At 41.4% G+C, this 226,010-nt stretch overlaps 8 protein-coding genes, 1 non-coding gene and 1 pseudogene across 10 annotated transcripts; 6 read left to right on the top strand and 4 right to left on the bottom strand.

The window, feature by feature from the left end:
* Nucleotides 1-32,325: 32,325 nt before the first annotated feature.
* LOC119745455 lies at nucleotides 32,326-38,231 on the top strand. The gene is made up of 3 exons (XM_038221809.1): nucleotides 32,326-32,579; nucleotides 33,463-33,543; nucleotides 34,849-38,231. The coding sequence occupies exon 3, from the start codon at nucleotides 34,891-34,893 to the stop codon at nucleotides 37,657-37,659; it is 2,769 nt and encodes a 922-aa protein (XP_038077737.1). The 5' UTR covers nucleotides 32,326-32,579; nucleotides 33,463-33,543; nucleotides 34,849-34,890; the 3' UTR covers nucleotides 37,660-38,231.
* An 868-nt stretch (nucleotides 38,232-39,099) lies between these two features.
* Nucleotides 39,100-41,959, top strand: LOC119745461. The gene has a single exon (XM_038221821.1). It carries the CDS (start codon nucleotides 39,750-39,752, stop codon nucleotides 40,620-40,622), a length of 873 nt encoding a protein of 290 aa, XP_038077749.1. The 5' UTR covers nucleotides 39,100-39,749; the 3' UTR covers nucleotides 40,623-41,959.
* A 2,530-nt stretch (nucleotides 41,960-44,489) lies between these two features.
* Nucleotides 44,490-68,059, bottom strand: LOC119745444 (DNA topoisomerase I, mitochondrial-like). The gene is made up of 18 exons (XM_038221797.1): nucleotides 67,917-68,059; nucleotides 67,498-67,528; nucleotides 64,799-65,741; nucleotides 63,821-63,881; nucleotides 63,538-63,641; nucleotides 62,638-62,749; nucleotides 61,520-61,668; nucleotides 59,667-59,782; nucleotides 58,849-58,970; nucleotides 56,985-57,107; nucleotides 55,320-55,507; nucleotides 54,338-54,482; nucleotides 50,315-50,458; nucleotides 49,189-49,374; nucleotides 47,803-47,986; nucleotides 46,488-46,710; nucleotides 45,424-45,573; nucleotides 44,490-45,035 (listed from the first exon to the last, which is right to left on the bottom strand). The coding sequence occupies exons 1-18, from the start codon at nucleotides 67,956-67,958 to the stop codon at nucleotides 44,933-44,935; spliced, it is 3,126 nt and encodes a 1,041-aa protein (XP_038077725.1). The 5' UTR covers nucleotides 67,959-68,059; the 3' UTR covers nucleotides 44,490-44,932.
* Nucleotides 68,060-78,233: 10,174 nt separating this feature from the next.
* Nucleotides 78,234-92,811, bottom strand: LOC119745439 (mRNA cap guanine-N7 methyltransferase-like). Its single transcript, XM_038221784.1, has 9 exons — nucleotides 92,680-92,811; nucleotides 86,676-86,737; nucleotides 85,749-86,010; nucleotides 84,302-84,423; nucleotides 83,701-83,882; nucleotides 81,843-82,007; nucleotides 80,498-80,615; nucleotides 79,239-79,352; nucleotides 78,234-78,632 (listed from the first exon to the last, which is right to left on the bottom strand). The coding sequence occupies exons 1-9, from the start codon at nucleotides 92,708-92,710 to the stop codon at nucleotides 78,534-78,536; spliced, it is 1,155 nt and encodes a 384-aa protein (XP_038077712.1). The 5' UTR covers nucleotides 92,711-92,811; the 3' UTR covers nucleotides 78,234-78,533.
* A 299-nt stretch (nucleotides 92,812-93,110) lies between these two features.
* LOC119745425 (copine-3-like) lies at nucleotides 93,111-162,099 on the top strand. 2 transcript variants are annotated; one of them, XM_038221772.1, is made up of 15 exons: nucleotides 93,111-93,428; nucleotides 107,897-108,088; nucleotides 111,846-112,025; nucleotides 114,924-114,998; nucleotides 123,614-123,688; nucleotides 134,441-134,527; nucleotides 136,983-137,072; nucleotides 144,218-144,313; nucleotides 152,025-152,111; nucleotides 156,377-156,436; nucleotides 157,289-157,422; nucleotides 157,893-157,999; nucleotides 158,518-158,651; nucleotides 159,637-159,873; nucleotides 160,972-162,099. In XM_038221772.1, the coding sequence occupies exons 2-15, from the start codon at nucleotides 107,933-107,935 to the stop codon at nucleotides 161,074-161,076; spliced, it is 1,623 nt and encodes a 540-aa protein (XP_038077700.1). In that variant the 5' UTR covers nucleotides 93,111-93,428; nucleotides 107,897-107,932; the 3' UTR covers nucleotides 161,077-162,099. The 2 variants fall into 2 exon arrangements, with proteins under 2 accessions (XP_038077700.1, XP_038077691.1); XM_038221763.1 differs by lacking the exon at nucleotides 144,218-144,313 and adding an exon at nucleotides 144,404-144,499 and having other exon boundaries at nucleotides 93,113-93,428.
* Nucleotides 162,100-166,819: 4,720 nt separating this feature from the next.
* Nucleotides 166,820-195,689, bottom strand: LOC119745416 (pre-mRNA-splicing factor ATP-dependent RNA helicase PRP16-like). The gene is made up of 25 exons (XM_038221751.1): nucleotides 195,600-195,689; nucleotides 194,663-195,001; nucleotides 193,647-193,825; nucleotides 192,566-192,778; nucleotides 191,002-191,206; nucleotides 189,865-189,974; nucleotides 189,601-189,665; nucleotides 188,743-188,898; nucleotides 187,634-187,819; nucleotides 186,195-186,353; nucleotides 185,113-185,337; nucleotides 184,535-184,696; nucleotides 183,440-183,586; nucleotides 181,256-181,354; nucleotides 180,476-180,650; nucleotides 178,766-178,921; nucleotides 177,868-178,015; nucleotides 175,850-176,012; nucleotides 174,507-174,671; nucleotides 173,109-173,257; nucleotides 172,008-172,197; nucleotides 171,360-171,485; nucleotides 169,482-169,577; nucleotides 168,296-168,417; nucleotides 166,820-168,020 (listed from the first exon to the last, which is right to left on the bottom strand). Exons 2-25 carry the CDS (start codon nucleotides 194,986-194,988, stop codon nucleotides 167,936-167,938), a joined length of 3,807 nt encoding a protein of 1,268 aa, XP_038077679.1. The 5' UTR covers nucleotides 194,989-195,001; nucleotides 195,600-195,689; the 3' UTR covers nucleotides 166,820-167,935.
* On the top strand, nucleotides 187,381-187,453 carry Trnat-ggu. The gene has a single exon. It is a non-coding gene; the product is annotated as a tRNA-Thr (tRNA).
* A 355-nt stretch (nucleotides 195,690-196,044) lies between the features above and the next one.
* LOC119745410 lies at nucleotides 196,045-197,395 on the top strand (annotated as a pseudogene).
* An 835-nt stretch (nucleotides 197,396-198,230) lies between these two features.
* On the top strand, nucleotides 198,231-209,055 carry LOC119745402 (leucine-rich repeat-containing protein 69-like). The gene is made up of 8 exons (XM_038221726.1): nucleotides 198,231-198,445; nucleotides 199,839-199,965; nucleotides 201,313-201,385; nucleotides 201,958-202,225; nucleotides 202,694-202,795; nucleotides 204,070-204,110; nucleotides 207,294-207,432; nucleotides 208,395-209,055. Exons 1-8 carry the CDS (start codon nucleotides 198,269-198,271, stop codon nucleotides 208,503-208,505), a joined length of 1,038 nt encoding a protein of 345 aa, XP_038077654.1. The 5' UTR covers nucleotides 198,231-198,268; the 3' UTR covers nucleotides 208,506-209,055.
* Nucleotides 209,056-212,342: 3,287 nt separating this feature from the next.
* Nucleotides 212,343-223,923, bottom strand: LOC119745391 (flap endonuclease 1-like). Its single transcript, XM_038221715.1, has 11 exons — nucleotides 223,692-223,923; nucleotides 222,869-222,971; nucleotides 221,848-221,907; nucleotides 220,396-220,612; nucleotides 219,489-219,625; nucleotides 217,824-217,890; nucleotides 216,383-216,514; nucleotides 214,972-215,058; nucleotides 214,285-214,349; nucleotides 213,581-213,698; nucleotides 212,343-212,434 (listed from the first exon to the last, which is right to left on the bottom strand). The coding sequence occupies exons 1-11, from the start codon at nucleotides 223,771-223,773 to the stop codon at nucleotides 212,363-212,365; spliced, it is 1,140 nt and encodes a 379-aa protein (XP_038077643.1). The 5' UTR covers nucleotides 223,774-223,923; the 3' UTR covers nucleotides 212,343-212,362.
* Nucleotides 223,924-226,010: the final 2,087 nt, after the last annotated feature.

Genomic DNA, 226,010 nt, shown 5'->3' with positions numbered 1-226,010 from the left:
TACGTCTGGCTTTTCTCCAAAAGTTTCAGGTCTATCGACCTGCCGATTTGCATGCAGGTTGGCCCATTCATCCGCTTCAAAATGGTACCGAGTTTGTCCAGATCCATCTAGGTTAAGGTACCTTTAGGCTGCGAGACATGGGAGCCAGGCGGGTTGGCGCTGACAGGCCTCCCTATGGACTTACTGCACAAAAGCGAAAGAAGGGGCATCGCTACTAGGTCTGGGCTTTTCTCCAAAAGTTTCAAGTCTATCGACCTGCCGATTTGCATGCGGTTGGCCCATTCATCCGCTTCAAAATGGTACCAAGTTTGTCCAGATCCATCCAGGTTAAGGTACCTTTAGTCTGCGAGACATGGAGCCAGGCGGGTTGGCGCTGACAGGCCTCCCTATGGGACTTACTGCACAAAAGAGAAAGAAGGGGCATAGGCTGCTACGTCTGAGCTTTTCTCCATAAGTTTCAGGTCTATCGACCAGCCGATTTGCATGCAGGTTGGCCCATTCATCCGCTTCAAAATGGTACCGAGTTTGTCCAGATCCGTCAGATTAAGGTACCTTCAGGCTGCGAGACATGGGAGCCAGGCGGGTTGGCGCTGACAGGCCTCCCATGGGACTTACTGCACAAAAGAGAAAGAAGGGGCATAGGCTGCTACGTCTGGGCTTTTCTCCAAAAGTTTTAGGTCTATCGACCTGCCAATTTGCATGCAGGTTGGCCCATTCATCCGCTTCAAAATGGTACCGAGTTTGTCCAGATCCGTTCAGATTAAAGTACCTTCAGGCTGCGAGACATGGGAGCCAGGCGGGTTGGCGCTGACAGGCCTCCCTATGGGACTTACTGCACAAAAGAGAAAGAAGGGCAAAGGCTACTACGTCTGGGCTTTCTCCAACAGTTTAAGGTCTATCGACCTGCCGATTTGCATGCAGGTTGGCCCATTCATCCGCTTCAAAATGGTACCGAGTTTGTCCAGATCCGTTTAGAGTACCTTCAGGCTGCGAGAAATGGGAGCAGGCGGGTTGGCGCTGACAGGCCTCCCTATGGGACTTACTGCACAAAAGCGAAAGAAGGGGCATCCGCTTTACGTCTGGGCTTTTCTCCAAAAGTTTCAGGTCTATCGACCTGCCGATTTGCATGCAGGTTGGCCCATTCATCCGCTTCAAAATGGTACCAAGTTTGTCCAGATCCATCTAGGTTAAGGTACCTTTAGGCTGCGAGACATGGGAGCCAGGCGGTTGGCGCTGACAGGCCTCCCTATGGGACTTACTGCACAAAAGCGAAAGAAGGGGCATTCGCTACTACGTCTGAGCTTTTCTCCAAAAGTTTCAAGTCTATCGACCTGCCGATTTGCATGCCGGTTTGCCCATTCATCCGCTTCAAAATGGTACCAAGTTTGTCCAGATCCATCCAGGTTAAGGTACCTTTAGGCTGCGAGACATGGGAGCCAGGCGAGTTGGCGCTGACAGGCCTCCATATGGGACTTACTGCACAAAAGCGAAAGAAGGGGCATCCGCTACTACGTCTGAGCTTTTCTCCAAAAGTTTCAAGTCTATCGGCCTGCCGATTTGCATGCGGGTTGGCCCATTCATCCGCTTCAAAATGGTACCAAGTTTGTCCAGATCCATCTAGGTTAAGGTACCTTTAGGCTGCGAGACATGGGAGCAAGGCGGGTTGGCGCTGACAGGCCTCCCATGGGACTTACTGCACAAAAGCGAAAGAAGGGGCATCCGCTACTACGTCTGGGCTTTTCTCCAAAGTATCAGGTCTATCAACCTACCGATTTGTATGCGAGTTGGCCCATTCATCCGCTTCAAAATGGTACCCAGTTTGTCCAGATCCATCTAAGTTAAGGTACCTTTAGGCTGCGAGACTTGGGAGCCAGGCGGGTTGGAGCTGACAGGCCTCCCTAAGGGACTTACTGCACAAAAGCGAAAGAAGGGGCATCCGCTACTAGGTCTGGGCTTTTCTTCAGAAGTTTCTGATCTATCGACCTGCCGATTTGCATGCAGGTTGGCCCATTCATCCGCTTCAAAATGGTACCGAGTTTGTCCAGATCCGTTTAGAGTACCTTTAGGCTGCGAGACATGGGAGCCAGGTGGGTTGGCGCTGACAGGGCTCCCCATGGGACTTACTGCACAACAGCGAATGAAGGGGCATCCGCTACTACGTCTGGGCTTTTCTCCTAAAGTTTGAGGTCTATCGACCTACCGATTTGCATGCAGGTTGGCCCATTTCCGCTTCAAAATGGTACCGAGTTTGTCCAGATCCGTTCAGATTAAGGTACCTTCAGGCTGCGAGACATGGGAGCCAGGCGGGTTGGCGCTGACAGGCCTCCCTATGGGACTTACTGCACAAAAGAGAAAGAAGGGGCATAGGCTGCTACGTCTGAGCTTTTCTCAAAAAGTTTAAGGTCTATCGACCTGCCGATTTGCATGCAGGTTGGCCCATTCATCCGCTTCAAAATGGTACCGAGTTTGTCCAGATCCGTTTAGAGTACCTTTAGGCTGCGAGACATGGGAGCCAGGCGGGTTGGCGCTGACAGGGCTCCCCATGGGACTTACTGCACAACAGCGAAAGAAGGGGCATCCGCTACTACGTCTGGGCTTTTCTCCAAAAGTTTGAGGTCTATCGACCTGCCGATTTGCATGCAGGTTGGCCCATTCATCCGCTTCAAAATGGAACCGAGTTTGTCCAGATCCATCTAGGTTAAGGTACCTTTAGGCTGCGAGACATGGGAGCCAGGCGGGTTGGAGCTGACAGGCCTCCCTATGGGACTTACTGCACAAAAGCGAAAGAAGGGGCATCCGCTACTAGGTCTGGGCTTTTCAGCAAAATTTTAAGGTCTTTCGACCTGCCGATTTTCATGCGGGTTGGCCCATTCATCCGCTTTAAAATGGTACCAAGTTTGTCCAGATCCATCCAGGTTAAGGTACCTTTAGTCTGCGAGACATGGGAGCCAGGCAGGTTGGCGCTGACAGGCCTCCCTATGGGACTTACTGCACAAAAGAGAAAGAAGGGGCATAGGCTGCTACGTCTGGTCTTTTCACCAAAACTTTTAGGTCTATCGACCTGCCAATTTGCATGCACGTTGGCCCATTCTTCCGCTTCAAAATGGTACCGAGTTTGTCCAGATCCGTTCAGATTAAAGTACCTTCAGGCTGCGAGACATGGGAGCCAGGCGGGTTGGCGCTGACAGGCCTCCCTATGGGACTTACTGCACAAAAGAGAAAGAAGGGGCAAAGGCTGCTACGTCTGAGCTTTTCTCCAACAGTTTAAGGTCTATCGACCTGCCGATTTGCATGCAGGTTGGCCCATTCTTCCGCTTCAAAATGGTACCGAGTTTGTCCAGATCCGTTTAGAGTACCTTTAGGCTGCGAGAAATGGGAGCCAGGAGGGTTGGCGCTGACAGGCCTCCCTATGGGACTTACTGCACAAAAGCGAATGAAGGGGCATCCGCTTTTAGGTCTGGGCTTTTCTTCAAAAGTTTCAAGTCTATCGACCTGCCGATTTGCATGCAGGTTGGCCCATTCATCCGCTTCAAAATGGTACCAAGCTTGTCCAGATCCATCCAGGTTAAGGTACCTTTAGGCTGCGAGACATGGGAGCAAGGCGGGTTGGCGCTGACAGGCCTCCCTATGGGACTTACTGCACAATAGCGAAAGAAGGGGCATTCACTACTACGTCTAAGCTTTTCTCCAAAAGTTTCAAGTCTATCAACCTACCGATTTGCATGCCGTTTGCCCATTCATCCGCTTCAAAATGGTACCAAGTTTGTCCAGATCCATCCAGGTTAAGGTACCTTTAGGCTACGAGACATGGGAGCCAGGCGAGTTGGCGCTGACAGGCCTCCATATGGGACTTACTGGACAAAAGCGAAAGAAGGGGCATCCGCTACTACGTCTGAGCTTTTCTCCAAAAGTTTCAAGTCTATCGGCCTTTCGATTTGCATGCGGGTTGGCCCATTCATCCGCTTCAAAATGGTACCAAGTTTGTCCAGATCCATCTAGGTTAAGGTACCTTTAGGCTGCGAGACATGGGAGCAAGGCGGGTTGGCGCTGACAGGCCTCCCCATGGGACTTACTGCACAAAAGCGAAAGAAGGGGCATCCGCTACTACGTCTGGGCTTTTCTCCAAAAGTATCAGGTCTATCGACCTACCGATTTGTATGCGAGTTGGCCCATTCATCCGCTTCAAAATGGTACCCAGTTTGTCCAGATCCATCTAAGTTAAGGTACCTTTAGGCTGCGAGACTTGGGAGCCAGGCGGGTTGGAGCTGACAGGCCTTCCTAAGGGACTTACTGCACAAAAGCGAAAGAAGGGGCATCCGCTACTAGGTCTGGGCTTTTCTTCAGAAGTTTCTGATCTATCGACCTGCCGATTTGCATGCAGGTTGGCCCATTCATCCGCTTCAAAATGGTACCGAGTTTGTCCAGATCCGTTTAGAGTACCTTTAGGCTGCGAGACATGGGAGCCAGGTGGGTTGGCGCTGACAGGGCTCCCCATGGGACTTACTGCACAACAGCGAATGAAGGGGCATCCGCTACTACGTCTGGGCTTTTCTCCTAAAGTTTGAGGTCTATCGACCTACCGATTTGCATGCAGGTTGGCCCATTCTTCCGCTTCAAAATGGTACCGAGTTTGTCCAGATCCGTTCAGATTAAGGTACCTTCAGGCTGCGAGACATGGGAGCCAGGCGGGTTGGCGCTGACAGGCCTCCCTATGGGACTTACTGCACAAAAGAGAAAGAAGGGGCATAGGCTGCTACGTCTGAGCTTTTCTCCAAAAGTTTAAGGTCTATCGACCTGCCGATTTGCATGCAGGTTGGCCCATTCATCCGCTTCAAAATGGTACCAAGTTTGTCCAGATCCATCCAGGTTAAGGTACCTTTAGGCTACGAGACATGGGAGCCAGGCGAGTTGGCGCTGACAGGCCTCCATATGGGACTTACTGCACAAAAGCGAAAGAAGGGGCATCCGCTACTACGTCGGAGCTTTTCTCCAAAAGTTTCAAGTCTATCGGCCTGCCGATTTGCATGCGGGTTGTTTCATTCATCCGCTTCAAAATGGTACCAAGTTTGTCCAGATCCATTAAGGTTAAGGTACCTTTAGGCTGCGAGACATGGGAGCAAGGCGGGTTGGCGCTGACAGGCCTCCCCATGGGACTTACTGCACAAAAGCGAAAGAAGGGGCATCCGCTACTACGTCTGGGCTTTTCTCCAAAAGTATCTGGTCTATCGACCTACCGATTTGTATGCGAGTTGGCCCATTCATCCGCTTCAAAATGGTACCCAGTTTGTCCAGATCCATCTAAGTTAAGGTACCTTTAGGCTGCGAGACTTGGGAGCCAGGCGGGTTGGAGCTGACAGGCCTCCCTAAGGGACTTACTGCACAAAAGCGAAAGAAGGGGCATCCGCTACTAGGTCTGGGCTTTTCTTCAGAAGTTTCTGATCTATCGACCTGCCGATTTGCATGCAGGTTGGCCCATTCATCCGCTTCAAAATGGTACCGAGTTTGTCCAGATCCGTTTAGAGTACCTTTAGGCTGCGAGACATGGGAGCCAGGTGGGTTGGCGCTGACAGGGCTCCCCATGGGACTTACTGCACAACAGCGAATGAAGGGGCATCCGCTACTACGTCTGGGCTTTTCTCCTAAAGTTTGAGGTCTATCGACCTACCGATTTGCATGCAGGTTGGCCCATTCTTCCGCTTCAAAATGGTACCGAGTTTGTCCAGATCCGTTCAGATTAAGGTACCTTCAGGCTGCGAGACATGGGAGCCAGGCGGGTTGGCGCTGACAGGCCTCCCTATGGGACTTACTGCACAAAAGAGAAAGAAGGGGCATAGGCTGCTACGTCTGAGCTTTTCTCAAAAAGTTTAAGGTCTATCGACCTGCCGATTTGCATGCAGGTTGGCCCATTCATCCGCTTCAAAATGGTACCGAGTTTGTCCAGATCCGTTTAGAGTACCTTTAGGCTGCGAGACATGGGAGCCAGGCAGGTTGGCGCTGACAGGGCTCCCCATGGGACTTACTGCACAACAGCGAAAGAAGGGGCATCCGCTACTACGTCTGGGCTTTTCTCCTTAAGTTTGAGGTCTATCGACCTGCCGATTTGCATGCAGGTTGGCCCATTCATCCGCTTCAAAATGGAACCGAGTTTGTCCAGATCCATCTAGGTTAAGGTACCTTTAGGCTGCGAGACATGGGAGCCAGGCGGGTTGGAGCTGACAGGCCTCCCTATGGGACTTACTGCACAAAAGCGAAAGAAGGGGCATCCGCTACTAGGTCTGGGCTTTTCAGCAAAATTTTAAGGTCTTTCGACCTGCCAATTTTCATGCGGGTTGGCCCATTCATCCGCTTTAAAATGGTACCAAGTTTGTGCAGATCCATCCAGGTTAAGGTACCTTTAGTCTGCGAGACATGGGAGCCAGGCAGGTTGGCGCTGACAGGCCTCCCTATGGGACTTACTGCACAAAAGAGAAAGAAGGGGCATAGGCTGCTACGTCTGAGCTTTTCTCCATACGTTTCAGGTCTATCGACCAGCCGATTTGCATGCAGGTTGGCCCATTCATCCGCTTCAAAATGGTACCGAGTTTGTCCAGATCCGTCCAGATTAAGGTACCTTCAGGCTGCGAGACATGGGAGCCAGGCGGGTTGGCGCTGACAGGCCTCCCCATGGGACTTACTGCACAAAAGAGAAAGAAGGGGCATAGGCTGCTACGTCTGGTCTTTTCACCAAAACTTTTAGGTCTATCGACCTGCCAATTTGCATGCAGGTTGGCCAATTCTTCCGCTTCAAAATGGTACCGAGTTTGTCCAGATCCGTTCAGATTAAAGTACCTTCAGGCTGCGAGACATGGGAGCCAGGCGGGTTTGCGCTGACAGGCCTCCCTATGGGACATACTGCACAAAAGAGAAAGAAGGGCCAAAGGCTGCTACGTCTGAGCTTTTCTCCAACAGTTTAAGGTCTATCGACCTGCCGATTTGCATGCAGGTTGGCCCATTCTTCCGCTTCAAAATGGTACCGAGTTTGTCCAGATCCGTTTAGAGTACCTTTAGGCTGCGAGAAATGGGAGCCAGGAGGGTTGGCGCTGACAGGCCTCCCTATGGGACTTACTGCACAAAAGCGAATGAAGGGGCATCCGCTTTTAGGTCTGGGCTTTTCTTCAAAAGTTTCAAGTCTATCGACCTGCCGATTTGCATGCAGGTTGGCCCATTCATCCGCTTCAAAATGGTACCAAGCTTGTCCAGATCCATCTAGGTTAAGGTACCTTTAGGCTGCGAGACATGGGAGCAAGGCGGGTTGGCGCTGACAGGCCTCCCTATGGGACTTACTGCACAATAGCGAAAGAAGGGGCATTCACTACTACGTCTAAGCTTTTCTCCAAAAGTTTCAAGTCTATCAACCTACCGATTTGCATGCCGGTTTGCCCATTCATCCGCTTCAAAATGGTACCAAGTTTGTCCAGATCCATCCAGGTTAAGGTACCTTTAGGCTACGAGACATGGGAGCCAGGCGAGTTGGCGCTGACAGGCCTCCATATGGGACTTACTGGACAAAAGCGAAAGAAGGGGCATCCGCTACTACGTCTGAGCTTTTCTCCAAAAGTTTCAAGTCTATCGGCCTGCCGATTTGCATGCGGGTTGGCCCATTCATCCGCTTCAAAATGGTACCAAGTTTGTCCAGATCCATCTAGGTTAAGGTACATTTAGGCTGCGAGACATGGGAGCAAGGCGGGTTGGCGCTGACAGGCCTCCCCATGGGACTTACTGCACAAAAGCGAAAGAAGGGGCATCCGCTACTACGTCTGGGCTTTTCTCCAAAAGTATCAGGTCTATCAACCTACCGATTTGTATGCGAGTTGGCCCATTCATCCGCTTCAAAATGGTACCCAGTTTGTCCAGATCCATCTAAGTTAAGGTACCTTTAGGCTGCGAGACTTGGGAGCCAGGCGGGTTGGAGCTGACAGGCCTTCCTAAGGGACTTACTGCACAAAAGCGAAAGAAGGGGCATCCGCTACTAGGTCTGGGCTTTTCTTCAGAAGTTTCTGATCTATCGACCTGCCGATTTGCATGCAGGTTGGCCCATTCATCCGCTTCAAAATGGTACCGAGTTTGTCCAGATCCGTTTAGAGTACCTTTAGGCTGCGAGACATGGGAGCCAGGTGGGTTGGCGCTGACAGGGCTCCCCATGGGACTTACTGCACAACAGCGAATGAAGGGGCATCCGCTACTACGTCTGGGCTTTTCTCCTAAAGTTTGAGGTCTATCGACCTACCGATTTGCATGCAGGTTGGCCCATTCTTCCGCTTCAAAATGGTACCGAGTTTGTCCAGATCCGTTCAGATTAAGGTACCTTCAGGCTGCGAGACATGGGAGCCAGGCGGGTTGGCGCTGACAGGCCTCCCTATGGGACTTACTGCACAAAAGAGAAAGAAGGGGCATAGGCTGCTACGTCTGAGCTTTTCTCAAAAAGTTTAAGGTCTATCGACCTGCCGATTTGCATGCAGGTTGGCCCATTCATCCGCTTCAAAATGGTACCGAGTTTGTCCAGATCCGTTTAGAGTACCTTTAGGCTGCGAGACATGGGAGCCAGGCGGGTTGGCGCTGACAGGGCTCCCCATGGGACTTACTGCACAACAGCGAAAGAAGGGGCATCCGCTACTACGTCTGGGCTTTTCTCCTTAAGTTTGAGGTCTATCGACCTGCCGATTTGCATGCAGGTTGGCCCATTCATCCGCTTCAAAATGGAACCGAGTTTGTCCAGATCCATCTAGGTTAAGGTACCTTTAGGCTGCGAGACATGGGAGCCAGGCGGGTTGGAGCTGACAGGCCTCCCTATGGGACTTACTGCACAAAAGCGAAAGAAGGGGCATCCGCTACTAGGTCTGGGCTTTTCAGCAAAATTTTAAGGTCTTTCGACCTGCCAATTTTCATGCGGGTTGGCCCATTCATCCGCTTTAAAATGGTACCAAGTTTGTGCAGATCCATCCAGGTTAAGGTACCTTTAGTCTGCGAGACATGGGAGCCAGGCAGGTTGGCGCTGACAGGCCTCCCTATGGGACTTACTGCACAAAAGAGAAAGAAGGGGCATAGGCTGCTACGTCTGGTCTTTTCACCAAAACTTTTAGGTCTATCGACCTGCCAATTTGCATGCACGTTGGCCCATTCTTCCGCTTCAAAATGGTACCGAGTTTGTCCAGATCCGTTCAGATTAAAGTACCTTCAGGCTGCGAGACATGGGAGCCAGGCGGGTTGGCGCTGACAGGCCTCCCTATGGGACTTACTGCACAAAAGAGAAAGAAGGGGCAAAGGCTGCTACGTCTGAGCTTTTCTCCAACAGTTTAAGGTCTATCGACCTGCCGATTTGCATGCAGGTTGGCCCATTCTTCCGCTTCAAAATGGTACCGAGTTTGTCCAGATCCGTTTAGAGTACCTTTAGGCTGCGAGAAATGGGAGCCAGGAGGGTTGGCGCTGACAGGCCTCCCTATGGGACTTACTGCACAAAAGCGAATGAAGGGGCATCCGCTTTTAGGTCTGGGCTTTTCTTCAAAAGTTTCAAGTCTATCGACCTGCCGATTTGCATGCAGGTTGGCCCATTCATCCGCTTCAAAATGGTACCAAGCTTGTCCAGATCCATCCAGGTTAAGGTACCTTTAGGCTGCGAGACATGGGAGCAAGGCGGGTTGGCGCTGACAGGCCTCCCTATGGGACTTACTGCACAATAGCGAAAGAAGGGGCATTCACTACTACGTCTAAGCTTTTCTCCAAAAGTTTCAAGTCTATCAACCTACCGATTTGCATGCCGGTTTGCCCATTCATCCGCTTCAAAATGGTACCAAGTTTGTCCAGATCCATCCAGGTTAAGGTACCTTTAGGCTACGAGACATGGGAGCCAGGCGAGTTGGCGCTGACAGGCCTCCATATGGGACTTACTGGACAAAAGCGAAAGAAGGGGCATCCGCTACTACGTCTGAGCTTTTCTCCAAAAGTTTCAAGTCTATCGGCCTTTCGATTTGCATGCGGGTTGGCCCATTCATCCGCTTCAAAATGGTACCAAGTTTGTCCAGATCCATCTAGGTTAAGGTACCTTTAGGCTGCGAGACATGGGAGTAAGGCGGGTTGGCGCTGACAGGCCTCCCCATGGGACTTACTGCACAAAAGCGAAAGAAGGGGCATCCGCTACTACGTCTGGGCTTTTCTCCAAAAGTATCAGGTCTATCGACCTACCGATTTGTATGCGAGTTGGCCCATTCATCCGCTTCAAAATGGTACCCAGTTTGTCCAGATCCATCTAAGTTAAGGTACCTTTAGGCTGCGAGACTTGGGAGCCAGGCGGGTTGGAGCTGACAGGCCTTCCTAAGGGACTTACTGCACAAAAGCGAAAGAAGGGGCATCCGCTACTAGGTCTGGGCTTTTCTTCAGAAGTTTCTGATCTATCGACCTGCCGATTTGCATGCAGGTTGGCCCATTCATCCGCTTCAAAATGGTACCGAGTTTGTCCAGATCCGTTTAGAGTACCTTTAGGCTGCGAGACATGGGAGCCAGGTGGGTTGGCGCTGACAGGGCTCCCCATGGGACTTACTGCACAACAGCGAATGAAGGGGCATCCGCTACTACGTCTGGGCTTTTCTCCTAAAGTTTGAGGTCTATCGACCTACCGATTTGCATGCAGGTTGGCCCATTCTTCCGCTTCAAAATGGTACCGAGTTTGTCCAGATCCGTTCAGATTAAGGTACCTTCAGGCTGCGAGACATGGGAGCCAGGCGGGTTGGCGCTGACAGGCCTCCCTATGGGACTTACTGCACAAAAGAGAAAGAAGGGGCATAGGCTGCTACGTCTAAGCTTTTCTCAAAAGTTTAAGGTCTATCGACCTGCCGATTTGCATGCAGGTTGGCCCATTCATCCGCTTCAAAATGGTACCGAGTTTGTCCAGATCCGTTTAGAGTACCTTTAGGCTGCGAGACATGGGAGCCAGGCGGGTTGGCGCTGACAGGGCTCCCCATGGGACTTACTGCACAACAGCGAAAGAAGGGGCATCCGCTACTACGTCTGGGCTTTTCTCCTTAAGTTTGAGGTCTATCGACCTGCCGATTTGCATGCAGGTTGGCCCATTCATCCGCTTCAAAATGGAACCGAGTTTGTCCAGATCCATCTAGGTTAAGGTACCTTTAGGCTGCGAGACATGGGAGCCAGGCGGGTTGGAGCTGACAGGCCTCCCTATGGGACTTACTGCACAAAAGCGAAAGAAGGGGCATCCGCTACTAGGTCTGGGCTTTTCAGCAAAATTTTAAGGTCTTTCGACCTGCCAATTTTCATGCGGGTTGGCCCATTCATCCGCTTTAAAATGGTACCAAGTTTGTGCAGATCCATCCAGATTAAGGTACCTTTAGTCTGCGAGACATGGGAGCCAGGCAGGTTGGCGCTGACAGGCCTCCCTATGGGACTTAATGCACAAAAGAGAAAGAAGGGGCATAGGCTGCTACGTCTGGGCTTTTCTCCATACGTTTCAGGTCTATCGACCAGCCGATTTGCATGCAGGTTGGCCCATTCATCCGCTTCAAAATGGTACCGAGTTTGTCCAGATCCGTTTAGAGTACCTTTAGGCTGCGAGAAATGGGAGCCAGGAGGGTTGGCGCTGACAGGCCTCCCTATGGGACTTACTGCACAAAAGCGAATGAAGGGGCATCCGCTTTTAGGTCTGGGCTTTTCTTCAAAAGTTTCAAGTCTATCGACCTGCCGATTTGCATGCAGGTTGGCCCATTCATCCGCTTCAAAATGGTACCAAGCTTGTCCAGATCCATCCAGGTTAAGGTACCTTTAGGCTGCGAGACATGGGAGCAAGGCGGGTTGGCGCTGACAGGCCTCCCTATGGGACTTACTGCACAATAGCGAAAGAAGGGGCATTCACTACTACGTCTAAGCTTTTCTCCAAAAGTTTCAAGTCTATCAACCTACCGATTTGCATGCCGGTTTGCCCATTCATCCGCTTCAAAATGGTACCAAGTTTGTCCAGATCCATCCAGGTTAAGATACCTTTAGGCTACGAGACATGGGAGCCAGGCGAGTTGGCGCTGACAGGCCTCCATATGGGACTTACTGCACAAAAGCGAAAGAAGGGGCATCCGCTACTACGTCTGAGCTTTTCTCCAAAAGTTTCAAGTCTATCGGCCTGCCGATTTGCATGCGGGTTGGCCCATTTATCCGCTTCAAAATGGTACCAAGTTTGTCCAGATCCATCTAGGTTAAGGTACCTTTAGGCTACGAGACATGGGAGCAAGGCGGGTTGGCGCTGACAGGCCTCCCCATGGGACTTACTGCACAAAAGCGAAAGAAGGGGCATCCGCTACTACGTCTGGGCTTTTCTCCAAAAGTATCAGGTCTATCGACCTACCGACTTGTATGCGAGTTGGCCCATTCATCCGCTTCAAAATGGTACCCAGTTTGTCCAGATCCATCTAAGTTAAGGTACCTTTAGGCTGCGAGACTTGGGAGCCAGGCGGGTTGGAGCTGACAGGCCTCCCTATGGGACTTACTGCACAAAGCGAAAGAAGGGGCATCCGCTACTAGGTCTGGGCTTTTCTTCAGAAGTTTCTGATCTATCGATTTGCCAATTTGCATGAGGGTTGGACCATTCATCCGCTTCAAAATGGTACCGAGTTTGTCCAGATCCGTCCAGATTAAGATACCTTCAGGCTGCGAGACATGGGAGCCAGGCGGGTTGGCGCTGACAGGCCTCCCTATGGGACTTACTGCACAAAAGAGAAAGAAGGGGCATAGGCTGCTACGTCTGGGCTTTTCTCCAAACGTTTAAGGTCTATCAACCTGCTGATTTGCATGCAGGTTGGCCCATTCATCCGCTTCAAAATGGTACCAAGCTTGTCCAGATCCATCCAGGTTAAGGTACCTTTAGGCTGTGAGACTTGGGAGCCAGGCGGGTTGGCGCTGACAGGCCTCCCTATGAGACTTACTGCACAATAGCGAAAGAAGGGGCATTCGCTACTACGTCTGGGCTTTTCTCCAAAAGTCTCAAGTTTGTCGACCTGCCGATTTGCATGCGGGTTGGCCCATTCATCCGCTTCAAAAGGTACCGAGTTTGTCCAGATCCATCAAGATTAAGGTACCTTTAGGCTGCGAGACATGGGAGCCATGCGGGTTGGCGCTGACAGTCCTCCCTATGGGACTTTACGTCTGGGCTTTTCTCCAAAAGTTTCAAGTTTGTCGACCTGCCGATTTGCATGCGGGTTGGCCCATTAATCCGCTTCAAAATGGTACCAAGTTTGTCCAGATCCATCGAGGATAAGGTACCTTTAGCTGCGAGACATGGGAGCCAGGGGGGCTGGCGCTGACAGTCCTTCCTATAGGACTTACTGCACAAAAGCGAAATAAGGGGCATCCGCTGCTACGTCTGGGCTTTTCTCAAAAAGTTTCAGGTCTATAGACCTGCCAATTTGCATCCAACAAGCTATAGTTTGTCAAAATCCATCCATGTTAACGTACCTTTAGACCGCGACACATGAGAGCCATGTCGGGTGGCGCTGACAGCCCTTGCTATGAGACTTACTGCACAAAAAGGAAACTGGGGGCATCATGTACCTACCTCTGGGGCTCACTCCAAAAGTTTCAAGTCTGAAGCCTTGCCGATTTGTCAGCTTGTTGGCCAATTCATCCGCTATCCTACAAGCTATAGTTTGTCAAAATACATTCATGTTAAGGTACCTTTAGACCGCGACACATGAGAGCCATGTCGGCTGGCGCTGACAGCCCTTGCTATGTGACTTACTGCACAAAAACGAAACTGGGGGCATCATGTACCTACGTCTGAAGCTCACTCCAAAAGTTTCAAGTCTGAAACCTTGCCGATTTGTCAGCTTGTTGGCCTATTCATTCGCTATCCAACGAGCTATAGTTTGTCAAAATCCATCCATGTTAAGGTAACTTTAGACCGCGACACATGAGAGCCATGTCGGCTGCCGCTGACAGCCCTTGCTATGGGACTTACTGCACAAAAAGGAAACTGGGGGCATCATGTACCTACGTCTGGGGCTCACTCCAATAGTTTCAAGTCTGAAGCCTTGTCGATTTGTCAGCTTGTTGGCATGTTCATCCGCTATCCAACAAGCTATAGTTTGTCAAAATCCATCTATGTTAAGGTACCTTTAGAAAGCAACACATGAGAGCCATGTCGGCTGGCGCTGACAGCCCTTGTTATGGGACTTACTGCACAAAAAGGACACTGGGGGCATCATGTACATACGTCTGGAGCTCACTCCAAAAGTTTCAAGTCTGAAGCCTTGACGATTTTTTCAGCTTGTTGGCCTATTCGTCCGCTATCCAACAAGCTATAGTTTGTCAAAATCCATCCATGTTAAGGTACCTTTAGGCCGCGACACATGAGAGCCATGTCGGCTGGCGCTGACAGCCCTTGCTATGGGACTTACTGCACAAAAACGAAACTGGGGGCATCATGTACCTACATCTGGGTCTCACTCCAAAAGTTTCAAGTCTGAAGCCTTGCCGATTTGTCAGCTTGTTGGCCTATTCATCCGCTATCCAACAAGCTATAGTTTGTCAAAATCCATGTATATTAAGGTACCTTCAGACCGCGACACATGAGAGCAATGTCGGCTGCCGCTGACAGCCCTTGCTATGGGACTTACTGCAAAAAAAACGAAACTGGGGCATCATGTACCTACGTCTGGGGCTCACTCCAAAAGTTTCAAGTCTGAAGCCTTGCCGATTTGTCAGCTTGTTGGCCTATTCATCCGCTATCCAACAAGCTATAGTTTGTCAAAATCCATCTATGTTAAGGTACCTTTAGACCGCGACACGTGAGAGCCCTGTCGGCTGGCGCTGACAGCCCTTGCTATTGGACTTACTGCACAAAAAGGACACTGGGGGCATCATGTACCTACGTCTGGGTCTCACTCCAAAAGTTTCAAGTCTGAAGCCTTGCCGATTTGTTCAGCTTGTTGGCCTATTCATCCGCTATCCAACAAGCTATAGTTTGTCAAAATCCATCCATGTTAAGGGACCTTTAGACCGCGACACATGAGAGCCATGTCGGCTGCCGCTGACAGCCCTTGCTATGGGACTTACTTCACAAAAACGAAACTGGGGGCATCATGTACCTACGTCTGGGGCTCACTCCAAAAGCTTCAAGTCTGAATCCTTGCCGATTTGTTAGCTTGTTGCCCTATTCATCCGCTATCCAACAAGCTATAGTTTGTCAAAATCCATCCATGTTAAGGTACCTTTAGACCGCGACACATGAGAGCCATGTCGGCTGGCGCTGACAGCCCTTGCTATGGGACTTACTGCACAAAAACGAAACTGGGGGCATCATGTACATACGTCTGGGTCTCACTCCAAAAGTTTCAAGTCTGAAGCCTTGCCGATTTGTCAGCTTGTTGGCCTGTTCATTCGCTATCCAACAAGCTATAGTTTGTCAAAATCCATTTATGTTAAGGTACCTTTAGGCCGCGACACATGAGAGCCATGTCGGCTGGCGCTGACAGCCCTTGCTATGGGACTTACTGCACAAAAACGAAACTGGGGGCATCATGTACCTACATCTGGGTCTCACTCCAAAAGTTTCAAGTCTGAAGCCTTGCCGATTTGTCAGCTTGTTGGCCTGTTCATTCGCTATCCAACAAGCTATAGTTTGTCAAAATCCATGTATATTAAGGTACCTTCAGACCGCGACACATGAGAGCAATGTCGGCTGCCGCTGACAGCCCTTGCTATGGGACTTACTGCAAAAAAAACGAAACTGGGGCATCATGTACCTACGTCTGGGGCTCACTCCAAAAGTTTCAAGTCTGAAGCCTTGCCGATTTGTCAGCTTGTTGGCCTATTCATCCGCTATCCAACAAGCTATAGTTTGTCAAAATCCATCCATGTTAAGGTACCTTTAGACCGCGACACGTGAGAGCCCTGTCGGCTGGCGCTGACAGCCCTTGCTATTGGACTTACTGCACAAAAAGGACACTGGGGGCATCATGTACCTACGTCTGGGTCTCACTCCAAAAGTTTCAAGTCTGAAGCCTTGCCGATTTGTTCAGCTTGTTGGCCTATTCATCCGCTATCCAACAAGCTATAGTTTGTCAAAATCCATCCATGTTAAGGGACCTTTAGACCGCGACACATGAGAGCCATGTCGGCTGCCGCTGACAGCCCTTGCTATGGGACTTACTTCACAAAAACGAAACTGGGGGCATCATGTACCTACGTCTGGGGCTCACTCCAAAAGCTTCAAGTCTGAATCCTTGCCGATTTGTTAGCTTGTTGCCCTATTCATCCGCTATCCAACAAGCTATAGTTTGTCAAAATCCATCCATGTTAAGGTACCTTTAGACCGCGACACATGAGAGCCATGTCGGCTGGCGCTGACAGCCCTTGCTATGGGACTTACTGCACAAAAACGAAACTGGGGGCATCATGTACATACGTCTGGGTCTCACTCCAAAAGTTTCAAGTCTGAAGCCTTGCCGATTTGTCAGCTTGTTGGCCTGTTCATTCGCTATCCAACAAGCTATAGTTTGTCAAAATCCATTTATTTTAAGGTACCTTTAGGCCGCGACACATGAGAGCCATGTCGGCTGGCGCTGACAGCCCTTGCTATGGGACTTACTGCAAAAAAAAACGAAACTGGGGCATCATGTACCTACGTCTGGGGCTCACTCCAAAAGTTTCAAGTCTGAAGCCTTGCCGATTTGTCAGCTTCTTTGCCTATTCATCCGCTATCCAACAAGCTATAGTTTGTTCAAATCCATTTATGTCAAGGTACCTTTAGACCGCGATACATGAGAGCCATGTCGGCTGGCGCTGACAGGCCTCGCTATGGGACTTACTGCACAAAAACGAAATTGACCACTGCTGACTCCAAACTTATAAGAGAATATAGCCACGCTAACTAGCTCCACATCCGTGTCAAAATAGTTGGATGATGAAGTTTTTGATGAAGAGGGCACTTAAAGTCGAGATATAGTAAGTCACGTCATAACTGATTGAGCGCCAAAGTTAGGCAGTCAAATGGAATACCGCAAAGAAATAAACTTGGCCAAAACATAGTTGCGTCAACTCCAAACTTGTGGGAGAATGTAGCCACTCTTACTAGCTCCATATTCAAATTTCAAAATATTCTGAGATTTCTGAAGAAGGGCACTAAATGTCGAGGTATAGCAAGTCATGTCAGAGCTGATGGAGCGCCAACTAATAGGCAGTCAAAATGCAAAACCGCACAGAAATAACCTCAGCCAAAACATAGTTGCATATCCCTAATTTTCTCCAGTTATATTTGGTCAGCCAACTCCATACTTGTGGGAGAATGTAGCCACATTACCTAGCTCCACATCCATGTCAAAATATTTCGAGATTTCTGATGACAACGCCACTGCCATATACATGTCGTAGCTGGCAGAGGGCCAACAGACTGATCGGCAGGCAAATGGAGAATACTGCACAGAAATATAGTCGGCCGAAACATCGATACGTATCTCTAATTGTCTACAGGTATCTGCTGAATTCAAACGTGTTGTATAATGTAGTCACACTAGCAAGGTCCCTATCCATGTCAAAATATTCCAGAATTACTGGTGGCAAGGGCACTAAAAAATGAGATATTGCTAGTCACATCTTAGCTGGCAGAGCACCAACTGATAGGCAGTCACATGGAATATATTGTACATATATAACCTTGGCCAAAACATGGATGCGCATGTCAAACTATCTTCAACTTTGTATTTGATCTGCGGACTTTAAATTTGTTGGGAACTGTAGCCACAATATCCAGCTCCCTATCCATGTCAAAAACCCGAGAATTTCTTTCTAAAAAGGGACTCATACTTGAGATTTAGCATAAGTCATATCATAGCTGGCCCAGGGTTCGCTGACAGGCAGTCAAATAGTGCACAGAATGTCTCAAACTAAACGCATAAGGATATGTCAAATTATCTCAACAAAAGCAAATCATTCTATTGCCTTTATTGTCGTATGGTTTGGAATATACATTGAGGTAAGAGCCGTTATACAGGGTGAGTCAGAAAAAGCGGAACCCAAATCCCATAAAATATATTTCATATTTAAAAGAATATTTAGCACCGACAACAATAATGACTGAAAAGCCAATTTCATAAGCTACTTTTTTATTTTAAAAAAATATACAAATTGCTCAATCCGTTCCATTTAAACACAATGACCCTAAAACCCGTCTCGTCCAAAAAAGCCATTCATTGTGTGTTTTGACTGTTTGGAACAACAAAGAAAATGACACAGAATACATATATCAACAACTACTACCAACTGTAGCATATCTTTATTAACAAACCTGGCAAACAATTTAATTAATAAAATATACTTTTTTAAAGGACGGGCCTTCGAAGGGATTCTGTTGAATATGTTTTATCGTTTATACTGAGATTTAATCGCTGGTGATGTTTGAAGAAAGATGCGACGACGATTCTTGAAATCGCATTGGGGGGACGAGATAGGTTTTAGGGTTATTGTGTGAAAAAGATGATATTTTCTAAAGGGATTGACTAATTTCAGTAATTTTATTTCATTAAACAGTACCTTGTGAAATTGGCTTTACAGTCATTATTATTTTGGGTGCTGCATATTTGTTTAAATATGAAATATAGTGTTTTGGGGTTTGGTTCCGCATTTTTTTACTCACCCTGTAACATTATTAAAAACAATAATTCAGTAACATAAGAAGTGCAAACACTTACCAGACTCAGCAGTGTTGAAGAATTCCTTGAGTAGCTGCGACGTTGAACCACATCAGCTTTATCAGCCTGCCATGCATGATAGCGTCCGAGGGTTACAGGAAAATTGATGAACGGATGCCCGTGAAAACTCTATAGCTAGCAAAGGCAAAACGATCAAACGGTCTTTTTAAAAGGTGTTGTTTAAACAATTTTTAACAATGTTCATTGCTTCCTTATTCAAGGCCACTATCCTATATCACTTCTCCAATAAAGGGCCATACAGAAGGTTAACACCTTGAGGCCATTTCTTTTTACAATTAGCATGTTGTTTACAAGGAAGAAAGTGAGCATTATCATGTCTAAAAAAACATCGGAAAGTCGAAAGACGCCAGTATACAAATATGTTTAATTTGAGGATGGGACAGTCGATATTAGCTCCAACAAGTTTTGGAAGATGATAAAATAGTTCCTAAGGCGAAATTAAAGGGGCACTGCGTCCTGAAAACCACGAAATCTGCATGTTTCTGGTTCTGCATGGTTGAGTCAGTAAAATTCACTCAGGACTATCACACTAACTTCTGACCTTATGTGTAGGTGACCTTAGTAAATAGCCTTACATGTAATTGTCCATGTAGTGCTTGGATGCCCTATCGTTGAATGCAAGTAGTGTCCCGAGTTGACGACGTCTGCTGGCAACTTCTTCCATCCTGTAATTGTTCTCGAGGAAGAAAGAGTTCCAGTAGGCTTCCTTGGTTGCATGTCGTTTGTAGGATTTTTGTTGGTGCCCCCTGGTATTTCTTGTGTTTCAGTTGAGGTGATCTGCTCGTTAGATGTAACCCAGCTCATGATTGATTTTGTAGAGCACTGATAGCCTTTGTATCTTCCTTTGCTCTTCCATGTCTCCCCACTTGATGTGCTCCAGGATTCCAGTGACTGTCCCCTCTTCCTATACTGTAATTTTTTTGTGCAGAATCTTGTTGCATATTTTTGGACTCTGCCTAGTGTTACGGTATATTACACTCAGTGTGTGTCCCACACAGTCACTGCATACTCCAAAGATAGGATATGCCATGGATTTCACTTCTTCTGGGCAGCTCCACATAATATTCCGCCTGATGACTCCGAGAAATTTCTGGGTTTTGGCTGCAGCAAGCTGTGTTCGATGTGAGTTGCTCCCCACAAAAGGTGTAGGATCTCTTTGGAGGATTCCGGTAAGCAAATGTGATAGTACAGCACTTCGATGGATTAAAGTTCATGAGCCATTCATTCTGCCATGATTCGAGCAACTTGAAATTGCTTTGTAGAGTTGAGGTGTCCTTGTCAGGTGATATTTGTTGGTAAACTAGGCAATTGTCAGCGAATAGTCTCCTTGTGAAGTCAACTGGCTCGGCAGGTAAAGTCAGCAGTATGGTCCGAGCACTGCTCCTTGCGGAACTCTTGATGTGGCAGAAGTCCGAGAGCCCATTGAGGTTTAATTAGAATATCGCGCACAAAAGGTTTGATGGTGGCAGCGAGTAGGTGGGGGTGTCCAACCGTCAAAACCGTCACTCTTAAGTGACACACCCCGTGCGTTTCGGAGGGGCACCATCTAAAGACCCCCCCCCCCCCCAAAAAAAATTGACTTTTAATTAGAATATCGCACACAAGCACGGTTCCAAAGCGAAAAGATAGTTTTCGAAAAATTTATCAATAACCAATAACTTAAGGATGAGAAATCCCGTGTGCATCCATGTTTAAGAACGGCCTGATTAGCACTAATTATTTACTGTTAATTAAACTTTTGAGTACAAGAGCGAAACCTTCACTATAAGCTGCTTGTGACTATAATGCAAAATCCACAACTTAAAAATAGCTTTTCCCGTGCATTTTGTGCTTAAGAACGAGTTAAAGTTCAATAATTAGCCGCCTTCTAAGGTGCTTTTTGTTTTATGTGTTTAAACATTGAGCACAACGAGTATTCCAACACCAAACGGTAGTGTACGAGTCAGCGTTTGCAGAATGTCAAGTTAAGAATAAAAAAAACTCGTGCAAAATCTGCGAACGGCTTTATTTACCGCGAAATAACGCAAAACCGTAAAGCCCGGTTCATACTTCATGCGAAAGCGAATGCGAAGCGAATTTGACGTCATAAAACATTCGCTGCGAAATTCGCCCGAGTTGAAATATGTTCAACTTTTACGAATTCGCAGCGCGAATACTTGCCACGACGTCACAAGTCGCGTTCGCTTTCGCTTTCGCGCAGAGTATGAACCGGGTTTAACTCATTTTTTTGTGAAATGACGTAATAGCATTGAGGCATACGTATCAGTTTGCAAAACAGCCCCCAAGAATCGCGAAATACCATGACAGTAATTTTAAAAATAAACACGTTCCGTACAGATGTACTGTAAAATAACAGAGTGTTACACAGTTTTGGAATTACAACGCATTATTTGTGAATTATTCATTCTTTTTCAAAAACTTCTAAACCCCCAGAAACACTCCCACTTCCTGATCTCACGGTACTGTAGTGGTTCCGATTTATGCATAATTATGTATAGGCCTCATTAGTACTTTTTTGGTATCAATCATTTAATTCATAAACAAATAATTATACATATATAGATTTTCCCCTTCCTCCACTTATAAGTACACATTCATAACAGTCCCATGGTCTATTTCGATCAAAATCAAAGAATGTCTTGAATCAAGAATCACTCTATAGGCCCTATATGAACCATTATACACATGAATGTATTGATCTGATAATATATGAAATATTGCGGTGGTTTTTTTTTACTTTCTTTTTTAAGAAACTGTGCGCCTTTGGTTGGAAAAGTTTAACACTCCATGGACAGCTGTAAAAATTGTGTTACTTTAATTAAACATGCGTATGACTTCCGTTAGTTGGGATCTCTGTTTTCCGGATGAGTGGAAAAACATGCCCGTTTAGAACAGCGCTTCTTTGGTGTGTCCAATTCAATAGCAGTTTTTAAAGGGGAAAATCATCAATCCCGGCCATTTTGTATCATCCTTTTTTATGCCGAAAAGGACTCGCATCAAACTAGGGAGAAAATCCAAATGGCCCTTAGGATCCCCGGCATACTAAAGTGTTCGCCATATCATACATCCTAAATCTTTTGCTTGCTTTCAGGCCTTCTTCGTAATGTATCTCTCTTTAATAATTCAGGCTCCGCCATGAGTGAGTCTGCTTTACAGTCCATTCATGTATCAGGTAGGCTTTGATACATCGTCAACAAATCTAAATACCATGAGAATTGACTAACTGGGCCATATTAACGCAGACATTTATTTCTTAATAATGTGATAGGTTGCATTATTGCGTAATTCGCAAAATCATGACTATCTCGAATATTTGGGCCGGCATAATATTAATGCATAATATCGTATATTACACTATGTTACATTGCAGTGGTTTTGCAATGCAGTACGTGGGTAGGCGATGCTTTGGTGTGCATTGCGTAATACTTTTTAAGCCGTGCAGAAATCGGCAATTAACTTGCCGTTCTTAAGTGAATTTTGCACGGGATTTTTTATTCGTAAGTTGGAATTCCGCAAAAGCAGACTCACAAATGACTGTTTGGTGTTGGAATGATCGTTCTAATGAACTTAGACATAAACAAAAATGTAGGCGGTGTCCCCTCCCAGACGCACGGGTATGACACTTAAGAATTACGGTTTTGAAGGTTGGACACCCCACCTACTCGCTGCCGCCATTAAACCTTTTGTGAGAGACCTCAATGGGCTCTCGGATTATATGGGTAAAATACGAACAAGGAAATATTTGAGAGGATTTCCGACCAAGAGGATAACACAGAAACGGCCACTATTAAGAGCAGGAATTTGAAATCCCCTAACAGACGCAAAATGCTCTGAATGTCGTAATTCCAGGCCATTATAGCAAAAGGGATTTGATTTCGCATCAACGCTGTTTCTTTCAACGGCCTCATAATGTACAATCTACGTAAAAGTGGGATGCAGAACAATGACTGAAGTGTATAATGCCAACCTTTGGAAATTGCACAACTATAGGCCTATTGGATTGGAAAAAAACTATTGCCTGTTGCAGCCGATTTTTTGTTGTTTACGCCATTTGCCCCTTACTGTTTAAAAATATGGCCAACTCCCAGCAATGGCGAAATTCTTGAAGTATTTTATTTTCACTTGGGTGAGCAGCTCTATGGGTGAGGTGAAATTATCGGAATCGTTCTTTTGCTGGCGCAGCCCCCCACTTTTTAGCGTCATGACCCGCCCCTAAAAGGGTCAGACAAAATGGCATTAAATTATTGTGCACTTGTTGAAGTACCGCCTATAGGCTATATGTGTTGGGAGAGAGTGTACCCAAAAATGCATATAGAGTCCGCCCCACTAGAGCACATAGGAAAGGGCGCGCAGTGACGTTTGTTGTAACTATAGGCTTAGTACTAGTACTTTTTTCCCGGTCGTCAGAGAGCATTGCCATAAAAAAAATGTTGATATTTACCCAACTGCATGAAGACCATGATTTTGGAAATTTCGGAGTTGTGAAGTGAAGCTTGAGGAAACTGAAGATCGGAAGCCTGCGTCTCCATCTTGTCTCTCAATATTTCTGACATCTTCATGATTTCCTTCCGACGCGGATACAGCCAAAGGTGTTGTAGCCTATTTACACCGAAGCGGCGTGTGAGAAATTTGAGAGCGCCTGCCACGTGCTTCTGGAAAAGATATAACGAGCCGACCGTCGCATCAGCAGGGCTGCACCACCATTCCTTGCAATTGGCATAAAATAATCATATGGCCATTGCAAATTGACATGTATTGGATATGTGTACATTCCACATGCACAAAGATGGAAATGTGGTCCACATTGTAATGTTTTGTAAAAGTGGATACACACAACAAAACGTATGAACCGCGGCGCGCTGGTCCGTGTCAAAAGCGCCTTTGAAAACTTAAATAACTTGGGGCGCCTCACGCGGATAGGGCGCCCCAAGAGTCTACCGGCATTCAAGAGTTTTTTGTAAAGACCGTACCGGTGTCACATGAAAATCCGACTCCTATGAAAATCGGACCCTTTTCCCTTTTATTGGTTAATCCCTCTCACGTGACCGGTCACTTTCCTAATGATCATACCTACGCATGCGCAGTATTACCAATGAGTCCGATTTTCATAGAAATCTAAATTCACGCTACACCCGAAAGCCGATATGTCGCGCAGACCCCACTGCTTGAAGCCTGCCGGTAATGCTGAGCCTGCATACTACCAAAGTTACCAGTGGCATCCCTACATGATTTTCTCGTGCAAATAGGGCCCATTTTTGGACCCCAATTTTATCAAATCTGCTCTTAGATAATAGCCCAAAAGCTAGGGAGATGATCCTCGGCTATATTCGCACGATTCCACCGATTTTTAAACAAGACGGTCTCGTTTTTTACAAAAAATTGTGGGGGGCACTTTTTATGCAAATTAACGACTCGGACGCGTAAAAAATTTTGAAACCCTAATCAAAATTATTGCGCCCGCTGTTGGTCTTATTGCGCCATTCTGATATATCTTCTGTCTAGCCCCCCCCCCCCCCCCCCACAGCCAACCCCCCCCCCCAACACCACACCGAAAAATAATAGTAATTAAATACTGTTTAAAATGTGCTCGTTTATTCAGAAATTCATGATGCATATTCAAACTGATTGGATGTTTCCAAAGTGTCTTTCCCATTTGCAAAAGTTCTTTTTAAAAGCCCATCAACCATTAGAGACACACTCTTGGAAAAAATTGTTCCGGTTAACATTGTTAACTGATTTCTTATGATGGGACTGCGGTTTGGCCGAAGTCAATTGAGCGTGATCGGCTGACTGATAAGGTTTACGTACAAAACCCCAAGCCAACGAGGTTTTTTGTATAGAAAGCTGCCGGACCACATTTTGCGAGAGTGTGTCCGTAATGCATTTTGATGCGCGCGGCCCCACCTGGCTCGATCTTAATATCTGTAGCCGGTTGCAATTTTCCTCAGTGCACCCCCCCCCCCCCCCCCCCCCCCCCCCCCCCCCCCCCCCCCCGCTATGCCACTGCCCTGAGGAGGGTAGAATCGGCGCTTAAAATATCAGTATAAGGAAAACCAAAATATCAAGCAAAGTAGCAGTTGGGTTTTTTTTTAGAGATCATTGACCCACTTGCCCCCCCCCCCGCGACACCCAGGGGTCAGGGGGTATTTGTCCACTACCCTGAAATATGTAGTGTTAATAATTGTCGGATTGAAAGTATGGTTTGGAAGTATTTTGTTTTGAGCCCCCCCCCCCCCCTTCATCCACCATTGATTTTCGGAGGCCAAAATGTCAGGAGAAAAAAACTGTCTGTCTACATTTCAGATTTTTGTTTGCTGATGAACCCTCCCCCCCCCCCCCCCTCCCCCCCCCCCCCCCCCTGCGAAATTCCTGCTTGGGCCCTTGTCGCCTGTTGTGATCCACGCTTTCGGCGCCTTGTCGTTTATATTTATCATCGGAAATATTTTCAAGGCGTCAAAATGCCAGTGTCTTATAAATGGACGAGCCATCGGCTGATATCACGCTGCCTACAATCCTGGCCAAATCTCGCTAAGCCCCAAACCCCCGACCCCCGTTCAGTGACGCGGTGTGTACTCCATCAGCTGGAGAGAACAACATTGACCGGGGGAGCGGGGGAGTGGGTGACCGTGCAACGCTCAGGAAGTGTCCCAACCATTTTGGCCGGGATTGTCTGAATGTACACTCCTTGATGTTGGATTTGGACATTGCGCGTAGTACGCCCTCAAATAAACCTCGTGAATACCAGGTAGCCATTGTAAGGGGTTAACTTTACGTTTCCCTTTAAATTGGGCAAAATTGGACTCTTCTGGGAAATTTTAAGTTGCAGGGTGATAACCTTGCATATTCATAAAAGCTTGGCAAAATTTGACTGTTCTTGAAAAAAAATCGAAATTGCATTTTCATCAAAAATCGGGCAAAACTTGACTTTTCTGGGGAATTTATCATTGCAAGGGGTTAACCGTTGCATTTTCATCAAAATCGGGCAAAATTTTTCAATTTTCTGGCATGTTCAAAATTGTTAGGGGTTAACCTTGCTTTTTCATCAAAGTAAGGCAAAAAATATTTTTCTGGGAAAAAATCAAATTTGTAAGGGGTTAACCTTGCGTTTTCCTTAAAATTTGGTAAAATTTGACTTTTCTGCGAAATTTGAAGTTGTAAGGGGGTTAACCTTGCATTTTTTCTTAAATTTGGGCAAAATTTGACTTTTCAGGTAAGTTTGAAATTGTAAGGGGTTAACCTTGCATTTTCATCATAATTGGGCAAAATTTGACATTTCTGGGAAATTTAGAATTGTAAGGGGTTCACCTTGCATTTTCATGAAAATTGGGCAAACTTGACTTTTCTGGAAAAAAAAAATATGTAAGGGGGTTAACCTTGCATTTTCCTTAAAATTTGGCAAAATTAGACTTATTAGGCAAGTTTATGTTTGCAAGGGGTTAACCTTGCATTTTTATCAAAATTGGCCAAAATCTTACTTTTCTGTGAAATTTTAAATAGTAAGGGGTTAACCATGCATTTTTATTAAAATTGGGCAAAATTTGACTTTTCTGGGAAATTTAAAATTGTAAGGGGTAATCCTTGCATTTTCATCATATTGGGCAATTTTTGACATTTCTGGGAAAATTAGAATTGTAAGGGGTTAACCTTGCATTTTCATCAAAATTGGGCAAGATTTGACAATTCTGGGAGATTTAAAATTGTTAGGGGGTTAACCTTGAACATTTATCAAAATTTGGCGAAATTTGACTTTTCTTGGAAATTTTGTAATTGATAGGGAGTAACCTTTCATTTTTTTTAATGAAAATTGGGCAAATTAGACTTTTCTGAGAAAAATTGAATTGTAAGGAGTTAACCTTGCTTTTCCTTAAAATTGGGCAACATTTGACTTTTCGGGTAAGTTTAAAATTGTAAGGGGTTAACCTTGCATTTTCATCATAATTGGGCAAAATTTGACATTTCTGGGAAATTTAGAATTGCAAGGGGTTCACCTTGCATTTTAATCAAAATCGGGCAAAACTTGACTCTTCTGGCAAGTTCGAGTCTGTAAGGGGTTAAATTTTGTATTTTCATCAAAATTTGCCAAAATCTGACTTTTCTGGGATATTTTCAATTGTAAGGGGTTAACCTTGCATTTTCATCAAAATTGGGCAAAATGTGACTGTTCTGAGGAATTTAAAGCTGTAAGGGGTTAACCTTACATTTTCCTTAAAATTTCCCAAAATAAGACTTTTCAGGCAAGTTAAAAATTGTAAGGAGTTAGCCTTCCATTTTCATCAAAATTGGCAAAAATCTGACTTTTCTTGGAAATTTTAAATTGTAAGAGGTTAACTTTGCATTTTTATTAATATTGCCCACAATTTTACTTTTCTGTAAAATGACAATTGTAAGGGGTTTATTTTGCATTTTCATCAAAATCGGCCAAAGTCCGACTTTTCAGGCAAGTTTAAAGTTGCAAGGTTTTAACCTTGCATTTTCATCAAAATTGGCCAAAATCTGACTTTTCTGGGGAATTAAAATTGTAAGAGGTTAACCTTGCATTTCATCAAAATTTGGCAGATTTTTGACTTTTCTGGGGAATTTAAAATTGTAAGAGGTTAACCTTGCATTTTTATCAAAATTGGGCAAAATTTGACATTTTTGGGAAATTTAGAATTGTAAGGGGTTAACCTTGCATTTTCATCAAAATTTGGCAAAATTTGACATTTCTGGGAAATTTAGAATTGTAAGGGGTTATCCTTGCATTTTAATCAAAATGGGGCCAAATTTGACTTTTCTGGGGAATTTAAAATTGTATTAAAGAGGTTAACCTTTCATTTCATCAAAATTTGGCCGAATTTGGCTTTTCTGGGTTATTTAAAATTGTAAGAGGTTAACCTTGCATTTTCATCAAAATTGGGCAAAATTTGACATTTTTGGGAAATTTAGAATTGTAAGGGGTTAACTTTGCTTTTTCATCAAAATTGGGCAAAATTTGACATTTCTGGGAAATTTAAAATTGTAAGGGGTAATCCTTGCATTTTCATCATATTGGGCAATTTTTGACATTTCTGGGAAAATTAGAATTGTAAGGGGTTAACCTTGCATTTTCATCAAAATTGGGCAAGATTTGACAATTCTGGGAGATTTAAAATTGTTAGGGGGTTAACCTTGAACATTTATCAAAATTTGGCGAAATTTGACTTTTCTTGGAAATTTTGTAATTGATAGGGAGTAACCTTTCATTTTTTTTAATGAAAATTGGGCAAATTAGACTTTTCTGAGAAAAATTGAATTGTAAGGAGTTAACCTTGCTTTTCCTTAAAATTGGGCAACATTTGACTTTTCGGGTAAGTTTAAAATTGTAAGGGGTTAACCTTGCATTTTCATCATAATTAGGCAAAATTTGACATTTCTGGGAAATTTAGAATTGCAAGGGGTTCACCTTGCATTTTAATCAAAATCGGGCAAAACTTGACTCTTCTGGCAAGTTCGAGTCTGTAAGGGGTTAAATTTTGTATTTTCATCAAAATTTGCCAAAATCTGACTTTTCTGGGATATTTTCAATTGTAAGGGGTTAACCTTGCATTTTCATCAAAATTGGGCAAAATGTGACTGTTCTGAGGAATTTAAAGCTGTAAGGGGTTAACCTTACATTTTCCTTAAAATTTCCCAAAATAAGACTTTTCAGGCAAGTTAAAAATTGTAAGGAGTTAGCCTTCCATTTTCATCAAAATTGGCAAAAATCTGACTTTTCTTGGAAATTTTAAATTGTAAGAGGTTAACTTTGCATTTTTATTAATATTGCCTACAATTTTACTTTTCTGTAAAATGACAATTGTAAGGGGTTTATTTTGCATTTTCATCAAAATCGGCCAAAGTCCGACTTTTCAGGCAAGTTTAAAGTTGCAAGGTTTTAACCTTGCATTTTCATCAAAATTGGCCAAAATCTGACTTTTCTGGGGAATTAAAATTGTAAGAGGTTAACCTTGCATTTCATCAAAATTTGGCAGATTTTTGACTTTTCTGGGGAATTTAAAATTGTAAGAGGTTAACCTTGCATTTTTATCAAAATTGGGCAAAATTTGACATTTTTGGGAAATTTAGAATTGTAAGGGGTTAACCTTGCATTTTCATCAAAATTTGGCAAAATTTGACATTTCTGGGAAATTTAGAATTGTAAGGGGTTATCCTTGCATTTTAATCAAAATGGGGCCAAATTTGACTTTTCTGGGGAATTTAAAATTGTATTAAAGAGGTTAACCTTTCATTTCATCAAAATTTGGCCGAATTTGGCTTTTCTGGGTTATTTAAAATTGTAAGAGGTTAACCTTGCATTTTCATCAAAATTGGGCAAAATTTGACATTTTTGGGAAATTTAGAATTGTAAGGGGTTAACTTTGCTTTTTCATCAAAATTGGGCAAAATTTGACATTTCTGGGAAATTTAAAATTGTAAGGGGTAATCCTTGCATTTTCATCATATTGGGCAATTTTTGACATTTCTGGGAAAATTAGAATTGTAAGGGGTTAACCTTGCATTTTCATCAAAATTGGGCAAGATTTGACAATTCTGGGAGATTTAAAATTGTTAGGGGGTTAACCTTGAACATTTATCAAAATTTGGCGAAATTTGACTTTTCTTGGAATTTTTGTAATTGATAGGGAGTAACCTTTCATTTTTTTTAATGAAAATTGGGCAAATTAGACTTTTCTGAGAAAAATTGAATTGTAAGGAGTTAACCTTGCTTTTCCTTAAAATTGGGCAACATTTGACTTTTCGGGTAAGTTTAAAATTGTAAGGGGTTAACCTTGCATTTTCATCATAATTGGGCAAAATTTGACATTTCTGGGAAATTTAGAATTGCAAGGGGTTCACCTTGCATTTTAATCAAAATCGGGCAAAACTTGACTCTTCTGGCAAGTTCGAGTCTGTAAGGGGTTAAATTTTGTATTTTCATCAAAATTTGCCAAAATCTGACTTTTCTGGGATATTTTCAATTGTAAGGGGTTAACCTTGCATTTTCATCAAAATTGGGCAAAATGTGACTGTTCTGAGGAATTTAAAGCTGTAAGGGGTTAACCTTACATTTTCCTTAAAATTTCCCAAAATAAGACTTTTCAGGCAAGTTAAAAATTGTAAGGAGTTAGCCTTCCATTTTCATCAAAATTGGCAAAAATCTGACTTTTCTTGGAAATTTTAAATTGTAAGAGGTTAACCTTGCATTTTCATCAAAATTTGGCAAAATTTGACATTTCTGGGAAATTTAGAATTGTAAGGGGTTATCCTTGCATTTTAATCAAAATGGGGCCAAATTTGACTTTTCTGGGGAATTTAAAATTGTATTAAATTGTATAGAGGATCAAAAAAAAATCAAAAAGTTATGTGCTAGTCAAGCTTTCAGGGATCGGTCTGAGCCATAACAATGCCCCAGCCAATCCCTTAGTTCTCTTCCGGGGTCTCGGTGTCCCCGACCAATACACACTTCCTTCCCTGTCCATCCATGTAACCCCGGAGGGCCAGTCACCATGTAAAAGCAAAGAGCTAAGGGAGGAACAGGGCGGCCCCTAAGCCTTTATCCTCCGAGTGGACCACATGCCCTGAACCTGTACGAAGGTGCCAACCTGGAACTCGTTGACAGTACCAGCAGCAGTGCTTACCGATTAAGCTAAGGTACTGTTGGTATTTAACGACGGGAAATTAAACATCTTATAATGACTGAATAGTATGCGTGCGTTGAAAAGCAAAAAGACACCGACAGGATTCGATCCCGCACTCCGCGACTTGTGGACTACCACTCTAACCACTCGGCCATCAGGCTTCCTTAGAATTCTCCTCAAAAACAATCTGTCTTAATAATAGGCGGAGTCCGCGGCGAAACGTGGAACACTGCTGTGTGCATCTGCTTTGACTCCATGGGCGAACAGAAGTCCATATTGTGGGCAGTAATTAGTCAACTGTTTTCAGTTGTTTGGAAAATTGTATACGGCAGCCTCGTTAGTCGTAGGCCTATAGATACGTGTGCTATAAACATAGTTTTCGTTACGGAACAGTGAACACTATTATTATGTAGGCTCTTTTTAAACAGGCATCAGGTGCGTTCAGGAGCGGATCCAGGAATTTTGGCGGGGTGGGGGATCAGGCCCGTTATTTATATCCGATCTTATCATTATTATAATTGTTAGCTTATACATACGGTGTGTCAGAGCGTGGTGTTGGGAGGGGGGTTCGACCCCTCTGCATCCGCGCCTGACTTCTGTGCTTTGTATTTGGACAGTTACAGATTCTCAACTCCGTTTATACTATTTCAACATTGTACGGACGTTTAAAAAAAAAAAAGGAAACGACGATTGTTTTACGGATTTGTTTACTAACGCTGAAAATTAGGCCTATATTCCGTTCGCTATTGCCAACAATCCTTCATCAGCCTGTTATCAAACATTATTTTCGTGAAAAAAATGATGTGCACGTTTTCATCCTTAAGTTTCAAAAAATGTAGACGAAAACAACATTACACCAGGACATAACATTACACTAGGGGCGCTGTTCACGATACCGATATGCATCCTTCATGATAGCGCTTCGATCGTATCCCGCCCTGCAAACAGGGCCTGCAGCTGGGGTTCTGGGCCGGAAAGTGCTGATGACATTCACAGAATCTTGTAAAGGAAGTGGGGATGGCATTCTGGGTAACTCAATCATGTTTTTAAAATTATGGCCAGAATTTCCGAGTCGAGAATTTCCGAATCGATGGAAAATAAAACCTTTGATAGCTTTGTTGAAAATTATGATTATTATTTGTTTTTACATTTTTATGCGAAAGGAATAATGCGTCTGCGGCCTTGCAAATTCTTTGTATATGGCTTTACTGACTTCCAGTAAGCAAAACGATTGATTTCGGGTGTGCAAAGTTTCCAACCATTCACTCGATGATTGGAACAAATAAATGACAAGATTTTTTGTACTCAAGTACTGTTCCACTAGTCTGAGGATCAGATGTCCACGTGCACAGCGCCATACTACGAACGTGACAGGAACGTCTGATATATCCGACCCTGCGTGCCAGCCAATCGGAGTCGACTTTAGACATTTGGACGTCATTTCGATCAGACTATGTGGACTAAGCTGTTCATTGCTCAAAACGGGTTACTGAAGAGTGAAGACCCAATAGAAGGCGCCCGCTAAATGGTGATCCGAGGTCAAGACGCAGTCTTGTTTTGCACAATTGATCGCTGAATCTGCGCGAATATCATAGACGCTTGTGTGCAAGCGGATATTCCTTAGACTAGTGGCCCACCCCCACATCATCCCTAACCCCTACCCCCCCCCCCCCCCCCATCCACCCCCAGGAAGAAAACACAATACGCGTTGTAAGTTTCAGCCGTTTGACAGGTTTTTCCGTGACGTGACTCTCACCGCCCTCATAGAGAACTGACTTGAGTCGATACAGTTTAACCTCGTAAATTCTGCGATGATGAATAAAACATTATCTGAAAATTCACCTTGCGTCATTCAAGATGTAATTGAAAGCGCCGGCATAAAGAGCAAGGGACACCATTACAATGCCCTAGGCTTAACACGGCCGGGATGAGAAGCGTAACAAAGAAGACGATATTGATTTTTGGGGTCAGACAGTTTATCCACAGGTGAGCGTTGTATTCAGCGCACGAACTGACTTAAAATAACAGCAGCATACGTACATGCATGTCCCAGCAACAAAGCGAATGCATGATTCTCCATATTAGTTCCTCCTTTCTTGATGATGGTTTGATGACAATTTTATCATCCTGTTCAGAAGTGTCTTCGTGGGCTGGAATTTCTTCCTGGCTGATTTGTAGACCGTCTTATTTCAGGAGCACAGAGGTATGTTGTACAATGGAGCTAAAAATGGATCAATGTACCATGAAAAAAACTCAAGATGTTATGGCTGCATCCATGCAGTGTTTTCGGCAAAATTACTTGCAAAATCGTTGTATTTGTCCAGTTTCCTTTCTACCTAAATGTGACTCGAAGATTAAGGTTCTGAAGACAACACCTTGTCGGTAATTGTGACAAGACACCCTGGAAACTCTCCTGTTAAGCTAGAATGGGTAGATTTAATATTCACGGCGTTAATATTGTCTAGTAGAGATATACAAAATGTTGATAAGTGATTCTAACATGGATACCTTCAAGCATCGCCTTGATATCATTGAACAAAATCATTCTGACAATGAAACAAAAACAAAACAATTATCATCTTGGATGCACTTTTTTATTTTTATGTTGTGCCTATGTGGGTGGGACTATTCATGACAGTTACTATTCAATAAGGTTTTATCTTTGTAAAGCAATCCTATTTAACGCTTAAAAATAATTCATTAGTTCATGGCGAAGGGGTACGTAACTAGAACGATCTTTCAAAGACACCTCATCAGGGCGTCCATTTGGCGGAGTTTTGAGTTCAAGAACGTTGAGTTGTCCGCGATTTGGGGGACATATTGATACTAGCTGGCCGCGTTTTGAGTTCAAGAACGTGTATTATCTTTCACGTGGATTATATTTATCTTTATCATGATCACATTATGTAAACTCTAGAGACCTCTATTATTATGAGAGGCAATACTCTCGCATTTTCTGGGATAACACTGGTTGATATACTAAATGCCGGATCCGTTGCGCAGAAATGTTATTTTTCAATAAAAGCTTTACAAATAACACAGAGCCTGATTGCCTGAGTTTTGAATTAATTTGTTGTTTATATTAGGACCGTCCTTCACATCAGAGGTCACCAGACGAAGGCGGCCGGGTTGCTGATTGCCGAAACGTCGTCAGAGACAACGTAAAAGTGAGTCCAGAATTTGAATTATAACTTGCAATTTGATGACGTTGACAGTATGAAAAATAACCTACATCAATCCACATTTTGTTTCAGTCGTTAATTATATTCATGACTATCTCTAGTGACATCCATCAGCGCAGTAATGGTAGCCCCTAGAGGTAGAGAGAATTAACGTCCACTAGTTTTTTTCTGCTCGAATTTTAAATTCGAAGCAAAACTGGCAGGTCCAGTAAATTTTCCCTATCTTTGAAAATCTATCTTAGTTTTAATTTTACAGAAACTCACAGGCCCTTTTAACTCTACGAGTTTCGGAGAGGATGCATCACGAAGTGTGAACGTGCATGTTGGTATTGCCCAGTATTGCATTCAATTGTTGGGATAATTAGAGAATGTGTATTCTCTTTTATTTGATAAACAACAATGTTGAGCAGAAAAATCCGTACTTATTTCTTATAAACTGTTTAACGAGCACTTTATACTCAGTATTGTCCGAGAGATTCCGAGAAAGATAAACAACCACCAGCCTGTTCGGTGGGACTTGAACCCACGACCTCCTGCATACTATAGTGCAGACGTCAGGAATTTGACATGAAGATAAAGTGCATATAACGAACGTTGGTGAAGGAAAGAACCCTTTACATGTACATGTACAATGTATCTTTAAAAAAAAAATACACTTGCATCTCCCAAAGCGAATATCCATCACTTGTTTTTGTTTAAGTTGCCCTCACAATCTCACATACATGTACATGCAGGGTGAGTAAAAAAAAACGAATCCTGAATGGTAGGACCAATGAAGTTTTGCCTGTAGCACTTTCAAAATCTAGGATATGAAAGCCCAGTCGTTAAGCTTTCGTTTAGTATCATTCAAATCACTTGCATACTTTTGAAGTTAGGGAATTTTTGAACAAAAACACCGTATTAAAGTTCTGTCCACGGATCACAAAAAAGGTAAGTGTTCTTTCAGCAAAACGAAAACAATTCAGAAGGATCCCTATAAGAAGTGTTTGCGTTTTGTGATCCGCGGACAGAACTTTAAAAGGGTGTTTGTGTTCAAAATTCCCTAACTTGAAAAGCACATGAGTGATTTAAATGGTTGTTGTACTAAAAGAAAGCCTAATGACTGGGCTTTTATATCCTAGATTTTGAAAGTGATACAAGCCAAACTTCATTCAAAAATGGGTCCTGCCATTTGGGTTTCGTTGTTTGTTTTTTTTACTTACCCTGTATATTGAATAGTAAAACTCAAAGACGATTTTATTTAATCATAAGAATTGATAATTATCAAAAACATTTTCTACTTCCCTGCAGGAACCTTCAGATACCTGACCCGCAGATCAGCTGCAAGGAATCATGGGCAACAAATTCAAGGTCTTCTTGTTGATGGTCATCTCCGGAGTCGCCAGCACGCTTTCCTACATTTACATCTTTGAAAACGCCAACCAGGGTCCTCGCCATTTTCAAGGATTTCTGAGGAAACCCATGAGAACGGCAGGCATTCGCTACCCGATTGCGAACATGAACACTTTGGATGCGGAGACCATGCACAAATTCCTGCAGAAAATTTATTCACATGGAGACAAGAATCGCACTGAAAGTAGTAGTTCTAACTACCCGAAGCGAAGGGATACGGATGGATACGGAGAGGAGAGTGACAAGCCACTCCCGCTGCCTGATAGTTCTAAGGACCTCGAGGCGAATTGGACGGAAAGAGACCATGGATCAGCGGAGGGATATAAAAAGGCCAGTGAAGAGGCCGTGCCGTCGTTAGTGGGTAGAACCATAAACAAGGTTGATGGTAATCGTACGGCCAGTGGCTCGACATCAGAGAAGGAGAATACAAAAGAGAATCGGACATCATCACTAACACAAAAAGACAGAGATGAGAAAGACATGTACAAAATAACTAACAATGTAACGAAAACAGCGGATGAATACGTGGAGGGGGGTGACAAAGTTTTACCGCCAGCAGGGAAGGATGATACGGAGGCTGACACCGCTAAAGAAAGTGAAGAAAAGCCAGGAGCTGTTGCAGGAAACAGAAACGAGAGTAACAAACTCACACTCTCGGCAGAGCGGGAGGATACAGTGAAAACTGCTGGCACAAAAGTGAGAGAAGACAGTGACCCGAAATTGGCGGAGGGGCCCCAAAAGGAGGGTGACAGGCCTCCGTCTTCACCAGTAGGCCTTCAACCAAACAAGGGTGCAGACGACACGGACAAGAAACTTACTGCAGGTAAAAAGTGGGACAATCCTAAAGTGCCAGGAAAAGAACATTATGCTAACGGGAGTGAAATGTCAGGAAATCCAAAACCGGTCGCGGACGGTAAAAACCAAACCAACAAGGCAATATCTCCACCTGATAACACCGAGTCTATCGCAGATGTAGGTGGCAACTGGCAGAAGACGAACGAGAGCAAGAAAAGAGACCCTCCGAAGTCTGAATCGCAAATCCATCAAGATAAAACTGCGAAAGCTGGGGGCAAATTGCCAGACGAACCCAAGAATTCAGGTGCCAGGAAACAGTGGGACAAGCCTCCCGTGAAATGGGACAAAACTAAACCAGGCGATGGTCAACTGACCAGGCAAAGGCCATTCAGTGAAGGTGCTGGAAAGCAGTGGAACAAACCCGTAGCTTCTCCGGTTGGCCTTCAAAAGGGCAAAATCAAAGATGGTAGTGGTAAATGGAATCCTGGAGACAAAAGACCAGCAGAGATGAAAGGGGGTGTCAAGTGGACAGCGGGGCAAGGAGGCAGTAAAAATACCGACACTGGTAAACCACTGTCTGGAGATCCCAAACCAGTTGCAGAGAACGGAGAGAAAACAGGCAAGCGAGCAGCATCTCCAGCGCAGGGTGACAAGAGTAAATCTAGCTGGATTTTGAAGTGGAAAGACCCCAAACTAGCAGATAGGATCAAGGATAAAGCCAAGCCCGCACCTGTCCAGGGCAAATGGGATAAATCGGGTCTTGGCAAAGCGACAGTCCAAGACTCGAAGACCGTTCAGGGAACCGGAAACCAGAGTGGTAAGCCCGCTACAACAGTAAAACAAGGAGATCAAGTAGGCACTGGTAAATCGAATGGAAATCAGAAATCCATGGCTGGAAACGAGGGGGACAAGCAAGAGCATTGGAATTGGAACAAAAATGGCAATTCTTCCTCTCCCGTATCGGCAAATAAAGCTGGCGGTGGTAGGTCTAACCCTCCTTTGACTGTAGGAAACACAAAATCGGTTTCCAAGAATGGTACCGTAGACAAGGGTGGTAACCCAATGATAACACATGACTTTAACCTCGTGTTGAATGAACCAATGGCGTGCAAGAAAGCCGACGGCGTCAACAAAGCAGTGTTCCTATTGGTTCTCGTCGTCACCACTCACGAGAAAAGTGACGTTCGGCAGACAATCCGTGAAACATGGGCCCGCCCCGGCGAAGTGATGGGGAAGACAATTGTTGTTCTATTTATGCTGGGCCAAAGTACAAACAGTACCCTTCGCGAGATCGTTCAAAAGGAGAGTGACCAATACCACGACATTCTAATGGAGGACTTCGTGGAGAGTTACAAAAACCTCACCCTAAAGACGATGATGGGTATGAGGTGGGCGGGTGAATACTGCCCGCAAGCGGCGTACGTCATGAAAACGGACGACGACATGTACGTAAATCGCGAGAATCTCGCGAGACTCCTCGCGAGTCCAACGACGCCTACGAAACGGTTCATGACCGGTCACGTGTTCGAGGCTATGCCGCCGATTCGCGAAAGCACCAAGAAAAACTACATGCCGGTGGAAATGTACGGGGAGCAGAAATATCCTCCCTACTGCGCAGGCGCGGCTTACGTCATGTCAGGTGACCTCCCCGCGCTGGTTTTCAACATGGCTACCCTCAGTCCAAAATATATTCACATCGAAGACGTGCTAGTAGGGATTTGCCTGAGAAAAGTCGGCATTAAGCCAGTTCATAACAGTGGATTCAGGCACAATGCCATGCCTTTTATTCCCTACTCATTTTGCGAGTACCGAAACGTTATTACCATGCACGGAGCAACCATATCAGACATGATGTCTATTTGGAATGGCCAAAATGTCCATCAAAGCAACGAGACGTGTAATCAAAAGAATTAAAAATAACACAGTGGTAGTGTAAAACAAAATTACTTCTTTTGATCCGAAATAACTCTGTTGTTAACAAATGGAATTACATTGTAAACCAAAATAAATCAAGTGAACAATGCATGACAAATATCATGGAGCGAGTTTCATCAGCTTTGTGCAAGAGGGTGATATTTAAACTTTTAAGACTAAATTCCTCTTTTGCCTTCTCATTCCCAATCGCTTCTGATAATTATTGTAGATCTGTATATAAAAAATGCCCATTATAAACTACAATATGATATCAAATAATACTTTTAATGAGTGACAAACCTGTTCAATCCCCACTTTTGGGGTCACAAATAATTATTATCTCAAACAGTATTACCTAAACGCCTTACCAATCATTTGCTGTATGGAATTCCTGACCAAAAAAAATGTTCAATCTATTTTTAAAATTCCATAAATTCTCTTAAAAGCTATCCTAAATACTCAAATATTAATATGATTTTTCACACACCTTTGGGGTAGGGTTAAAAGAAAACAAATACAGCCTGTGTTGAGTACTAATGATTCATAAGCAAATAAATTAAAGTGAATAATGACTGATGTCTCTTGAATTGTTACTTGTTCGCGTTCCTTTGAAATGGTTCCATTTTCGTCGGGGGTAACTCAGCCCCCCCCCCCCTTTTTAAATATAAGTCACAGAAATTTAATGAACAGTTAGCGTGATAGTAGTCTTGGCACAAGACGTCAGTGATCAAGAGCGATAGTTGCATTGTTGTGAAGCGCCCTTGCATAATTGTGTGTTTACTTTCTCTCACTAACGTCTTGGTCATTTCGTAGCAATGGGGGCGGGGCCATTTTATGTAAATAGATCGTCTGAATAAATTTGAACAAACACAGTTCCTTTTTGTAGCTCCATGCTTGATCACCGCAGTACAGCGCGTATGTTTACAACCGTTGGGCGAGCCATTGATTCATTTTCTCGATCACTGATCGGTTCCCTGGGAAAGCTTAGGGGAAAAAAAGTAAAAACGCTGAAACGAAATGGCCAAGACGTTTTGCGAGTAGGCCTGCTGGTCATTGTTGTGCCATTAGAGGGCTCGATGCACCATCCACTAGCGTCCTGGGCCAAGACTAGCGTGATAGCTGAATTCATCGACGTCATAAACCATCTCAAAAAGCGGCCAAAACGGCTGTTTAAAAATCTTTATAATTTTTTTCTTCCGAATAATGACAAAAATAAGGAAGATATCTGAGACCTATAAGTAATTTTTACACTTCAATATTTAAGGTTTGTGATTATTGGGCCACATTCCGAACAACTTCGTTATAACCGGAGAATCTCATGTAGCGCTTAATATGCATATCAGGGGCGGATCCAGCTTTGTCTCAAGGGGGCGGGTTAACAGGTTTGTGATCTTCTATTTAGTGCATACCCCCCCCCCCCTTTTAAACTGCGGCCTTTAAGGAGGGGGGGGGGGGACACCACGGAATTCCCACTCCCGACTCCCGTACGTACGTAGACTTGCATATTGTTTATGATGACCAAGAAAGTTCCAAGGCTGCCTTTTGTTCGGCTGCTAAAACAACCTGGTCACACAATAAGCGCAACCGCTGTGCAAACTATCCAAAGAATGTTCATGAAATTCTCGTAACAAAAGATCCACTTAGGCGAAAACAATTTCGTCCTACTTTTCCAACTCAAAAACGGGCGTTATTATCCCACTAACGAATGAAAAACAGAGCTCTGGCATTCACGCAAACAAAAGAGAGTTTGTAGGTCAATGGTTGTGTCAATGTCGCATTTCAAGGCATTCAGAGGCGACTGAAGTCACGTACAACTCGTGTGCGTGGGATCGTTGGTAAGTTTGTAGCAGTTGCTGAACGACAACAATAAATATTTGTGTAACCGTCGCTGAAAACATTTTTCAGATCTCACAGAATCTTCTAGAACTCGGTCAAACTGTTTATAAACTCGTCTTCTGTCCGCTGTCCGCTACACATAATCGTGAGCTGTTGCTGTAAAAGTTTAAACATCATTTTAACAGTGAAGTTTATCTGACATTTGCTAATTATTGTAAAGACTTACAAATTACTTAGGGATCAACACTGTAACCATGTCTTTAAGCTCGGGAAGTCCATTGCAGACTGAGGCGTTCAAGCAACACGTTCGGCGTCACTGTGAGCAGAAACTGGCAGAGGGCTTGCCGACCTCTTCCCCACATGCTAATCGTCTACACCCAGCGTCCGGTCCTCGGTTTCAGCTCCACGAACAACGCCGGTCCAGCGATGGTCAGCTACCGCCGATGTTTCCCAGCAAGGGCGTCCCAATTGGGTCAACACGTGGTTCCCAGCAGTTCGTCCCAAAGACAAAAAGCGGTGGTGTGAAACCGCCTGTCGGCGACGTACGACGGTCTAGCGATGGCCAGTTACCGCCGATGTTTCCGGTGAACGACGGTCAGATATTCGTTGGACCTCCACCCGCGATGATGCCCCGTCAGATTAAGCCAATAAGAGGCACCGACCCTGTATTCGACGCCGAGTTACGTAGGTCAAGTGACGGTCAACTGCAACCGAAGTCTTCCACCAAGGACCCTTTTAAGGGTCCTCCAACTATGATGATCCCCAAGCATATCCAGCAGCAGAGCGGCAGTGCCGAGGTGCAAGTGAGTCCCAAGGAGTTCCGGGTGGACGTGGATGTTGCCGCGTACGCGCCGGAGGAACTGGCCGTCAAGATCGTGGGAGACCACGTCGTCATTAAGGGCAAACACGCCGAGGGGAGCCCGGGGGAAAAGGCCAATGTCACCCGGGAGTTCAGCCGCCGGTACACGCTGCCCGAAGACGTCATTGTGGAGGATGTCTCGGTGTTTTTGGCCAAGACTGGGAAGCTGAGCGTCAAGGTGCCTCGACGGATGAAAGATCATGACGAAAAACACGCAGCGGAAAAACACACAACGGAAAGGAAAAGCAAAGTCAAGTTTAAAGAATGACTTAAGGTGATCTAGAAAAAAACGAACAAGACGTCTTTCTGACTATCCGATGCGATGTTGTACATGTACTGTAATCGGTATTAGCCTCTAGCTTTTGAGCAATGTGGATGTTTTTTTTTTGGCTTGTTGAATGCGCAGATAGTTTCTATTAAAACAATTATTCCTTGTTATAATTTCTAGTACTCAGTGAAGTCTAAATAGAGGAAGAGCAGGAACGAAAATTTGCAGAAACTTTATGTTCCGTTTTTCCATAATAACGCCAATCATTTCGGCATAATACATGTGCAGTCGACTCTCGTCGTTAATACGAGGTCCTCGGGACTAAATATGACAATAGCTCTTATTAAGCGACAAGCATTTTTCGCGCACTCGCCAACATGCATCATGGATCGTTCATGTAGCTCATGCATAGGCCACATGCTCTTGTTGAAATTGCAATGAATTTGCCTTCAAAAGTTAAATCATGTTCTCCGAAATCTCGTCTTAACTGTGCTCGTATTAACGAGAGTCGACTGCAGAAGCATAAGGAATCGCATTCACAGCGAGTCAAAGTTCTTATTTGTAAGATGGTTAATAACAGCTGCAGACATAAATTTAGTGAGAGACTCTAGTTTGAACCAATGTTCATCAGGAACACTGTTCCACATCCTTACTAACCTAGGAATAAAGCATTGTTGATGTATGGCAGGTATAGGAAAAGTTAGGGAGTGGTTATGTGCAGCAGATGCAAGATATGTCTTAAGTTGAAAGGTTCATCTGGGGCAGGCCTGCACAGGTTTTAGATGGAACTAAATGCCGCTCTTTACACTAACGGTCTTCAACATTTCTCATATTGGTCAGTGGCTGAAGGTTTTTAAGCTCTGACAGGAGCTTTAACATGTCACTTGGTGGTTGGTCGTGGTGTCTGTCTGTCTGTCCCTCCCCGAAAATTGACCAAAAGTATGGTGTTCCATATGTGCCATTGACGCCACATTTTTAGGCATTGCATTTTTAAGCTGTGGCAGGGATCATTTTGATCGATTTCATGCAAGACCTTCACGCAAGACTTCTTGCAACACGGCCAGAGCTTATTGTGCACTCGCACTTGTTTTAACAAAAAGAAAATTGCATTGCTTATGTCTAGACCATAGTGCCAAGGCAAGCAAAGCAAGATCACAGAGACCGTGTGAATGCATGACTAACCAACACAATTGCATAAAACTGGTAATTATGAGGGTAAATTAAGCAAATTTATTATTCAAATTCTCATCCAATGTTTACATCAAGTTGTAGTAGGGAGCAAAGCAGTGAAACATTAAATCTACTGACTTTCAATAGTTGGCTCAATGGACAAATTATATTTGGAGCCAGACTTCACATTTCATTCCGAGTCATTCATTTTTTTTTTTAAGATGGATGTGCTAAACAACAATTGCACTATTTTAAGACAACTTGTTCCTCTCCACCCTTACCAATTCAACAACCGCATTTTTGGGGTTGGACACATTCACAGCGTAAACATGTGCAAACCACATAATTCCACACACTAATTAAATGGTATGAGAAATCCCACCACATGATACTACAAGTTATTATAAGGTCTTCCATCGTAGTAAACTGTTGGCCAAAGTGATTTACAGTGAAATCTCGATAAGTCAAACTCTGATAACTCAAAACTGAAAGAATTCCATACAAGGCCACCACTCAGACCTCCTGCACAAAGTCTATGGGCCATGACAGAAAAAGTTATATTATTAAAGAATTTTGCACTCCTAAAATAGTGTTTCTTCATCAGATTTACAATTTTCAGTACTTTCAGGTCATATTAAGGAATTTGAGTGGTGGCCTTGTATGGAATTCTTTCCACTCAAAACTCTGTTTAAAGTCAAAATTCGAACCTGTTCCCTTGAGGTTTGACTTGTCAAGATTTCACTGTGCAATAACAGTGAAGATGACAGCATTTCAACACCACAAGTTGTATATATTATATAAGGATATGGCAGAAAAGTTAAACAAACTGCCTATTGTGAACAAGCTTTCATTCTACTGACTGCTTAACTCACAAAATGGCCGACTGAAGTGGAAGGAGTGGAAAGGGTCTATGTATCAAAAAAAGGTAAAACAGTTAATGCACAAGTTGGCCTAGTCAGCAATAAAAAACATGATAGGAAGAATTGACTCCCATAGCCGCTGGCAAAAACTCGGCAGCCAATCGGAGTGCAGAGTGTTCTCAACTAGCACTGCGATTGGTCCAACTGGATATGGATGTAAACCGTACTGGCCAATCGTAAATGCACAATCCCTGCCTTGGACTCCAATCCATAACACCTGATGAGTTGGGCTTTATACAGAATAAATAAAGCAAGTAATACACAAAATTGAAATACAAAAAAAGGGATCCAAGCTAGAAGAGTGCGAAACCTGACACGTGTTGACTTTTCCACTGTGGCGTACACTGATGAAGATTATTGATTTCGGTACACCTTTTACGACAAACATGTAATACTGCGCGTTGGCTTATAATATATTAAATCAAACATCACTTACAAGATAGCACATTACTTTGTCACATTGATTCAAGCAAGTGCAACCAAGCGGAAGAATATAAAAGTCCTGCTTTTCTACCTGAAATATATTTGGGGGGATTGGAAGAAAGTTTGAAATCAACCTCTGTGGTCCCTGCCTGAAATAGTTCAACTACAAGAAAACTAGTTTACTTTTGTGCAATACTAGCTGATGAAAGCAACAGCACTGGCCGACACAATGGCGCCGTTACACAGTGACGATATGTACAAAAAAAGAAAGCCCTTCCCCGTCTTATGCTGCACTAACACAAGGAATCACAAAAAAAGTTTAAAATGGTGTTCAAATTTCTAGCCTTCCTCTGTGTATTTTATAAAATAATGGAGAAGCATTCACAAATGTGACCGGCTCAACAACAAAAAAAGGGTATTAAGTCGCACTGAGCATTATTGTGTAGTGGCCCGCTCAAAATTGAGAGGGTGAAAATTTCGTCAAAATGTGATTTTCATTTTTTGTCCTAAATGTCAGCTTTTATACCTACACTTTCAGGTTTCATTCACAGAAATGTTGATTTTGATGAACAAAGTGGGAGAAAACAACCATTTTGTGTTCAACATTCTGTTGTTCTACAACAAAGCCAGCTATTTTAAAGCCTGTTTTCTCAGTTGTGTAATTTGAACTCCAAGGAAGTAATTAATATGCAAATACATCATATCTCCAGAACGGGAGGGGCTATGGAGCTCTTTATGTACCAAATGAAAGCTTACATTGTGGGCTTTCCAACCACCTATATAACTCAATTTCACTTTTTTGCGACATAATACCCTTTTTTTGTGGAGCCCGTCACAAATTGTCAGGTAATAAAATTCAGGCACACATCTCAAAATACAAAATCAGTTGCTAGCATGATGTCGCCAACGTCAGATTGAACTACATGATGTCATGTGCAGTTTTTTCAGTTTTAATTGATGGGCTGTTGCGCTTGACAAACTTCAAATTGATTAAGGCATGGGATTTAACATTTCACTTCCAAGTTTTAAAGAACTGTTTTTCTGACAGGTGACGAATATCCAGCTAAGAAATATTGCTTATTCATCCTTCAAAACAAAACATAAAATTGAGAAACAAATTTTCCCTCACTCAAAAATTGGAAGCAATAAACTTAAAAAAGAAACAAAAAATACTTGGCAATTTCAACATCCATTTAAAAATGGGCAGTTGGATGAAAAAAAAAAGAGACAAAATTCAGGTACAGGAGAATTTCAAAAGTTAACAAACTTGGCTTATAACTTGCAAATTCCCTCCAAATTTGTCACAACTGCCCCATTAAATAAAAAAATAAGCCTACTAAACAAACACGAGTGCTACAATAACTTTCCAAAGTTTAGCGCGAGTTTACTCCTCAATGTACATTCCACAAACATGGATCCCAACAGAAAATACATACATGTACATTATTAAAATAAGACCCAAAGGCCACCGTATTTGTAAAAAAAAAAAAAAACTGCCGTGAATTTCATTCAACAGAAGTTGTCACTCCGCAGAAAAAGAAAAAAAATCACAGGACTGGCAGCTATTTTTATTTGTTTTCAAGTACATTTTAAAAAAATCTCTTACAACGCGGAAAAAAACCAAGAATCTGATTCATTATCGGTGGCTAGGAGGATTTTAAGACGCTCTTAAAGTAGTAAATGCTTTTTTTTAACATCAAAAACGTTCTACTATGTATCTGTACAAATAATAACGGTTTGTCAAATGTTTGAATGTGTTTGTGATTTGTCTAGAAAATATATAAGTCTTGCCTCTCGTTAAAATACAAAATCGGGTCCCGCCATGTCGATGGCCCATCGGAACTTGTCCCGTTGGGTGCGGTTGTAGATCTTCTCGATGGGAACTGCCCATTTCTTCGTCCTGGGGGGTGGGGGGGAATAATAAAATAAATAAATTATCAGTGAACTGTGAAAGATCCCAATGGTGTCCTCATATGCGTAAAGTGCACCCCGAGTGTGGGCGCATGTCGCAGAAATAGCACATGCGCGTCCCCTCTTAACAGGATCACTAGTATTTATCCCCTTAGTAACTGACCAAGTTATTATCACAAAGCGTACCTGGATAAACCCTAACCACCCCAAAAAATCCATCCTCCCATTTTTGGAAACTCCAAACCACACAAGACTTTGTACAGTGTTTTTTAAATTTGTAATGGCATTCATGAGAAGTGAAAAAACAAGGAAATCAGCAGATCCGAGGAAAAGTTGCATGTCGTAGTTTAACAAAGGTCAAGTTGATGAAAACTCACCAGGCCACCGAGATGCGAGGGTCCAGGTAGTTCAGCTTGGAGGTGCCCAGCGCAATCTCCTTGTTCTCCTCCTTGTCTGTAGCGCTCACCTCCAGCTTGGTCAGCTGTTCCTCTAGACGCTCCACTTGGGTCTTCTTACGCTCCAGGGCACTGACAGACACACAAGAGCAAAGAGAGAGTAAATTCACTGAATCATGCATACTAAGACATTGCCCCAAACCATCTGACACCACAAAATACCATACCTTTGGGGCGTTTGTAGAGCTCACTCGGAAACATTACCATATGAACATATAAAACTGGGCTCTGGCATGTTTGGCAGAAAATTTGAATGTACAATGACAATATTAACGCATATCATGTGCCAATATATGTTGTTATATCATGTCTCGGATACTGTCATTTCATTGGTCCAAACAACCACATGTTCAGTCTATAAAATTACCATTAACATCATATACACTGTGTTGCAGCTGTGCAGCTCTTATACACCGCATTACATAGAAATTATCTCATATACACCGCATTGCATATGTTGCAGGGTGCGTGTGTAGGGCCTGTGTGCCTTGTAACAGAGAACTGCAACCTCTCAATCTCATGTCTGGCAGCAAAGCTCACAGTAATCAAAAGGTTACACTGCAGTGATTTCATTTATTTCTCGAATAGAGAGTTGAAAACCTTTCGTTTTTTTTACTTATTGGCGCGATATAACAAAACAATTGTTGACTGCTGTGATGTGAGATATGCCGTTCTAAAACCCCTGTCGGGGTGCATAGCACTCTCAGCTATGCGCCCCTCCGGTGTTAAAAATGCCAAATCCCACATCACAGCAGTCAACAATTGTTAATTGTTAATGCGCCATATGCGTGTTAACCAGTGCACGAGCTAACCAGTCCCTCCCACTGGGGCTTTCGAAAGTGGTTTCAAAGCGCGAAGTACTGTTCATGCATGGAATCCATACCGATACCAACTTTAAAACACTGATTTCTTTTTTATAACTCAGCTAGGTTTACACCAACCACACTACTCAGGCACCACATTCTAAACCGGGGTGGTACACTCACCTTTTGACCTTTTCGTTACGGCTGGATTTGTACTCATTCTTCATGGCCTTGAACTCCTTCCGAGCCTTCTTGATGGCCTCGTGCTTGGCCTTAATCTTAGCCTGAAGGTTCTCCATCTGCTTGTCAAACGTCTTGGGGGCGGCCCGTTGATGGTTGCACAGGATGGCCACGGCCCGGTTGGCTCGGTTGTAGGCCAGGATCTTGGCCGGCACCGAGTCTTCCTCTGCACATCAAGAGAAAAAAAAAAAATTAGCTCAGTTAATTTTTTCTTGCGTTCGGTCTGTAAAAAGGCAAACAACATGCAAAGAGTCTTGCTTGTGTGCATGCAGCAAAGCGGCCTGCCCCTAACTTTTGAGTTGGAATGGTGAATTGATCATAAACGGTTGATCTTTCACGCTACGTATGAAAATAATGGAAATCCAGTGGCTGTGCAAGAGGCCTAAACTAACGCAAAGGAAAAGCTTGTGACCTCGGCATAACATGATGTGCAAGTAAGATGGGGAATTGGAAGCACTTGAGAACAGCTGCAAGGTCAAAGGTGAGAGGTCGCAGCACAAGGGGCACTGTAGTCTTGGCCCAAGACTGGATTTGGTTTTTGTTCCCTGTAATTCAGCCAGTCCTTGACAAGTGAGGTCAAGTTACCACAGCAGTACAGGGCGATATCAACAAGATCAATCAACTCCAGACTGGGGAACTTTTTTACTCGGACCCAAGAAATCTCACGCATATCTCCCATGCATGCATTGGCTTGAATATAGCTTTACTGTGGGCACTGGCTGCAGAAGGGAAACAAATTTCAAATCCAGTCTTCGTCTTGGGTCAAGATGTCGTTGTTGTATATTGGATACGACATCACCCCCCGGAAGTGGGCGTTATCAAAACAAACTGCTACCTGCAAGTCGTTATTCATAACGTCTTGGGAATCTTGTTAAATCTCCCCCTGACAAAACGGGGAGAGCTAGTGCCCATGCGCTACTTTTCCGGCAAACACAGTCCATTTTTCGGTCGCACGCGTACTATATATGACAAACAAGCTGCCATGAAATAGCACACAAGTCTGGTAGCATCTTGGATGCTACTGGCTGAAATTTCAGAGTTTGGTTTAGAGAAAATGTGTAAATCAGATGCGGGCATGTCACAATCACTACAAGATTTCCAAGTTGTTGTGTTTATGGGTAGTAGTGGCTTGTTTTGACAACGCTCTCTTTCAGCGGGGGACTGCATATTCAATATACAACGTGTTGATGCAAGACTAATCTGGTCTTGGACCAAGTCAAGGACACTGAGGAACATGACAGGGAAAAAGAAGCCAAACCTATTGTCAGCTCATCCAGTTGGTTCTGCAGCGTGGAGGAGGCGTTGTAGGTCCTGAAGACCTTGGCGGTCAGTCCCTCCATCAACTCCTGCAGGTGCTTGTTCAGGATGGCGGTGGTCAAGCGGTCAAACAGGTCGTCCCCTTCTTGCTTGTTCTCCATGAACAGGTTCAGATTCCGGAACACCTGAGGCAGGAAATGTTTGTTGGGTTATTTAGGACAGGGGATTTGTTAAAGAATGGAGGGCCATTGGCGTTGATGCCCTTGCCTTTGTTGCAGTGCCCCTTGATCTTGGGGCCACAAACCGTAGGTTGACCCTGAAATTCAAGGCTTCTTGTCGTTCTATGCTATTTATGCCTTAGTTTCCTTTGAAAAACCTGCAAATTTGACTGGATACCATTTGCCTTTTTGAAATGATCTGAGGTTAAACTTTCTGTGTCCCTTTGAGGCCAATCTTTTTGCCTGTCTCAATTCACATCCCGGACGATTTGCGGACAAGTTGCGGACATTGTATCGGGTATAAGTTGCACGATTCTGAACAACTTCAGTTATCAGCATTGTTGAGTCGAGCAGTTGCTCATGCAAATTTCCCCCGAACATGTCCAGGACAAATGCAGAGCTTCTTCTGGACAAGGTGAATGATTCTACCTGCAACTTGTCCCAAACTTGTCCCAGATACCATTGAGACAGGCCCTAAAGTAAGTTTCAAATTCTCAAAAAAAAATCACCTCAAATGTCATGCACTGTTAAAAAAAGTATTACAAACAAAATTATTTATTATATCAGTTGTCTACATCTTAAAGGACTTTTACCCAGTGACTGTTCATGGAATTTGAAATTTAAAAGTGACTTGTGTTTTTCACCAATGTGATTTTATAGGTACTGTTTACTTAGAGCAAACGAAGAGATTGTGAGGAAAAACTTTACAGGCATGTACCAGTGGGACTTCGACCAAAGACCTTTCTGTAATACAAGGCTGACTGTCTTGGTACCCAATAATAATAATAATAATAGTGCTTTCAACTAAGATCAAAGCTCTTAATACATAAATACCCCTGATCATCGGGCCAATAAAACATTCAAAAGGCAACCTCAGCTCCCTGCTACCATGTTGGCACAAAGCAGCTAAAATCAATCAAAATAACCATCTCTACCCTCGCATATTCGAAGTTACTCCTGGATGGGCAGAAGCAATAAGTGAAAAAGTGCCTTGCCCAAGGGCACACGCACACCGCAACCCCCAGACTGGACTCAAACCCACAACCTGCAGAATTAACCACAGACTATGAGTCCAATGCTCAAGACCACGAGGCCATGGCACTTCAAATGGCCTATCCTAATTTTTTTTGAAGTAATGAAGTGTTTAATCCCAGCCCGGTGACACTTACCCTCTTTTCGACTGGCACACTGTTCTGGTAGCGGATGGAGTCCTTACCCAGGAAATCAAACTCCACCACAAATTCTTGTCCGTCTTTCTCCTGGTGTAGAGTCAGGTGTTCCACACGCAGTGAGCAGCAGCCCACAGTGTCTGCACCCTCGCCTTCTTCTTTCTCGTTACCGGCCCTGAGCGCCAACTGATCAACACCAAAAAAAAAAACAGCAAGCGATTACTTAGCTGATTTGCTTTAATAAAGACTTGTAGAATATCCGGTTCGTAAGTGTGACGTCATTTCAACTTAGCCATGCATACTGCATGCGGTGTAGCATTGGAGCCAGAAGTGCGAAGTGGCGTGTCTAGCCAATGGCACTAGTAATCAGTGGTTCGCGCGCGCATATGACGAAGTCACTTACGAACTGGGTAGGCCGCAAAATCCTCAATATTAAGCCTGTACGGGTCATTCCCCACCCACATCCTTCAAAATCCACCAACAGTTTTCCCACAGAAATCTTGAAATGAAATTCCATGACTTTTCTACGACTTTCACAGGACAAATTTCAGGCTTTCTCTGACCGATTCCTACGCTGCTTTGGCACCTAAGGGGCCTATTGCTCTGGAGAGAAAGGGACACCACTCCATTTTAGTCTTCCAGTTTTGTCACAAGACCACTGAGCACCACAACAGTGTCACAATGGTGCACTGAACACGTAATAGGTATAAGAGCATACATGCATAAAGAGTAAGTATAGTAGACTTGAACGCAAAATGGAAGACTGGCACAGCCAAATATTACATATCATCACGTATGGGTTGTGCAGGATTCCATGACTTTTTTTTCTTGGAACATCAACTTTCCTAGTCTATGGAATATCCCCTTGCACAGCAAGGTCTATCATATGCGAGCAGACACGGCAATTAATTAAACAAAACAAGACTGTGTCTTGACCTCAAGGCTCTGACTATTAAGCGGGGGCTTTCTGTTGGGTTGCATAAATTTGCATGCTTAGGTATATCAGACACTGGACCGGAGACAGAGAGGGCTCAGTTGGACAACAGGTGGTACTCAGACTAAACTTTCCATGGCTCCTTGTAACATACAAAATGTCTACTGTTATGTACAACGTTGGATGTGGTACCTTGTCAATGAAGTAGAGTGCCACGGCCCGCTGCCTGATACGCATCTCTTTACTCTTGAAGTCTTCCCGGTAGTTGGCCCGGATCTTCTCCACGCACTTTTTCAGCTTGCGCGCCGTCTCGTACTTGGCCCAATCCTTTTCACCCTGCACAGATGAAAACCCAAAACACCAGAGAAAACTGACTTGAAAGTATTTCAAAGTGAAAATTCCATGTTTACATGACAGGCCACTTTGTAAGGAGATCTGTTTGCAGTTTTCCCTGAAAACTTTACAAGCAGGGGTTCCAATAGTGGTCTATGCCTTGTGAGAATGACTTGTCTGTAACATTACACATCGTTCTCACTGATACGGTTGATGCAAACCTATCTTTGTGTTGTCAGCTCGGAATAGTGACTTGCATGTTAAGAGTTCTGCTTCATGCACAGCCATAAAAAATTTTTTATTTTATTTGGTTAACGGAGGTCAGACAGTATGAATACAGGTTTCCTTGATCTCTCACAGCAGAGTCATTTCTGCATCAAGAAGGATAAAAAGGATGCATCATTCCTCCATAACGCCAGCATCATCCTATTTAAATTATCTGTGTTTCTCGATTCTTTCCCACAGTTTACTCATTTCCTATTGAATGATTTCTGGAATCCATCCAGTATGATTACACTACGATCAAAGTATTAAGGTTTTCACTACACAGAACAGCCAAGTCACAACTTATCACACTGAACTTTCATATTCACATTTTAAGTTAAAGATACAAAGTGTAAAATTGGTTCGCTGCTGGGTCATTCCATGCCAACTCAACAAATGGTGCACACCATCACCTCTTGGATTTTTTTCTTTTTTGGTGTACTGAAAGATACTTAGGAGAAATGCAAATTCTGAAAATTTGGGGTCTCTACGACTTTTCGTTCTTGCGCAACAGCATTTTGAAATTTGAGGTGGGCGGGGCCAAAAGTGCGTCGCGTCAAGAAATTCAATGTTTAAAGGGCCATATATTTAAAACTATACCCCCCAGACATTTCAAACTTGGTAATCTGGGCTACTTTTTGCTGTAGATTTCAAATATTTAAACAGAAAGAAAGTAGCTTGTTTCATTTTTAAGTTAGAGGGGCCCCAAAATGGCCCAAAACTCATCTGGACCAATGTTCGGGGGGGTGTAAGTCAAAAATTGAAAATATTTTTTTCACCAAATTTTTCGCCTGTAATAGCCCCCAATTAAAACTACTTTCATGTAAAATCTTACACTTATATTAACTTCATTGAATGAAATATAGCCCTTGCAAAAAGCAAATTGTTTATTTTTACGACAACTTGACCCCCCCAAAAACCAACGTCAGACATTCCGCACCAAATTTTGCTTCACATATGTTTGAGGTTGGTCCTTAGTGAAGTCTTCTGAAAAGTTTCATGTTGGTGTCTAAATTTCTTCAGTGGATAGCTGGGCTTTATAAAGAGTCTATATCTTATGATGCTGCAGGTTCCGTAACATACATGTACATGTACTTGTATTTTACGGAACCAGCACAACAAAATCCCCCGACTGTTGAAAGACTTGGGTCAAGACTACCCATTTCCTGCTCAATAAACAGTTGCTTGTAGACCTATGTGTGCATTATATGCAAATTAGGTTAAATGACTTGAGAGTCTAATTCTTTCCATGTGCTCATCACACAGCATGCATGTCATTTATGTAGTAATTAACCAGTTCTCACTTGCACAACATAGTATAGCATAACCTGAACCAAAGAGAAGTGATTCAGTTTGAGTAGAGGGTCTATGGTTTTAACCTGATTGATCTTAGTTTTCATTATGGATAAGGGGAAACCTAGTTCATCCAAGGAGTTGCATGTATGCTCAAACTCATCATGCACCAATTGTAGCAGCTGACCTCAACCCAGGAAAATATGTTTGTGTGGTCTATGATGATGTTTGGTACATTGCTAAATTGTAGAAGATGTATATGTATCACAACTTCATGCAGATGTGTATGTCTGCTTCATGTACAGGACGGAATCAACAAATACTCTCTATTGGCCACAAAGAGAGGATAAATGTAACATTCCATTTGTTGATGTGTTGTGTTGCGTACCAACACCAGAACCTCTACATAGCGGTGGAAGGCAATACAAACTTAGTGAGCCAACCATCATGCAACTCATTCAACTTCATCAAAACTACATCACAAGGAATGCATAATTTCACCTGTGAAACTGTAAAAAATTATATCAACTGTCTACATGTACAAATGTAAGCTAAGTTTCATACCCAACTTATTCTTTATGTACCAACTGCTGTTTTATTCTATGTACGTGTACTTGTATGTTACGGAACCAGCACCGTAAGACTCATTATAAAGCCCAGCTATCTACTGAAGACATTTAGACACCAACATGAAACTTTTCAGAGGACTTCACTAAGGACCAACCTCAAACATATGTGAAGCAAAATTTGGTGCGGAATGTCTGACGTTGGTTTTTGGGGGGGTCAAGTTGTCGTAAAAATAAACAATTTGCTTTTTGCAAGGGCTATATCTCATTCAATGAAGTTAATATAAGTGTAAGATTTTACATGAAAGTAGTTTCAATTGGGGGCTATTACAGGCAAAAAATTTGGTGAAAAAAATATTTTCAATTTTTGACTTACACCCCCCCGAACATTGGTCCAGATGAGTTTTGGGCCATTTTGGGGCCCCTTTAACTTAAAAATGAAACAAGCTACTTTCTTTCTGTTTAAATATTTGAAATCTACAGCAAAAAGTAGCCCAGATTACCAAGTTTGAAATGTCTGGGGGGTATAGTTTTAAATATATGGCCCTTTAAACATTGAATTTCTTGACGCGATGCACTTTTAGCCCCGCCCACCTCAAATTTCAAAATGCTGTTGCGCAAGAACGAAAAGTCATAGAGACCCCAAATTTTCAGAATTTGCATTTCTCCTAAGTATCTTTCAGTACACCAAAAAAGAAAAAAATCCAAGAGGTGATGGCGTGCACCATTTGTTGAGTTGGCATGGAATGACCCTGCTCTAGTGTAGGATTTTGGTGCATGAACGAAGTTCCCGTGTAAAGTCTGGAATAATATTGAAGGTAGTTAACAATAAAACGTTTGATTTGTTGATGTAAAGAGGAGGGTTACGAAGTGGAAGTGAATGACAATGACAGTGGCAATTAAGATGTCCAAAACCATGATAGTCAATTGTCATGACCATGACCATGACCATGACCATCACATTGACAATTATCATGGCCATGACAAATACCATGGCCACAACAATAACCATTACTGTGATAAATCCATGACGATAAACACGACGACATGGAGCTGGGATTGAGCACGACCTACTTCATGGCCCCCTGGATATTTTCAGTCCAGAAGCACAGCCATGCACCATGACCATGACCATAACTACGACTATGACAGAACATGACTGTAACCATGACCATGACAATGACAAACCACACCACCCCAAGCCGACTATATACTTGCCTTTAGCCTGGAGTTGGGATTGAGCATGACCAACTTGATGGCCCCCTGGATATTTTCAGTCCAAAAGCACAACCATGCACCATGACCATGACTACGACTATGACAGAACATGACTGTAACCATGACCATGACCATGACAATGACAAACCACACCACCCCAAGCTGACTATATACTTGCCTTTAGCCTGGAGCTGGGATTGAGCATGAAGTACTTGATGGCCCCCTGGATATTTTCAGTCCAAAAGCACAGCCATGCACCATGACCATGACCATAACTACGACTATGACAGAACATGACTGTAACCATGACCATGACAATGACAAACCACACCACCCCAAGCCGACTATATACTTGCCTTTAGCCTGGAGCTGGGATTGAGCACGACCTACTTGATGGCCCCATGGATATTTTCAGTCCAGGAGCACAGCCATGACCATGACCGTGACCATGACCACGACCATGACAGAACATGACTGTAACCATGACCACTGACAAACCACACTGACAAACCACACGGTACCAAGCTAACTATATACTTGCCTTTAGCCTGGAGCTGGGGTTGAGCATGACGTACTTGATGGCACCCTGGATATTCTCAGTCCAGGAGCACAGCCAGGTCACGCTGTTGTCGTGGATCACCTGTTTCCATCGGTGGCCCTCCGGCGCCACAGGGATTTTGGAGTCCCTGTCGGTGGAAAAATTACCAACCCATTAGCATCTGTAATATGTTGATTTATTTGCCTGATAAACCCATAACACCATTGAGTGTTGGGGGAGTTTGGGACTGGACAGGGAGTCACTGGCAAGACAGTTTCGGGCGGTAAAATGACTAACGTGTTGTTAAAATGAAAGTAGAAAACTGGAACACCACCTTGTGGGATTCACTACACATGCTCCACGACTCAACTGGACTGCATAATCAAGCATATCCTCAATGGTAATAACTGAGCATATGCCATTGTACGTCCACGTTCAGGCATATAACATATTGAACACTTTTAGTCCAAAGTTTGTATGCAATGACTAGTGTGCACACGCAGCATGTCTTGCCTTGTTTAGCTCAACTTCAAGTCAAGTTCTATATCAACTTGTTGCTTTTCACAGGTCCATGCACTGACCACACCAATTTGTAATGGTGAATGAAACATGAAACACAAACAAGATTCCTGTTGTATGAAAATCTGCACAGTAATTTGTAAACCTGTTTACTCACCAAATGAATTACTCATAAAATTTGGTAAGTGACTGCTACCACAAGCGTATCTACCCCCTCTTAGTTTAGATTTACATGTAAAAGCCATATTTATTCTCGTATTGGTCCAGGACTGATTGTAGATTCCCCCCCCCCCCCCACCCCCAAGACAAGCATAGCCAATCCGACATGGCAAAAGAGGTCACTCACAACAAAATGAATCAATTCCAGTCTTGGGAATTTTGGTAATCAGACCTGAGAAATTTTGCATCATACGCTTAAGCATCCATAATATGTACTTGGACCAAGACTACACTTATCCAGACTCACTTGCTGCAGTTGATGATGACATCCGCCGGGTACACGCGCTTCTTCAGCATCCCCTGTTTCGGGTGATCGCCTCGGCCGCGGAACAGGCCCGGAGGTTCAATCCTGAAGTTGCCCATCTTCTCTCGGTGGCCGTCAATGCTGCAGAACCCGTACTCCTGCAGGAGATCTTCGTTTTTCTGCTTGTTTGCCTGGAGTGATGAACGCAAGTGACCAGAACTGACTTTGGGATTCTGCTTATAGTGGTTTTACCCTTATTGTGACAAGACTTTCTGCAAAGTGTATGATGCTGTAGGCCGAAAGCATTTCTGGAGCGAGGCATACTGTGACTTTATTTAGAGTGGAAATATGGGTTCCGTTCAAAAGTACCCCCTCAATGAATACAAAAGGAGAGTTGGGGAGAGCACTGGGAGGGATATTCTTATGCACTGCCTGCCCCGCCTGACGCTCACACGAAGATGCCATGGGAGACATTGTACACTTGAAGTTTACTATAGCCCTATATCTCCAGGTTACTTTGGCTAGAAACCCTGCCAAACGCAGCAACATGCAACACTTGTCCAAATGACAAGCCTGCCAAGTGTAGGCCAAGAGTCTCAAGACCAAATTGCCTCAGAGTCTGTGGTCACCGAACCCAGCAGGATACAACTGTGGCATTGTTCAATGGAACTCAACTCTCATTGTCTCAGAAGCGGCTGTTTACGCACCGGTGTTGGTAGCTGAATGCATCAAAGTGAACCAGACCTTTCTACCTGATGCACTGTGCTGCGTCTGGCAGGGTTAGGGATAATGACCACAATGAGACCCACATGTTGTTCAGTATCACAGTTGTTCATTATAGTCTTCTTTTTGGGGTAGCCAATGATTGGGACACTTGTGTAAAATTTTGGGAGCCGAAGTAGATGTTCATTAGAGCAAGCCCCAATATAGCCATCTTTGTTACAGCCGTGTTCTACTGTACTTCACTTGCATGAATGGAATGTTTTGAGCGCTTTATTCAGATTTTGAAACTTCCCGGCTTTCATTTGTTGTAAAATCAGTGAAGTGGAAAAAAGCGCTGGTCACCTGGGGTTGATATGGGCATGATAGTTTGAGCTGCTAAAAACCAATCCTTGATAATTATGGTGATGGTTCAGGTAGCCATTACTGGGATGCTTCCTTGCCGGAACATACATCATTATGCATAGCTCTAAACATGTCAATAAAGGCGAGTGCATGGTGTGAAAATACCAAAGCAAGCTTTGGAGCATCCCAGAAATGGTGGAAAGCCGTACCAGCAAAATGTGGGCAACTTGGATTGGTCTGTACAAAAAGTTGAACAGCAGTGCTTAATATATGTGCGAGGACAATGACTGTCGACAACTCAACATGGCCCCGTTTCGACAAAACATAAATTCTGATTTCTGGTGTGTTTTTTTTTTAAATATTGGAAATGGTTCGCAAGTTTGTTAAAATCCTGTTGGCGTGGTCCTCTGGAGGTCAGACAGTATGAATACAGATTTCCTTGATCTCTCATGACCGGAATATTTCCGCATCAAGAAGGATAAGAAAGGATGCATCATTCCTCCCAGGATGACCACGCTTCTTCAAATATGAACACCTCCCCGTCAATGCACAAATACTGATACTATCAGTCAGGTATGCAAAGGAAAGACAAGACCACCTTACCAGTTTCTCATCCTTGGACAAATTCCGCCTCTCCTCGGCCTTCTCCAGGAAGTACTGATGCATCTCCTTGAAGTTACACTTACTCAAACTGTGGATGACCTTGCGCTCGTGTTCTGTCATCTCCTGCACATCAGGCAAAAACACAAACAAAAAAAAGACCCATTTTCCATTATTTCATCTTCAGTATTTCGCAGGAAGCCAAACTGTAGTTACTCCTATTGCTAATGTTGCAGTGTTCAGCCCTATTCCATATTCAGCTCTTCCTTTTGATGCGTACTCCGTGTACAAGTACCCCCTGCAACGGTTACAAAGGGAGAGTTCGGGGAAAACTGCTGGAAGGGACATTTGAACGCACTGCAGACCACACCTGGCGCTCACATGAAGACTACAGGTTTTGTGGACGTTTGGAATAACTTTAGCTGTGTGTACATGGTGCACTACGCGTGGAAAACCAGTAGACGTGCAAAACCAGCATGCGTGCATACAGTCACAAAGCACCATCCACTGTTAGTGCACGGTGGGTATATCCAGGCATGAAACTGGGAATTTAGAAGAAAAAAAACGAGGACATTCCAAGCCATTCAAGACTTTGTACAGTGTTTTTCAATCTGTAATGGCATTCATGAGAAGTAAAAAAAAAACAAGGAAATCAGTGGATCCGAGGAAAACTTGCATGCCTATATTACCTGCATTTGAATTCCTACCTGTAGAAACCTCAAAAACTTAAAGGGAATACACAACATTTGCTTTTGCTGTAATTTTCAGAAATGGATGGATTTGGGGATTAGTATTTTATAGCAGAGATTGTTACACTGACCTGTTTAAAGTTTCATGTTCGTAGATGCTGGAAAAACCAAGAACAAAATGCTGTTCTTGTAGTCTGGTTCCCTGACCCTACTTCAGATGGAATAGAGCAATGTATAGACATTGGGAAATTGTCAGGTCAGGGAACCAGACTAGCTCGCTTGCAACCACTCACAGATGTGCAACCGATTGCAAACAATATGTGGATTAACTAAATTTGGTAAATTGAGGGGGCAGTATTTGAAAAAAAGGCAGGTTTTTCCCCAACAATGGTCGGCTGACCATTGTTGGAAATCAATACAAAAATTCCACTTTTCTTGAAAATGACAGCAGACCACATGCCATAATTTCATTGGATGCTTGAGACTATTATTCACTCACAGTCAAGTGAGGTATTTCATAATAATTTGGTAGTTTTGTTTTTATATGTTTGCAAATGTTGTATATTACCTTTAACCCTAACCCCCCCCTCAATCCTCCAAAATCCTCCTGCCAGTTTTGGATGATTTTAGAGGATTGAGGATGAATGGCAAAGATGTATCGCTTTTTAGTTGAGGATGTATTATATCAAGCAAGTAGGCCATATCCTGCATTGGTTATGTTCAGCCATGCATAAATCAGCCCTGTCTTTTTCTCGTATTTCACCCGCACTGCTTCTAAACGCCATTCGCACTGCCTCTAACCATAGCAGTAATTGGCAGAGGATTTCGGAGGATTGAGGCAGTGGTCACCCTCCACAGACTAAATTCAAGAAATAACGGATGATTTTGGAGGATTGAGGCTGAATCCAATATTTTCTTGGTGGCAATTGGAGGACTTTGCAGGACTGAGGTTGCATCCTAGCCAGAGGGCCTAGGGGGTTAGGGTTAAAGACCTCTTTGAATTTTTTGACAGAATCCCCAAACCCCCTTGCAGCCAAACGAGACCAAAATTCTACAGGCTACCCCAGGAATTTTTGGATATAGCTCTTCTCATACACTGAGGAAAAAAAAGGAACAGCACCGTAAAATACACTTTTTAAGTTTAGCCACGGTTGTGGATTTCAGGCATCCCTGCCTACCTTCTTCCAGTCCTTGAAGAAGTTCTTGTTGAACACCTCTCGCGTTGTATAGTCATGGTCCAACATGCGTGCGTAGAAGCCGGCCACCTCCTCCGCCTTTTCGCTCAACTGCATCTGCTTGCCTGGTTTTGGAACGAGAAACAATGAATGAAACTGCTACCATGTTTTCACATCTAGAACAAATTTTTAAATGATCTTCAGGGGGTTGGGGATTGTGGGGGGAGATAAAAAAAAATGAACTTTCCAAGCAGGGGTTCTCAGTAGCGGTCTTTGCATTGTGAGAATGACTTGTCTGTAAAATTACAGATCATTTTTTCACACTGATACGGTTGATGCAAACCCATCTTTGTCAGCTCAGAATAGTGATTTGCATGTTAGAGTTCTGCTTCATGCACAGCCATAAAAATTGTTTATTTTATTTAGTTAATGGAGGTCAGACAGTATGAATACAGATTTCCTTGATCTCTCACAGCAGTCATTTCTGCATCAAGAAGAATAAAAAGGATGCATCATTCCTCCATAACGCCAGCATCATCCTGAATAAATTATCTGTGCTGTGTGCTTCCCATTTTCTCTCACAGTGTACTAATTACCTATTCAATGATTTCTGGAATCCACCCAGAAGGATTACACTACAATCAAAGCATAAGGTTAATTCTTAGCAAAAATGGGTCACCAGCCAAAATGTCACGCAATGTCTATTGCACGTGACTGGTGCCCAGCTGAAATTTGCTTAGCACATAAAGCTGCTAAGCCATTTTTTTTGGCTTAAAAGCTCCGTGGAATCGGGCCCCTGTGGTTGGGGAAAAAGTGCATACCGTCATAGAAGAATCGCACATGGTCCGGCAGGGGTTCGTAGGGCGGGGCAAAGACGGGTCCCTTGTGCTCCAGAAAGACCCACTTGACTCCCTCTGGATGGGGCTCCTCCTCCCACCTGTAGGAACATACCATTGATATGCAAATTAAGTTCTTTTTCTTTGACCCTCCCTCTCTGGCTGGCAAATACAACAAAACCGTTCAAGCAGTCAGAATCAATCAAGTGACTGTTTTAACAGTCCAGTGCTCCCGGCCTACATAAAACAGGATTGACTGGCTGCGACTGTTTATGTAACTTGATAAAGCTATGCTTTGACTCTAGGTGATTGATAAGCCGTCTGTGCCTACCAGTTGCCTGCTTCTGCCTGTTGATGGAATCTGACTAGTCACAGTGTCTACAGGAAATATGATCTGACTGTTGGTGACTAGACTGTGTAAAAGGCATGGCAGGGGAAGAGGATTGATTTTTTGAGTGTCTGTGACTGTTCAGACAGCAAGAGGGTTAAGTAAAGGCTTCAAAATTTATGTTCCTGTTGAGAAGTTCCATAACTTTTCAGTGTGGTTTAAGACGACTGCCAAGGGCATCCTAAGATAGCTTGTCCATGGTGTGAGTAAAACTCTTTTGTCAGCAATGAACAGTAAGACCAAAGTAAACAAATCTGTGGTGGGATCACTTAAGGTGGCAGACCAGTAAATAAACTTCCATAGACCCTAATGGTAAAGACTCTCACTTCAGAAATTCAGGAAAAATAATCACAATTATCTAAGGTGTTCGATACACACATCAAATTAAAGTTTTTTTAATCATCTTTCATTTTCTTTTCAATTTTCGGGGGGTCAATTGATGACTTTTAGGAGAAGTCTCCATCCGAAGATGATCACCCCTGAAAATAGTCCTGAAGCCCATCGCCATTTTGAAAAACGATGCCTACACTCCATTGCAAAATAGAGCGTTTTTAGGGCCCCAATTTCATCCAAATTGAACAGAACTACAAGCTCACAGTCCTGTGCACAGCTTCCACCCATATTTTTTACAAACCTTCAAGTTCATGGCCCACAGTGTGCTCAAATACTGAAGATTTTGAGGGCATGCAAATCGTGATTTGGCCGGCGTAGGCAATTTCGGACCGATTTACTGGTCTGCACCCTTAAGCCCTCCTAATCCCTCCAAACTAGCACCTTTGCTATGCAGCAAATAATATATAAGCTGTTCAATATAAGAGTTAAAGCATATTCCAATTCATTTCTGCTGGAGTGTACTGGAATGTCAAAATAACATGCACTTTAAAGCTATAGTCCATCATTTGCAGCCATCCGAAAAAGTAACTGGCGTATTATTGTTGAAAAACATACTTGGTTGAAAGATAGCAAGTGGACTAAACTCCCTGTGAAATTAATCTTTCTGGCAAGCTATCATGTTGAAGTAATCAACGAAAGAAGGCCTTTCCAACGGTGCGTCTTAAGACGCACCGTAGGAAAATTTTAATTAGTAGTTCGTTTTGTTATTCGGCGCAGCGCGTGCTAGGCATTGGCACGACGCACACGCGGTTGCTATAATTCGTCGGATCAGTGCGCGACATCGCGTATAACTACAATTCAAAACAATTCAAAAAATGATTCAGCAACTTTTGATTTGAAATTGAGATCCTAGAATGCTCTTTTTCTCGGAATACACAGCTGAAGCTGAGCTGAAACTTCATCAGGTTAGTTGTTCAGCACCCTTCTTTAGATTTTGAACACTTTTGTTGCTTCAAACGAACAAAATGCACAAATTTCAAATGATGGACTATATCTTTAAACTACACGAAGAGAGTTGGGTTAAAAGATGCAGAAACAATGTTTTTTTCTATTTTACCATTTCCAGACCTCTGCGGCCTCTTCTCCTTTCTTGCCTTTCTTCTTAGCTCCTTTCGCCTTGTCTTTTCCTTTGTCCTTGCCTTTGTCCTTGCCTTTGTCTTTTGTCTTGTCCTTGGATTTCTTTACATCTGCTTTGGATTTCTTGACCTAGGCATCATGGAGCAGGCCAAAAGTACAGGGGGTTTTTGGTTCCGTTTTTTCAGTAAGATGACGTGAATTGTATGAAATATTGTCAAACTGTTATGCGTTACTTTGAGGAAATCAACACTTTGCATCCCAACAAGGTTGTTGAAGCACGGGGCCTTATGTCCCAATATTATTGTAGTTTTGGATTTTGAAGGGGGTATGCTGGAGCTTCTAACATCCCACTGGAAGTAATGGCAGTTAGTTATTATTATTGGGAACTACTTGGGAACAATTTGCCTGAGTGCTTGCATACTTTGGTGGGTCTACCCATTGAGCTATATATTTAATAACTAGAGCGCTAACTCATGTACAAAGTGATGCCTGCTGGGCGCATCCATGTTTGTGCACAACACTATGGGAAACTCAAAATTGTGTGCGTCTATTTGCATATCTGCGTTTGTATTCCATACCGGTGCGTTACCGAAGTCGATACGCTCAAAACCAAAACGCACGATCAGCAAATGCGCGTTTCATTTTACTCTACGCAAACAGCGCAATGCGTGCGTGTATCCGATGCAGATGCTTTTTGTAGTGACGTTTTTGAACCGTCATGATGCGCATAGGTTGTTTGCGTAATGTTCTACTTGTGCGTTGCATTTCGAGTACACTTTCAAAATTCAATCCATCTAATTTCATTATAATCTACAGACACACACATGAATTCAAAATGTCTGCGCCCAAAGCAGCTTCAAAGCGTCTCCGCGCGCAAAAATGAGGAGTTAGCGCTCTAGTGACTAAACATAGCTCTTTGGGTCTACCTTATTTTAAATGTGAACAAGTAAAGGAAATTGCACTGGAACGCTTCTTTTATTCCTGTATTTGTGCAAGATGATCACATAAAAAAGGAACAGGAATGGTCCAAAATTTGAGCTTGGTTGGAAGGTTGAGAGTCGAAGAAAACACAAATTCTGCTGAATATCTGCAACATACCAGTGGTTCGTCTTCCTCGCTCTCTTCATGTTTCCGCTTCGGAGGCACGTCTTTCGTTTTCTCCTTTTTGACAGAGGAGCTGTCAGTCTTCTGTTTCTTTGCCTTTTCAACCCTGGACACAACAAGCAAGATAAAGGGTTAGATTGGAAGAAAATGAAAAATCCACGAAATTTATCAGCAGATGGTTTGAGGTTCGCAGCGGGCCCCGGAGCAACGCAGGGCCCGTGATCTATGTTCGTATTTGCCTGAAGGCACCCCTTGAAATTACCCATTTCTTTTTTATATAAAATTACACAGGTAAAAACACCTTTATGGTAAAACCTAAGGATTACCAGATGTCAAAAGAGATTTTTTTAAAACCCTGAATTCAGGACAAATCTGGACAAGTCTTACCCCTGGCAAGAACAGATTTAATGTTTATTTCACATCAGTTTGTCGCAGAACACTTACCCAGGATTCCAATTCTCGGGGGGAAAAATACAAAAACTTGAAGGAAAAAACAGTGATAATGAATTTCCACAAAGCATCCGAAAGCCTTGTTTTCTGGGTTTTTTTAAATCTGGCTTTGGAAAGCAAAAACTTGCAGTGATGGTTCCTGCGGATAATTAGCGGTAAAGCAAACATAGATGTTTTGCCCTTATCTTTCATTGTCTTTGAGTCCAAATGATGAAATGTCCTCAAATGCAAAGCATTTTGTACTACTTGTTATGCGCAATCAAGATCAAATTGCTAAGCCTCAAGAACTGCTGTGAAAGAGCTTTTGAAATTAGAAAAAACTTACAAAAAGTGATTTGCCAAATCAATGGCAAGTATCACTATCTGCTAACAAAGGTCCCATATTCTTTAAAAATGTGTGGACTTTCTACACACTGAAACCAAAAGAAGCTTTGCATTTCCTACCTGGCGGAAAGGGGTTTCTCGTCATCCGAGTCCTCTAGAGGGCGCTTTGCAGGACGATGCTTGTCAGATTCCTTTTTGATTTTGTGAGCCGCTTGATGTTTGTCCTTTAAGAAAATTTGTCACATTGAAATAAAAAGTTTCATTCATTTTTTTTGGTGGGGGGGGGGAACTTCATATCCTTGATTTTTCTTCAAATTTGTCAGTAAATTTAATTGTATTAATTTTTTTTAAAACACACAAGTCTTTTCAAGATGTAATTTCAAGTTTGAAATGTTAAACTTACCACAGTTTGGCCCACTGCATTGGAGTATAAACCCGTAGCCTCTTTCTTGATTTTCAATGGACTGTTTTGAGTTGAGAGAAATCCATAGAAAAAAGTAATTCCTTTTATGCGAATCTTCAATACTAATACCACAGGAAATTATCCAAAATAAAACACTTGGTTTTGCACTATTATGATGTATGCAGTACTATACAAAGCCCACCCATATTTTGTTTAAAATGGGCCTTGAAATCATAATTTTGTTAGGTCTAACCATCTAAGTGAAGAAAAAGTCCCCTTTTTTAATGGTTTTGGACTTTTGAGGATTAATCACAAAGCAAAAGGGTATGAACCTCTTTTGTAAAGTTCTTCTTTTCGAATAATTTGACAATCCAAATTATTATTTTTTTAAATTGAAGAGATTTACATAACGACTTTTATAAAATGATTTTTTTCATAGACTTCAAAATCAAACTGCATTTGGCAAGTTCATACTTGTAGCCGTCATATGACGTGCTAAATCTTCTGAAGCACTTTTTGATGATAAGAAAGTAAATACCAACTGTTACGTATGACGAACAAAGTTCGGTGACAAATGTTTACAACTTGTGATTGTTTGATAAACCGCAATGTGAACTTTGATCAACCAAGTTCAAATAATGGGCATCACATGTTGAATAACCCCTCCATATCATGAAGAAAAATTTATTTCACTGTAATTCAAATGGTATTTGAGGCAAAACATTGAAATACTTCATCCGGACCTTTTGAGTTTTGATTGACTGCGAATGTGCCACACGCTTTTGTTACTTTTTAAATTTTTCACTAAGGGAGAAAATGATGTAGGCCCCTTATAAGTTGAACTTGTTTTAATTCACTGTGCATCTGTAATATTTAACATAAATTCATAAACTTTGTAATATCTGACCAAAGGAGTTTAACAAAAATGTAAGGAAGCAAGGAAGTCTCTGTTGGGAAAAAAAACATCGAAACTCTTACCTCACAACCTCAGCTTTGACTTTGACGGTCATCTTTCCTTCATGCTCTCCGTTCTTTTCTGGTTTCACTTTGACTTTGTCGCCGTCCTTGTGCAGCTTGCGATTTTCATGATTCAAAGACGACTTGTCTTTCTTGAAATCACTGTCGCTTGAGCTGCTCTTCCCGTCCGAGTGTTTGGGTCGATCCGAAGACGGTTTGCTATGCGACTTATCCTTCTCCTTTGACACATGCGATGAGCTGGTACTTTTCGATGGTAGTGACTTTGATGAAGTTTTGCTTGTGCTGTCTTTAGGCTTCGAGGATGAGTCTTTATTGGCCGAAGGGGCCTTTGGTTTCAAAGAAGGATCTTTGGGTTTGAGTGAGCTGCTGCCTTCTTTCGGTTTACTGGAGCCCGATGAGGTCTTATTTGAGGGCGTTCCAGAGGAGGGGCTCTTGTGCGAGGGCGTACCAGATGAGGAGCCGGTCTTGTGTGACGGCGTAGAGGACGAAGAGCTCGTCTTGTGTGATGGCGTGCCAGACGAAGAGCTTGTCTTCGACGGCACAGATGACGACTTGTGCTTGTCGGAGGATGGCTTCACAGAGCCCGGGGTGGAATTGACCTTGGGTTTGGACACACCGGAGGATCCTTCTTTGGGCTTGGCCGAACTAGATGACCCCGGCGAGGGCTTCGACGACGACGAGGAGGAATGCTTAAAGGAGGAATGTGACCCGGACCCGGACACGCCGCTGGACGGCTTGCTGGAGGGCTTCCCGTGTGAGTTTGACTGGGGTTTCGAATGGGACGAGTGGGAATTGGACCCCTCTTTGGGACGAGCAGGGGATGGTTGGTGATTGCCGCTGCTCTTAACCGACACAGAATTAGAGTGGTGGTTGTTGGCCATGCCACTGGATGGCTTTTTGATTTTCTGAGGACTGGATTTGATATGGTTTTGTAGTTTATGATCTGGATATAAGAAAGGAAAAAAACAAAGCTCACTTAATTCAATTAAAAAAAATTCTACTTAGTATATTCTACTTCGGTTTTGGTTTAGTTCTACTTCGGGTTTTAACGAGGACCTAATCTCATGAACACTTAAGCAGAAAAATAATTAAGCACATTTTTAAAAAGAATGTACTAGTAATATCCAGACGCCTCTTTTTTGTTGTGTACAAAGTCTATGGAGAGTTGCATGTATTTTTTAAGTATTTTCTAACAAAACTGAAAATGTTTCTCAGTCCCAGATTCATGTCTTTTCAACATTTTTGTGTCGACTGACCTTCATCAAGATGATATAGGGTGAAAAATAGTGGCGTCAGGATGCAACGTTCTTTCCCATTTTTTTGTATATACCGGTACTAAGGAAGTCAGATGAGAACCAGTCAAGACTAATGTACATCAAATGGCAATCTACATGTAGCTGGTATCCTGTTTTTGTCTCAGCTATTTTTTTTCTGTGCAAAGTTAATTAACATGCTTAGAATTTCCATGAAATTTTAAAGCCCCTGGACAGGTATTTAAAAAAAAAAAAATTCCCACAAATTTGTATGGCCAGTACACCTTTTGGTATTACCTGTGGCTGTTACAGTATAAGCCAAGTGCCATGTAACATTAAAAAATTCATACATAAATAATATACTTCAATAAAATTGTGAACTTGTGATAAGATTTTGTATATTTTAAGAAGGGAAAAAGAAGAACAATTCAAAAATCGAAAGTGAACTTAAACAACACAGAAATCTTTCTAGAGTTATTTTTGGCAATGGCAAATGGCATAGGCTTACACATTTTGGTCAAAAGCACTTCTGTTTCCCATTCTTTCTTTTCTTTTCTATTTGTAACGTTTATTCTTAAAAGCATTTAGAACTGGAGACCAGTGCTATTTTCAATACAAATTTGTTATTTTGTAAATCAATGTAACAATTGTATCAATGATTAGATTTGGACACCGACAAATATACTTTTTGTTTGACAAGTACCATTATTAAAGTAGTATCTTGGGAAAACATATGGAATCTAAATCTAACGATAAGGTAATTTTAAACAATTAAAAAGATTAAAACAATAATGGGTAAAATGCAACTTCCTGGTGCCTTTTTTCAATTACCACCTCAATGATTGCCAATCCTTGTGTGTTGAAGGTGTGCATTTGGGTCCGAACACATTTGTAATTTTATAAATAAATACTTTTAAACAAATATTATTCCCACAGAATTTGTACGCAACCACTTAAATGCTTAAGTCACTACACAACACTTTCAACAACAATAGTAAGGCCAAGTAAAAAAAAAAATTAACCAGTTTCTCGGCCCACCCGCTTCCTTGTTTTCCGTTCGACTCCCCTTTTTCATCATATATTATTTTATTATCTCATTGAACGTCAGTCACTTCAATACTGTTGAAAAGACATGAATCTGGAACTGAGAAACATTTCCAATTTTGTTAGAAAATAGGCCAACTACTCTGAAAATGCACTCAACTCTTTGCTTTTGTTCATGGACTTTCCTTGCACACAACCAAGAAGTGGTGTCTTTTTGTTTATGTGGATGCTACATCATACATGCACATATGCACTTTCAAATTTATGGGGCTCAGTTTTGGTGCAAGAGATAATGCAAATGACCAAATAATAATGGCACAAATTAAAGCTTTCACGCCATCCTGCTTTAACACAACTGCACTGTCATGACTGTGGTGATTTTTAATCGATATCATCACTCACCTTTCACAGCATTCTGCGATTTCTCGTCCGCCTGTCAATAAAAAGTAGCAAGGAAGGTTAAAGGTGTGATTACTTTTCAACACGAAAAATAATCAGTGAAACTCATGCGACATGTTTAAGGCAGGCTAAAAATGATACTAATGGCTTTACTGTGTGGTCTTTAAAGATAAACTGGGCACATGGAAAACGATGTCTGTGTTTCACGTGCGCGCAATGCGACCCCGGCTTTTTTTTTCATGGTCACGCCGCATTCGGCAGCATGAATACCGCTGCATTGCATAGCGACTGCATGCGTGAAACGACTCTGACAGAATTTCGACCAAACTTCTCACCCACTATATCGAAAATTCAAACGAACCACAGCGATCTCTGCCGACACCAGTCGCACCAGGCTGGTCAGCGGAGACGCTTGTACTCACCTTGGGCGACGACATGCGCATTTCTCCGGCAGAATCAGACATTTTCGGTGGATGTCTGTCCAAGTCTTTGTCCGAAATATGGCGGAGAGAAAAATGGCCCAAATCGTCAGAGTGCCAATTTCACGCAACTGCGCAGGCGTCGTAGACAGAGCTCCCGGATGTTCCAACTTAGTCTCCGGACGGAAAAAACAAGCACACAAAACATGCGTGCACATGTCAATGTACGTCACATACACGCACTGAATTTCCAGGTGGAACAAAGAAACACTAAAAACATATTTTTCGTAGAAATCTGACTGTCTAGCAAAACAGCATGCATTTTCAAATCTATAAATATGCTGCATTTCATGTTTGGTTACCTGTCTTTTTTAGTTTTAGGTAACGTCATGCGATAAATTATGCTGCAGCTGAAGTTGATGAGAAAACGCATACCTGATCGAATTAACTTTCCGAGTGTAAGATAATTGTTCTAAAAAGAACCAGAGTTTATACCTCTGGTTCTATTCAGAACCATTCTCTTAGTTTGAGAAATTATTTCCACATGGTGTTTTCGCAAACCTTTCATTCTTTAGTATCTCCACCATGCAAAGCCTCAATTTCTTACGAATTAAGAAGGCTCCACATTTTAATTTTAGACGGGGAGTGAAGTTTACATTTTTGTTCAAGTTCCTTGTTAAAGGCATATAGGATCTTTTGCTTATCATGCATTTTGTTCTTTTCCAATAATAATACCACTAAAATTCCAAAAAGGAATGTTCAAAACCTATACCCTGTTGAAGTTCCACTATAAGAAAATATTACACAATTCGAGAAAAACGGTGCACAACCTTTTGATCACCACCGTAACACGACTTCCTCCATACACTCCGTATTTCCAAAAATCAGTCAACAATGATCGTTGGAAATCCCGTATTACTTGGTTTCTTCTAAATGACGGTAGCCAGATAGAATAATTCACAGGGAATTTATAACCGGTGACATGTTTTGTTTTCATTGGCCGGTAACCGTGACTGCGAATGATCATTATAACAAAGCCATTCAATCGACGTATCAGGTATTTGTTCCGGCCCACGTAGGGCATTCCGATGTCACAACATAAGTATTTTTTTCGGTTATTTTGTACTATAAATATAATGGGGAAAAATCATGACACTCCTTTATCATTTCTCACAGCCCACAGGCTAGGCCTTCCTCTTGGAAATTTGACTCGGGGATGTGATTCGGGGAAATTAAGATGAGGCTGGATGGATCGTCAATGTAATTTACCGCGATCATAGAGAAAATGGGGTCCGATTTGCGGGGGGGGGGGTAGGATTAAGGGGAACTCTTTTATGAAGGGGCGGGGGCACTCAATAGATTATCATCATCAGCAAGGTCATTTTGACTTCCAAAAATTCTAAGCGGGTGAGAGATGAGGAGGGGGAGGCGGCCACATGCCTCGGGCGGAGGGGGGGCGTTTTTGAGTAATTGGCCAAGGACCCCCGCCCCTCACTTATTACGACGCTGGTGAGACCATCTACATGTATTATTATTATTATTATTATTATTATTATTATTATTTATTCGGCCAAATTACAAGGTACAACAAGCAATTCACAACAGTAAACAAAACTAAACAAAAACAATCCAATCCAAGCTGGCCAGGATTGACAAAAGTATAATAAAACACTGTGACTCGAAAGCCTGTCAATCCTAACTTGAATGGTACATGTAACATACAAAATATATTAAAAATTAGGTATAAAATTCAATGAAAAATAAGACCGCCTTAAAAATAATACTAACAAAGATAATTAGATTTAAAAGATTAACAGTTACAACAGTTTTCTCATAGGCAAGAATAGCTGGCATAAAAACCTAACAACTGCAGATTATACAAGACTGGGAAAAAACAGACAAACAAGCCAAAACAAAACTAACAAACAAACAAACACCCCAATAAACAAAGAAACAAAACAAGACAGGATAAGACTTAACAAAATGTAACAAAACAAGTCTCTAGAGACAAGACAAGACAAGACAAAACAAAACAAAACAAGACGAAACAAAACAAAAAACAAACAAACAAACAAGACAAGACAAGACAAGACAACAACTACCACACAACAACATAAAAACACAGAACGAAAGATTGATACAGTAAACAAAATAATTTAAAATGAAATAAAAAATAAAAAATAAATAATAAGCAATAAAAACCTGATAGAGAAAAGTAAAAAATACAGTTGACATGCGAGAAAAACTACGTCAAAAAAAAATATCCATCCAATGAACAAGAAAAGCAACAACAAAAGTATCAATAACAAAATAAATACAAGTAATAATAAATGATAAGCAACCGGAAAAATAGGCCTGAAAACCAACATTATTTCAGACATAAATAAATGAATAAATAAACTTAACCACAAAAGAGGAAAATAATATAAAATAAAATAACAATGAAATAAAAGAATGATGGCAGTTTACAGTGGAAAAATATACACATGAAATTACTTTAAAAAGATTAAAGTTGATCAAAAGAGTTAAACACTTGGGGGGGCCTATTTCCAGCTCAAGGTTTTAACACTCATAATAATGGGCGGATAATCGGGTGTTAAACAGTGTGAATGAATCAATTAATAGAGAGTCCCTTACATGCGATGGCAAACTACTCCAGATTCGGGGGAAGACATGACTAGGTGTGTTTTTCAGGGTTTGAGTTCTAGCATAGTGGTGACTAAATGTGAGACAATCCTGGTGACGAGTGTTCACTACTGTGTTGGCCTTCACTGACTGGCAGTCAACTAAGTTAAACAGGACTTTAACTGTGAAGGAAACTATGTGCTTCTGTCTACGTGTATCTAGAGTCATCCAATTCAAAGCATGCAATCTGTCTTCATATGACATTGCACCTTTGGGCTGTTTGAGGCACATTCTACTTGCCCTTCTCTGCACTCTCTCAAGTTTGGCTGCATTGGATGCTGTGTATGGGGACCAAGCTGGCAACCCGTATTCCAGTACGGGCAAAACAAGTGAACGATAGAGGGATGTCAAAGCCTTGGTCGAAGCACCACCCGCAATATGCCAGATAAAGCCTAATGTCTTATTGGCCTTTGAGACAGTGGCATCGACGTGATCGTTCCAGTTCAGTGAGTCGTTGATGATTACCCCAAGATATTTGAATGTAGGTGTAACATTGAGCGATTGACCGTGAAGAATGTAACTTGGAAGAACTGCTGGTTTCCGGGATCTGGATATGTGCATGACCTTGGTTTTCTTGATATTCAGCTGCATACCATTGAGATTGCTCCATTGTTCAAGTGCAGTCAGGTCCGACTGGAGGGCGAGTTCATCTTGGGGTGAGTGGATTGGCTGATAGAGGAGTGTATCATCCGCAAAGAGTGCACAGTTTGTGGATAAGTCATGAGAAATGTCATTAATAAACAAATTAAACAGGAGGGGGCCAAGAACACTGCCCTGAGGAACACCTGAAGTAACTGGTGCCCACTCGGAGAAGCATCCCCGATACGCAACTCGTTGTTGACGACCTATTAGAAAGGACTTTATCCAGGTCCATGTCGATCCACGAATATTGAAGTTGCTGGCAAGTTTGTTAAGTACCATATGGTGAGGCATAACATCGAAAGCCTTACTGAAATCGAGGAAAATTACATCGAGTCGAGGAGGGTGCGGTTTATCCAAGATAGTTGCCCAATCATGGATTGTGTTTGCAAGCTGGGTGACACATGATTTGGAGGCAGTGAAACCATGTTGCTGGGGGTTGCCGAGGCAGAGTGATGTTACATGGTCGTTGATGTTGTCAGCGACAGCCCTCTCCAACAACTTGCAGATGATTGATGTCAACGCTACTGGACGGTAATTCTTGATATCGGTACGACTGCCAGACTTGAAAACCGGAGTTATTTGTGAGAGTTTCCAATCTGCTGGGACAACGCCAGTAGTTAGGGATGAGTTCATCAATCGCATCAGAGGCGGAGCAATTGATGATGCAGTCGCTTTTAAAATCCTTGGTGGTATAGCGTCGTGACCTGGTGCTTTATGAGGATTTAAGTTGGACAGCGACTTAACAAGCCAGCCAAGGTTCACTGTTGTGGGGTGAATCTCTGGAATTGGGAAGTCACAAGACGGTGGGGTCTCTGCAGGAACCCCTGTTGGAGTATGGACAGAGGTGAAGAACTTGTTGAATGCATGACAAATATCGGCAGGCTTGTGGAGCTGTGTCTCGGCTGTCCTGAACGCAGGTGGGCATTTGGATTTCCTTTGGTCCTTAACAAAGCTCCAAAAGCTACGTTTGTTGTCCGGCAGGGCAAACAAGTCATTGATGTATTTCCAGTACTCCTTCTTAGTTTTGTTTTTCACCTCATTACGGATAAGTTTATACCTGTTCCAGTCACTGCTGTCACCGTTCGATTTGGCCTTGACGAAGAGCTTTTGTTTCTGTTTGATGAGGCGTTTCAGTGCAGGTGTTATCCATGGGGACATGCGACGATTACATGTCTTCCTGGGGATGCTGTCTCGAATTGCTGCATCCAGTATGTCCATGAACCCCTCCCATGACTCCGTGGGATCACTGTCCTTCATGAATGCAGTCCATGGTGCAAGATGTAAAAGTGTCTCCAAATGTGAGAAGTCGGCTTTCTTGTATTGCATAAATGAGCGGAGGATTATGTAATATCGGCAGGCTTGTGGAGCTGTGTCTCGGCTGTCCTGAACGCAGGTGGGCATTTGGATTTCCTTTGGTCCTTAACAAAGCTCCAAAAGCTACGTTTGTTGTCCGGCAGGGCAAACAAGTCATTGATGTATTTCCAGTACTCCTTCTTAGTTTTGTTTTTCACCTCATTACGGATAAGTTTATACCTGTTCCAGTCACTGCTGTCACCGTTCGATTTGGCCTTGACGAAGAGCTTTTGTTTCTGTTTGATGAGGCGTTTCAGTGCAGGTGTTATCCATGGGGACATGCGACGATTACATGTCTTCCTGGGGATGCTGTCTCGAATTGCTGCATCCAGTATGTCCATGAACCCCTCCCATGACTCCGTGGGATCACTGTCCTTCATGAATGCAGTCCATGGTGCAAGATGTAAAAGTGTCTCCAAATGTGAGAAGTCGGCTTTCTTGTATTGCATAAATGAGCGGAGGATTATGTAATGGTTAAGACTGGTTGGTTGATTGTGAAGGGTCTTTTTACCCTTGCCTGTCCGCAACAATCGGATATGAACATCTGACGGGCCTGCCCCCCTCCCCCGCAAAAATTCCGGGTCCGCCCCTGAACGCACATGATGCCTTTTCAAAAAAGCCTACAAATCACGGTGTTCATTGTTGTGTAACGATACGTAGGTTTAGCACACGTATAGGCCTACGACTAACGAAGCTGCCGTATATATTTTTCCAAACATAACAAATGAAAACAGTTGGCTTATTGCTGCCCGAAGTATCAACTTCTGTTCGTCCATGGAGCTAGATAAAACAGATGCCGTGCTCAATGTTTCTCCGCCTATTCAGACAAATCATTATTGAGCAGAATTCTAAGGAAGCCGAATGGCGTAGTGGTACGAATCTAATTAGATTCGTCGTCTACGAATCGCGAAGCCCGGGTTCGAATCCCGGTTCGGTGTCTTTTTTTGCTTTTTAACGAACGCATTCGGTCATTATAAGATGTTTCATTTCCCATCGTAAATCACCAACAGTACCTTAGCTTAATCGGTAAGCACTGCTGCTGAGACTGTCTGTGAAGTCCAGGTTGGCGCCTGCGTATAGGTTCAGGGCATGTGGTCCACTCGGAGGATCAGGGCTTAGGGTGCCGCCCTGTTCCTCCCTTAGCTCTTTGCTTTTACATGGTGCCTGGCCCTCGGGTTACATGGATGGACAGGGAAGGAGGTGTGTATTGGCCGGGAACGCCGAGATCCCGGAAGAGCCCTGAGGGGTTGGCTGGGGCATTGTTATGGCTCAGTCCGATATCCCTGAATGCTTGGCTAGCACAGAACTTTTTGATTTTTTTTTAGCCTGTATTTATTTTTGCTTTGGTTTAGTTTGATATTTACATCTGCTCGACAGGTCTCCGGTAGTATTAAAAACGAAACAAAGGTCTCTGTCATAAATTAATGAATATTTAATAATGGACTATAATCAAATTAAGTTTCGTTCGATCAATATGACTACTATTATTAATGGCGCAATTTCCAATTGACGTAAGAAACGCCATAGGCTTATACAATATACATCTTTCCAATAACGTTTCTTAAATATTGTGAAAATTCCTAACTGAATATAGTAATTCGCAAAATAGGAAAAACGAAAAAAACAAAGCCCCTCACCCTTAAAACTGGAAATACAAAATTGAAAAATAAAGTCAAGTGGAACACAAGAATGTACATTAAGGATTTAATTTTATTCTAAAATGCCATTAAATTGGGCTTAATAGAATTAACTGTCATTGACATGTAGGCGCGGATCCAGAGTTGTTTTTGTTTTTGGGTGTTTTTTTTAGGGGGGTTCGAACCCCTCCCCTGCTCTTACAAAGCACAGTAAAGCTAATCTGCAGCGTTATTGTGCGTCCGACGGGCCTGAATCTGACGGGTCTGAGCCCCCCCCCCCCCCCCGGCAGAATTGGGTTTATGGGGGGGGGCGGAGGGGCGCCTGTGCGGGGCCGCGGTCCGACGCGGCAGTCGGCGCAGATAAACCGATCCTCGTGGTCCATTCGAGACCTAGCCCGGGCATCCCCGGGCCCAGAGTTCTGTGGGCGACCCGCTCCGGCCGCGCTGTCTCCCCCATGCGGGGCACTGGTGCGGCACTCGGCAGCGCTTCCAAAACCCTGGCGTTGGACACTCCCGCCTACACCCGGAAGACAGCACGGCTGGCCCCACTGGAGAGGGGGCCGGCCGGGGACAACCAAACCTCGGCCCCTTGGACGGCCGGGTTTTCTTTCTCTTTGATCGGTAATAATCCTTCCGCAGGTTCACCTACGGAAACCATGTTACGACTTTTACTTCCTCCGAATGTTCCGGCGTACGGACGAATAATGACGAACGCTTTATGACCACGGCTAGAGTGACTATTTAGCAAGTGAGGGAAGCCCTGTGGGCCACGCCCCAGCAGCTAGGCAGCGTGATATTCAGATGATGGCTCGCCGCTCGTCTGTTTATAAGTGGCATTTTGACACCTTGCAAAACTTCCGATGATGAATATTAACGACCCGCCAAAAGCGTGGATCACAACAGGCGTCAGGGCGGATCGATGATTTTTCGCAGGGGGGGGGGGTTCATCAGCAAAAAATTCTTGAATGTAGACCTTTGGTCTAGGTTTTTTGGATAGGTTTTTTGTTCTTCCATTAAATTTTTACTCGCCTCAGGGCAGTGGCATAACAGGGGGGGGGGGGGGGGGGGGGGGTGTTGCACAGTGGCACATTGCAACCGGCTACAGCTTTTAAGATCGAGCCAGGTAGCAACTGCCCTGTCAAAGATTATCAGGACAATAGCTAGTACAATGCTTTTGCCATTGAAGGGGGCCTTCGTGATAGAATTGACAGCGTGCCTGCATTGGTCTACAAAGAAAGGTATAAAGGTATTTCAATGTGAAATTCGTTTACCAACACTGGTAATATGACACCTTTTATTAGCTCACTGATAACATCGAAGATCACTTTAAAGAAAAAGAAACTCCTTTATTTTAAGGCAAACAGACAAACAAAATATTTAATGCATGGAAAAATGCATTTGGTACATCATAATTTTGACTAGTGCAAACTGAGTTGCTTTTAATTTAAACCACGCAAACACAAACAATTAAAACCAAGAGATTAATACAGCTTGTTCATATTAACCAATTATTCAAGACTAACATTCCTGTTCCAGAATGTTTCATTAAGTATTATTTCACACAATTCAAAAACAAATTTTTAAAGTTGAACAAAGAAATTGACGAAGCGAGGTTTGAACTTCACATAACAGTTAAGGAGAAAACAAAGCAAAACAAGGTGCTGTGGCTTTTTTTAAAAGCTTTTCTCTGAAAAATGTTCTTATTACTAGAAATTAAAAATCATAGGTTTTCAAATTGATGGCAAGTTATCAAATTTAATACTTTAAATTCAAGTTATACAGGGCGAGTCAAAAATAACGAAACCCAAATATCGGGACCATTGTTTTAGTGAAGTTCTTTCAAAATCTACGATACGAAAGCCCAATTCATAAGCTTTCTTTTAGTACAAGAATCACTCAAATCACTCATCCACTTTTCAAGTTACGGGATTTTAAACACAACCACCATTTTAAAGTTCTGTCCACGGATCACAAGAAGGTAAGTGTTCTTTCAGCAAAACGATAACAAATCACATGGGGATGTGTGTGAATTGTTTTGCTGAAAGAACGCATGCATGTTTTGTGATCCGTGGACAGAACTTCAAAACGGTGGCTGTGTTTACAATTCTGTAACTTGAAAAGCAAATGACTGATTTGAATGAATCTTGTACTAAAAGAAAGCTTATGAATTGGGCTTTCATGTGCTAGATTTTGAAAGTGCCTTATGTACAACTTCACTAAAACAATGGTCCCGACATTTAGGTTTCGCTATTTTTGACTCCCCCTGTATTAAGAAGCTCAAGATATAACAGGGAAAACACAATATGAATCATTTACATGATTTACATCCAAATATTGATATTTTTTAAACCTAATTACCGAAACTCACTGACTGGTTTTGCAATATCGATGTTGCATAAGCCGTTTCATGGATTCCACCATCTTTGTGGTCATGTGGTAAACTCCGGGGGGAATTTCAATAGAAATACTTTTTAAGTCCCATCATGCTCGGGATACAACGGCATGATGGGATTGATTTGTTTGAAATGTTCCCTCGAGATTTCCACATGACCACAAAGATGGCAGTATCCGTAAAACGGCTTACAAGACTGGACCTCCAGATTTTATTCAAAAAGTATCACTGGTTTACTGATGACTTTTCAATTCTTGAAAATTTAAAGCTAATATACATGTTTATATAACCGACATACATATCCTTGTCACTTGATTGGTGGAACTCACATCACATGACATTCGTTATTACTCCCATTCACGCCGGGTCTCAAAAAGTACTATCCGCCCATGGGGAATTGGAAATACTATTGAACAGTTAGGCCAAAAAAAAAAGTCTCCGGTTTCCGGTATGTGCTCACGTCGCCGTAGCCATGCGCGTCGGCAAAATGAAAAAGTTTTTTTTCAATGAAAGATGATGTCTCAGAACCGCCAAACTCACTGGTTTGACCGGAATCCTGCTGCTGCACAATTTTAACGTGTTTTTAGATTGGGTTATGGTCGAGAATAAGCTTTATGTGGCCTCTCTGGACTCCCATATATTTGCACTAAGTTTAGTCGGGCACCATTTGCAGTCATCAGCACACATTTGAAGCAAAAAAATCAGGTAAAAAAAAAAAAAAGCCGCTTCGCCGCATCACTTTTTGGGCAAGCTCCATACCAGAAACCGGAGACTTTTTTGGGGGGGCCTTAGGATCATTCTTGTTCCATGACGCTGTATTTGTGTGCAAAGGCATGCTGGTGTGCACGTTCAGCATTGCGTATTGTTCCAAAGACCCAGCGCTACAGAGTGGGGTTCAAATATTTTTGTGAAGGGGTGGTTTGGAAGAGAGAAATATATTTCCCATCAATATTGTAGTGAAATAAAAGTTCAAATATATCAAATGATAAGGATCTATATGTCAATTATATAAAACAAATATTGAGTGGCTTTAAATTGTGAAATGGGAGGAATATTATCGCTTGGTAAAATCTGGACATTTCCAGTTCACTCGGCTTCGCCTCGTGAAATGGAAAAGTCCAGATTTTACCTTGCGATAACTTTCGCTACCATTTCACTGTAAGCCACTCAATATTTGTATTGCAACATTTGCTTTTGCTGTAATTTTTAGAAATGGACGGATTAAAGGGTTTAATATTTTATAGCAAATATTGTTACACTGACCCTGTTAATTGTGTGTTTATAGATGCTGGAAAACCAAGAAAACAATGCTGTTCTTGTAGTCTAGTTTCCCGACCCTACTTCAGACAAAATGGAGCAATTTATAGACGTCGGGGCATTGCCAGGTCAGGGAACCAGACTAGCTGGTTTGCGCTCTTTCACGGATGTGTGGCTGATTGCAAACCAAATGTGGACTAACTAAATTTGGTAAATTGGGGGCAGTATTTGAAAAGTCAGTTCTTTTTCCAACGATGGTCGACTCTTTTTCCAGCGATGGTCGGCCGACCATCGTTGGAAATTGATACAAAATTTCAAATTTTCTTGAAAAAGATAGCATACCAGATGCCATGATTTCACAGGATACTTGAGACTATTGTTCACTTACAGTCAAGTAAGGTATTTAATAATAATTTTGTAGTTCTGTTTTTGATGTTTGCAAATAATGTCTATTACCTTTAGAAATTCTTGACAAAATGCCCAAGACTTAGGTTTTGAGGTAAGCACAAACATAATACATTAAAGAAAAGCAAGGAGTACAAATGGAGCAATGGTGGATATTTTCCATCTTGTGACTGAGCCAGTTACAAAAATATCAGGATAATCCCATTATTTATGAATGACTCATGTATTCATCTGCAATTACTGTCATGGTTATGTTGCTGCAGTCTGTGGCTGTGAATGTGTCTCTTTTCTGAAAGCAAACACAAGGTATAGGCTGGTGGCTTCCCACTCTGACTTTGACAGCGTTCCCTGATAGAGGACAAAATAAAATAATTATTTATTACCAAAATAGGGAGGGATGAGAGACAGAAAAAAAAACAACTAAAGGCTAAAATCTGGTTACAACTTACAAGAAGAAACCATTAACCTTAACTCCCTAGGCATTTTTGCTAGGATGCAACCTCAATCCAGCAAAAATCCTCGAACTGCTTCCATGTAAAAATTGCATACAGCCTCATCCTGCATAATCCTGCATTATTTCTTGAATGTGGTCCTTGGAGGGGTACTCACAGCCTCAATCCTACAAAATCATCCAGCAATCACTGTCAATGCAGTGGGGCAGAGCCAGTGACATCCTGGAGCAATGCAGAGGATTTCAAGTGTAATCTCGGCCTTAATTTATGCACGGCTGAACAAGATGGCCCAAGACCTTGACACAGTGCATCCTCCAAAATCAGCCACACCTTTTTGCCATATAGCCTCAACCCTGCAAAATCCTCTATTTTGCAAAGAGGATTTTGGAGGATTTGGGAAGGTTAGGGTTAATGATGTGGCACCCCACCATGTTTGCATGCACTCAATTTAGCCAAGCAATGAAAGGTTGCATTTTGGAAACAACTGATGAGAAACGCTTACCAGTTTGATGAATCTGTCTGTCCGTTCTTTCAGCTGGTTGAGGCGCTCCTCAGCATGTGAATAATCTCCCTCAGTTGTACTGCTTGCTGTGGTGTTCCGATCAGGTGGATATTGCTGCAAATAGAAGATGTGTGTGTCAGTAACCAAATCGAGACTCAAGATTTCATTCCCCGCGCCCCCTTCCAAAATTTCCTCCCTTCATCTGGAAATCAACATTTGCCCGTTAAGTGAATGTTTCTCACGATTAAAGGTGATGTACAGCATTTGCAAACATTAAGAAACAAAACTATCAAATTGTTAAAGGGAAAATACAACATTTGCAAACATCAAAAAATAAAACTACCAAATCATTTTGAAATACCTTGCTGGACTGTTAGTGAATGACAGTGTAAAGCATCCTGTAAAATCATGGCACCTGGTATACTGTCATTTTCAAGAAAAGTGGTATTTTTGTATCAATTTCCAACGCTGATCGGCCGATCAGCATTGGAAAAAACTGGCTTTTTTTTCTAATACTGGCCCCAGTTGACCATCGCACTTGTTTGCAATCGATTACACACCTATGAACGGGTACAAGCCAGCTAGACTAATTCCCTGACCTTACAATTCCCCAATATATGTAAACTGCTCTGTTTCTTCTTAAATGGAGTCAGGGAACCAGACTACAGGAAAATGATTGTTTTTCCCGTTTTTATAGCATTTTCGAACCCAAAACCTCAAAAAAGTCAGTGTAACTATATTTGCTATATATTTCCAACCCCCCAATTCCATCCATTTCTGAAAATTACAGCAAAAGCAAATGATGTATATTCCCTTTAAGAAATACCTTGCTGGACTGTAAGTAAATAATAGTCTCAAGCATCCTGTGAAATCTTTGTGCCTGGTTTGCTGTCATTTTCAAGATAAGTGGAATTTTGTATTATTTTCCAACGATGGTTCAGCCAAACCATATTTGGAGAGAAAAAAAAATGGCTTTTTGCAAATACCACCCCCAATTGACCAAATTTAGATAGGGGTTGGGTGGGGGTGGGAGGGGGTGAGGGGTGGAAGGGGGTGGGGGTGGGAGGGGGTGGGGGTAGGAAGGGGGTGGGGGTAGGGTGAGGCTGGAAGAGGTGGGGTGGGGTGGGGTGGAGGTAGGGAGTGGGGCTGGAGGTGGGTGTTGGAGGTGGGGGTTGGGGTGGGGGGGGGTGGGGGTGAGGGGGTGGGGGTAGGGGGCGTGGGGAGGGAGGTGGTTATTGGAGGGGTGAGGGTGTACTAACCTCAAGGGATTTCATTTTGCCGAAGAGGCGATTGTTCTCCGGGTCTTTTGAATGCTCGTCGAAGAACTCATGAAATGTCTTGCAGTACACTATCTCCATCTGGTACTTTTTCGCCATCCTGGATGAAAATGCAAACAAACACACAAAGACAGATTTTTGTTATTTCAATTTTTAAAGAAAATATTTTTTTCCTGAGAGTTTGTAAGAAAGTAAATACCTCTGAAAATCTTTGATAAGAAAATACACGGGATTAGAACAAAAAGAACAACAAGTAAAACGCTTTCCAGGACTGAGCAAACGGATATCTTAAGATTAGGGTCAGTCTTGTGCAGCATTCCTTTGCATGGGAAAAAAAGGTTATCAGCAACAGCAGGATTTGCGTATGGGTGAGGAAAATTTGAAATAGCGGCTTTAGACGAAATTAAGGGTGGAAAGGGATTGCACCATTTTCGGCATGGGGGAAACTCAATTTTTTAAGTCAGAGTGTGAGGGGGTTGGCAGAGATATAATGACTCGAACTTGACTCGAGTCCCAATGAGTGATTGACTCGACTCAAGTCACTGCGAGCAAGTGACTTGACTTGAGTCACTTCGAGCAAATGACTCGACTTGAGTCACTGCGAGCAAATGACTTGAGTTACTGCAAGCAAATGACTCGACTCAAGTCCCTCAACAGAAGACTCGACTCGACTCACGTCGAAGGCTAATAAAACTTGAGTCTAAAAACTGTGCAAATATTAACTTGCGTGACTTAGGCTACAAATATATTTATGTTCGCGTACTTCGCCTACTGTCATGTTGTGGCTGCTAATCGGGTACAAATAAATGCCATATCACTGACTCCCACCTTGTGGTTTTATAATGATGCGCACAAACTTTAATCTCGGAACCACATTTCCCAATTCTTGGTTTCGGCATTGGCTTCGAGCAATTTCCTAAGCCCTTGATGGAACTCTGGCTAAATTGATGTCCTGCTTTAAAAAAGTTGCAGCATATTTCAAGTCTTTGGACCTTCATAAACTGGTGCCTTGTGTGCCTTCTTCCATTCTGTAATTTATTAGATAATGTTCAAATATCAGGGACTCAAAAACACTCGAGCATGTATTTGACTAGACTCAACTCGACTCGACCCCACACTGTGGCTCGACTCAACTCGACCTTCTTGACCTAATGACAAGACTTAACTCGAGTCACTTCCTTAAAAGGACGTGACTAGACTCAAGTCACAAAATTCAGTGACTTGTCACAACTCTGAGTGGAAGGAGGGAGGGTGGGGGGGGGGGTGTGGGGGAGGGCTATGTGCCACCCTGGGGTATGCCTGATTCAACCGCTGCTTAGAAACTTACTCTTCCAGCAAGGGGAAGTAGAGAAGAAATTCTGGGCAGTCGACGACACCTTCAAGGTGGAAGTCATATCTGCAGCCGAACAAGGGAAACTCGTCTTTACTGTGGAAGTTGACAGTGTAGACGTCGTTGCCAAACTGGGTGCCCTCTGAAGTCTTTAACCTCCGTCTGATTTATAAAAACAGAAATGGAACAGAAGAACAAAACGCATCAATCATGCACTCAGACATCAGTGATGATGTTTGACTTTACTCAATACAGTATTCTTAGGTTTTGTTTGGTTGTGGATATGAATTGTGTGATATTTTGGTCTTGCTACATCGTTTTTTTCCCTCGACTGTGGCTTGCTACTTCTGGTATGGCAAACATTCTGGTTAGGTTGGGCGCGTTCGGTTGATGTGCGCCATTGGTTGATCACGTTGCGCTATCGGTTGATCATGACGCCAATGGTCAATCCCGCTGCCACCAGTCGAACACAATTTCTTTCTAATTCACAACTCTGGAGGATTTTTTTTTAAAAGGTTATTCATAAATACCTTAGACAGTTTACACATTCCTACTGGTCTAGAGCCCGTCACGTGACCGGTCTTAAACGGATGATAAAGGTATGGCTAGCTGGTCTTAAACACTTTTCCAGTGTCACATGAAATTTGGACTCCCATGAAATCCGGTGCCTTTTAACGTTTCATTGGTTGAACGTTCACATTCCTCACGTATGCATGCGCAATGTACTACCAGTGAATCCGTATTTCGTGATCCAAAATTCACACTACACCAGCCCAGCTGCGTTTTGCGCGACATCGCACAGTACGCGCGACGCGCACGCCAATGTCCTTATAAGGTAACGTGTTGTGGAGGGGCATCCCATATTATAGTCAGAGGGGTGTTTCGTAAAACATGAAGTAAAATTGTTGAACAAAAATGCTTGGCAACGTCTAGTTTTTGACATGTTTTGATTTTTGGACCGAAAAGATTTTTTGTTGACCGAAAAGGTATTTATGAATGGGAATAAATATATGTTCGGTCGTTATTAAACACTCTGTTTAAGACTGGTGGGTAATCGCCTCGGGTAATTATCACCCATCAAGACTCCCACCGGTCTTAAACAGAGTGTTATAATACCTCCCGAACACACATTTATTCCCTTAGTAAAGTCCGAGATATCCTACAGAATCGACCCATCACGCAAAGCGATCGACTGATTGTGCAGATTGATCGACTGCACCCAACAGTTACATTCCTAGCTTACAAAAATACCGGCCAAAGTGTGTACCACTGAAACTTATTTCTGGCTTGCAAAGAGAAAATCAACGTGCCTGCACTGCAGCCACAAAGTACGAAACAAGGATCAAAAATAGTTAGACGACCTACGTTTGATCTTTATTGAAGTTTTGATCCAGACAAAATCTTTCTACAAGGCCTTCGAGAAACATCCTGGTTGGATTTGTTGGGCCTCTTTAACTTGTTTGATTTCTATATTTCTCCCGGGTCAGTCCGTCAGTAAACCGTTGGCAGCAGTTTTGTTCATACATGTATTTCAGGGGAAAAAGTTATCTATTTTTTTTTTTACGGATTTGAAAAGAGCACAATCTCAGCATTACTGCTGTGAAAACCGCACGCTGGTACCATCTGTAGTTCAAAAATTATGGAAGTCAGAACACCAAGAGATGTGATGAAGTGATGTGATGAAGTGGCCCTATTTTGGCCTGAATCTCCAAATGAAAATTCCCGACAAACGACTCATTTAACCGGATCGCATCACATACGACTTCCGATAAACACGAGCCAATCACAAAACACAGGCATTACATTCTCCATTTCAGACAGGAATACACCAACAGATTATCAGGGCACCACTCACACAAGCTCGCAGCCGTTGGGTACCGTCCCGATGAAGTAACCGCCCGGCCGCAGTTGCTCGCAGGCGTTACGGAGCATGGTCTCGGCCTGGGCGTGGCTCTCAAAGGAATAATGGAAGGAGAACTGGCAGCTGGCAAGGTCAAACTGGATGCTGGGGTCCTCGTACTTCTCACTCAAAAGTTCCTGTAATTTGGTTTTAAAAAATGTTTGAATACAGAGATTTGGCTACTAGGTTTTTAGATTTTTCCAGTCCAAATATAATAAAAGGTGCTATGAAACGACTGAAAATATTGCAATTCCCCCTGGATGGGATGCCAGTCCATTGAGGGTTACTCCCCAGCTAATGCCGGTACCCATTCATACCCCTGGGTGGAGAGAGGCACTGGGAGTGAAGTGGCTTGCCCAAGGACACAACATATGACCAGCAGCTAGATTCGAACCCCTGACCCTCCGATCATGAGTCACGAACCCTAACCACTTGACCACACTCCCCCATTGATAAAACAGATGAAAACCCACTGAATCGGTCTGGGAATGGATTTAAATCTGGTACACATCACACAGAAGTTATAGAAATTGATATCTTGTGATTTTCGGCAAACCTTGGATAAATCGGCACTGTAGAACTCTGCAGTGAAGGTGCCTCTGTCGTATGGATTGTTAGATCGGTTCCCCAACTCCTTAAATCTCTCTTCACACTGCTGCAGAGACACCTCCGCTATATCTGTAGACAGATTTGTAAAAAATATGGTATTTAAAAACGTTTTTTTCTACAGGGCATTTACTTTACTGAGACTGGTCTACTGTTTGGTGTCCTGAAATCTGACATTTTTTGGTTAAGTTTTGGCAAATGATTTTGATTTTCTTATCAGGGATGCCAGTGTTTTTTCCCTCTAGGATCTGACAATTTAACATATGAAAGACGGCACGCATGCACCCAGTGTTCTCCAACTTCGAAAATTAAAGGTCGGTGCGCCGTCAAAAAGCGGAAGGGGGGGGGGGGCGCTATAATTATAATAGGGGCGCTATTTGCAGTCATACATTTCTTTATGCTAGGGGGCGCTATTTGCAGATGAACATGTAATTTATGTACGGATAACAGCTTTTAGGCCATTTCTAACACAGTAACACTAACCATTAAGTACAATACTGGCTCAGCATCATCTTTTATAACACATCAGTGACCAGGGACTCTGTGTCAGTTTGGCCTTGAGACTTTTGACCTGATTGATTGCTACAATGGGCAGGCTTGTCAGTTTGACAAGTGTTGCATGTTACTGCTTTTGGCAGAATTTCTGGCCAAAATATACCCTGGAGGCTAACGGTAGTGGCACTTGTTTGTCTTTTTTTATTATTTTTTCCTTTTTTTTTAAAGCATGGCGGCAGCTTTTGATGCTTGGCGGCAGCTTTTGAAGCTTGGCGGGTGCCTCAGAAAGCTTGGCGGGGCACCAGGTTATTTTTACAGGCTAACACTGTGCACCAACTGATCACAATACGCCATAAACACATTGCACTTGCTATAACAATTATTTAATATATTGTCATATCGTGTTCTTGGATACTGTAATTTCATTGGTCTGGGACGGCCACGTGTCTGGACAATCAAAATGCATGTCACACACTGAGGGTGATATCGCACTGCGTTCATTGTGCGCGTTGTGGACGCATGTGGAACCTGCTTGGTGCTATAGCTTTGCGCAATGAGAACTGCAACGTCAAACGCTCAGTCTCATGTCCGGCAGGACATCTAAACCTTCAGTTATCAAAGGTTACATCGCAGTGATTCAATTTATTTCTCACACAGTAAGCTACAACCATTTATCTTTTTGAGTTATTGGCACGGTATAACAAAAACAATTGTTGACTGCTGTGATGTGGGATATGCCATTATTAAACCCCCTCGGGGTGCATAGTACCCTCGGTTTAGCCTCGGGTGCTATGCACCTCTCGGGTCTTAAAAACGTCATATCCCACATCACAGCAGTCAACAATTGTTAAATATATTGTACTCGCTATAAAGTTATCTTCGCTACAAAGTTATATAATTACCAGAGCACACTAGTCTGGAGATTTGTCCTTTCTTCCATTTCAGCAGATCGCCGCCTTTCCCGCAGCACAGGTCCAGTACGGTCAGCCTGGCCGTGGGGTCACTGTCCCTCAGGCGCTGCAGGGTGTCGGCGATGCAGATGCTCTTGATCCAATTGTTGAAGTTGCGCAGGAAGAAGATGCGACTCTTGGTGCGCTCGGTCAGGCCCACATCTTGCCGTTCGTTGTAGTGCTTGGCAACAATGCTGTCTGATATACTGTCTTGCTGATGGGGTAATAAAAACAAAGTTACTTTTCAAATTAACCATGAAGGAAAACAGACTAGGTGCAATATAATAATAGATTGCAGTGGTCACGTTGCTTGACTCGTATACGATGGCACGTGGGTTTGAACCCTGCCAGGAACATGGTGCTTGTGCCCTTGGGCAAGACACTTAACTACAATTGCCTCTCTCCACCCAGGAGTATGAATGGGGACCTGTGTATCATGGTCAGCCGCGTGGTCTCGTGGCCTGAGGGAACCAGACTAGCTGGCTTGCGCCTGTTCACGGATATGTAACCGATTGCAAACAAAATGTGGACTAACTAAATTTGGTAAATTTATATCCTACTTTTAAGTGCTCTTTCCAATTAACATCATTTCATTTAAGTCATGTTTTGTAGCTCAATTGGGTGCATTCCAGGATGGAATATCCCTTTAACAGAACTCACCCCATCAAACCCCAATGGCATGTCTTGTTGGAATCTGTCAGGATGGGTACAGTACCCCTAAACTGACAGTCTTTTACGTTGGGTTGGCACACCTCCAGAATTTAAGTCAGAAATATGTGTGTGCAATTTCCCATATGGTGTTGGAATTTGCCAGGATGGGTATGGCTCCTAGTAAATCATGCTAGGGAGTTAGGGTTGATACTCTGGGTTGATTAGTACCTGGGAGGTGTTTTGTGATTCCGTCTCCTCAGTCTTACTTCCAATATCCTTGGTGGGTTCAACTGGAGATAATAAATAGAACAAAAGCAGACAAAACATAATGAGAAATGAAAATATTCCAGTCAACACATCCCTCCATGAAAACATGCATTCTGTGCAAAGTTGTCCTTTCAGTCAAAATCAGTCAAGTGGCTGTTTTAACGCAGGAGTGCTCCCAGCCTACATAAAGCAGGATTGACTGGCTGTGACTGTTTGTGTAACGTGATACAGCTGTGCTTTAACTGTAGGTGATTGATAAGAAAGCTGTCCCACCAGTTGCCTGCTTTTGTCTGTGGACTAAACTTGACTAGTCAGGGTGCTTGCTTGAAATATGATCCGACTGTTGGTGACTAGCCTGTGTAAAGGGCACGGCAGGGGAAGTGGATAGAACTTTTGACTGTCTGTGACTGTTCAAACAGTAGGAGGGATATTACTCCCCAGGGATATTAGCTTTGAAACTTACTCACTCTGCCTCCCTCAACATTTTTTAAACCATCACTGTCGTCGCTTCCAAAAACATTTCAAGCTATAGTCCATCATTTGCAGCCATCCGAAAAGTAACTGGCGTAATTATTGTTGAAAAACATACTTGGTTGAAAGATAGTAAGGGGACTAAACTCCCTGTGAAATTATTCTTTCTGGCAAGCTGTCATTTTGAAGTAATCAACGAAAGAAGGCCTTTCCAACGGTGCGTCTTAAGACGCACCGTAGGAAAATTTAAATTAGTAGTTCGTTTTGTTATTCGGCGAAGCGGACGCAAGCATTGGCACGACGCACATGCACGCGCGGTTGCTATAATTCGTCGGATCAGTGCGCTACATCGCGTATAGCTGCAATCGGCTCAGTGAGAACGCGTCTCGGACGCTGAATTCAAGCAATTCAAAACATGATTCAGCAACTTTTGATTTGAAATTGAGATCCTAGAATGCTGTTTTTCTCGGAATATACAGCTGAAGCTGAGCTGAAACTTCATCAGGTTAGTTGTTCAGTACCCTTCTTTAGATTTTGAACACTTTTGTTGCTTCAAACGAACAAAATGCACAAATTACAAATGATGGACTATATCTTTAATTCCACTGCTAAAAACATTGCAAACTCTTTCAAAGATGATATAGGAACCAGTGAACAGTCCAGTCCATCATAAGTCCATCGCAAATGTCACAAGCTGTTCAAATGAGCTGTGACAAACACATTAATTTGTTATTGTTCATCCTTTGTTACTGTGCATCATGTTACGTGTGAGTTGACCTGTGCTGTGGAATTACTTGTAATTTAGGCCTACTGTGATTGGACATTTGTCCGAAAATTTGGGGCTAGCGGTAGAGCACAGGCCCCATGATCTTGGATTGTGGGTTCGAGCCCCATCGTGACCATGCGTGTGGTGCCTTTGAGTAAGGCACTTTACCTCAATTACTCCTCTCAACCCAGGTGGTAAGTGGGTACCGGCATTATTCAATGCTGAAAAGGTAACAGACTCGCTGTGGAGGAGGTGTGGCGATCCCCCTCCCCCCCCCCCTCCCCCACACACAGCAGCAGCATTACATTGAGTCTGGCCCAATCGCTTCGAAAGAGAGATGGGCACTCAATTCCTGTGAACACAGGTTCATTACCTTTACCTTAATACTGTGTATGAGAGTCCCAAAACTTATCAGCGACAATTATAACGACAGTGTTATCAATGAACCTTTCAATATACGGGAATGAAATCACGCTATTCACTCCTCCAAATGCACCTCTCCTGGAAAAGATGGCATGAGTAACATAGTTTTGAAACATCTTCCCATTAGAATTTGTCATTATCTACTCTTTATCTTCAACTTTATCTGGCAAGCATCAGAATGTCCTCAACAATGGAAAGATGCTATCCTCATTCCCCTCCTCAAACCCAGGACAAGACTCAGCTAACCCCCTATCTTACAGACCCATCGCATGAACCTCCACCCTGTGCAAAATCATGGAACGAATGGTCAACTCTCGTCTCCTTTGGTATATATGGAAAATCACAACTTTCTCTCCAAATCCCAGAGTGGCTTCAGGATAGGAAGAAGCACCACACACTTCACCTGGAATCCTCCATCCATAAAGCACTCTTCAACAAAGAAAGAACCTTAGCCGTCTTTCATGATATAGAAAAGGCATATGACATGTTATGGAGGAAAGGTGTCATTTATTGAAATACAATTCTTGGGAACTATGCATGCTAGGGCAGCTTTTATGGACGTAAACCAGTTCAAGCTAGTTCCCGACTCCCTTTTATCGTTCAAAATGCACTTGTGTTTACAAACGTGATCCAGTCTACTCATTATCATAATTGATGCATCGCGCACGCTCGGTAACAGAATCACAGGAAAGATTCCCATATCTGGCCATCACTTATTTTCCCCTTAAATCAGCCATCAGAAAGTGATATGTCCTACATAAGTCAAAATTAGCAGTGACAAAGTTTGAGTTTTTACTGAGAAAGCACTCAGAAATTTTCAGACCAGTCCCATAAGGTTTGTGCACAGGGTGAAAAGTGATGGCCAGATATGGGAATCTTTCCGAATCGCACTCGGGATACGGGGACCATCGAATAAACACTGGGCATGATGACCACATCGCAATTCAAACACGAGTCAGAACTTTAATGTGTTCATTATCGCGAGGGGGGGATCTCAGAATTGAACGGGAAATTTCACTTTTCATGCGGCTCATAAGTAAATTTCAGTACAACCATCTTAATCATTGATAGGCCTACTTGTACCTCAGGTGGCGTATCTAGTAATTTGGAGGTCGTTTTGAGGGTGAAATCTGATGTTTTTGTTGGGCAATGTTGGGTTTTTGAGTCAATGACAGAATTGTGTTGCTCGGCATATACGGATTAGCTTGGACCCTACTATCCCCAGGCAAAATCCGAATGTTAAAAACCTAACCTAAATGTCCTACCTAAATCCTCGTGTGACCATTTTTCGCGCACTTAGTACTTTGACCATTTTTTTCTTGCATAAACTAAAACCTACATAGTTATGGACTTTACAATTGTAAGAATGACTAATAAACTACATGGAAAAATAATTTGAACAATATCGAACGTCAAGGAAGCACCAAGAAATTTTCGTGCCCATAATTCGCGCACGAACGGAAAACGTCATTCTACGGAGTCTCCATTGTGTCCTACTTCTGAAAACAATGTAGATCGATGTTTGTTGAATAAAGGATAAGTTTATGTGCACATCTTTGGTCTCTAATTTGATAAATTAACTTTTGTTTGCCATCCGACATTATTACTAAAGACACGTTTGTTTAAATATGAAATAAATGAATTTCTTTCGATTTTGGTTAACACAACTGCATGCAAAATATTTAAAATCATATCATAATTGAAATTTTGAGGCAAACAAATTAAATCCACAAATCTTATAATATATTTTTGTCGAAAATCTAAGAAGCTTTAATAGTTAAAGCCTATGCATGGAAAGAGTTCCGAGAATTTTTGTTTTGCTGAAAATCAACCATGTGCCAATTACATATTACAAATTTATACAGATTCTCCAAAAATAGAAACATTTGCAATATAAATATATTTGAAATGACCCCTCCGTTAAAAACATAACAAAACCACCCTTCTGTAACAGTGTTCTCCAGCGTTTATTGCTCATTCTAATACACCTGTGAGCGATCAATCAATCAATTATACAGGCACGCGCTCCTGCACGCAGTCCACCATACCGTGGCTGATCGCGCTGCCTCCACACATGGTTGCATGATACACATCATTTCAAAACAAAACAAAAAATAGGTATTGGCCTTCTTTTAAACTGGGTACTTTAAACATTACGATTAGGTTTAAGGCATATTCATTCTAACAAACAACTCGATACTGAAATCTGCATTTCGGCGAAACAGATCGTAAAATAATAACATGATATAAGACGCATGTTGTTTTTCGTGCTCCTTAATTCTGATTAAGCCCTCTGTTGTTTAGTGAAAGTTGACCGAATTGTCTTTTTTGTTTTGCTGTTGGACGGCGACACTGATTTGAAATTCATATCGATGGTTTTATTAGTTTTCTTGGCCATTCACTAATGTGACGTTTTGTATCTAGTCAGTACGGCAATAATTTATACTCTCTTTGATTTCTTTCAAATTACTTCTGGGAAAAGCTTTTGATTTCCGCATAACTGCAGCGACAAGAAAGGCGATGTGACAATGGATCAACAACGGTGATTTGACGTCAGTCCGTGTTGTGTGGAAAAAGATACAAGTCGAGAAAATTGGTTGTGCGAATATTGGGCAGCGCGAATTTGGGGCACCGGACGTAACGACTAGTCCTACCGAATAGGACCTAAACTAAACTTTTGCCAATAGGCAATAGACAGTTTGCACAGATTGCTCTCACTGTGGGGGCAAGTCTTTGTTCCTCTGTCGATCACAAACACACGATTGAGTTAACATAACAAAAACCTGTCCACAGTGAGGCCTCGAGGGCGCTTTGACACTCTGCAAGATCTCCAGTCTAGTTTTGTGAAGTCGTGTGGCGTGATTTTGCAGGCTGTGTCAGCGAAATTGTAAATTTAATGCAATAATTATAAAAGCCTTTTCGGAGTTCCAACTGCGCATTCATAACCCATGACAACGCGCATTGTTTGTCTTGACAACATCGCGCCACTGACTTTACAAAAAGGCTGTTTGTGCACTGTGGGTACTGTCAAAGGGCATTAGAGACAAACAATGTGCGTTGTCACAGGTTACGAATGAGCAGTTGTAGCCCCACTAGTAGTGTGGCTGTTGTGCCCATTCTTGAAAATCACACATTCTCGAGAATGGGCATGCACATTCTCGAGAATGGGCGCGCATTCTTAAGAATGAGCGCCCATTCTTAAGAACGAGCACGCGTTCTTAAGAATGAGTGCTCATTCTTAAGATTGGGTGGGAATATCACGTGCACAATGTATGAATTTTGCCCAATCTTAACAAACATTGCACGACATAATTATGTTAAATGAATTGTATAGCGGTTAAAAGAGAAACAATTCATATAAAGAGGAAAGAAAATGTGCTATGCTTCTGTACTTGTATAACTACGATAATTTGAATCAAATTAAACCTGTTATTATTGCTTTTTTCTGCCCACTATGGGAAGTTTTGTAATAACGGAGGACTGGGAACTAGTCTGGGAAGTGCTTTGTTTAGGCTAGACAAGTTACAAGTCCCTGCATGTATCATATGCGTGCCACGAAAAAAAAACGATGTCCAGAAGCTGCCAAAATTGCTCTTTTGACTAGATAGAATCCAGCTCTGCGACGTTATGGTGGGATATGAACAATAAATTGGTGGCAATTTAAATGGGAAATAGCATTAGCACTATGGGATGTTGCAGTATTCATTCTCATTCTTCACATTCTTCATTCTTACGTCCCCCCCCCCCCCCCCCCCCCCCCCGCTTTTATTATCCCAAAAATCAGAATTCTTTGCACTAGTATTATTATGTCTCTTATATTTTCCGGTCTTCCCCCCCCCCCCCCATATCAATACGCCTTTACTTATCATATCCACTCTACTTCTCAGCGCCTTGCGTTGCAACAGTATAATTATTGAGAATCAGTGAACGAGGATTCAGCTAGACTTGCCAAGCGCAGCCGGTGCTCGGCATCGACAAGACCGTTATCTTGTCGCGCATTCTCAAGAATGTGCGCTCAATCTGGAAGAGTTATTTTTTGCCAAGATTGAGCAAGGATCCAGTTGCACATTCTCAAGAATGTGCATGCCCATTCTCGAGAATGCGTGATTTTCAAGAATGGGCACAACATCGCCGCGGTATGCTGCGCTGAGGTTCAGCGCAGCATACCGCGGCCACACTAGTGGGGCTAGCGCAGTTGGAACTCCGAAAAGGCTAAATACAAATTTAAATTACAATATACTCAGGCTCACGCCTAGCCTATATGAAAACGCTTATCGATATATAAAAGTGTAAGGAAAATGTTACCCGCCGTTGGAACTTCGAGAACTTCAGCCATGGCCTTTCAAGTTTTCGATGGCCCAAACAAGAGAAAAATAATGAATCTTGCTAGCGACATGAGCGAATTTCACAAACCGTTTAGGCAACACTGCGCCCTCAATAGTTTGCATGTAGCCGGCCAGTTGGTTGATTTATTCCATTTGTGGACGCCGAGGTTTTGAGAGTCTAAGTAAATATAAACCAAAGTCTACGTTGATTTAAACTTAATGTAGATGATCGATATGAAATACATAGTATTGATTTCATATTCTGAGTTCGTAAATAGATTTAATATATGTTTTGAATCTTGCTTAAGAGTGTTTTTGTTTTACCTCTTGCTTGAGGTCATCCCTATTTGCTAAAATGGATTATTTCAGTTTGGGCTTAGCGATGGCGAATACACTAGCCCAAATGACTCTGCCTGTGTAATAGGTCTGTGCATTATGTGGCTGCGCTTTTGGGCTTGACGTGGAACACATCGGTAAAATAGTTCACGTGGACCGATCACGTACCGTGACGTACGTGCATTTCATGCGGGGAGATCGCCCTGGATGCTCCCGTTGAATGAAAACAAAATCACGGTGCGTGCAGCTGCGAGCGGGTATATATGCAAACCGGTTGTACACAGTTGTTGACACTTGGACCTGCCCTGTTTTTTTCTATCCCGGTTATTGTGCTTTGCGGAAGTATTGAAACTTGATCGTTCTGCTGCTGGCGAACCATCATCACAGTTTGTGGTGAGTATTTTTTAGCAAAAGTTTTGATTCGCAACTCAAAACAACATCGATGTTGTTGGTGAATTGATGGGGTTTGACGTTTGCGGTTTTGCGACGGGGGAGGGGGGGGAGGGGCAGGGGTGGAGTTGTACTTTTATAACTAGTTCGGGAATGCAATTCGAAAGAGGTTCCGGAAGGTTTACATTCACAAAAATTAATATTTGATTATTGATACAGTTCAAGATCATCGACAATTCCAGATCACTTGACCAATTCATGATAAATTCAAGTGTACCCTAGGCCTAACCAAAATGTTTGGGTTTTTTTCGAAAGAAAAATTTCACCAATTTCAATTTCTGTCATTTTGCAAAAAGGTAAGAAAAAGAAATTTTGGAAATATTTAAAACATTGCCAACAATAAGGGGCGGAGTTGTACTTAATTATAAGTAGGCCTAGTCCTAGTTTGCAAATGCAATTCGAAAGAGGTTCTGGAAGGTTTTATTTGATTATCAATACAGTTCCAGATCATCAACAATTCCGGATCGCTTGATAAAATAAGTACGCTTGTAGCCCAATTCACATTAATTCAAGTGTAACCAAAATGGGTTTGGTTTTTTTTCGAAAGAAAAACTTCATCAATTTCATTTTCTGTCATTTTGCAAAAAAAGGTAAGAAAAAAAAAATTGGAAATATTTCAAACATTACCAACAATCCACTTGTTTTGTAATGTAAATGGCCTGTGAAGAGAGGAGCGCTTTAAAAAACAATTGGCTACAAGTACAACCGTAAAGTTGTATCAAATAATTTTGAAGAATGATTGACACAGAAACTTGAGAAAGTGTTATGGCTGAAAGGAAGTGTTTGTTTCTACTGTGAGAATGTACATTTGCATTTTACTAAAATAAATCATGGGGATCTTTTTCATACATGTAGCTCTATGATGCGTCACAATCACATTCCCAGCTTTTTCTTGTGTATAGTCTGACCATGCTTGTCAACATTGTAAAGACATACGCAGACTTGACATTTAGCTGAACTTTTCAAAAGCTCTTCTTTAATTATTATTGATACAAAGGCCAATCAAGGCAATCCGAATAAATGGGCATGATCTGATGCAACACTAGGCACTTGAACTCATTGCCATATTACAAGGTTGAATTTCAAGCGATGCGTTCAGTTTGCTTGTCAAATGAGCGATACGCATCACTTCATTAAACGTTCTATATAGATGCTGGTATTCCTTATCTATTGTATGTAGCCATATGCATTACAGGTAGAGTAGATCAATTGTAATTTGTGCATTATGCTCGTTTGAAGCTACAAATGTGCTCAAAATCTAAAGAAGGGTGTTTAGCAACTAACTTGATGAAGTTCCAGCTCAGTGAATGCTGTATATTCCGAGAAAACAATATTCTAGGATCTCAAGTTCAGTTCAAAAGTTGCTGATTCATGTTAATTGCGCCCTAATGCAGCATCCTGGACACGTTCTCATTCAGCCGATTGCAGCTACCGGTATGCGAAGTAATGCACTGAACCGATGAATTATAGCAGCCCACACGCGTGTGTGCGTCGTGTCAACACTTGTGCACACCCATTCATGGCTTCACCAAATTTTTAATTTTTTTTCTACGTTTGTTCGAATAACTAGTTATAATTTATGAATCTAGATATATGCCCTCGTCTCATACCAGTTACTGTTTTTCTAGGTTGTCAAAATGGTTGTGTCTTTGTGTGTCTCACTGTTGTCCATTTTGTCCTTTGTCACTGTCTTTCTTTTTCTCGGTCATGTCCACTTGTCTGTCGATAGGTTAGGGTACAAAAGCGTGACGCTTCACCATATTATACCTAAATGTTGTCGTAAAATTGTTTTAGTATCAATTGATCCATGTACATTATTATACACAAATTTACATAATTCATTGCATTTTTCTCTGTATAATGTGTTTACACGGCATTGTAACATTTTAGTGTGTGGAAATGGCAACATTGAAATAAATGTTTACTATATATATAAAAGCGAACTACAAACAGAAATTTCCAAAACTGCATCTTTAGACGCATCTCTGGAAATGACCTTCTTTCATATTCTTCAAAATGACAGCATGCCAGAAAGAATAATTTCACAGGGAGTTTAGTGCCATCACTATCTTTAAACCAAGTATGCTGTTCAATAATAATTTTGTCAGTTACTTTTTGGATAAATGCAAATGATGTGCTCTACATTGTACCTGTAACCATAAGTGTAAAGTTCTGTACCATCGCTAGCTATCCTATGCAGGCCTTCTGCAAATTGTGTACTGTGATACATTTACCATTGAAAGAGATTATTTCTGCTTATCCTGAAATTAAATGTGTTTTAGTGTTTTATTGACAATCACTGAAGGGCATGTATAAATATAACAAACTGTTATTAATATTATGCCCAAACTATATTTAGGGAAGTCCCAACAATAGTTGGAATGATGGTTTTTAAATTCTTTATTATATTTTTCTCTTTTTTTTTTTAGTGTGTGTGCTTTCGTAATGTGATTCAGCAATCAAAAATCAATGATTTTTTTTTGAATTAATAATAAATGAAGACTAATATTTTGCATGATTTTTATACAGGTTTATTTTCTTGGCCGTATGGGAAAGTGTTTAGCCCCTGAACCCCTTAAGCCAACAAAATCACCTCGACACCCCCTTCCCTCCCCCTGGATTCCACACAGCCAGTACATGGCCATGACAGGTGCCACTCACTCCAAGCTAAGCACTAATCCCACTTTAATGCACTGAACATTTGTCAACATGTTGTCTCCACCTAAATGACAAGATTAAACAAGCTATGTTGAAGCCCCTATTAAAGTTAATAGATCATTACAGATATATCAGAGGGTGTTGTTTGTTGCTTTAATGTTGTTACAATGAACCCTCAAAAGGCTTGCCCATGCCAACCCAAGCTATACAACAACCAAACCATTGCCCTTTTTACATTGTAACTCGGCCGAAACGTCTTTATATAGGTCTGTGTCTCTTTGGGTTTTGAAACAAAGCTGCTGATTTTCTATAATTTAAGCAGAAGCGATGATTTCTTGTCAGCATTTGGGAGTGGGGTTGGAGTGTTGGGGGGGGGGGGGAAGCTTGACACCATCTGACTCTAGGGGAGCTATTCAAACACGTGTGCACATGTAACACATTTGCACATAGTATGTCTATGTAAGGCCATTCTTTAGTCACTTGTGTGACATAAAATTGAGCTTGTCTGATTTTTTAAGCTTACCCCCTAGTTACGGTAACTACATCTGATATTACTTTCACTGATTCAGGAGGGGTCATCAAAGTTTGGTCATGTGTGTGTGACATTAGACATATTTATGTTATCGGGCCCATACCAGAAATTCACGCTTTTCTCCTAAGTTCTAAGGACACACACCCCCACACTTATTTTGGAGTAAGACTAGTCTTTTGTGATTTACAGGATGCATTTATCAATGTACACCCTCTTAGTTTAAAATTACTAAATGGGAACTGTTCTGTGGTCACATGTGTGACATTTTAAGCGGTCACGTGTGAGACATTTTGTAGTTAAATTTAATGCTAATTTATGCACAGAAAAACCAACTTATGAAACATCTTAAGAAATTTGCATCTTTACTTTAGCTAATTAATAGTTAGCAACACTTAATAGTGAACAATAAGGCCAAAACAAAACAAAATAGCTCAGCTTCCGGTTTCCCTACCTACCCTATTCTGACAGCCCCTACCCTAATTTTTTTTACGGAAAAAAATGAAGTAAAAAAACACCCAAAACCATCAATTACTACCTTTTACCCTTGACTACACGCAGACGCCTCCATATGATCGTACAAAAAAAATTGCCCCCCAAAATGTTCCAATCTACCCTAATTTTGAATGCCTTGTAATCGGAAGCAGAACTCTTATTTCCCTCAGATTCCCTGTAACATGTTTGGGAATAAAATTTAGCAATTCACCCGGACAATTGTAAATAACTAGTAGACCATGTACATGTAGCTGTCCTAGTTATGTTGATCATGTGTTGTGCAGCTTGATGCTGTACGTTCCCAGTTGACCTACATTGTCTACACGTAGGCAAGCCTTTCTAGCCAGTTCACAGTTTTCCCTCCGAAATTGCCACAATATCTTTCCACAGTATGTAATTAAACTCATAGCGCCCTTGAGAATTATTAACGTGATCTACATGCTGTATTGACACGATGGACCTTGATTATTGCCCACGTAGATCGCTACCTATAGATTGCTTTTCAGCCTATAGTACATGACAATTGCATCTAGAAATACTAAAATATTTATTCACTGACCTTCAATTGTACGTGTTACACTTTATTCTACCGACAGAAAATACAAATTTGTCAAGCCCAAATGAAATAGGTTGCTGCCTTTTTGTCCAAATTATTGTTAGGTGTGGGACAGTTTTTGTTCTCCAACATCTACCGGTACTTGTAATTTACAGGAATTTACCAAATTTTCAGAAGAATCGCCAGTTTATTATAATTGGTTTTTAAAAACAAATAATGTCCCCACCTAATTTGTGTTTATCCTCAAAGTCACAACATGATAAATGACATTCTGTCAAGTGTTAATTAGACTTTGTTTGAACCAGTCATTATTTTACCAAGCGTTATTATCAGACCGTTAATAATGATTAGAACAGGAAAGTACATGTATGCATTACTGGCAGCTCATCTGTGAACTCTGATTGAAGTAATGTATATGTTCCTGTTTGTAATTTTATCATGTGTACAGTATGTAGGAGACCTTGCTGATGGTTAAAAGTGCAGAACACACATGGAAATTTATTCACAGCTGATCGGCTGTTGTGGGTTTTTTTGGCAGTAAATAGAATGCAAATTACACATGCTGTTCAAGATCACCCAGATGACTTTTTCTTAGGAACATTTTTTGTGCAACTTTCTACTCCTCTTAAAGGGAATGTACCGGTACAACATTTGCTTTTGCTGCAATTTTCAGAAATAAATGGATTTGGCGGATTAGTATATGTTATAGAAAATATTGTTAAACTGACTTAATTCACGTTTTGGGCTTGTAGATGCTGGAAAAACCAAGAAAACCAATCATAATCTTGTAGTCTGGTTCCCTGACCCCACTTAAGATGAAACGGAGCAACTAATACTCTTTGAGGAATTGTAAGGTCGAGAATAAGTCTAGTGCAGGCTTGCACCCCTTCACAGGTGTGTAATCAATTGTAAAGAAAAGTCAGAATAACTTAATATGAAAAAGTAGGAACAGTTTTTGAAAAAAGCCAGTTTTCTCCAACGCTGGTCGGCCGACCAGCGTTGGAAAAATACAGTTTTTCGTGAAAATGTCAGCCACGATTTTAAAGGATGCTTTAGACCGCCATTCCCTAACAGTTCAGTAAGGTATTACGTGATAGTTTGATCATTTCGTTCTTTGATGTTTGCAAATGTTGTATCTTCCCTTTAAATGTATGAAAACTATTTGACATCCCTTTTTTGTTATATTGAAAAGTGCACTTCTTTTTAAAACATTTAACATTTTCCACGCTTATCCAGTCAACTGAGGGCGTTTTTGCTGTGATGTCATTTCAGGAATACACTGTTCTTTTTTAGGAGTTTTCTGCTCAAACAGTGAACCCAAAGATGTGCTCATTGAAAACATCTTTGAGAAAAGTTTGCTCACTGTCCTAATGCAATGTACTGACACAACAACGAATCACCAAAGACAGAAAATACACGATATCAAAATATCCCAAAACATGACATCACACTTTTGCTCATGAATATGGAAATTGGTATTTGCATAAAACCCAAAAGGCACCAAAATACCCTTGAAAATGGCAAAACAAAAATCGAAAATAAGGTTAAATAGGACACAATGAAGCATTTTCAAGGATTTTTTTAGGAAAAAATAGTATGGATTATTAAAAGTACAGAGGATCGTTTGCTCTTTTTTGCATTTGGTTTTCACTATATGAAGCAACAAAATGGCTCAATATGGTGGCTAGGGTGCATAAAAACTACCACCTATTCAAGTTTCAGCTCAGTTTTTTTTGGTTTTGTATTCTGGACCTGGACTCTGTTGCTAACACTCACAAAAACAAGTGTGCTGCAGGTGCTGCACTTTTTAAAACCATCTTCAATGATTTTCTCTCGAATGATACAATTTCAGCCAGAATAATTTCACAGGGTACATGTATGTGGTACCATCGCAATCTTCTCTTGAGCAAGGTTTTTCTTATTAAATTGGTAGGTAGGTTTGCCCATTATTACCTACAGTGATATGTGCCTTTACAGATCACTTTTATCAGTGTACAGGGTGAGTAAAATGTCCCTTTTAGGATAAGTCCTTGTCTCCCACAAAAACGGAAAAGGTTGCAAATTTTTTTTCTTTAGGCTATCAGCTTCGGTCAAAAAATTGGGCCACCGGTAACAAATGATCGAAAAGAGCAATGTTCACTATAGCGATTTTTTGCACAAGTATCTAGAGTTGGAAAATGTGTGATAGATTAGTAGTGTAAGGCCAAAAAAAAAAGTAGTCGGGTCTCTGGTCAGCGCACGCGTCGATTTTAATCATGCGCGTCAACTTTTTTTTTCTCCAAAATGTTCCGCGGTAGCACCAACAGCGCCCTCTATTGCTGCACCTCCTCAATTTCTTTTACCAAAGAGCTCCAAGGAATGGGAAATACCACCAAGGCAAATGATCGAGGGCACCAAGGCAAATTATGAAGGACACCAATGTACATGAGGACACCAAAAAAAGCAAAATAGTACCCCACCTTGTTTGTACAATCCAAGCTTGAAAAAAAAAAAAAAGCAAAAAAAAAGCCGCGTCACCGCATCAATTCCGGAACTTTGGTCTGACCAGAGACCGAATATTTTTTTTTTGGCCTAAGCGGTGGTAGTTTTTGGGTGTTTTTATCAGTTTAAATTTTTTTTCAAAATGGCCGCCAATATGCTTGAGCAGGAGTAATAAATGTTTTGGCTGCAATTTAAAAAAAATAAAGTTATAGGACCCAAAAAGCTGCCACCGCTGCAATGCTATCGCATATTTTCCAACTACAGAGGTGCAGTACCTTGCCAAAAATCACAATGACCATTATTCCCCGACCAAACCCCCAGGCTGATGGCCTACTTCAGCCAACATTCGGTCTGGGTATCGAGCACAGTCAGTAAAAGTTTAACTGATATTCAGCCATGCATGAAAAGGACACAGGCCTTTCTTTGTGACTAGATCCAAAAACACTACCAACACAATGTTCAGAAAAGGTCTCAACACAATAGCAACAATGGGCCTCTGGACAATGAAGGAAATAAAAGGAATAACAGAACAGAATGTCAATTAAATGGAATTAGGGCCTACACTTTTGAACTTGAAACTTCACTGTCCTGCTGCTCGACCTTCCACCTGTCTGTCATTCAGATCAATGCATAGTTGTGCCCGTGTCCTCATGTCTGCAATAGCTCTGCGGACCATCTTTGCTCTTCTGAGGGCTTGGATCTCAACAGTAATTCGTTTGCAAAGTTCTTGACCTACATCATGTATTGTACGCTACCGGTACCTGTTTCATAAAACCTGTCGGGAACCGGTTCCAGATTATGGGATCGGGTACCAGTAACCAACTTAACAAATTTTTTAGTTACTTCTCAGACAGTGAAAAATAAAGCTTTTGAATGCCATTTATGAGGAATTTTCAAAATTCCATGCCGCGTGGAAAACCAAAAACAGATTTCACGTTTACGTGCATTTTCACTTGCGGCCGATGACGCTCACCAAAGATTTGAATTTTGGGGTTAGGTTTCTTTTACGAGTACGGTTCCCGGTTCCTGTTCTACCGGTAATGCACACCACTGATGTACCAACTCACAATAGAAATGTTCGTTACACTACGTCTTTAATGGACTACTGTACACTATAAAAAAAAAAGAGAGACAGAAAAAATAAGAGAAACGTGGGAGAAGAAGTTTGTATTGCACAACACCTGCTTCTCTGGTCCCACGTCCCCCAGCCCCGCCATGTGCCTACGTCAATATTTATCGACAAACGCTGGGGGAATCGGCGTGTACACCAGGCCAAATGATGCAAGGCTCTGTAGGAGTCAGGCAGAGAAAAAAAAATTGAAAAAAAAAAAAATTAAGAAAAACATCCACAAAGATGCTGGCTGGCTTGCAGGTGATAACCAACTGCACTGTTGAGAGAGACCTTTAGAGATAGGTGAAGTCGACGTGAATGGCGGATTAGGGCAAGACAAGTCATTGTTGAATTGTCTCATTTTTGGAGACGGTGGGAGATGGTTACAGTATAATTGCTAAGACATAAACCTACATTTGTAAGATCAGGTATGATGTGTACTGCTGTGACTGTACTTTGCTCTTCCTGACACATTTGCTTTTTCTGCATTGGGAAATGTCCACATAATTTCTCTATTTCCCTTCCCCCTCCGAATTTGAAAAATAAAAATCAGAATAGGTGAAACGGTGTTTCCTGAGTAGCAATAAGTCGTGTGGATCCTTTTTTTTTTTTTTGGCTGCATTGCTGTTATGCATTTTGTATTTAACTACAATGTAAAGGCAAGGAACATTGGTAATTAACTGGAAACACTACCAATCTCATGAGAAAAACCTCACTCAAAGTGCAGATAGGTCTGGTCTAAAACACCCTGTGAAATTATTCTGCCAGAAATGGTTTTGATCGAAAGAAAGCGAACATCGAAGGTTGTTTTTGCAGGCATAATTCGTTATGGGGGGGGAGGGGCTGTAGATGACAATTTTTTACTTCCCTTAACCATATGGGTTTCTGAAATGTGAATCAATTGTTAATATTAAAATGACCTCCGGTGTCAAAAGAGGTCCCCCTCACCCAGCCCCCCCCCCACCCCCGTCGGCCCCACCCCCGCTTTTCAAATTTGCAGCTCTTGCATGACCAGTTAGTGCACTGGAAATTGAGGAAAACTTTGTTGTTGGGTCCACGTTTTGTGCCCCCGTCATAACATTTTGGTGTGTCAACCCCCCCCCCCCCGGCCCCCCAGGCCCCCCCCCCCCCCCCCCCCCCCCCCCCACTGTAAAAAGTCTGGCTTTGCCACTGTACAAAACCCCCAAATTGTACATCTAAGGTTTTCTTTGTTTTTTTTACAATGTAGTGTAGCCATTAAGCTAAAATTTCAACAGGCTACGTGTATGTAGTTCTTACCCAACCTACCACATTTTAAATTTTACCGGTAGTACTCCATCCGGGGGAAAAAAAAGATGTTACCACCAAGAAGAGTGCAGCTATGATATTTTTGTGATGAATATCATGATTTATATGCCTAATGATTATGATTGCCCTCATTTTTTAATTACTCTTCAATCTGAATCAAGATGACAACTTTGAGTACATGTAGCTCTTCTTCAAACCATAAGTGTCCCTTAATTACAGAGCACTGGTACTTATCCTTTAATGACAACCCTCACATTGTGTCTGATAGACCCTGACACATTTGCCGTGAGTTCACTGACTTTAAACCACAATGGCACAACAGACTCTGTCACCTCCTTCCAATAAACATATGGTTCGGTTATCTGCATTTGTAATATTATTTTTCCCATTCAGTTGCTACGTCCAAAACAAAAATCCAATTTTACCGTTGCATACAATATATAGTGATTATCTGTGGCGGAACATCTCATTGTCGCATGTAACCAGACCATACGACGAGTTGCCGCGTTCTGCCGCGTCGTTCTGGAGCGTTCCCGACGGTGGAGAGTCGTGAAAGCTCCCGGGGAGAAGATTATTTCAAAAATGTGTTAATTTATTCATTGGCTACAAACTGGGTTGGCACATTGTTAACACCGCTTGTCGCTCCGCGCACAGGCTTGGGCCTTTTTAAAAATTGAATGAAGGGGAGTTGAAGATAATAATGGGAGACCAACGCATTTCTTGGGCATATCAGGCTTTGATTCCGTAGTATTCTGGCACGTTTTTGAAAGTGACCAGTATATTAAATGATCTGGGACGTAATGACATCAGGCTTTGTTGACAATGTGTGCTTTCTTTATGGGAACCAGATGGGAATGAGAACAAGAAGAAATCAGCCCAAAACCTCTGGTTTTATAATGTTTTAATGGATTCAGGGCTGCAGGTGCAGTTACTAGAGTGTAAAGGCTCAATTTTTTTAAGAAATTCTAAAAAAACGTTGCATACTGATACTAGGGTGATAGACCTTAACATTAAAGGTAGAGTAAATGTGTCATTTGTCATTTGTGCATTTATTGTGACGTTATAAACAGGACTCGTTTATACTACGCTGCATCGGGAGTCCTGTTTATTACGTCACGATTTACTATGTTTTGTTTGCTGCCCCCAATGATGACTTTTACACAAATTGCACGTTCGGGTCGAAACAGGACCTGAAAAACAGCTCTCAAAAGTACCTTTTGTACTCATTTCATGACAGACACAATAGTCGTTTCTATTTCATCACACCTTAGGCTACATACACGTATACCCGAAAAAATGACGGAAATGTCTGCGAGCATTCCACAACCTCTTTAATTCAGCCTATCCTGGATGAGTTTATTAGAGACGTCTGTACAGTTTACATACAGTACATGTTCATGTTCATGTACATAGACTTTTTGCATCTGACATCACTGAAGGCAGGTCTTTGTACATTGTACCTCTGTGATGTTCATTGTCAGTAAATTGAAATAACAAAAACCGCCCTCAGGGAGGGCGCACCATGAAAGGGGTCACATGTACCGGTACACGAATACTGTACACGTACGGTACATGGACTAAATTGTACACGTACATTGTATCATATTTGGCCAATGGCAGTAAACGAAGTGTGAATGATAACTTGTCCCCGTGGCCCTCTTGAAACAAATGCTGATGCATATGTTCATGTCCTGTGGTACCGTACTTTGAAGAGAAAGAATCTTGCAAAATCCTTGTTTACAGATCTAAGCTGCACTGCTGGCAAGTGGACATAAAGTGCCTTGCCTAAGAAACTGCAGATTTGTTTAAATCACAACAGAATAACACAGCCAGATTGACAAAATTACCCGAGGAACTTGCAAGACCGTCGTAAATTTAAATTATCGTAACATTTGTGTTTGAAATGCCCCTTTTTTTTTATTAAACTGAAATGACAACGTGGAGCTAGCTGCGTAATCCTCAGGGAGCTGAAATGGTCTAGTAGTTAGAAATGTTTTATGGGCCCATTAAGCTAGGAAACGAAGCACCAACATTTGCATATTATTCATGTTATGTATGTGCACTTTATACACATTATTGTCTATAAAATGTGATATAAATGGTACGTTTTTGCTTTTGACATTTGCGTGAGCTGCAAAATGGGCAATTCCACGCAAAAGTGGCTGAAAAGTGGACAATTTATGAAATCTTCAGAACCGCAAGCTTCACAGCCTCAAATTTCGTATCAAATAAAAGGGGACAGCAAGACCTTTTATTTGAGTGGTGTGCCAGTGAGATGGACTGTGGTAAAGTGTATTTTTGAGCTGAAAATATTGATTTTGGGTAGTATTGATGCTCAAGGCGCTTCATCATTATTGCGTTGCTCATTGGGCCAATGAAACATTCCAAAGACAATCTTAGCTCCTTATGGAGTACACTGCTCGATGCTGCCATTTTTGGCGCAAAGCAGCTAAAGTCAACCACAATAACCATCTCTGCCCTCACAGGTACCCACTTACTCGTGGGTGGGAGAAGCAATAAAGTAACACAGTGCCTTGCCCAAGGGCACATGCATGGGCGTCAAATCGGTGGGGGATGCCCCTCCCCACTTTCCCAAGTGGAGGATATCATGCATCGTTTGTCCCCCCACTTTTTTCGTCCCCGAATAAAAATTGTAGCCAACATCATGATTCTACAGCTCAAAAAAGCTGATTCAATTACTCTAAACTCGAAAATAATGTTAGCGATGATTTTTTGCTCACAAAAATTGGTTTACATGTAAGTGGTCAGAATTTGCCTCAAATCGCACCACAGAAATTTCACTCGGGAGGTAACACACTGAGTATACAGTGTTTAAACGTTGGTGAAGGGCAAAACCTAATTTGATTTATATCACCCCAACGCAAAATTCCTTCTTATAATAGTTTATGCGGTACCCGCTGCTACATGTATATGTATGTACATTAGATTTGAACCAGCCAACCGATCCCGTTAGCTCGGTGGTCGAGTGGTAAGACATCTGCACTAGAAAGCAGGAGGTCGTAGGTTCGAGTCCCACCCGAGTGATTTTTTCCAACTTTCACTCGGGAGGTAACACACTGAGTATACAGTGTTTAAACGTTGGTGAAGGGAAAAACCTAATTTGATTGATATCACCCCGACGTAAAATTCCATCTTATAATAGTTTATGCGTTACGCGCTGCTATGTACATCAGATTCGAACCAGCCAACCGATCCCGTTAGCTCGGTGGTCGAGTGGTAAGACATCTACACTAGAAAGCAGGAGGTCGTGGGTTTGAGTCCCACCCGAGTGATTTTTTCCAACTTTCACTCGGGAGGTAACACACTGAGTATACAGTGTTTAAACGTCGGTGAAGGGCAAAACCTAATTTGATTTACATGTACTCAGTTACATGTAAACCAAGTTATGAAAAGAAAATACCACCAAATTGTTGAGCTACTATTTGTGGACAGACCAGCATCTCTATGTGCATTGCTACTGTATTACAACCATCACTTGAACCAATAGATGCCAGCCTGCATTACAAGGAGTTTGACGTATGAGACGAGGCTCAGCATTCCTCCCTTGAGGATGAGTAGCACTGCTTGATCAATGTCAGAACCAATAGCCAACAAGGCTCGGAATGCTGACGATAATTGTTTCCTTCTGAGAGCCCGACTGAGAGCAGTGTGAGGCATCTGCCATTCTCGCTGAAGACTTTTTTGAAAATGCGGCGTCATCTCCCGCCTCATCTTCAGCTCTGGATCCCATAGGAGCCTGTAATTCTTGAACAGACATGAACATTGTTTACGTGCGCTGTAATATTTAGCCTGATAACATAAAGATCTGTAGGGCTGTGCCAAGCATACCAAATATTCAATCAGCATATTCGAATGGCATTTTTTTACAGTTCAAATATTTGAATGATGTTGACAGTTTTATGGAGATGATAAAAAAGCGTCAACGATGTTGTTTTAATCTTATAAGTTGCCTGGTTTCATGCCACCCATTTGTCGAAAGGCAATTTTTGGCGCATGATTTAAAAACTTCCATAAGGAATATGCCATACCGGTAGCTCAAATTTCTTCTTTGAAATTAGTTAGGCCTAAATCAGCCATTCCATGATCCGCCATTCTGAATATTATATTAATAAGCTCTTTGTCAATTTGCACATATATACAAATCCCGATCGGTGGCAAGTTTAGGTCGGTGCGTGTTAAATTTGATGGGCGAAATTTGAATATTTGAGTATTCGATCAGGTCCAACTAATTAGAATAATTGAATATTTACTCAAGTTATTTACAAAAGACACAGTCCTTAAGATTCGATGTTCAGTTGTACAAAATGGACCTTATAGCTCGACCTTTGTCTCCCCGTCAAAATAAGAAGCTGGAGGCTGGAACAAAGTCGTGGTTTGGAAAACCACCTCTGCCTTGTAGTGGGGCAGATAGGGGGAATATTTGGGGGGCTTGTGCCTTTGATGATACAAGCATGATATTTGGCACACAGTCAGAGTATGTCTTAAGAAAGATATTTGGCTACAGGGCCATCGTAGATTAGTCCTTTGAAAACATAAAGATTGCATAACAAGCACAATTTTCAGAATGTCTGCCATTGCTTGCTACTCTACTTTTATTTTTTTCAGAGGACAAATCCATGATGGCCCTATAACCAAATACCTTTCTCATGACACACTCTGACTGTGTGCCAAATGCCATACTTAGTATCGTCAAAGGCACAACCATCACCTATTTGCTGTACTTATTGCAGTCATTATCTGTGAGAATTCCTCAGTGCCGAGGGGTTTTTGAATGCGCATTTGGAGGGTCTTGAAGGAGATGGGGTGATTGAATACTTGACTCGCAAGTTATTGGGTTCCTAAGGCCAAAAAAAAAAAAACTTCTACTTCCGGTTTCCCTACCTACCGGTACCCTATTCTGACAGCCCCTACCCTAATTTTTTATGGGGAAAATGAGGAAAAAACACCCAAAACCATCAATTTCTACCTTTTACCCTTGACTACATGTAGATGCCTCCTCTGCAGGATTGTACACACAAAAAATTAGCCAAAAAAAAAAAAAAATCCCTACCTACCTACCCTATTTTCAAATGCCATGTAATCGGAAGCAGAAATATTTTTTTTTTGGCCTAAAGTGTTTTCATAAAGTGTTGGGAACCCTGATCACATGCCCAAATGTTGCATGTGATTTTGTACCATCAACCGGTACAACTTCAAGAATATTGTGCCGCAAACAATGCCTCAGTGTTGGCCATTTGATTTACAATGCAATTTCTGTCCTTCTTTTTTGTCAGCATATTATATAAAAACAAGAAGCCCAAAAGTTCAAAATGGCCGGCAGTGGACCTGGCCTGGGACCCAAGATGTCCAACTCGGTGGAGCTGCGATTTGCCTGCAAGCACCTGCCTGACAAAGACATCACGTCCAAGTCGGATCCTGTGGCTGTCTTGATGGTGTTTGACACCCTGCAGAAAGTCTGGGTCGAGGTAAGTCAATGTCCAAATTTAAGCTACGGCTGTAATAAGACACACGTCTAAGATGCGAAAAAAAGCATCTTGAGTTGGCTGCCAAATGAAATAATATGCAACAAGTTTACACCGCTCTTGATTTTTATTGCATGTTAGGGTTAGGGTTAATTTTGAATTGATTATGACAGCCATGTATATTGTTGATGTACCCTAACGTTGGGCGGCCCCTAACGTGGCGCACTTTTATTTTTCGCCTGTAGCGCCTAGCTAGAGCAAAAGTTTTAACTGAAATTTCACAGAAAGTGAAATTTCATCAAGTTCTAAACACTCCCGTTAATAAATCGCGAGTTCATTTACCCGTTACAAAGTTAAAAGAAAAAAAATTTTGGCGTGATTTTCCGATTTTATTTTCATGTGCAAAGTGAACCCTTTGAAAATGCCCCGAAAAATAAGAAAATAATTTTCTGACAAACATCTGGCTGGGTTTGTAAGTAAAGGTTATAATGATTTATCAGAATTTATTAAGTTTACAGAAATTCTTAAATGTTAATTTGGAATTTTCTGAGATTTATTCAAGTGCACCACGTTAGGGAACTCTCCGCCAATTTGTGCCCAATTTCCGGACGCGACCGTTTTTGCATTTCGGATTATATTTTATGAAACCAAAATTGTTCACAGAGGTTAAATAGCAAGCATTAAAAAGGTAAAAGTACCAGTATTTCACTGCATGAATTTGAGGTTTATCAACAAAGAGGTTTGGCAACACTACACGAGGAAAGTTGGGTAAGCTTCGAAGTGCGCCACGTTAGGGCACACGACTATACAGTTGTCGTAATCATGCCAACTCGGCTTTGGGTGTTAGCTCCGCCTTTTTCTCAGTTTTTTGCCATCCATCACAGCGTTGAAGGCTTGCCTACTACCTACTAGCTCAGCGTTATACGATCTTTACCTACTTCAGTGGCCACGCTGACTTTCCAGTACCCGATGTTAACTGGACAAGTCGGTCACTGAAAGGGCACTACTGGTTCCAATACCGGGAATAATTTTCGTGAATTAGTGCTGTTTGATATAGATATTTGGGCTTTAGACTTGAAATCTGGCTCAATTTCAAGTTTTGCCCCATTCATCCTAGGACATTTTACATGTACAGGGTGAGTAAAAAAACACGAAACCCAAATGTCGGGACTACTGTTTTAGTGAAGTTCTACATGTAGCACTTTAAAAATCTGGGATGTGAAAGCCCAATTCATAAGCTTTCTTTTAGTGCAAGAATCATTCAAATCACTTATATACTTTTCAAGTTACGGAATTTTAAACACAGCCACCGTTTTAAAGTTCTGTCCACGGATCACACAAAAGGTGTGCGTTCTATCAGCAAAACAAAAAACAATTCACACACATCCAGTGTGATTTGTTTTGGTTTTGCTGAAAGAACACTGAACTTTTTGGGATCCGTGGACAGAACTTTAAAATGGTGCTTGTGTTTAAAAATCCGCAACTTGAAAAGTACATGAGTGATGTGAATGATTCTTGTACTAAAACAAAGCTTATGAATTGGGCTTTCATATCCTAGATTTTGAAAGTGCTACATGCTGAACTCCACTAAAACAATAGTCCCGACATTTGGGTTTCGTTTATTTTTTACTTAACCCTGTACAATGTAAGTTGCTGAAGATGTACTGTAGAATATTATGGTACTAGTGAGTTGAACATGAATTATGAGGTACCTGTACAGTTACAAGATGATAATTGATATGCATCAAGATATGGCATGTATGGAAAGCTTGTATAAATCATCTTCAGTTGTGCGGTAAACATTTATCTGTCATCACTTTTGGCGAGTGGGTGTATGTTGAAGACATTTTTTAAAGGCATTTTGCATGGAGCCAACGCAATGTTATGTGAATTTGACGTTGCGAACTTCGTAAGAGTTGAAATGGGTTCAACTTTTGCAAATTCGCAGTACTTACGAAAACTTCACAAAGTCCAGTTCCCGTTTGCTTTCGGGCTGAGTATTAGCTGGTCTTTACACAGGAGTGCCTCAGTGCTGAAGTGAAAAGACAGAGCATCAGTTTCATTCATGCAGTATCCATTTCATGCCCCCTGATGTGGCATGGCACCTAACTTGGCACATTTTTTTTCCTCCTCTAGCAACTTAGTTTTTCCCCAAATTTCACAGAAAGTGAAAGTTTGGCAAGTTCTAAATACATGTATCCCTGTTCACAAATCTTGAGTTTATCAACCCGTACAAAGTTACAAAAAGAGTGTTATTTCGATGTGATATTCGTAAGAAATACTCTTAAATTGCACCAAAAAAGTAAGAAACGAGAGGGATTGTACCGGTAGAATATGAGACAGGCTCCTACCTCATATTCTATCCATAATATATCAAAGGGAGTTGGGGCCTCAGACCTGTATTGCTTCTACCCCAAGGGAGTAAATATTTTTTGATGTTATTGTACATGTACATGGAGACCTTATTTTTGAAAGCATGAGGGAGAAGTCTTCAAAGTATGTGCCCGCAAGGCATCACACTCTTTAGTTTTGTTTGAAAAAAGCAAACATGGAACAAAAAGGAAGGGGGGGGGGGGCAATAGGGAGGATCCACTCCTGCGTAACTAGGTCTGGATCTGTTCCCAGCGGCCTTAATTCTTACTTATCTTCATGTACATGTGTGCATTTTCAATTATTACCAAATGTACGTCAAGTGATCTCCAGCCAAGATTAGCCGGATCGCCTCGGCAGCGCTACCATATCATGGATCAAATTAGGGCCTTGGTAATTTGATCACGGACGGTATAAAACACAGCTTTGATCTGTGACATACAGTCCTGGCAAATGTTGTGTGTGCAAAACCACTGCACCGCGAGAAAAGGCCGACTGTCGCAGGTTTGATCCTTTAGCGATAGCACAATAACCTCCTCGTCTCGTTCTTATCCCTAGTTTGTCTTACAAGCAAAAAAAATGAGATGATCATGGGTTGCCCCTGGCAAAGGGTCTGGAAATGCAATTTCAAATGGAATGGAATGAATTTCTTAAAGGGGGCTTGTCACTGACACAGGTTACCAGACTGCAGTATTGTCAAGTAGTCGAGTACATTTCCATGAGTGCAAGAACGACTATGAGTACTTTGCCATGAGTATGAGTTTGAGTAGTTTGTCATGAGTATGAGTATGAGTACATTGTCATGAGTACGAGTACGAGGTCATGAATACGAGTACGAGGTCATGAATACGAGTACGAGGTCATGAATACGAGTACACGTGAGTATGAGTACTTTGCCATGAGTACAAGTATGAGTACGAATACTTTGCCTTGAGTATGAGTACCGGTATATTGTCATGAGTATGAGTACGAGTGCTTTGTCATGAATATGAGTATTAGTATGAGTACTTTGCCATGAGTACAAGTATGAGTATGAGTACTTTACCTTGAGTATGAGTACCGGTATATTGTCATGAGTACGAGTACAAGTGCTTTGTCATGAATATGAGTATAAGTATGAGTACTTTGCAATGTGTGCGAGTGTGAGTACGAGTAACTTTGCCATGAATACGAGTATGAGTATGAGTACTTTGAGTATAGTTTCTTTGTGATGTTTGCCATAACCCTAACAAATTCGCTAATGAAATGAAGTACCGGAATGAACTGGCCTTTTCGTGAATAAAAAAAGCCCCATAGATTTTGGAAGATCTGAAATGGTAAGGGTCAGTATTCAAGTAAAACCTATCGGATGACACTTACTAGTCTGTGTTTGATTTTAATCGGACTCCAGGTCGACAGGACGGAGCAAGTCAAGAACAACCTGAACCCTACCTTCTCCAAGGGCATCGTCATGGATTACTGCTTTGAGGAAGTCCAGAAGGTGCGCATAGGGGTCTACGATATCGACAACAAGAGCAAATCCCTCACGGACGATGACTTCCTTGGCGCCTTCGAGTGTACTCTGGGAATGGTGGGTACAAACAGTAGGAGCTAACTTGTAGACAATTTGATGTAGGCTTGTGCGGTGTTGGATTTTGAGAGTGCGAGGTATACCCGCCACAAAAATACCGCAGTATTTGGCATTATCAGGTACTTTTCCCAGGCACTTGCCTGTAGGATTGACCTATCGCCGTTTGTGAGTTAGCCACGCCCCTTAGACAACCCTATGGAATGTTTGTACGTTAAGTTTTGTTGGCCTCAGATTGTTTGCCTCAGATTTTTCGCGTTCCGCATCCATTTGTATATCAGGTAATTGGACGATATTTCACAAGCTGCGTTTGACGCGATTCTACCGTGATAGGTTAATTGAGTATAGCATCCCACTGAATCAAAACAGATTTTTACAAATTTACTTGTAAACTCCTAAAATCCAGTGTAGAATTCATAAAAGTACAGATTGAATGAGAAGCTTAGTCCAATACAGAAAAAGAAAAGAGTAGTAAATTTTGAAAAATAATTACATTAAAACATTTTTGCACTCAAGACAAAGTTGTATCACCCTTTGAGGTCCTGTCAGAATCTTCAATGCGGATTCTGTAAATAAAACCAAAAAAACAAAGAACTGGGCACAGTCAGATATTGGTATTTGGTACCGGTACACCCTAGCCCTACACTTTAACAATCAGTGTTGTATGTAGTACGAGTACTTGTACCTTACTCGGGTGCTTTTTTTGGTACTTGTACTCGTATGTGTAATCATGAAAATGTACTTGTACTTGTACTAGTACTCTTGCAAATGTTCTCCCGCAATAATTGAAAATTATTTTTAGAGTTACATGCAGGAAAAGAACCAGTTTTCTACTGTTTTGGAGGCTTCTGCTCTTGTTTAATGCTAACATGTATTTGACGGAATTTTTTCTTCCAAAATGGTTTAAGCCATACAAAATACCAAAACTGTAGACACGAGTTACATCAATCTCAATAAAATGTATGTAGATGAGCATGTACATAATGTGTACGTGTGTACATGTACATGTCGTTCCTGCATTGTAATTAAGTTCACTTATAAAATGATGTATTTAGGCCTTTTTTTGGAAGTATTTAGCCAGTCTCACTTCATCTATTTTTAATTACATATCCAGTCCACTCTCTTTTTTTCTCTTTTAGGTGCACAGACGTGTCTGTGTGTGTGTAAACATGTGTTTCTGACAACTAATCTACAACATTCTGCCCAGAGGGAGCCAAAAGGGGATTAAAAATTAAAACGTTTTAACCTAGAAATAATTCCAGCAATAGGTAGCTAGCGCGGACATAAATACGGTACTTGCCATGCACCCACGGCGCAGCATTATTATTACCCGTGTAGGTCTGTGGAAATGCCGCTGGGAGTTTATGAGAAGAGAATTGTTGTAATAATGATATTCTATTGATCCAAGGTTACTTTCTCGTGGAGGGGGGGGGGGTAGGTAGGGAAAGGCGATAAGGCACGCGGCATCCACGATAGCTTCAGGCCAAGACCGGCCCGGCCACTGCGTCATAATCTTTATCCGCTTGGCCTAACTAATCCAAAAGGAAATCGCACTTGACGAGAGTTAATTGTTTATTCTTGTCTCCTGATTCTTTTCTTATCATCGCGGTTATTTTTTTTTTTTCTTCATGAGGGGTGAGGGAGGCAACGTACTATATCTGTGCACGCTGAATGATGGGAGCTGGACTCAGTTGGCTGGAAGATTGAATAATCCAAGTCATTATCTGAGCCAAATTTAGCCGAGCGGCACAAAAATTCACAGTTAATTTGGCTAAACTGATATTCCTATGTGAAGCGGTTACAGTATACATGTTTGTACCATGCATATTTATTTTTTCTTTTCATTAAAAAAAAGAAGTAAGATTCAAATTTCCAGGACTGTTTCTTCTGTGCAGTTGGTCTTTGTTTTTTTTTATGAGAATATGTGCATGTGCATAGTGTATGTACTGGTACCGTACCTTAATAAAGAAGCACCTACATGTATACATTAAATGCTTTATCAAATTCAAAAGGTTTCCAAGGCTCACCCTCAAATTTCAAATCTAAAAGTTGCCACAAATGGATAATTCAAAAACTCAAATATCGTTAAAGGGAATGTACATCATTGGCTTTTGCTGTAAGTTGCAGAAATGAACTATATGAGGGGTTAGTATAATAGATCAAATATTGTTACACTGACATATGTTTGAAGTTTTGTGTTCGAAAATGCTGGAAAAACCAAGAAAAACAAAAATGTTCAAGTAGTCAACGGTGGTTGGCCGACCACCTTTGGAAATGTACACAGAAATACCATTTTCTTGAAAATGACTTCACACCAGGTGTCATAATTTTACAGGATGCTTAAGACTGTCATTTACCTACATCCTAGTAAGGTATTTCGTAAAAACTTGGTAGTTTTATTTTTCGATGTTTGCAAATGTTGTATATTCCCTTTAAGTTTTGTTTAGCACTATTAAAATCAACCTTCAGAAACCCTCCTGCTGTTTGAATGTCAGTCGAAGACAGTAAAAAAACAATCAATTTTCTCCCCTGCCATGCCTTTTACACAGGCTAGTCCACCCACAGTCAGATCATATTTCAAGCAAGCACTATGACTAGTCAAATTCAGTCAACAGACAAAAACAGGCAAGTGGTACGCACAGCTGGCTTATCAATCACCTACAGTCAAAGCATGACTGTATTAAGTTACATAAACAGTCACAGCCAGTCAGTCCTGCTTGATGTAGGCTGGGAGCTCTTAACTGTTAAAAATAGTCACTTGACTGATTTTGACTGAAAGGACAACTTTGCACAAAGTGTTTGTTTGCATAGGATTCTAAAGCTTTACTCATACATTTTGAATAATATAGTTCCTGGAAGTAATTTTTTGTCAAGACAACTCCCTGTTTTTTTCCCTTGCAGGTTGTTTCCAGCAAAAAGTTAGAAAAACCTCTTCTGTATAATAACGGTAAACAAGCAGGAAAGGCAACGTTAACAGTAAGTGCCGAGTTTTTTGTTTTGATTTTGTGTTCTGTCTCAGTCTAGTTTTAATATTTTGTTCGCATTTTAAAGGTAGGGTAGACCATTGGTCATTTGTGCATTTTTTTTCGTTTGAAGCAACAAAAGTGCATGCTCAAAATCTAAAGAAATGTGCTTAACAACTACGGTAAACCTGATGAAGTTTCAGCTCAGTGAATGCTGTATATTCCGAGAAAACAATATTCTAGGATTTCTATTTCCATTCAAAATTACAAAGTTTCTAAAATTCTTTAAAAATTAAACACACGTGTAAACTACCGTAAATGCTTCTGACATGAGAAAAAGCATTTTATCTTTTGTCATAATCATTTCTGCAGTTTCTACTCCTTGAATATTGTTACACATGTAGTTTCTGTCAAATAACTCGCCATGATTTCCTGGTCGGCATTAATCATTGAATAGTTGCAGTGTCATTCTATAAGATAAAAAAAGAATCCTTTGTCCAAATACGCACACGTTCGGTTGGTCAACTCCAGTTTGTGTCACCGGTAGCCTTAGGGTGATAAACTGAATAAGAATCAGTTGTGCAAGTGGTTGCATCTGGTGCTGGTTTCTTTCTTCTTCTTTTTCTTCGTTGAGAATGTAAATTTTTTCTTGAAAGGTCAGCGTTTCTGTGCAGTTGTCTTCGTTGTTGAGACTATTATTGCCTCGATTAAGTAGGAGCTATATTCGGCCGGGGACAGGTGTAGAAATCTGGGCTGAAACTTGGTTATAAATTAGTTAAATTACCAAATGAAATTGAACGTTTAGAAAGGAAACAGCATCTTTACTCACAGAGATGGGATTATTTTTTTATAAATAGGCTGTGGAGGGTGTAGATTATCTTGAGGGAAAACAACAGCAAAACAGAAATGAGCGTTTTGTAATTTGCTAGGGCTGTGCATTTTCAAATAACTTAGCATTTGATTATTCCAACTTGGACTTGATCGAGTATTCGAGAATTCATTTTCGAAATGCACTGATCAAGTTAGCATGGACCAGTCTTAACAGGCCAATGATTGTGATTGACGTGCGCCTGCACTTGTTAAAAATGGATAAAGAGCTTTTTGAAATAGTATAGAGTACAAGTACCAGAATGGCTGATACTGGTTTATAATTGACTGATTTTAAGGAAGAAATTGGAGCTAATATACCATATGGAAGCTCTCAAATTATGACCAAAAGTGGCTTTAAGTGTGGCATTTGACAAACATTTTACATTGTATTCAAATAGCCTCATTGTTTATCATCTCCTTGAAACCGCTCACATTTGAGTAAATATTTGAATTGACAAGATGCTATTGGGATCTATGGCAGGTGATGATTAAAGCTACAGTCCATCATTTGTAATTTGTGCATTTTGTTCGTTTGAAGCAACAAAAGAGTTCAAAATCTAATGAAGGATACTGAGCAACTAACCTGATGAAGTTTCAGCTAAGCTTCAGCTGTACATTCCGAGAAAAACAGCATTCTAAGATCTCAATTTCAAATCAAAAGTTACTGAATCATGTTTTGAATTGTTTTGAATTGCAGCTATACGCGACGTCCCGCACTGATCCGACGAATTACAACAACCGCGCGCGCGTGTGTGTCGTTCCAATACTTGTACGCTCTGCGCTGAATAACAAAACGAACTACTAATTAACATTTTCCTACGGTGCTTCTTAAGAATCACCGTTGGAAATGCCTTCTTTCGTTGATTACTTCAAAATGACAGCTTCTCAGAAAGAATAATGTCACAGGGAGTTAATAGTTCCCTTACTATCTTTCAACCAAGTATGTTTTTCAACAATAATTATGCCAGTTACTTTTCGGATGGCTGCAAATGATGGACTCTAGCTTTAAATATTCGAACATTAAGTCTATTCAGCACAAGTGCCATAATTTACCAGTAACAGTGTGTTATACAAAAATGTAATGTTACTTATTTCAACTGTGTACAATATATGTTTATTGTGTACAATCAGAAAGAAGGCCCATTCAAACTCGGCTCAATAACGCGAATGCAAATTTGTAACATCATGGCAATGTTGTTTGCACTGCAACTTTTGGAAAAGTTGGACACCTTTCAATTCCAGTGAATTTTGCTGCCAGTGATTGCTGTCGTCAAATTGTTATTATTATTATTATTGTTATTTATTTCCGTTAATGAAACCAAGGAGTCCTCAAAAGCGCCCTAGGCACTGTAGCTCGCAAGCCTGAAGAAATCTGTAGAGAGAAGACAACCAGAAGAAATTACCCTTTTAGAAGCGGGAGGAAAAACCCAGAGGAGTATTCTGTGGAAAACCCATAGAATCTGAGGCTGCAGGGACTGAAAACCCAATCCACATGTTGGCCAGGGCAGGAATCGAACCCTGGTCACAGTGGTGGAAGGCGAGAAAAGAACCGCTGCACCAAACCTGACTCCGCATTCCCATTCGCTTATTAAGTGTGAATCGGTGTAGCACGAATTTAGGACTTTGTAGAATACTGACGTATTGGTAGTATTGTACAATGCACTGAGGAGAGTGACCGGTCGCGTGAGAGGGTTTTGGAGTCCAAATTTCATAGCAGTCTGATTTTCATGACACCGGCCCTAACAAAAAGAAACCCCCTGCCCCACAATAAGTAATGATCAAAATTTCAAATCAATTTTACGGTAAATTCATTCGACTTCAAGTAGATTCCAAGCAGCATATCCCTCAACCTCAAGGATTCAATCACTCATTCGTCAATCAACCGGTCATCCAAACCGGACATCCAAACCAGACAATCACTCAACCAAGCCATAAGCCAGTCGTTTAGTCACGCGTTGTTCATGCCCAAGGCCCTACTCAAGGGTACGCTGCTGACTTAGTTCTTTGAGCTCTCCTTAGATAGACTCTGTTTAATTGATGACCCAAGATCCACAGCTCAACAAATTCGAAATGCATGTGCGTGGAATATACAGGGTGAGTTAAAAAAAAGCGGAACCCAAACCCAAAGAAATTTTAAAAGATATGTAGCACCAAAACTAATTATGAAAGGTAAGACCATTTAATAAACTACTCTTATATGAAAAAGTTACATCAATTGCTCAATCCATTCAAATTATATCACCATTTAAATGAAATGACCCTAAAATCATTTTCGTCCAAAAAAGCCCCAATTTATTGTGTGTTCTGACTGTTTTGAACAACAAAGAAAATGACAAACGGTACGTGTAGAATACTTGTTTCAACTAACAGTTATTACTGTGGTACACTATATTTTTATTAACAACCCTGCTTTGGCTTACAATATGATTTATAAAATCCATTTTTATTTAAAGACGGGCCTTCAAAATGAGTTTGTTGAATATTTTTAAATTTAAACTGAGGTTTTTATTGCTGGTGATGTTTGTACACAATTGTAACGACAATTCTTTAAATTGCATTTTGGACGAAACAGATTTTAGGGTCATATCGTTTAAATGGTGATATAATTTGAACGGGTTGAGCAATTGAAGTAATTTTCTAATCTAAAAGTAGTTTATTAAATTGGCATACCAGTCATTATTATTTTTGGTGCTACGTATTTTTTTAAATATGAAATATATTTCTTTGGGTTTGGGTTCCGCTTTGTTTTTTACTCATTCTGTACATGTATACACGTATACCTGCATTGATCATGGCAATAAAATACCCACAAAGCTTTAGGTTTGCGTTTGTGATTCAAGGCTATGAGCTGTCATATTAGCACCACTGGATAGGATGGTGGGTACTAATATACATGTTTCCACGAAATTCAATTTTTCTACTAGCAGAAATTGGGATGTTTACTTTGACGACTCCATGGTGGACAACTTACTGAAATTACCACTAGCAGAAAAATGGGTTGAAAGTCACTTGCAGAATGCAAATTCTCCTTTTTTTTTGTGCTAGTCGAAATTTGGTCGTGGACTAAAAGTGGACAAACCCAAAAGTCTTCTTTTTTTTAATTGTCCAGTCGTCAAAGTAAAATCCAAATTTCTGTTACCAAAAAAACAACATTTAGATCGCATCATCCGGCTGCATTTTTTTCTTCACTGCCATTTTCTCAGAGCTCTCTTTTTTTTCTTTTTTTTTGGTCTCCTAGTCTCCACTTGTTTGTGTTTGCCAGTCATCCGTGCGTAAATTTGCGTCTTGACGACAGACGCATCCTCAGGGGAAATTAACCTAAAAAAAAGAAGAAGATGCATGATGAAAAAAATGAACTTAGATCAGCTCCCAAATTAAACTGCCAACAAGATAGTGATCAAAATGTCATACAAAACGGATTAAACCATAAATTGGTGTTTTTGTGAATGTATTTACAATGTAGATGTGAATGTATTTACAATGTAGATGTAACTCATGCTTTGACTTCCTACCGGTATTTCAATAACAGACTACAGTTAACAAAATTACATTTGTATTTTGTATATCGCTCGTGCCAATAAGTCCAAACGATAAATGGTTGAAACTATGTAAGAAATAAATTAAATCCTTGCGGTTTATTACCCCTAACCCTAATTGTACATGTACCGGTACCTCCCTCAGAGGCATTTTTGCTAGGATGCAACCTCAATCCTGCAAAATCCTCCAACTGCCTCCATGTAAAACTTGCTATACAGCCTCAATCCTGCAAAATCCTTTGTTATTTCTTGAATGTGGTCCTTGGAGGGGTGACTGCCTCAATCCTGCAAAAACCTCCAGCAATCACTGTCAATAAGTTAAGACAGAGCCAGTGACATCCTGGAGCAGTACGGAAGATTTCAAGTATAATCTATAGGTCTAACTTTATGCACACCTGAGCATAAACAACACAAGGTCCAGCCCAAGAACTGACACAGTGCATTCCAAAATCAGCCGCACATTTTTTGCCATAGCCTCAATCCTGCAAAATCCTCCATTTTGCAAAGAGGATTTTGGAGAATTTGGGAAGGTTAGGGTTAACAACTGTAGGCTAATCCCTGCCGGACATGAGACCGTGTGGCCTTTATGCCGGCGCATTGCATGCAGTTCTCATAAGGGTGGCATGGGTGGCTTGTGCGTAAAGCGCTCGCCTCTCACCAAGGTGACCACGGTCCGAATCCTGGCCGCGGATCGCATGTGAGTATAGAGTTGTGCGTTGGTTCTCTCCTGTGCCATGAGGGTTTTTCTCCGGCCATGAGGGTTTTTCTCCGGCCGGGCCCTCCGGTTTTTCTCCCTCCGGAAAAATCAAACACTTTCGAACTCAGGCTGTGCTCTGTGGTCATACCGGTATATTGGTCGATGTGGCCGGCAGCCAAAGGCACCTTTACGTGCCAGCGGCCCGACCACGTTGTAGCCGCGTCCTTCGCAATTCAGCATACCAGCTGCGAGTAAGGATGATTAGCCTCCCAAATTATTATTATTATTATTATCTCAGTACAAGTGTGATTTTACCATTGTATGCATTTTTACAGACTGGACGTGTGGCCGTTCTTGACCAATGAAATTGCAGTATCCAAGCACATGATATCAAAATACATATTGGTACATAGTATACATATGTACGGTATAATGTATATTCCATACTCCAAAGAGTACACGTACGCCATTCCGTCCTGGTGAACATTTAACCTTTTTCTCAGGAACATTCTGAAGAACGTTTTGTTTGTAATGGCCCACGCTGTCTGCACATTGATCACATTATGTGGTAATGTCAACCTGCTGTGCTTGTCCAGTATGTGCACGTTTATGCATACAGCACATCAGATATTTTTTACCATGACTTGCTGTCGGCTCTGGATGCTATACTGTCAACATGTGCCATCATAAATGTAGCCAGATGTTTATGACAAACATTAATGGACTAGGGCCGGTGATTCAGCAAGCCAGGAATCTATTAGTGTGCTATATCATTCTAACTCTAAGCTCTTGCCAAGGTGGAGGAATTTTTAATGAGAGTTTTACCATTCAACCGAGTAGTGGTGGGATTAACCGGATTTTTGAAAATTCGATTTGAATTCCACTATTTGGTTTAGATTTTGGAAACTGGATATTCAAAACCAACCTGGAAACAATTATAAAGCCTTCCATTTTGTGTGTTACACAAGCTAAAGAAAACATCTGGAATATGACCCAATTTGCTCCATGGTCTCTGATTGTAACTACAATTCACTTGCTACTAGCTGTTTTCTTGGTTCATGAATAACCTGCCCATTTGTCTGATTAGAGAGTTCCCACCCATTTTTTTCAACATTACAGCTCTCAAGTGTTTTTTTGTTAAGGCCCAGTGATTCAATCCTGCGAAATATTCATTCCGGACCGCATTCCATGTGGCATCTCACTCTTCATTTTTTGTTGGCATGACTGTGAACTGAATGAGAACTTCCGGTGAATCAGATAACTGTTATTCGGTTTAAAAAAAAATATAGGATAACCGGATGAAAATCTACGGCATACAGCTTCGGGTGGGGGTCTAAGTGTCTGCCAAGTTTGAAGTTCATCAGACTTACCAAAGTGCCATAGTGTATCCATTGGTAGAAGAAAAACATATACAAATTCTATGGAGAAGAGCCTGAAAAAGAAAATGGGGGAAGAAAAGAAAGGGAAATAAAAAAGAAGGAAAAAAATCTTAACGAAAACAAGAGCTGTTTTGGCTGAATTGCTGAAACAGCTAGTAATAATTGTCTTAACTTACCCCGCCCCCCCCCCCCTCAATCAACCTTGCCCTTGAAGTGGTCACTTCCCCAACCCCCACCCCAATTTACGGGTGGCTTAACCAGTTACATTTGGTGTCTGATGCCAGCCTTGATTGATGGGGCCAGTCAAGCCCTTGACATCCGCCATTAATCACAAGAGCAGACCCTGTATCTATTAAAAAAAACACTGAGGGTTTACCGCTGGCTGTATTTATTTATGTTTTTCATTGGTCGGTGCTGTATGATTACTGAGTAACCTTTCCCTGTTATTGTAAACAAGTTCTGTATATTGCTTTTACACATATTTCATGTGTTCTGGGAAGAGTTGTTGAGTTACCGTATCTTGAGTGACATAAAGTATGTATTTTTTTTTCAATTGCTTTTGGCAATTCAATAAGTTTGCAAGTCAGTTTAAAGTAGTTTTAATTCCTGTAAATGTACCCTTAACCAGTTCGCGTCGGAGGACGTGATACCATGCACTGGTGGTTTTTACCGGTATATACCGGTACAGGCACGGCTGATGGGTTAAAATGTCAAGATTGCCTCGACTCGCCTCTGGGTAACGTCTTAACAATCCATCGTGTCTTTTGTACACACTTACAAATCTGTGAAGTCTGTGGAGGCGGACGGTGTGTTGATCTTGAATTGGCCGTTGTGCACGGCCTATTGTTCTACAATTACTTTTGTGCACACCTCGGAGTATTAAAACATACAAAGTTTCAGCAAGAAATATCGTACAAATGTTGTTGAGATGACTCTTGCGAGTCCCAGTATTTGTGGCATTTGGCTGTATATCAGAAGTTGGCTGGAAAATTTTGCCTTTTGCAAAAATCTAAATTTTCGGCAAAAATAATCCCGGCGCGAAGTGGTTAAAGGAGACATGGTAGATTTAAGGAGACATTTCAATGTCTCCCTAATGTCACAACTCTTATTCAGAGGCAAACTTTTGCTGTCACATATAGGCTACATCGATTGCTTGTGGTCCAAAACATTTGTTAGAAAGGGGCAAAAAATCAAATGAGAAACATGTCAACAGAATACTTTGAACAAGTTGATACATAATTTGAAAAGGTTGACAGAACTGGACGAAAACTCTTTACCGTGGACACATAGGCCTATACAAGCAAAAATCAAAGCACATCAAAACTGATAAAGAAAACTCAGTAATTGTAGTACATGTACAGACCAAACATATTGCAGTACAACCCCTTGCAATACATTTATTGGGTGTGTCTACTAAAGAATGAACAGAACTGCCTTTCTACTGGTTTATTTGATGTTTGCTGGAACAAGATTTATTGGAATTATGCGAAGTGTTATTTGATAAAAGTACAATGTATGGCCTGTCTTTGTTCACAAACGGGATTGTCTGTGGCTGTCAACCATTTCAGGTACATACATGTAGAAGCCAATGTTAAAAGTACATCATTTAAGTTATCCAAAAGTAACTGACAAAATTATTATTAGAAAAGTAACTTGGTATTAACGATAGTAATGGCAATAAACTCCCTGTGAATGGGTGTGCGCAAGCGTTGACATGATGCAAACCCCCGCATTTGTTTTTATATGTCAGTTCAGCGCTTGACATCACGTAGCTGCAATCACTGAATGAGAACGTGTCACAGACGCTGATTTCAGGCGCAGTTCAAAACATGACTTGGCAACTATTGAATTGAAATTGAGATCCTAGAATATTGTTTTCTTGGAATGCACCGCATTCACTAAGCTAAAATTTCATCAGGTTAGTTGTTAAGCACCTATCTTTAGATTTTGAGCAGTTTTGTTGCTTCAGACGAAAATATGCACAAATGACAAATGATATACTCAACCTTTAAATATCTAATGAAATCTAAAGAAATTTGAAGTTAGTGGAAAACCTTGATGAAGAATACACAACAAAACAAATTTTAATTCTTGAAACATATTGTATGATCAATAATGTGCATTTTTTGTCATTTACTCCCCTTAGGTTACTGCTGAAGAAATAGCTGAGAACAATGATGCACTTATTCTGTCTTTCAGAGCGAACAACCTGGATAAAAAGGTATGTACTGGTACATGTACATGTACATGTAATTCCACAATTTGTTTCCATCTTGAACTAAATTAGCTTGTTCTTACATGTACATGAAGCCCCATAAATATTATAGATGCATACATGTATATTTTAAAGAATTGATGGCAATAATGCGGTGTGAAACATATATATGCTGTATTTCTGATCTTTTTATAAATTCCAACTTTGGATTGATAATTTCATTGGATTTTGTTTTTGGGTGGTATTGTTATGGGGCTAGGTTCGTTCTGTGCAGTAGCAATGTTTTACAGTATGTACATGCATGTATTGTAACAAGAGGACATAGATGACTTTAACTTAGCAATTTGTATATTGTATACTATAGTGTTAACAAAGATTAAAGGAGATACAAGTTTCTCATGCAGATACATGTAGATCTCTGCTTAACATTTGAAACCTGTGTGGGGTTCTATACATTTGGTCCCTTTTTGCCCTGTCCCTGTTACATCTGACATCTGTGATTTTCTGATGCACTCCTTAATGCAGTTGTACGTCCTCCAAGAGTGATTATGAATAGCAAACTACGTGGTACTAAGTGTCATGTATGACACTTGAATGGCAAATTACAAAAGTGCGAAGGGTACATGTACATGTACCAATGTATTACAGGGACAGGAAAAAATCACACTTTGGACGCTCATTTTAGAGAGTGACCATTGTACAGTCAACTCTTATTAAAAGAATCTCTGTTATAACAAAATTCCTGCTATACATGTAGTGAACAAAAAAACCTCTGTCCCAATTGTATGTTTAAGTGCACAATGGATAGGACTGGTGCTCCATTTAATGCAAAATTCTTATGACAAACATTTTGGTTAGGTCTCGGTGGAGTTCTTATTAACGGGAGTCGATACATTTATGTATGTATTCACATTCCCTCCCAGTGCAAGGCTGCATAATAAATGATGCCCTTTGCTACAAGGCACTTGCACGGAAATGCCCAGTGATAAAACATTTATTGTAAACAGCTTTGCTACTGTAATTGCTACACGACATTTTAAAATACCATCCAACGTTTCTCTAATAAAAACCCGCGTGATGACATCGGAGAAGGATGTCACAGGAACAGCTGAGGGGCATTAACGTGTCGGTTCGCAAGTCGTGCAGGAATCTTGGCCGAATCGTCCTCAGGTGTCGTCCTGCCCTTGTCTGTGAGCTGGGTCCCATCAGTTCTGGCAAATTTTTGCCATCTTGATCCTTGAAACTTAATTTGCCGGATTAGCTAGGGCATCTTAATTATTTTTGGGGGAGTTGGGGGGGGGGGTTTGGTAAATGATGATACTTCTTTTCTTGGAATTTAGCCTGTGCCTAATAACAGACACATCTTCTCGTGGTATCCAATTCATGAGGTTGTCATAATGTGACCCTTGTCGATTACCGAGTGGAATATTTAGACTACCGGTACATGTGAACTTTTCAACATTTTTCTTTCGAACTCGAGCTGTCATTCAAGATGAAACATTTGGGGGAGGGGTAGGGATGGAGAGAGGACTGAGGGGTGGGGAGGGAGCAAGAGTGGGAGGTGTTTGTTAGGAAGGATGCTCTGAAACTGTGCTTTAGAAAGCTTCCAAATTGGGTAAACAAACTCTTTTATAGATTTTCCGGAAGCATCAAAAATGGTTTATAACAGTTATTCAGAAAAAGAGGGAAAAATCTTTACCATTTTTACGATCAAGGTAATGTACACCCTGTGGGTTACATCACTCTTGTACCAAGGGGTGTACCCTGACACCATACATGTACATGGTTGTGGTGTGGTTGTGGCACATCACGCGCTCGGTTCTCGACCAACGAGTAAATAAGTAAATACCCTTTGCACTCTATTTCTGTTTGTAAAAGAACGGTAATTGACTGGCCATATGTACCGTTACTTGCTAATTGGGCCAACAAATTGAGGTCAAACTGCAGACTTTAGGGGCGGATCTAGCTTTCAGGAAATGGGGGGGGGGTACGTGTGATATGAATGCCGGGGGTTGAGTGAAGGCTTTGAAACCGGTCTGAAACGTCACTGACTGGTATTTGAATGGCAGTTTAAGACTACCCATGTGACGGGCTTTCGACCAATAGGAATGGGTAAACTGTCGCAGGTATTTACATACATGTACATACCAAAGTGTGACGTCATTTAGAACCAGAAAGTGTAGTGCAAACGAGTGGAGTACGCGCGTGTGTTGGTTTATGGGCTGAATCACGCGCTGATGCCTTTTGCACACATGTATGTATTCACTTCGGTACTCTACATGGAACACTGAACTGCACAGAAGGCCAAAATACCGACATGTGTTCTACTGTTCGGCATTTATTAAATTTGTCTACGAACTGGTACATACATTTACATGTCTGAAACATGCTGCATTAGATGAATGGTTGTACTGTATGTACAATAATGCGGACATGTGTACATAATTAAGGTACACAGTCTGTTTTATTGGCAGTGTGCTGGGTGATTAGGGCACAGATGGTCAGTTGTGATTTCACACTGCTCCAACATCTCAGCACGACCAGGATCATTTGTGATGCACCATGCAGTGTTCTCTGCTGACTTTATGTACAAACTGCATGACGTGTTCTTCTCCGATGGATCCATTGCTTTATTGCCCCCAGCCAGTTTGAATACACAGAATCTTGTTGGAATGAGCATACCGGTACATGTAGTTAGGGAAATGAAATTAATATATTAAACCCCCCCCCCCCCCAGCTCCCTCCTTCAGAAAAGAAAAAAGGTAAAGTCGTGAGGATACATAGTTTCAGTTTATGACTTAAGGGCAGCGTATACTTCTGTGATTGTTCAGTGCCCAATAATCAAGATGACAGTACCCGGTGACAAACTTAATTTTGGGGGGCCCTTGGGCATTTGAGGCCCCACTCCCCCCCATCACCCACTCCCCCATCACCCACTCCCCCCCCCCCCCCCACCCAAAAAGGAGAAAATGAAAAGAAAAGAAAAAAACAAAGCGAAAAGGATGAGCCTTTATAGCCTACTGGTATATTGTAAGTTTATAATCTTAAATCTATTGCCCCCCCCCAAAAAAAAATGGGAAATGGAGACTAAAATGCAGCCATGGATGGTATGCACTTTCAGCGCCCTCTGTTGTTAGATGAGGTAAAAGCCCCCCCCCCCCCCAACAAAAAGCAAATTACCACCCTGTTGAACATACTTGTGAGCCCTCCCAACAGACAAGGTCTTGGCGCAGCATTGACCACACCCCTTTTCACAAGACGTTTTGAGAAATCTCACAATAAATGTCGCTGTGTAAACCTGCCTGACGGCCCAGGTGAAGTTTGGGGTGACTCTAATGACCTACATACCGAACATCTGAAGGATTGTTTGAACTTGCACTTGTGTGTACACAGAGCCCTGACATCTTGGCGTGAACGTGATTGAGACGGTTACAGCTAGCCACGGTCCATGGCTCTTATTTGCTCTGCATGTGTGCTGATTCTGTTTCAACCCGTGTTCAAAAATAGAACGCAAACAGTTTTATATTCAGCGGCTACACATGTGTAGTACAGTTTACTAGTATACTAGTAGTTTAATTTGGCAATACTGTTTCTTGAGTTAACTCTTTCAGTGCCAAACTCGTACATGTACGAGGTATATTTGTTAGTCCAATAGCGCCAACCTCGTACATGTACGAGGTAATGTTCGTAAATGTTCGTACTTAAAATTGCCAAACCTCGTACATGTACGAGGTAGAGTAAATATGTTATCAAAAGGGGGCGCTCTTGCTCTTTCTAATGGTACCATTTTCATGCATGTACGACCTGTATTTATTTTTTCATTCGAGTTCTTGAGAGAGGGCGCAGCACTAAATCTCGTATTTTCTGCAAAAAGTGCGGAATCTCCCTGTGTTCAGGCCAGTGTTTCAGGGTGTATCACTATGTTTGTGACTACTTTTGACTTTCAAATATATCAAGGATATACCAGAGAGTAACAACAACAAATTTAGTGAGTAAAACTTATTTACTTTTTTTTTTACAGAATTTTGAACAATTAACAAAAACGCTCGAAGTTGGGCGCTTTAGGGTTAAACTTTTCAAATTTCGCGGGCACTGAAAGAGTTCAATATAAATGCACCAAAAAGTTGTTTTTTATGGGTCATTTGAAAATGTAAGAAATGACCAGTTCACAGATACAATTTTTCTGTTCAGCATATTCCTTTTCCAAATTTTAGCTTTGCCTATAAAGCACTCAGTTCTTTACGGTTGAGTTAAGTTGAGTGAATCATGCCCGAGTCAATTATAATAATACAAATAATAATTTGGGGGTTAATCATCCTTACTCGCAGCTGAGAAGCTGAATTGCGAAGGACACGGCCACAAAGTGGTCCAGCTGAAGGCATGTAAAGGTGCCTAAGGCTGCCCCCATATGATCTGTGTCTGACCACGGAGCAGAGCAGCCAGAGATGGAAATTGTTGATTTTTGCGGAGGGAGGAAAACCAGAGAGCTCCGAGAAAACACCTTGTGGCACAGGAGAGAATCAACATACAATTCTAGGTTTCTACTCACATTATGGTCCGAGCTGGGAATCAAACCCGGGCCACATTGGCAAGAAGCAAGCACTTTATGCAGTAGCCACCCAATATGAGCCATATGTTGTATTCGGTTACTTCAAAACTTCTAATCGTAGGGACAGAAGGATGGTAGACAAAGTACATTTCAGTCTGTCTTGTTCCCATTATAGGTATACCAACATTAAATTTTCGGCCTAAATAAGCAACAGACACAAAAGTGGAATGCTCCAGTGGACAGGCACCTGAAGGGTCTCCTGTGTTGGAGGAATTTTGTTAAAGATATAGTCCATCATTTGTAATTTGTGCATTTTGTTTGTTTGAAGCAACAAAAGTGTTCAAAATCCAATGAAGGATACTGAACAACTAACCTGATGAAGTTTCAGCTCAGCTTCAGCTGTATATTCAGAGAAAAACAGCATTCTAGGATCTCAATTTCAAATCAAAAGTTGCTGAATCATGTTTTGAATTGTTTTGAATTGCAGCTAAACGCGATGTCGCGCACTGATCTGACGAATTATAGCAACCGCGTGCGCCTGTGCGTCGCCTGAGCGCGCTGCGCCGAATAACAAAACGAACTACTAATTTAAATTTTCCTACGATGCGTCTTAAGACGCACCGTTGGAAAGGCCTCCTTTCGTTGATTACTTCAAAATGATAGCTTCATAGGGAGTTTAGTCCACTTACTATCTTTCAGCCAAGTATATTTTTCAACAATAATACGCCAGTTACTTTTTCGGATGGCTGCAAATGATGGACTATAGCTTTAACAACATTTTCGACCTCCTAAAGGTGAAAGTGTGCACCAAGTTCATATCAGAGAGATAATAACATTACAAGTGGATGTAATTTAACGCAATAGTACCTGTACTACATTTTATTTATTTCTGATATTCATAAACCATTGAGTGCTTAGGTGGTATTGGGACACTACAGGGTGTCCCCCAAAAAGTCGTGCAAGCAGATATCCTTTACTTTCTCAAAAACTACTTAAAGAGGTTGTGGAATGCTCGAAGACATTTCAGTCATTTTTTGGGTATATGTAGCATAAGGTGTGATGAAATAAAAACGACTATTGTTTCTGTCATGAAATGAGTACAAAGGTTACTTTTGAGAGCTATTTTTCAGGTCCTGTTTCGACCCGAACGTGCAATTTGTGTAAAAGTCGTCGTTGCGGGCAGCAAACAAAACACAGTAAATCGTTTATGCTACTCTGCATCGGGAGTCTTGTTAATTGCGTCACGATTTACTGTGTTTTGTTTGCTGCCCGCAACGATGACTTTTACACAAATTGCACGTTCGGGTCGAAACAGGCATGACAGGACTTGAAAAACAGCTCTCAAAAGTACCTTTTGTACTCATTTTATGACAGAAACAATAGTCGTTTTTATTTCATCACACCTTAGGCTACATATACCCGAAAAATGACGGAAATGTCTTCGAGCATTCCACAACCTCTTTAACATGAGTATTTCATCTTGATGGAGCATATTAATTATACCTTTGGGAGACATTTTGTCGTCATTAATTATACTCCTTAGGGAGACACCGGACATACGGTATAAGGGAGACATTTCAACTAATGTCACAACTCCTATTTAGAGGCAACATTTTACTGTTGCAAATTAGATCAATTGCTCGTGGTCCAAAACATATACACTGTATATACCGAAATCCGTGGGGACAGGATAAGGTAAAATTGGGGTAAGGTGACATTAAAGATGGAAACATTTTGTGCACAAGTCTGAGGGAATGTCTCCCAAATGACCCATTTCCTGTTAACAGTATACTCTGAAGTATATATTCAGTGAAAATGCCACGGAAATCCATTCATGCAAATTTATGACAGATTATAAAAGGCTACGGGTTTTTCACCCATTCCAATGGGATGGGATTTGCACAGTTAAAGGGAAAATACAACATTTGCAAACATCAAAAAATAAAACTACCAAATCATTTTGAAATACCTTGCTGGACTGTTAGTGAATGACAGTGTAAAGCATCCTGTAAAATCATGGCACCTGGTATACTGTCATTTTCAAGAAAAGTGGTATTTTTGTATCAATTTCCAACGCTGATCGGCCGATCAGCGTTGGAAAAAACTGGCTTTTTTTCAAAAACTGGCCCCAGTTGACCATCGCACTTGTTTGCAATCGATTACACACCTATGAACGGGTACAAGCCAGCTAGACTGGTTCCCTGACCTTACAATTCCCCAATAAATGTACACTGCTCTGTTTCTTCTTAAATGGAGTCAGGGAACCAGACTACAGGAAAATGATTGTTTTTCTTGGTTTTTATAGCATTTTCGAACCCAAAACCTCAAAAAAGTCAGTGTAACTATATTTGCTATATATTTCCAACCCCCCAATTCCATCCATTTCTGAAAATTACAGCAAAAGCAAATGATGTATATTCCCTTTAACTTACAATTTGTAATGTACTCAGAGTGAAGAGGCCCATGACAAGCTGATGCACTGATATCCCATTGGAATGGGTGTAAAACCCATAGCCTTTTACAATCTGTTAGATCTCTGGTTTGCATGAACGATTTCCATGGCATTTTCACTGATTATACACAAGAGTATATGCTCCATCAAGATGAATACTCATGTTAAGTAGTTTTTGAGAAATTAAAGGATAACTATTATAGTAATACTCAGTAACACACTGAGTATACAGTGTTTGAAAACGTCGGTGAAGGGCAAAACCTAATTTGAATAAAGGATAACTACTTGCACAAGTTTTTTTGGGACACCCTAATAAAGGGAGTAATAGGCAGAGCTGTACAGTGACTAATAAATGGGTTAACTGGAAAAAAACTGCATTGGACTCGCATACACCTGGCAGTGCTACATTCTGGTGTCCTCCCCCCCCCCCCAACCCCTGGGGAAAAAACCCACTACAGACCAATTCAGTGAAGCCATTTCTATAGTGGAACTACGGTCACGGGCTGTACGCAGGCGCTCAAAGCTCCATCGACCAATAGTGTTAGCGAAATGTGATCGGTGTCAACCCCAAAAAAGTTTTGTTTGCCGAACCAGGCTGTGCATGAATGTCAAGGGACCTAAAGACAACCCTGCATGATTGAATTTGTAATTACCTGCACTCCTTGACGTGAATATTGATGGTTCAATGTATACATTCGCACATGAATGTCACATTGGATCGTCGCCCTGGACGTTCAGGCATCACTTCCTGGGCTAGGTGTAATTAATGCTGCGCTTTTGGTTTGGGAACATCCATCACTTTGTGCCAAGTAATGGGTGGAGGCATCCATCACATGCCCAAATGTAGTCTTCTGTGTGCTAACGAGCCCACACCTGTTTTCTTAATTAAAGCACATGGGAACATTTGCAATTAACACGTGCCTACCGACTCAAACTAGAACTGCCTCGCTCAAAGTGAAGATAGGGCTGGTACCAACTACTGGTACCCTGTGAACTTATTCCACTTGAAATGGCGTCACTCAGAAGAAAACAATCATTGAAGGTGCATGGTTTAAGAAAGTGTGCCCGTGTGAGCACAGTTTTTGACGTACATTAGCGACGGAATCCCGTTGTGAGTCCCCCAATACATGCATACATGATCTGATACACCGTGCCCTCTGGAGACATGCACAAAATAGGGAACAAAAGATTGTATACATGTATGTCTCCAAAGGGCAATTTCTATAGATGAATACGTCTCCACAAGATTTTCACGAAATAGATATAGGCCTATGGATTTTACTCAAAAACTAGGAATTTCCAGGGTGGGTTGATCTGTCGCAAATGGAAGAGTTTTAGAAAAGGGATATTAAGTCCGAATTTCAGCCAAGGAAATTCTGGTTAAAATAAGAGCATTTTGAAACTTCACTTTCAAACTTGAAGTTTCAAAATGCTCTTATTTTAACCAGAATTTCCTTGGCTGAGAGAACAAAGAATTGTTTCCACAGTGATACAAATTTCAGTATGGGTGTACATGCATGTTTTCTCTGGTTCCTCAAAATGTGTAGTATGCACTGAGCTGAGACTTCACTGAACGAGTTAAGTTGTTATGCATCCTTCTTTACCCTCCTGCTATTTAAACAGTCACAGACAGTCAAAATTCACTCCCCCTGCTATACTTTTAACAAAGGCTAGTCACCAGCAGTCAGATCATACATGAACTAGTATGTCAATTAAGCAAGCAACGTGACTAGTCAAAGTGGGTCAGCAGACAAAGCAGGCAAGTTGTGGGAACAGCTGTTTTATCACTCGACTGGAGTCAAAGCATAGCAGTATCAAGTTACTTAAACAGTCCCAGCCAGTCAATCCTGATTTATGTAGGCTGGGAATTCTTAATTGTTGAAACCAGTCATTTGATTGATTTTGACCGAAAGGACTACTTGGCACGGACTGTATTTTTGCATAGGAGGATTAAAGTATTGAGCAATGTTGTTGCTTCATTAAAAAAAAATCACAAAAAGCAGATGATCTTACAGTTATGTACATGTGTACATACATGTACATTTTTTAAAAATGGCCAATTAAAGAGCATTTTTACAAGAAACAAGGGGAATTGCTTAACATCAAGTACAAACAGGGCCCCTGCAGGCTTATATTTATCAAAAAAAATCCCCACTTAATGTAGCAGAAAAATCTGCGCTTGTGGTCAGCATATTTCAGTGAGGGTTAGTGAGAGATATGTTGACTTATGGGCATGCGTACAACCTAAGGATTCTGTGCTTTGGGGTTAGCACAGAACTTTTAGAACTGCTAGTGCACCCGGCCCAGCATTGTGATCGTAATGTACCAGTTCATCATTAAATTACTAGAGCGATAACTTCGTGCACAAAGTAATGCCTGCTCGGCGCATCCATGTTTGTGCACAAACCTATGTAGACCTAGAAATTTTGTACGGCTTTTGTACGGCTATTTGCACGTTTGTATTCCATACCGGTGCGTTATCGAAGCCAATACGCCCAAAACCGAAACGCACGATCAGCAAATGAGCGTGTCATTTTGCTCTACGCAAACAGCGCAACGCTTGCGCGTATTTGCTGCAGATGCTTTTTGCCGTCACGTTTTTTTGAACCGTCAATGACGTGCTTTTGTTGTTTGCGTATGTTCTACTTGCGCGTTGCATGTAGAGTACACTTTCAAAATTCAATCCATGTAATTTCATTATGTTCTACAAACACGCACATGAATTCAAAATGTCTGCGCCCAGGACGGCTTCAAAGCGTCTCCGCGCGCAGAATGACGAGTTAGCGCTCTAGTAATTTAATATAGCTCTATGCAGTACATAGAATTCTGAGATGGGCAGAGCCATACAATTGGGCCCAGGTCTCCAACAAATTTTAACAGTGTGTAAAGTACACTTCTCACTCGATAATTCACCGGAAAAGTTTGCAGTCATTTACTACAATCAGGAATGTTTGAGATGCGGCAAGATGCCTATGAATAGAACTTGTTTACTTACTAGCCTAGTTTTCTAGAATGAAGCAACTCCTCCACATGTTACTCCTCTGTATTTCCCGGGTAAAAAAAAACAATCAGCATTTAAATTCTTAAAACAGGCACATGGTAGACTACCACTTAAAGGTAATATACAACATTTGAAAAAAAAAATTAAAAATGCCAAATTAGAATGAAGAACCTTACTTTAATGTAAGTGAAAAACACTAGACTTTTTTCAAGACTTGGGCCCATCTTGAATTGCAATTTCAGTGACTCGGACTCGACTCGGTTCCCATCAGCAAAAGAATCGGACTTGGACGTGACCATCATGATTCAGACTTGATGTTAATGACTCATGACTCATAATCCTTACCAAAAACATAAATTCTGTTGTTTGTTTTCCGAAAGTAATGTTAGAGCAATGCTAAAGAAAGTTAAGCACACAAACACAGTACCGCACCACTCTCCAGGTGATGTTGTCGATAATAATGTTTATTAATAAATGCACCTCTCACTATTTCCAGTGAGAGTGCATCACTTACTTGCTTATATGGTTGTCCATGTCCATGCACATCCATTTTGTACAAATGTGACTCAGACTTGGGCTCGGGTCAAATGACTCATGACTCGGACTCGACCCAAGTTACTCGAGACTCAGACTCAGACTCAAGTGACTCGACCACAACACTTCATTGTAAGAGCACCTCACAAAATCCTTGGCTATAATATTGTCAGAAATAATCGAAATCAAACATAATATTGAAATGTGACGTTTTGTTCTCAGGATATGATGGGTAAATCCGATCCCTTCCTGGAGTTCTACAAAGCTGGACAGGGTCCCGAGGAGTGGCACAAAGTTCATGTTACAGAGGTAAGTTTCTTTCATATTTTGTCAATTTCAACTGGAACCAACTCGGGCGTGTTCAAAGATCTGCTGCTAGAATGTGCTGCAACAATTGAACCAGAAATGCCAGTGTTACTACCATGCTACATGAGCTTAGATGGACGCTCCTTGAATCACAAAGACTTGCGGCACTTCTCATCGTACAAGCAAGAACACTCAGAAAGTCTCACCAGTACTCATATCACCAACTTCTCGCTAAAAGTAAGATCTACAGCACCAGCTTTTATCCATGAACAATCACACACTGGAATAACCTGCCTTCCCATGTCGTCAATGCTAAAAAGTTTGGATCAATTCAAAAATGCCCTCACTGATCCCTCGTGCAACATCAACGTCCTCCCTTAGCCCCTCTAGCCCCGCCCCACACCAACTCTAGCGGGATGCGGCTGTAGCCGTTTTGCTGGAGCAAAATACAGAACAGATCTACAGATAAACTGGCAAGTTGCCAGGGATGTGGTTGAGTCCCTCACAAGTCCAGTCACAAGTAACAGAGTATGAACAATAAAAGAATGTCCATATCAAGGCTCATCTGAATAGCTTGTGAGTTGAATTGGGACTGGAGGACTTGTGATGGACTTGCAGGGACTTGTCATGGACTCGACTTCGTCACTGGAGGGTGTACATATCACTGGGAATAACAGAAACCAAGTTTGCCACATACCGTACACCTGTGTTAGTTAAATTGTAATTTTAGAAGGACAAATGTACGGTACCTCATCAATCATTTGTAAATTGGGAGACAACTGATATACCCAGCTAGAAATGTTCATTGGAAGAGTGCTGGTTTAGTATTCTGAGTATAGTATCTTTTGTATCAATTTGAAATTGGACGAAAGGCAACCTTAATAATTTCCTCTCGTGAGCTTTTGATGTAAATCATGTGTCGAAAAAATGTCACTCGGTATCACAGTCAAAGAAAGAAAACTGAGCAACGTTTTTGGTTTCCTGATGGCCCAGTTTTTCGTTTGGAAACAGGAAACGGGTAGAAAAATAAATCACAGCCATCGAGATCTGGTTACTTGTCCAAATGACAAACGTGCACCAACACATGTTCCCGGAAGATAAAAATAAATACATTGGTCGTACATGACGTGCCCGTTTGGCACGCACGGCGGGGAATCTTCGGGAGTTAAACTCCGACCCCGGGAGAATTCCAGAGATTCCGGCTTATCAGCCCGCCCTTGGCCGAGACATGTCGGGAATCTTAAATGAATATTGAACGTTTGATGGGCGTCCTCTCTGGTCCAATAATGGGAATTAATAATAATGTGGACAGCTGTGTGTGTGTGTGTACATGTGTGTTTGTCCCTAGCAGCTGGAAAATGATGCAGTATTGTTCTGACATCGATAATGTCACTTTGGTGAAAGACACAAGTCAGTCAACCTGCATGCACTTTTGAAAAAAAAATAAACTTGGTGTCTTTTTGTGTTGTGTTTTTCTTAGAAAGTTGCAAGCCTCACAACGAAACCTTTAAAACCCATGAAACCTTTAAAAACCTATATTTCGCCTTGAGAGCCTATTTTTTTTATTTAGGGGGCGGAGTCATACTAATGTTTACTTTGACCTCAATTTGCATGTTGACCTCAAGTGGGCATGGTAGGCCTTTTTTGTCACATTTGTCATCATTAACGTTATGTTTTGCGTAATAGCGATACATTTGGGAGTGTTTTCATAGAGATAATGTTGTAATATTTACATATTGAAAGTCTGAAAGAAGCAAATTTGCCAAAAAAAGCAAAACAAAACAAATAGGCCTAAATAATATTTGTATTTGTTTTCACGAGCCAACCGGAGAAATCGGAGCATATACATGTAGGACCTGCATTCAATAACCAAGCCTCTCCATTATTAACCATTGCATTTTGTGCCTGTGCATGCTCATTACTTTTTACAAAAAAGTGACACACAAACATCAGACAGACTGACAGACAGACAGCGTAGGATCTTTCAATATATAACCTGTAAAAACCTATATTTTGATTCTGCCATGACATTTTCTACCGTGACGTTTTTAAAAGAACATTTAAAAAATCAATTTGACCAACGGTTTAGTTATAATGCCAAAATAATCGTTGTCAATATATGTGTACATGTACGGTACTGGTACCTCTAAGATTTTTGTTACAACTGTTTTAGAGTTTAGAACTTTTCATATATCGAAACAATTTTAACTTGTCTCCCTAATTCCAAGAAATCTGCGTCTGAAAAAGTGTAAACGTTTTTTTACCACCCTGTATAGAAGCATTTTTGGGCTGTTTTGAAAGCATTTTTGTCAACTTCTTTCTGCATACTCTTTTTGCCCATTCCATTTCATCTACTGAGGGAAGTTCTGCTACATGTAATAATTAAGTACAAATCCGTTCACAAAATTCTGACTTCAGATTGTAATTTTGCCGAACTATGTTGGTTTTCAATTTTCAGGTGATCAAGAACACGCTAAATCCAACTTGGAAGCCGTTTAAGATATCGTTGCGGACCCTGTGCAACGCCGACTACGACAAGAAACTTAAGGTAATTTACACGAATAAACTAGTCACTGATCATTTCTGACACTGTCAAATCATTCGCTTGAATTGCAGTTTTATACCTGTTCACTTTTAAGGATGTTTTCAAACCTTTTCAATTTACAAAACCTTTGAAGCACTTCAATACTTAGTTACATTCGGGGCATACGTAGTTAAGTTTTCACATTTTTCAGTGACTGCCATTGTTGGTTTATCATGTCAATCACACCGGTCTGCAGACATAATGAGCATGGGTCAGCCTTGTGAATGTCTAAACGTTTAAACCTGTCTTAAAATATTTGCTTAACGTTTAAAAAATTACCCACAAATTCACATCTATAATAAAGTTGGGGTCCACTTTCTTCCTGTTTCTGTTACATCTGACATCTATAATATATAATTTCATAATTGTGGATTCTTAATGCAGTCGTCCTCCAAGATTGATTATGAATTATACCCAACAAATTAAAAAAAATTCAAAGTACCAAGGTATTATGGACAGGAAAAATGTCTCAATGTGGACCCTTAATTTATAGAATGACCAATATTAAGATGTAATCGATGGATCAGACTATATTTGGTGGATCGAAACCTGAAACTACAGCAATTTTGTTGCTTTGAATGAGAATGCTAATGATCCTACGTTGTTTCAAACTCAAAGAAACGCACTTCCATCTGACTTGCTGGGTGATATGCACACAGTTCATACCTCCCAGAGTTCTCATTTTAATGCATGTTCACTTATCCGCGGCTCATCCCCGGGGTTCATTTAGCTCCACTAATCAAGCATGGTCCCCGAAAGCCAATCGTACGACCCTCTTTATTTAGCGTCCCGTTGAGAACTTGACAGTTTGCTGTTACCTCCATGTCGCTTTGTTGGCGCTGAATCTACCAAGGCATACAAAAAAGGGAAAAGTCATTGACACGTCGGCAGCGATGTGTTCACTGTGACGTCAGACGGCAAGCCTTGGGAGTTAAAGGGAAGGCTGGGGGAGTTTGTGAAGGGAGCTAGTGACGTGGATAGTCGGGGTTTTTCTTCGTGGTTGAGTGAGCGGGTTTGCCGGCGTCTGGCGGGGAGCACGGTCAGTCGTCAAAATATCATAAACCTTTGATGCTCCGTCATCCGCAGAAATTTTCTGTGAATGAGTCTCATCTCGACTCTGTCTCCGTTCCCTCCAGTCATTTCACGGCGTTATTAAGCAGAAGATAATTGTTAAGCGGAAAAAGTGTTAAGCGTAAAATATTACCTCGCAAATTTATGAGGTAATCGTGGAGGGAGTGTAGCTCAGTGGATAGATTTCTGGACTCATGATCAGAGGGTCAGGGGTTGGAATCCAACTGCTGGCCATATGTTGCGTCCTTGGGCAAGCCACTTCACCTCCACTTGCTTCTCTCCACCCAGGAGTGAAAACGGTACCGGCATTAGCTGGGGAGTTAACTGCGATGGACTGGCATCCCATCCAGGGAATAGAAATATTCTCAGTCTTTTCATGCTATTGAAACTAGAATAAACACCGGATGGGCCAATGGCTCGTGATGGATTTTACTTACATTGTACATATGTACTACTTCAATACTAACAAAACCGAGCAGAGAACCAGTTAATAGTTCTAAGTATTCATCAAATGAATTATCGGCTGGTTTACCATTTTTGCTAAGCCAATCTCTTCTGCCTCTGTGCTTGAAATTAGCCTTTAGCAGTAACGTCGTGAGGCGGTACTCATATATTGATTTTTCCTCCACCCATGAACTATTAAGACCTTCGGGCTAAGGTCTTGCCGGCTTGATTGTGTAAATTAATAATCGGAGCCCCAGAACATGATCCACGGCATTATTTTGTTAATTGCCGGTGCCCTTGTAAAGGACTGGAGGGGAAGTGGCAGACCGTGTCTGGTAGACATGAATTTAATGAGCCGTATGTCAACTGCTGATGATCCCTTCAGTAACTCAATCAGAGGCGATAGTACCGTCATTAAATGCTTCCACATTACTAGGGATAGGGTATTCGGAGCCCAATTTCATGCCAGTGCTTTACTGTTAGCAAAAAATCACCACTGTCGGTAGCAAAAATTCCATGCTTACATTGTAAGCTGGCATATTTCACAGGCTAACAAGGAATTTTGACTTAAGCCAGCCTCAAGTTGGCATCAAGCACAAAAGTCATGCACAAAACTGAGAAGTCACAAAGTAAAGAAAATGTCTGGTTATCGTTGAAAAAAGCGGCATCTCAGCACAGAATAGTCGCACCCACGCTCACGTCACCCACGACGCGAGGACGATTCACAATCAAATTAGATGATCCGGATATGTGCCTGGCGGGAACATGTTCCGTTTGCAGCACAGAAAAGGAAAGTCTCTTGCGACTTGATTTTTTGTTTAGCGTCGACTGATGTGGATCGTCTTAATATCCTTGCAGTTACACTCAAGTCGCCAAAAATTTGCAACTGATATGTTCCCGACAGTCGTAGCTCTGGAGCAGCTTGACCATGATAAGTCAGTCGCCAACGTTCTTTGTCGTCGCAATGTCAACCTGAGGGTGGCTTTAGGATTAGTCCCCCTCTTTCTTTCAGAATGGATACCAGCCAAACACCACTTCCATTTCTCAAATTGATCAATAAATTATCCATCTTGATCTCCCCTGTCAAACCACATGGATCTGCAGGCTCACGTTCTCAGTATCATACTTTCAAATAAGTGGCTTGTCACTATGAATTGAGCGTAGGAAATTGCCATTTTGCAATACAGTGTGTGGAGGGGGGGGGGATGTGAAAGGGTGGTCGAATTTTTGTGTTCAGGTGACCCTCATGCAATCTGTAAGTCCTGTTCTTCCTTTCCACTTGGTTTTTTGTTCTATCAAGCATCTTGAAAACCTATATTCGTCCCCTTTTATTAGTTAACTACTGTTCATTCACTGTAATTCAACAGCAGGATTTTTAGATTGTAAATGTCATTTTCTCAAAAATTACTTTTTACAACTTCCAATTTAGTTGGCGGTCAATAATTTTGTTACTGAACTCAGTACCCCAAAATGTTCGCGGGGTTCGACTTTAGCGGTAGCCCGCTAGCCAACTGCTAGTCAAAACAGCGGCAGGCTAGTCGAACTATTCCTTAAGTAGCCCGGCTGGTGAGTCTAAAATTATTGAGTCACGGTAAAGATGAAAGGACAGGAAGAAATAAATCATGAAATTCAGAAAGCAAGCCTGTATGGATTTGTGTCAAAGTTTATTAGCTGTTTAGGGTTAAATTATTAGATTTGTTTTTTAAAAACACTGACAAGATTGCCTCAGGATACACGTTTTACATGTACAAGTATGCACATTGTTGTTTATGAGACACTCTATAAAAGAAAAGCATGCAGGCTAGTGAAAATGCCCGCGGGCTAGTTAAGAGTCTGTTTCATAGTAGCCCGGCTGGCTAGTAAAAACAAAGTTTAGGTCGAACCGTGGTTTCTGACTTGATGCTCATTTTGTGGTGATGGGTCTCATAATGAGTATTGGGAGTTTGATACTCAATTCCCGAGTATCAAACTCACGAGTATTCAAACTTATGAGTAATCAAACTCACACACACTTATACTTGGCATCTAGATCCTCTTTTGGTAATTTACTTCTGTTGCATGCGAATTAACGTTTGAAGTTGAGTTTACAGCAACACAACTTGTGAAAGACCTGAATGAACTGGTAAGAAATTTCCATAAACATTTTTTTTTTGGTAATATCAAGAGGGAATTAAGGGAACTCTAACCATCTTTTGCCAATTTTAAAGAAAATGATTAAGGAAAATATGTTATCTCTGATTTTCTTTTGTCAACGAATGTGTTTTGATTGGTTCTTTTTCAGGTTTTGTTCTTTTTCATGTTCTTTTTAATAATAATAATAATAATGGCTTCTTGTATAGCGCTCATGTCCGTAACAAAGTGACGCTCCTGGCGCTCTATTATTACCCTGGCTTGAGCACGGCAACCATTATGGCGCTCAAGCATTGAAGGAATTTCTTTCTACCAGGTACCCATTTACTACACCTGGGTGGAGAGAGGCAATCGAAGTAAAGTGCCTTGCCCCAGCACACAAGCACCATGTTCCCTGTCAGGATTGGAACCCATGTACCACGGCACACGAGTTAAACACCGTAACCATTGGACCACAGCACCCTTTAGGTTTAACTTTTTTTCTATATATTTAATTTTATTGGATTTTTTTACTATAAATAGGTTAATTGATTGAATGGTCTACTTATTTATTTATTTATTTATTCATTCCATTTCTTTACCCAGGGTATGCCCAAACAGTTTAAAACTGGTTTCCATTGGGGCCCTGCATACAATAAATAATGACTACAAACATGTATAATTATACACTACATTACAAATACAATAAAATTCAATACAGTGAGATAAAACATTATTTGAATAATGCATAGGTGTTAAGCAAATATTATAAATACAATATATTTTAAAACTATTATAACTACATGTCCAGTATGAATGCTTTACTATAAAGTTGATTCAGTGAACACGAAAAATTTGGATCTATCTTGTAACATCAAGAAAAGAAAAAAAATATTGCTGTAACTATATTCGCTGATTACGGGAGGGGCGAAAACCCCGCGAAAACCCTTTTTGGAGAAAACACGGGGAAATTCCCATCCGGCTCCTTATTATCTTCTTATTATTATGGCAACCAAGTTTGTTAACTCCGTAGATCAGCACATATCTAGATTTGTATTTCTTTCTCCAGTTTTACTTATTAACAGCTCAGTCAGTGGCCTAAACCATTAAGTCCAACGTTTGAAACAAAATAATTAGAATATTCTTTGGAGATTAAAGGAAAAAAAAATATTGGGTTTTTTTCTTCTGTTGTTATGTTCTAGAAGGACATAGGCTGATTCTGATGAGACATCTTCACCTTATCCTTGCGGTTTCCGATTTCCCTTCATCCGATTGTGGAACGGCATGTCACAAAGACGGGCCTCTTACACAAAACATAATGGCAGCATATGTTTTCAGCATTCACTGGCTGTAATTTCAGTCAGACTGCCGTTCGCAATTAGCCCCGAATGTCTCCTCGTTGATTTTCTCGAAAGCACAGCTTTCACGCCAATGCCCTCTCCACCCAAAAGCCATATGTGAAGACGCGTCGTTATTTTCGCTCCAAGGCTAATTTGGAAATTACATACGGACACACGCCAGTTTTGCACACTCCGTATATATTATAAAACAAGGACATGTATTGTAATGTACATCTAAGATACAGGCCTTTACTTTCAAATAAAAAACAAAAAAGTTCATTATTTTATTTCTTAATTTGTTAATCAGAATGTTTTTAGTTACAGTTTCTCAGAAATAAAGTAAATAAATAATTATAAATAACCAAAACTTATACCAATTTTTTTTTTTTAAGTATGGTCACCCAATTTTGCCGAATCTGTATTTTTTTGTGAGTGGAGTATGTAGCAAGTTATGGAATCCAAACTGCAATTTGTTCCCTGACACAAATTCCCTCCCGTCGTAAATTTCGATCTGCGGCTAAAAATAAGCACAGTTGCAGAAAACTAGATTTAATGGCAGTATAACAGGCTGCTGGCCAAAATACCATACGTTGTTTATTGCATCTGGCAGGAATCTATCCAATTTTGCGCTTAGCGTATACAGGCATGCAATTTTCCTCGGATCCGCTGATTTCCTCGTTGTTTACTTCTCATGAATGCCATTACAAAGTCAAAAAACACAGTGTACAAAGTCTTGTGTGGTTTTCAAATGTCCTCATTTTTTTCTAAATTCCCAGTTGCATGCCTGGTAAATGGGATGTTTAGCAATCATACCGGTATATTGACTGTCTTGTTAGTTGTAAGCATCTGCCAATAGACTATGCACACAACTAGTATCTAGCACCCGGACTGTGTTGATGTAAGCATGTGCCGCATTTTAATTTAACATTTTGTTATTAGTCTGCCAGGGTCCCGACTCAATGCTAAAAACTCAACTCCCGACTCAAAAGTGCGTATCCATCCAAGCTAAATTTTTTGGTTCTGCTTACCACAGAATTACCTGCTTACGATTACCATTAACCTCATGCTAACTAGCAATAGACAATCTGTGCTTACCATGTGAGTTTTGAAATCTTAATTACATGTATGAGATGTATGCATGTGCATAAGCCAAAATTCCTTACCAACCCGTGAAATCTGCTAACCGTTGGCAGGGAATTTTCTACTACAGTAAGCGGGGATTTGTCACCAACTTTGAGCAGGGCCATGAAATTGGACCCAGATTACCTGAGGAATTTACTCTCAGGCCGTATTTTAGTTGAGTCACTTGAGTACTAAATCTGAGTCCGAGTCACGAGTCCATTGATTCACGAGTCACGAGTCGATTGATTCACAAGTCACGAGTCGATTCACAAGTCATTTGCCGATGTTTACATGTACATGTACACCAGTGTATTGGGTGTGCATGGACATAGACACACATAGTTGTAAGCAATATGTGCTTGTCGCAAAAAAAATAGGGAGGGGTACATTTAATAACGAGCATTATAGTTGAAACTCCACCTTGGAGAGCGGTGCGGTACGGTTTGTGTGCTTAACCTTCTTTAGCTGTCATAATTATGTTTTCAAACAGCAATTTTTTGGGGGGTGAAAAAATGTGGGGCTGGAGAGTCATTAGCATCAAGCCTGGGTCAGGATTGTCGAGTCCAAGTCTTGAGTCTTTTGTCGATGAGGCTCGAGTCTCAGCTCACCAAAATCAAAACGGATGAGTCGCGGACTCCAGTCCTACAGCACTACTCTTAGGCATAAATCATGTAGCACTATACAGTTTCTTGCATCTGTCTATCCCGTTTACATCTTGCTCTTAGTATTTGTAATCAGGCTCAGCACAATCAAATAAAGAGGAATGCTTTACAGATCCAGTGATCAGCCCCCCCCCCCCCCATTTTGAACTGATGATGTTTTTCTCATGACATTTAATTAATCAACCCTAACAGTCCTGAATCCTCCAATTTTAATAAGGGAATAGATATGTGTTCGGGAGGTATTATAACACTCTGTTTAAGACCGGTGGGAGTCTGGATTATCACCCATCCATCAGATCAGTGTGCGATCAGATCAGTGTGCGTTGAATTTTATGGTGTGTGCTTTTTGCACCCATTGCAGGTTGTCTGCAAGGACCACGACTTTGATGGGGGTCACGACCTCGTGGGTATCTTCTTCACGACGGCGCGGGAAATCCGCTCGGCTTGCAAAAGTCAGGTAGCCTCCTCTGGGTGACCGACACCCTGATTTGTGTGTTTGACCGTGTTTTATTAACCTATGACCCGTCTTTCTCTCCCTTGTACACAGGTCATGTGTTTTGATCATGACGAGGGTAGCGCGAACGACCTGATTGGTGAATTCTTCACCACTGCTCGGCAACTGGTCGAGAGTGGTAGCCGACAGGTACCTTGATCTGTTATGGGACTTTTTTTATCTGTCGTTGTCCTGGTAACGAAACTGAAAAATGCTGTCATACAGAATTTAAGAACACACGAAAACTTTTTAAAATTGGAATAAAAGTCGGTTAGATAATAACTCCTTATTCATGCCAAGTTTTGATCCCCAACCCCAAATGATACATTTCATTGTCACTCCCAGTGATTGATCTCATGAAAGCCATTGACCTTTGACCCAGCGATCATTAAAGCATTTATCATGACCCCTGACCCAATCACATTAATTTGTCATGTGCATGCTTTAACAGCACTTTCCTTATTGCAAATTGAAGTAAATTAAAAAAAAAAAAAATAAGAAAACCTATTTTTCTGACTTTTGGCACTGAAATGTGAAATTGAAAAGAAAATCAAAATTTGCCCATTTTACCAAAAAAAAAGAGAAGAGAAAAGCCTATTTTGATGTTAAATACTCACCCACCGCACTTTGTTGCACCTTTTTATGGTACATGTAATATTCAATGAGCTAATTTTTTATGAGTCAATTTTTGTTCGTTTTCAAATTGCACCTTTTATAAAAACACAAAAATCACGTTAATACAAGAAATTGTAACAATATTTTACCTGTTATGATGGCATGGTTTGGTTTTTTTCTGTTGTGTTGTTTTTCACTGTTTCATTTGTGTCATGTCGATCATTCCATGTTGTGATATCATCACCACAGTGAATTTAATTAGCATTTTTGTCTGGATTTTGATTTGTTTTTGTTGTGAAAACTCTGTAATATGCATACCATTTTTTTGTGTTTTTGGTCATCGTTTGAGTTATGCTGTTCATTTATATACCTGGTATCACCTCATTAATAGGTAATGTTTTCAATTCACCGGGCGATGATTTTATTTCATGTTTGATGATTTGCTTGATTTTATTTTATATTTGTCACAAGGAAAATAAACACTTATTACCTTGGAATAACATTCACATATCTATTTCATATTTGTATGAATGCAGTTGTATTTGTTAAAATTAACTGTAGTTCGATTGACTACCGTAATGATTAAATATCGATAATGACAATTTCTTCTTAGAATAACACATACACTTGTAGGTTTGCATGTTTCTCACTCAAATGTTTAGGTTATATATTCATAGATTATGGTTGTTATTATTATTAATTATTTCTGGTAATTGCATGCAAGGATTTCTCAAAAGCGCCCTAGGCACTGAAGCTCGCAAGCCTGAAGAAACCTGTAGAGAGAAGACAATGAGAAGAAATGACAGTTTTAGAGGTGGGAGGAAAAGCCCAGAAGAATATTCTGGGGAAAACCCATGGAATCAGGCAGGGACTGAAAATTGAATCCACATATTGGCTCAGGCGGGAATCAAACCCGGGTCACACCGGTAGAAAAAGCGAGGAAAAGTACCGCTACGCCAACCTGACTCCCTGGATGTGATTGTTTCATCCAACACTTTAGAATTTGTCCGTAAACGACTTTTCAATTTGTTGTTCTCTGAAAGAAAAAAGGGTTATAATGGTCTAGCCCCCTGATTGCATTGTGTAGGGACTCGGGGAATAAGTTTGCAGTGTATTTGAAGGACCAACATGTCTTTCAATCAAGAGATATACAGGGTGAGTAAAAAAAACCCCGAAACCCAAGTGTCGGAACCATTTTTTTAGTGAAGTTCTGCATGTAGTACTTTCAAAATCTAGGATATGAAAGCCCAATTCATAAGCTTTCTTTTAGTACAAGAATCGTTCAAATCACTTATGTACTTTTCAAGTTACGGAAGTTTAAACACAAACCACCGTTTTAAGGTTCTGTCCACGGATCACAAAAAAGCAAAACGAAAAAAAAATCACATAGGGATGTGTGTGAATTGTTTTCGTTTTGATGAAAGAACGTACGCCTTTTTTGTGATCCGTGGACAGAACTAGGTTGTGTTTTAAACTCCGTAACTTGAAAAGTACATGAGTGATTTGAATGATTCTTGAACTAAAAGAAAGCTTATGAATTGGGCTTTTATTTCCTAGATTTTGAAAGTGTTACATGCAGAACTTCACTAAAACAATGGTCCCGACATTTGGGTTTTTTTTTTTTTTTACTCACCCTGTATCGTAGCAATCATTTTTTTTTTCGCAACCACAAGTCATCATCAAAAAGAGCAAATGTCACATCAGTTAGGAGTTATTCCCATTACCCATTTGGGTATTAAATTTGTACAGTGCACGGCGCATTCCCCCGCGATAATCTAGTGCTGTTGACCTTGGAGTAAATTACATAATTTGATTATATTCGGCCCTGGGCTGAACAAATCCAATAAAAAGGGAGAAAAAAAAAGGAGAAGCTTGTTGGACGTGGTATCTGCAGCTGGGTTCGGGCTGCCGGGCACTTTTATCGGAATCAATTTATGACGGGGATGGGAACGGTTGGACAGACAGGAAACTAACGATTAGTCCTGGCGATGTTTGCTTTCTCATAATTGGTTACTTGTGTTGCATGTGTATCCATCAATTTGCTACTACGGCTTGTTTTGCTTGGGGAACATGTATTTTAAAAAAAAAATTCTATTTGTTGGTTTTGGAAGATTGTACGTATCACTCACGTTGGTCTAATCTAGTCCTACCATTAGTTTAGGATGAACTTTGGTTAATCTTGCATTAAAGTTAAATTGACCAACACTGGACTCTTACTTCTTTGGACTTAACTTCTTCCTCACCATTTTCCTGTGTGACCTTTCACCTTTAACCTTTTGTTTTCCACAAGTTCTTATTCCCGTCTGTTCAAGCTTCAATCTTGTTTTTTATTTTTATTTTTCATCATTAAGTTCTGCAGTTTTCTTTCCTTTTCTTTCTATTTCACTTTTTCTCACTCGGCAATTTCTTTCCTTCACTTTGCATATGCCAAGTGATTGGCCAGTTGGCCGAATCGGATGATGAATATTCATATTCCATCAAGTTTTGTTTTTTGGAGATTAGAAGCACTAACATAAAAGGAATCCTACATTAAAAAAAAAAAGGCAGAGAGGTCTTTAAAACTCACCATTTTTTTCTTCTTCATTTGTTACATGACCCTGTTCTGTCTTTTCAATGAATCTGTAGGCTTGTTCATTTTTTTTCAACTGCACCCTGTCAATAAAATGTACTCAAGAATTTTTGTGAGTTTCATTTGATGCATTTTAGCATTATGGAATAACCCTGCATTGTACTGAATATAATCTGCTTGCATTTTTCCGCACATATTTTAGAAAACGATTTACGCACCAATCATATATTTGCATTTCTAGTCATTATTTCTCACCAATCACCGCCCCCCCCCCTGGCTCCGCCCATCCATCTTCAGCCGCACTTCCCATTCCCGTTTTGGAATTGCATTTTATAGACCTAGGCATCCCATAATGCATTGAACTGCAACCCTAGGCATAGATCTCTGTCCCCCACCCCCCACCCCATGTTTCCGATATTGGAGTGCCTTGGACCGCCCTGCATACAATCAATGCCTGTGTTGTTATGGCAACTAGCAGAGAATGATTCTGTGACTGTTATCATCATGATTGATTCATCTCCATATCACTCATCATCCTGCCATTATTCCCATCTTTTTAATTTTCATCATCATCCTTTCCAAAACTGACCTCTTTCATCTATACCTTTCAACAAATCAAATCCCTTTTTTTCTAACTTGTCACTCTCAGAAGAAGAAGAAGAAGAAAAAAACAATCTCTTCAAGCTCTATCTTAAAATCTCGCTTTTTTCTTTTTTTATAACGCTTTCTCAGTTTTTGTCTTCTCTCTCATCATGAATTCACCAATCACGTCACCCGTCAGCTCGCCGTCTAATTCCTGGAGATCTGCTGGATTCTGCTCTGTCTTCCTCTTCCTCTCCCCCCTCTCTCTTTATGTTTATGTTTCCGTCACGTCTCGTTTCCAAAAAAAAAAGGTACATGTATCCGTGTTTTTGTAGTTCAGTGCAAAATCTTGTCTATCAACAACTGTGTTTTATGTAGCAGTTGTATGGATGTTTACAAGTATGTGAATTGTATGCCTACGTGCAGTGTGGTATTACTTCATTTTCACAGTCCGTTAAAGGTATATCGTCAACGGGTTGAAAGTATTTTCTGTGATATCAAGTTACTCGCAATCTATAGAGGGTGTTGGGTGGGGGCTAAACCATTTCACAAAATCGTGTGAAGGAAAAGCAGGTCACTGTAGGTGGCTTGCTGTTAACAATGGACATATGCGTACATCATGTGCAAAAGGGTTATTCACGCATTGAAGAACAGTTTGTTCATTGAGAGTGCACAAAATCCAATGAGAGCTCAAAGCGTCAAGCATCCCCTAGGGTCCCAGCAATTGAACTAAGTATCAATCCTACAAATTATCATTTGCAGTTCGTACCACTCTTGTGCACAAGAGTCCGTGCATACTGGAAGCTTCTCAAAATCCAACACATACATGTACATGTAGGCAACAGCTGGGGGGGGGGGGGGGGAGAGGGGCAACGGGGGTGATGCCTCCCCCCCCCCCCCCCCCGCCCCCCCCCCCCCCCCCCCCCCCCCCCCCCCCCGCCCCATGAATCCAATTTATTATTATTTTTTTAAGTTGCGTCACAAAAAAGGCAGCCACTGCGTACACCACCATCTAAATTTTGCTTTTAAAAAGATTGGTTAAAGTGGTCAGAAATTGCCTCAGATCTCACAACGGAGCATCTAGAATCCAAAACTTTTCCCACGCCATTAATTTTTTCATCAATGTTTTTGGCAGAACAAAGCTTTTTTTGGGGCCCCCCAAAAAATCGTGTTCTGGATCCGCTCTTGCATGTAGGTTAAATACAAAGGCTACTTATCTTCCCAAGCAATTTTCAAATTTGTATCTCTTTTATTGCCATAATCATATCACTCGGCCATTAAAACATACTGGCAAATGAGTAGATTTTGGAAGCGAATCCAACAAAACTAACCACTTCTTATTTGTAAAAAAGGGGTCTTTCACCAAGTAGTTGCTGAAAAGGGGGCTTTCGCAGTGCCGTAAACGATGGGAAAGTTGATTAAAGTACCCGGGCAGGAACGGCAGATCAAATCCTGCTTGTCAACACCACCATTTTGCTCAGAGTCCTCACGCAGTTTGAATTCCCTGGCAAAATGCACATGAGACTGTTGTTGAAGTTGGGAGTTGTGTTAGTCATGTTGATAAAAATGAAATAGATACCAAGAAATTTAAGGACTAAATTGAAATCAGCCACAACCACTACATCTGGGGTGCGTTCCACGTACGCCAACAATGTCAGCAACGTTTATGCAAGTGGGACCAACAGTTTGCCCCCGACGTTGGCAAATGTCGCAACCAATGTGACGGTCTTCCCAAGTCGTTCGCTATGTTTTCTAAAATGGCCGATACCTACAAAATGAAGGTAACAATCATGCCGTAGCTGAAACTTTCCGTTTTCTATGTAGACATTCCACTTCACGTCGCAGTTAATTTTTCGTGGATTTTTAAAAGTTGCCATTCAAACAGTTGTAGGATCGGCATTCAGGGCGCTGCCATTTTGACAACAATTTTTCAATGATATTATTATTCCATATGGGGTAAGCATGGCCGAGCTAACAAACGCAAACATGTTCGCGTGAATTGAACGCACCATGGATTCCTTCTGAATTCATTGTTACTGATGGTTTATATTTGGCAAGCTCCCTGTAAGTTTTTGCTTTTATTTAGTCATTAAAAAAGTGCCACATGTACATGTATCTGTTCTTGTCGTATCAAAGAACATTCTGGCTTCTTTTTTTTATGTTCAAGGCATATGTCATGTTTTGTCTCTCAACACCTCAGTGTATTATTTGTCAAACCTCAAAAATCAGTAAAGAGATCTTTTTGTTCTTTCCATTGGTTAAAGAGGTTGTGGAATGCTCGAAGACATTTCCGTCATTTTTCGGGTATATGTAGCCTAAGGTGTGATGAAATAAAAACGACTATTGTATCTGTCATGAAATGAGTACAAAAGGTTTGAATATATTTCATGTGCCGAACGTGCACTTTGTGTAAAAGTCGTTAATGGGTGCAGCAAACAAAACATAGTAAATCGTGACGTAATAAACAGGACTCCCGATGCAGCGTAGTGTAAACGAGTCCTGTTTATTACGTCACTATTTATTATGTTTTGTTTGCTGCCCCCAACGAAAACTTGTACACAAATTACATGTTCGGGTCGAAACAGGACCTGAAAAACAGCTCTCAAAAGTACCTTTTGTACTCATTTCATAACAGACACAATAGTCGTTTTTATTTCATCACACCTTAGGCTACATATACCAGAAAAATGACGGAAATGTCTTCAAGCATTCCACAACCTCTTTAATATACGTGTACTCTCCTTGAATGAGTCCAGTGAAGCTGATAAGGTGTAGACCCAGGGACGACTTAATGAAGTGATACAAATGGAGACAGAAAACTTAATGGTTTGAATATATTTCATGTACTGTGTATAAATATTTAATGATTATGACTGTGAAACTTGCAGGCTTTGACTCTTCTAATGCTCTGTAGCACCTTTCGAGTCTTGTCTTGTCTTAAACGTATAAATTATATGTTCATGAAACTTTCATAGGTACCTAAATAAAAAGCCATAAGAAATACAAGGTGTGAAAGTTCCTCTGTGCACTTTTTGTAGCAAAAACTATGCTTCTTGGTTAAGTAGCAACGTTTGACTTTGGAAAAGGAAGAAATTGGCTAAATTTTAAACGACTTTTTTGTTGTCCTTTTTTTCTTATTTTTTTTCCTACCAATTACTTTTCTAGTTGTTATTTATCTAGTTCGAGGGATCATGGTAGCTAATCAGGCAAATATTTTTTTATAGCACGTAACTTACGAAGGTTTGAGTTTGTTTTACATCATTTCTTATTTGTCATGAATGTTACATTATTTCCGTGGTTTTTCCAGCATCTGTGAACACAAAAGTTGAAACAGGCCAGTGTAACAATGTTTGCCACAAAAAACAACAACCCCCAAATCCATCCCTTTCTGAAAATTACAGCAAAAGCAAATGTTGTATATTTCCTTTAAATAATAAGGTCAGAATTATCATTTGTTTCATCAGGCTGTAGGTTGTACACTTAGAAGAGGTTTGTTTTATTCGAATAGTAAATAAAGTATTGGCACCATACATGCGTGTATATATGCGTTTGTTTATGGTGTAAATCGAGGACACACACGTTCAGAACCAAATTGAGACCGAAAACGTGTACAAAACCAATGAGAGCTGTTGCGAAAAAGTTGAAGTACAAACAAAGGAAAAGGGAAGAGGAACAAAAGAAAATCCTTGATTTACACCATAAACAAACGTGTATGTACACATAGATGTTTATTTCATACATTTCGGGCAAAAATCATCAGAGTTCTGTTACATCCCTGACCTAGTATTATTTTCTGATGTTACTAATTTGAAGAAAAAACAAACAAAATAACAAAATAAATTCCCAAGCAATTACAAACTGTTTGTAAATAATGTATCTTTCTGCATGTGTTTCCCCCTTCGTGGTTAGGTAGAATGGGAATGCATTAATCCAAAGAAGAAACTCAAGAAAAAGAACTACCACAACTCCGGAACCGTGTTCCTCACAAAATGCGAGGTAGGTGAACATTTCATCTTCTTTTTTTTTTGGAGGGGAGAAGTATTGGGTTCAGATGTAAAAACTAAATCTATGACCTTGCTTGCTGTCCTAGATTTGAGTTCATGTGAGTCACCTCGGAGTTTGTATACTCATACAGGCATGCAACTTTTCCTCGAATCGCCTGATTTCCTTGCTTTTCACTTCACACTTATCCCATTAAAAATTGAAAAACACCATATGAAGTCCTGTAAAGCAAGGCCTTTTGGTGTTGCCCAGTTGCCTGCCTGTTTATTTTATATTATATTCACGATTTTGGTTCCGAGATTATGCGTCCAATAATAAACACTTACTTGGTCAACTATTTTGACAGAATTGGTTGGGAGTTGTTAAATTGGACGGGGACAAACATTCGAAATTCATGAAATGCAGTGACAGACCCCATAGTTTGCAATTGTAATTTTATTTTGAATATTTTGACAAAACCAAAGAAGACAAGTTCACCGATGGCTTCTGAAATGCTCCAAGATGTGTTGAAGTTGTTGCATGGGTGTGTTGAAGTTGTCTGTTGGATCTATGTACAGGTATCTCGCTGTGCTGACGTACAATGAAACTGTCGATTGTGCGGTCGTTAAGCCAATTTGAGTACAAGGTGGAGGGGGGGCACCAGACTGGCTTGGCAACAATAAGCGGATGGTGTTTTGACAGAATTAGTCTGGTAATGGGATTTGACACCCAGCCCTGTGCCAAGGCCCCCCGCCTTCAACCTTCTCCGGCGGTAGCCAAACTGTGATTGTGTGATTGTGTCATTGCACTGTGCGACACGGCCTAAGGGGTGTCGGGGTGTCAACCAGGGGGGGGATACTCTCACAAACACCCCCGGTTTGTGAAAAGACGTCAGTTCTCATTTGTCGGGCCATCTGCGTCCCGGCCCGTGTCGCGAGCTGTGAGGCAATTAAAAATATGACGCGGCCTGGGAGATATAAAACCTGCCAAGGAAAGCGACACACATCTCAGTGGCCCTGTTATATCTACGTCATCCCCTCCCAGGCCCCCCCCCCCCCAAACTAAATAGTAATAATATCTGCTTGTCTTTCTCATTGTTCTGAATTTCCTTAAATTTGAACTTATTGCCCACGTAATGCGGATGTTGAATGCAAAAATAAAGATACACGTTTTCAAAAGAATGTCCTGTAGGATTTTACTTTGCTCTAACCTATTTGGTACACGTTTTCAAAAGAATGTCCTGTAGGATTTTACTTTGCTCAAACGTGTTTGGCACGTTTGTGTAATGATACTTTTGCAGACCTAAGGAGATTTCATCGTTGTCCTTTGCAGAGAGCAGAAATGCCACCGTCCGTGAAGACAATTCCATCAATTACCTCCTTTATTTAATTTCAACCAGGGGAAAAAAAATGGGCTTTGTGATGATTGACATTTTTGTGTTAAACTGTCATCTGAAAAAAAAAAAATTATCCTCAGAAAAGAAAACAAACATATGAGTCATCTTCATCCGTACTTTTTTTTATACAAACAAACATAGTCCAATTGATCCATGAGTGTCATTGTATCTACCTCGCACAAGGACGCAAAAAAAAAATTGGCTCCGGTAAACCAGTGAAAGATAAGACAGTTATATTTTCTCTCCAAAATTGGACCAACTTGACCTTAATTTATCTTCTCGGGACGACCGGTCGGCCGCAAATCAATACTTAATTAAAAAAGCAGAGATGCTGTTTCCTGCGTGTCAGTTTAGATTGCGACGGTTCTTCATAAAAATTCCAATATATTAAACTGTTTTTCCTATCTTTCTTTCTTTTTTCCATTTGGAACAAAATTGTGTCAGTTTTTGAGACCCACGGTCATGCATGCCTGCTGCGGACAAAGCCACGAACTAATCATAACCTGGCATAACAGTGTGATGTAATTAAGAGGGTTGCACGTCGATTGACATGCGGATAGCTTTTTAATTAATGTCAAATTTCTCTTGATTCTGTTGAGTGGATGTTTATCAAAAATCATGATAAACAGAATAAACTCTTGTCAGGAACAGTGGCTAAAATAAGGCATCCTTAGACTTAAACCCAATCTATACAGGGTGGTCCTCTAAAACGGAACCGCAAACTTGCACTATACCTTGAGACTCAAACCACCTGTACCAATTGATGGAGAATCCTTTTAGAAGAATTATGATACCAGAATATCTCAATTCGGTCCAGTAGTGTGTGCTGCAGAGCCTATTTTGTTAAGCACATTTCTTTCATGAGGTTGCATGACACTAATCCCTCTATCAATTACAATGCAAGTCAAATTCCCGGGCGCGGTGTAGTAATTCATCGGGAGAAAAATGACCCCCACCTTGCTTCACAAAATAGGCTCCCACAAAATAGGCTCACAAAACGGGGGGGGGGGGCCATGGTCCCCCCCCCAATTTTTTTTTTAATTGATGTTGCAAAAAAGGCAGCCACTGCATATACAGCATTAAAATTGTGCCACCATGCACCAATGTCATGAAGAGTCCTAGTGCCCCCCCCCCCCTCGCTTTTCATTAAAGTCTGGCCTTGGTGCAGGGACTAATCGGTTAAACAAAATATTTAAAAGAAAAACAATTTTGGGTGAGTGGCGGGTGGTTTGGTTGAAAAGTTGTACTACCACAATGGATAGGAGATCAATACTGAGACCAATACTGAGACCGTATTCACATTGTAGTATTCATTGTGGGCAATTCACATGAGACAAGTGGTCACTTGGAAAGAATACAGTCAGCTGCTTGCGGCGGCTAATTAACAAGACTTCTGAATATCTTCATTATGAGGGATTCAATAGTTGCCTGGCACTAAAAACAAAGCTAGTTCACTACCACTGGAATTATCTTGAAACCTGATTCCTGCCTGGCAGCCAGCTATTGATTTCTGTTCTTCCCCTTGCTATTTAAAATAGAGAAAAGAAGTTCCTTTTTCTTACTTGTCCATGTAGTCCCTAGTCTATGTAATAGACATGGCGAATGCCATGGGTCTATGATATGTGAGCAGATTCGCTGATTAATTAGACCAAGACCCCGCCTCTTGACCTCCTAGATTTTTACCAAACAGCGGGCGCTTTCTACCAATATATCGGGTCTTCGATCATTCACCCGTTGCGTGTCATAGACAATGGATTTAAAAAAACCTGCATCACGCGCTCTGTATCATGTTACGCGATAATGCACCCGGCTGTTGTTGCATTACAAAACACTGCATTCGAATTGACCAATCAAACCATTTAGTCCTGATTTAGGAATGAAATGATGTCACGATTTAGTAAAGTCGACTCAGATTGGCTGGCGCGCGGCTTGCATATACCGGTACGTATATGTTATACAGGAGGCTTTCTCCGTGGATAACGGGTGATACTCAGACTAGTAGTTCTCCTGTGTCACCTCAACCCCTACTCCTCTCCCCACCACTCCCCCCTCCCCACCACTCCCTCCTCCCCACCACTCCCTCTATGCCAGTCCCCTCCACCTCTATGCGCCTCCCCCCCCCCCCATATTTATTTTAATTGAACCCTGTCATGGCACATTATGCCCTTTAACATTGATGCGCTCTGACTGGTTCTAAAACATCCTACATACGTCTCTCTTTTTTTTTTTAATATAAAATGGCCTGAAGTGAAGTTATCGACCCGGTCATTTTGATCGTTCGCTCCGACCCTCTGGCCCTTCCGTTTCAATCCCTGCCTCGCTAACCCCGGGAATATATCCACTTAATTACGGCCAGTGGATGTTGTGATACACTCCAGCATTATTGTATCTTTATTTGTACGTCCGTTGGTCTGTTTATTCAATTCTGTGTTGTAAGTACTGCTGGCGGTATAGTACAGTTAAAGGGAAGATACAACATTTGCAAACATCTCAAAACGAAATGATCAAATAATCACAAAATACCTTACTGGATTGTAATAGGGAATGACAGTCTAAAAGCATCCTGTAAAATCGTGGCACCTGGTGTGCCAACATTTTCAAGAAAAATTGTATTTTTCCAACGCTGGTCGGCCGACCAGAGTTGGAGAAAACTGGCTTTTTTTCAAAAACTGCTCGCAAACTCTTTGCTGCACAAACTGCAAAAACTATTTGCAATTGATTACACACCTGTGAAGGGGTACAAGCCAAATGACATCATACTTAAATGGACTACGTTTCCAAAAATTCTGGAAATCACATCATTATTTTGATACTTTCTTTTTATGCCATCTGAATTCTAATTTTGCATTTTGCATTTCTGTCATAATTTTGTGTGTCCACATAGGTTAAGAGACAATACACCTTCCTGGACTACATTTTTGGTGGTTGCCAAATCAACTTCACAGTGAGTACAATTTTCATTTCATCCTATTTTTGGACATTTGTACATTCTTGAAAAAAAATTCGCTGTGATTTTATGGTCATCTCCTTCCAACTTCTTAGAGTTTTTTGAGATATTGTTTGTGAATTCCGAACTTCCATCCCCCAAAATATGGTTTTGACATTTAGTTGAAAGTCGTTGAACACAAGAAATGTTCTGTTAGTGTATCCAGGATATTTTCAAGGGGATAGGCGAGATGTTCAAGTCAACACATACGTAAAAGAAAGGCCAAAGGCCTTTAGAAATTGAGATTAGCTATCTTGCATAATACAGGAAACATAAGGAAATTTTAATTTTTGTTTTCTCGAATTTTTCACTTTAAAAACGAACATTTGTCAGATGGAAGGGGCATGTTAACCTACCCAATCAGCCACCTGAAATTAACCATTGCAAAATCTGTTGAGTTTGCATAAGGCCAAGTAAGAAAATAAACCAGTTTCTCATCCCCGCCTGCTTCCTTTTTGCTGCTCGCCTCCTTCATTTCAATTTTATTGATTCATTTGCACCATATTTTGCAAATATATTGTCAGTATGTGGTCTTTTTATTTGTTTCCAACAAAATTGTAGCTATGTAGAAAGGGTTACGACCTTTTCGACACAATTTTGCATCAGACAAAGAGTAAAGAAAATGAAAGATTCCATCCGCCATCTTGGAAAATCCCCCATCTTGGCAAAAAAAAAGCAAACTTCATTTTCTTCAAAAAGCCCGAAGAAGAATTTTGTTTTGGTTTTTACTCGGCCTCAAACGGTGACGGATAAATACACATTGTAACCTTTCAATGTTGGTTTTTGGCTCTGTTTTTTTTTCTTATATAGGTTGGTATAGACTTCACAGGATCCAATGGTGATCCACAAGAGCCGGTGTCACTCCATTACATTGATGCCGCAGCGCCTAACGAATACACAAAGGCCATAGTAGCTGTGGGTGACGTCATACAGGACTACGATAGGTATGACAGACAGATTGCACGACAAACAGACAGATATTGGCGCCAGTATGTTTTTCAAGGAGTAGGAACTCTGTGCGCTAACAGTAGAAGGGAAATTGCGATCACTTTCAAAGCCCCTGCGTGCGTGTACCCATTTGCGCGCTTATTGCATGAAGCACTCACAACTTTTATTCTGACTGTTAACAAAGCCAGCATCACGTATTGTCAGCCGTCGTCAGCAATGCGTTTGAATGTCTCTCCCAGTGGTCTCCCCCAACTCTCTGTTTGTGACCACTGAGGGGGTACTTGTGCACATAACACATAGATGCGCTTGTGTGGCCTCTTATTAAACGAGAGCCAGTTTATTGAGTGTGCTTGAACGATTTTCAGCTCAAGCAACAAATACCTTGAGTTAATTTGGGGGGGGGGGTTTGGTTTGTATGGTTGCTAATTTTTTATTTTTTTTTGAATGTTTACATTTTTTTTTACAGTGATAAAATGTTTCCTGCCTTGGGCTTCGGTGCCAAGATTCCACCAAACCAACAAGTGTCCCATGAGTTTGCCATCAACTTTGATCTCTCCAACCCGTACTGCGCAGGTAAGAATCAGACGGTCGCCATCTGGGCCCAATTTCACGGCGCTGCTAAGCACACGATTTTCTGCTAACAGAGCCTCCGTCTATTTCATGGAGACCGTAAGCATAAGCACAGCAAAAGGCATGCTTACTTCAGAGGAAAAATGTGCTTAACTTAGTGGCGTTACAATAGAAATCTCCATGCACGCGTTTCCGTAAGCACATCCACGCCGTAAAATAGTGCTTAAGGTTAGCACATTTTTGTGCTATGGTTAGCACATGGATAATAGTTGTTGCTTCGATGCTTGCTTGGTTTATTGTCTCGGTACTTCACATGAGGTCCTGTGCTTATCAAAGGGCTACACTGTTCTGGGTGGATTCAGGTCACCTGGTGTAAGTCACAAATGACAAATGACAAGTGACAGTCAGTCAGTGAGATAGGTAACCAGTCTAATAGACAAATGACGGTTTGACACAGTATCCATGGTGCCATTGGTGTAGATCAAGTAATGCCCAGTGTTGACTCACTCTGATTGGTCCAGGTGTCGGAGGTATAGTAGCCGCTTACCAGAACTGTCTGCGACAGATCACGCTGTGGGGACCAACCAACGTAGCGCCAATCATCACCCACGTTGCCAAGTTCGCAAAAGTAGCTAATCAGGATAAAAAAGCATCGGTGAGTGAAAAGCTTTTTGCCTGGCCTTAATTATTCTGGGTTTCTGAGGGATGTGAGAGCCAGGGGTTCGAATCCAGCTAGTGGACATATGGTTTGTCCTTGGGCAAGCTACTTCATCCTTACTTGTCTCAAAGTTTTCTTTTGTTGTGGGGATTAGGAAAGAATGCAAAATTACACAAGCGGTAACTCAATGTTTAATCCCAAGGTATCCAGTTAAACCCTGTTAAACCTGTTAAAGGGAATATACAACATTTGCAAACATCGAAAAACAAAACTACCAATTTTTTTACGAAATACCTTACAATAGGATGTTGGTAAATGACAGTCTAAAGCATCCTGTAAAATTATGGCACCATGTGTGAAGTCATTTTCGAGAAAAGTGGTATTTTGTATAAATTCCAACGGTGGTCGGCCGACCACGGTTGGAAAAACCTAACTATTTTTCAACTACTGCTCCAAATTTACCAATTTTTTTTCAGTCCAAATTTGTTTGCTGTTGGTTACATGTTCATGAATGGGTGCAGGCCAGTTAGACTGGTTCCATTAACTTACAATTTTCCGGCATCTATAAATTGATCCATTTCATCTTTAGTGGAGCCAGGGAACCAGACTACTTGAACATGTTTGTTTTTCTTGGTTTTTCCAGTATTTTCGAACACAAAACTTCAAACATGTCAGTGTAACAATATTTGATCTGTTTATACTATTATAGACCCCTCAAAATAGTTCATTTCTGAAAATTACAGCAAAAGCCAATGATGTACATTCTCTTTAAACTTCATGGTAAGCCTCTAGTTACCGCATGATTATTTTTGAATTCTCCCTTACAAAGAAATATATCCAAGGTCATACATTGATTAACACTCCCAGCCTTGGCTTGGCATCTACTATTAAATTGGTCTATAGAGCAATTTCATTCCCGTCTTATAAGTAGGGTACAGATCTATTTTTGATAAATGTTCACTTTTTCTCTTACCATTAACAGCAATATTTCATACTCCTCTTACTCACGGATGGCGTCATCACCGATATGTACGAGACGCGGGATGCCATCGTGGCCGCTTCCAAGCTCCCCATGTCCATCATCATCGTCGGGGTCGGTAACGCCGACTTCTCCGACATGCGCATGTTGGACGGGGACGACGGGGTGTTGCGATCGCCCAGCGGGGAACCGGTCTGCAGAGATATCGTGCAGTTTGTACCATTCAGGGACTTCAAGCAGGTGAGTGGGTAGTTTGATATCGGTGCGAGGCTTGGTAACCATTTGTGATGAGACCGCACAAAATGTGTCTTAACCAGTTCGCACCGGAGGCCGTGTATTACACGCAAATGTTTTGCGGTATTCGGAATGGATGACGGATAAACACGCAGGGAGCGAGGCCAGAAATATCTGTCAGTGACCCGCTCATGGCAGGCGAGGCCGGAAATGTGAGTGTGCTGCCCGAGGTTGATGGCTTCAACCCGCCTGGCTTGAGGTCCAGTGAAAAGTAATCCCGTGCCTTGTTCCGTTCTTGTCAAAATAATCCCGGCGTGAACTGGTTAAAGGCATATAGGATCATGAGCTTTTCATGCATTTTGTTGGTGTCCAATAATACCACCACTCAAAATCCACAGAGGAATGTTCAAAACCTAACCTGTTGAAGTTTCAGCTCAGTGAATGCGACAGTTTGTTTTTGAGAAAACCATGCACACCCTTTTGATCACGAGACACGACTTCTTCAATAGCACTCTTTACTCCAACAAATCAGTCAATTCGGGCGATTCACAGTGCAGTGCGCCACCAAGAGTTTGCCACGGAGAGTCCATTTTTCCCAGTGCATTGTGGGAGAAGTCAATAAATACACAGCGCGGGACATTTGCAATTGTTAGTTTTTCCGGTCAGTATAGTTACGATTCGATTATCTGTTTGCCCTTTTCTTTTCTTTTGATCAATGTGGTGTTTTTTGTAAGGCGGTAGAACGCTATGCCCAATCTATAACAAATTAGCTCAAGTTGTCTACTGACACTCGTTCAAATGGGCCATGTTTTGTCGACTGTAAACTTGAAAAATGGACTCTCCACAGCAAACTCTTGGTGGCGCACTACATTGTGAATCGCCCGAATTGACTGATCGTTTGAATTCACCTACATTTCTTGATCTGTTCTAAATGACAGCAATTTTTCTCGCAAGCTCGAGGACAACCCTGAGTATACAGTGTTTATAAAACACGTCAGCGACAGGCGAAAACCCAATTGTAATATTGAAATCTCCCCGATGCAAAATTCCATCTTATAAAATGACGCTGTTGTTTATTTGTTAATTTGTTTGTTTGTTTTTCAGGCCTCACCGGCAAAGTTGACCAAGTGCGTCCTAGCCGAGGTACCCAAGCAGGTCGTGGAGTACTTTGAAATGAAGGAGCTGCAACCTCCCACGATCCCCCGTTAGTAGAGCGCCCCCTCTTGTCCGCACTCTGTTTCTGTACTTCTCATTTTTTCTTCTTTTCCATGCTAAGCATGATGTTAACCTAGATGTAGTCAACACTTGAACAATAGTTGTACAATTAACAACGTAACAGTCTCCAGTACTATATATGTAATTTTAAATTCAACACAAAACAATATGGATCAGTGGCATTGTACAGTATACCAATTTTTTATTCACCTCATATTTGGGGGGGGGGGGGAAGGGACAGTTTAGCACTGGTGGGCACACCAAACTATAGAGCTTAACCACTTCGCACCGGGATTATTTTTGCCGAAAGTTCGATTTTCGCAAAAGGCAAAATTTTCCAGCAAACTTCTGATATACAGCCAAACACCACAGATACTGATTCGCAAGAGTCATTTCAACAGTATTTGTACCATATTTCTTGCCGAAACCTCATGTTTCAAAACTCCAATACAACGGAGCGTAAATTGTAGAACAATAGGCCGTGCACAAAGGCCAACTCAAGATCGACACACGATCTGCCTCCACAGACTTTACAGACTTTGTGTTTGTGTGTACAAAAGACACGAGGGATTAGCGTGTTTAGACGTCACCCGGAGGCGAGGCGAGGCACGCTTGACGTTTTAACCCGTCAGCCGTGTGTACAAAAACAGCCAGTGCGTGTTAACACTGCCAGCGCTTGTTAACGCTTTACAATGGAATGTTTACGACATGCCACCACTATGTGCGCGTATCTAGCCGTACTTAGATTTAGCTTGTACATGTAACTAAACCAATGTACTTGTAGATATTAAATTTGCTGAATTTTTTGGTATGGACTTTTGGAATATCAGACTAGTTTTTTTGTTCCGCTCAGTGACAGGATTTGTAGCACACATTGCAGATAACCAATTTTTTAAATTTTGCAAACTTTGATATATTGTACGCACACACTGTAGTGACACATGAATCTTTCTCCTGCACACTAGTAATGTAGTAGTTTTCTTCTTTTTTTAATAAAAGAAACTATTTGTTAATGCACAAATTGTGAAAATTGTACATTTTGTTGAAAACTCATATGATAGAACAATTGAGAAGAAAATCTACTGGTTTCTCCATTCGTTGTTAAAAACCCTATTTGACCATTAGAGTTAAAGGTCAAGTAGATCATTTGTGAATTTTTTTTTTTTGGAAGCATAAAAGTGTTCAAAATCTAAAGACGGGTGCTTAACAACTAACCTGATGAAGTTTTAGCCCAGTAAATGCTGTATATTCTGAGAAAACAATATTCTAGGATCTTGATTTCAATTCAAAAGTTGCCGGGTCATGTTTTGAATTGCGCCCAAAATCAGTGTCCGGGACACGTTCTCATGCAGCCGATTGTAGCTACACACTGAACAGACAAATAGTAGCAACTGCGCACACGTGTGCCTCATGTCAATGCTTGTGCGTGCACAATCTCACGGCTTTGCCGAAATTACAAACCAACTACTAACGGAAATATCAAAAAATGCGTCTTTAGACGCATCTTTGGAAATGGCCTTCCTATATTATTTTCTTCAAAATGACAGCATGCCAGAAAGAACACTTTGACAGGAAGTTTAGTGCCATTACTATCTTTAAACCAAGTAAGCTTTTCAACAATAATTTTGTCCGTTACTTTTGGATAGCTGCAAATGATATACTCTACTTTTAATGACTGTACTCTGTTGTGTGCACTTAAGTGCACAATCATGGCAATAACAATCCGTGAAATATTTGTTAATTCTTTTGTTTGACAGCAAGATCAAGACATGGAATTTTTTTCTGTTTAAATTGGGTCACAATTGGAAATGTATAAATGATTTTAAGAGATATATTTGTTTTGTAGTTTACCGTCGCATTGTATAAAAAATATTGTCAACTTTTTTGTTGATATTAGATTGAAAAAGCAGCCCATCCCTGGCCACATTTGTGTAACTCTTGCCTTTACTGTCTATCACCACAAATATTCATCATTTTCACCGCTAGAATCACCACAATCATTATCACTAATTTCTATCATCACAATCATCCTTTATCACCACATTCACCTTTTCACCATATCACTGAAATCACCACATCGCTGAAATCACCACCATTACCGCGTTCTTCCACTTTCACCTCCATTTCCACATCACCACATTCACCTTTTCACCATATCACTGAAATCACCACATCCCTGAAATCACCACCACCAATTTCACCTCCATTCCCACATCACCACCTTCAACTCTTTCACTACAACCACTGTATCTTTTGTTCACACCACCCCTTTCAAGTTCCACCATCGTAACCTTTTTCATCCGCTTAATCGTCTTTAAAATCTTCCGCTTTTTCTTTTTTTTTTGAATTCACATCATTCAACAGTACTTTGGAGAAATCCTGGCCTGAAATTAGGCAGGAAAAAAATTATGCAGCAATTTTGTCTGTAAAATTTTATCATGTGATTGATTACACACAAAACAAATTAAATGTAGGCATTAGTGTGTATTTATATTTCTGTATATGTTTATATCAATGTACATGTATTAGGAAGCAATTCCAGTGAGTGGAGTTGATTTTATTTTATGTGAAGAAAGTAACGTGACGTACTCTTGTCACGGAAGTGTGTTACTGGTAAAATGTATGTGAATTTAAAGGTGAAATAAACAGGTCACATGTCCTGACATTGAAATCCCAGAAAAATCTGAAGGGGTTTTGTTTTGTTTGTGTTTTTATTTGAAACGAGGGAGACAAATGAAACCAATTTCGTGAAGAAATGTTTTAAGTTGAAAAAAATGTTGAGCATAATTTCAGTTTTGCAAAGCATGTGTATATGTACACATGTACACAGTTGTAACCCATGAAATATTCGCAATTCCAAAACATTTTATTTCCAATGATTTTGATTACGAGATTTTTGGTTAGTTTGTAAGCTTAAATATTTAGCCAATTTTTCCAGCTTAACCTCGCATAAACTTAAACCAGTTCGCGCCGGATGACGTGTATACTCGCAGAGGTTTTGCGGTATTCGGAAAGGATGACGGATAAACACGTTCTTGTCAAAATAATCCCAGCGAGAACTGGTTAATAAGTGCCACAATCTGTCCACAACTTTTCTCTTAAATAAAATTTTATATTACCTTGATGCTTTTTTAATTAAAATCAATTTTTCCCTCCCACAAAATACTTTCCTGATTACAGATTTGAAGAAAAAAATAAGTTATGTGTGACCGAAGGCTGTAAAAATTGCATATTTTTTATATGAAGTTATAATATTTGAAATTTGGCAAAAATATCCTTGCACCCAAAAATAAAAAATAAGCACCACTCAAGGAGACACTTGTTAGCATTTGTCTCATCTTAAAATTTATAACAGTTGTAAGTAAACTATTTAATTGGAAACCTACAAATGTTGCAGGTTTATCTGATAACTCAAAAAGATTGACAAGATCTTTTCTTTATATTCTGATTGGTCATCCTGTGCAGAAGACAAAGTGAATTGGCCAATCGGCACACAGGTTCCAAAACCAACCACAGATACTGAGGGGCATTCAGGTTCTCCCAATAGTTTTCCACGTTTCACTTAAATAAAATTCTATATACATTAGATACAAAATTTGACAACAGTATACATTATTATACAAACTTTTATTAAACAGCACTGTATAAAATAGGATGATAGACCTAGTAGTCCATAGTACAGTACAGTACACAGTATTAGCATTGTCATAGTAGTGGTTGTAATGGTCCGAGATTAAATGTGGATTAAAATAGTCCCTAATAGGGGTTGCTTATCAGTCTTGGGAACATTGGCAACGCTACCCAGGAAATTCAGAACACACCCTGCGCGTGCTTTATTAAACCTAACATGCACGCAAAAGGTATGCTCTAAACTTTTCCTGGGTAGCACTGCCGATGTTTCAGAGACTTGTTGACAGCGATCCCTGTCGCAGCAGGCAATACTGCACTAATCAGAGACCAGCTGCATGAGAGGAATAAATTCTTCATCCATTCTCGGACCAGTCTCAGAAAGTGGATATGTAGAAGATGTAAAGTGACGGGGAAGGTCATTTGGAGTTGCGGGGATTCAAGCTAAAGATTTCATTCACCAATTCCTCCTCTGTATTTAAGTAGTTGCAATGTGGGAACATTTTTCCTAATTCTTGTTAGAAAAGTCGAGTCTCGTTAATACAAACTCGTTGGGACCTAGCCAAATTGTTTGTTATATCAGAATCTTTTATTAAGAAGAACATCAGTCCCATTCATTGTGCACATTAATGCACAGTCGGGACTAAGGCTTTATGTTTGTTATAACCAGAATCTTATATTAACAGAGTTTGTACTAACGAGATTTGACTGTAATCCAGTTTGTTTAACTCTTCCATACTAGTTTCTAATATGCCAGGAGTTTTGGCAAAATGAGACACAACTGGGCAGAGGTCGAAATGAGGGTTTGCAGGAATTAGGAAAAGACACTAAAATTCTCCTTACAATACCATTTTTTCCCCACTTCAATCGACATTTAGTTGACAAGTTATGGCTGTTTAAAGTTTGCATTTATCAACATGTCAAAAAGTAAAATGTGATGCGATCAAGCTACATGAGTCGTTTGTCGACCCTGGTCAAACATTTTTTAATTACAGATTCCAAAGAGCACAATCTCAACATTGCTGCTGTGAAAACCGCATGCTGATACCATCTTTAGTTAAAAAATTATGGAAGTCGGAACGCCAAGAGATGTGATGAAGTGATGTGATGAAGTGGCCCTATTTTGGCCTGTATCTCCACATAAAAATATCCGACAAATGACTCATTTAGCTTGATCGCATGACAAATACTGAGAAAAAGGCCTTTAAAGTTTCTAGTTTTGTAGGCGACCCAAATGAAAGATGCCAATTAGTTTTCCTTTATAAAAACACTTTTATTCCACGATATTTATACTGTTTCATTATTTTTGTTTGTGTGTGGTAGACATATCGAAGGTTATAAATATCAATAAATCTGAAAATAAAAATAAAAATCGCCCACATTCAGTTTTTAGCATTTTTCTCAACTACGGCCTGTGCCCAGTTCCATCTCATTTTGCCAGAACGCCTCTAATATTTCCAACAATCTCTTCCTTCTCCCCCTAGAAATTTCCATAAATTTCAACCTGATGAAAACAAGGTTCTTGAAAATTAATTAGTTCAAATGTTTCAAAAGTATTTCAGTATAGAACCATGCCTTCCCCAAACATTGTACAGTATTTGGATATTTTTAAAGAGGTTGTGGAATGCTCGAAGACATTTTCGTCATCCTTCGGGTATATGTAGCCTAAGGTGTGATAAAATAAAAACGACTATTGTTTCTGTCATAAAATGAGTACAAAAGGTACTTTTGAGAGCTGTTTTTCAAGTCCTGTCATGCCTGTTTCGACCCGAACGTGCAATTTGTGTGAAAGTCGTTGTTGCGGGCAGCAAACAAAACACAGTAAATCGTGACGTAATAAACAGGACTCGTTTATGCTACTCTGCATCGGGAGTCCTGTTTAATGTTTATTACGTCACGATTTACTATGTTTTGTTTGCTGCCCCCAACAACGACTTTTACACAAATTGCATGTTCGGGTCGAAACAGGACCTGAAAAATAGCTCTCAAAAGTACCCTTTGTACTCATTTCATGACAGAAACAATAGTCGTTTTTATTTCATCACACCTGAGGCTACATATACCCAAAAACTGACGGAAATGTTTTCGAGCATTCCACAACCTCTTTAATATTTGTAGCCATTATCAGCAGTGATATGTAGAAAGGCATTTATTGTGAAGTTCCCATCATATCGCAATAAAACATCAGAATCTAGTAAGCACATCACATGTACTGTCTGTATTGTTCGAGGCTCTGTGCAGTTTGCAGTATAAAATCTCCAAGGATATACAGTGGTTCTCATGTGGAACCAAATATGCTTTCTGGTTCCATTTGGGAACCAACTGGTATCCATATCATCTGATTTTTGGTTGCACTGATTCCCAAGTCTTTATTTTCTCTCATGGAGCTGGCATGGAATCACAAAGCAAAATCATGCGAACAAATCTCCGTGGATATACAGTGGTTCTCACATGGAACCAAAAAGTTTTCTGGCTCATCTTGGAAACCAAATGGTATCCATATCATCTAACGATTCCCTTGTCTTTTTTCTTTTTGTAACGGGAACTAGCATGGAATCACCAATTAAAAATCACGCTTAATACAATCTCCAGGGATATACAGTGGTTCTCAAGTGGAACCGAAAAGTCTTTCTGGGTCAACATGGGATCCAAATGGTATCCAAATTACCTTATTTATGGTGGAATCGATTCCTGTGTCATTATTCTTCTTGTTTAATACTGAAACTGGCATGGAATCACCAAAATGGACCAGCAAAGATCAAGTTTGGGTGAGAAATATGGTTAGCCATAGTTGGATTAACTTAGCTCGAACCCACATTAGTGGACAATAGTTGGACAAGTCCACTTGACTTTTCGGGACAGCATACTTAGGTCAGTCACATCACTACTTACATAATGCACAGCAGGGAGACAGAACCAACACGTGTCGCGCAGACTATATTTATCACCATTTGGTAGGACTATGGTCCACCACAGCCCAACTATAAACTTCACTTGAACGCAGGATAGTTGGACTACTCTAGTCCACTAGTTGGAACTGGAGTTCGGGGGCACGGTTCGCTGGTTGCCAATAACTGCGAGCGTCACAACACACAGTAGGGAGCCAGGGTTCAAGAACTTTTGTGATGACCTTTTGACCATCGTTTGAATTTTGTTTCACAGTCGTGAGTCACATCACGAATCAACCACTGGTTGAGCAATGAGAATGTGCTCTTGGATGCTGCTCTCAAAGACCAAATGAAGCGGGTGTTTTCCTTCGCACTGAACCCGGCGTCCCCGGTTCTTTCCTTCCTGGCGTCGAAACTTGTAACCTATAATATGGTTTGAAGAAAAATATAACAGTACTTGCTCATTAAATAACCCATGAGCACCACAAACTTTTTGTCTGAGGACCAAATTCTTCATGAAATGTTGGAAAATGTTGATGATTGTAAAAATCCTTTGGAAATTTTTAACTAAAGTAAAATTGTGGGATTTCAGACAATTTTGGTAATATCTGCCAAACACTGGAGCATCTTTTGCATCTTTACAAAAAACTTCTCAAGAGACATTATTGGGGGGGGGGGCTGCTAACTATGACGCTTGCCTTTTTATTGACGTGACTCTCTTTTCTTCCTCATATTGTCGTCTGGCTTTCAACTCTTCCGTCGCTACTTGCATCTCTTCTTCCATGGCTGTCAGGTTGGCCTTTGCCATTTGACGATTTGCCTGCGACACGTCAAATTCAGGGAAAAGAAAAGCGCAAATTATGAAAATCCATGACCAAGTTCATTGAAATGCAGATCAAAACTACACAACTTGTTTGGTGCTTTATCACAATCTTAATGGGGATATCACGGGGCAATAAAATTGCAATCAAAATGCTTGTATCAGCCAAAATTTGTCGCGTTTTGTCTAGTATCAAACTAAGATTTCCGACAAAAGACACTGATGAATATACAAAATTTAAAATTTTAAAATAATTTAATTGCTCCTCACAATCGTTTTTACTGATTTCAGGCAACTGGAACCCTGACTTTTTAGGAAGACCTCCCATATGTTTTGTACACACACCTCAAAAGTGGACCTTCGATCAATCCTGGACCCTATTGTCCTGTAATGTTCAAGGTCCACAATTTGAATGTGTTTACATATACACATATAGCCTTCAAGCATTCAAGTATATAACGGTGATGCATAGGCTACTTTCGCGACCTTAATTATACAGGGTGAGTAAAAAAAAAATGAAACCCAAATGTCAGGACCATTGTTTTAGTGAAGTTCTGCATGTAGCACTTTCAAAATCTAGGATATGAAAGCCCAATTCATAAGCTTTCTTTTAGTACAAGTATCATTCAAATCACTCATGTACTTTTCAAGTTACGGAATTTTAAACACAAATACCATTTTAAATTTCTGTCCAAAGATCACAAAAAAGTTAAGTGTTCTTTCAGCAAAACGAAAACAGTTTACATTCACCCCTATGTGAATTGTTTTCGTTCTGCTGAAAGAACACTTACCTTTTTTGTGTTCCGTGGACAGAACTTCAAAATGGTGGTTGTGCCATTTCTAAGGTGGAATCACACTTGCGTGCTTGGACTAGCAGGGTTACCAAAATGCGCGAGTGTCTAGACTTTAAGAAGACATGCGACATGACCGTGAACGTGGTCCACGTCACACATGTAGGGAATAGCGTGTTGCATACGACGTCACAAGGCGACACAAACTGATGCCTATCCAGTGCACTAAACCATAACTGTTCTCATGCAAAACGACTCTACTATTAGCCCTACCTGTCTTGATTTGCCAGCCTCCTTGACGCTGTAGAACATAGGACCCAGTTCTGCTAGCCACTCCCCTTCCACGGCCGTCACACACTGCATGTATTCCTGCAATTCAAAGGATAAATATTAGGTAACCAAGTTTTTTTTTTAAATGTCGGCTGCATCACCAAGTACGGCTTCAGAAAATTTTTGAAAACCCTGCACCCGATTTCACGAAGCGCTGCAACACGTCGCAAACTCGAGTTACAACGTGTAACACGTCGCAACTTGCGACGCGTCGAATCATCCATTTCACGAAAGTTGCGATGTGTTGAACGCGTCGTAAGTTCCTTGACAACGGCTTAAAACACGTCGCAAGTTACGACGTGTCTATTGGTCATCGCAAAATAAGAAGAGTCTCTTTCTTAGCCAGTTTAATGCCATAAATATTACATAAAGGAGATTATAATACCGAGGCAATGTGTGTAAAGTTGTAAATAGAAAATTCATTGAATAATTATGAAACTAGACTGGAATATTGCAGTTGAAATTTCAAAGTAGCTATTCAGTCTACTGAGAGCTTGTTTTCATCGCATGGCCGCCATTTTGTTTTACGTTTTAACAAATTTTGAGCTGAGATCCGACGACTCTTTGTTGAATATCAGACAACTATTGACTGTACGCTGACTACATACATAAAACAGTCACCGAGTTGTGCTATAAATACACCTACGAGGCGTTGCACTTATGACGTGTTTTGTGAAATGGATCGCAGGACGCGTCACAGTTGCGACACATCGTAGGGATACGACGCGTCGCATCGCTGCGATGCATCGTAAGTTACGAAGAGTTTCATGAAATCGGGTGCTGACTCGATAATGGCTGCAGTATTTTCAGTTGGTTTAGACATTTGAAAGCTTTTGCATGAGTTGGAACCAAAGTTAAAGCCAACACCAAAGACGGAATAAATGTAAAATAAAGAATTTTGCATTTTTACTTTGGTCTAAAAATTAGGCTGAACAGATTGAATTTCCGTGGCATTCTGGTAAAATGAGACGGAACTCAACACAGGTTTGAGTGGAGAAAAATGCAAAAAAGCCGAATGGAAGTGATTTTTTTAGCTTTTCAGATTTGATATATCTACAACAGGAATTTCACAGAAATAGTATAAAAATCGTGGAATAAAAGTGCCTTTTAAGGAAAAACAAATGGTATCTTAATTTTTTACAACTACAAAACAGTCGAAACTTTAAATCTCTTTTTTTGCCAGTATTTTACTTTTTTTGACATGTCGATAAATGCAAACTTTAAACAGCCATAACTTGTCAATGGAATGTCCGATTGAAGTGCAACAAATGTTATTGTGAGGGGAATTTTAATCTCTTTCCTACTACCTGCAAACCCTCATTTCGACCTCTGCCCAGTTCTTTCTCAATTTTGCCACAACACTTCAGATTTTATAAAATAACAGCAACATGTAAACTTCCAACAATACCCTCGGATTCACATTTTTTTTTGTAGCCTAGTCAATTCGGGCGATTCCCAATGCAGTGCGCCACCAAGAGTTTGCCACAGAGAGTTCATTTTTCCCAGTGCATTGTGGGAGATGGTCGACAAATTTGCAGCGTGGGACATTTGAAATTGTTCGTTTTTCCGGTCAGTAGTTTCATATAGCATATGATTCGAGTATACCGGTATGTTTGCCCTTTTCTTTTTTTGGCATCAATATGGTGATTTTTGATAAGGCGGCCGAACGCTATTCCCAAATCTATAACAAATTAGCTCAAATTGTCTACTGACACTCATTCATATGGGCCATGCTTTGTCGACCGTAAACTTGAAAAGTTGACTCTCCATGGCAAACTCTTGGTGGCGCACTGCATTGTGAATCGCCCAAATTGAATCTACCTTGGATGTCATGATCAGTTCGTGGTAGATGATGTATTCCGGGGTGAAACCCATCCCAAACAGAGCGCTCGTCGGGTGAAGGTGGCACGGCATTCCGGTCCTGATATTCACATACTCTCCGATACCCTGACAAAAAGAAAGGAAAATTGAATGCGCTCATTAGATATTGGTTTTAAAGAGGGTGGGGCAAGATAACAAGAAGGGTCTTTTTGTGGGGGGGGGGGGAGGGGGAGGGGGGTGTTATTATTCCCGAAAAAAATTTAATATTAAATTTGGATATAGAAGTTGATACTAACTTAACGCAAGTTCGTACTCGGCGCGGAAGCGATTGCAAATACGAATAAGTAGTCGCGCTGGAAATACACAAACTAGAACTAACTTCAATTCCAGATAATTTTGCTGGGAAGGTTTCACGATTAGTAGTGTAGCGAGAAATTCACTCACGGGGGAGGGGTGCATTCCGAATCGCTACGCCACTGTTCATGATGTTAAATTTGCTTCATATTCAATAAAGCATGAGCCACCATTTTGAATTTGTCAAATTGAACTGAACATTTACAAAAACTGCACATTTACATTCACAGAATTGAATATTTACACAAAAATCAGTAAAACTGAAGAAAAGTCTATCATTAAACTCTAGCTTACCTTGAGTCTGGCGCCCTGGTGAAAGAACGCCGAGCAGATGCACTTGCGCACAATATCCCAGGCAGTGCCGCAGGAGATCAGATTCAGTCCCTGCTGTTCCATGATGTCTTTGAGTTGCTGACGGACCTCCCGCACTTTGCGCATGGCTTTCACGTGGATGAAATGCTCGCTGCCCCATATGGATGAATAGCTGGTGGGGAAAAAACCCACGAGATTTTAGCGTTGTAGTCAAGTCCGTCACAAGTCCATCACAAGCCATCCAGTCCTAAGTCAAGCCACAAGCTATTCAAATGAACTGTGGCAAAGGAGGTTCCTGTTCTATAGACCATTATCATGTTGGGGCCATCTTCATTTGCTTCCATTCAAATCAACGTAACCAAAGCAAGGCTGGAAGGAAAAATAGTCTGGTTCCTGTTTGCAAAAACACATTATCATTTAGTACTGTTACTGGATACAGGGAACATGACTGAAATGGTGGCAGCATGATAAAGGTCTATTGTGAATCCGTTGTTACTCTTGACTGGACTTGTGAATTGCCTTGTGATTACTTGTGACAGGACTTATGACGAAATCGACGGCAACAATGGTACCAAGGCTGCTTCATATTCCGTGCTCACAAAACTCAATCTAGGTGTGCCGAACTGACTTCATCCGATGAAAACATCCATTCATTTGCACACCAGTTTTCATCGGTTGCTATGATTTATACATTGCACAGAATTTTGGTTGGTAAAACGTTTTGCTGGGAAGACATTTTTGTGCTAAGCAAGAATTAGCAGGGTACCAGTCTCAAGCAGTTTACAAGGCATGGAATTTTGGCTGGTAAACTGGTTTGCCCCCCAAAAAAGTTTTTGCTTAGCAAATTTATGTGCTAAGCAAAAATGAGCAGGGTACCAGTCCAATTTACATTGCATTGAATTTTGGTTGCTAAACTGCTTTGCAAAGAACAAAATGTTCTGTGCTAAGCAAAAATTATCAGAGTACCAGTCGCAAGCAGCTAAAATTGCATTGAATTTTGGCTGGTAAACTGCTTCACTAAGCAAATATTTTCTGTGCTAACGAGGTCAGAGAAATTGGCAGCTTTGGCCTTTGGTAACTTACTGGTTATTCTTCCATTGCTGGTAGACGTTGAGGTAAGTTAGATGGTCACTCTCTGGTACGGCAAACTTCTCTCTGGCCTGGTCACTCTCTTCCTCGCGTCCCTTCGGCCGATAGAAGATGGACGGAATAGACAACATGGAGACGATGGTCTGTGGTCGGAAAAAAATTTAAAACAAAAACAGTGAAAACAAAGATTAAAAGTGTAGAAATTGATGTATAGATCGGGGCTGACTGACGTCTGTTTTCATTGGTTGCTATATGTCACCATTCAGCACTCCAGACTCAAGAACCATTGAATTTCAAGAACACAGGTCTGGGAGCTAGATAAGCCAATGTCAAAAAATCCTGAATGTCCGTGCCCACCTATATGTGATGGAGCACAAGTACATCACAAGTTTGGTCACAAGTAAATCACAAGTCAATTCGCAGACACAGTCATAAGCAACTGGGGATTGACAATAACAAAGGAATGCTTTTGTCATACTTCAATTGAAGTGCCTGGGAGTTGACCCGGGACTGGATGACCTGTGATCGACTTGTGACTGCCTTATGATGACTTGTGACGGTCTTATGACTTGTGAATGTCTTATGATGACTTGTGAAGCTTATGATGACTTGTGAATGTCTTATGATGACTTGTGACTGCCTTATGACTTGTGATGGTCTGATGATGACTTGTGAATGTCTTTATATGATGACTTGTGATGGTCTTATGATGACTTGTGAATGTGTTATGATGACTTTTGACTGCCTTATGATGACTTGTGATGGTCTTATGATGACTTGTGACGGTCTTATGATGACTTGTGAATGTCTTATGATGACGTGTGACGGTCTTATGATGACTTGTGAATGTCTTATGACGACTTGTGATGGACTTGTAACAGACTTGTGATGACTTGTGATCAACTTGTGATGGACTATGATGGCTTGTGATTGACTTGTGATAGACTTATTATGACTTATGATGATCCATCAGAAGTACCTCTATTTTAACACTGAAGATCTGTCAAACATGTGATTTATTTTATAGAAATAATATTTGAGTAGGCCTGAGATAGTTGGTAAAAATTGAAAAACTGGTCAGATGTATGATTATATAACGTTGACCCTGAAAGTCACTGCAAGGCATGGAGTTCTGTGGATATTTCAATGAGTTCAACTGAAGATATTTTTGACAACTAATTTTTTAAGGAATTTATTAACCATAAACTGTCTTGCTTCCATTTCAATGTAAAATGTGCATGCAAATGGAAATTTGCAAGACACAATTCATACAACGAAAATTTGGGTGCTTAGCACTTTGCCCCGTTTGTGTTTTTTTTTGGGGGGGGGGGTGGGGTTATTTAATATTTTTCTTTGGGGGAGGGGGGACAGAGTTAATGTTGACAAACATACCAGGACTTCAGTGCTGCATCCCATCTCCACGGCAACGATAAGCATCTTGGAGAGGGCGGGATCGAGAGGAAACTCCACCATCTGTCTGCCGAGAGGGGTGAGGGAACCAGTGTTGTCCATCGCTCCCAGGATCCAGAGCTGGTACATGGAGTTCAGCATGTTGTCCTGAACATAAGAAATTTTTCTTTAGATGAAACATTTTGAAAAACATCTCTTTTTAAACTTCTTGCACATGTGTGTTATCATCTCCCAGGGAACATATGCATCTTTGTTGCTTATTTGGTTGATGGTCATTAAAAGCTTTTAATATTTAACTTGTGATTAAAATTTAAATGTGATTAACTTGTGAGGAATTGTGACTGACTTGTTAGGACCTGTAGTTGACTTGCGAGGACTTGTGATTGACTTGCGAGGACTTGTTATTGACTTGCGATTGACTTGTGAGGACTTGTGAGGACTTGTTATTGACTTGCGAGAACTTATGATTGACTTGCGAGAACTTGTGATTGACTTGTGAGGACTTGTTATTGACTTGCGAGGACTTGTGATTGACTTGCGAGGACTTGTGATTGACTTGCAAGGACTTGTGATTGACTTGCAAGGACTTGTGATTGACTTGTGAGGACTTGTGATTGACTTGTGAGGACTTGTGATTGACCTCTGAGGACTTGTGATTGACTTATGAGGACTTGAGTTTGACTTGTGAGGACTTGTTGTTGACTTGCGAGGACTTGTGATTGATTTGTGAGGACTTGTGATTGACTTGTGAGGACTTGTAGTTGACTTGCGAGGACTTGTGATTGACTTGTGAGGACTTGTGATTGACTTGCGAGGACTTGTGATTGACTTGTGAGGACTTGTGATTGACTTTTGAGGACTTCAGATTGACTTGCGAGGACTTGTGATTGACTTGTGATGACTTGTGTTGACTTGCGAGGACGTGTTATTGACTTGTGAGGACTTGTTATTGACTTGTGAGGACTTGAGATTGACTTGTGAGGACTTATTATTGACTTGTGAGGACTTGCGATTGACTTGCCAGGACTTGTGATGACTTGCGAGGACTTGTGATTGACTTGCGAGGACTTGTGATTGACTTTAGACTTGTTATTGACTTGTGAAGACTTGTTATTGACTTGCGAGGACTTGAGATTGACTTGTAAGGACTTGATTAAAAACTTTGGCATTCCAAATTAAACACGTTTTCATCGTGCCTCATGTTTTCATCGTGCCACATTTTTTCCTCCACCACAGAAACTTAGAAGCATGTCAAGTTTTGAGGCTGAAAGTTCTGAAAATGTTAAAAGATTACACCATGTCAAAATACCAGGAGTTGTGTTCACCTGAGGGGGTGGGTCCATAAAATGGAACTGCAAGAGCTCCTGGACTCCCAGTGATTTAAGCAGCAGGACCACATTGGCCAGGTTGGTTCTCTGTATCTCCGGTACCGTGGTAATCAGCAGTTCATTCTTGTACGCTCGCTCCGTGTAGAGTCGATAGCACTGCCTAAAAAGGGTGAATAAAGCAAGCAACAGGTAAGGTTTTTATTTAGTTGAAGGGACAAATGATATTGGAAGTTTCATAGTTAGTCGTGTTTTGCTTTCGTTAATTACAATGCGTACATTATATGAGAGGCATTCTGAAACAAGTCAGGTGTGTTTACAAACACAAAAGCCCCGCAACGGTGACAGTTCCCATGACATAACACCACTCTTTTAACATCAACTTACATGTACCTTGGTCACATGGAACATTCATTGACAGCATTAGTGTCTTTTGTAGGTTTTATATGAATTAATCCCTAATCCCTATAATCTCAGAATAAATACATGATTTCTATTGTTTTAGCCACTGTGAACTTGACCCTTGACCTTTTGGTCCCAACTTCAATAGGCTTCTTAGGATTACCAAGAACAATCCACAAACCAAATTTGAAGTTCACATGTAAAGTATTTCTCAAGTTATCGCGCTGACAAGATTTCTATTGTTTTAGCCACTGTGAACTTGACCCTTGACCTTTTGGCCCCAAATGCAATAGACTTCTTAGGATTGCCAAGAACAATCCACAAACCAAATTTGAAGTTCACATGTAAAGTATTTCTCAAGTTATCGCGCTGACAAGATTTCTTTTGTTTTAGCCACTGTGAACTTGACCTTCGGCCTTTTGGCCCAAAATGCAAAAGGCTTCTTAGGATTACCAAGAACAATCCACAAACCAAATTTGAAGTTCATATGTTAATTATTTCTCAAGTTATCGCGCTGACAAGATTTCTATTGTTTTAGCCACTGTGAACTTGACCTTTGGCCTTTTGGCCCCAAATGCAAAAGGCTTCTTAGGATTACCAAGAACAATCCACAAACCAAATTTGAAGTTCATATGTTAAGTATTTCTCAAGTTATCGCGCTGACAAGATTTGTCCGGACACACACACCCACCCACCCACACACACACCCACCCACCCACCCACGGAAGGACGAGGCGGAAACAGTATGCCCCTTCGGCTTCGCCGCGGGGCATAAAAATGAGACAGAACTGGGCGGAGGACAAAATTAGGGTTTGCCGGTATTGGGAAAGAGACTTAAATTATCCTGACAATACTGTTTGTTGCACTTCAATTCGCAGTGAATGCCTCAAGACGTCAAATTCGCATCGCAGTTGTATTCGCGCATGAAGTATGAACCGGCCTTAATTCGTTTGTATTAAACTTGGCTGGACAATTTTGGACTGATTTTTGATGAACTTGACTTGAGATTGACTTGTGATTGACTTGACTGCATTTAACCGCTTCGCGCTGGGATTATTTTTTGCCCAAAATTTTGATTTTCGCAAAAGGCAAAATGTTCCAGTCAACTTCTGATATACAACCAAATGCCACAAATACTGATTCGCAAGAGTCAGTTCAACAGTATTTGTACGATATTTCTTGCCGAAACCTCATATGTTTCAATAATCCGGGGTGTGCACTGGAGCATAAATTGTACAACAATAGGCCGTGCACAACGGCCAATTCAAGATCAACACACGGTCTGCCTCCACAGACTTCATGGACTTTGTGTGTGTGTACAAAAGGCACGAGGGATTAGCATGTTTAGACGTCACCCGGAGGAGAGTCGAGGCAATCTTGAATCCGTCAGCCGTGCCTGTGTATAAACACAGCCAGTGCGTGTTATCACATCCTCAAACGCGAACTAGTTAACGATCCAGTGCAATTTGTCCATAGGGCAATCTGGATATGCTATGCATGTTAGCTTTCTGAGCCATGGCAGTTTTACCTCCAGTGGATTCTCTTGTCAAAACAAATCTGGTTTTAATTGCTGGTTCACAATGTAACAATAACGGGAGATTTTTTTGAGTGCTTACCCCGGCCCTGTCCTGCCTGCCCTTCCTGATCTCTGTTTGGCATTAGCCTGGCTGATTGGATACACCTGCAAGGCATCCATACCGATCCTGGGATTGTAGACCTTGAGTTTGCAGTAGCCGGCGTCCACCACAAACATGATACCATCGACTAACGGAAAAACAGAAAATTTAACGGTTATCATAATAGAGATCCTGGGGCCGATTTCACGAAACGCTGAGACGCGTCTTGGGAAGGGTAACTTGTCTCATCTCGCGACTCGTCCTAGGATTGATTTGCACCAAACTTAAGACGCATTCAACACGTCCTAACTTCCTTAGCAACGCAGCTGAACTCATCTAACTCAAACTATGCAAACCGCTGTAGAAACAGATTTGAAAAGATTTCTGATACGTGGGTAAATTTAATAAAAAATTAGCTTATTTACAAAATTTAATTATACACCAACACCTATTTGACTTTTGAAAATAGAGTGATGAAACGAAGAATGACTCTATCGTATCTTGTGTAAAACAACCTTGCATGTGAATTTGTTGAGTAGAGTAATTTTTCTGGCGAAAGTTTTCTGTTCAACAACTGCTTCGTCAAGCATTGAAAACAAACATGAAAAAACCATCAAATTGGTAGTTTTGATGCATCTTGCTTAAGATGGGTTCAGTGAAATCCGTCTTAGGATACGTCTTAGCTGAGATCGATCTTAGAGCAGGGACTCGTCTTATGTCCTAAGATGATTCACAAGATAAGGTGAGTTTCGTAAAATCGGCCCAAACACCATGTGAGAGGATGGGCGCTATGGATTTTAAGTGCACGAACAATCAAAAATGTTTACACAGCACCATTGAGCCCAATAAGAGCTACAAATAATGTAAGGTTGGGTATAAGTGAATTTGCGAGCTTTACCTGTGAGCGACGTCTCAGCGATGTTGGTTGCCACCACACACTTCCTGACTCCGTCCGGCGCCTTCTGGAAGATCTTGGCTTGTAGATCCGAGGGTAGTTGTGAGTAGATGGGTAGGATAGCCAGCTGAGGGGCGTCATCTAACTCCCCTAGTCTCTCTGGATGAGGGGAGGGGGGTTCGAATATTACAGCATTGACAACCAGTTGGTCTATTCTCAGAAGGTATGTAATTCACATTTTACATGAACGTCTTGGTACCAAACACTGATTAGTCTCGTCACAGACCTCGTGTTGAATTGACCCAATCGTTACCTGTGTGATCACTTGAACGGAGGTTGAGGTCAACACTTTAAATCTTATAATAGTTTCAATATGTTGCAACTTGTGATTCCTTTTTTCTTTCAAAGTACCCATTTATTGCCGTTGATCAGATGGGCCATGTCAGGACACAAACTAAAAATAAGATGTGGCACATCGTGGATCCTATACATTGTGCTCTGATGTCCTGGATTCTTGTAAAATCTTGATGGTTAAAGGGAATATACAACATTTACTTTTGCTGCAATTTTCAGAAATAAATGGATTTTGAGGATTGGTATGTTAGAGCAAATATTGTTAAACTAAATTGTTTCACTTTTTGGGCTAGGGGATGCTGGAAAAAAACAGAAAACCAATCATGTTCTTGTGGTCTGGTTCCGTGACCCCACTTAAGATGAAACAGAGCAATTTATAGTCTTTGGGGAATCGAAAGGTTAGAGAATCAGTCTAGTAGGCTTGTACTCCTCCACAGGTGTGTAATCAATTGCAAAGAAAATGTGGAATAACTAAATACGAAAACATAGGAGCAATTTTTGAAAAAGGACAGTTTTCTCCAACGCTGGTCGGCCGACCAGCGTTGGAAAAGTACACTTTTTCTTAGAAATGTCAGCAAACAGGAGCCATGATTTTACAGGATGCTTTAGACTGCCATTCTCTAACAATCCAATTAAGCATGTGGTGCTAATTTGATCATTTCGTTTGTTGATGTTTGCAAATGTTGTATCTTCCCTTTAATCATATTTATCTTTATAGCACCCATTTATTGTCAGTTTGCTGCGGCATATATCGTTTAGCATTCACTGATCAGTGGAGGACAGCTGAATTTTGTGGTATTAATATTCAAAAAGAAATGTGTGAATGGAGCATGCAAATTACGTGAAGTTTTAGTTACTTGACAATGACATGAACTTTATTCCTATGTAACTTTCATTTAAATGGGGCAAGCCACATATATCTTTTCAATATTGATTTCTAACTTGGTCACATTCTTTTTGACTCACCCTGTTCAACCTTCAGCCCTCCTATGCAAGCATACATTCTGTGCCCAGTTGTCTGGTCAGTCAAAATCAATCAAGTGACTGTTTTCAACAGTTAAGAGCTTCCAGCCAACATAAAGCAGGACTGACTGGCTGTGACTGTTTATGTACCTTGATGCAGCTGTGCTTTGACTGTAGGTGATTGATAAGCCAGCTGTGCTTCCATTTGCCTGCTTTTGTCTGTTGACTGAATTCAACTAGTCACGGTGCCTGCTTGAAATATGATCTGACTGTTGATGACTGGGATTGTTTTTTTGACTGTCTGTGACTGTTCAGATAGCAGGAGGGTTAATAGAAATAAAGATAAACACAGGGCAGACAAGCAGTTGCCATAGTAAACTAATTTTGACCCCTGACCTGCGATGACTTCACAGGTGACCTCAATGTCCTCCTGACCCGGCATGAAGACCAGAATGTCACCGGGGGATGGCTGAAGGTGAATCTGGATGGCCTGCTTGACTGAAGCGTCTACGTAATCCTCCACCACTGTCTTGCTAAACATGGTGTCCACAGGGAACGTCCTACCAGGAATCTAATTGAAAGAAACAAGGGAAGCATGTACTAAACACGATCTTGACATGTATATTCACAGGGGCGGGTGACAGGTTAAATTTTCAAGCTTTCCCTGAATTTCTGGCAGTGGGCGTGTATACACGTCTTGTGCGTCAGTGGTTCCCATTGTCCATGGAGGTAGACGGTGTGTTAAACTTGGCCGCTTTACACCGCCTGTCGTCGTAGCAAATATTTCTCCATGGTGGGGCCTCAAAGTGTTGCAGTGTTATGAAGTTACGTTAAGAAGTATTATAATAATATTTTACAAATGACTCTCAAGAGTCAGTTTTTGTGGCGTACGACCGTCACCATTACATTTTAATTTGGACTTATTTTTAAAATTCTTATTTTTAAAATTTTGACTTATTTTTAAAATTCGGCCACTATATTTTGTCTTTTTAAAAATGGTGTTTTTCGGCCGAAAATAGTCCCCCCCCCCCCCAAAAAGGGCATCGCTATTCATTTTGTAACGGTTAATCTCTTTTGACAAATTATCATTTAAGGAAACGCAAAGAATTTGGGGTCACTAACGGAAATAATCAACCCGCGTTTCTAACATATTTCATCAAAATGGATACAACAAACCTCGAAGACGGGAACATTTCCGAAGAACGCCGAAAACTTATCAGAGTCCATTGTTGCCGAGGTGACAATGAGCTTCATGTCCTGTCGCCTAGCAACCACCTGAAATGAAAAAAAAACATGATTTCTTGAGTTATTCACAGCATATTCTACAATTCAATTTGTAACCATGGGTTTATTTCATAACAGATGTGTCATACTTACATGCCATGCTTTATTTCAAGATCTCAATATGCATGCCTGAACATTTCTATCACTGCGCTTTTAAGCAAGTGCTCTCTCTGAAGTATCTGAGATGTGCTGTGCTTACAGTCTTATTGAAACAGATATATGTGTGCTCGGCAGTTAATCACATTTGCCCTTCATTTTTTCTCTTAAATATCGCCCTTTTTAAATGGACTGATCATAGACATCGTAATAAACTTCGACCGGACTTTTACCTACTCCAGATGCGTTCCCCGTAATATTTCAAGTTTCATTCCGAAAAATAGATTCCTTTTCTAAATTGTTGTTTTTTTCTAGCAGTACAAAAGTTATTCACTTATGAATGAGACATCGACCCAAAAAATGGCCCTTGTTTAATTCAGGGACGAGTTGTCAATTTTTAAAAAAATCTGAAACTTATGAATGAAAGGTCTGAAAGATTCATTTTTTTCTATACTGATAATGTCTTTCTCTCAGATTAAAAAAAGTCTGAGTTCAGATCAAAAGTCTGAAGCATGTCATGCCTGTTAGTTACTGAATTATTACTTCACAGTTTCGAATAATTGGCTGCCAGATGATAATTCCATTTTCTTGGGGTTGGCTGGTTCCCGCTCCACAATCAGTATTAATAATGTAAGGACCGGGAGCGGGGAGACAGTCTGCTCACAAAGAGGATATGTTTATGCCCACAACAAAAACCTTATTTAACAGGGTTACAGACGACCAAAAAATGGGGGGAAAAGAGGGTTTTTTGAAGAATCCGAAAACTTATTAAGTAACAGAAAAACAAGCTCGAAATGATCTCAGAAGCTGCGGGCCAATGTATTTGTGCATTAGGTGTAAATCGAGGACACTCACGTGCAACGTCATCAGTGAATTGAGGACAGGAACCAAATCGAGGATGATCTCGATTAGAAAACAATGTACAAAACCAATGAGAGCTGTTGCGAAAAAGTTAGTGGACAAACAAAGGAAAAGGGAAGAGGAACAAAAGAAAATCCTTGATTTACACCACAAACAAACGTGTGTGTTCACGCATGTGTGACGTGATGTGCTATGTAATGTCTGGAAGGAGTCGTGTTTTCAGTACAAACATCATGTTTTTGACCCTAGTGGCCCAATTTTCTAGGACTGCATCAATGGGTAGACGGTCAGTGGAGACCCATTAAGGGCCTGAGGGACGAGGTGATTGATAGCATTGCAAGACTGTTACTGACGTTTTATTTTATTTATTACCTTCATTGCACAAATACATTAAAATGACATGTGGTGCAAAAGGGAAACCCCGAACAGGCACACAGGCCCACTAAATGGGGACCCTTGTTCACACATCAAAACCGAAAAACAGGGGACAAGCACATCAAGCAAACAACCGAAGAAAACAAAGAAATACTGTTCAAAGTAATAAGATCACAAAAAAAAAAGGGAAAAACTACAATTTGAAAACGGCCACAAATTATTGCACTGACATAATAAAAATGTACGGGTACACCCTACCCAAATTACACATCACTGGCTAGTGAGTAGTGGTCAAGAAGGCCCGATTTAAAAAAAAAAAAGAACTTGTGAATTTCTTAGGTTAGATGGAATTTCGTTCCAGGAGTTGTGTATGCAGTTAAAAAAAATTTGCCTTTGACAATCTTCAAATTTGCGATTTGACGATCTTCTAGGCTTAGGAGGTCTAACTCTTTCAGACGCTCCTCGTACGAGGCAGAACTTCTCAGAATAAATTTGATGGCACGTCTCTGAACTTTTTCAGAGTGTGTTTGTTACTAACTAATTAACTAAATAACTAGCCAAGTAACCAACTAACGGAGAGACATGAGAATATGTACAGCTGCTTTCTGCAGTTGAAGAGCACGGGCAATGCAACTTAATGTACAAACAATGTGATTGCAGGCACTTCAAATGTCCTAGAGGGCAGTCACATTAACCAGTCAGGTTCTGTCTACGTTTTATTATGTTGTCCATGGACTGACGTACCTCTCTGAGAAGTCCAAACAGCACGTCGGTGTTTAAGGAGCGTTCGTGAGCTTCGTCCATGATGACGGCACTGTAATGATCCAGGTCCGATTCGCGCAACGATTCCCTCAGCAGGATACCGTCTGTCATGTACTTGATCACGGTTTTCTGCGAGGGAAATACAGGGAATTGTTGAGGATAGGCATCAATGCTGATGATTTACAGAGTCTGCCTAGTCTGGAGACATAATGCCTTTCATCAGAGTCGTAGGACTTGAGTCCAGGCCCCAGACTCGAGTCTGTCTCGAGTCACAATTTTGGTCTCAACTCAAGTCACATACATCAGCCATACACTCAGACTCGGACTCAACCATCATGACTGGGACTTGACACTAATGATAATAATTTAGGAGGCTAATCATCCTTACTCGCAGCTGGTATGCTGAATTGTGAAGGACGCGGCTACAACGTGGTCGGGCCGTTGGCACATAAAGGCGCCTATGGCTGCCGGCCACATCGACCCACATATGACCACGGAGCACAGCCTGAGATCGAAAGTGTTTGATTTTTCCGGAGGGAGGAAAACCGGAGGGCCCGGAGAAAAACCCTTGTGGCACAGGAGAGAACCAACGCACAACTCTACTCACATGTGATCCGCGGCCAGGATTCGAACCGTGGTCACCTTGGTGAGAGGCGAGCGCTTAACGCACAATAACCCATGCCACCCTAATGAAAAGTTCCTTTTAAAAACATAAATCTTAACGTGGAGTGCCGTGGCCTAGTGGTCTGGAGCATTGAATTCGTGGGCTGGGGTAATTCTAAAGGTACATGTAGTGGGTTCAAGTCCAGCCCGGGGTTATGGTGCGTGTGCCGTTGAGTAAGGCATATTGTCACTCATTGCTGCTCTCCACCCAGGAGTAGAGGGGTACCTGGGAGGGCAGAAATGGTTACTGTGAGAGGTTGAGTACAGCCAAGAGTGCCGGCCGTGTATGCTCCCCAGGGAGTTGACAAGGTTTTAAAAAAAAAATTTCAATTTGCACCCAAAAATGTTTCCTTTGTTTTTCAAAGAGCTCAGAAAGTATATCTTAAAATTAAAAAAAGGAATTACTCAAATTACCTCAGACGTCACATCTTCAAATCGGATGGCATATCCCACGTCCTCCCCTAATGACACGCCCATCTCTTCACTGACACGTTTGGCTACGGACATCGCAGCCACACGACGCGGCTGTGTGCAGCCAATGATGCCATACTTGCTGTAACCGTCTTCATGCAAGTACTGTCAGAAAAAAAACACCAGGCATTAGACTAATATCAGTTCCAAGTCAAGTACCCCATCATTATAAGAAACAAACTTGCACTTAATGCCAACAAAACTAAATGCATGCTTATTGGTTCAAGGCAGAAAATCTCCAACACATAATTAAATGTGTACATTGCTGATAATCTTATTGTTAAAGCAAAGTGTTGTAAATGCTTGGGAGTTATTATTGAAGAAACATTTAAGTTGGAGCCCACACGTTGAATACGTATTAAGAAAACAGTTTCGTCTAAACTGGTTATGTTTATAAACAGAATTGTCTCGTCAACAATCACCACGACACTGTTACCCCTGATGATTTGAGAAGCTCGTTCCTAATGTACTGATTCTATATTCTAAACCTCTAAACATTGATGTTGGCATAAACTCCTTACCTGTGTAAGTTGCGTCGTCTTTCCCGATCCCGTCTCGCCGACGATCACCACGACGCTGTTATCCCTGATGATGTTGAGAAGCTCATTCCTGATGGCGTAGATCGGCAAGAACTCTCGCTGCTGCTTCAGCGTTTTCTTGATGGCAAAGTCGCTGGCAGCTTCTGTCTTCTCCTTCATGTGGTCCGCAAACTGCTGCTGGGACTTGTAGTTGACGTCTTCGGCTTGCTGGCAAATTGAACAAGATGGCAATCCTTTCATTTCATTTATTGGGCAATTCAATGGTAACTCACATTACTTCAGTCTTCTGTCAACTCTGTGCTGTTATTGTATAAAATCAAAGCATTGAGGCTGAATTTCTATCCAGAAGATCCCTTGAAATAAGGTGAGTAAACTATAAAAAAAAAAAAAAATTGGGCCAACAAAATAAACATCTTGGCCCAATTTCACGGTGCTGCTCAGCACAAAACTGAGCTTAGCACAAAAAAGTCTAGCTTAAAGCAGGTTACCTGCCAAAACTCCATGTGATTTTAATAACGATACTAATAACGAGCAATATACATCACATGGAGTTTTGGCTGGTAACCTGCTTTAATAAGCCAGACTTTTTTGTGCTAAGCTCATTTTTGTGCTTTTTGTTGATTTCTTCAAAATGACAGCCAGCCAGAAACAATAATTTCACAGGGAGTTTTATGTCCCCTTGCTTTTTTTTTTAACCAAGTATGTTGTTCAACAATAATTACGCCAGTTACTTTTTGGATAGCTGCAAATGATGGACTCTGGCTTTAATTTGATACCACATTTGTGGTTGTGATGCTTCTAGTTTTTAAGATTTCATTAATTTTTCAGCCATGTCCACATTCTCGTGGAATTGCCCCATTTCCTTATTGTATTCTTCAGAGTACATACAATTTACAGGCAGCCCATGGTATCAGTTTATAGAGTCTGGGTTTGGCTGGCTTAGAAATGCAAAGTTTGGCAGATTTTAGTTCGGGTTGGCAGTTCGGCTACAGCTATTCTCCCTATAGCCTTGACCCAAGCGGGGGCAAAGCTCCTAGTCTGGGGTTCTTGGTACTGTGTCTCACCTTATCGTCCTGCTTCTCGATGCCCATCAGGTTACCCAGCTTGGTCCCTGCCAGCTCCCAGTCCTTGTGCTGCGCCTTCTTTCGTTCCTTCTGCTCGCGGTGTTTGCGGACCAAGAGGGAGCCCTTCCTGGCAATCTGGGCCAGGTCAGAGGTCGGGTCCTGCAGAGAGAAAAACAAAAACTGCGTGAGCGTACTGGGTTGGGCGAATATAGCACGAAGTACGCATGACTTACTTTAATCTGAATGTACATAAAGTCATAGAGTCTCCAGGTGAGCGTCAGGCGCCGTCGGCTATGCGTTCGAACGTCTCCCTAAGTGGTCTCCCCCAACTCGCCCTTTCTTACCGTTGAGGGGGTTCTTGTGCACTGAACGGAGCCCATTGGAAATTCTGGATTTGCTGGTCGTAGCGGGCCTGACTAGTATTGTTGATGTATCCTAATGTGGCGCGGCCCTTTACGTGGCGTACTTTGTTTTTTCGCCTGTAGCGCCTAGCTAGAGCGAAACTTTTAACTGAAATTTCACAGAAAGTGAAATTTCATCAAGCTCTAAACGCTCCCGTTCATAAATCGCGAGTTTATCTACTTGTTGCAAAGTTAGAAGAAAAATGTATTTCAGCGTGATTTTCAGATTTTGTTTCAAAGTGCACAGTGAACCCTTTGAAAATGCCACCCAACAATAAGAACATAAACTTCTGACAATTTTCTAGATTGGTATGTAAAGTAGAGATAATAATGGTTTATCGGAATATATCAATTTTACAGAAATTCTTAAATGTTAATTTGGAATATTCCGAGATTTATTCAAGTGCCCCACATTAGGGAACACTCAGCCGATTTTGTGCCCAATTTCCGGACACCCGTTTTTGAATTTCGGACTAAATTTCATGACAACAAAATTGCTCACAGAGGTTAAATAGCAAGCATATATAAGGTAAAAGTACCAGTATTTCACTGAATGAATTTGAAAGTTTGTCATCAAAGAAGTTTGGCAACACTTCATGAGGAAAGTTGGGGTAAATGTCGAAGTGCGCCACGTTAGGGAACACGACTATACCCTCTTTATATCTATCTGTTTGACCGACTGACTGACTGTTACATTTGACTTAGCCTGGTTGTTGACTGGTGAAGAGGGCCTCGCAGCGCCCCTTGAACAAAGATATTGACAAATTGAGGAAACACCAACATAGGGCTGGATAGCTCAGTTGGTAGAGCACCGGAACGGTAATTCGGAGGTCGCAGGTTCAAACCCCGCTCCAGTCAATTTCGTTGTTCAACTTTTCAAAAATTGTTATAATTCAAACTAGTGAGTAAACTAGTGAGTTTCCCTTTGTGGTTCATTTGAAAATATGTTTGGAAAATCAATACTTTTTGCAATGAAACGTGGCTGAAATTAATTCTTTAATGACTGACTATTAATGGTTTGATGTCATTTGACCTTACCCTAACAGGGACGACTGGCTCTGGCTGCTTGGTGAACACGAGGCGTCCGTCGAGAAACGGCGGCACGATGTTGTGGACCAATAAATGCGTGCGCTTGACGTTGTCCTCTTCAAAGTCCTCGTCAAAGTCGACCCTGGTCACCACGCCGCTGGTGAGCATTCGATTGGTCTCCCATTTCTCATTGTCCTGTTAAAAGCAAAGTTGCAAAACTTCAGTTGCTCTGACTTTTACAATTTGTACATTTCAGATCAATCCATTCAAAAAGCAGTTGGAAGCATTTTGATGTCTTTTATCTTAAAGGGGCACTGCATCCTGGAAAGCACCCAATAGGGCTACAAAACGCACTCTGAACTAAGCTATATTAATTGGAAAGAGCATTTAAAAGTAGAATATCTATGTCCACACAGCAATCCTTTAAAAATTGGCCGTTTTTGAGTAATTCTTGCGAGAGTGAATTTCGTGGTCAAAATTTTGACCCTCAAAATCGAGCTGTTTGGGAGCTAGTCATAAATCCTGTCGCACATGTTCCAACAGTGCTACTATGCTCGGACGTGCGGGAAAACAAAGTGTTTATTGCTGCTGTGTGAGTGTGCTTGTACATTATTAATTATTGTGTACACACACACAACGTGAACAGTACATTGATCATATGACAGAAGCTGGGGGCAAGTTGCAACGTCAAGGAAGGAGACTCATATTTACGGCTGGAAAAACGTATGAGTATACCATAAAATGTCTTTTTGTCTTTTCTCATAAACAGTGCAATATTAGGTTAGTTTCCTTTCAACCAGACCTTTGACATACGATAAGTAAATAATCTTATATAAGAACACCATGGTGCAAAGGTACAGTGTTTGATGCGTGTGCCATGGTGCATATGTCCTTGGGCAAGACACTTTACTACAATTGCCTCTCTCAACCTACGAGACCTGGGTCACAGAAATGGAAAGCGAGGAAAGTACCGCTATACCAACCTGATCCCCAAAATGAATCGACTAAATATTTGAAGATTTGGCACATCTTTGCCGTCCTTCCTTCCCGTAAAAAAAAAAGACTATGAAGTCACCGTGCTTGAGCTTGTTTGGATAAGTCGATGTGAATAAACCCACCTTGCTGATCTGACGCTGCTGAGCGGACATTCTCTTGGAGGCCTTACTGATAAGCTCCTTCTCTCTCTTCTGAGTGTACTCGTCCGGGATGGAGGCAAATGGATTATTGACTTCGTCGTAACCCTCGTCGGATCCGTACCACTGACGATCCAGCCTCTGTGTTGAAACAAACAGGGGAAACAAGGTCGGTTTTGATATCATTCATACCAAATCTGTCCAAGTAATGTTAGTTATCCCATGAGTGCGGATGGAATAATAATAATAATAACAAAGAGCCAAAAGTCAAGTGGCATATTGGACATAGACGCACTACATTTTCCATGTTTCATGAGCAAGAGAGGCATAACAAAGTTATTTTCAAGCAATTTGACATACAGTAAAGATGGGACGCACACTCTGCAGTAATCCTATACACGCGCGTGCTGCAGGAATAGTGCGCGCATCTTAGAATAGCACGATACGTGGAGTGCGATATGGACCGTGGTTTTAGGTATAATATCACATTATTGTTGCTATGGATCGACCAATCAGGATCGAGGATTCAAGTTTGCTTGAAGATAATAATTAAGAGTGGTGCCCCAATGTGTAATGTTATTAACTCTTTGCAAATAGCTAGCCGATATATTGACTTGAATGGCGCCCTCTTTAGACATCAAGCGGATGTTCCATCTAATCAAAGCAATTCTTTCTGCAGAATAATTTTTATCTTTACCAAATCTGACAACAAATACATTTAATGTCCATTTATTTTTATTCAGGGGATGAGAATGCAATAACCAGATATTTTAATTCTTGATCGAAACTGAAAAATAAAATCTTTTTTAGTTGTCATAAAATAACTTTGACATGATTTCTTACCTTTTGTTCTTCCTCCCACTCCCGTCGATCAGCGTCAGACGCAAATCGTTCCACTGTATCACCTCCTAACATAATAATCAAAAACAAAGTGAAAAAAATACAGCATTTTGCGGCCAGAGTCACACAAAGTAAGGGCTTAGGCCTGTCAGGTCAAGGTTTTTTTTAAGACTTCAGAGAGTTTACTCAAATGAAACAGTGTCTGAAAGTTGTGTCTGCCATTTCTCCAAACGACTAATGGGACCGTGTCTTGGAAGTTACATGTACCTGATATCTGTGGGGTAACTCCGCTGCGTTTTCTGTTACTGGCCCAGGAGTTGTAGCGGTGGGTGGGCGTCATCATGGGCGTGTCATCGACGGGACGCCTTGAACTACTCCTGGAAGAAAAGAAGGAAAACAAACAATGAACACCAGAATTAGTGATACAAATTAGGTTAATTATAACAGCCTAAGTTGAAGGTGAGGGCTATTATCAGCAACAAGGCCCCTAACCAGTTTTATACATTATATTTATAACTGCTCAATCAAACTATTATCCCCATTCACCAATACCTTTTCAATCGAAAGCCATAAAAAGTGCAAAAGTTTTTGATGATTGGGTACCATTTCACTCCATGTTCAGATCAGGCCACTTATGGTGTGCGACACGCACGCGATGTGCTGAACATCGCGCCTTATATGGAGATCATATCAGTGGTTCTAAAGGAGCAGTTGGGGGTAGCTGGTGCGCACAGGGCTTACTGCGCGCATGTTGCGCATACTGCGCACATGTTGTGCGTACAGCGCGTATGTGGTGCAGAGCGCAGTTTTAAACACCTTTCTTAAGCATTGCTGACCGATGTTTAGACTGCGCTTTATGGCCATCTGCGTGACGGGCTCTCGACCAATAGGAATGGGTAAACTGTCTCAGGAATTTATTAATTACTATTAATATCAATGATATGAAATCCATGAAAGTTTCAAAAAAATATTTTACTGGGTTTGCTCTGAGCCTTGTGAAGATTTCAATTGTACTGAAGTATCCTATTCTGTTTTGTTTAAAGTAAAACTTCCGTCAAATAAAACTTTTAACAAGTACAAGTTGAAAGTAGCTTGCACATGACCTCACTTCAGGCATCCAATGAGCTATGATGTATAATTCTCCATGGCCAATCAAGTGAAGTTGGCCACACATTTCTTTAGTTGTGTTTGTCATAGTGCAAACATAACAAAACATCTGTCTGCATTTCTGTCACAAAAGTAAACCGTGTGTGCATATACACAACTTTACATCTCAGGTCCTCACTTGTATGTATCTATACACAAGGCAACCAATCAGCTGTGATACATAATTCTCAGTGGCCAATCATATCCAGCTTGGCCACACATTTATTTCATGGCGTTTGCCACACACACACAGCATACCTTTTCTCTGAGTCTCTGTCGCGACTGCTCCTGGCGCTCCGCTCTCCCCGGCGTTCACTCTGATCCCCGCGTTGCCCCCGCTCGCTGCGATCCCTGCCCTTCCCAGACTGCACCTTGGGTGAGGGGAAGTCCCAACCTGAGGGCGCTTTACGAGGAATGCTGTCTTCGTCCTCGTCCCAGTTGGACTTCGATGGGGTGGCTATCCCTAAACCAAGACAAAAATCATATATTTAAATGTATGTATTATACTTTTTGGTTGAATATACAAAAGTGAGATTTGACAAAAATACACCACGACAAAATGAAATTTGTTGCATGTCTAACTATAACATACATGTCAAATATCTAATACTTCCACTCACTAAAAATGCTTTGACAGTACAAGATTTCCTCAAGCACATCCCTTTCTGTTCTTGTAAAGTAATGTCCAGTGTCTAATAATAATTCACCTTCAGTAAACTAGTTTCGATATCAACAGTTGAATTTTAAAATAATTTTTCACACACAGATTGTCAGCGTTTTCACGAAGGGACAAATTCTGCCAAAATTCCTTCTTTTTTTTGAAATTCTTTTTCCGGGCAAAATCAGTTAAGTTAACAGCAACGAACCTTTTGGCAAAGTTTTTTTGGATCAAAATCAGTTTAAATCAATGAAATCACAACAATCAATGTAGGGAAAATTTCACCTGAATCGTGTTTTGAGTTTTCACAAAGAGACAAATTCCAACTTTTATCATGTTGTTCTATGGGGGAAAAACAATGCACGTATAGGCGTTTGAGTTTTCACAAAGAGACAAATTGAATTTTCCCCGCAAAACAACGCGCGTGTGGCATTTTAAGTTTTCACGAAGAGACAAATTTAGCGCCTAATGTGTATGGGCCAATTTGCCCTGCAAAACAACGCGAGTGTGGCATTTTAAGTTTTCAAAAAGAGACTAATCTGTATGGAGATTAATTACTCCGCTTACTCCACAATGAATTGTTCTATTACACTGTAATTGGTATATTTTTTAAGTTTAAGGTCTCAGCTTACTATCTGTATCATCAATTAGTCATCATGTGCTCTTAAAATAGATGAAATTATTACTTCCAAAAGTGACCAACTTAAAACCCGATTTTCTCAGAACCACTGTTCAACACCCCGTGGCCAAATTCGTCCCTTCGTGAAAATGCTGACGAGATGCAGTATTAAAGCAACCATCACAAAGATGTAATTGTCTGGAGTGATATGGCCAATGAAGAAAGAAAATGTATCATCAAGATCTTATACAGCTGTGTGTATAGGATATAATTACGGATTCCATACACAAAAAAACCCTCAAATATGACGACTGAGGTTAGAAGGACCACTGACATCACAATGGGCGTGACTTGTATGCACTTGCGCTGAACGCCCACTATTCGCGCAAAGATGCTGGTTTGCGCACATTCAATGAAGACATTTTCGCGCGTACTCTGTACCATACAGATGCAAACCAGTGGTCTTGTGTGCCCACACTTGTGTTTCTCTCATCAATGGTGTTTGACCATTGTTTGTGCAAGGAGCCCATTGGTCGGCACACTACCTCTCGATATTCTAGGCGTTCCCGGCTCATCGTCCCTGCTGGGGGTCCTCTCCCAATCACTCCTCTCGCTGCGGATGCTGCGACTGCTTCTCTCTGAGTCACGGTCTCTCCTCTCTGAGTCACGGTCCCTTCTCTCTGAGTCACGGTCTCTTCTTTCTGAGTCACGGTCTCTGCGTCTGTCTCTGTCTCTATTTCTGTCGCGGTCTCTTCTGTCTGTACAAAAAGAATTTAAAATTCACAAAATAAATTGTTTGATCTTTGCTCGCTAAGTTATATATTGAACAACTAACTTATTCTAACGTTTCTGATTAAAGGGAATGTACAACATTTGCTTTTGCTGTAATTTTCAGAAATAAATGAATTTGGAGGAATAGTATGTTAAAGCAAATATTGTAACACTAACTCGTTTCACATTTTGGGTTCGTAGATGATGGAAAAACTAAGAAAACCAATCATGTTCTTGTAGTCTGGTTCCCTGACCCCACTTAAGATGAAACGAAGCAATTTATAGACTTTGGGGAATTGTAAGGTCAGAGAATCAGTCTAGCTGCTTGTAACCCTTCACAGGTGTGTAATCAATTGCAAAGAAAATGCGCAAAAAAAACCAGTTTTCTCCAACGCTGGTCGGCCGACCAGCGTTGGAAATTGATACAAAAATACCACTGTACTTTAAAATGTCAGCACACCAGGAGCCACGAATGTACGGGATGCTTTAGACTGTTACTCCCTAACAGTCTAGTAAAGAATTTCGTGATAATTTGATCATTTTGTTTTTAGATGTTTGCAAATGTTGTATCTTCCCTTTAAGGACAGAGGATCACTTGAGAAACCTTGTACTTATGGTGGGAGTATGATACTAAAACGAGACCTTCTCTGGAATCGTTACGTCTGGCATGTAGTCAGCTAGAAGGAAAAAAACCAAGTGACACTATTTCTGAAACATTCTGAAGCTAGCCCAAGATTAGGTTCCCAAAAGACCTTTATTGGGGTACGCCGTCTTTAAAAATCAAAGGGGATGCAAATAACGCAAACATATAAATGGAACCATTTAAATATGAATATTCAAGACCCTTGACCCTACCTCTGTCCCGGTCTCTCTCCCGATCTCGCCGGCTCTTCTTCTCCTGGTCCTTGGAGGAGGAGGAGGCATAGACTCCGCCCTTCCGGCTCTCCTTCTCTCGCTGTCTCTGCCTGTCCTTCACCGCATTGCTCACTCCCCCTGGGTGGGAGGGGGTTTCAATTCGGGGGGCTCGGTACTGCCTGGAAGAAAAAGGATCACACTTCCTCAAATTTAAAAAAAAAAAACTTGGAGGGGGGGGGGGGTAGGCACTTAGGGGTTTGGGTCCTCCATTTACATAACTTTTAAACACTGTGAGAAAAAATTTCACATCGTTGCACGGTTGGGACTTGAACCTATAACCTCCTACTTTCTGGTGCAGATGTTTTAACTAGTTCGCCAGAGGCCGTGTATACACGCAAAAGTTTTGCGGTATTTGGAACGGATGACAGATTAACACACAGGGAGCAAGGCCAGAAATATCGGTCAGTGACCTGCTCGCAGCGAGCGAGGCCGGAAATATGAGTGTGCTGCCCGAGGGTGATGGCTTCAACCCGCCTGGCATTGAGGTCGAGTGAAAAGTAATCAAAGTAATCCCGTTCTTGTCAAAATAATCCCGGCGTGAGCTGGTTAACCACTCAGCCATTCAGCTTGCCAGGGTTGACTGGCTAATCTGAATCCCATTTTAGCAGAGTTTTGCTTTTTTTTCTGCAACCCTCTGAAAAAAGACTTCTGTTTTGGGCACCAACAGATCCACTTTGTGAGCAGACTGGCTCCCGGTCCGTACATTATCAATACTGATTATGGGGCAGGAACCAGCCTATGCCACAAGAACGGAATTATCATTTGGCAGCCAATAATTCCCAATTGTAAAGTAATAATTTGATAAGTAAACATGGGCCGATCTCTTCGCTCGATGTCTTATTCGAAAGTGAATAGCTTGTTGTGTTGCTAGAAAACTATCAATTTAGAAGAGGAATCTATTTTTCGGGCCGAAAGTCTAACATAGCACAGGGAATGCAACTTTTAACTTTTCATACCTTTTTTGAGAGGATCTCAGCGAGGATTCTTTCTCATCATCTTCACAATCATCATCATCTTCCTCGTCATCCTCATCTCCGCCTTCCCAATCATCCTTGTAGGACGTAACCTTTGACTTCTTCTTAGTCTCCTCCTCCAGGCCTTCCTTCTCTTTCCTTTTGGCGGCAGCCAGCCGGTCCAGGCCGAGGAGTGAGGAGCGGGGCTGAGGGGCCTTGAAGGAGTCTTGGCCATCCTCCTTGGACGTGGTCTTCTTCCTGATGATGAGCCCTCCAACCTGGTCGGAAGAGCCCTCAAGACGGTGGATTGAGTCGTCGCTGTCTGACATTGTTTCTAGATCTGTCGCAGAAAACGCACACAAGACATCAATGTTATCCATCTGAATTATTTTTCAGTCCCAGATTCATATCTTTTTAACATTTTTGCAATGACTGACTTTCACTGAGATATATGATGAAAAAAAGTGGCATCAGGATGCAACATTCTTTCCTTTTTTAATTTAAAAACCATTTGACATTTCACCAAATTTCCCCTAATCTTTGGACAACTGCAAACTTTCAGAACATTTCAGAAACATGACGTCATCAGACCAAAAGTTATATTAGGCTAGGCCAAGTTGTAGACAGAATTTCTAAATGATCAGTTTCTTAATTTTTTTAATTTTTTTTTAAAATTCACAATCCATCATTAGTTTGGATGGTTCCGACTTAATCGGAAACCTCCCAACTATTCCTTCCTCCATGGTTGGATTATCAGGAGTCCTCAGTGATCATGGTGAGGGCGCCCTCTAATGTTATGTCTCTCCAGTCATGCCAGTCTCCGTAACGTCATATGAAACTTAGGGTAACATAAACATGCATTTAAAAAAACAACAGAAGTCACAATGAAGATTGAAAACTATGAATAGATTGAAGCCTTCTTTCATTACATCATACTCACCTTCGATCGCTGGCGCTGAGGGAAAAAAGGGAAATTAATAACGGGGAAAGCTTACGCCGCACGATTTACATACGTATTGCATGCCCAATAGTTTTAGTCTGAGTAAGATTTGAGGCTTTGCATGGTGAAGATGCTAAATAATGAAAGGTTTGCGGAAACACCATGTGCGAATAATTTCTCAACTAAGAGAATGGTTCTGAAAAGAACCAGAGGTATAAACTCGACGTTCCGGTCAGTATGCTCTGACCGTCTTCAGGAGAGTGCCTAAACTCTAAGAAAGTGAATACTTAAGTAGCAAAGGGTGAAATCAATGGAGTGTGAAGTTGCATCCTGTGAGGATGCCAAGTAGACAGCTAAACCCAGTAGACAGCTAAACCTAATCTGACCAAACCAGAGCGGTTCGCTGTCAGTGACCTTCGCCGAGACAACTCCATCCATCCAGTGACCTTCGCCGAGACAACTCCATCCACATCCTCACAGCGGACAAGGGCAACGCCACCGTCGTCATGGACAGGGAGGACTACAGCATCAAGGTAAAAGACATACTTTCTTCTGGTTCATACCGCCCACTCCCCAAGAACCCCATCCCCGCCATCGAGAAGCGAGTTGCCAGCCAACTTCTCCTCTTGCATCGAGCAGATGCATTATCCATCCCCCTCTACAGACGACTCAGACCCTCCAGTTCGATCTGTCCCAGGTTCTTTGGTCAACCAAAGATTCACAAACCTGAGATCCCTCTGCGCCCCATAGTTGCCTCTCGAGGTTCCCCCACTTACCACACAGCCCAACACTTAGCCAAAATCCTCAGACCCTTGGTGGGTCAGACACCACACCATGTGTCCAACTCTTCCCAGTTTGTCAGCATCACCAGAAACCTCACTGTCCAACCCACTGACTTGCTTGTCAGTTTTGACGTCGTCTCACTCTTCACCAATGTTCCCACAGGCGAGGCCTGCAAACTAGCTAAGGAAAGACTTGAACATGATACCACTCTCGCTGAACGCACAGACCTGTCCCCCGACCAAATTCATGATCTGTTACTAACATGTATTTCTTCCAGTTGTTTTCAGTGGCAAGGCAAGTTCTACGAGCAAACGGCTGGGACCTCCATGGGATCTCCTTTATCCCCGGTCCTAGCCGACATCTTCATGGAGGAGTTCGAGTCTTCCTCCCTACTCACAGCGGATCTTCGGCCGAGCCTGTGGCTACGCTACGTTGATGACACCTTCGTAGTGTGGCCCCATGGCCCGGACACACTCCAAGACTTCCTCCAGTACCTCAACAAGCAACACACCAGCATCAGCTTCACCATGGAACAAGAACAGCATGGCACCATTCCTTTCCTGGACGTCAAGATCTCCAGGAATCCGGATGGCACCCTGGGACACAGCGTCTACAGGAAACCCACCCACACCGACCGCTATCTCCACCAGCGGTCGTTCCATCACCCCAGCATCAAGTCATCGGTCAACCGCACCCTAGTACAGAGAGCCTTCGAGGTCTGCGACCAAGACAACCTCAAGCGTGAACTCAAGCACATCCAGACGTCACTACAACGGAACGGCTACAAACCCAACCGCATCAAGATCAGCAAACCTGACCAACGGGTCCCCTATACCCAAGGTCCTCCCACTGTATCTCCCTCAGTCACTCTTCCTTACATAGGTCCAGCTTCTCATCATCTGCAACGCATCCTCCGACAAGCCGGCGTCAAGGTGTACCACTCATCTGGCAACAAGCTCCAAGGCAGCCTCCATACTCACAAGGACAAGCAGGACTCCTCTTCCAAGCCGGGAGTCTACCGCATTCCATGCGAATGCGGCAAAGTCTACATCGGCGAAACCGGTCGGAACCTTCCCACTAGGCTCAAGGAACACAGAGCACATGGACGGCGAGGGGATTTTGACAAATCGGCCATTGTCAAACATTCCCACATCAACGACCACAAAGTTGATTGGGATGCGGCCAAACTCATCGCATCGATCCAGTTCTGGCATCCAAGACGCATACGGGAAGCCATCGAGATCCGCAAGCACAACACAGTTCCGCAAGACATCGGGTTTCATCTCAACGACATCTGGCTCCCACTTCTCCAGACTGATGGGTCTCCTATACCCTAGGTCCTCAGCTACTACCTTAGACTGAGGGGTCTCCTATACCCTAGGTCCTCCCTCCACTGACACTGCAACCCTACTGTTCCACTTCAGTGGGCACTAAGCTTGCTCAGGGATCCTGTCTACTTGGCATCCTCACAGGATGCAACTTCACACTCCATTGATTTCACCCTTTGCTACTTAAGTATTCACTTTCTTAGAGTTTAGGCACTCTCCTGAAGACGGTCAGAGCATACTGACCGGAACGTCGAGTTTATACCTCTGGTTCTTTTCAGAACCATTCTCTTAGTTGAGAAATTATTCGCACATGGTGTTTCCGCAAACCTTTCATTATTTAGTTTTAGTCTGTTTTCTATGGTTGAATTTCGTGAGTGCTGATACCTTGACGTCTAGGTGCCTGATACAAGTGCTCCAAGGTTTTGGCCTATTGGTGGCGCTGTTCATCATCAACGGTGAAATTGCTTGTACGGTACCCTGTCATCTCTTGTACTTAACATACAGAGTTGCTGAGGAGGGGTTCAGACTACGTTTATAGCAACATGAATTTACATCGAAATGGCAGACACATTACTTCTTCGAGCTCTGAAGGGGCAACCAAAATCTCTTAATCTGTCGAGTAAAGGGATCAACCAAGTACCCAGAGTCATTGGGAAGCTTAGTAGTGTGAATAGTCTCCAGCTTAAAAACAATAAAATAGCTGATCTTCCAAGAGAAATAAGTGGTTTGATAAAGGTACAGTTGCCTGATTGACATGTAGTAGTAGTTGTAGGCCTTGCTGAACAAAATCTTTTCAGCCTGCTTAGCATGCACTTCTTAGTTTTAGATGTTATTCAAAATAGTTGACGTTATTTCAAAATAATGGATGTTTTATGCATTACATTTGTGTACTGTTATGTGCCTATCAAATGGGTCTGGGAGTCAGCATTAGTTGGTATTTTTTCAGGTGTTTTTTGGGGTCGCACTAAACAGCGTCAACACAGCGTCAACACAACGTCAACACATGACAGAAGCGTCAACACACCGTCAACACATCCAAAACACATTCTGAATTAACAGAAAAGGTATATAATTGTAAAGCATCGAATAAAAGAGAATTTTCATTGGATTGAGTTTCCATTTTGTTGTTAGAAATATAGTATTTTCACGCGAAAAAATGACCCTTCACTTGCACGGCCGTTGTCCACCATTTTGACTTCGCACAAAGCTTGGACTACACCATTTCAAGTAGGGGTGTGCAAGTAATCTTGTCATAAACAACAGAGGGCGTCTTGCTGCAGAGAGGGACACCAGTGCACTCTGATCTGTGAGGGACTGAGGTTTATTGTACAACGCTATCACCCTTCAGCATAATGGTATGGTCCGCGCTGCCACTGAGGCAACATGGCAGCCGATCTCAGAGCGGCACGGAGAGCCAATTTTCTTGAACTGAAAATCACAATTTTCAGACGTTTAACCTATTGATTTTAAGCAAAAATCTTGTTTCTTTCCAAACTATATGGGCTACATACTGCTTTTGTCACTTTTAATGCATTTTGGATGTGTTGACGCTGTGTTGACGCCGTGTTGACGCTTTGGAGTGTGTTGACGCTGTGTTGACGCTGTTTAGTATGACCGGTTTTTTGTGTGTTTTGTTGGAGGTAGAAACTAGTCCTAGTCCGAGTAACTACTACTAGTACTAGGACTCTACGAATCGCCTTTTTTTAACATTTGGACATGGTCGGGCGATAGTAGAGTCCTAGGTACATAGCCATATTGCATTACTAATAACTTTTTTGACCAATTTTACTCGTAACCCCAATCAAAATCTTCAGATTTCACCCCCAAAACTAGCTTGAGTAACTCCAGCTGACATGCTCCATATTCATTCACATGTAATGAAAATGGAGCATGTCAGCTGGAGTTACTCAAGCTACCCCAAAACAGTCTTCAAACTGCCTTATGCGACCGTGTAGGCTTCAGTGGGAATTAGAAATACAAAATGGTGGTGGTTAGGTTTACATACCTTTTTTGGAAGAAAAGAGAAATTTCACCTTCAATTTGGGAAACATCCTTGTCACAAATGCCTTGTTTGAGGCTTAATATTATTATTTAGGCCTGTTATCTGTTCAACCATTTAACCTTGCAGTTGACCGTCCTAAATCTTGGTAATAACTGCCTGGAGGAACTGCCCGAGCCACTTGCCACGCTACACTCCCTGGAGAAACTCCATCTCTTTGGCAACCAGATCAAAACAATTGATGCCAAGATTATTGGTAAGTAGTTGCCATTTCCTTTCATAATGCTTGCATTTCTTATTTATTGTCGCAGTAATGTGTTTGATATTGGCTATGTAAGCTGAGAAGGAAGCTATATCTTCTAAATACAATACCTGGCATTGACAAAATTGTTGAAGATTACTGGTTATCCAGAGGACGTAGATTTGAACCTTTTAGTCATGTTATGCCCCAACTTAGTCCAAAAATTTAAGACTCTCAATACTGTGAATGCGAGTCCTTAGGCCAACAAAAAAAGTCTCCGGTTTCTGGTATGGGCGCGCGTCGCTGTAGCCATGCGCGTCGGCAAAATTTTAAAAAAAAATTTCAATGAAAGATGATGTCTCAAAACCGCTAAACTCACTGGTTTGACTGGAATCCTGCTGCTGCACAATTTTAACGTGTTTTTAGATTGGGTTATGGTCGAGAATAAGCTTTATGTGGCCTCTCTGGACTCCCATATATTTGCACTAAGTTTAGTCGGGCACCATTTGCAGTCATCAGCCGACATTTGAAGCAAAACAATCAGGTAAAAAAAAAACACGCGTCGGTGCACCACTTTTTGGGCAAGCTCCATACTAGAAACCGGAGACTTGATTTTTTTGGCCTTAAACCTAAAGTATTGAAAACATGCAATACAAGAAAATGGACTGGCACCTGAAACAACCAGTCCAACACCGCTTCAGTACTGCATCAATCAACTGTGCCGAAAGAAACATCTGGCATGTCTGGTACTGGGCTCTATTTCTACCAGCCACCAGACTAATGAAGAGGTCCGTCTTTTCAAACAGTTGGCCTAGTTGGACCGTGGTTGGACATGTACCAGTCTAGTTTTTAGCCTCGATTTGAAAGCACTTGATTTCCCTCTCGTGTGCAAAATATTGAAGAAAATTCTCCTTTAAAAAATTGAATTGAGACTTTAAACTTGTCTGGTGAAATACTGAGGACCTTTTCTTTGCCAAATGAAGATATTTTTGAGAATTTTGCTGGCTAAAGTGTGCGTAAATTTGGCCTGATTTCATTTTGCATGTTTTTCAGCACTAAGTCATTGTAGACTTGGCATAGTTTTCACACAAAAAAATCATCACAAACGTTCATCTGTCACTTTGCAGCATGTGTGACCGATGTGTATAAACGTCATGGCTGCGCGCGCAGTTGCCATGTCTAGAAGCGTCCCAACTATAGTTGGGCGGACCCAACTGCAATACTTTTTAGTTAAGGTAGTTGGGCTATTTTGTGGCGAAACATCCACTTTCTTTGTTAAAATGCTGTAACTCCTTTTTTTCCCCCAGAAATCATACTTAATCCAAAGCCTTGTGTTAAAATGTACTCAATGCATTTTTACAGGTGATCTTCGAAATCTGACTTTTCTGAATTTGAACAACAACCAAATCAAGACCGTTCCTTCAGCAATCAACAGGTTTGTGTCTCCGAGCTTAAGAGAAAGTTTTCAGTGAAAAATGTACAAACTGTAGTCTTTATTTATTTGGTCTTTCAAAAGATTTTAGATACTTTACTGTCAATGCCCTGGCCATATGTTGTGTCCTTGGGCAAGCCACTTCGCCCCCACTTGCCTCTCTCCACCCAGGAGTGTAAAATTGGTACGGGCATTACCTGGGACAACCTGCGATGGACTGGCATCCCATCCAGGGGGAATACAAATATTCGCAGTTGTTTCATGCCAAGGAAATTGGAGATAAATGACGGCCTGATTGGCCATCGTTGCTCATTACAGACTGGACTTTACTTTATGTCTTAATTGATTTTATTGCATGAGATCAAGAATTTTCAAGAATTTAAGTGTAGATCGTGACAGTTATATGTCAGAAATCTGGATATTTACCAACTTTTAAAAAGTACTTTTAAGGTAAGGTTTCAGTTAAATTTTCCATGGTATTTTTTTCTTTATCTCAAATTCAGGGGTTTTTTTTTTTACCTTTTGCATGATTTTTTGGTCCTTGATCTGGATTAACCTTAATCCCAATTTTGCAGATTAGTGAATCTCCAGTACCTAAGCCTGGATGGGAACCAGTTGACCAATCTCCCCTCCGAGTTGTGTGCGCTCAGCAAGCTGACGGAGCTGCACGTTGCCGGGAACCAGCTGACTGCCCTGCCGCTGGAGATCGGGTTCCTGGTCAAGCTTAGCCGGTTACACTTGCAGAAGAACAAGATTAAGGAGCTCCCCGAGGGATTAGGGAAGCTGATCCACTTGGAGATCATTGACGCTGCTGCCAATGAGATTAGGATTTTCCCCACTGAAGTAAGCACTTGCGGTTGTACTATTCAGGGAAATATGTTTTTCTCCAAAGAAACGTTCAATTTGTGTGTTATTTAAATGGACATTGTCAACCCGCTGAAAATGTGCTTTTAGTTTTGGTAGTTTTGGCATCCAAAACACACAAAGGATATGCCTGAATGTTTGTCAGGGCACAAATAATTTTAAAAATTGTACGGTCAATATTTTATAATAAAACAAGTGCAATTTTTTGTCTGTTTTCTCATTTGAAAATGAATATCTTTTTTTTTTCCTAGAAAAAATAGCAATTTATAAAAACAAAGTCTATTTATGGGGTGAAACTCGAAAATAGCAGGGGGAGAGCAACTGTACATGAAAATTTTCAATACGTTGTATTTTGAGTCCTAAGTTTTCTAACTTGTGCAACTGTAAAGATCATACCCAGTTAAGTCCTGACAAGAAGCAAATTCCAATTTTCCGGCTCTACTATAGTTGCACAAGCTTCCCTTGAAGGAGATGTACTGTGAGGAGAACCCACTGCTAGATGCTCTACCCGTCCACTCCATACAAGAGGAGGAGATCCTAACACTGAAGGTGGGTCAGCCAGTGACAGTGCTGTAGTTAGGGTACTAACTGATGGAACATAATTCGGCATGAATTCATCACAAGCCCGTCACAAGTCACCCCAGTCCCAAGTCAATGCACAAGCTATTCAAAACGCAAAGCCACTCCTTGTTCATCCTCTGTTCATTGTGTCTAGAACTGATCTATCACAAGTAGGCCTACCTCGACTACAATACTTACTAGCGAGGGTACTGTGTGAGGCCAGACACAGAAGCCAAAATACAGGTTGTCCCACAAAAAAACCTAACAGTCGAATCGGGCATGTTTTCAGAAAAGTGGGGGTAGTATTCAAAATCGTGTCCAATGTATTGCTGAGTAGAATAATTGGTCTTCCAAATTCTTTTTAGTTGGTTTCAATAGGATTTTGTTCAAAAGATACAGCAATCACAATACAGGACTTGAAAAACCACTTGGGCCACTTTTTTTATTCATCAAGTTTATAGATCGAAGCCGGTAGAATAAGTCGCACGTTACTCTTGAACAAAGGAATGAAATCCTTTGTGTGTTTCTCTAACTGTGGTTTCTCACTTTCAAGGAAAGTGGCCCAAGACCCTTGTGTTCGATGAAGCATAGGGTTTGTTCCAATGCATCGATTTGAGTGAAATAAAGTTTGAATGGTAGATTGGTTATCTGACTTTAAGAGGTAATTTGAAAATATTCCAAACCCACATGCAATATACCTTTATTAATTGGTTTTCGACTGTTAGGTTTTTGTGGGACAACCTGTACATCTCTCTCAAATGACGTCACAGCCTACAGATTGCCACTTGCATCGGCATTTTGGGAGTCTAATTTTCGTGACGCAAATTGGCTGTGCCGTATTTTGAAGAAATTTTTAGCAACATGCACGCGTGTTCAGAACATTTTGCACACTGCATGTACACGTACCTGATGGCGTTGAACACGCAGTTATGATTTTCCTACGAAGATGGCTGTCTATGATAGGGGTCTATATTAGCACTTGGGTGCACTGATGGTATACTTGTTATGGTTTATTGTGGCATATCCAGGTAGAGGCAGAGAAAAGCATAAACAAAGATTTAACGATTGCAGATTTGAAGAGACAGTTTCTATTTCATTTTTGAGACCCGAATCCTATGAAATGTTTGAAACAGTTTTTTGGGGGGGAAAGTGTCTCTTGTTTGTTAAAAATTAGAAGAAAAAAAATTGGAAGAGTGGTAGAAAAAACAATTCTGATAAAAGGCAGACGTTTCAGGCAAAATTTGTTTCCATTCTTCACTCAGGAAATCACTGCAAGATACATCATGAAGCAGCTTAAAGACAGGTAAGGCTTTAAAATGTATGCTGACAAGATAAAATCACGGGTTATGAAATATGGTGATAAATATGATCTTTTAAAGGTATTATATTAAATTTTGATTTGAAATTTGGGCCTTGTTTTTATCCTGTTTATTTTTAGGTGGCGTTGTGTCAAACCACTGCTTAAAAATCTTAATACAATGTATATTAATTTCCGCTCTGAACAACTTCAGTCCTCTTAGGCTAAAGTTCCACAGCATTACAGAAATTCTAATATTCTTTTTTTTTAATTTATCCAAATATTCAATGAATTTATAATTAATATGTAGTAATTTGCTTAATTGAATACTTTGCATGCATTACTAACACTCAGACGTAAGATGGTCAAATACGGAGACAAAGTTTTCTACGAGGAAAATCCTGCGTAAGTTGCGATGAAAACACTCAGCACCTCCTGCACCTTACACAGTGTTTAAGTTCATACTAGTCGGCACCATTTCAGATGATGCACCTAATATTTCCAAACCACAAGCACAACTGTTGTTATTCTCGAGATGTAAAAAAAGAATTTCATTTTTTTGTTAATGCTTGCAGTGCTCTTTACCACGACCACATGAACTTTAAAGGTCATATGGTCACACATATTATCTGCCCACATTATTGAGAATGCACCAAAACATGATTGTTGTTGTACCTTTAAATTCATTTGTGACGTGACTCCTGTTTATCGCTAAAATTTGCTTAGAGCTATCCTGATGCTACCATTACTCATCAGGAACACAAGAAGGCGACTCATGTGAGGTGTCCAGACAAAATGCACTGGGCAAAGGTCATGTGAAGAAAAATCAAAAAAAAAAAAAAGAGATAATTGTTTTTTCGACTTTCATATTTGTTGTGGCATGAAAGTGTTTTTGAGGAAAAACAATTTGACATCTTTCATTTGCACGACTACAAAACAGTCAAAACTTGAAAGGCCTGACTTTCATCATTTAACTTTCTTGACACGTGTCGAAAAAATGTAAAATATAAACAGCCATAACTTGCCAACAGAATGTCCGATTGAAGTGCAACAAACAGTATTGTAAGGAGAAATATTCTCTTTCCTAATACCCACAAACACTCGTTTCGGCGTCTGCCCAGTTCGGTCTCATTTCGCCAGAATGCCTCAAATGTTTGTATTTAAACAAATCTGGTAATCAAGACCAATGTCAAGTACTACTGTCCGGGTTGTGCAGTCCTGAAAAAAATTAAACATCAGAGCTCTTCAAATTTTGCAAATTTGGGAGGGATTTTAGTTTTGAAATGCTGTTTAGAACCCATTCAGATTTCCGTTGGGAAGGAGGTAAGTGATAGTTAAGTGGCTTGCCCAAGGACACAACACATAACACTGCATTTGAACCCTGACCACAAATTGTCAATCATTAGCAACAAAAATTGGATGTTTATCAGAGTTGTAATCAAGTCAGACATAAGTCACAAGTCCTTCAGTCTTGAGTCAGGTCACAAGCTATCAGTGTTGTTGACTGGAGTCGCTGACTCGGACTCGAGTCGCTATTTTTTTTACTTGAGACTTGACTTGACTTGGGAAAAAATGACTTGGGAAAAAATGACTTGAGACTTGACTTGAAAAAAATATATCGAGTCGGACTCGAGTGGCTATTTTTTTGACTCAAGACTTGACTTTACTTGGGAAAAAATGACTTGAGACTTGACTTGAAAAAAATATATCGAGTTGGACTCGAGTCGCTATTTTTTTGACTCAAGACTTGACTTGACTTGGGAAAAAAATTACTTGGGAAAAAATGACTTGAAACTTGACTTGACTTGAAAAAAATATATCGAGTCGGACTCGAGTCGCTATTTTTTTGACTCGAGACTTGACTTGACTTGGGAAAAAATGACGTGAGACTTGACTTGACTTGAAAAAAATATGACTTGTGACTTGACTTGACTCGAATAAATTTGACTTGCTGACAAAAATTAACACGTTTCTTGAAGTTACAAAAAAACACAAACATCTGGGTGTTCGTGCGCACTAGCATATTCGGTTGAAAAGAATGCAGATAATACATAGCGAATTAGCAACCAGCACGAGATAACTGGGAATCCTAAGACTGCCACACGTCATGTACATGACTATCATTTGCGTATGTTATAGACAACATATCATACTCAACCTCCTGGTGCATGCGAGGTCTGAGTCCCATCTGTTGTTATACAGCGGTCATTCCATAGAGACCATAATCCACTCCGTTCACAAGTACCCCCTCACCGGCAAAGTACAGTTGGGGGTGACCGACCGACGCCATCTTGCCTGACTGCAATTTTGCCGCGACGCACGGCCACCACTAGCACTGCCTGTACATAGTACAACTGAATCCCCTGGTGTACGTGCGTCACACACAAGGAACGGTGCGCATCAACCAGCGAAATGTCCCGCCCATGGGACGTCGTTGCTAGGTAAAAGGGCGCTCTCTTTAGTTAGCGCACGGAGCCCATAGGCTACACGTACGTACACATTCAGTGGTTTACCCGTAAGCGTTCTATATGCAACTGGGGTTTAAACTACTGGAACAGGGCTGCTACCCCCAATCCGCCATAAAGCAAAAATAATTCACATCATGCATTAAACGAAAACGTTCGGAAGGACATTTTGTCAGACGTCCTTCAAACATGCAACATGATGGAACAAGTTTGAACATATTATATCAAAATGTGTTTTGAAACTCTTTAGATACAAATAAGGTGTTTGATAGAGGATGTTTGATGTTTTTTTTTATCTCCTTTATACATTCCCTACTCCGGCTCCGTCGTCGAACACATAAACTGGTTCCCATATGTAGTATGTGCATCTAATATTTTTTTTAAAATGACTTGAGACTTGACTTGGAAAAAAATTCACTTTGGACTTAACTTGTGAAAAATTGACACGAGATTTGACTTGACTTGGAAAAAAATTGACTTGGGACTTGACTTGTGAAAAATTGACACGAGACTTGACTTGGAAAAAATTGACTTGAGACTTGACTTGACTTGCTGAAATTTTACTTGGGACTTGACTTGACTTGGTTTATAACTCTGCCAGCTATTCGAATGAACTGTGACAAAGGCATTTCTTCGTCATTCCTCAGCCCCTGTTGTTACTTTTGACTTGATCCGACTTGCGATTGACTCAATGACAATTCGGATGTTTTTACAAACTCCCCAGGTGGTCCTACATGCGCCGGGCTATACGCCACTACCCGAACATCCGAGATATGCTGGCCCAGGCGAGCAAGTGCGCCCTCTGTGGTGCGTCGTTCCTCAACACGTGGCTGGAGTGCGTGCGGTTCGTGGACGGACACAAAGTGAGTAGTTTCAATCAGAGATGCCACTTTTCCGGTTTTGGCCGGAATTCCGAGTTGTTGAAAAATCTCACAAAATTCCGTTTTTTTCCTGCTGTCAAAATAAACTGGAAAAGAGAAGAAAAACTCTGGAAATGCAATGATTTTTAACTCGTTAGCGCTCTCGAGTTTAGTACATTTAGGCGCACGCACGGCAGTAGTCTTAAAAACAAGGCAGCCAACGTACTTCCACGCAGTATTCAACGGCGCCTCGCGCATGCTTCACTGCATGCTGACGTGTTGTGTGCTAAGCACACGTAGCATTCAGCCTGGAAATCAAGTCTATCATTTCAAGCAGATCAAGTTCTGTTTTTTTTTCAAGCAGACCTTGTGGCATATCTGTCCAATAGAAAGGTACTCGGCTAAAAATGTTAAAAATAAAATTAGGGCAAAGTCGCATAAACAAACCATAATAAACCACGTTGTTTTGGCTGATGCTCTCCGCAACTCTTTTAGCTTAGCAGATGCGGTTGGACCAATACTGCAAACTCCCATTAGCTACCAAGCAGAAATTGTGATAAGCACAAAAACAGCAATTTAGAAAATGAATTGAGTTTGGGGGTGTCACTCGAAATAGTACGGGAACACAACTTTTAAGGTTTGCACAATTTTCTGCTATAGTTAGCACAAATATATTCTGCCAACTGTTAGGCAGTGCCGTGAAATCAGCCACCGGGGCCCAATTTCACGGCTTTGCTTACCGTTAACAAAAAATCCCTGCTTACTGTAGCAGAAAAATCTGAAAAAAGCGTATTTCACAGGTTAGCGAGGAATTTTGGCTTCTACACATGCGTACATCCCGTAACTAAGGATTCTGTGCTTACAGGGTTTGCACATAATTTTTCTCCTAGCGCTGTTGGCATAAAATGGTGATTGTAAGGTTCTTTGGATTTAACTGTTGCGGTTTTTCTGTTATTCCTTGTTAGGACCTCAAGCTTAGCAATTCTCCAGGACGTGTTCCCATCCGAGCTCTGCTCTGTTCCTACAAGTGCTTCAACACCCCAGGCCATGAGTTCTACGGCATCGCATTCCCTTGACATCATTTTACTTGACTTCCAACAAAACAAAGTCCGTCCTATTTTCTTTTCTTGGTGCCCTACAAGCTTGGAGTGGCTAAGTTTATTTTGGGAAGTACTCTCTTCTCGGATTCTTTAGGTTGGGGATTTTATCACAATTTGGTTTGGCTGACGCAAAATGTAGAGCATAATTTCAATTCCAATCACATAATTGGTTGGATTTTTGGGGGGATTTTTTTTTTGAGCCACCCAAGCACATGCCAGAACAAGAAATTTTGTGATCATTGTGCAAGTACCCCCTCGCTCGGTTACAGAGGGAGAGTTGGGGGAGACCACTGGGAGGGACATTCAAACGCATTGACACCTGCACGCCCGAGGCTCACTTGAAGAAATGCACATGCAAAATTAACTATGTCGTGCGTACTTCGTGCCATACACGTGCAAATCAGCACACGCAGTGTCCCTCCCACTCACAAAGCCCCATCGCTTGGTCATGCACGCCCCATCGCCCCAGACATGGTGGTCAAAAAAAGTGTAGACTTTTTCAGAGGCAGGTTTCTTATAAATTATTGAAAAGACATGTTGAAATTGTTTTAAGATATTCCTAAACCACGAGATCTTAATAGAGACATCGGATACGTCCTGCCCGCCATCTACGATGACCTGCTGGCTTGTGATCGCCCAAAAGGTGGTCACATGACCAGAGTGGTTTAATTCTTATTCACTACGCTGATTGAAGATGTCGCGATGACATTGAAAGCTATGTCGCTGTCACGCCCCAACTATCGCATCGGTCCCAACTATAGTTGGGCCTGTCCCAACTATAGTTGGGCCTGTCCCAACTGTAGTTCCACAGTTGGGCTGGCCCAACTATAGTTGGGCCTGTCCCAACTATAGTTGGGACGGTCCCAACTGTAAGTTCCACTGTTGGGCTGGCCCATCTAAAGTTGGGCCACTCCGATCTTTTTATTTTGCGGTGTCCCAACTATAGTTTACATTGATGTACAACTGTAAAACGTTCCCTACAGCTCTGATACACGTCTGACTTTACTGGGGACCACTGAAATTAGTTATTGATGGGGCAAATCTATAGTTGGGCCACTCCAATCTTTTTATTTTGCGGTCCCAACTATAGTGTACATTGTTGTACAATTATAAAACATTCCCTACAACTCTAATACACATCTGACTTTACTTGGGACCAGTGAAATTATCTATGGGTGGGGACCATCTGTAGTTGGGCCACCGCAATATTTTTATTTGGCGGTCCCAACTATAGTTTACATTGATGTACGACGACTATAAAACATTCCCTAGGCTACAGCTCTGTTACATACTGTCCGCCTTTACTTGGGACCTTTGACATTAGCTATGGGTGGGGCCCATCTATAGTTGGCCGGCCATGGCAATATTTGAATTTTGCAAAATGTTGCTGGACAATCAACCCAGCAGCTGGACAACTCATCCAACTAGGCAGTACCACGTGACCGGCCAGCCTTGCGGCATGCATGCACGACGAATACACGGTGCCAGCGCCGCGGAACATTTAATCCAACAAGATCTATCAAGCATGAAGCATCCGGCGCAACTCCAGTCCTAACTATAGTTGGGCCGACCCAACTGCCGCACTATAGTTGGGACAGGCCCAACTATAGTTGGGACCGATGCGATAGTTGGGGCGTGACATCGCTATTTCTGATTCCAAAAAGGTATCTTACTATTTCTTATCAACTTAAATGGTGGAATCCAATATCAGTATAAGAATGGTCAAAAACAGGTTTGTCCACATCTATGGCAGTCATGTAGACCTAATTACAATTATTGCAGTTCTTTGTGCGTGCAGTGCTATTGTGTTGACCATCTCATAGACGTGTGGATAACTGGTTTTTGACCTGGTCTTTCTGTGAACCATCGCCATTTCTATAACTGAGGCTTTATTTTCACCGCCGTTTTCACCATATACCGTGCTGTAATTTAGAAATATCTTGGAACAAATTTTAACACGTCTCCTGAATTCCAAGAAATCTGCATCTGAAAAATTGTAGAACTTTTTTGGACCACCCTGTATAAATTGAGATCCTGCACCCTAGATGAACACAAAGTATGTGGGATCAGAGGATTTAACATTGTGTAAATTGAAGATAGTAGTAGAAGAGTTGAGCTACACATTAACCCACTTACAAACTGGTTTGATTTCAAAAACAACAAAACCAAGTCCAGGCAAATATTGTATACATTTCACCAATTTTAATGAATTACATAATTTGAAGAGTAAGTGTACAAACAATGTCTTACATTTCCCAATTTGTTTACAATTTTGTTTATTTGTATATAACACAAATTTTTCAGTGAATAAAAAGTTGATGAATATACAAAGCTGTTTTGTTATTTTAATGAATACCCTTTTTTTCTGCGAGCGAGTCAACAGAATTACACTTATGAAAATGCATTTCATAATAATTAACAAAAAAACCTTCCAATACACATTTTCCCGGTAATTTACTTATATCACTCATTATGCTGAGGTCTGTTATTCCAAGAAATCGCACCAGGTCACGTAAAGACTACAGCAATGTTGTGACGGTAATATCAGAGAAATGAAAATATTAGAAATATTCGCTGCTAAGTACTATAAGGGGTCTTTCACTGACTCATGTGACCAGGCCTACATTCGGGGGAAAGAGTTCCATACCTGGACATCACTTGACAACCTGTGCACAAACCCTATGAGACTAGTCAAGAAAATTCTGAGTATTTTCTCAGTAAATGCTTCAATATTTTCCCTGCTAAATATAGTAGGAAAAACTGTAGGAAAAAATTAGTGATGTCCATGTATGGAATTCTTCCCCATTCGGGTAACAGAAAATCAGCATTGCCATTGTGATAGGCAACGGGGGCAGTGGGTAGCAGGAAAGCCTTCAAAGCTGTGATGGACGGCGAAAATTGTGAGAAAAATGCAGAGCCAACACCAGGTAGTGACCATTAGGCCAAAAAAAAAAAAATATTCGGTCTCTGGTCAGACCAAAAGTCCAGAATTGACGCGGCTTTTTTTTGTTTTGTTTTTCTTCTTCAAGCTTGGATTGTACAGACAAGGTGGGGTACTATTTAGCTTTTTTGGTGTCCTCATGTACATTGGTGTCCTCCATATTTTGCCTTGGTGCTCTCGATCATTTGCCTTGGTGCAATTTCCCATTCCTTGGTGCTCTTTGGTTGGAGTTACCGCAGAACATTTTGGGGAAAAAAAAGATTGACGCGCATGATTAAAATCGACGCGCGCGCTGACCAGAGACCGACTTATTTTTTTTTTGGCCTTATGCCAATTAACTAATTCAGGTCAGTGGCCAATTTCACGGCGCTGCTAAGCACACGATTTTCTGCTAACAGATCCTCCGTCTATTTCTTGGAGACCGTAAGCATAAGCACAGTAAAAGACACGCTTACTTCAGAGGAAAATTTTGCTGAACTCGGTGACGTAACAATAGAAATCTCCATGCACACGCGACCGTTTCAATCCACGCTGTGAAATAGTGCTTAAGGTTAGCACATTTTTCTGCTATGCTAAGCACAACTTTTCTGCTAACTGTTAAGCAGCACTGTGATATTGGGCCCAGATGACGTGTATACAAGCAGAGGTTCATGAAAAACAATCCCGTGCCTGGGTCCGTTCAATGTCAAAATAATCCCGGCACGAACTGGTTAATAAAGAATTGTTGGTTATTTTGTGAAAGTTTACAATGTGTGGAGCCTGGTTGCTAACCAAATGCTTTGCCTACTTCACTAGTGGCCAATCACGGGGAAGCCAGATGGTCATGTGATATTTTGATGTCATATGATTGGACCATATATACATATTGGTGCTGAAAGTCAATCCTCTCTCGTTATCTTGGTTTCTTGAAGCTGCCGCCGCCAGTCTTTGGTTTTTTCTTCTGAGATCCTTTTGTATCATTAATCTGAGAGAAAATTCAAAAACAGCTGTGAGCAAAACAAATTGGGTGCCAAGCTAATAGTTCGATTGCGACCAAAATTGATTCTGATGTCACAAAACTTATTTTATTTAAATTGCTAACTTTATTGAAAGAGTTTGGAATCGGTGTTTCTTGTGGTGTTTTTTTTTTTCAGTCAATAGACATTTCAGTTCTTCCATTTTTTTTTTCATTTTTTTTTGGCTTAAGTTGGAAAATCATGCAAACAAATTGCCGTGAAAGAAAAGAGAAATAAGCAAAGGTCTCTGATTCCAACTTGAATTGTACGTTTTAAGTCTTCGCTTTGTTTAAAAAAAAGTTTTTAAATACAAACGAGGGTTTTCAAAAGGCATCAAAATAATATCAATTTTTAAAGAGGTTGTGGAATGCTCGAAAACATTTCCGTCATATTTTGAGTACATGTAGCCTAAGGTGTGATGAAATAAAAACGACTATTGTTTCTGTCATAAAATGAGTACAAAGGGTACTTTTGAGAGCTATTTTTCAGGTCCTGTTTCGACCCGAACGTGCAATTTGTGTAAAAGTCGTCGTTGCGGGCAGCAAACAAAACACAGTAAATCGTGACGTAATCAACAGGACTCGTTTATGCTACTCTGCATCGGGAGTCCTGTTTATTACGTCACGATTTACTGTGTTTTGTTTGCTGCCCGCAACGACGACTTTTACACAAATTGCACGTTCGGGTCGAAACAGGCATGACAGGACTTGAAAAACAGCTCTCAAAAGTACCTTTTGTACTCATTTTATGACAGAAACAATAGTCGTTTTTATTTCATCACACCTAAGGCTACATATACCCGAAGAATGACGGAAATGTCTTCGAGCATTCCACAACCTCTTTAATCATAAAAAGATCTTATGTCAAAATAGGTATAACTTCCTGGACAAAAAGTTTAGAAGTAGCTTAAATTTCACACGATTTACTGCTTACGACTTTGTTATCTTCGTGCAATGTAATATATTTTCATACAGCCTGTAAATCTCACATCTCGCCATAATTACTTGGCTATGGAATGGGATTATACACGCCATATGGAAGGGGCTGACGCAACTTCAAATAAACAAGTTTGTTAGATTGCAGGCCAAAGCTAAGACTTTCAGACTTGGCCTTACCTTCCTCTTCGCGGGTCCTGTCGGAGTTACAACCTTGAAGAAACTATCCAGTCTGCCTTGGGTTGATCCTTGCCTCCCCTTCATCAATTTCTTGATTCCATTCTTGATGCGATCCTCACTTTTTATGACAAAGAGCAAGAAAAAAAAAATACATACTATTATCAATCATTTCTGGTAATGAAACCAAGGATTCCTCAAAAGCGCCCTAGGCACTGTAGCTCGCAAGCCTGAAGAAACCTGTGGAGAGAAGACAATGAGAAGCAATTTCAGTTTTTAGAGGTGGGAAGAAAAGCCCAGAAGAATATTCTGCGGAAAACCGACGGAATCAGGTAGGGACTGAAAACCCAATCCACATATTGGCCCAGGGGGGATTCGAACCCGGGTCACAGCGGTGGAAGGCGAGGAAAGTACCGCTACGCCAACCTGACTCCCTGAAGCAAAAATTCATTGGTAGGTATGAAATTGGAGGTCCAAGTTGTTGTTTTTTTCATCCTAAAGAACTGATAAGTTTATTTTTTCTCATCTAATATTATTTTGAAAAATTGATAACAAATTTACCTATAAATCTAGATTTATGTACCCCCATCAAGGTCTCAAAATTGAAAAAAAAATATGCATATTTACTTTTTTTTTCATTTCGCATAACAAAAACTCTTAAAAGCATGTTTTGAAACCCGGCCCCACAACTTTACGAAAATACTTACCTAAATCCTTTCTGTTCGCACATAAACTTGATGAGTTCTTCCTCATCGGGCTCTGTCCATTTCAGCTGAAATATAATTCAACAAGATCATATTTAGTAAGATTGTTTAAATATTTACGTGCAGGATTTACTTTTTCCTTCAAAACAGTATAATATGGGGGCTAATCACCCTTACTCGCAGCTGAGAAGCTGAATTGCGAAGAACGCGGCTACAACGTGGTCGAGCTGCAGGCATGTAAAGGCACCTTAGGCAGTTGCCATAGGACCCATGTATGACCACGGAGCACAGCCAGAGATCGAAAGTGTTGATTTTTTTGCGGAGGGAGAAAAACCGGAGAGCCCGGAGAAAAACCCTTGTGGTGCAAGAGAGAATCGACGCACAACTCTACTCGCGTGTGGTCCGAGCCGGGAATCGAACCCCAGCCACATTGGTGAGAGGCGAGCGCTTTACCCACTAGCAACCCATGCCACCTATGCTACCAGGGGGTGAAATTACAGTAGGGCATCAGATATGGACCAGGAATTTACTTCATATGTCCTAACAAGGGACAGCTTGATTGTGTTGTGTCATTTTCGTCCAAGCAGTTATTGTGTTTCAGTTTACTTCTTAGCAAATTTTTTCAGACTGCAGTATTTAGTGTTCATAATATCTTCTCTAACTTTACATAAAATGAACTCAAAAGCTTACATCAATTTCAGCTGCCTCTGCAACTTCAGGCTTGATGAAGAGTTGCCTAGCCTCTCTGTACAGCCAATCCTCAGGTGGAGGATGTTTCTGAAAAAAAGAAACAAAAACCCAATAAACTAGTTGTACATGTTTGTTTACAAACATAATGGCTGTTTCAGTAATTTGTTATTGTATTTTGATGTCATGTAATAGACACAACAGACGACAGGACAACCCAATAGGACCTGTAGTTCTGGAGATATCGGCCTTCAAAATATGCACCTATATTGTGACGTCACGTGACTCGTGATGACGTCATCGTGACGTTGCTACAATTTTCATCTATAACACATCCCGCTTTAGGTACATACCAACTTTCAACCCAATCGGACCTGTAGTTCTGTGGATATAGGCGTTCAAAATATGCACTTTTAATGTGACGTCACGTGACTCGTGATGATGTCTCGTGACGTCACTACAATTTTCATCTATGACACATCCCGGTCTAGGTACATACCAACTTTCAACCCAATCGGACAAGTAGTCCTGTAGATATAAGCCTTCAAAATATGCACATTTAATGCGACGTCACGTGACTCGTGATGACGTCATGATGATTTCAATGTTTGGCACACATTGGCAGGTGCTGGTCTAAGTGGGTGCAAAGTATAAAGGCAATCAGATTGATTTTAGTGCCCAAAAAAGCCAATAAAAGATCTACAAATAATGTTTGTGTTAACTCTGTGTAGGGCTCGGACCAATAGCTGGATACCCAATACCTGACAAAAAAAATAAATAAGTTGAGAAGTACCAACTTCCCCCCTATTTTAATTTTATGATCCCAAACAACCTTTGCAATAAAAATTATTAAAATTCCTTCCCACCATTTCTGGTTATGATCAGATAGAGCCCCATCTTTGAGTCCATTTACTGACAATCCCAGACATGTTTTTTTACATTGTATCAATGTATCCTTATATGGAGATTGGCGCACGCATTGCGCATACTGCGCAATGTGGTGCAGAACGCAGCTGTGCCAGTGTAGTGTGAGTTTAGGACTCTTTGAAATACAGAATCATTGGTAGTATTGCGCATGCCTTAGTGAAGATTGTGAATGCTCAACCAATAAAAGGGCTAAAGGGACCAGATTTCATAGGAGTCCAAATTTCATGTGACATCGGAAAAGTGTTTAAAACCAGCCAGCCGGTGTTTAATCAACCGTTTAAAACCACCCACGTGACGGGCTCTCGACCAATAGGAATGGGTAAGCTGTCTTAAGTATTTATGAATGATTGTTAAACATTTAGTGCACACAGATTTCACCGCACTTAAAAGTACAACATGTATCATGAATGGTTCGTCAATGGTGGACACATAACACACAACTGGGGAAATGACAAAAATGTTAATATTCTGTTTAACATTGTCCTACCTTTGTGTCAATATTTTTGAGGATTTCATCGATGGATTTGTACTTCTGGATAAGGTCAATGGCTCTCTTGGGTCCAATGCCTTTAATACTGCCACAATAGTCGCAACCCATCAGGATGCAAAGGTCCACAAACTGTTCAATGAAAGCAAAAAATCATGTCGTGTTTTTCAATTTCGTCTTCTCCAACTTCATGGAGTTGGAAATTTTGCAAACACGGGAATTTGCTAAACACACAAACTTGCTTAGCACATAAATTATTTGCCTTGCCAATACAGGTTACCAGTCAAAATGTCATTAAGTTTTGTATATTGCTTTTGATGGGTACTGGTACCCACCTGGACTCCCTGTCACGGCTCTGCTAACCACAGAATTCCGTGCTTACGATCACCGTTCTGAGCTAACAGTGTTAGCAGAAAAATTCTGTGTTGACCCAGTATTGTTGATGTCTTCTAACGTGGCACACTTTGACTTTTTGCCTAGAGTGCTTTGCTAGAGCCAACGTTAGAGTGAAATTATATCAAGTTCTCAACATTCCTGTTCATAAATCTTGAGTTTACCTACACCCATTACAAAGTTAACAGAGAAGTTTTATTTTGCCATGATTTTCAAATTTCATTTTGAAGTGCACAATGAACCTTTTAAAATGCGCCCAAATATAATCAAATAATTTTCTGACAAACTGGTAGTTGGGTATGGGAATGGAGATAATAAAGGTTTATCAGAATTTGTCAACTTTAATAAACAAAAAGATTTTGTTCCCAATTTCCAGACGCCACCTATTTTGAATTTCGGACTAAATTTGATGACACTGAAATTGTTCCCAAAGGTTCAACAGCAAGCATTGTTAACCCTAGCCCCCTTGAGTCAATTACTAGGAACTTGCCTCACTCCTGCAAATTCCAACACCATACGGTAAACTCTACACCCAAGTGTTAGAATCTGATTATTGGTGGTATGCCTGACCCCATGTAAAGCATAATCAGTTTACTAGTGCAGTACTCGCTCCAACAGATTCCAACAAACCCTGGTGTTGGAGTTTGACTGAATGGGGATTGTTATGGTTAAGGCTAAGTACCAGTGATTGAATTTAAAGTTGGTCAACAAAGAGGTTTGGCAACACTGCATGAGGAAAGTTGAGGGAAACGTCAAAGTGCGCCATGTTTCTAGGGAACTCCGCTATATGCGAAGAATCATTAGTTTCGTGATGTATATGCATGCGGCCTGCACAAAGTCAACGTTCCTCGCTAAGCTGTGAAACGTACTAACCATAAGCACGGAATTTTCTGCTACAGTAAGCTGGGATTTTTAATTAACGGTAAGCAGAGCCATTGGGCCTAGAAGCATCTAATTCTGCTTAACAAGCTCTGTTAACATTCATGTAGCTGTTAAAGAAGTAAATATAAAGAAATAAGCTGATTAAAATTTGAAGGACATATTTTACCTCGTCTTGCGAGAGCCCAAGTCCGTTTAGCACCCTTGGAAGATTGAATTCTTGCACGGGTAACTTCCTGTAAAATCCAGATTTTCAAAATCTGGGTTATTGACTGCTAAGTCTGGACACTGTGCCAGGGGTTGCGCTTTTCCAACAAAATCTAAGAACTTGAGTAAGGCTGTCCATTTTCGAATAAGTTAGTATCTGATTATTGAAAATTGCGTTTGACCGAATATTTAAATATTCGAAACTCGCCAAATCAAGTTTTACACACGTTAGCTGTAGCTGCGTGTCACTAGTCAAAAGTTGCACGCAGAGTGCGGCAGTTAAGTTTATATTAGTATTCTCTTTGCACTTAAAGATATAGTCCATCATTTGTAATTTGTGCATTTTGTTCATTTGAAGCAACAAAAGTGCTCAAAATCTAAAGAAGGATACTGAACAACTAACCTGATGAAGTTTCAGCTCAGCTTCAGCTGTATATTCCGAGAAAAACATCATTCTAGGATCTCAATTTCAAATCAAAAGTTGCTGAAACGTGTTTTGAATTGGGCCTGAATTCAGGGTCCGAGAAACGTTCTCACTGAGCCGATTGCAGCTACGCGATGTCGCACACCGATCCGACGAATTATAGCAATGACGCGTGCGTGTGCGTCGTGCCAATGCTTGCGCGCGCTTCGCCGAATAACAAAACGAACTACTAATTTAAATTTTCCTACGGTGCGTCTTAAGAAGCATTGTTGGAAAGGCCTTCTTTCATTGATTACTTCAAAATGACAGCTTGCCAGAAAGAATAATTTCACAGGGAGTTCAGTCCCCTTACTATCTTTCAACCAAGTATGTTTTTCAACAATAATTACGCCAGTTACTTTTCGGATGGCTGCAAATGATGGACTATATCTTTAACTGACTGTCAGGATTACCCTGTAATACCAATGAACGGGCTGAACCCTGCCCATTTCTTTAGTGGAGCAGACAGGGGAAATATTTGGGGGAATGGTGCCTTTGATGTTACAAGCATGGCATTTGGCACACAGCCGACTATATATCGTGAGAAAGATATTTGCCTATAGGGCCATCGCATATTTGTCCTTTGAAACAATAAAATACAATAACAAGCAATTTTCAAAATGTTCAAAATGTCTGCCATTGCTTGTTATTATATTTTTTCAAAGGACAAACCTGCGATTGCCCTATCCGTTCCATTCACAAGTGCCCCCTCACCAGCAAAGAAAGTACAGTTGGGGGTGACCAACCGACGCCATCTTGCCTGACTGCAATTATTTTGCCGCGACGCGCAGCCGTACCATGTACTGGCACTGCATGTACATAGTACAAATCCCCTGGTGTACGTGCGTCACACACAAGGAACGGTGCGCGTTAACCAGCTAAATGTCCCGCCCATGGGACGTCGTTGCTAGGTAAAAGGGCGCCCTCTTTCGTTGGCGCAAGCAGCCCATAGGCAAATATCTTTTTCATGACATACTCTGACTGTGTGCCAAATGCCATGCTTGTCTCATCAAAGGCACAATCCCATCACCTATCTGCCGTACTATGTAGACAGGATGCATCAAAAAAAAACTTCCAGTGAATAGACATTCTGACTCATTTGAATATAATATTTGAGCACCCTGGAATCTTAGTCTTGTTTTTAGCAACATTTGTGAGACGTACCTAGCTTCGCTGGCCGTGAGATGCCTCAAAAGAACGGTCCCGCCAAACGTAAGCGCGTCCATGTCTTCTGTGCCGACTGCGTAAACTTTGCCGGCTTTCACCAATGCGGCGCACTGGGCCTCAGCTTCACTGGGGGCCTGTGGACAAAAACACGAGAACACTATCAAAGAGAGAAAGTATTCAAATGTCGTTATTCAAACGCTGATCCCTAACTCTCAGTGCGTTTTAGCTTGCACCCAATATAGGACTGTCCTTTTTTTGAATAATTTAGTATTCGACTATTCGAAACAACACTTGACCAAATATTTGAATATTCAAAACTTGCCGATCAAGCTTTACACACGCCAGCTGAAACTGCATTTACTCGCTGGTCAAAACTCCAGTGATGGATATTGTAGAACGCTGGAGTGTTTTGCAATTGCAGCAAGTATTCCATTACTGTCATGTTAAAATACAAAACATGACTTTAGAGCTTTAAGAATAATAATAATAATATTGGAGTCTTATATAGCGCACGTATCTACCAACTATTAGGTACTCAAGGCGCTGGAGATATGTCTATTATTAAAGAAAGGTAAATAAAGTTTATGAGAAAATATGAGACCCATTATGTAGCACCTTATAAGGGTTTACAAGGTGCTGCGGCGCATATTGAAGCCACTGCCAGAAACACCGGGGCAAACCCCTTCTCTTAGCGATAAGTGTTACTGGGTTCTTTAACGTGCATTACACAACACACGGGACCCACGGCTTTACGTCCCATCCGAAGGACGAAGCAATAATGGTAAAGTGCCTTGCTCAAGAGCACAAGCACCATGTTCCCACGGTCAGGATTCGAACCCATGTACCACGGCACACGAGTCGAACACCGTAACCACTGGACCCCCGGTTCGGTGAGATTACCAACCGTTACGGAAGGAATGCCCATCAGTTTCAGCAAGTCCTTGCACTCGTCGTTGTGCTGGGCAGTGACGCGGACCAGGCGACGCTCAAACTTCTCCACGTTGGCGCTGTCGCCGAGCTCCTTGGCCTTCTCAAGCTCCTTCTCCGCTTCGCTGCGACGCTCCTTGCGTTTCGTCAGCTCGCCCGATTTCAGGTCCGGCGGTTTGCCGTCGAAGACGTAACTGCACGATGAAAAAAACGTGACTCCCGTCTTGTAAGAAAGGCACTTTAACTCACTACAACCAGCCATTTGATACAACAACTAGGCTAAATTGCACCCGCTTGGAAAAAAGCTGACTTAGGTAACCATCCCCTACTGCTGTCTGAGCAGTCACAGACAGTCAAATCTCAATCTGCTTCCTCTGCTATGCCTTTGTATACAGGCTAGTCACCAACAGTCAGATGCACTTTGACCAGCCATTTTAAATCCATCTTTATACAAAAGCAACCAACTGCTGTGCACCGCTGGGTTACCGATCACCTACAGTCAAGGCAAAGCTATATCAAATGACACAAACAGTCACAGCCGGTCAATCCTGCTTAATGTAAGAAGGGAGCACTCAACTGTTAAAAACAGCCACTTGATTGATTTTGACTGCCGGGATAGCTTTGTTCAATTTGTCAGCTTAAGTTTCTCAGCGAAGCAAGAAACCTTCGCGAGTCTTAATGTGTATTTATAAAGCGCACATATCTACCAGTATTGGTGCTCAAGGCGCTACATCATTATTACCCTGCTCATTGGGCCCATGAAGTATTCCAAAGACAATCTCAGCTCCCTGGGGAGTATACAGCTCGATGCTGCCATTTTGGCGCAAAGCTGCTAAAATCAATCACAATGACCATCTCTGCCCTCACAGGTACCCAATTTACTCCTGGGTGGTGAGAAGCAATGAGTGACAAAGTGCCTTGTCGAAGGGCACACGCACCATAATCCTAGGCTGGACTCAAACCCACAACCTGCAGAATTATCCGCAGACCACAAATTCAATGCTCCAGGCCACGAGGCCACGGCACTCCACAACTCTTCCAACATTCACACTACTATAAAAGAAATCCAACAGCACACTTTGTACTCTTCGGTCGACAAGGGGCATTAACCCTTTCTTCAATCCTGCAAAGTCCTCCCAAGACTCTCGACGGATTTTACAGGATCTAAAAAGATTGGATTGACCTTAACCAAACTCAACCCATCAAAGTCCAACAACAGGTTTTGTTGAAATCTGTTGGGATAGGTAAAGTACCCCTAAACTGATGGTCTTCTACGCTGGGTTTGCCATACCTCCAGAAACTAAGTCCAACAGTGTGTGTGTACGATTTCCCATGTGGATGTTGGAATTTGCCAGAATGGGTATGGTTCCTAGTAAATTATGCTACGGAGTTAGGGTTTAATAGCCAGATTTTTTTTTCTTCAACTTACACTGGCTTGATTCCATTCTCCACCATGCGAATTGTCCGGTAGAACATACCCATCAGATGGCTGTAGTCAAAATAAAAAAAAGGTTTAAAGAAGTGGTGGGAAAAATTTCAAAATCCGGTTATCCGAATGTTTTTTTTTCAAACCGAATAACGGTTCTCTGATTTCACCGGAAGTTCCCATCCAGCTCACAGGCGTGCCAACAAAAAGTGACAAGCGAGGTGCTGCATGAAATGCCCTCCCAATGATTGGGTATAGTTTGCAGGATTCAGAGACCGCTGGGTCTTTACGAAAACACTCCAGAGCTGTAATGACGAAAAAATTGATGGGAACTCTCTGATCAGTCGAATGAGCAGGCTGTTCATATATCAAGAAGACCACTAGCAAGTGAATGCAGTTACAATCAGAGACCAGGGAGCAAATTGGGTGATGCTCCAGAACTCATTTTCTTTAGCCTGTGTCACACAAAAAAATGGATGGCTTAAAATTGTTTAAGGTTGGTTTCGAATTATCTGGAAAATTGTAACCTAACAGTGGAATTGAAATCCGACCCAGTCGTTCTGATTTGAGGCGTGCGATCGTACTCCCACGCCATCGCACACCTAAAAGCTTCCCGAGAAGTGTGAATAATTGCACACCTGAATTTCCCTGGACCACAGAACCACACGCCTAGAAAAATCCAGGTGTGCCTTTTTCCACACGCCTGTGATTTTCAAATCAGAAGGACTGCCGACCACTACTTTATAGAATTAGGCTTCTAGATATTTTACGCTTCTTGAATGGTAGTAAATAATTATGTATTAAATTAAACTGCGAAAATGTATTTGGTTGTCAAAGACAAAGCATTCGTCTGTTATACTAATTGTTGTATAATCCAACTGCATTTCATCCTTCTGGTGTTACTTGAAGCGTGAAATGATTTGAAAAAAAAATTGAAATAGAAATTAGATTTCTAAATCTGATTTTCTCAATTTGAGATATTGCCCCGATTTTTTTCTTGGACGATAAGCATGACGATGATCACCTGGTTGTTTCTCCTTCATCGTTGGTCAGCTGCGAGCCGTCCTGTCGTACTGCGATGAGAAACTGATAGATGCACATGGAGGCATCGATGGCTATTTTGCGGCCTAGAAATGAGATAGAAAAGAACATTATGAAAATACGATTGAATTCAGAGCTGATGAGGAATGAATACCTAAGAATAGTGATCATGGTGATAGGCTATGCTGAAGCTTGCAAAAAAATTGGCAAAAAAGTTGTCATCCGCACTGCTTCTGAATGTCATCGGCACTGCCTCAACCCATCAACTGTGATTAAAAATTGATGTTGTTTTGTAGAGAAAGTTGTAAGAATCATATTTAATTTAAAATGTGGATTCTGTCAGATTCTGCAAAGCAAAGAAAACTTTATATTTAAAGCCGGGTTTTTTTTTCCTGAAATGTCACTGAATGTGTACGTTTAATATTATGCAGAGTAGAGTAGAGTGTGATGTTGCATACAAATCAAGTGCACAGCAGACTATGACTGAAAAATGCTTAAACATGTTAAAAGTCATGCTTTATCAAAATCTTCATCTTTTATTCATGCGTTAATTAATATGAACAACGGCAAAATATAAAATGCAAAATGTGCCATTATGATTAAATGAACATGTGCGCCCCCTCTGCTCTATTATTACATAAATTAATCATGTCATGACCCTATACCCCTAGAACTATGGGTCTTGCTAGTATAATAACCTACATCATGCATAAATGCTCAACAAATACTCAACAAAGACTAGGCTCTTCCTGGAGCATGTTGAGTTGACCTGTTGACAGTTCGCAGTACAATCAAATTTTACTCACCGAAATAATTCTTGATTTCATTGTCTTTCATTGCAGCCGGTGCATGATCAGCAATCAATCGAGCTAGATTGTGTATTCCCATTTTGGCTCAGGTTTGCGGCAAAAATCGGCCGGTTTGTTGAATCAGAACTTCACAAGCTGTGCTTTCAAGTCTAGGCCCTATCAAAATACGGAGTGATCGTGAGCGCGCGCCAGTCAAATTGGTTTCGCGGGAAATTCATACTGCCCCCATGCGTTGGATGACCAAGTAAGAATGTGGCCGGCCGATTGGCAGACTTCAATGGCTACGACTTTTAGTGTACAAGGATGCACCTGTAGCTATCCGCAGCCGGGGACCAAAAAACTCGACCTCACAATATTTCGAAATCGGGCCACAATGCGGAAAAAGGACATGCCCGGGCTTGTAAGTTGATGAAATTATTAAGAGAAACTTCGTGACCGTACTACGGTGGCCCACAACTGTCACGGCAAAAGCAAAAGCGCCACGGCAAGCGCAACAGCGCCACGGCAAGCGCAACAGCGCCACGGCAAGCGCAAAAGCGCCACGGCAAAAGAAAAAGCGCCACGGCAAAAGAAAAAGCGCCGCGGCAAAAGAAAAAGCGCCACGGCAAAAGAAAAAGCGCCACGGCAAAACAAAAAGCGCCGCGGCAAGCGCAAAAGCGCCACGGCAAGCGCAAAAGCGCCACGGCAAGCGCAAAAGCGCCACGGCAAGCGCAAAAGCGCCACGGCGAAAGCAAAAGCGCCACGGCGAAGGCAAAAGTGCCACGGGTTTATTGGGAAGGGGCGTAATCATACATGCCACTACTACATCAAAAAATAAAATGGGAAGGAGAATGGCCGCCACCAGGAATTCTTATTAAGCACAGAATTTAATTCTTTGAGAAGTGATTTTATGGCTGAGAAAATAGCAAGGCCAAGGAAAACCGGTCAGGAAATAAATCGTCGATATTAATTTGTTGTAGGATAATTATTATTCCAAGAGAGTTGCTGCCGTGAATCAGAGTTTATCAAGGAGTGGGACTCGCTATCAGCACCATCAGGGCCGTTCCTCATTTCTTTACATTTCTTGGGATGCAAACAATTACGAGGACGGGAGGCTCTGTGAGCTGATGCATTTTTTTGAAGAGTTTTTTTCCTTCCGACTAGCATGCAGAGAAGAGTTCCGTTAATTTGAGACTTAGTTCACCCATGGGCGTCGCGAGGGGGGCAAGGGGGCGCTCCCCCCCCCCCCCTGGAATAGCACACAAAAAAGGAAGGGGAAAAAACTGAGAGAAAAAAAGAAAAGAAAAAGAGGCGCGAAGTCATAGTGGTGTAAATTGAATGAGTTGGGGGGGGGCAAAATGTCCCTGCCCCCGTCTAAAACTGAGAAATCGAGAATTTGTTCAGAAATACAAGAATTTTTTGGGAAAAATATGTTTTGCCCCCTTTAGAAAAAATTCTGGCGACGCCCATGAGTTCACCGGTGTGTATACCAGTGTAGGCACACAATTGAGCTGCCCAGAGTTTGGATATAGAATAAGAAAGAAAGAAATTAACTCAGAACCTAGAACTCATTGGCCCACCCACCCCCGGCTCAAGAAACCAACAAGCCGAACAAGACCTCATGATGCTTAGCGATAGCGATGATGAGTTGCCCTGTGGACAGTCTTCCACATCATCGCAGAATCAGCCTGCAGGGCAGAAAGAGGGCTTGTTTCCGGCATCAAATAGTTCCGTATTCACTCGAAACAAAGCAAACGGCTCTTTTCAGAGCCACCAAATTTTCATAGAAGAGCTTAGAACTGTGCATCTCAACGATAACACTTCTCCTTTGTTTAGTGTCTCTCCCTTACCCCCCCCCCCTTTTTAAGTTAATTTCTTTCTTTCTTATTCTATATCCAAAGTCTTCGCCTGTGTTACGTTCCTTACATGAAATCCACGACCTAACCTCCTCTGTCGAAAGCGTTGCAACTGTCTAATAGAACGATCCATTTCTCGATTTGTGAGTTATCTTCAACTCAGTCGTGTTTATTGGGAAGGGGCGTAATCATACATGCCGCACTACATCTAAAATTAAATGGAAAGGAGTATGGCCGCCACCATGAATTGAGAAGTGATTTTATGGCTGAGAAAATAGCAAGGAAAACCGGTCAGTGCAAGCAACGTTCAGCGAAGAGTTTTGAAATTCCCGCTCTCTGGGAATTTCTAACCTAATGGGCCCGCGGGCGAGTTACGTGTTGACAAGCCTTACCCACCCACTGCCGCAGCCCTGCAGGAGAGCCTTAATCGACTTCCTATAGATGTGTATGATATACTGAAAAATAAAAAAAAAATAAACTC

Source organism: Patiria miniata, unplaced genomic scaffold, assembly GCF_015706575.1.
Source record: "Patiria miniata isolate m_02_andy unplaced genomic scaffold, ASM1570657v1 HiC_scaffold_12, whole genome shotgun sequence".
Classification (NCBI taxonomy): Eukaryota; Metazoa; Echinodermata; class Asteroidea; order Valvatida; family Asterinidae; genus Patiria; species Patiria miniata.
Note: the sequence above shows the minus strand (reverse complement) of the source record. Positions and strands in the feature narration are given on the sequence as shown.

What these genes read in the sequence shown, in the direction of transcription:
- LOC119745391 (XM_038221715.1), bottom strand. Translation starts at nt 223,773, where the DNA reads ATGGGAATACACAATCTAGCTCGATTGATTGCTGATCATGCACCGGCT. An exon ending in CAGAGGCAGCTGAAATTGAT is followed by an intron (nt 214,350 to 214,971) that starts GTAAGCTTTTGA and finishes ATTATATTTCAG; the next exon opens with CTGAAATGGACAGAGCCCGA. An exon ending in CAGGACCCGCGAAGAGGAAG is followed by an intron (nt 212,435 to 213,580) that starts GTAAGGCCAAGT and finishes ATTTTCTCTCAG; the next exon opens with ATTAATGATACAAAAGGATC.
- LOC119745461 (XM_038221821.1), top strand. Translation starts at nt 39,750, where the DNA reads ATGTCTTTAAGCTCGGGAAGTCCATTGCAGACTGAGGCGTTCAAGCAA.
- LOC119745444 (XM_038221797.1), bottom strand. Translation starts at nt 67,958, where the DNA reads ATGTCTGATTCTGCCGGAGAAATGCGCATGTCGTCGCCCAAG. An exon ending in ATCGCAGAATGCTGTGAAAG is followed by an intron (nt 65,742 to 67,497) that starts GTGAGTGATGAT and finishes TCTTATATCCAG; the next exon opens with ATCATAAACTACAAAACCAT. An exon ending in CACTCTACTTCATTGACAAG is followed by an intron (nt 49,375 to 50,314) that starts GTACCACATCCA and finishes GGTGTTGATCAG; the next exon opens with TTGGCGCTCAGGGCCGGTAA.
- LOC119745416 (XM_038221751.1), bottom strand. Translation starts at nt 194,988, where the DNA reads ATGTCAGACAGCGACGACTCAATCCACCGTCTTGAGGGCTCTTCCGAC. An exon ending in CTGAGATCCTCTCAAAAAAG is followed by an intron (nt 193,826 to 194,662) that starts GTATGAAAAGTT and finishes TTTTTCTTCCAG; the next exon opens with GCAGTACCGAGCCCCCCGAA. An exon ending in GATGCAGCACTGAAGTCCTG is followed by an intron (nt 173,258 to 174,506) that starts GTATGTTTGTCA and finishes TTCCGACCACAG; the next exon opens with ACCATCGTCTCCATGTTGTC.
- LOC119745439 (XM_038221784.1), bottom strand. Translation starts at nt 92,710, where the DNA reads ATGGCTGAAGTTCTCGAAGTTCCAACGGCGG. An exon ending in TCTCGAAGTTCCAACGGCGG is followed by an intron (nt 86,738 to 92,679) that starts GTAACATTTTCC and finishes TATTATCTCCAG; the next exon opens with TTGAACCCACCAAGGATATT. An exon ending in TACTTCCCCTTGCTGGAAGA is followed by an intron (nt 80,616 to 81,842) that starts GTAAGTTTCTAA and finishes ATTTTCATCCAG; the next exon opens with GATGGCGAAAAAGTACCAGA.
- LOC119745402 (XM_038221726.1), top strand. Translation starts at nt 198,269, where the DNA reads ATGGCAGACACATTACTTCTTCGAGCTCTGAAGGGGCAACCAAAATCT. An exon ending in AATTGATGCCAAGATTATTG is followed by an intron (nt 199,966 to 201,312) that starts GTAAGTAGTTGC and finishes GCATTTTTACAG; the next exon opens with GTGATCTTCGAAATCTGACT. An exon ending in TTAGGATTTTCCCCACTGAA is followed by an intron (nt 202,226 to 202,693) that starts GTAAGCACTTGC and finishes GCTCTACTATAG; the next exon opens with TTGCACAAGCTTCCCTTGAA.
- LOC119745455 (XM_038221809.1), top strand. Translation starts at nt 34,891, where the DNA reads ATGGGCAACAAATTCAAGGTCTTCTTGTTGATGGTCATCTCCGGAGTC.
- LOC119745425 (XM_038221772.1), top strand. Translation starts at nt 107,933, where the DNA reads ATGGCCGGCAGTGGACCTGGCCTGGGACCCAAGATGTCCAACTCGGTG. An exon ending in ACAAAGTTCATGTTACAGAG is followed by an intron (nt 134,528 to 136,982) that starts GTAAGTTTCTTT and finishes TTCAATTTTCAG; the next exon opens with GTGATCAAGAACACGCTAAA. An exon ending in ATCAGGATAAAAAAGCATCG is followed by an intron (nt 158,652 to 159,636) that starts GTGAGTGAAAAG and finishes TACCATTAACAG; the next exon opens with CAATATTTCATACTCCTCTT.